The sequence below is a fragment of the Delphinapterus leucas genome, chromosome 1, assembly GCF_059928025.1.
Source record: "Delphinapterus leucas isolate spDelLeu-1000000601 "Yukka" chromosome 1, BTC_Dleu_Yukka2, whole genome shotgun sequence".
Taxonomy (NCBI): Eukaryota; Metazoa; Chordata; class Mammalia; order Artiodactyla; family Monodontidae; genus Delphinapterus; species Delphinapterus leucas.
The window spans coordinates 189,751,567-189,984,452 of NC_143129.1; the positions used below are offsets into that span (position 1 = coordinate 189,751,567).

Below are 232,886 nucleotides of genomic sequence, written 5' to 3' on the forward strand. Positions count from 1 at the left end.
CCGAGAGTTCAGACCCCCGGAGAAGCACCCCCGTCCCCAGGCAGCCCTTTGCACCAGGCAGACCCCCACCCCGCCTTTACACAAGGGCAGGTGTGGGCCCTGAACCTCGTCGTCCTGAGACCCTGGCCAGCCGTGCTCAGGAGCTCGGGCCCACTGCTCTGCTCTGCTGCCGTGTGACCCAGTGTGACCCCTGCTCTGCCAGGCCCCAGGCTGACCCTGGCATCCCTGAACCCCCTGCTCCCCTGCAGGGCTCAGGGGCTCCTCCTCCCTTGTCCTCTTCAGTCTTGTTTGAATGTGACACCAGCAAGGTCATTTTGTCCAAAAGCTAAAAGAGGTTTTGAAAATGCAGCAAGAGCCTCAGACCCCTCTGGTTCCAGTGGGCCCAGCAGCCAGAGGGCGGCAGGAGCCTGGAGGTCTGTCCTGCACCAAGGGGACAGACTGGAGAAGTTGAGCCCGCCCCTGGCTGGCCTCTCCGCAGAGCCTGGCCTTGGGGGCAGCACCCATGGGCTTCGCACAGGGCCGTTTGGGGGCGGGGCAGGGGCGGGGCACGTATGGCCCTGGCCTCAGCAGTGCCCACAGTGGTGCCCAGTGAGGTTGACCCACGGCACCTCATACTCACAGACTGTGGGGGCTTCCTCCCCATGATCTGTCTCAAAGGTCTGGACACCTCAGTGCCCAGGGGCTGCTGGAGGGACAATAGGACAGGACAGACAGGCCCTTAGAAGTCCGATTCGCAGGCTGAGCCACCCCCCGGGAACCCCAGAGCAGGCCTGGGCATGAGCGTGGGGCATCTGCCCAGGGGAATGTATTGGGGCCCAGCGGGGCCCAGATGGACGTCACAGCGAGAGCTCCAGGGCCCCAGCTCCAGGCAGCACCCCTCCACGTGCCCAGCCAGGCCTGCTGGTTTCCAAAACACCCAGCGCCTGCCGGCCTGGCTGCCCCAGGAGGGACAGCTGGGGGCCAGCACATGCTCCGTGCTTGGCCTGCACCCCTGCTGCCTGGGGTCCCAGCGCACCACTTCCTCTTCCCCCTCCTTGAGCCCCAAGCCTGCGAGCCTCCAAGACCACGCCCTGGGACTCCACCGGCTCCAGGCCCACTGGCCTCATACCTGCCTCTCATTGCACCTCCCAGGTGGCTGGTGGGCTGGGCCTCAGGGACAGGACTCTTCACAAACAGCCCTCAGGCAGGGCCCCTCCCCAGGGGAGGAGAGCTGCACCATCAGGATCGAGGTCCCATGGCTGAGGACTGCAGGACTGAGACGCCAGGGGGCCTGGAGGTGGGGTGCTGCAGGGGGCGCGGGGACCTGGGTGGCCCTGCAGAGGGTGCATGCCATCCCCCCACCCTGTGCCTGCCCCTGGGCACGAGCAGTGGTGCCCAGCCTGAGTGTAAGCACAGGACCCAGTGACACCCCTTGCCGTCGCTGCTGGCCCAGCCCACACCGAGTTGCCCCCACAGACACCCGGGGGCCCACCACTGCTTCAGAAGTCAGCTTGGGGGCTCTGGGTGCTGGGGATGCCCCTGGGTCCTAGCAAGCTGTTCCCTGGCAGTTCCGTGGGCCTGACGGGCTGGACTCATGCCTGGGGCAAGGGGCAGCTGGCCCCGGGGGGAAGCCAGACTCTGTGGGAAGGAGGGTGGGAAGGGGAGGAAGGGGAGACCGGATGAGGGGTGGGCCCCCCTCCAGGCTGAACAGTGTCCCCAGGTGCCCAGTGGGAGTAAGGGGGCCTCCAGGGAACCAGAGCCCCGTCCATTCTGCTGACTGCTGGCTGTGCTGCCTTTCTTCCCGCCAGCTCCAGGCTCTGCCCTGGCTGAGGAGGGCCCTCTGCTGCCCAGGCAAAACCAGTAAATAAGAATGTGCTGTCAAGAAGTGGAAGAGAGGGTGGGGGTGGGGGGCAGCGCCAGGAAGGGCCCCCATCCTTCTGAGGCGCCCCCAGGCCCAGCAATCAAGGCCTCCCCCTTCACTGTAGCCCCCTCCTGCCTCCTGGCTGTGTTCACATGTACCATCCCCCAGGCCACCTCTGGGACCCTGTAGGTGCCTGGGTCCCTGCCTGCCTGGGATCCCACTCCATGCTGGTCCCTGCCACCCTGGCCACACAAACCTGTTGTCTGCAAAGTTCCCGCCTCTATCTGGGGTTCTCCTGCCGCTCTCTCCTCACCCCTTTTCCCAGTGGGGGAACATTGGCAGCCCTGGACATCCTCAGCTGGCCCATGGCTCTCCACACCCATTGCAGGCCTGCTTCTCGGCCAACATCTACAAGCGTCTTGGGTTAGAAAGGTCCAGGACACAGCACATTCTCCCCCTACCCCACCGGAACTGCCCTCCCCAGCTGCCCCTCCCATCCTCCCGACTTGCTCACAGTTCAGCTGTGTGGACAGACACCCTGATGTCACCCCTGACTCCTCTGTGCCTTCTCCCCTGAACCACCACAAGCCCCATCACTCCAGATAGCTGGCCCTGTCCAGCCTGCCAGCACTGCACTGCCCTCCACAGTCTCACCCGCCCTCAGGCAACCAGAGGGGGTCTCACCCCTGCTCAGACCCCCCAGTGGTCCCCATCACCTCCCAACAGGACCTGCCCTCCTCACTGCCACAGGACCTGAGCAAGCTGACCACTGCCCAGGGCAGAAGGACTGAGCCACCACCACGGTCTCCTCCCAGAACTTACATTTTTAAGAAGTAGCTGATAAATGCCAATGGACTTTTTTTTTTTTGCCATTGAGGAAAATTCATTCCTCAAATTCATACGGAATTGCAAAGGACTCTGAATAGCCAAAACAATCTTAAAAGATAAGACCAGAGTCAGAGGACTCAAACTTCCCAATTTAAAACTTATTACAAAGTTACAGTGATCAAAACAGTGTGGTACTGGTATAAAAACAGACATGCACCAATGGAATAGAATAGAGAGCTCAGAAATAAACCCTCACACATAGGGTCAGATGATTTTCAACAAGGGTGTCAAGACCATTTGGTGCAGAAAGGACAGCTTTTTCAACAAATGGTGCTGGGAAAACTGGATATTCACATGAAAAAGAATGAATTTGAACCCCCTACCTCACACCATATACAAATATCAACTCAAAATGGATAAGACCTAAATTTAAAGGTTAAACTATAAAACTGGGCTTCCCTGGTGGCGCAGTGGTTGAGAGTCCGCCTGCCGATGCAGGGGACACGGGTTCATGCCCCGGTCCGGGAAGATCTCACATGCCGTGGAGTGGCTAGGCCCGTGAGCCATGGCCACTGAGCCTGCGCAACCAGAGCCTGTGCTCCGCAACGGGAGAGGCCACAGCAGTGAGGGGCCCGTGTACCGCAAAACAAAACAAACAAAAAACCCAAAACTTAAAAACTCTTAGAAGAAATCATAGGAGTAAATCTTCAATAACTTAGATTTGGAAATAGCTTTTTATTTTTTGTTTTGGTTTTGGGGTTTGTTTGTTTTTTTTTTAACTTATTTATTTATTTATTTTTGGCCGTACTGGGTCCTCGCCACTGCACATGGGCCCTCTCCAGCCCCAGTGAGCAGAGGCCACTCCTTGCAGTGGCGTGTGGGCTTCTCAGGGCAGTGGCCACTCCTGCCGTGGAGCACGGGCTCCAGGAGCACGGGCTCAGCAGCCGTGGCACGCGGGCTCCAGAACGCAGGCCCAGCAGCCGTGGCGCACAGGTCCAGCCGCTCCGCAGCATGTGGGATCCTCCCAAACCAGGGCCCACACCCGCATCCCCGCACCAGCAGACGGACTCTCAACCACTGCGCCACCAGGGAAGCCCTAGCTTTTTAGATACAATGTCAAAAACACAAGCAACAAAGAAGCAAAAAAGGAAAAAGAAATAAATTGGACTTCACCAAAATTAAAAACTTTTGTGCATCAAAGGACACTAACAACAGAGTGAAAAAACAACTGACAGAATGGGAGAAAATATTTGCAAAATTACATATCTGATAAGTGTCTCATGTCCAGATTATATAGAGAACTCTTACAACTCAAAAACCACCACCACCACCACCACAAAAAACAAGTTCAAAAAAGGGCAGAGGACTTAAATAGACATTTCTCCACGGAAGACATACACACGGCCAGTTAGCACAAGAAGAGATGCTCGGGAGGGGAGGTGGATATATGTGTACGTGTAGCAGATTCACTTTGTTATACAGCAGCAACTAACACACCAGTGTAAAGCAATTATACTCCAGTAAAGATGCTAAAAATAATAATAATAAAATTTAAATAAAGAGATGCTCCATGTCCCTAGTCACCAGGGAAATGCAAATCAAACCACAATGAGATACCACTTCACACCCAGTAGAATGGCTAGAATCGAAAAGATAGTAACAAGTCTTGGTGTGGGTATGGAGCTATTGGAGCCCTTGAGCACTGCCGGTGGGAATGTAAAACAGCTCAGGTGCTGTGGAAAGCAGTTTGGTGGTTCTTCAGGTTAAATATAGAGTTACTGTATGACCCTGCAATCCCACTCCCAGGTAAATACCCAGAAGAATTGAAAACAGGTGTTCAAACAAAAACGTGTCCACGAATGCTCACAGCAGCGCTATTCACAATAGCCAAAAGGAGAAACAGCCCGAACGTCCATCAATGGATGAGTGGATAAACAAAGGGTTTATACCTTTGTTTTGTATATATTTGTTTTGTATATATTTGTGTGTATACACACAATGGACTATTCCGCCATAAAAAGGAATGAAGCGCTGACACCTGCTACAACGTGGATGAGCCTTGAGAACACGATGCTCAGTGAGAGAAACCGGACCCAGAAGGACACATGCTGTATGATTCTGCTTGGACGAAGTACATACAACAGGTAAATCCATGGAGATAAAAAGCAGATTTGTGGTTGCCGGGGGCTGAGGGGAGGGAATGGGGAGTGGCTGCCTAATGGGGGTGGGGTTTCCTTTTGAGGTGATGAAGATGCTCTGGAGCTGGATGCAGGTGGTGGCTGCACAGTGAGGTGAACATACTAAATGCCACTGAACTATATACTTCCAAAGGGTTTAGCGGTAAATTTCACATTAGTTGTGTTCTACCAAGATTCAAAACCAAGAGTAGTTCATGAGGCAGAACCCTATCTGGGGGGACCTTTGAGTCACTGGGAGTTCTTGAGGCGTCTCCCTTCTGACAGGGGAATGTGGGCTGCCCTGCGCGGAGGGACTTCCCGCTGGAGACCCCACGGGCCAAGCTGAGCGGGGGCCCGGGTGGGAACCCTGGCCTTCTGGTCGTGAGACTGAGTCCCTGCCCCCTCTCAGGGAGGGGCAGCATGGTGGGGTCTTTTTTTTGGAAAGGACAGTCCTCCAGGGTGGGACTTGAGAAGAGACCACAGAGCAGTCGGGACAGGGTGCAGGCCCAGAGGAAAAGGCCCTTCCTGCCAGGCACCCTGGGACAAGGCTCTGTCACCGTGTCAACCCCTGGGCGGCCTGGCTGGCAGATGTGATGTGGCACTTCATGACATGATGTGGCAGGTAACGTGGCATGGCAGATGTGTGGCATGATGTGGCATGGTGCCCAGTCCGTGGTCATAGGGTGACCGCCCAGGGTGGCTCTGGGCCCCTGTGGCCTTGAGGAAGTGCATCCCTTCCCCTCTGCTCAGTGGCTGCCCTCCTGCTGGAAGTGGCCCTGTGTAGCGTCTTCATACAACACAACCTCAGGCCAGCGTCCTGAGGTGAGAGGGCTGTGCCTGAGCACGGGGCCCAGGCTCTGGGGCTGTCTCTGGGCTGCCCCTCATGTGGCTGGACAGGGCAGTGAGCTCAGGAAGGCTTCGAGGGCTGCAGGCACCCCCGAGGCTGGACCGGCCACCCTCCTGCCTGCTGGTGTCACAGGTGCAAGCTGGTTACCCGGCCAGTGCTGGTGGAGCTGAGTCCCAGGGTACCTTCTGCGGGGCGAGGAATCCCCAGCACAGCTGGGCGCTCTCCCCAGGCGGGGCACGGGCAGAGGGAGGTGAGGGGAGCTGGAGACTAGGGCAGCCCTGGCGGCAGCCCCCCTCTTCCCCCGGAAAGGTCCCTCTGGCCACCACCCCATCAGCCCCCGCTCCTGTCTGCGGCGGGAACTAGGGGCCGGGCAATGTGCAGGCTGCCCCCGCTCTGGGGACCGTCAAGGTTGGGCTCCGGCCAGGATGGGGGAAGAAGCCCCGGGCACCCTGCACGGGCCTGCGGCCCACCAAGCCAGTGTGCCCGCCCGGGTGTCTGCTGCTAAGCAGGAGCCCGTCCCGTGTCCCGGGCCCCAGGGACGCTTCCCTGAGCCTGCCCAGGCCTCCATGGCACCTGAGGACAGGAGGCTTGGCCAGGCTGGGGAGGAGGTGGGGGGTCCCAGAAGGGGTCTGGGGGCTCAGAGCCCCTAGGCCTCTCTGGGGCAGTGGCCACCTCTGGACCGGGCCTCCTCAGCACCCCTAGGTCCCTCGGCACGCAGCGGGCTCCCAGTTGCAGACCCCACCCACTCTGGGCACTGAGGCCTCCCTGGCCCCTCATCTCTCTGGTGCCCGCCTGGGCTGCCCTCTCTCGTCTGTGTCTGTGTGCAGGTGTCAGGGCCTGGGTATGCCCCGCTCCGACCCTCGGGCTCTCCCGGGGTCTTGGCGTCTCTGCATCGCGCCCCCTCTCCTTCGGGCCTCAGCACTCCCAGCCCCGGCCCAGGATGCGCCTAGGGCGTTCTGGCAGCTGCGCTCCAGGGCTGGGCTGGTGACTGCCCGGCCTTCTGCAGGCTGCTGCGGAAACGCCAGCGTAGAACAATCGCAGCCTCTCTGCCAAGGGCGCCGCCCAGGCCCGGAGAGGAAATGGGGCTGGGGGCTGGGTCGGGCGGGAGCGCTGGCCGCCCCATGGGGCACCCTCGACGCCTGCCTGGGAGTCCCTGGAGGCTGCAGTGGGGGGTGGGGCGGGGCGGAGCGGGGAGGCAAGGGTTGCCCAGCCTCATCCCTCCAGGCTGTGCCCCAGCATCCGGTTTCAGGATGGAGCAGGCCAGAGGCTGGGGCTGCCTGGCCTCAGCAGGGAGGAGCCGGAACCTGGGCCTTGTGGGCCTTGAACCCGACAGCCAGCAGTGGCTCGGTTTATGAATGTCTTAGTTGTTGCCCAAATCCTGCTGCATTTCCACTGTGTTTTTCCCCTGCCCGGCAGCCCTCCTCCTCCTGGTGACAGCATTCACCTTTGCTCCTGGCACGCTGCGTGTTGTCCCAACAGAGCCAGTGGCCCTTCCATCCCCTGCATCCAGGGCCACGTGAAATCTGAGTGAAGCCTTTCAGAGCCTTTCTGGGGTCCACACACCGCATCCCAGAGTATCTGGAGTGCTGTAGCTGCTTAGCTGGGGTAGTGGGAAGGCAGCCCCAGCAGGCACTTCCGCACCAGGCAGGAGGCACCACTGGGGAGCCAGAGCCCACTGGGAGCCTTGCTGGATCCAGCTGAGCCTGAAGCCCAGTGTCTGAGCCAGTCAAGTGCCTCTTTTCAGATAAGCTATTTAAGCTTCTGCCTCTTGCTACCCTGAGGCCGGGCTGATCCAACCCGGGAGTGTCTGTTAGTGTTGTGTGTATATCTGTGGTGCACGCGTTTCTGGGGGGATGTGTGGGGATTACCCCTCCTCACTCATGGTTGTATCTTGCTTCCTTAGAGAGGTCTGTGTTTTCAACCAAAGATGTCTCACTCCACGAATGACATTGAAAAACCCCTCGTTAGGTTTGCTGTGGCCCCAGAGCCATCCATGGAGCCAGGCTTTCCTGCCCCAGGTTCTGCAGCAAGACGAACCTGATGCAGCTGCCCCAGGAGCGTCTCCCAGGAAGGCAGCGAGGGCGTTTGCTGGAGCTGATGGTCTGAGCTGCCGTCAGCCCCCCAGGACGGCCCCCTCTGGGAGTGGCAAGGAGGCCACCTGGGTCTTCCCTCCAGTGTCTGCCCCTGAGGTGCAGCTGCCCAGCCGAGAGCAAACCTCCCACCCCCGTGCGGGCACCCCCCTCCACCCCAGGTGGCACTTCCTGATTCCCCACTGACCCCCATGTTTTGGTGCCCCCCACGAGGGATGTCTGGTTTACGAGCAAAGGTGGGTGACAAGGAGGGTCACAGGCTTGGAGGTCAGGTCACGAGAGGCATGGTGGGGGCTCGGGGCCAAGGGACGAGTCATGGGAGAGGGAGGGGGAGGGGCTGCTTCCACTGCCCAGGAGAAGGGGCCCAGAGGTCCCTCAAGGGCTGCTGGCAGCGAGGGGGCAACAGCCAGCACCTCCCCAGGGCCGGGGAGGTGCACTCTGCCCGCCATACCAGCTTCCTGGGCTGCGATGCCCGCGACCTGGTCGGCCACTCCCACCTTGGGCCTGGACCCTCCCCTGGGCCCCCTGGCACCCACGCCGCAGCTCGCTCCCTCTCTGCCTGCCATGGGGGGGTCTGCTTGACTGTCCCCTTCCCACTGCCCACCTTGCTCTCCCCACACCCCCCAGCAGACCCTGCCCCCCGTCAGAGCGGAGGTGGGCTCGGGGACCTGGGCCACCCTGGCACCCAGTGGGCACATCCCTCAGTAAGTTCGGCGGAGAGAAGCAGGAGCTGCCTCCCCATCTGACCCCGTTCGCTCAGCAGCCCCCGTCTCTGCCTGCCGGCCCGTTGGCCCGCAGGAGCTAATCAGGCCTCTTCTGGATTACCTACATTCCGCCCCTCCCCCCTCGTCCTCTGTCCTCTGGGGCGCGGAGGCCAGGTCAGGCCCGCAGCTCACTTATGGGAGGAGAAGCAGATAGCGCTCTGCGGGACAAGGCAGACCCTGCGGGAGCCGCCCCCTGCAGCCCTGGACCCTCAAAGCCAGGCTTGGAGCGGGGTCCCCAGGAGTGGTCCAGTCTTGTGCACGGATTGTTTGAATAATTCAGATTTTAAAAGACCTACTTTCCTGTCAGACCATTTCCTGCTAGAGAGCAGATGGGGCCGGGGCATCTGAATTATGCATTCGTGCTCCCCAGGTTTTTAGCAAAACTGGGCTCTGAGCCAGGCACTGGGGCCCAGCTGGCCTGGCCCTCGCCGGATGCACTGAATGGGTGTGGCCGTGGACTCAGGACCACAGGCTGGTCTCTAAGCCATTTATCCAGAGAGGGAGGGAGTGTTGCCGGGAAGTCAGGGGAAGCCTGGGTTCCTGGCCAGGCATGAGCTCTCCATGAAGGGGCCCTGGTTTATGCCCCACCCCCACCAAGGAGGGGCTGAGTGGTGGGCAGGTGGGGGCCAAAAACCGCAGGAGGCCTGGGCAGAAGGGATGGAGGGTGGGACAGGGAGAGCAGGGTCCCCGGAGCGTCCTTCAGACCCCTAAGGTCTCAAAGGCCCTGGCTAGAAGCTAGAAGCTCCTGTGGGCTCCTGAGAGCCGACCAAGGCCCAGGGTATGTGTGTTCAAGGCCGAAGGGCCCTGCTGCCTGGGGACCCTGAGGCCTGTGTGCATCACATGGGGACGATGGGGATGAGGCCCTAGGCCGTGCAGGGAATCTGGGAATGAGGGCCCAGCCAGTGTCCCCTGTTCCCTCCCCCCTGCCTTCCCCTTAACTTTGCCCCTCACACCCTGTCCATGAACACATAACCAGTATTCAGACCCCAGCCACAGGGCAAGTTCCAGGGAAGGACCTGCTGTACCCTGCAGACCTACAGATTAGCCAGGGGCAACAGGGCTGCACCCCATAACCTCAGACAGCTAGGGCAGGCTCTGGCTTGGTGTCCTCATGTGTGGCCTTGCCCTGTGGCCCTGATTAATGGAGGATGGGCCCAACCAGGCTGATGGTGGCCTGTGGCACAGGAAAGCCCTGGGCCAGGCCTGCCAGCCCTCCTGCTGCTCTTAGGTGGGCATGCAGGGACCCAGGATGACAGGATGGGGGTTCCGAGGGTCCCCCAGGTCTCCTGCCATCCCCACAGCAGCACAGAGTGGGCTGCATAGAGAGCGCTCAGCCCACTGCTCGCTTCCTTCACCCTTCCTGCTCCCCCCACCCCTTTTCTCCCCCCTCCTCATCTCTGCTTTTCCAAGTCCTGGACTTAGGCGGGAATAGAGTTACGATGGCAACAGACCTGCTGGATTCTGAGGGATGCCCCTCTCTGACCCCAAGTCTGGGGCCTTGGGACCCACCTGCCAAGGCTGTGCCATGGCTTGCGGGATCTCAGTTCCCGGACCAGGGATCGAACCTGGGCCCTTGGCAGTGAAAGTGCCGAAGTCCCAACCAGTGGACCACCAGGGAATTTTTTTTTCCCCACCCCCTCTTGCGCACTGGGCAGTGCTGCTGTCTTGTCCCCCCGCCCTTGTCCTGGACACAGTGACCACCGCGTTCTGACTCTCCCCGCTCCCCCGCCCTCCCCCCCGCTCTGAGTTGTGTCCCCCTCACTTGTAACACAGAACGTTGCCTGCTCATAAACATTCCTTGAGGACCCACTGTGTGCCTCACGCCCTTCTTGGCGAGTGGAGCAGTGGGCAAGGGAGTCCAACCAGGCCTTCAGCAGGGGAGCAGAGCAGGAGCAAGCAGCCTGGTATGAACCACGTGAGGCCACAGGAGCCAGAGCAACATGGGGGGCCGAGGCGGGCCGGGGAGACCCCCCCCGGGGCAGATGGAGCCTCAAGGGACAAAGGCCAGAGGGTGGAACGCAGTGACTGAGTGTTTAAGGAGCGGAGAGGAGCCAGGTGCTGGGCAGTGAGGAGGACAGAGCAGAGGGACCAGGGCAATGGATGCTCTCAATGGTTTTAAGCAGAGGAGTGATTCAGCTGGCATTCTGTCCTCACTCGGCTGAGCAGGGTGGACATCTCTGCTGCGGTCAGCGCCCAGGCAAGGTGGTGGTGAGCATGGGAGATTGGTTACAGATGGGGGGGGTGGTCTGTGTGTGTATGCAAACACGTATGCTTGTACTGTATATGCTCCTGAGCTCTGTCCACTGACCGGGACTAGGAGTAATGACACTCCAGTAGCAGCAAGCACAGCTTGCGCCTGGATCCTGTCTTCTAAATACCATGCCCCACCGAAAGGAAACAGGGCTCCTTGGAGAAATGGTTGAGTTCAGGGTGGGGCAGGGATTTTCTTGTGCCAGGGATTGAGGAAGGGCACAAGAAATGGTGGGGACATGTTTGTGCAGGAAGGACCCGTGGGAGGGGGAGGGACAGGGAGTACAGCCCTAGCGTGGGTGGGAAGGCATGGGCTCCATGCTGGGGTCCAGGGCCACCCTAGACAGACAGCACACAGGCATACGGACAAATGGGCTGCAGCTGCGAATCAGGCTGGGGGGCGGTGACAGGACCCCTTGAGGTTTGAGGGGACAGCTGCATTGCTGGGTGTGTCCTCCTGCTTCCTTCAGCCAAGCTGTGCAGGCCTGGAGGAGGGCTCCTGGATTTGGTCTGGAAAGGGCAGCATAGGAAGGGCTGGGGGCAGGAGGCTGAGCTGGCTGGAAAGGGGTGATGAGGGTTGGAGACCGCAGGTTCTTGCAGTGAAGAAGTCCATGGGGTGGGGAGTCGTCGGAACTGGGGAGGCACAAGTCAGATGGAGAGGTGGGAGTTGGTGGGCCTAGGGCTCCATCCATGGACATCCAGGAGGTTTCTGAGGACACTGGAAGCTACAGGCTGCTGACAGCTGACCCAACTCTCCACCTCCTTCCCCTCCCCCACTAGGGGGTCTTCGCTTCTCAGCTGCCTGGCTGACTCAGCTGCATTTGCAAGGGTGGTCCATCTGTCCCTCCTGACACTCTTTCCCGTGGTCACACCTCCCTGCTCAGGTGGCCATTCCTGACAGGAGGGCCTTGACCATCGAGGCCACACTGCCCACACCTGCCCAGCTCACACGAGCCCCACGGGCACCTCCGAGGACGGGCCCTGACCCCGTACTGCAGGGCGTCTGCTCCGCGGGCAGGCGGAAGCCGTGAGTCCCTGAAGCCGACCTGGTCCAGCGTGGGTGGGGATCAGCCTGCGCTGGCATATGCATGTGTGTGTGCGGGGTGCAGAATGCAGATGTGGGGCGCAGAGTTCGTTACGGGGCGTGTGTGCTGGGCGCATGTTCGGGGTGCAGAGTGCCTTTGCCGGGCACCGGGTCCGGTGGCAGGCTCCCACTCTGCGGCCTCTACCCACGTCCACCTGGCTGGGAACCAAGCGGGTCGGCAGCAGGCAGACCCACGCCAGCGCAGGGCTCCGCGGGCCAGCCCCTGAGGCGCGCAGCCCGGTGCCGGCGAGCGGCAGGTCAGCCTCGTAGGCTTCTGGAGCGGGTACCCGAGGGCGCGGTGCTGCCCCTTTAAGCGGCTCGCGTACGCGCGCGGGGCTGGCGCAGGGCCGAAGCGCGCGCGCGCGCGCCGGGGACTCGGTCGAGCGGTGCGTGCGCGCGCGGCGTGCGCGGTGACGCGACCGTGGGGTTTCCCGAGGCTGCGGGCAGGGGCCGCCGCGCCCATCCCCGATGGCTGGAGGCGTCTGAGGGGCGGACGGAGGCGGCGGCGGCGGCGGCGGCGGCGGGAGCGGGCGCGGGCGCGGGAGTGGAGCAGCCGCCGCGGGACCGACAGACTGAGCCTCGCCGGCGCACCTGCCCGCAGCGCCCGCGGAGCGGCCCGAGCGCGACCATCTCCCGGAGCGGCGGCCGAGGCGGCTGAGGCGGCGGGGAGCGGGCGCGGCAGGCGGGACGCGGTGTCGAGGTGAGCGTGGCGGCCGCGGCCCCGACCCCAGCCCAGACCCCCCAGCCCCGACCCCCCACCCCCGCCCCTCCCCATCGCCCCCCAGTCGCCCGCCCGCCCGGGCCGCCCCGCCCCCACCCTCCCCGCCCCCACTCGGCCTCCGGATCGCGTCTTCCTGCCCCGCCCGGGTGGGGTCCGCGGTGCGGGGGCGGGGGCGGTGGGGACCCCGCGGCCGTCGGCCGGGACCGAGACCGAAGTCCCGGGCTCGGGCCTGGATTGTGGCTCCGGGGTTTGGAGTCCAGGTCCGGGGCTCTGGTCTGGGGTACTGGGTGCAGGCCTGCGGTCCGGGTCCTGGGGTCCGCGGTGGGGGCGGGGCTGGAGGCTCCGGGGTTTGGGGTCCGGGGCCGGCGCCCCGCGTCTGGGAGGTGGCTCGGAGGAGGGGTGCCGGGCGGGCCAGGGAACAAAGGTGGCCGCGGCCCTGCCCCGCGGCGGGCGGTGGGCGCCGTCCTTGGCCGCGGGAGGACGAGCTGCGGGAAAAGCGGCCTTTCGGCTGCTCGCGGGGAGGCTGGCGTCGCTGCGGCGGAGAAATGAGGAAGCGGCGCCGAGGGCGCGCGGGGCGGACAAAGCGCCCGGCGAGCGCGAGCCCCAGCCCCGCGGTCGCCGCCGGGCCCGAGCCGGGCCGCCCGAAGCCACGGTGCGGGTGCGCAGCCTGCGGGCGGTGGCCGGGCTCCCGCGCCCCGCGCCGAATGAATGGCCCCTGGCGGGCCCGGCAAGATGGCGCGTCCGCCGCGCGGCCTTTGTCAGCCGCCGCCCGCGCCGCGGGGCTCCGGGGGCGCCGCCCGGGGGCGGGGGCGCGGCAGGGGGCGGCGGGCGAGGGTCGGGGTCGCCCTCTGCCCCGGCCGGGTGGAGGGTGCTGGAAATTCCACCCAGGGATCGCTGAGCCATCGGACTTTGGAAAATCCTCCTGTATTTTTCCTTGCGAGTCGATGCTTGACTCAAGTGGTGTTTGAACATCTCTGAAGTCCTTTAAATTACCTCGTTGGCGTACCCAAGTAGGTTTATCTACTTAATTCCTCTTTATGGAACCTTTTTAGTTAGGACTGTGAGACTCACTGACTGAAGGAGAACAGCGATGGTAGGGGTGTTTATTTTGGGAAAGGAAGTTGGTGGACATTTACAGTTAAAGAGTACGTTACTGAGTTTGTGCATAAATGATGTAAAAGTCGTAATCTGTAGTTCTGGTTTGGGGAGTGTTAGAGCCCTTTTTTGTGTGTGTGTGTGTGTGTGTGTATTTTCATTTTGTTACCTGTTTGGTAACACGGTGATCTCCAATAACGTTTAATGATTAAGCAGTTGCTTATGAGATTATTAAGAAAATATGTAGATATTTTTTATAGTTAGCAAATAAGTGGAAGTATTAGCTTTGTGAGAAGTTCCCTTCCCTTCAGCCCCAGATACTGGATAAGGTCTAAAAGCTATTGTTATCGATAAGATTTCTACCTGAGTTCTTTGTTTTCTAATTTGAAGCTCTAGTCTTTTGGGGGTGGAGGGGGTTTGTATTTCAAAGAAAGATTTCAGTTTGCGTTCTATTAAGATAGATAGGGCCTGTTCTGGATTCTTCCGGAAGGTACATATTGCAAAAAGAAAACGAACAGGCAGTTCCTTTTTTACTTCCTTACTAATATGGGTGTGTGGCTGGGGATAGGGCTGGTGCCACCAACATGGAAACAGGTCTTAGAACCTCCAGACGGCAGAACTGGGTGGTAGCTTTTGGCTCGATTTAACTTTCTGACAGAGCTGTCAGAAATGGAGTGCAACTGGAAGGGTCAGAGGCCGACCTGGCAGGATCCTGTCGGGGGAAGATTCCCAGCTGCTGTAAGGCTGGACTGCAGGGCCTCTCTCCTCCCGAGACTCCCTCTGTTATATGCCTCTGGTTTCACAGGCACTGTAAATGCTGCAGTGTTTTCTTAGAAGGTGAGAGTTGAGGAAAGCGACGTTAAGTTTTATGATTGAGCCTGTGGCTCGCTCCCGGTTCTCCCTGCTTGGGGAGCCAGTGTTAGGGGCTGCCTCTCATCTTCTGTGGAAACGGTCAAGAGTGTGCTTATAGAGAATATTGTTCAACTATGCAGTTTTGATTCAGAGTTGACACTTTCTTAAATGAACATGCCCATCAGACAAGAGTATTCCTTTTGTGTGATATCTCAGTTTACGACAGAGCTGTATTTATGTCATCAGGCGTGTGCTAAGCAGAATGTTCTTTAATGATCCCTTAATAAAGATTTCTCCTTGTTTGATGTCTTGAGTTACTTCTGTTTCAGGGGGAGTTGAAGTAAATTTCCTCAGATTTCATTTTAATCTCAGAAGAGATTTGAAAGGCTGCCAAAAGGCTGTCAAATCTTTTCCATGCTTAGTGGCTTTGATTTCAGAGCTTGGAACACCTAGGTCTTATATTGACCACATGAGAAGTGCACAGATTTTATGAGGAGTTAATTTATTTCTCAAAGTTTTGTTGCTGTTAACTTTTTATTTTGCTAAAATTTTCTGTTATCCTTTAGTTTGATTGGAAAAGTTGTATTTCTACAATTAGCTTTGAGAAGGATCTTCAGGACAGCTGTAGACTTACCTACCATCAGTTGCCTTTTTAGCCAGTACTTTAATAAATAATGTTTTATTGCGGACGTGCAGTATTGGCATCAATTACAGTCTCTTCATTGGATTGCTGTTTTCTCTCCCCAAAAGATTTGGCTCATGTTGGCTTCTAAATGGGATTAAGTTCTTACTGTCTAGAGACTTTGGCTTTGGCATTAGTGGATTGGTAATAGATATTCTCAATTTTGTTATCTGGGCTTGACCATATGGCGTGCCATGTTATTTTAAAACCTTTATTTAGGATGAGTCTAATAAGGCCTTGAACAAAAAGTTTTAGAATTTTTTAACCCTGGTATAAATTCTGATCTCTCAGGTTTGCATTTCTAGATAAGAGTGGTCAGAGAATTTATGAAGCAGGCAGTTTAGTTGTGTTTGGTTTAGTGAACATAGAATGAGGGGATAAAAACAAATTTAAACTGAGATCAGAGAAATAATTTATAAAACTGCATGTGTAACATTACTGGAAGGAAGAAACAGTCCAAATTTTTATGGAGAGTGTGGCTGTGTATTGAGTAATGCAACATTACCCTGACTCTTCTGGAAAATGAAGAGTCCCACCTCTTTTTAGAGCTGTGAGTTTTGTTCCACAGCTCTCGTTTAAGAAAAACAGGCAATCTGTAGACACTTGATTTGATCGGTGGATCAGAGGAATGCTGAAAGCTTTTGAAACCTTTTAGCCCTCTTGTTCTTGTTGCAGTGCCTACCATTAGGTGCCACAGTAATTGATGGAAATTCCTACTGACTTGCAGTGATAGAAAAGCTTCCCATTTTATAGCACAATATTGCTTTCTTTGAGAGACTTGAGTATTCCCTTATTTGACTTACTAAGTTAAAATTCTGGGAAAAAAGCCATTTTTAAAAAGTTAATGATTAAAAGACCAAGTCAAGACTATCAAAAGTAATAATTCTGAAGAGATTATTAAGTTGCATCCATGTTGCCATTGATAAAAGGTTATGATTGAATAATTAGTTGCCGCAGGCGCTTTTTTTTTTTTTTTTTTTTTTTTTTTTAAGTGAGGGGGCATTGCGGGATCTTAGTTCCCTGATCAGGGATTGAATTTGGGCCCACGGCAGTGAAAGCAGAGTCCTAACCACTGGACTGCCAGGGCATTCCTGGTCCAGGCTTAATAATGTACTTTATCAAGGAGGGAAAGGCTATTTACTCTTTAACCTGTTAGGACTAGAATACTAAGGGGATTGAATATATTCTTGTTTACTTGTGGGTAATTGTGTGTTTATACATGTCTGCGTGTCTTCTGACTCAGTCCTGTGGCACTTGTAAAATATATTCCGCATGCAGATTACAAGTTCTCTTGACTACCTCCAAGTGTTGTAGTTGGTAAAGCTTTAAAAAAATTCTGGACACTTTCTAATTAGACAAGAGAATGTTAAAGCTTCTACAACAGGTTTCCAAAAAAAAAATTGTCCTAGGAACTTTAAGATAATTCCTGAATTGCTGGGAGGGAAAGAAATTCACTCTTTTCTTAAAGGACTGAGACTGCCTGAATTAGAACCCAGTTGTGTAACTCAACTTGCTGGTGTGGATGTGGGTTTGACTTCTCTGTGTCTGTTTCCGCATGTGTAAAAACAGGCACACTAGAACCTCCTTCCTAAGGTGGTTGTGAGGATTGAGTGAGTTAGCATACGTGTGAAGCACTTGGAACAGTGCCTGGCCGCAGTGCTCTGTTAGAGGATCACCGTTTCTGTTGCTTATGGCCTTGCTTTGTAACAGTTTTGTTTTTTGTTTTTTTTTGGCACGCGCGGCATGAAGGATCTTAGTTCCCTGACCAGGGATTGAAAACGCTCTCCGAGGAGTCTTAACCACTGGACCACCAGGGAAGTCCCTGTGACAGTCTTTTAAACTATGATAAAGGTAGATTATAGAGAATTTAGGAAGACTCTTAACCACTGTGCACCACCAGGGAAGCCCCCATCACTTTAATTTATTACCTTACTTTCTCCCAAGTCATCTCTGGCATTCTTTCTTTTCTCAAAAAGCTTTTTTTTTTTTAAATTAAAATATAGTTGAGGGCTTCCCTGGTGCACAGTGGTTAAGAATCTTCCTGCTAATGCAGGAAACATGGGTTTGAGCCCTGGTCTGGGAAGATCCCACATGCTGTGGAGCAACTAAACTTGTGCACCACAACTACTGAGCCTGCGCTCTAGAGCCCGTGAGCCACAACTGTTGAGCCTATGAGCCACAGCTACTGAAGCCCGCGCGCCTAGAGCCTATGCTCTGCAACAAGAGAAGCCACCACAATGATAAGCCCGCGCATTGCAACGAAGAGTATCCCCTGCTCGCCGCAACTAGAGAAAGCCCACGTGCAGCAATGAAGACCCAACGCAGCCAAAAACAAAATAAATTTATAAAAAAATATAGTTTATGTACAGTATTATGTTAATCTCAGGTGTACTACATAGGGCTTTGACATTTGCATACATTATGAAATGATCACCATGATAAGTCTAGTAATTCTCTGTCCCCATTCAAAGTTATTATAATATTATTGACCATATTTCTTTCTTTTTTTTTTTTTCCCCTGGCCGCGCCACGAGGCTTGCGGGATCTTAGTTCCCTGACCAGGGATCGAAACTGGTCCCCCTGCAGTGGAAGCATGGAGTCTTAACTGCTGGACCGTCAGGGAATTCCCCCTATTGACCATATTTCTTATGCTGTGTGTTACATCCCTGCGACTTATTTATTTATTTATCTTATTTTTAAAATAAATTTATTAATTTTATTTATTTATTTTTGGCTGCGTTGGGTCTTTGATGCGCAGGCTTTCTCTCTAGTTGGGGCAAGCGGGGGCTGCTCTTCGTTGCGGTGCACGGGCTTCTCATCGCTGTGGCTTCTCTTGTGGCGGAGCATGGGCTCTAGGTGCACAGGTCTCAGTAGTTGTGGCATGCCGCTTCAGTAGTTGCGGCGCACGGGTTTAGTTGCTCTGCGGCATGTGGGATCTTCCAGGACCAGGGGTCAAACCGGTGACCCCTGCATTCTGCGTTGGCAGGCGGATTCTTAACCACTGGGCCACCAGGGAAGTCCCCTTATTTATTATATAACGAGGTTTGTACCTCTTAATCCCCTTCACCTGTTTTGTTCTCCTGCCCCTTTCTGGCTACCACCAGTTCTCTTTGAGTCTCATGAATAGCTATGAGCCTGTTTTCATTTTGTTCAAAAGGCTTTACCTTTTTTTTTTGCGGTACGCAGGCCTCTCACTGTTGTGGCCTCTCCCGTTGCGGAGCGCAGGCTCAGCGGCCATGGCTCACGGGCCCAGCCACTCCGCGGCGTGTGGGATCTTCCCGGACCGGGGCACGAACCCGTGTCCCCTGCATCAGCAGGCGGACTCTCAACCACTGCGCCACCAGGGAAGCCCGGCTTTACCTTTATAGGACAGTTTTGATCCTACAATTCATTTTGAAACTGTTAAAATGATTGTTTGTTTTTTAAAGCTCTCACTTCCACCTCCCTTTATGATGCTCAATTATTTTGGATTTCACAAAACATTCTTTGGCATCCCTTAATTTGCCAGCTAGTGACAATGAAATATTTTTCATATATTCTCAAAAGTATTATAACAGGAAATTTGTTTAACAAATGCTCATTCAGCATCTTCTCTGCTAGGTGCTGAGTCTATAAATTATAGAATGGGTGTGGCCCAGGACCTTATGTTATAGTTTAACAGGGAGGCTGACAAGCAGTTTATGTACAAAGGTGAAAAACAAGGGCGGTGGATCACAGGGGCAGCTAACCTAGAGTTTAATGATGGCTTCCTAGGGAAAATATTTTTTTTTTGGGGGGGGGGGAGGGTTGTCTTACATTCCTTTATTATATATATGCAGATCTGTTTTATGTACAATACTTGGTTCTGTCAAGTAATCTTATCAAGGTATCTACTGGTAATCTTCCCCAAAATGGATTCAGGAAAATTAGATAATTGTGCACTTCATGACTACCCAAACGAGGGACTTCATTATTGATTTCAGTTTTGGGGCCACACAAAGAGTTTGAAATAGACTTGGACTGGGTTAAGGCAATAAACATGAGCTGAAAGAAAACACAGATTCAGAACAATTAATTAGACTCTATTTTGCTTGCCTCAGAGTCACAATGTGAATAGCATAGGTTGTGCAGATCTCATAGCTCTTTTGTTTCAGTGCAAGGGCTTCTGAACACCTCCGTGTGCGTGACTGCTGGTGGCGGGGGAGGGAGGGAAGCAGCCTGTGTGACCTGTGGGAGACTTCCCTGAGGGCTCATTTCTTCTCAGCCTCTCCTTTCTTGGGTTCTTGTTTCAGTTTGTAATCAGCCAGGGTGACCTTGATGGCATCTTTGGCTATCATGGAGCAGTACAGTTTCACAGGGGGAAGGCAGACCTCCTTGGTGATATCGGTGTTTTTTGTTTGTTTAAAAATGATTTTAAAAATTTTTTAATATTATTTACTTTTTGGCTACGCTGGGTCTTAGTTGCAGCATGCGGGATCTAGTTCCCTGACCAGGGATCAGACCCAGGCTCCCTGCTTTGGGAGTGCGGAGGCCTAGCTGCTGGACCCCCAGGGAAGCCCCCGTGTTTTTATTTTTTTGTAATATAAATTTATTTATTTTTAATTTATTTAATTTTGGCTGTGTTGGTTCTTCGTCGCTGTGCGCGGGCTTTCTCTAGTTGCGGCGAGCAGGGGCTACTCTTTGTTGCGGTGCGCGGGCTTCTCGTTGGCAGTGGCTTCTCTCGTTGTGGAGCACGGGCTCTAGGCGCATGGGCTTCAGTAGTTGTGGCACGCGGGCTCAGTAGTTGTGGCTCACAGGCTCTAGAGCACAGGCTCAGTAGTTGTGGTGTATGGGGTTAGTTGCTCCGCGGCATGTGGGATCTTCCCGGACAAGTGCTCAAACCTGTGTGCCCTGCATTGGCAGGCGGATTGTCAACCGCTGCGCCACCAGGGAAGCCCCGCCCCCTGTGTTTTTGATGGTTGTGGCTTCCTCCACTGTCTTCCCCTTTACCCACTTGCTGGCTGACGAGCTCGAGGCAATGGCAGAACCACAGCCAAGTGTTTTAAACCTGCCGTTGACCATCTTCCTCTTTTCATCTGCTTGAATCTGTACTTTCATTACATCCCTGTACGCTGGAGCCCCACCAGTCTGGTTCCAACATTTTTAGATGTTTTGTTAAGGAACCCCACTTTTGGGGGGTTTTCATAATGATCAACAACCTTCTTGTGGTAGAGCCGAGCCAGAGCTGACGGGTGGGTGGGCAGGCGCGGGGCTGGAGCAGCAGGGCCGCCACTGTCTTGCAGGCTTGCTGGAAAATGTTTAAGTTGAGACTGCAAGGATTCTCCAGCTGGAGGCTGCCTGGCTTGTGGAGGGGAAGGAAAGAGTGTTCCAGGCTGAGGAGATGGTTGTGTATGCTTTTCATGCAACCAGTTGGCTTCCTTCACCCACTGTCTCCAGCACGTATAACAGTGTAGTGCAAGATAGGTGCTCAGTAATTATTTATCGAATGAAAGAGAGCATGGGGTTGTCTAGGGACAGAAGTTCCAAAGGGCTGGAGAGTGGTGAGAAATGGACACTGAGAGGTCAGAGCCTTGGTAAAGAATTTGCACTTTTACGTCGAGGGCTCTAGGAAGCCCTCAAAGGGTAAGGAGATGTACCTGATCAGGAACATCACTTGGTCTTGAACCTGGAGTGTTCTCAGAGGAAGGAGGAAGACGGGTCAGATTCCAGATGGGATGCTGTAGAGAAGAAGGGGGTCTGGGCCAGGGTAGAAAAGCTGGTAACTGGTGCCTCAGATGCTTGGGTGACTGCGTGGAAGGTCAGAAGGGAGTGAGCGAGTATAGGTTTCTCTCCTGGAAGTCCGGGTGCCTGTTTTGCATTTACTGAAATGAGCAGTGGTTTGATGGGAAGACAGTGAGTGAGTCTTTGCACCTTGGGTTTGAGGACCCCAGGAGGCGTTCCCACATTTTGCATTAGAACACACCGCCCTTTACACTTTCTACTCCTTCTTGCAAAGCTCTTCTCGTGGAGGTCTGTTTGGACCGTCCACTCCTTTCATTCAGGTCTTTGTTCTAATATCCCCTCCTTAGAGGCTGTTCTCCGCTCTCATTAATCTCTGTCTTCCCTTGCTCTGTCTCCCTAGTCTCTATGTTGATCTACCCACTAGTTCTAAGCTCCATGAAGACAGGCACTTTGGTTCACTACAGTATTACCAGTGTCTGAAACACTCTGAAGTGTTTGTCCAATTGTAGATTTTTGTACACGTGAATGTGGAGCTCTGGAGGAGTGGTCTGGATGAGTTATTAGTATTTAGATGGCGGTTGAAGTCTTGGGTTTCACCATCACTTAGAGCGAGGGGTCTCGAGTACGGTCTGTAGACTCCGGGGCTCGTTAGGTCCAGGCTGCTGTCATGATCATATTAAGATGTCATTTGACTTTCACTGTGTTGACATTCCCACTGATGGTACGAAGCAGTGCTGGGTGACACTGCTGGTTCTGTAGCAGAAATCAAAGCCGTGGTACCAAGCCAGTTATAACGGTGATTGTAGTCATAGTATTCTTCACTGCTGTGAATTTGTGGTTTTAAAAAAAAAATCCAGTTTAATCGAATGCCCTTGATGAAGCAATCAAAATTAATTTTGTTAAACTTCAACCTGAGTATCCATCTTTTTACTGGCCTGTGTGACAAAATGGGAAGTTGGCATAAAGCACTGATGCATCTTAACATGTGAGAGCGGTCTTCTGGACAAGCAACTCCGCGATCGCTTGAGTTGAAAGAACAGCTGACAAAAAATGATGGCTGTTTAGACAGGGGAATTTGGCAGATATTTTCATAAAAACGAACGAAGTGAACCAGATACTTCAAGGAAAATAACTGACAGTATTGTTGGCAGTGATAAAATTTGAGCTTTCAAATGGAAATCTGAATTTTGGAAAACTTGATTCTGCTACCATGAGCTTGACAGCTTCCCAGTACTTAAAGACTTTTTTTTGCAAGATAGGAGGTGATGCTAACGAAATGTTTCTTTTTTTAATGTTATATAATAAAACGTGTCAACATTTGGAAGATCTGCTTAACTCAGTGAGCTGATATTTTCCAAATGGCCTGTGCTTGATGCTACTAACTCGCAGATGGGTGAAAGATCCATTCAAAGCACAGGGAGGGAGTGAAGCCCCTGGTGTTTGATGTAACAGTATGCAAAGTTAATTGACATAGTTTCAGATTCCACAGCAGAACTACCCTTTTTTATATATAAATTTATTTATTTTTGGTTGTGTGTTGGGTCTTCGTTGCTGTGTGCAGGTTTTCTCTAGTTGCGGCGAGCGGGGGCTGCTCGTTGCGGTGCGCAGGCTTCTCACTGCGGTGGCTTCTCTTGCTGCGGAGCACGGGCTCTAGGCACGCAGGCTTCAGTAGTTGTGGCGCGCGGGCTTAGTTGCTCAGCGGCATGTGGGATCTTCCCGGACCAGGGCCTGAACCCGTATCCCCTGCACTGGCAGGCAGATAACCTCTGCGCCACCAGGGAAGCCCAGAACTACCGTTTAAGAAACTTACCACTTGTCAAGTTTTGATGTAGTATCAAAAAAGACTGTCTATGTTTATTTGAAAAGGCTGTTACAGTACTCCTCTCTTTTCTTTTTTATAAATTTATTTATTTATTTTTTTTGCTGCGTTGTGTCTTCGTTTCTGCGCACGGGCTTTCTCTAGTTGCTGAGCGGGGGCTTCTCTTCGTTGTGGTGCACGGGCTTCTCATTGCAGTGGCTTCTCTTTGTTGAGGAGCACGGGCTCTAGGTGCCCGGGCTCAGTAGTTGTGGCTCACGGGCTTAATTTTTCCGCGGCATGTTGGATCTTCCCGAGCCAGGGCTTGAACCCGTGTCCCCTGCACTGGTAGGTGGATTCTTAACCACTGCACCACCAGGGAAGCCCTACTCCTCCCTTTTCCAACTACATATCTGTGAGGCTGAATTTTCCTCATCTCCTTCAACCAAAACAAGATATTGTACCAGATTGAGTGCAGAAGCAGATGTGAGAATCCAGCTCTCTCTACTTGAGGCAGGCATTAAAGAGGTGTGCTAAAATGTATAATGTTGCTGCTCTTCTCACTAAGTTATTTTTCTAGTTATTTCTTTTTTTTTAATTAAAAAAATTTTATTTATTTATTTATTTGGCTGTGCCGGGTTTTAGTTGTGGTACGCAGGATCTTTGTTGCAGCATGCAGGCTCTTAGTTGTGGCGCTCTTAGTTGTGGAATGCGGGATCAAGTTCTCTGACCAGGGATCGAACCCAGGCCCCCTGCATTGGGAGCGCAGAGTCTTAGGCACTGGACCACCAGGGAAGTCCCTCTAGTTATTTTTTGTAAAAATATTATTTATGGTAATATGTAATAGGCTTATTAAACTTCTCTTTTAAGTCTCTGCTTTAGTTTCTAGTGTAGTAAATATCCATTGATATAACCCACATAAACAAAAGCCCCTGGAATCCTCAGTAATTAAGAGTGTAAGGGAAGCCTGAGACCAAGCCTCTGAGCAGCAGTGATTTGGAGAGCAGTGTGGTGGTTAAACTGGCCGGGGCACGTTAAGGGCCTTAGCCCCAGGTGCCTGCAGGGACCAGAGAGGTCCTCCGCTGGAGACAGGTGCCCTGTCCTGATGTGTCGTTATAGGTGTAGAACTGTGCCTTTTCCTGGGGAGAAGAACCACCCAGAGATTCTCTAAAGGTTGAAGACCCTTTGGTGTAGCTTGGGTGTTGAGGCATGGCAGAGGAAAAGCAGCTTATAGGAGTGGTCAGAAGTTGGAAGAACATCAGAGCAGTGTCAGTGCTTAAGAGAGTCTCTGAGAGGGAAGGGAATGGTCAAAGAGGCAGATTTGATTGGGATTCAGCGGTCAGGACTCCCCAGGGCCGATGAATGGCAGTGGGTTGTGGGGAGGCTCTGAAGGAAAGGGGTGGAGAGGCATGTGGGGTTGAGGGAGGGCTCTGTTCCCGCCTTCATTTTTTTTTTTTTTTTTTTTGTGGCTGTCCTGCATGGCATGTGGTTTCTTAGTTCCCCCAACCAGGTTCAAACCTGTGCCCCCTGCAGTGGAAGCGCAGAATCTTAACTGCTGGACCTCTAGGGAAGTCCCTGTTCTGCCTTTATTTTATTTTATTTATTTACTTTTAAAATAAAATTTATTTATTTATTTTTGGTTGCGTTTGTGCGCCGGCTTTCTCTAGTTGGGGCAAGCGGGGGCTGCTCTTCGTTTTGGTGCCGCGGGCTTCTCATTGCGGTGGCTTCTCTTGTTGCGGAGCATGGGCTCTAGGCACGCGGGCTTCAGTAGTTGTGGCACACAGGCTCAGTAGTTGTGATTCGCGGGCTCTAGAGCGCAGGCTCAGTAGTTGTGGCGCACGGGCTTAGTTGCTCTGCAGCATGTGGGGTCTTCCTGGACCAGGGCTTGAACCCACGTCCCCTGCATTGGCAGGCGGATTCTTAACTACTGCGTCACTAGGGAAGTCCCCTGCCTTGATTTTAGATGGAGTAGCTTGAGCACTGTCACGTGAGGAGCATCTGTAAACAAGGGGAGGGAGAGTGTCAGTGAAATGCACATTCAAGGCTGAGCAGTACCAGCCGGCAGCTGGTGATGGGGCAGTGATGAGAGACGCCCACACCCCTCTGGTGAGAGGGACGTCATCTGTCCGATGGCGGGTGGAAAAGGTTGTGCTGAAAGAGAAATCAGGGCAGGGCAATAGAGATGGCTGATTTCATTTTAAAAGGGTGGTGGAAACATCTGAACTTGAGAGCAAGGGGAGGTGAGGGGATGAGGCAGGCGGCAGATACCTGGGCAAAGGGAGAAGCCCCAAGACAGGACTGGGCGAGGAACTGAAATAAGAGGGCTTGGGAAATTGAGGATGGCACGGAAGGACCGTGGCCCTTCCGTCCTCCACCTGCAGTTCTCTTGGCAGTAGATGAACTTGCATTTTGCAGATGACCCCAGTGCTGTTAGCTCGGCCTTGTTAGGTTCCTACTGTGCTAGCTAGGCACCATGCTAAGAACTTGACGGTGTTACTGTTTGATCGTGTAATCGGCTCTGAGCCAGGTCCTGTGAATAGCCCCATTTCATAGGTGGCTAAACCTATGGGGAGATTAGGTAATTGGCCAGAGTCACAGCCAGGAATCTGTGGAACCCATGTTTCAACGTCAGTTGTTTGCCTCTAGAGCCCGTGCTCTTAATTATTACACCATGGACCATCTAATTTGAGCTCCTCTCCCCTACTCTTTCATCTCAGAGGACTTCTGTGTCTGCATCTGCCTCCTTCATATGTTGTTAAAGGGAGGATTCTTCCACTTGAGAACATATTCACCAACAGTTTTATCTTTAGTTTTTTCTTCAGGGGCTCCTTCTATTCTGTCTTCAAACGTGACTAATAAGTCTTATATAACTTAATCTCCCAGTTAATCTTGGTATATTTTTCAGCCACTATTCATATTTTTCTTTGTTTAAAATTAAACTCCCTGGACAGGAGATCTGTCTTCACTGCCTCAGTTCCTTCATCTGTCCTGTCCTCAGTCTTTTTTTTTTTTTTAAATATTTATTTATTTATTTTTGGCTGCATTGGTCTTAGTTGTGGCGTGTGTGGGCTCTTCGTTTTGGTGCGGGCTTAGTTGTCCCGCGGCTTGTGGCATCTCAGTTCCCCAACCAGGGATCAAACCTGCGTCCCCTGCATTGGAAGGTGGATTCTTAACTGCTGGACCACAGGGAAGTCCCCCTGTCCTCATTCTTTGAGGGCCTTGTCCCTGTTCCCCCTAAGTTATCACTGTTATTGTTTTCATAAAGATGTCCATTTTACTGTCCCCAGTTTTTATCTTTAACTGTTGTACTTTAATAATAAAAGTGTTTAATTGTTTATTGTACAAAATTAGGATTATAAAAATGAAGGGGAGAGGACTTCTCTGGTGGTCCAGTGGTTAAGAATCTGCCTTCCAGTGCAGGGGACGTGGTTTCGATCCCTGGTTGGAGAGCGAAGATCCCACATGCTGCGGGGCATCTAAGCTTACAAGCTACAACTACTGAGCCTGCGTGCCCTAGAGCCCACATGCTGCAACTAATGAGCCCACACTCTGCGACTACTGAAGCCCATGCGCTCTAGGGCCCGCGTGCTGCAACTGCTAAGCCTGTGACCCACACTTGCTGAGCCATGTGCCACAACTACTGAAGCCCGCATGCCTAGAACCCGTGGTCCACAACAAAAGAAGCCACCACTTGCTGCAACTAAAGAAAGCCCGCGTGCAGCAATGAAGACCCAATGCAGCCAAAAAAACAAAACAAAAACAGGGCTTCCCTGGTGGCGCAGTGGTTGAGAGTCCGCCTGCTGATGCAGGGGATGCGGGTTCGTGCCCCGGTCCAGGAGGATCCCACATGCCGCGGAGCGGCTGGGCCCGTGAGCCATGGCCGAGGAGCCTGCGCGTCTGGAGCCTGTGCTCGGTGGCGGGGGAGGCCACAGCAGTGAGAGGCCCACGTACCGCAAAAAAACAAACAAACCAAAAACAAACACAAAAATGAGGGGGAAAGTCTATAGTTTACCTATCTGGAAATAACCTATAATATTATGTTGTTGTATTTTCATTTAGTTTTGTTGTTCATGCACATGTATTCAGAGATTCCCCCACCCCCCAGATTGGAGATCACACTGTATGTGTAGATTTTTAAGTTCTACTTTTTCTACTTTGTTACACATTATGTTTACATCTTTGAAAACATGACCAGTAACTACATAACAGTTGATGGTGTTCCTTGCTCCGTGGCTTCTCTGTGCCCATGTGCTGGACATCCTGGCTCTGCAGTCTGAGCTTTGAGGCTGTGAGCAAGTTTTGTAACTCCTCTCTCAGTTTTCCCGTCTCCTGGGCTGGTGGTGAGGATGAAACGAGATGGTGCAAATGGAACACTTAGCCCCGTGCTTAGCGTGGCGCAAGCACTGACGTGTTTGCTTCCGTTACCACCCCTGCCTGTGACCTTTGCCTCCTTTGCCTTCCTCCTTTCCTCACACGCTTCTCCAAGTCGACCCCTGCTCTTTATTTCAGACTTCGTGGTTGCTGTCTCGCTTAAGGTTCTCAGGGGTTCTTCTATGTGGCTCTGAAATGCTACTCTTAGTTTCCTGGGGCTGCAGTAACAAATTACCACAAAAGGAGTGGCTAAAACAGCAGAAATTTATTCTCTTATAATTCTGGAGGGTGGAAGTCTGAAATCAAGGTTTTGACAGGGCAGCTCCCTCTGATGCCTCTTTCTGGCTTCGGGTAGTTGCTGGCAATCCGGTTTCTGCCTGTTTTATGTGGCCTTCTCTCTGTGTCTGTCTGCTCTTATAGGAACACCAGTCGTTGGATGAGGGCCTATTCCATTGTGACCTCATTTTGAGTTAAAACTAATTATACCTGCAAAGACCTTTTTTCCAAATAAAGTCACATTTACAGGTTCCAGGTGGACAAGAATATTCAAGGGACACTTTTCAACCCACTGCCGTTACCTAGAGCTTCCTCCTGGGCCCTGTTTTCGTTGCGTTCCCAGCTCCCTGTCTCCCATGTCTTTACCGTCCTTTCGTGGCCGAGCTTGTAAAAGGAAGTCTCAGTTGCAGGTTGAAGAAAACAATAGAGAGAACTTAGGTGGAAAAGGAAAATGTCTTATCGGGATTCTGGATGTCTCACAGAACCAAAGTTCAGGACTAGAGCTGGACTTTTTGGGTCAGCGTGGGGTCAGAGGATGGAGAAACCATTCAGGGGTCTCTGCCCATCTCATTTCCATTCCCCTTGTCTGTAAGTGCCTCGATGTTTCTGCTTGCAAAGTAAAAAAGCTCCCTGAGGGCTTCCCTGGTGGCGCAGTGGTTGGGAGTCCGCCTGCCGATGCAGGGGACGCGGGTTCGTGCCCCGGTCCGGGAAGATCCCACATGCTGTGGAGCGGCTGGGCCCGTGAGCCATGGCCGCTGAGCCTGCGCGTCCGGAGCCTGTGCTCCGCAACAGGAGAGGCCACAACAGTGAGAGGCCCGCGTACCGCAAAAAAAAAAGCTCCCTGAAATGGTCATTTTTCTCTGTTTTCATCATATTTTGCCTCTTGGCATTGAACTCACTTAACCACCACCTCTTTAAAACACACTCTTCTCTTAGTTCCTGGTTCTCCTTCTGCCGCTTTGTCCTTCTTGGTTTCCTTCCAAGGTTCCTCTTTTGCCTGCCCTGCCTGCCTTCAGTTGTCTGGTGTTTCTCCATCTTGAGTCCAGGATTCTCTCTGTTCTTGGGCTCTCCTTAGGTGATCGTGGCTGTTCCCATCTGTTCTTATCTGTTTTAAATGCTGTTTACTGATAGTTTTGAAGACTCTCAAATTTATATCTCTACTGCAGCCTTTCTGGTCTCCAGACTCGTCTGTCTTCGTGTCCAGCTGACATCTCCTTACTTTTGCTGTTTCCACTGCTGAGTCCTTGATCCTTTAGGTCTCAGCTTGAGTGTCACCTCAGAGAGGCTTTTTCTGGCCACCATTGTTGCTCTTGATCGTGTTGATTGACCACAGTTACTGCTTCATGATGTTCCCCTCAAATTGTGTTTGCAGAGTTGTGAGGCTCTGTCTCTCACTCTCCCAGCTAGCACAGGCTGGAAGTAAAGGGTGTGCCAGTTGGGCTCTTCATGTGGGCAGGGTTAGTTCTTTTTTTTTTTTTTTTGCGGTACACGGGCCTCTCACTGTTGTGGCCTCTTCCGTTGCGGAGCACAGGCTCCGGACGCGCAGGCTCAGCGGCCATGGCTCACGGGCCCAGCCGCTCCACAGCATGTGGGATCTTCCCGGACCGGGGCACGAACCCGCGTCCCCTGCATCGGCAGGCGGACTCTCAACCACTGCACCACCAGGGAAGCCCGGCAGGGTTAGTTCTTGAACCTGACTGAGTCAGACCCCCTGAAAGTGTCCGTTGGTCCATCTGTAAGCCTGAGACTCAGGTGGTTTAGAGGAATGTCCCAAGCGAACGTGATACACAGTTAGGTTTGGGGACAGTGGCCTGTGAAACCACTTAACTAGGGCTTAACGTCTAGGTAGTTTTCCGGAGAATGGATAGGAGGGTTACTGGAAAGGTTTGAGATTGCTTAACCACTGTTGGGGTGTGGGTTTGGGGATGGCTGCTGTAGACCCAGAGAGATGAGAAGGGAAGAGGGCAGGGAGCTTTTCCTGGGAATCGATGCACTCAGAGCAGGGAGAATCTCAGTGCCTAACACTGATTGGCAAGGCATTTAAAATGTGCTTTTTGAATCAGTAACAGACCATCATGTCCTCTTCACATTTTCTTAAAATATGGGAACTGACCGCACACATTTCCCATAATTTAAAACCTGACATATTCGGGAAATGCTAAGCTGCCGAGTAGGGTGCTACACTTCAGCTATGAAAGGAGAGCTCTAAAACAGCAGCTCTTCTACTTTAAACGTTTGTTCACAGATTTAGATAATGCTAGCTTAAAAAAAGAAAAGCTTCTGAAATGGTTGGGCTCTGTCTTCCTGGGTCTGTGGAGCCCACTCAGCAGCTAGGGTTTGAGTGTCTCGGGGGCCAGGACAGGCCCAGTGCTGGAAGGACCCTCTAGGCAATTTTTGTTTTTTGCAGCTGTCTTTTTTCTTTTGTGGAAACAGAAGAATGACATCCTTGAGGGTAATTTTTGCAGGAATAGGTTATAATAGCAATAGAGGCTATTGCTAATGTCCATTCCACTAACTGACCTTTGGGTACCAGTGAGGAGGGAAAGGACATATGTGAAGGAGGAGACAGCACAAAGAACGCCCCCCAAAGCAGTGGCTCCTTCCTTCCCTCGTGGAAGTGCCAAGCCCCTGGGAGGCGCAGGCAGCATTCTCCCCTTGCTTTTGGTCTCCATTGTTGCTTGTCTGCAGACATCTGTGGTTAGTCGTCATAATGTGTGGTGTGCTACAGGGATGCTGCCTAACAGCCAAGGGTGAGCCAGCCCAAGACCTCACCGGTCCAAGGCTGAGAACTCTGACTTAAACTAACATGCACCCTGCAGTTAAAAAAACGTGCTCATGGCCTTGCATCAGTTACCTGTTGGTGCATAACAAACTGCCCCCCAAACTTAACGAGTTCAAGCAATAACTGTGTGTTCACCACTGGCAGTTAGGGCTCTGTGTGGTGGGGGGCTCTGCCCACCCATGCGTCTGCAGTCCGTTGGCACTTCTGGGAAGGCCTTACCTGCATGGACTTTTCGCCAGGCTGCACCTCTGTTCTCCATGTGACCCTTCCAGCAGGCCGGCTCAGGCCTCTCAGGGTAGCCGAGTGGTAAGAGGGCGGGAGCAGAAGTTGCTAGGCTTCTTGAGGCCATACGTAGAAGTCACACAGTGTCACCTTTGGTACATTCTGTTGGTCGGAGCAAGTTATGAGGCCTAGTCCAGACTGGAAGTGTAGAGAAATAGTGAACCTCGTTCTTACAGGAGGAGCTGCAAAGAATCTGTGGCCATTTCTTAAATCTCTCAGGACCTCTCTATAGCATGACGTTTAGAATTGCCTGCTTTAGGGTGTCCAGTTAATACTAAGATTGCTGTGGAATGGATTCCAGAAGTGAACTGCTTAAAGGCATCAGTTTATTTAACAGACATTTGCCATATACTTATTTTCAGCAAGACACTGTGATTGGTGATGTGCAAGTACTGGGAAATAGCTTGTAATCTTTTATTCTTTGGGGGAGGACGGTGAACTAGTGGATAAGCAAGTTTCAGACCTGTGGTGAGTGATGCAAGATCCAGAGTGGAGAGAGGGCACTTGGTTTTAGGTTAATTGGGAAAGGCCGTTCTGAGCAGTTGGCACCTGAAGGAGGAGAAGCCAGGTAGGAGAAGAGCCTGGTTACTTCAGGTGCAGAGAACAGCAATTGCAAAGGCCCTGAGGTGGGGAGAGGCCAGCGTGGCTGAAGCTTTGTGCCCCGGGAGCAAGGCGGTAGAAGTCAGGGTTGCAGAGGAAGCTGGCCTTGGCCACCTGGCCCAGTTTGCCAGGCAGTGTCAGCTTCACCCGGTGAGCCGGGATTCTGTGTAGGGAGTGCCCTCTTTGACTATTAGACGTGCCCTGGTGGACAGTGCATTTTATGGTCACTCTGATGTGGAAGAAAGTTTGATTCTTTCCCTCGGTGCGGTGGACGCCACTGCGCAGTTCTAAGCAGGAAGTGACCAGATGTGAATTTTAAAAGGTCCAGTTGCCGAAGGAAGAATGGATTGTTGGGGTGAAAATAGAAACAAAGATCATTTAAGGGATACTGTTGATGAGAAATGATGTAGCTTGGCTAAGGATGGGGGCTGAGGAAGTGGGAGTAAGTGGACAGACTCATATCTGCTCTGGAGGTCGAGCTAGCCACGGTGCTGATGATCTAGGACGATTCTTTTTTTTGTTTTGGCCGTGCCTGGCAGCATGTGGGATCTTAGTTCCCCGGCCAGGGATGGAACCTGTGCCCCATGCAATGGCAGCACGGAGCCCTTAACACTGGACCACCAGGGAATCCCCCTAGGACAGTTCTTAAGCGCTTGCTCTGCACACTTAAGGGCCGATGATGGTCGGGCACTGAGATGAGGCCAGATGGGTGGCTCAGGTTTGTTGACTGTCCAGTGGGGACGAGAGAGCCATCCTTGGAACATTTGAAGCTCAAAATGGACATAGGAAACCAAGTGCCAGTGTTGGCTCGTAAGTATGTTGGCCTGGAGTTCAGTCTGGAAGTTATAGGTAATATTTCAGTTCTTGTGAATGATGCTCTCACCTGCGCCTGGGAGGTAGGAAGAGGAGGCGACGGGATGCCCAGCCAGTGAAGGAAGGATAGGGCAGCTCTTCCTCAGTAAGGAGGGTGGGGGTCCTGCATAGAGTGCTGTTGAGGGGTCAGGTGAAAGGGGTCCCTCAGATTTAGGGACTGTAGGTGCTAGGTGGTGGGCAGTGAAAGACAGATTGCGGGGAGTTAAAACATGGGAGTTGAGGAAGGGGAGACCACCTGTGTAGATGTGGCTTCAGGAAGTTTTGCTGTGGGAGGAGCGGGGAAGGAAAGGGCTCTGTAGTTGGTGGGTGATGAGGGGAACCGTGGAGTGGTCTGTTTTTAAATAGGGAGCTCCTAAACCCAGGTGTTTATTTGGGTGCATCCAGAACTCGACTGTGTGAATGACTCCTCTGGGATCTTATTAGCTGCAGATCCTAATTCAGTCTGCAGCCAAGTGAGTGAGCTTTCCTGACTAGCTCCCAGGTGCCGCTGGCGTTGCTGGTCCCTGGACCACACACGGAGAAGCAAGCACAATTGATGTTGTTAGAAACTAGCTGGTAGAGGGAGTTGATGCAGTAACAGAAGGCTGAACACCTTAAGAAAAGCTGGGGTGGGGGGGGGGGGTTCTTATCTATCTCATCACTGATGCCAGCTGTTTGTATTGGCCTTTCATTTCAGCTGGTCTCATGGCTTCAAAGTTTGTCCTAATGGGTATGCTACTCCCTCCAGCCGAGCAAGTTAGCTGTGACATGGGATGTGTGATAGACCTATTTTCATCAACTCTTTTTTTTTTAAACATCTTTATTGACGTATAATTGCTTTACAATGGTGTGTTAGTTTCTGCTTTATAACAAAGTGAATCAGCTATACATATACATATATCCCCATATATCCTCCCTCTGGTTAACTCTTGTGAGGTTAATAAACAGCAGGGGTTTTTTTGGTTTTTTTTTTTTTTTTTACGGTACGCGGGCCTAGGCTCTGGACGCGCAGGCTCAGCGGCCATAGCTCACGGGCCTAGCCGCTCCGCGGCATGTGGGATCTTCCCAGACCGGGGCACGAACCCACGTCCCCTTAATTGGCAGGCGGATTCCCAACCACTGCGCCACCAGGGAAGCCGCTAAACAGCAGTTTTAATTAGCATAGAATTCAATTTGTTTTATGTCGGAAAAATGGGTTGAAGTAATTAGCTTTCAGCAAACAATACCTTCCTGTCATTTCAGCAGCTCTCCTATACGTAACAGGCTGCATAAAGTGCCTGCCAAATAAGCTCAGAATTTTAAGGTTTGGAAGAGACAAGATGAGATCAAGAAAGATGGCTTTGATTGGGAGGGGGAGGGATTAAATTTCAAACAAAACAAAAGATTGGGTTTTTTTTTTTGCGGTACAGGGGCCTCTCCCTGCTGTGGCCTCTCCCATTGCGGAGCACAGGCTCCCGACGTGCAGGCCCAGTGGCCATGGCCCATGGGCCCAGCCGCTCCGCGGCACACGGGATCCTCCCGGACCAGAGCACGAACCCGTGTCCCCTGCATCGGCAGGCGGACTCTCAACCACTGCGCCACCAGGGAAGCCCCAAAAGATTGTTTTTTCATCTAAGACATGTAACGAAGCAGCATTACAAGTGGGTGCAGGCTAACATAGGTGTTCCCTGATAAATTGAATATAAGTAACTCTGTAGCTTTTTACATACTGGCCTGTTATACACTTTGGGGTGTTCTTGGGGAGAGAGTTTGAGGGTAACTGGGTCAGCTGGCAGGAGAGGCAGAGAGGAGGAGCCAGGCACTTGCTGAATAATGGTGATTGGACAGGCAGGTTCCTCTCACTGCCACCCCCTTGTCTTTCCTGCGTATTGTTCCTGTGACTGAGCTGGCTGAGATTCCTGGGCAAAGAAGCAGGAACCTAGGAAGGCTCCAGCTCCAGGTGCACCTGTGCTGCTGCCCCTGCCCTCCTGTGCCCTCGTCCTACCTCAGGGACACCAGGGGAGAGAGACCCGGGCCACAATCCATGCCTGTGGTTAAGCCCTTTGTCCTGAATGCTTGGCTGAAATAAACTTCACGGTTGCTTTAGATTGAGCATCTGTTTTTAGTGTTATTGCGGAGGTCAGTAATCTGAGCCATGCTAAGATAATGAATGGTCAGAAAAGTCAAAGAGCAGAGGTTCATGACAAGAGCCATGGGTCTTACAGAAGCTTTTTTTTTTTGTAAATAACTCCTTTATGGAAACTAACTTTAGAAATAATTTTTTTGAGTTCTTAGGCAAATTGACCAAGGTCATTTTTTTTTTATGATTGTTAGGCCTAAAACTCTTCTCTTTTTTCATAAAGAGAAAAACATGTTTAAGTCAGCTGTAAGACCTAACTTAGGTACATTACTGAAGAGATAAAAAAGAATTTGAATAGACCTGAACACAGAATTTGAATGCAGTTCTTCTGTATGTACATGCTGGGATATTTTTAAATTGTCACCTAATTTGGACAAATAAATATTTGAGAAGAGTCAGTTCTATAAAAGAAAGATGAGGGGAAAGTGTTCTATTAGATATAAACAGGAAAGTTCTATAAAGCATAGGTAGGTAGAACAAAGTAGTCTAGATAATGATCTATAAATTTATGGGAATTTACTTCTTGATTAGTGTAGCATTTTATTATTATTTTAAAAAATTTATTTATTTATTTTTGGCTGTGTTGGGTCTTCATTGCTGCGCACGGGCTTTCTCTAGTTGCGGCGAGCGGGGGCTCCTCTTTGTTGAGGTGCGCGGGCTTCTCATTGCGGTGGCTTCTCTTGCTGCAGAGCACAGGCTCTAGGTGCGTGAGCTTAAGTAGTTGCAGCATGCGGGCTCAGTAGCTCTGACGCATGGGCTTAGTTGCTCTGCGGCATGTGGGAGCTTCCCGGACCAGGGCCCGAACTCGTGTCCCCTGCACTGGTAGGTGGATTCTCAACCACTGCACCATCAGGGAAGCCCCTAGTGTAGCATTTTAAATCAGTTGGGAATGGATGGTTTGTAATGTAACAGATGTTGGATCAACTGGCAGTCTGTTGGAAAAAATAAAGTGGAAAACTCTACAACACATAGAGATTCTGGCTGGATTAAAGACTTAAATGTAAAAATTAAAGCATGGAAATATTAGAAAAATATTGTGAGAAGTATTTTTTAACCTTTGAGGTGGGGTGTTTGGGGAAGGGGTTTCTTAGGATGACACTAAGGCCATAAGCCATAAAAAGATTTATCTGCTTGAATATTCAGAACATACTTAGAGCAAAAGATATCTGATAGAGGAATTTTGTTTTTTTGACCTCGCCAACATGGCATTTAGGATCTTAGCTCCCTGACCAGGGATGGAACCTTCACCCCCTGCAGTGGAATCGGGGAGTCTTAACCACTGGACCACCAGGGAAGTCCTGATGATAGCGAACTTTGAACTGTAGTTCAAAGACAAGCAAGTTGGAGAAAATATTAGATATGCATATATATATATATGTATATATAAAAGATAAGAGGTTAATATGTTGAGTATAAAAGGACATTTCCAAACTAAATTATTCAGCAAGTTTATTTTTAGAAATTTATTCACGGGGGGGGAAAAAAGTAAGAGAATCCTTGTTACAGCATTCATTATAAAAACAAAATAGTAAAAACAGTTTCTGTTAGAAACCTTCTCCTAGGGGCTTTCCTGGTGGTGCAGTGGTTGAGAGTCCGCCTGCCGATGCAGGGGACACGGGTTCGTGCCCCGGTCTGGGAAGATCCCACATGCCGCGGAGTGGCTGGGCCCGTGAACCATGGCCGCTGGGCCTGCGAGTCCGGAGCCTGTGCTGCACAACGGGAGAGGCCACAGCAGTGAGAGGCCTGCATACCGCAAAAAAAAAAAAAAAAAAAAGAAAAAGAAACCTTCACCTAGAATTTTTGGTAAGAAAGCAAAAAATTGTCAGTAGTTACTAGAATATAAGTTCCATGAGGGCAGAGATCTTTTTTTTTAATCCACATAGGTAGTTTTTATTTAAATATAAATGGCATTATACTTTATGGACTTTTATGTATCTTAACATATTTTGAATATATTTCCAGAGGGCAGAGATCTTTATCTTTTTTATTCCCTAATATCTCCTCAAACAGTGCCTGGAATGTAGTACATCTCAAAAAATATTTGTGGAGTGAACCAGTGGATGAATCTAAATGCCCATCAGTGGGAATTGATTAAATTAAGGTACATGCAGAATACTGTGAAGCTGTTAAAAAAATTTAAGGTAGCCCTGCTTCATTGTCCTGAGGAGATGACCGCAGTGCAGCAGATAAAGTCTGGAAGAAATACACACCCCTGGGCATCCCTGTGAAACATGTTATTTCTTTTGGGTAGCTGGGGACAAGGAACGTGCTGTACAGTAAGATAATGTTTTATCTGTATTTTTTGTGGAAGAATACCAAGATCATTATAATTAGGAAAAAGATATTTTCACTTTGGAAGAAATGTTAAAGCAAATTATTTATATGTGGAAGTTTTAGAAGCTCTCTCAAAGTTAGCATGACTGAAATGAGAATATTATAGAAATTTCATAGTTTTAGTTTGTTTGCCTTTATTTTTTTCATTGAGGTATAATTGACTAAGTTTGCCTTTGAGGTAAAAGAGTTTTATTGGTGCTATAGTCTGCTCTTTCGTAGCTTTTTTGGGGGCGGGGTGGCACGCCACGCGGCCTGCAGGATCTTAGTTCCCCACCAGGGATTGAATCCCGAGCCACAGCAGTGAGAGTGTGAAGTCCTAACCACTGGACCGCCAGGAAAGTCCCTTGTAGCATCTTATATTCCTGTTTTGTTCTGCGTCCTTTCACTGGTTTTTGTGTAAGAATGGATGCTGTGGATCCTGTTACTATTGACATAACAACTACCATCTATTGGTTTTTAATAACAGTACTTTTCAGTAATGTTAGATAGTAACACTCTTCAGGAAATCTGCATGGGCCAGTCTGGCAGAATCAAAGACCAAGTGAAATGTAGTTGGTCAGGTTCCTTGTAGCTGTATAGACTTTAAGTCACGTGAAAGAAGAGAGAGACACGACAGGCACCTGTAATGAGCCTCCAGGACTCAGTGGGGACTGTCAGCTGAAATGGAGCCTCCTGGCTAATAGTGTAAATTGTAAGAGGTAGAATTCAACTTTAGGTGTACATTTGTGGGGGGAAAATCTTTTGTATAATGGGTTTTTCACAGTTAATTGGCAAGATTACATAGTTTGATTTAAAGACTCAAAAGCTCATTTCCTGGAGTGCAGTAGTGCCAGGTATCTTGGAAGTGTACGTGCACTCTTCAGACCAGCAGAAGCTGCTGCAGAGCAGTTAGGCGCATACTTGGTAGGCAAGAGAGGACGACTCGTGATGATATTGGGGATCAGGTGTTGGTCTGAGACTGAGATTTACGGGCTGTTTTCCCAGATAGTAGTTGCCAGGCACCGTCCTACGAGCCAGAGGTTGGCAAACTATGGCCTGCCATCTCTTTGTGTGTGTCCCACGAGCTAAGGATGGTTTTCACATTTTTAAATGGTTGAAAAATCAAAAGGAGACCATTTGTGGCATGGAAAAGTGATACGAAATTCAAGTTGTGTCTGCAGACATTTTTATTGGAGGGCCCACGTCTGTTCTTCTGCCTGTCATCTGTGGCTGATTTTGTGATGGCAAAATCCACACTGGAATCGAGAGCGTGTGCTCTCTGGGCCTCTGCAGAAAACCATTGCCACCCCTGCTCCGGGCTCTTGGCCAGCGTGGCATCCTCCGCCCCCTCACCAGCAGAGCAGCAGGCCTGAGGGTTCAGCAGTTTACCTGAGGTCACAGAGCTGGACCCAAACACACCTTTCTGATCCCAGATCCTTTGGTTTTAACTGCTGTGCAACACGGCCTCCACAGAAACAATGTTCTGTGTTTGGTTTCCTTTACAATTTTCTGTTAACAATTATGTGCTAACATATACTGAGCTAATGGGACATTCTATACACATGAAGAATAGATAGGTTTTCTAAGTTTTTCCAAATTAAATTTCCTTTGGAATCTTAACTGTGATGCTTGAAATTTGAATGTCCATGTACTAGAAATACCTTGGAAGGAGAATTCCTCTGTGGAAGTTGTGCTGAGGAGGCCTAAAAATAAGTTCTTTGAGGGCAAGGAGTAGGTTCTTTGGGTTTATTTTTAAATTCTCTTGTAGTTAACAGGATAGCGATGTGTGAAAGATATCTGGACTTAGGCACTATGGATCTAGTCATAAAAAAGGCATTTAGGGGCTTCCCTGGTGGCGCAGTGGTTGAGAGTCTGCCTGCCGATGCAGGGGACACGGGTTCGTGCCCCGGTCCGGGAAGATCGCACATGCCGCGGAGCGGCTGGGCCCGTGAGCCATGGCCGCTGAGCCTGCGCGTGCGTGTCCGGAGCCTGTGCTCCGCAACGGGAGAGGCCACAACAGTGAGAGGCCTGCGTACCACAAAAAAAAAAAAAAAAAAAGGCATTTAGGTCTCATCAGTAGGCATTTCAGTAAAGATTTTAGTTAAATCTGTAAAGTGTCCATAGTGTGTTTGCTCTGGTGGCCAGCAGCCCCCGCGCCTGGAGGCCTGGCTCTTGGGGGTGCTGCGGGGATGAGGGGTCCCAGCAGTCACCCGGCAGAGGACGCGCTCCTCACTGCCAGCCGGGCCGTGTGAGCACCAGGCTGCTTTCCCAGTGCACACGCTAGTGTATTGAAAAACAAATGTGAATGTCTCATGAAGTAGAATGCAAAGTTTACATCAGTTTTCCCACATTACCACTAAATACTTCAGTGCGTGTATTTTGAGAACACAGACATATTTTTATATAACCACAGTTCAGCTATTAAAATCAGTAAGTTTAACACTGATACTGATCTATTTTCTATTCCACGTTTCGTCGATTGTCCCTATACTGATTTCACAGCTGTTCCTCCCGGTCCCGATCCAGTCAGTCGGGGAACACACTTGCGTTGTATTTAGAGGTCGTGTCTGTTCTTCTTTAATCTGGAACAGCCTGTCTTTGTTGTTCTTGCCCTTAACATTTTAAAGAGTGCAGGCCAGTTGTCTTGGAGAATGACCCTCACTTTGGGTCTGTCTGGGCTTCCTCATGGTTAGATTCAGGTTCTTTGGGGCAGAATACCACAGAAATGTTGTGTCCTGGGCCTTCTCTGGTGAGTGTTTCCGATGCTCTCCGTGCCACTTGGAGGGTCTGCCCCAAACGCTCTCTCCTGGTCCCTCGGCTCCCGGCTTCATTCTCCCTCTCCCCGCAGGGATGGAAGGTCTACACAAGCACCTGTCCTCAAGGCTGCATTGCACATCCTACTTGCCCTGAGAAAGTGCCTTTCAGTAATCAGTTACTGAGTTCCTCTCGGGTTTTGTTCGGTGAACACAAAGATTAGGAAGTCAGATCTTGATGAATTTATAGTTACTGTCCAATTTTACAGCCTGTTCCTAAAGCAGGGGAGCAGAGAGGTAGGTGAGGCTCTTTTGGGTGGAGGTGGAGCCCAGTGTGGTGGTGGGTTTGTGAGCCACCCCCTCCCTGCTTCTCTGCCTCCCCCTCCACTCCTCTGGGGCCCAGACTTGAACCTTCATGCAAAGATTCCCAAATTCATGGCACCATTAGTGTCCCTAGGATTTTCACAGTGCCCCAGGCTAAAATAAATACCTAAAAGTCCCTTTATTGAGTTTTAAGGTCCAATCAATTTAAGTATGTATGTCCTAAGAACTTAGTACCCATTTGAAAAAGTAATACCCCAAAATTGAGGGAAACTTTTCTTTTTTTAAAAAATTAATTTTATGTATTTTTTTGGCTGCGTTGGGTCTTCGTTGCTGTGCCCAGGCTTTCTCTAGTTGCGGCGAGTGGGGCTACTCTCGTTGCTGTGCACAGGCTCTAGAGCGCGGCCTTCAGTAGCTGTGCACGGCCTTAGCTGCTCCACAGCATGTGGGATCTTCCGGGACCAGGGCTTGAACCCGTGTCCCCTGCAATGACAGATGGATTCTTAACCACTGCACCACGAGGGAAGTCCCTATTTTATTCTTAACTAAACCACTGTCGTTAACTAATGGGCAGTATAGCTTCTCAAACTTCAGAATCTGACTGGACACGGCTGTCTTCCTTTGATTCTTGTGCAGTGCTTCTGGCAGTTTTATCGAAGCAACCACTGAAAACCCAGCTTTGTGAGGATGTGACGTCATCGGAAAGGATGCAGCGCCATCTGCTGTTGGAACTGTGAACCGGCTGGAGCTAGCCACTTCCACGGTGTCTGTCACCTGTGAAGTTTCTCTGTGCTTGTCACAACTTAAAATTATCTTAAAACCTGGGAGTTCGCTGCATCTTTCCGCGCAGTTTTGGAGCTGGGGTTTTAATGGCTGCCTGAACTAGGCCCTGCAGCGTTTGGGGGTTGGGGGTTTCCAGGAGAAGGGGCTTGCCCACCGGAGATACCAGGGTGAGGGCGGAAGGTGGGATCTTTCCCTATCCAGGAATCAAAGTTAAGTCACTCTGGGGTGCTCTGTCCCCAGAGGGGAAGTTAGAGGACCCACAGGAAAACCAGTGTTGTCGACTAAAGGGGCCTTACCGGCATTTATAATGTGCCTTTTTTTGAAAAATGAAATTTATCGTCTAAGGAACTTATAAATGGACTTTTAGAAGGTAGCCTGTAATTTTTCTTGACAGGTGTGAGAAATGAACTGAAAACATGAATGATTTATCAAAATAACAAGTGACTGTCTTTGTTAGATGTCCTCTGATATTGGCCATAGCCCTTTCTCCTATTTTTGACACAATAAGTTGATAAGACAGTGGGGAAAGTCGTGAGTACTTAAAAAAAATGTTAAAGAGGTTTTGCTGATTTTTTTTTTTTTTTTTTTAGGGCCACATGTCTGTTGACCGTAAGTTTTTGGGAACTGAATTATTGCTTACTATATATATTTCGGTTCATGTATGATACTTTATGACTTATCTTTGCCAAGTAGTTACGTAGTGCCAGAGTGAAGAGATAAGTGCTTATGTAACTTAAAGGGAGTTTGTTACTATATTAAAGACACCAGTCAGTTTTTGGCCTGTGTTCTCTTCTAGGGACCCCATCGGTAGTCCCTGTGGCAGGGGGAGCCATCCCCTCCTGTGCCACAGAGACACAGCTGACACTGGGCAGTGGAATTACAGTCAGTTTTGGACCGTGCACGAGTTAAGTGAGAGGGTGAAGGACAGAAAGTGCACCCAGCAAAACAGAAGGGTCACCAAGAGCTGGCCAGACGGGGCTCTGGTTCCTGTTTTTCCTTTCTTGTTTCCAGTCCCACACCCCCCGGAGCCTGCTGTGCTTCCTGGCCTTGGGACCTGTCAGATCTGTCTCCAATTCCCTGTGGGAATTTTCTCTTCTTGGCAGACAGAAGAGCCTTGACTAGACCAGTTAAACTTTTTTGGGGGGTGTTGAGGGTAGGGGGAGATTGAGTCGTTTAATTTTTCATATCTAGAATTAACCATTTCCCAAAAGTTATAGTTCTTAATAATAAGTCAAATTTCTTTCTTCCTTTAAGGTTTTTCATTGGCAAATGGTACAGGTAATTGGACAATGTATTTATTTATCCAGTGAAAATATGTAAATGACTAAAAGTCAGAATATGTTGTCCATGTAACCTGGTTTTCTTGAATGTCTTCATGGTGTCATTGTTTTCTGGGGTACTTCCCTCAGAAGGTTCAACAGTACGTGACCTTTTTCCTCTTCTTTCTGAATTAACGTTATTTTGGGCTTTAAAAGAAAAATCAACTGTTGTCAGAATTTACTTTTTTTTTTTTTTTGAGGTACTCAGGCCTCTCACTGTTGTGTCCTCTCCCGTCGCGGAGCACAGGCTCTGGACGCGCAGGCTCAGCAGCCATGGCTCACGGGCCCAGCCGCTCTGCGGCATGTGGGATCCTCCCGGACCGGGGCACGAACCCGTGTCCCCTGCATCGGCAGGCGGACTCTTAACCACTGCGCCACCAGGGAAGCCCCAGAATTTACATTCTTGATCGTCCCATGCATCACCAAGTTTTTAATTACTACATTAGGTATAATTGGGAGGAGGAAATACCCTTCATGAAAGAAAAAACTGAACAAATATTTGGAAGCCCCTTTACTCCAGACTCTAGGCACCAAGAATAGGGTGAAGAGTCCGCTGGCTGTGGCCCTGTCCCGGGCTCTGCATGTGTGGATGCTCCTCCTCTCAGGTCTTTGTGATTCCGTGTCCTCACTTAACTCCCTTCGGGTCAGGAGCTCACGCCGTCCAGTTTTGTGGGAAGATCTGCTCCCCACTCTTCCATCATGGCCAAGGAAATGCCACCTTTCGTCCAGGGGGTGCTTTCCTTACCCTGGACTTAAACACAGTGACCTAGTGTTTATTATTCCTACCGTGCGGGGGTTATTTATGTCATTTACTTTTTAAAAAGAATAATTAATTTTTGGCTACGTTGGGTCTTCACTGCTGTGAACGGGCTTTCTCCAGTTGTGGCGAGTGAGGGCTACTCTTCTTCGCGGTGTGCGGGCTTCTCATTGCGGTGGCTTCTCTTGTTGTGGGGCTCGGGCTTCAGTATTTGTGGCTTGTGGGCTCTAGAGTGCAGGCTTAGTAGTTGTGGCGCACGGACTTAGTTGCTCGGCGGCATGTGGGATCTTCCCGGACCAGGGCTCGAACCTGTGTCCCCTGCATTGGCAGGCAGATTCTTAACCACTGCGCCACCAGGGAAGTCCTGTCATTTACTTTTTTTTTTTTAATTTTTAAATTTTATTTTATTTACTTTTTATACAGCAGGTTCTTATTAGTCATCAGTTTTATACACATCAGTGTATACATGTCAATCCCAATCGCCAGCACACCACCATCCCCACCCCTCCCGCGGCTTTCCCCGCTTGGTGTCCATACATTTGTTCTCTACATCTGTGTCTCAACTTCTGCCCTGCAAACTGGTTCCACTGTACCATTTTTGTAGGTTCCACATACATGCGTTAATATACGATATTTGTTTTTCTCTTTCTGACTTACTTCACTCTGTATGACAGTCTCTAGATCCATCCACATCTCAATAAATGACTCAATTTCGTTCCTTTTTATGGCTGAGTAATATTCCATTGTATATATGTACCACTTCTTCTTTATCCATTCATCTGTCGATGGGCATTTAGGTTGCTTCCATGACCTGGCTATTGTAAATAGTGCTGCAATGAACACTGGGGTGCATGTGTCTTTTTAAATTATGGTTTTCTTTGGGTATATGCCCAGTAGTGGGATTGCTGGGTTATATGGTAATTCTATTTTTAGTTTTTTAAGGAACCTTCATACTGTTCTCAATAGTGGCTGTATCAATTTACATTCCCACCAACAGTGCAAGAGGGTTCCCTTTTCTCCACACCCTCTCCGGCATTTGTTGTTTGTAGATTTTCTGATGATGCCCATTCTAACTGGTGTGAGGTGTTACCTCATTGTAGTTTTGATTTGCATTTCTCTAATGATTAGTGCTGTTGAGCAGCTTTTCATGTGCTTCTTGGCCATCTGTATGTCCTCTTTGGAGAAATGTCTATTTAGGTATTCTGCCTATTTTTGGATTGGGTTGTTTGTTTCTTTAATATTGAGCTGCATGAGCTGTTTATATATTTTGGAGATCAATCCTTTGTCCGTTGATTCCTATGCAAATATTTTCTCCCATTCTGAGGGTTGTGTTTTCGTCTTGTTTATGGTTTCCTTTGCTGTGCAAAAGCTTTTACGTTCATTAGGTCCCATTTGTTTATTTTTGGTTTTATTCCCATTACTCTAGGAGGTGGATCAAAAAAGATCTTGCTGTGATTTATGTCAAAGAGTGTTCTTCCTATGTTTTCCTCCAAGGGTTTTATAGTGTCCGGTCTTACATTTAGGTCTCAAATCCATTTTGAGTTTATTTTTGTGTATAGTGTTAGGGAGTGCTCTAATTCCGTTCTTTTACATGTAGCTGTCCAGTTTTCCCAGCACCACTTATTGAAGAGACTGTCTTTTTTCCACTGTATATCCTTGCCTCCTTTGTCGTAGATTAGTTTACCATAGGTGCCTGGGTTTATCTCTGGGCTTTCTATCTTGTTCCATTGATCTATGTTTCTGTTTTTGTGCCAGTGCTATATTGTGTTAATTACTGTAGCTTTGTAGTATAGTCTGAAGTCAGGGAGTCTTGATTCCTCCAGCTCCGTTCTTTTCCCTCAAGACTGCTTTGGCTATTCGGGGTCTTTTGTATCTCCATACAAAATTTAAGATTATTTGTTCTAGTTCTGTAAAAAATGCCATTGGTAGTTTGATAGGGATTGCATTGAATCAGTAGATTGCTTTGGGTAGTATAGTCGTTTTCACACTATTGATTCTTCCAATCCAAGAACATGGTATATCTCCCCATCTGTTGGTATCAACTTTAATTTCTTTCATCAGTGTCTTATAGTTTTCTGCACACAGGTCTTTTGTCTCCCTAGGTAGGTTTATTCCTAGGTATTTTATTCTTTTTGTTGCAGTGGTAAATGGGAATGTTTCCTTAATTTCCTTTTCAAATTTTTCATCATTAGTGTGCAGGAATGCAAGATATTTCTGTGCATTAATTTTGTATCCTGCAACTTTACCAAATTCATTGATTAGCTCTAGTGGTTTTCTGGTGGCATTTTTAGGATTCTCTATGTGTAGTATCATGTCATTTGCAAACAGTGACAGTTTTACTTCTTCTTTTCCGATTTGTATTCCTTTTATTTCTTTTTCTTCTCTGATTGCTGTGGCTAGGACTTCCAAAACTATGTTGAATAATAGTGGTGAGAGTGGACATCCTTGTCTTGTTCCTGATCTTAGAGGAAATGCTTTCAGTTTTTCACCATTGAGAATGATGTTTGCTGTGGGTTTGTCATATATGGCCTTTATTATGTTGAGGTAGGTTCTGTCTATGCCCACTTCCTGGAGAGTTTTTATCATAAATGGCTGTTGAATTTTGTCAAAAGCTTTTTCTGCATCTGTTGAGATGATCATATGGTTTTTATTCTTCAAGTTGTTAATATAGTGTATCACACTGATTGATTTGTGTATATTGAAGAATCCTTGCATCCCTGGGATAAATCCCACTTGATCATGGTGTTTGATCCTTTTAATGTGTTGTTGGATTCTGTTTGCTAGTATTTTGTTGAGCAGTTTTGCATCTATATTCATCAGTGATATTGGTCTGTAATTTTCTTTTTTTGTAGTATCTTTGTCTGGTTTTGGTATCAGGGTGATGGTGGCCTCGTAGAATGAGTTTGGGAGTGTTCCTTCCTCTGCAATTTTTTGGAAGAGTTTGAGAAGGATGAGTGTTAGCTTTTCTCTAAATGTTTGATAGAATTCATCTGTGAAGCCATCTGATCCTGGACTTTTGTTTGTTGGAAGATTTTTAATCACAATTTCAATTTCATTACTTGTGATTGGTCTGTTCATATTTTCTGTTTCTTCCTGGTTCAGTCTTGGAAGGTTATACCTTTCTAAGAGTTTGTCCATTTCTTCCAGGTTGTCCATTTTATTGGCATAGAGTTGCTTGTAGTAGTCTCTTAGGATGCTTTGTATTTCTGTGGTGTCTGTTGTAACTTCTCCTTTTTCATTTCTAATTTCATTTGTTTGAGTCCTCTCCCTCTTTTTCTTGATGAGTCTGGCTAATGGTTTATCAATTTTGTTTATCTTCTCAAAGAACCAACTTTTAGGTTTATTGATCTTTGCTATCGTTTTCTTTGTTTCTATTTCATTTATTTCTGCTCTGATCTTTATGATTTCTTTCCTTCTGCTAACTTTGGGTTTTGTTTGTTCTTTCTCTAGTTCCTTTAGGTGTAAACTTAGATGGTTTATTTGAGATTTTTCTTATTTCTTGAGGTAGGCTTGTATAGCTATAAACTTCCCTCTTAGAACTGCTTTTGCTGCATTCAGTAGGTTTCGGGTCGTCATGTTTTCATTGTCATTTGTCTCTAGGTATTTTTTGATTTCCTCTTCGATTTCTTCAGTGATCTCTTGGTTATTTAGTAATGTATTGTTTAGCCTCCATGTGTTTGTGTTTTTTACGTTTTTTTCCCCTGTAATTCATTTCTAATCTCATAGCGTTGTGGTCAGAAAAGATGCTTGATATGATTTCAGTTTTCTTAAGTTTACTGAGACTTGATTTGTGACCCAAGATGTGATCTATCCTGGAGAAGAATGTTCTGTGCACACTTGAGAAGAAAGTGTAATCTGCTGTTTTTGGATGCAATGTCCTATAAATATCAATTAAATCTGTTTGGTCTGTTGTGTCATTTAAAGCTTCTGTTTCCTTATTTATTTTCATTTTGGATGATCTGTCCATTGGTGTAAGTGAGGTGTTAAAGTCCCCCACTGTTATTGTGTTACTGTTGATTTTCTCTTTCATAGCTGTTAGCAGTTACCTTATGTATTGAGGTGCTCCTATGTTGGGTGCATATATATTTATAATTGTTATATCTTCCTGGATTGATCTCTTGATCATTATGTAGTGTCCTTCCTTGTCTCTTGTAACATTCTTTATTTTAAAGTCTATTTTATCTGATATGAGTACTGCTACTCCAGCTTTCTTTTGATTTCCATTTGCATGGAATATCTTTTTCCATCCCCTCACTTTTCAGTCTGTATGTGTCCCTAGTTCTGAAGTGGTTCTCTTGTAGACAGCATATATTTGGGTCTTGTTTTTCTATCCATTCAGGAAGCCTGTGTCTTTTGGTTGGAGCATTTAACCCATTCACTTTTAAGGTAATTATCGATATGTATGTTCCTATTACCATTTTCTTAATTTTGGGGGGTTTGTTTTTGTAGGTCCTTTTCTTCTCTTGTGTTTCCCACTTAGAGAAGTTCCTTTAGCGTTTGTATTAGAGCTGGTTTGGTGGTGCTGAATTCTCTTAGCTTTTGATTTTTCCATCGAACCTGAATGAGATCCTTGCTGGGTAGAGTAATCTTGGTTATAGTTTCTTCCCTTTCATAACTTTAAGTATATCATGCCACTCCCTTCTGGCTTGTAGAATTTCTGCTGAGAAATCAGCTGTTAACCTTATGGGGGTTCCCTTGTATGTTATTTGTCGTTTTTCCCTTGCTGCTTTCAATAATTTTTGTTTGTCTTTAATTTTTGCCAATTTGATTACTATGTGTCTCGGTGTGTTTCTTCTTGGGTTTCTCCTGTATGGGACTTGCTGCGCTTCCTGAACTTGGGTGGCTGTTTCCTTTCCCGTGTTAGGGAAGTTTCGACTATAATCTCTTCAAATATTTTCTCTCGTCCTTTCTCTCTCTCTTCTCCTTCTGGGACCCCTATAATGCGAATGTTGTTGCGTTTAATGTTGTCCCAGAGGTCTCTTAGGCTGTCTTCGTTTCTTTTCATTCTTTTTTCTTTATTCTGTTCCGCGGCAGTGAATTCCACCATTCTGTCTTCCAGGTCACTTATCCGTTCTTCTGCCTCAGTTATTCTGCTATTGATTCCTTCTAGTGTAGTTTTTGTTTCAGTTATTGTATTGTTCATCTCTGTTTGTTTGTTCTTTAATTCTTCTAGGTCTTTGTTAAACATTTCTTGCATCTTCTTGATCTTTGCCTCCATTCTTTTTCCGAGGTCCTGGATCATCTTCACTATCATTATTCTGAATTCTTTTTCTGGAAGGTTGCCTATCTCCATTTCATTTAGTTGTTTTTCTGGGGTTTTATCTTGTTCCTTCATCTGGTACATAGCCCTCTGCCTTTTCATCTTGTCTATCTTTCTGTGAATGTGGTTTTTGTTCCACAGGCTGCAGGACTGTAGTTCTTTTTGCTTCTGCTGTCTGCCCTCTGGTGGATGAGGCTATCTAAGAGGCTTGTGCAAGCTTCCTGATGGGAGGGACTGGTGGTGGGTATAGCTAGGTGTTGCTCTGCTGAGCAGAGCTCAGTAAAACTTTAATCGGATTGACTGCTGATGGGTGGGGCTGGGTTCCCTCCCTGTTGGTTGTTTGGCCTGAGGCAGTGCAGCACTGGAGCCTACCTGGGCTCTTTGGTGGGGCTAATAACAGACTCTGGGAGGGCTCACGCCAAGGAGTACTTCCCAGAACTTCTGCTGCCGGTGTCCTTGTCCCCAAGGTGAGCCACAGCCACTCCCCGCCTCTGCAGGAGACCCTCCAACATTAGCAGGTAGGTCTGGTTCAGTCTCCCCTGGGGTCACTGCTCCTTCCCCTGGGGTCACTGCTCCTTCCCCTGGGTCCCGATGCGCACACTACTTTGTGTGTGCCCTCCAAGAGTGGAGTCTCTGTTTCCCCCAGTCCTGTCGAAGTCCTGCAATCAAATCCCGCTAGCCTTCAAAGTCTGATTCTCTAGGAATTTCTCCTCCCGCTGCCAGACCCCCAGGTCGGGAAGCCTGACGTGGGGCTCAGAACCTTCACTCCAGTGGGTGGACTTCTGTGGTGTAAGTGTCCTCCAGTCTGTGAGTCACCCACCCAGCAGTTACGGGGTTTGATTTTACTGTGATTGTGCCCCTCCTACCGTCTCATTGCAGCTTCTTCTTTAGCTTTGCCTGTGGGGCATCTTTCTGGTGAGTTCCAGGGTCTTCCTGTCGATGAGTGTCCAGCAGCTAGTTGTGATGCTGGTGTTCTCGCAAGAGGGAGTGCGAGCACGTCCTTCTCCTCTGCCATCTTGGTTCCTCTCTCCCATTTACTTTTTTTTTTTTTTTTCCCCCGCGGTACGCGGGCCTCTCACTGTTGTGGCCTCTCCTGTTGCGAAGCACAGGCTCCGGACGCGCAGGCTCAGCAGCCATGGCCCACGGGCCGAGCCGCTCCGCAGCATGTGGGATCTTCCCGGTCTGGGGCACGAACCCGTGTCCCCTGCACAGGCAGGCGGACTCCCAACCACTGTGCCACCAGGGAAGCCCCCATTTACTTTTTAATCATTGCTAATTAATGAATAACTTGGATGGAACTTTGGTTATTATAATAACCAAAGCTTGGTTATAAGCTTGGTTTTCTTGTATTCAGTAAGCATCTTGGTGAATTCCTATGACTAATTATTCTTTGATCAAGGAATTTTATCTTGAGCATTCACTTGCTTAAAGCTTAATTAGGAAGGAAAGTCTGGGACCAAAATGATACATATAGATCCTCCTTCAAACAGATTGTTTATTTTTCTTTTTGGCTGCATTGGGTCTTCGTTGCTGTGTGCGGGCTTTTTCTAGTTGTGTTTAGTGGGAGCCATTCCTTGCTGTGGTGCGGTGGCTTCTCTTGTTGTGCAGCACGGGCTCTAGGTGCATGGGCTTCAGTAGTTGTGGCACGTGGGCTCAGTAGTTGTGGCTCACGGGCTCTAGAGCACAGGCTCAGTAGTTGTGGCGCACAGGCTTAGTTGCTCCGTGGCATGTGGGCTCTTCCCAGACCAGGGATCGAACCCGTGTCCCCTGCATTGGCAGGCGGATTCCTAGCCACTGCACCACCAGGGAAGTGCTCCAAACAGATTTTTGATGCCCGTTTCTTTGTTGTGTTTCTGCTTCTTTACTGTGGTCCCCCTTCTCACCCCTTTTTTGATGACTGGGCTTTTTTGTACCAACAAGGTTTCCTTTAAGAGAGGGATAGCAATTGGAGTAAAAATCCAGGAATGGAGAAAACAAAGTTAATTTGGCAACTCCTGTCATATCCACAGAGAGATAAGACGTGGCTGCGTTTATCAGTGTTTAATTTCACCAGGTGAGAAACTTGAGTGGCAAGGACAAGTCAGTGTGTGGAGCCCCTGCTTCAGTGCCTGGCACGAAACAGGCGTGATGAATGCATGAATGAAGGCTCACAAACGTGAGCCCAGATATCAAGACCATTTATTGTTAAATGTTTTATAGACAATTTAAAACGTTCATCCTATTTTAGTGCTTTCAAACTGGAAGTACTGGCATACTTTGGGGATACTGCCGGTTCGGTTCTGCTACCACAGTTAAGCGAGTATTGCAATAAAACAAATCACATGACTCTTTTGGTTGTTTCCCAGTGCATATAAAAGTTGTGTTTACACTATATTGTAGTCTGCTAAGTGTGCAATAGCATTATGTTTAAAAAAACATACAGACCTTAAGTTGAAAATACTTTATTGCTAAAGAGTGCTAATCATTATTTGATCCTTCAGTGAGTTATAATAGTAACATTAGGTAGTAACACCATAACAAATATAATAATAATTAAGAAGTTTGAAATATTTCAGGAATTACCAAAATGGGACATAGAGACACAAAGTGAGTAAATGCTGTTGGAAAAACGGCGCTGATGGACTTGCTCAACATGGGGCTGTCACAACTCTTCAGTTTGTAGAAAACGCAGTATCTCTGAAGTGCAGTAAAACAAAGTATGCCTGTAAATATTCCTAAATATTTGGCCTAAACTGGTGTATGGCACAAGAACAGGTTCACGAAATGCTTTTCTAACAGAGATCACATAATAAACACAGACATCAGTTGAGCTTCACAGTAAAGAGCACTGCCGGATTCTGAATGGTCTGAAGGCACAGAGTGTCTATGATTCTTGCTTCTTTCCAGTTCCCATCATAAATCACAGACGCTTTAGAATATGAGTGACAGAAACACTTCAATTCAGAGCGCCTTCTGTTTTGCAGTTTTTACAGGAAATACAATGCTCATGTCTTCAGCTGGTAAGTTTTGGAAGCATGTCCTTTTTCTTGACTGTGGGGAAATATATTACTTTTTAAAAGTTGTCTCTAACTCTTCAAGGCAAGAATACGTTAATGTTTCTCGGATTTCTCTGTAAGGGACCAGTGGTCAGGATCTTGGTCCAAATCTGGCGGAGAGCCCCAAGTTCACCCGCAGCGTTTGTGTACGTGTATTTGGCCATCCTCAGACTCGATGAATCAGAATCCTGCGGGAGGGTGCCTGGAAGTATGGTGGGTTAAGGTACAAGGGCTTTCGACTAGGCCAGGCTAAAAAAGTTTGATTTTCTTCTGTACGAGGAGCGCTTGAAGACTGGAGTCAGATGTCAAGAGCTGCCCTTCAGAAAGATAAATCAGGCAGTGGTGTACATAGGATGGCTGGAGAGGGAAAGAGGTGGCTGGGGAAGCAAGTTAATAGCAGGCTAGGCAAAGGCCCAGACAGTGGGAGTGGAGTCCAGGGGGCGAGACAGGCAGATGGGTAGGATTGAGTGGCAGCTTGCGGGGAGGGGGTTTTCTGTGCTGGAAGTGGGCGGTGAATCCACCGTCAGTGGGTTTGGAAAGGAAAGCCTGTTACTGTGATAGGGGATTGAGCCCTTAGAGCACTGCACTGCCAGGACTCCAGGGATCGGGCTGCAGTCAGAAAAGGGCGTAGCAAGGAGATGGGGGACAGCAAAAGAATGGTAATCCCCTCACCCAGCATTCGAGGGGGAGGAGGTGATTGGCACGTCAGGTGTTGCTCGTACAGTCAGGTAAGGGGGCTAAGGGTCTGTTGCTGCCATCCCCCAGGTGGGAGGCAAAGGGTGTGTAACTGGAGGCTAAGGGTTCAGGCTTGGAAGATAGGACAGGTGGGAATTTGGGGGTCCTCTCGCAGACTGTTGGTGAAGCCCTAAACTGAGGAGGTCATGGACTTATTTGCAAGCACTTAGGGAATGGATGCTTGGTGCTGGCGTAGGTATGATATACAGGTAGTTTTAGTAGAGTTATTTGGTTGCAAGAAACCAACCAACTGAAGCTCCAGATTAAGAAAAAACAAGAAGATGTAGAGACGTGGATGGACCTAGAGACTGTCATGCAGAGTGAAGTAAGTCAGAAAGAGAAAAACAGATATCGTATATTAACGCATATATGTGGAATCTAGAAAAATGGTACAGACGAACCGGTTTGCCAGGCAGAAATAGAGACACAGATGTAGAGAACAAAAGTATGGACACCGAGGGGGGAAGCGGGGGAGGGGGGTGGGATGAATTGGGAGATTGGGATTGACATATATACACCAATATGTATAAAATTGATAACTAATAAGAACCTGCTGTATAAAAAAATAAAATTCAAATATTAAAAAAAAAAAGAAAAAACAAGAATTAATTATAAGACTGGAATGCAGAGGCCCTGGGAAGGGACAGGAGTAGTGGGGAGTGTGCCCCTCTTGTACATCAGTGTTGCTCTTCTTCCTGCTGCTCCGTCTACGCTGTGGAGGGTGGCCTGCTACAGCTCTCCAGTTCATGTCCCACTTCCAGACCCAGAGAGCCCACTGCACTCTGAGTCTCAGGTTCCACATTATTGGGGGATACAGTTTGTTTGGTCTGACTTGAGCTGGGTACCTGTCCTTGGTGTGGTCAGCTCTGACTGGGGTGAGTGGGAGCCAGGGGACCATCCCAAGACCAGGGTTTGGAGGAGGAACAATGGGGGCAGCTCTTAGAAAAGGTGGCGACAGACCCCTCCGCTCCAAAGCAAAGTGTCCAAAGCAGCGATGAAGGCAAGGCACAACCCTTGCTTACAGCCTAGTACGGTGGGAACATGGCAGTGCATCAGAGAACAGGAGGGAGGCTGGGTAGTTGGGGAGAGGGGCAGTCGGGAAGGTTTAATAAAGCTCTGTCTCTAAGGTTGAGTGCTGTTTCCTGGCAGAGGGGAAGAGAGGCCAAAGGACATTCTGAGCAAAGGGGCAAATTTAGTTTTTGTATCTGATTTTCTTTCTTTTTAAAAAATGTACACAGACTTATTATTTTAAAATGACAGTAAGTTTAGTGCCAGCGTAAGCCCCTGGGCTTGAGTCCCTTCACTGGGTGTAATGCTATCTGTGCCTCTTTGTTCAGCTTTGAGTTAGTTACTGACCTTTCTTTGCCTGGGCTGTCTTTTCTGTAATTTCACAGAGCTGAAATGACGAGGAATGATGGTAACAGTATGTATCCGTCGGGTTATTGAGGAGTTAATCAGATGATGTGTATAAAGCGCTTAGCAGCATAGCGTTTGCCGTATAGTAAGTACCTGATAAATTTTAGGGTTGGTTAACAATAATTTGACCTATGTCTTTTTTCGAGATACATGTTTAAAATCTAGTTTGGGGTCTTAGGCTCTATCAGTTTAGCTATCCGTAAGATAGAGGGTACACTCCTAAGTGCTCATTAAGTTGCTATGGGCCTTAGAGGAACAGTAGGCACAGTGCTCAGAGCAGTGCCTGATAACACACGCGAGTGCCATGTGGGTCAGACCTTCTGGGATGGTCACTGTATCGGAATATCATTACTGTATCGAAGAGTGCATTAACCACCGAATCTAAGGTCCAGAAAAGAAAGAGAAGGAAATCATGTCTCCTCTGGATCTCCTGAGTTCCAGATGTGATGTCTTCCTTATTTTTTCCCCTGTTGGGGGAAAATATCCTTTAGTAGCTTCCTAGACTTTGTATGTCTTTATTCTGACCTTAGGATTGATAATTTTGAGTATACAGTTCTTGCTTGGAATTAGTTCAGGACATTACTCTGTTTTCTCCCAGTTTCCAGTGTTGCTGTTGGGAATTCAGAGCTGTTGATTCTTGATCCTTTGTATACCACCGATTTTTTCCATCTGGAAGCTTTTAGGATCTTACTTTTGCTCCTGGAGTTCTGAAACATGATGTAGCTTGATTTCAGTGTCTCTTCAGTCATTGTGCTGGGCGCTTGGCACGTCGTTTCAGTCTGGAAATATAGGCAGCCCTGGGAGGAGACTGTCAGCGTTACGGTTGTGCCTTCTGTTTCTGTATTGGATTTAAAGTGCTCTGAGCAGATTGCTGCTTCTATCCATTTTTCCATATTGATGTATCCCTGGCTGTATTTCCATACTTCTTCCCCCCAAAACATGCCAAATGTTAAGCAGTTACTACTGTGCTTGATAGTAAAGTTAGTTTTTTATTGCAAAATTTGAGCTATTCTCCTAGGCAAACCAAAGTTGGGGAAAAAGTTGGAGCTTTTTTCGTTTTGGGGTTTTTTTGAATTTTATATTTTTATACAGCAGGTTCTTATTAGTTATCCATTTTATACATATTAGTATATACATGTCAATCCCCATCTCCCAAATCATCCCACCACCACCCCCGCCACTTTCCCCCAGTGGTGTCCATACGTTTGTTCTCTACATCTGTGTCTCTGTTTCTGTCCTGCAAACTGGTTCACCTGTACCATTTTTCTAGGTTCCACATATATGCGTTAATATACGATTTTTGTTTTTCTCTTTCTGACTTACTTCACCCTGTATGACAGTCTCTAGATCCATCCACGTCTCTGCAAATGACCCAATTTCGTTCCTTTTTATGTCTGAGTAATATTCCGTTGTATATATGTACCATATCTTCTTTATCCATTCCTCTGTTCATGGACATTTAGGTTTCTTCCATGAGCTGGCTATTGTAAATAGTGCTGCAGTGAACATTGGGATGCATGTGTCTTTTTTTCTTTTTAATAAATTTATTTATTTTATTTATTCATTTTTGGCTGTGTTGGGTCTTCGTTGCTGCACGTGGGCTTTCTCTAGTTGCCGCGAGCAGGGGCTACTCTTCGTTGCAGTGCGCTGGCTTCTCATCGCGGTGGCTTCTCTCATTGTGGAGCACGAGCTCTAGGGGCGTGGAATTCAGTAGTTGCGGCATGTGGGCTCAGTAGTTGCGGTGCACGGGCTTAGTTGCTCCGCGTCATGTGGGGTCTTCCCGGACCAGGGATCGAACTTGTGTCCCCTGCATTGGCAGGCGGATTCTCAACCACTGCGCCACCGGGGAAGCCCCGCATGTGTCTTTTTGAATTACGGTTTTCTCTAGGTATATGCCCATTGTTGGGATTGCTGGGTCATGTAGTAATTGTTTTGTTTTGTTTTGTTTTGCGGTACACGGGCCTCTCACTGTTGTGGCCTCTCCCGTTGCGGAGCACAGGCTCCGGACGCGCAGGCTCAGCGGCCATGGCTCACGGGCCCAGCCGCTCCACGGCATGTGGGATCTTCCCGGACCGGGGCACGAACCCGTGTCCCCTGCATCGGCAGGCAGACTCTCAACCACTGCGCCACCAGGGAAGCCCAGTAATTCTGTTTTTACTTTTTTAAGGAACCTCCATACTGTTCTCCATAGTGGCTGTATCAATTTACATTCCCAGTTGGAACTCTTTGCAGGTCATATTGCATAGTTAACCACCCTTCTGCAAAAAATAGTCTCTCTCATAACTTTTCCCCCAAAGATTTACTGTCTCATATGGAAACCACAGTGAAATGTGTGTTTTTTTAAGCTTTTAATGAACACAAGAGAATACAGGATAATTTAAAAAACAATTGAGGGCTTCCCTGGTGGCGCAGTGGTTGAGGTTCCGCCTGCCGGTGCGGGGGACACGGGTTCGTGCCCCGGTCCGGGAGGATCCCACATGCCGCGGAGCAGCTGGGCCTGTGAGCCATGGCCGCTGAGCCTGTGCGTCGGGAGCCTGTGCTCTGCAACGGGAGAGGCCACAGCAGTGAGAGGCCCGCACACCGAAGAAAAAAAAAAAAAAGACTCCACATGCCAATGCCGGGGACACGGATTAGAGCCCTGGTCCGGGAAAGACCCCACATGCCGCGGAGCAACTAAGCCCGTGTGCCACACAACTACTGAGCCTGCGCTCTAGAGCCTGCGAGGCACAGCTACTGAAGCCCGTGTGCCTAGAGCCTGTGCTCCGCAACAAGAGAAGCCACCGCAATGGGAAGCCCGTGCACCGCAATGAAGAGTAGCCCCTGCTCGCCGCAAGTAGAGAAAGCCCGCACGCAGCAACAAAGACCCAACGCAGCCAAAAATAAATTAATTAATTAAAAAAACAAAAAACTGAGCATGGTTAGAAACTTATTATTCAGCAGCTAGGGTTAGCCAAAACTGTTTTAGGTAGGAGCATCACAAGTGTTCCTGTGCGCCTCTCCTGCCCCTGGTGCACCTTCATACAGAGCTGGTTCCCAGACTGTGATGGTGGAAACTGCAGCCCCAGTGTGTTCTTTCATTTTCACAGTGCATGAGAAGGAGGTGGTGCAGACATGAGGTTCTTGATGTGTCACTGTATGAAATCACTGTGTGGTATGATGCCGGGAATGTGGCTGGCAGTGTTCTACAGGCAAGTCCAAGCTTTGTACAGAACATCCAACGTAGCACCTGAAGATATTCATTAAGGAACCTCTGGACACACGAGTGGAAGCAAGGCCGAGCCCCAGCCTCCTAGGAAACGGGGTTAACGGAGCCTTTGTGGGTGTGGGGCAAGGTGTGTTCTCTGCCAAAGACTGTGTGTACCGTGTGGGGCAGAATGTTAACTTTGGGGGAGTCCTTATATATTCTATCGCAGTATGTTGGTTTTTGGGGTTTTTTTTTTTTTTCAGTTTAGCAAACACCCACCTTTCTGCCAAAATAAAGTTGAAGGCTCATCCTCAAACTGAGGCAGCCTGCACATTTGTTTTCATCTTCATGTGAATCTGAATTTTGAGCAGAAGTTGGATGACTTGCGTTTCTGCCTCACTTCCGGCTTGCAGCGGGTTTGAGAGGGGTATATTTCTTCTTTGGCCAATAATTTTTGAGAACGGTATTCTAGTGTCGTAAAGGTGAAGGCAGTTTACTGTTGAAGAAATTTGAAGGGTGTGGCGTGCTGAGGATTACAAAACCTGCGTGCAACTCAGCTGAAGAGCAGATTGACTCAACTTTCCATACTGATGGCCCCACAGAAGAAGGGGTGTCCTGTCCGTAGGTGTAGATACTGTTTACTTTGGTTTCTGTTGCTTTTCTCTGGTGCACAGTGAAAAATTATATGTGATACACAGAAAGTGATCTGTTGTTAAGAGATAAAGGAATCAATGGAAGCCAGACTTGAGGAGGACCCAGCAGTTGGAGCTGTCAGGGGCTAGACAGTAGCTGTGATTGCAGTGGAGTTAAATTAGAGAACAGTAACAGAACACTGTCTGGAAAGTCCCCAGGTAGTTGAAAATTAAAGATGACCTCATAAGGGAAACTTGAAAATTTTAATTTGAATGAAAGTGAAAACAAAACATATCAACATTTGTGGGGCATAGTGAAAGCAGTGCTTATAGGGAAATCTGTAGAATTAAATGCTTACTACAGAAAACAGAAAAGGTCTCACCAATCTAAGCTTCTACCTTAAGAAACTAAAAGGAGAGCACATTGATTTCAAAACAAGCACAAGGAAGAAAATAATGACAGTAAGAGAGAATTTTGTGAAACTGAAAGCAGAAATACAGTAGGAAAAATCAGTGAAACTGAAAATTGGTCCTTTGAAAGAATCATATTGATAAACGTCTAGCCAGCCTGAGAAAAATAACACTTAAAACACTGTTAAAATGAATAAAAATTAATTAAATATGAAAAGTTGAATATTAATTCATCTTTTTTTAAAAGTATACTCTTAAAAATCAAACTGCATTGATTGAGTCATTAAATCTTGAGGTTGTACCAAGTTTTCCAGCTACTAAAGCTTTTTCTTACTGTATTGGTCAGTGGAAAAGTCAAAAAAATAGTTATAAAATAAGTTATTTTCTCTGACTTTATCTTCAGGTCATCCCATCTTTCGATCACTGCAAGGGCATATTTTTAAAATCTGTATTTGCCTTTTGTTGGCTGTAGTATTTCCCTTCCCCAGCTTTTAATTTTGAATAACTTTTGAAGCTACAGAAAGTTGAAAGAACAGGTCAGTGAACATTCTGTACCTTTCACCAAATTTCGGTAATTTGTAACATTTTCTCTCTGCTTTTTTGGTGAACCATTTGATTGTTGTGTCATGATACTTTATTCTTTACAACTCCAGCCTGTCCCAAGAACAAGGATGTCCTTTATACATATCCACAGTAGTTTCGTGATACCCCAAATCTTAACGTTGATTCACTAATGCGTAATCCAAGTCCACATTTAGATTTCTTCAGTTTTCTTCAGAATGTCTTCATGTCCTTTATTCAAATTCAGGGTTTAATCAAGGTCACGTGTTGCACATTTTGTTATCTTGTCTCCTGAGGGTCACTACATCTTGAGCAGTCTTCCCACCTTTTTTTTTTTTTTTAAGATGTTGGGGGTAGGAGTTTATTAATTAATTAATTTATTCTTGCTGTGTTGGGTCTTTGTTTCTGTGCGAGGGCTTTCTCTAGTTGTGGCAAGTGGGGGCCACTCTTCATCGCGGTGCGCAGGCCTCTCACTATTGTGGCCTCTCTTGTTGTGGAGCACAGGCTCCAGACGCGCAGGCTCAGTAGTTGTGGCTCACGGGCCCAGTTGCTCCGCGGCATGTGGAATTTTCCCGGACCGGGGCATGAACCCGCGTCCCCTGCATCGGCAGGCGGACTCTCAACCACTGCACCACCAGGGAAGCCCTAATTATTATTCCTTTTTACCCTCAGATTTATTCCTAAATTTGGCTAGGGGACCTCCTTCATGTTATCATTTCATATTCTGCCTCTTCAGGACAGGTTTGTACTAGAGAATTATTCAGAACTGAGAAGTTTACTTTGTCTCTTACAAGCCCCCAGTCCTTTATGCAAAACTCTTAGGACTGGATGTGTTCTAGAATTCAGCCTTTTTCAGGGTTTAGAAAGATGAAGTGGTGTGTATATCACACATGCACAGTGCCCGCAGCAGGACTTATAATCAGACACCTTAAAGCTTGTGATAAAATGTATGACTGTTCACACTGAACAGGATAAAGGCTAATTAATGCCCTTATGTCCGTTCTGTCCGGGTTTAGGTATCTCAGAATTACAAATAACAGGGTACATGTGTGAGGTTATGTGGATATAGAAGGAATCATTCCCAACAGATGTACCTTTGCTTGATTTGAAATTTTAATGTCCCCAATAAAGGAATTCTCTAGGTATATCTCAAGAGGACTCAGTTTTTAGATTTTGAAAAATGTTGGAATAACAGTACTCATACAAATGCTAGTATTTGATACTTAAAATCTCATGATACTAGATTATATGTGTACAAAGAAGTTCATCACAGAGAGATTTAATATTGCTAAATTAACAACTGTACTGAATCAAAACATAGGCTTAGTTGATCTTATCAGGAGCCTTAAAGTGCCTAATCTTTGATATAGAATAATTCCATCTTTTAAAATCTTCTCTAAGGATATTAGCCTAATAAAATCCTGGGAACATGGCTTCCCTGGTGGCGCAGTGGTTAAGAATCCGCTTGCCAACGCAGGTAACACGTGTTCGATCCCCGGTCCGGGAAAGATCCCACATGCCGCGGAGCAACTAAGCCCGTGCACCACAACTGCAGAGCCCGTGTGCCATAACTACTGAAGACCGTGCGCCTAGAGCCTGTGCTCCGCAACCAGAGAAGCTACCGCAGTGAGAAGCCCGCACACCGCAACGAAGAGTAGCCCCCGCTCACCGCAACTAGAGAAAAGCCCACGCGTAGCAACCAACACCGAACGCAGCCAAAAAAAAAAAAAAAAAAATCATGGGAATAGAACTGCCCTGGCTCTTGAGCGCCTTGAGTGGACTGTGGTGCCCCTGGCCACTGAGAATGGCTCGGAGTCCACCCCAGCTTTTGTGCAGTGGCTTCTCTGGGCTGGGGGCAGGGCCCGTTCCCTCTGACCCCAGAGCCGGGGTCGGGTCAGCTGCACACCTGCTTCAGCGCTCTGCTCTCTGAACCTTGGGGTCCTGGCCTGTGCGTGCATTTCCAGGACTGTGCCCATACCACACAGCTCTGTGTGAAACTAGCCCTTTCCTTTTAACCGAAGGACGTTGATGTACAATATTACGTTAGTTTCAGGTGCAGTATGTAGTGGTGTGACGCTTGCATACGATATGAAATGATCTCCACGATAAGTCTAGTAACCTTCTGTCCCCATACAAAAGCTATCACGATATTACTGACCATATTCCTTATGCTGTATATTACATGCCATGTCTTATTTTATAATTGGAGGTCTGTAGAAAGTAGCCCTTCTAGATTTTTATTAGTTTAGTTTGTATTGGTACAGTCCCTCTCTCTTTTTTTCTCTCTGTACCTCATAGGATAATTTTTCATGCTTTCTCCACTAGACTGTAAGACCCATGTAGGTGGCTCACATACCTGGTTGTTGACATGTTGTTTTCAGCGTTAGCACACTATCTCACATTATAGGCATGGAAATAGTTGTTGAGTGAATGGATGTTCAAGGGATTTGACCCATACATCACTTAAAATTAAGCCAAGGTATTGGGTAGACTTCAAAGACTAGTGTTTGAGGTGCAGCCAGAGGCAGCCTGAAGGCAGTACTGGGCAGGGAGGGTGTGGTGTGCGGCTGTCTGGTCCCTCTGTGAGGGAGTGGTCTGGAAGCTCTGTGCTGAACGGGTTTGCATAGGCAGACCGTGTACAGAGGATAAGAGGGAGGGATGCAGGGCTCATGCCCTCCTTCCAGGAGGCCGCCACCGGCCAAAGGAAGATGGTCTAAAAGCAGTGTTGGGGTAGGCGAGGCGCTGTTTATTTGGAATATTGAAAGTGTTTGGTTTGCTCATAAAAATCATGAAAGAGTTGTTGTTACTCTGTTTAAATATATGATGTGAATTTTATTTCACATATTTAAAATTAGACTAAAAATTGGTCTATAAACGGTTGTACCTTTTTCTTGAATTTTATGTTTGTATCTTCCTCCAACTTCTCTTTCTAACTGGGTCTCTTTCTAAGAACGTTAAACAGAGTAAAATTCAGCATGTACTCATGCCACCCCTTACTTCCACTCTGTAACAGCACCCCTCGTGGCTGGGCTTCAGAGTAACCATGGAGCATCCTCCCTGCCAGCCTGCTGCCTGAGAACCATCTTTTCTCCTGACTGTCTGGCCATGCGCTGCCCCCTCCCCTGTGGGCCCAGGAAACCCGTCAGCCAGGCTCATCAGTCTAGTGTGCTCAGCCCTTAGGGGTCTAAAGGTGGGACTCACTTGCCACTGTACCTTTTGCCTCTAGTAGGTGTGGTAGCTTTGTAAAATGTAGCCTTTGGTTTTTTAAATCCCTGGTTTTCTGATTTTCTGTAAAAGTGGTACCCCAAGTTTAGGATCACATGAATGTGTGCTGCTGTCTAAGACAATGGTCTTGTTCTCTGTGCTGGGTTCTGTGGGCTGGGCAGTCAGAAAAAGAACCCCACTTGGGTCTTATTTTTAGCCAGAAGTGAGTCCAGACAGCTGTCCATGTGAATCAGGGGGAGGTGGTTTGGCGGTGCTCCCAGCATCCTCTGTGAGCTGGAGGGTCAGTGCCCTCTGGGAGTTAGCTCCCTGTCTTCTCTTCCAAAGAATAGAGAGCTTGAACTTTGTTTCATGCCTTGAGCCACAAGGCAGTCTAGGCCTTTGAATTAGAGCAAACAATGATACATTTTTCTATTTTACTTTCTTCTGTCTGTCTCTTGATGTGGAAAATACGTGAAAGGACTTACATTTGGAGATTGGGGTGATTGTGACAGTTACCTTAAAGGAGTGTCTCTCACCTGGGATTAGTATTGCTCTCCCCATGTGACATCTAGTGGTGTCTGGAAATTTGGGGTTGTCACAGCTGGGGAAGGGGATGCTGAGGCCGGCCAGCTGCTGAATATCCTACAGAAGACAGGACGGCCCCCACCACAGAGAACAAGCCACTCTAAAATGTCAGTTGTGGGGCTTCCCAGGTGGCACAGTGGTTAAGAATCCGCCTGCCAATGCAGGGAACACGGGTTCAAGCCCTGTTCCGGGAAGATCCCACCTGCCATGGAGCAACTAAGCCCGTGCACCACAACTACTGAGCCTGCGCTCTAGAGCACGCAAGCCACAACTACTGAAGCCCACGTGCCACAGCTATTGCAGCCCGCGCGCCTAGAACCCGTGCTCCACAACAAGAGAAGCCACCGCAGTGAGAAGCCCGCGCACCGCAACGAAGAGTAGTCCCCGCTCACTGCAACTAGAGGAAGCCCGTGCGCAGCAACGAAGACCCAATGCACCGAAAATAATAAATAAATAAATAAAATAATAAATGTAAAAAAACCCGTCAGTTGTGCCAAGGTTGAGATTCCCCGGCTTTCAGTTTGATGGCTTCCTGAAGCCTTGGGTGTACACTCCTGGGAGCCCGGCTCAGAGGGTTCATGGGGGCGAGAGCCGTAGTTTGCCCCTGTCTCCACCTTCTTCCACACCCACTGGTTTGGTTTAGTTTGGTTTGGTTTTTTCAAGTACCTTTAACAGCACTTACTCTTTCCCCCACCCCGAGGTAAGATTCATATAACAAAACCATTTTAAAGTGAACAATTCAGTGGCATTTCAGTAATTCACAGTGCTGTGCCGCCACTACCTCTACCTAGTGCCAGAGCATTTTTGTCACCCCAGAAGTATCCCTGTATCCACCGAGCGGTTGTCCATTGCACACAGAGCCCCTGGCAGCTACTGCATCCTGTCTCCGTGGATTTGCGTGTTCTGGATATTTCACATAAACAGAATCATACAACATGTGACCTTTTGTGTCTGGCTTCTTCACGTAGTGTAACCCATGTTGTATGTGTAGCAGCACTTCATTCCTTTTTATGGATGAATAAGATTGCATTGTGTGGGTGTACCACATTTTGTTTATCCATTCACCTGTTGATGGACACTTGGGCTGTTGCCACCTTTCGGCTGTTGTGAATAGTGCTTCTGTGAACATATGTGTACATGTATTGAATACCTGTTTTCAGTTCTTTCGGATGTATACCTACAAGTAGAAATGCTGGGTTGTATGGTGATTCTGTGTTTAACTTTTTGAGGAACCACCACACTGTTTTCTTCCATGCCCACTTTTACTGCCAGAAAAGTATGTGCTTGCTTATAACATAAGCAGCATTCGAGCATAATTCGAAAACAAAACTATTTTGTTATAAATAAATGCCTTAGAATTCATAGTTCAACTGGGGGACGTCAGCTTGTTGATGCCTCTCCTGACCCCCAGGTTAGAGGCATGCACTGAGTTTGTAGACATAGTAGAGAATTGATCAGTTGGCAAGAGGTAACCTGTGAAATGTCCAAAAGCGGCCTTTCCACAGAGTATTTTGGAGAGATTACCAGAACATCTTTAAGTGTATTGAAACTTAGTTTCTGGGAAAGAGCAAGCAGGTATTTCAGAAGAAATCTAGAAGTAAATATTTTTTCACACTGGCTGCAGTGTGACGAGAGGCAAGTCCAGAGGCTTGTTGCTGTGTCTGCCGCTCTGGCCTTCTGGACACCCAGGGCCACATCTTTGGACGGCACTGCAGCAGCTGGGCTGGGCCAGAGGGATGGGCTGGAGATGTGCCCAGGTTGACTTGCCTGCACTTAGGGAACAGTCAGCCTGTGGCTTCTTTGACATTCACATGAGATCCTCTGTGGGCCAGATGGGAAAGTCTGGGGAAGGTTACTCTTAGAAGCTTCTTGAATTGCAGTGTTTTTTTTCTGTTGCTGTTACTATAATTTTTGTAGTAACAGGATTCTAAACACCCCTTCCCCCTGATGCTTTTCAGTTTAATTCAAGGTATTTTCCCTGAGGCATTTCTAAGGATTTTTCTTTTTTTTTTTTTTAAAGAAATTGAGATCAGATTTCTTCTTTTCCACACTGAAAAACTTACCACTAAGTTAATACAAAGTACTAATAAGTAAAATGATTTGGGGGCAAGAAATGGTGATGGGGAAGGGGCGGAATTATGTGCTTCTTAAAATGTATGGAATATTGTGCCTCGCAACCTGAATCAATGCAAATACAGCCTTTTCTCTGTTGCAGACAATTTTACATGTTTTGGAGACCAGACCAGAAGCACTTCTGAATTAAGGTAATTTTGACGTAATTGATTCTTACCAGTTTTTAAAGTACAATATTTAAATTTCTTCAGGGTTTCTTTTTTTTAAGAACCTGGTTTTTGTTACAGTTTTGCCCATCTCTCATTTTTAAGCCCAAAGTTGTTTTCAAACACATTGATCCAGAGAAGGGTTTTCTCTTCAAAGTCTTCATCCAGTCAGTGTTCAGCACGAAGGGCTAAGGTCCCAGAGATGATGGTCCACATTCTGGACAAGAGCAGTATTTCTCCAGCTTCTTTCAGTAGAAAGCAGAAGAGCCCCTTTTGCAAAATAAATCTTGGTTGGAATACCAGCAGATCATACAGATAAAGGTGAGGCCACACAATTCAGAAAAAAATTCCAGTACGTTTGTATGGAATGGGGGCAATAAATGTGTCACAGTGTTGGTGGTGAATCTGGGCAAGGGTATCCAGTTCTTTTTATTATTCTTGCAACTCTTTGTAAGTTGAAATTATTTATTTTTTTATATTTATTTATTAAAAATTTTATTTATTTTTTGGCTGCTTTGGGTCTTCGTTGCTGCGCCCAGGCTTCCTCTGGTTGCGGCGAGCAGGGGCTACTCTTCATTGTGGTCCGTGGGCTTCTTATTGCGGTGGCTTCTCTTGTTGCAGAGCACGGCCTCTAGGCACGTGGGCTTCAGTAGTTGTGGCTCGCGGGCTCGGTAGTTGTAGCTCGCGGGCTAGAGAGCACAGACTCAGTAGTTGTGGCACACGGGCTTAGTTGCTCCGCGGCATGTGGGATCTTCCCGGACCAGGGCTCGAACCCATGTCCCCTGCATTGACAGGCGGCTTCCTAACCACTGCACCACCAGGGAAGTCCCTGAAATAATTTTAAATTGAAAAACAAAACTAAAACGAATGAATTAGGTGCTTGACCAGTTCGGTATCCATATGTAAAAGGTGAACTTGACTCCATAGACAAAAATTAACTCTCAAAATGAATCAGACACAACCTAACACTAGAAAACATCTAAAAGAAAACAGAAAATCGTTGAGACTTTGGGTTAGGCAAGGATTTCTTAATGACATCAAAGACACAGTTCATTAAAGAGAACATTTATAAATTGGACTTCATCAAATTTAAAAATATCTCCTCCTTCAAAGACACTGTTAAGAGAATGAAAAGACAAGCCACAGGCTGGCAGAAAATACTAGCCGATCACACGTTTTCTACATAACTTATGTCTAGAATAAGTAAAGAACTCTTACAATTCAATATTAAGAAAACAACAACCTGAAAAAAAAGCAAGTGATTTGAACAGAGACTTCACCAGAGAATATAGAGAGGTGGCAGATGAGCACGTGAAAACTCATTAGCCATCAGGGAGATGCAAATTAAAACCACAACGAGGGGACTTCCCTGGCCATCCAGTGGTTAGGACTTCGCCTTTCAATGCAGGGAGTGTGGGTTGGATCCCTGGTTGGGGAGCTAAGATCCCACATGGCTTGTGGCAAAAAACCATAACAGGAGCAATATTGTAACAAAATTCAATAATGACTTTAAAAATGGTCCATGTCAAGGGGCTTCTCTGGTGGCTCAGTGGTTGGGAGTCTGCCTGCCAGTGCAGGCGACACGGGTTTGAGCCCTGGTCTGGGAGGATCCCACATGCCGCGGAGCAACTAAGCCTGTGTGCCACAACTACTGAAGCCCGCACGCCTAGAGCCCGTCTCCCAACGGGAGAGGCCACCACAGTGAGAAGCCTGTGCACCACAGTGGAGAGTGGCCCCCGCTCGCCGCAACCAGAGAGGGGCCCGCGTGCAGCAACAAGGACCCAACGCAGCCAAAAATAAAATAAATAAAATAAAATAAATTTATTAAAAAAACACACGAGACACCACTAACCACCTATTACAGTGGCTAAAATGGAAAAGACTGACCATACCACTTGCTGCCGAGGGTGTGCAGGCGCCAGACTCTCATGCACTGATGGTGGGCATGAAAAATGGTGCAACCGTGTTGAAAACAGTTCAGCAGTTTCCTAATAGGTTAAACGTATGCTTGCCGTGTATGATCCAGCCTTTCCACTCCTAGGTGTTTACCCAAGAGAAACGAGGGCAGACATCCATGCAACAACAAGCATGGATGCATCTCAAAGTAACCATGCTGAGGGAGCGAAGCCAGACCACAGAAAAGTACATACTGTATGATTCCACGTATATAAAACTCTAGAAGATGCAAACTTACGTGTAGTGACAGAAAGCCGATTCGTGGTTGCCTAGGCGTCGGGGGTGGGGTTACAGAGGGACACAAGGAGACTTTTGGGAGTGTAGATGTGTTCATTACCTTAACTGAGGTGGTGGTTTCATAGGTGTATAATATGTCAGAGTGTATCAAATTGTAATTGTTTATTGTGTTATTTACCTTCAATAAAGATATTTTTTAAGCTAAACGAGCAATTAGCATAGGAGCAGGCCCTGCCTCTACCTGCTGAACCCCTGTATCACGCTGGTGGCTGCCGCCGTCCGTATTTTTCGTTTGTGCGGAGGGCCTGTTCCACTGACTGGGTCGGAAGAGTGACAGGTGAGGGAGAAGTTTTCTGTTACTTAAATCATTTCAAGTGGAAAACCCTATTACTGCTTTTGTAACAAGTTCGATTTAGTGACATTTGCTGTGGTTCAGTCAGGTTTTAAGGACCTTATGTGGATTCTCATTGAGGCCTCATAGCACGTGAGGTAGGTAGTGTTACTGTGTCCACTTTCAGACCAAACTTCAGAGGCACAGAGGGATTGTCAACTCGGTGGAGGCCACCTGGTACTGAGAGTGGGGCCTGGAAGTCAGAAGTGCGGCCCGCAGCCAGGTGCAGCCACATAGCCTCTGCCAGCCGGTCCTGCGCAGGCCGGCTGGACCTGCAGAGGCACGTGGGAGACCCAGTTGTGCTCATCGTAGTTTGCAGGAAGTGAGTGTGAAAGCAAAGATTACGTCTGCGTACTGGAGTGCAAGTGGCACAGCTGAGAGCAGAGTTTCCCCCAAACTTGAGGGTTACAGCCTCTCAGAGGTGCCTCTGTTTTGTGCAGTTGATGTCCAGTCCCTGCCACCTTTCCCAGTTAGACCTTCCTACTAGGTGTGTGCCGTTCACTTCTCGGATAGCATCAATTATGTATGAAGTTTGGCTCTGAAATCCTTCAAGTGGGACTTCCTGTGTGGCCTCAACGGGTTTGAAGGGGTATGTACTAGGCTCTGTGTTCAACCTGGGAAGCAAGGTCAGCTGTAGAGGGAGAACAGGACGGAAGAACAGATGGGTTTTTTAGTGCATCAGACAGAAGGATTCAGGAGAAAGGGTCACTGGCCGTTTCCTGTGACTCCAGAGGGAAAGGCGACCTGGGTGAGGGTAACTCACACCTGCTGTCCAGCACTGGCTCAGCCCTGTCTTCCCATCCCACTCTCTGAGCTGCCACTTGCAAAGGACCTCGTGCCTCCCACTGTGATTTCTGCTGTCACTCCTAATTGCCAGCATCCGGTAGGTGAGCGAGCTGATCTGTAAGGCGACGTAGGGGAGGTGATACTGGGGTCAGGTAAGACCACCTCATCTTGCTCAGTGTCTGAGCTGGGAGACGGGTTAGTTCCATGTGGGGAGAGCCTAGTTCCTGTTCCTTTAGGAGGATACTGAAGTGGGTCAGGCAGCCTCTAGTTGGGTGCCTGCTGTGTGAGTGAAGAGATGAGAAGGGCCCAGTGCTGTGCTGGCCACTACAATAGCTGGTGAGCACTGGAAATGAGGCTCGCCCAAATTGAACTATAAATACACCCTGCACTTGAAAAATTTAGTGTGGACTTGCCTGGCAGTCCAGTGGTTAGGACTCCCAAATCAGGGAGCACAGGTTCGATCCCTGGTCAGGGAAGATTCTGCATGCCGCATGGCTCCACCAGAAAAACAAAACAAGGAAAACTTAGTGCAACAAATGAGTGCAAAATAGCCTACTTACAATTGTTCTATATCGATTACATGTTGAAATAACGTTTTTGGTTGGATTAAGTAAGTATACTATTAAAATTAATGTAACCATGTCTCTTTTTACTTTTTTAATATGGCTGATGGAAAATTAATTCCTCGTGCGGCTCCCGTTGTACTTGTATCGAACAGCGCCTGCTTAGCGCAATGAGCTGATTGGAGGAGATGGGTAGGAGCTGAGATGAGTTAGGCACTGGGTCCTATGAGCCTGGGGCCTGGAGGTGACACCTGGCAACTCGTAAACCTGAATCACAGCTCACCGGAACTAATGACATTCAATTTTCGAGCTAATGGTCAAAGCACTTTTAATTTCTTTTAATTGAAATACAGTTGATTTACAATGTTATGTTAGTTTCTGGTGTACAGCAAGTGATTCAGTTGTATATACATATTCGTTTTCATATTCTTTTCCATTATGGTTTATTACAGAATATTAAATATAGTTCCCTGTGCTGTACAGTAGGTCTTTGTTGTTCACCTGTTTTATATATAGTAGTTTGCATCTGCTAATCCCAAACTACTAATATATCCCTTCTCATCCCCTTTCCCCTTTGGTATAAGTTTCTTTTCTATGTCTGTGAGTCTGTTTCTGTTTCATAAATAAACTCATTTGTGTCATATTTTAGATTCCACATATAAGTGACATCATATGACATTTGTCTTCCTCTGTCTGACTTCACTTAGTATGATCTCTAGGCCCATCCATGTTGCTGCAAATGGCATTATTTCGTTCTTTTTTATGGCTGAGCAGTATTCCATGGTATATATACACCACATCTTCTTTATCCATTCCTAAGTGTTCCTAAGCAACACTTAGGTTGCTTTCATGTCTTGGCTATTGTGAATAGTGCTGCTATGAACGTTGAGGTGCATGTATCTTTTCGAATTAAGAGTTTTCTCCGGATACATGCCCAGGGGTGAGATTGCTGGATCGTACGGCAACTCCAGTTTTAGTTTTGTAAGGAACCTCCTCCATACTGTTTTCCATAGTGACTGCACCAATTTACATTAAAAAAAATTTTTTTTGGTGGGTAGAGTGGTTTTAAGATGCTGCCTCTAGAAGTGGAGAACCTAAGATCTCTTGCCCCTGGTGGGATACCTCCATTAGGAAGAAAACACTGCTCCCCCCAGCTGGGGCAGAAGGCCATGTCCAGGTGTTAACTTCCATTGCATCGTTGTCGGAGAGCTTGTCCTCCTGGAATGACGTGTGGGAGCAGGTGATTAAGGGAGTGAAATTTCTTTCTGTGGTCCCTTGACCATTTCTAGCCAGATTGCTTAGAGGGCCTGCATGGTTAACTCTGGAGCTGGCCTGAATCAGAACCGTGGCCAATGCTGTTTGTGACTGTGAACCTCGGGTAGGTCGTGACTCCTTTTCCTCCTGTTTACTGTGTGGACAATCGGTTGAACCTCCTCCTAGAGGGTGGTGAGGACACATGTGACATTACACGGCAAGGGGTCCTAAGTCAGCTGTGACCTCAGAGTATATTGTGAATCACCTTTTATGTGATTTTGAAGCAGTCAGGAATCCAAGTGGTGAGACCCTATAGACTTTTCTGAGCCGGCTTGTGAGGTTGGCCTCGTCTGTCGTTTGTTTAGACTCTGGTCTTGGGGGATGGAGCCACAGCGTCTTCTGTCCACAGCAGATGCTCGGTAGACAGGGGTGAGGAAGACAAATAAGGGGTTTGTAGAGCGAAACCAAGAGCACTGCTGATAAAGGGAGAATGGCCCCAGTTCCCGGACTCGGCCTGGGTGCCACGCCTGGTCGGAACGCAGACAGGCTGCCCCGTTTCCTGCAGCAGAACCGCTCAGCAGAGATGTTGGGTGTCGAAGAATCACAGAGCTGTTTTGCAAAAGTCAAGACATATTCAGAAGAAATTAATATACTTTGATGAGTATGAGTCATGCTTTTACTTTCTGTAACTTTTGTGGGGAGATGCTAGCTGTAGGCTGTCTGAATTGACGGTTTTGAGAGGAGCAGTTTAGGGCAGCTCTGCTCATGTAGAACAAGACCTCGGCTCCCTGGGCTGTCGCTTAGGACATCTCTCCCACTGTCAGCAAGGGTGTAGTTATGCGTCCCGTCCGTAGGGGTTTCTCTCTCGTGGCCCACTTTTCACGTCATGGACAAACCTTGGCTGCTGCCTTCAGGTGGGAAGACAGAATCCCACAGCCTCGAAGGAAGTAGGGGAGCCTGAGCTGCGTCTGGCTTGCGGTGGAGGAGACGCAGAGATGCGGCAGGGGCTGCGTGTTGGGGCGGGGCTGGGAGATGCTGGGAATTGGGGGGGGGGGCGGAAAGCACATTCCTGCCACCCCTAGGCAGGTGCCAGCCGGCAGAGGTGGGCCCTGGGCAGCACGGAGCTGGGCAGCGGGTGGTCTCTGCCTTCCCTGCGCCCCCACCCGCCCCCCGCAGCACTGCCCGCTCGGGCTCCCTTGGCTCCCACTGTCCGTGCTGCCAGGGCCCCTGGGTCTTCTAGGCCTGCTCCGGTACTTTGTTAGCTAGAAATGTGAGGTGGATTGAGATTCACGTTCCCTTCTAGTTCAAGAATTTTTCTTAACAGGCACAAAACAGTATTCGTATGATAGCTTAAATAAAATAAGTCTGGGTTTTAAATTATTCAGCACAATAACAGTATGTTTGCAACTTTGCTTTCAGTAACGTACTTCTTATCAGATGTTTTAATGTGTTCTGAAATGTAAATTCTTTTTTTATATAAATATATTTATTATTTATTTTTGGCTGCGTTGGGTCTTCTCTGTTGCGTGCGGGCTTTCTCTAGTTGCGGTGAGCAGGGGCTGCTCTTCATTGTGGTGCGCGGGCTTCTCATTGCGGTGGCTTCTCTTGTTGCGGAGCATGGGCTCTAGGTGCGCAGGCCTCAGTAGTTGTGGCACACAGGCTCGAGTGCAGGCTCAGTAGTTGTGGCACACGGGCTCAGTTGCTCCGTGGCATGTGGGATCTTCCTGGACCAGGGCTTGGAACCCACGTCCTCTGCATTGGCAGTTGGATTCTTAACCACTGCACCACCAGGGAAGCCCTGAAATGCAAATTCTTTATAGTAATTTTCAAATGTGACATTGCGTAGCAACCATAAATAGTTTGCAAATGATGGTAAAACTAAGTAGTGCCTTCTGAGTGATGGGTTCAGAGGAGCAGACGGTGGGATTTGTGGCTGTTGATACTGCTGCCTGCCTGATGAGGCACATCTCTGTGGAGGGAGGATGGAGCTGGCTTACAAAAGATATGTTTTTTACTTTTTGTGCTCTCTGCAATCTGTCCATGGGGCTGGAGTACTTTCCTGTTGTTCTCAGGCACATGGTTGATTTTTTAAATTTTATTTTTTGGGCTGCGCTTCGCATCTTGGAGGATTTTAGTTCCCCGACCAGGGATCAAACCCGAGCCCAGCAGTGAAAGTGCCAAGTCCTAGCCACTGGACCACTAGGGGAAGTCCCGGTACATATTTGATTTTTTTGTTAGGCAGTAAATCCCTTTGGATGCATTTAACCCTATTATGACCCCACTCACTCAAGGACTGGCTTTGGGTCTTGGGAAATCAGGAAAGCACGTGCTGCAGTGGTGTTGGAACCATTCACAGGGCATCAGACCGGACATCAGCATGGCACCATCTTGGGGGCTTTTCCACTGCCGTGATGTCTGGGTTTAGCGTGGATTTCCTAAAATGACACATGGGTTTCCAGAAATTCAGTTTGAGTGTATGTGGCGTTTGACTATCAGTGACTTTATGAAGTTATGTGTAGGTTCTGTTGTGATTTGAAAAGTACAAGAACCTTTATTTTCAAAAGGTCGTAAATGGAAGTGAGACTCTTCTTCCCTCTTACAGAACATCAGCTGGGGGCCTCGTAGTGATCAGACCTTTGTAAGGCTAATAAGTAAATTCACTTTATGTATAGATTATATCCTGTATCTTTTTTATTTCTGTTTACAAAACTAATGTACGATCGTTGTATAAATTTAGTTCTGGTAAGAATGATTACATTTTTTACATTGTCCTAGTGCTTTAAGGGGATATGCTTAAATTGGAGTTAAACAGTAATTTAGAAGAAGAGTATGTACTACATTGTCCATAAATGTAAAATGTGAAAAATAGAAGTGTCTTATGTGTGCATTATCAGTAAACACTTAACTGAGGGGCTGTGAGTTTTCTTTTAAAATTTGCATCAGAAAATTGAGATACAGGAAAATCTTGTGAGGTATCTTAGATGTTGGGGACAGACTATTTAAATCATTGCATTCTAGTAAAATGTCACACACACATGTCAGTTTTAAAGTAACGTGTAAAAATTTGCTGGATACTTTAATCCAGAGGCAGACGGGAATTTTGTGTGTAACTAGGTTTCCTCTGTTATTCTCCATTACCAGCTGGTCACCCATATTAAGAACTAGTTATGGTTTACTTTGTATTGAATTTTCTGATATCTGCTACTTCTTAGAAGCTGACGTAATGTTTCATCAAAACTTAATTTTTTGTCACTTTTGAAACATACCAGCCTCCATGGTCAACCATTCAGTTGTTCAGACAAATTTGAGAATTTTGGGGATTGTCTCTTTCTCACAGACAACCAGCTAACGTGGCAGCGTGATCCATGTCAAAATACAACACAATCTGCTTGTGAGATCCCTGTGCTCCTATATCTTTAAAACTAAGAGATATATAACAGATTTCATACATACTTGCAATGTAGTCAGACAATACCAAGAAGTAATGACTTTTAAAAAAATTTATTAAGAGAATGTTCAAACATAGATTACAGGCAGACTATTATGAAATCATCCAGCTCTAACAGAATTCTGCTAGTTTTGTTTAATCTCCTTTCTTCCTATCAGAGTGTTTTAAAGGAAGTCCCCAAATCATATCATTTCACTCATAAGTAAGAAGCATTTCTCACGGTTAAGGACTTCAGTTTCATTATGGCACCGAATGAAAGAGCAGCAGCCCCTTGTCATCAGATACCCAGACGATATTCAGATTTTCCTGGTTTTCTCTGTACATTTGGATTTTAAATCAAGATTCAAGGTCTCTAACATTTAAGCAGAAACTATTCTAATGGAAAATTGAAATACATAATAAGTTAACAAATAGTATAAGGAACTCCATCACCAAACTAAAGCAATTACCAACTCATGACCAAACTTGTTCTTCTGTGCTCTCCCCTGTTTCCCTCCTTGGTTGTTTTACAGCGAATTTCAGACACATCATTTTATTCTTAAATCTGTCAGGGTATACCTTCCCACGCCAGGGAAGCCTGCGGGTGTCTCGTGGTGGAGTTGTCCCGCGCCCTGGGGATTTGCCCTCACTGCTCGGGTTTTGTTAAAGCAGCTGTGACCCAGGAAGGGCTTGACTGCTGTCCATCGCCCTTTGGACTTGTGCTGTCTCGATTTCGGAGATTAACTTGGATTTGGGAATGGAAGAAAAACCAGAAAAGTTGGTGAAATTGATTCAAATCCCTTATGCAAACTCCCCTCTCTCAGAATGCTCTTTTGTCTGGAGGTGAGGTGTGGCACTGGTACTCGTGGGCCGAGCAGGTTGGCAGACTCGTGCCCCCGTGGCGCGGGGTGCTCGGCGGGGCTGCTGTTGCCCCAGGACGTTGAGCGCAGCACGGGCACTGGTGACTGGCGTCCCAGGCCGCCTTCCTGTGGGTCGCAAACCCGCGTGTGCGTGGCGGCTGCTCTGTGGGGCTGCACTTAGTAGTCTGATCACTGATCACACAGAAAGGCTTACAGAGCCCTTTACAGTCATCTTGTTAGTTTTCTTCTTGGCCCTGCGGTGTTGGTGCTGTCGTTCCTGTGGTGCAGTCAGCAGACCAGAGTGGAAAGTGAGCGGGTGAAAGTCACATTCCTTGTGTGTCGCAAAACCAGAACCTGAAATTATATTTTGATGCAGTCACTCCATTTTGTCCTTAATATCAGCTCGTATCATTATTAGTGACTGGGTAATAACTGGGGCACTGGGGGCCCTTGAAGTGTCCTTCCTAGACTTTACAGGGGTCTTGATTAGAGGGGCGTGGTGCTGCATTAATCGTGAAGTACATTATATCACAAATGTGAAATATTTAAGTAAAAAATTATGTTAACACTTTAACTTACAGAGATACTGGGTATAACCTAAAGTAGGGGCAGATCACTTCACATACTTGCTTTTAAGATACTTAAATTTCTGTGGAAAGTATTTCCAAAACAAGCTCTAAATAAAAGCTGGTGGCAGATGTGGGTCATAAAGAACAGAAGTGAGACTCTCAGCAGGTCCTGTCTTAGTGGATTAGACTGGTCAGTGCGCTGAGTCAGCATGGCCAGTGCTTAGCCGTGACTTTGGCCCTGGAGGAGAGAAGGAGCCCAGGCCACGTCAACCTGATGGTGGGCTTCTCAGAGGCTCTGGGGGACTAAGGATAGTGAAGAGAAGAGCAAAAGCAGTTACGTGTAAGTAAGACCTTTAAAATGTACATTCATTTTTTGTGATCAAAGGAATGTAAACTGCATGTCCAGTATTTGGAAAATGAAGAGAAAAATAAGACCAGTAATTCTAATAGAAATGCTGTCTTATTACATGTGTTTTTAAATCAGGTATGTTTCTGGCCTTCTTAAATAGCTAAAATTATTACACACACATTTGTTTTTCATTTAGCATATAATGAGCATTCTTCTAGGTTTTTATACTATCTCCATTATTGTTCCTAGTGATATGTAATCGTTCACCCAGTAAACGGTTAACATTTACTAGCTTTTTTCTTTTAACTGAGAAGTATGGAGGAAGAATTGTGAATGCTTCTTGGTTCAACGGCCCAGATAACCACTTAACTTTTTTTGGAAAAGAAAAAAAATGTATATACACATATAGTTTTATATATATAATTTGTCTTTTTTCCTTATATATATATGATAATATGAAAAATCAGAGCTGCCCCTATTCCTGTGTATTTCCCCCCAAAATAGCCATTAACATTTTCTTGTGTATATAGAAAAAAGATTGCTTACATTAGCATAGATGTTTATTCTTTTTCTATACACAAAAGGAGAAATATCATCATTCATATATTTTTCTGTACCTTGTCTCTTTCATTTGCTGTTATCGTCACAGCAGAGCATTTGGGACGACCTTTTAGTTTGTGGGAATTAGGAATTGTTAGCTTCCCACCAGCCCCACTCTGGATCTGAGTGTGCAGGCTCCTTGCTGTCCGTGGGTCGCCGACTTCTCTTTGGGGGAGTGCTGACTGCTTGGTCTTGTGTGATGGTGGTGTTGCCCGGTCCCTTCACACTCATCCTGTGAGGCCAGTTCAGTGTCCGTTAGCTCAAGGCGCGGGAGGCTGTCCATCGTGGATGTGTGTGTGCCCCACAGAGGAGGTCCTGGACTGTGCCACGTCAGAGCGAACCCCAGTGCCCAGAGGGCGACGGGGAGAAGTGAGCGTGCTGGAGTGTCCCCCCATCGGTGAGAGGCCAGCTGCAGATAACTTCTTTTCCAGATTGGATTTTAAAAAATACACCTTCAACATGTAGAATAAAGAATGTAGTTGAAAAAAAATTTTAAATGCCTACCAGTAGGTTTCTCTTTCTAACCAGACTGTAGAGATCAAAAAGGGCCTTTCAGGACACTTATTTTTATTGGTAGTAGAGATATGAATACCCTTTTCTTTAAAAATTAACGGTTACGAATTTTGAGTCTCCTAATTGCAACTTGAATGTGGACACTGGTCGTAGAGAGAGCCGTAATTAAAAGGCAGTATTAATAATTTATGTTACTTAATGATGAAAGAGAAATAACTTAATGATGAAAGAGAAATAGATCTGGTTTTGTTCTCTTTGCTTGTGACTAAAGATTGAAGTCAGCAAGTATTGGTATTCTTGCTTCTGAAATTTTGAGAGATAACTGAATTGGAGCTTCTCATTTTAAAGGTAGTTAAGTTTTCAATAAATTAATTTCTCTAGTTTAAAGCAATACAGCTGGGTGATTATCATGTATTGGTATGTATTCTTTTATAATATGTTAAAAAAGAGCACCTAATTAAAAGAAATATTTCATTTTAATATCTCAGGAGCTATTCCATCTAATACTAGGATTTGGGTCTTTACCTAAAGACCACCTAGCATCTGTGAAAGTTCTTTCTGTTTATCTCGATCCTAGGAGTTTGTTGGTTTTGTCCTTACTTTAAAAACTAGCGTAGCTTTTTAGTGTTTAAATTAGGATCAGAAAACATGGTTTGTTGACTAAAACTAACCGTTTAATTCAGTGTACCTTATGACAACATTAGCTGTTAGTTTTCTTCACGTTGATTTTGGAAGGATTGAATGAAGTAGCTTCTCCACAGACTAAGAACAATTCTTTAACGTGGGGGTGGGGAGTGTTACTGGGATAAAACTGCCCCCAGCTCTGCCGGACTGTCCTTATAGTATAATTTGATCACGTGTGAAATGCACGTGCGCTGCAACAGGCCGCCAGGGTTGGTGGGGAGGATGCAGGGCCGTCCGTAAGCTCAGGAAACGCATGGGCACAGCTTTCTGTTTTGAAATTATTTCGTGTTCTTTTGGCGCTGTTAGTTATTATTTCATACATTAATATTTATCAGCTGCAGTCCTCAGAGTCTGCTACGTGAAAACGAGAGAGAGAATGAGCCCGGTTATCTCATAGGGTAACTCCAGCCATGCTCCCTTTGTCCAGGGAGGCGCCGGGGAGTCTGCGTGGGCGAAGCTTGCCCGGGCTGACAACACCCACTTGAAGTAATGCCTCTAGGAACAGTGGTGTCACTGTCTTGCCTTCCCCGACGGCCCTGCCTTTGTCCTCTGAGATGCCTCAGCTCCGTGTCACGGCCCCACCCCGTTAGGCCTTTCCTGGTAGTTCTGCAGACTTTCATTTAGGGTCAGCCCGAGGGACTTGATGCCTCTAGAAGCCCAGCACTTCCCCTTCTGCTTCCTTCCCGGCCCGCCCCAGCAGCTAATGGCGTTTTGTGGCTGTGAATAGATGTGGGCTGGTGGGTGCAGGTGAGGGCAGGAACCAGGAACTTAACACATACTTTTTAAAGATGCTTTTTATTGGGAAAGGTATTTTTGTTTTCTCAATAAGTATTCTGTAATGTAGACCATGTAACAATTATTTTGAATGCTTTTGTACAGAAAAGGAAAGTTTATCTAGACTGGGAACTAACAACTACGTTTCTTGGGTCATCCAGATTATTTCCCCCAGATGTGTTTCCATTTTAAGAAAATAATTACTGTTAATTAAATATCTGGTGTATATTATAACAACCCTGTGACTTTCACACAAAATCTGTGATGGAAGAATTCTCCCCTCTGTTTGCATAGGAAATCGAGGCCCTTGCATAAGCTGTGTTTGCCTGTGGGAGCTAATTGTATTCTTAAGTGATTAAAAGATGTCGGTAATTGTGTCTTCAGCTTTGTGATAGGTTGGTCATAGTTAGGATTGACCTAACAGCTACGTTCTTGGTCAGAAATGCAACCCCCAATTACGACATTCCCTTGGGAAAATAAGTCTCTTGTTTAATAGGATAATTGTGTTTTGACCCTGATTTCAGGAATACTGTCTAATGAGCCTGGGGGTGGGGCAGGGTCAAGAGTGGGCAACAGGGCTGCTTGTACTGAGCCTACTTTGGCCTGTACCTATAAGGACTGCGGTGTTGTTTCTGATTCTCCTGGGCTCCCAGAGCTCATTTTGGTGGGAGAGTAAGTTGTCCTGAATCAGAGGCCTGCTGGACACCAAACTGAGTCTTTTTAGAATTGCTGTGTGGGACTTCCCTGGTGGCGCAGTGGTTAAGAATCCACCTGCCAATGCAGGGGACATGGGTTCGAGCCCTGGTCCGGGAAGATCCCACATGCTGCGGAGCACCTAAGCCCGTGCGCCACAACTACTGAGCCTGCGCTCTAGAGCCCGTGTGCCGCAATTCCTGAAGCCCGCGTGCCTAGAGCCCATGCTCCATAACAAGAGAAGCCACTGCAACGAGAAGCCCGCGCACCGCAACGAAGAGTAGCCTGTGCTCGCTGCAACTAGAGAAAGCCCGCGTGTAGCAACGAAGACCCAACGCAGCCAAAAAAAAAACAATGAGAATCACTGTGTGAACATTCTGATGTCTTCTGGGCAGTCACAGGTTCAAGATCATTGACACGGCTTTGAGGTGCTGGGTTGCCAGGTTGCCGCTGTACTCTATTTCCTGAACCAGCTACCCCAGGGTTTTCATGTGAGAGCTATTTTGAACGTCAGTCTCAGTTTATAGTGAGACCCAAATCCTTCGTGAAACCTGCTTCTAAACAGATTTTTCTTTCTTCAGCCCACCACCACCTTTTGAATAGTCTATTAGACGTTGTCATTGAACAAAGCTTGTGTATAATAGTAATTATACTTTGTTAACCCAGCCCTTGTAGGCATTTTATACCTTCTTATGAATGCTAAAGAAAGGTACTCTGATTTGTAATGAAACCATAGCTCTCAAAATTTCAATTTCGTTCTCTCACCTGCTTCATTAAATTACTCAGTCATTGTTTATTAATTTTTTGTGCTTTTCTGTTTCAGATCTAAGATTCTTTGAGGTGGCGTTGAAGAGCACTAAGATTAGAAGATGAGTGAACTTGACCAGTTACGGCAGGAGGCCGAACAGCTTAAAAACCAGATTAGAGTACGTAGCTATGTGTGCTCCGTTTTGTTAATCATTTGGATTTCAGATGCGATGTTACCATTTTAAGGAGAGATGGGTTACAGAATACAGACTATTCATTGTTTTGGATTGAAATTGAATCTTAAGTGGCCCAGGATGTAGAAATTACAGATCCAGGGCTTCCCTGGTGGCGCAGTGGTTGAGAGTCCGCCCGCCGATGCAGGGGACACGGGTTCGTGCCCCGGTCCGGGAAGATCCCACATGCCGCGGAGCGGCTGGGCCCGTGAGCCATGGCTGCTGAGCCTGCGCGTCCGGAGCCTGTGCTCCACAACGGGAGAGGCCACAACAGTGAGAGGCCCGCGTACCGCGCAAAAAAAAAAAAGAAAAAGAAATTACAGATCCAGGTATTTGGCCTAGGACATTATTTTCAGGATTTTGTTTTCTTTCTTTCTTTTTTTAAACATCATTATTGGAGTATAATTGCCTTACAGTGTTTTGTTAGTTTCTGCTAGGATTTTGTTCTCTAGCATATTTTCACTTCACTATACAGCAAATGTTTCCATAGAATTTATAGACATCTTTTTGTACCTTTTTTCTTGTCTTTGGGAATTAGCTTTGTGACATTCTTTTGGTCACTGTATAGAGTGTGGTATTCACTTCCCCCACTGTGACTGCTAAGTTGAGGGCAGGAAACTTGTTTAAAAATAAGAGTATTAACAGCAGTAATAAAAAGTATTTTAAGTGCAGGTGATTTGTTCTTAATTTTGAAAAAAGGGGTTTCCTAGGGATGGTTATGGCTGTTAGAGCACTAACATCTATCTTCAAATAGATGCTCTATTCAAATAGAGCATCTCTTTGAAGATAAAAACAGCCAGTATCATTCAGCTGTCCTGTAGAAAGTAGGATAGTTGCAGAGTTCTCAAGCATTACCTCCCAATCTGTCACTGATGTTTATAATGGTGCACTGCAGAACCCATGAACTTTTAAAAGGGGATGCATACTAGGTCCAACTATAAGGATGGAGCCTAATTATTTCCTTTTAAAAGACCAATTATATGTTCAGAAAGCCTAGTGGTAATTGGAAAGAAAGATCAGCATCATTTTAGCCGACTTTTTCTTGAAGTTGAGAAAAGATAATGGAATTATCTGAGATCTACCATCAAAGAGGAAACAGAAAATATCCTTTTACTGTACGAATTTAAAATCTTAACATTTAAAACATACGATACAGCTCAATAAAAATAAGGAAGAGTTAGTATTTTTAATGGTTTGCCCTGATCAGATTTGTTTAATACATCCAGCCACACTCCAGAATATAGAAATTAGAATTTTGTTTTTCTAGCAACAATAAGTTGTTGTTTATAAGTTGTTCATAAATAGTGGGTTCAGATCTATTCGTAGCAAATAAGAGTTCATATGGCATAGGTAAAAAAAAAAAAAAAAATCCAAATTTGGTGGAAAAAAATAAAGGCTGAAAGTCAGTGTTGCATCTCTTCTTCCCATTTTTTAGACCCATTTTCTGTAAAGCACACAAAACCCTCCTCTTAGGGGACAGAGCTGTCGTGTGAGCCACATGTGGAATTTAAAGCTGTAAAAAGAAACTGGTAGAATTAATTTTTAACAACTGTATCTAAATCAATATATCTAACAGATCACCATTTTGATATATAATTAATAAATACATTTACTTTCTACACTCTTTTTTGGTACTGAGTCTTGCCAATTCAGGGTCTCTTACATGAAATGGCCTCAGCGTGTACCCGTGGCATCTCCCGTGGCACCTGCTCCACGTGGACCATCCCCAGGAGAGTGGACGAGCTGCACAGCCATCTCCACACCCATCTGCACAGGCCTTGCCTCTGAGGCTGTGCTGGTTTCTTTGCACAGTATAGGGTCGACAAAGCTGTTTGAGTCCGTTACATCAAATGGGAACAGAAGACTTTCTTCAACAAAGGAAAAAAACACCCTTTTCCCCCTGATTACCCAAGGAACACATGCTTATTAAAGAATGTAGGGCACAGCAAATCAAACAAGAGATGGTAGATGATTCTGAGAGGGGTCGCTTGCTTTATTAGATTGGTCTTTAAGCTGAAAGACCCCAGAGGGACCGTGTCGTCTTACTTTTGATCATGTTTGTGAGGAAACACGGGCTCTCAATGGGATGCCGATTGAAATATGGCATGTCTTAAACACATGGGCTACCAATGGATGAAGGGGAACTCCACGAAATGTACAGGCGCAAATTTTTTTTTCAAAGTGACTGTGCCGACCCTGCAAGTGAACAAGACGGGCCGAGTGACGCGTATGGGTGCTTGTCTCCATTGACAGCAGAGCCGCGGTGGTCAGTGCGGCCCTAGTGGGATGGGCCTGGCCGCGTGCTGCCCTGTGCTGGACCGACATCCAGCCGGGATAAGGCCTGACTGACTGTGGGTCTGTGTGTGTTCCTCTGGGTGAGGGCCAGGAAGGCGACCTGCTGTCTTCAGTGACTTTTCTCAGCACAGACAGTACAGGAGCCTTGGCTAAATAATAAGCCATTGTGAACGTATCACCAGGCCGTTAAATTGGAATTTAATCTAAAAAATGTTGAAGATTTCTGTCTTTATTAAGCAGTTACAGAGATGGTTTCCATTAGAAGACTTCTTCCTACAGGGTTGGAGGTTGAAGATTGAATTGCTCTGAGGATGTTGTGCTCATTTACACTGAGCACTTGTTGGCTAAAATGAAGACTGAATTTGAGTTCCCTGTGTTTAGTGTTTAAAATGTGTTTTCTCTCTGTTCTCTGTGGTGTCACTGCAGTCTGCTCTGGACATCACGAAACCCATTTCGGTCCCTGGACACTAACCAGAATGAAGCCACTTAAGTCCCATGGTTTAGTTTTTCCATTTAAAAACTTCTTGTTAAGGACTTCCCTGGCAGTCCAGTGGTTAGGACTTGGCGCTTCCACTGCAGTGGCCCAGGTTCAATCCCTGGTCGGGGAACTAAGATCCTGCAAGCCACATGGCACAGCCAAAAAACAAATTAAAAATTCTTGTTATTCTTTTTTAAAATTGAAAGCTGTGTATAATATCAGTAAGAATGGTACTCAGGGCTTCCCTGGTGGTGCAGTGGTTAAGAATCCACCTGCCAATGCAGGGGACACGGGTTCAACCCCTGGTCTGGGAAGATGCCACATGCCGTGGAGCAACTAAGCCCATGCACTACAACTACTGAACCCACGTGCCACAACTACTGAGCCCTGTGCCGCAACTACTGAGCACGTGTGCCACAACTACTGAAGCCCGTGCACCTAGAGCCTGTGCTCCGCAACAAGAGAAGCCACCGCGATGAGAAGCCCACGCACTGCAACAGAGTAGCCCCTGCTCACCGCAACTAGAGAAAGGCTGCGTGCAGCAACGAAGACCTAACATGGCCATAAATAAATAAATAAATAACAACAAATTTAAAAAATGGTACTCAGAAATAAATATTGAACTCTGTAAGTAACTGATAGAGTCCCTGATGGAAAACCTGCTGCTCTGGGTCTCCCCTCCTCTTGGTCTTGACCCCAAGTTTAGGTGCTGGCACAGAAATACCTGTTCATATAATTTTTGTGTTTTAATTAAATAAGCAGATTTAACTAAGCAGAACGGCTTCTGATAGGATAGTTTGAGTTGAATTTGGAATCTAGATATTTGGTCCCTCTATAATCACCATCTCGTTGAATATACTCCCTGTGCTGGGCTGGTGAGTATTAGCACCAGCTTCGTGAAGCGGTGAGACCGCTGGCCCTGGAGGGGTCCCCGGCCCCTCCCACACGAGTGCTCATATGTATGTCAGTGAGAGCAGGTGGTCAGATGACGACACAGTGGCAACGTTTCTGTTAGAAATTGTCATAATTTCCTTTGAAATTATTCCTACACAAAAAACCGTTTTAGGCCCCATCCCTACATTCAAATTTTGATCCTCTTAAAGCTGTTGTCTCATTTTCCCTCAGAATGTATGGCTTTCTATTTGTAAAAATATATACGCTGGGGCTTCTCTGGTGGTGCAGTGGATAAGAATCCGCCTGCCAATGCAGGGGACACAGGTTCGATCCCAGGTTCCGGAAGATCCCACATGCCGCGAGCAACTAAGCCCGTGCGCCACAACTACTGAAGCCCACGTGCCACAACTACTAAAGCCCGTGCGCCACAACTACTGAAGCCCGTGCGCCACAACTACTGAAGCCCGTGCGCCTAGAGCCCATGCTCCGCGACAAGAGAAGCCACCACAGTGAGAAGAAGCCCGCGCACTGCAACGAAGAGTAGCCCGCGTGCAGCCACGAAGACCCAACACAGCCAAAAAATATATCTCTCTCTATATATGTCTATATATATACACGCTAATTTTGAGATTTCAAGATTTTTTTTCTAGTAACTTGAATCACTTAGGAACAATGAGAACATTTTAATTAGCTTGAGTAACATCCCTTTGTAGTTCTCACCTGCTTCACAAGGTCATTTTATAGATAAGAAAACAGGTAACAGGCTGCCAACAGCCAGAGTCTTCACCTGAATTTGGTGGTTTTGACCCCAGATCCTTCGCTCTTCTGTGTAGAGGTTAGCTTCAGGGATTGTTTGGCTTGGAAACAAGAGTCTTCGTTAACACACTCTAGAAGGAAAGTTCTCTGGGCCGGCCAGTCAGTGCTTTTTAGACGTTGTTTCTGTGGGCCCCACGGCTCCTGGGCAGGTAGAAGGAGCGAGACGCACGTGCAGGTCTGTGGGAAGGTGCCGGAGCCTCGCAGGCAGGAGAGGAGGCTCTGGGGGTGCGGGGGCGCTGCGCGTTAGACGGGGTGGTCTGCAGGCCAGGCACGCACTTGTGTGTTGCTGGTTCTCTGTTCAGTGTGCTCGGGACCGTGGGTGCGGGGCTGGGGTGGGGGCGCGGCGAAGGAAGGGGTCTGAGCTCCCCCACCCTGGTGGAGGCTCTCCGGGACTGCAGTGCCAGCACCTTGGAGTGACTGTATCTGAAACAGCACTAATTCCCTCTTTGTCATTGTCTTTCCCTAGGATGCTAGAAAAGCGTGTGCAGATGCAACTCTCTCCCAGGTAAGAGCGGTTTGTGCAGAGTCGCTGGTCTGGCCTGGAGGTTGGTGCTTGTGGCGCCTCCACTTGGGACCTCTAGAGGGAGCGCTCTGATTCTCTCCTGTGCACAGTGAGGGTGTGGGGCACTGCCCGAAGGATTCTCCTGCGCAGACCCTTACCACGCTAGGCGAGGCCGTGGTGCGTCGCAGATGACAAATAATGTCTCTCGAGCCTTCTTGCGGAGGTCGGAGTTGTAAAGGTTATTGCAGTCTCGATACAGCTATTTCAGAGTTCTCCCTAGCAAAATCTGCTTCAGAACTTCGATTTCTAAAGTCCGGTTTGGCAGATTCTCAAAAAGTTAAACATTAGTCATGACCCGGCAGTTCCACTCCTAGATGCACGCCCAGAGGAGCTGACGCTCAAACAAGCCCGTGTACGCACGTGCTCACGTCGTCTCGGTTCCCAGCGGCCAGAGCAGGAAGCAGATATCCGCAGATGGAGGAGCGCAGGGACCAAGTGTGGCCTGTCCACGCGGTGGGACGTTACTCAGCCATAGAAGGGATGAATCTCGAGACATGGCGCTCAGTGAAAGAAGGTCACGTGTTGTGTGATTCCATGCATATGAAATGTGCAGACAGGTCACCCTATAGGGACAGAAGATAGGTTCATGGTTGCCCGGGGCTGGGGAGGAGGCTGTAGTGAGCAGCCACTTAATGAACGTGGGGTTTCCTCTGGGGGCGATGAGAGTGTCTTAGGAGGCAGCTGCGTGGCTAGATAGGACATACTCTCAAATGGTGCATTTCAACTCATTGAAAAGCAATATCTTTGTCCAAAGAATTGAACAGAAATGTGAAAGGAAAAATTATATTCCTACTTCTGTTGAGTATGATTTTTTTACATTGTCTTAGCGCTTTAGGAGATGTTGTTTAATTGGGGTTAAACAATAAGTTAAAGAAAAATTAGACTGCATAGAATAACCTGCATTTGAATCTCAAATGCACTTTGGACTGTACGTGTTTTTAAAGCTCATTATTGTGATACACTTATATTCCATTTGTCAACCCAGAATCCTTAACGTCAGGGTTTGTATGTTGAAGTGAACAGCAGGTTTGCATGCACAGTTTTGTGCCCTAAGCTACAGAGTACAGAGGAGATTCCATCGTGGTCCAGCTCAGCGTACAGCCTGGTCGCTGGACAGCCTGTAGGGCTGGGGCCCTGTGTTCGATTGTGATGTAGACTGACGAGGCTCTAATTCAGAGGAAACCCGTGAGGGACTGACGGAGGCAGGAGGAGCTGGGCCGGGCGGCCAGCTAGGGAGACAGCAGAGACGGGAGGGGAGGCGGCTCTGGGCCAGCCCCAGGCCTGCTGCACACGGGGGCAGGGGACAGGGGTCCTGGAGAACAGGTAGAGTAGCGGACTTTCCAGAACCGGGAGAGGGAAGGTAGGTGCCCTGGGAAACGGGAGAAATCACGGAGCGAGGCCTGGCAGACTGGAAGGAGCAGGGCAGGCACAGCCGTGGCCAGGGCGCTGGGGCCAGTGAGCGGGCTGGGCGTGAAGGAGAGGAGACCTCGCGGGGAGAGCATGCGTCACGCAATGTTAATTTGCAGTAACTTTTATTTTTAAGATCACAAACAATGTCGACCCAGTGGGAAGAATCCAGATGCGTACCAGGAGAACGCTGAGGGGGCACTTGGCCAAAATCTACGCCATGCACTGGGGCACGGATTCCAGGTGTGTGGGGCGTGGGCACACGGAGCGCTTGACACGTGCACGGAGGAGAAAACCTGAACTCATTGGCCGTGACTTGTAAAGAAAAAATTAGGCATTTGCGTCAGATGTGCGAGCAGGCCAAGACAGCAGCCCGGGTGCCCGAGCTCCATCTGTGTTCCCGCCTGCCTCGGCCGACCGCACACGGTCACCTCCTCACCACCCTCCCTTCGCCTTTGTCCTCCCAGCTCCGCGGCTCAGCGCCCGTGCCACCTTGGGGAGGTGACCTGTCCTCTTTGCCATGGCTCCTCCTCTTTCCAGCCTGTTCCTCGTGGCCTCTTGTCCACACCCTCTCCTGGTTTCGGTGCCCCGGCTCAGGGATCAGAAGCCACTTCCTGCGGTGTCCGTGTCCGGAGGGTTAGAACAGCGACTCGTGTCCCAAGGTTCCTGCATGAGTCTGAGCTGGTTGTTGCTGCTGTCACCGCCTCTCCCCGGCCTGTCTGCCCCACCTCCCTTTCTTCTAGCCTCTCATTCTTTCTGCCTTGAATTCTGCCCCGTGTTCGGACCTCTTTCTAGGTTCCCCATCTCCGTCGCCCTCCCGGTCCCTCCTCCCCTTGCCCTTAACCTGCAGCAGCATTGAAATGAAATCCATTCAGCTCTTTTCTGTTCCTCTTTTAGAGGCTGCTGGGAAGTCTTTCTCCACTTTTCCACCCAAGTAATTACATAAAATGCTGTGTGACTTTGTGACTGTAACATGTTCTTTCAAATAGCTAACATGGTATTTCAGATGCCTTTCTTAGAGGAGCATTTTTTTCATGTTTAATTATCAGAGAAGAATTGTTTGCTTGGTTGTTTTTTTCTTTGTTCATGAAATTGCCTGCTTTAGAGTGTCAACAGCTACAGAACAAAAGAGTCTATTTTTAGTTTTTTCTGTAGACTATCCCATATAATTCCAAATGCAAATGAGAGCTAACTTAGATCATTTCAATGATGGCAGTAATCAGAAAGAATAAAAATGGAAAAAGAAAGAAAAATGCCCTTACTAGTCAATCCACCTTAGAATTTTGTCAAAAGTAGATGGTAACCAAACAGTATGTTACCTTTGGGTCTGTCCTCCCATCTGTGGGAACATCAGTGTTCTGATTAGACAGGACGTTGGATGGTTAGTGATGTGTCACTTGTGCCCTGAGAGGTGACCAAGAGCTGTGCTCAAGGAACTAAGGCAGGTGTGTGGCCAGAGCTGTGGTGATGTGGAGAGGGGCTCGGGAGAGGCCGGGGGCCGGCAGCACCAGATCTCACAGGCGTCCTGAGCACTGCTGCCAGGCCTTGCGTGCCCTCTGGTTCCAACACAAATTCTGCCTCGAGAGCCCTGTCGTCGAAGGAACGAACGCAAAGGCAGGAATAAGCAGCACCGCATTCCGGGTCGTGGTCACCCCTGAGAGAAGGGGTGATGTGGGAGACCCAGGAGACGCTGTTGGGTGTTGCATGGGTCTTGTTCTCTTTCTTGGACAGCGTTGTGGGTACGTGGGCATTTGTTTTAAAGCTGCTCTTCAAATGACATTTATTTTTATAATGCCCTTATATGAGATCTGTATTTTACAGTCATAAACAAGGAAAACAAAAAATGATACCAAAGAGGACCTTTGCTATCCAGACCCCTTCAGAGATTTTTTTTTGTTTTTTGTAGATAGCCGTGTTTTCTGGAGAGGTAAAATAGGTAAAATTTTGCCTCTTTAAAGTCCAAAGAAAGTTTATTTTTATTTTGGATGTACATTTTGTTTAAGGCATCTTCATAAACAAAGGGTATTGTACAGCCTTTTTTCATGATTCAGAACTAAAATTCGGGAATGCCAGTTATTTGATCATGTTGGTATAACTCAGGGAACCTCTCAAACTACTGCACTGATTAGCAGTTTTCTTTTAAAACTGTAGGAGACGCCCGCAGTGGGGTTTGTGTATATGCATGTGTCAGTGCACATTATGTATGCGTTTATAACATGTTTATCAATACGTTGTAACTTTTTTATACTTAAAGTCTACTTTTTATAACATTTGAGAGTCTCAGTCACATGAATTAATGCTAAACTCCCCGCCCCCTTTTTAAATTAATTAATTAATTTATTTTTGGCTGTGTCTTCGTTGCTGCGCGTGGGCTTTCTCTAGTTGCAGCGGCGGGGGCTGCTCTTCGTTGTGGTGCGTGGGCTTCTCATTGTGGTGGCTTCTCTTGTTGCAGAGCACGGGCTCTAGAGCGCAGGCTCAGTAGTTGTGGTGCACGGGCTTAGTTGCTCCATGGCATGTGGGATCTTCCCGGACCAGGGCTTGAACCCGTGTCCCCTGCATTGGCAGACAGATTCTTAACCACTGTGCCACCAGGGAAGCCCTATCTCCCCTTTTTGAAGTCTGCTGAAGTGTTATAATTGAGAGTGAAACGCTGCTAACCCAGCGAGGCTTGAGAGTCCTCCCTCCTCAGAGTAAATGAAGGGCCTGAGTGAGGCCTTTGGATCTGGACCTCTATCTACTTAACCCCTGTTTTCAGTGTCCTGGAGCCCTGGGCATCGTCCTGGCTCTTGCCTTGGTGTTCTGGGTGGGTGGCACCTCGGGGGAACTGAGAGCTCTAGGAGACAGAAGGAACCAGGTCCCAAGCGGTCATCCTACTGGGGATTAAGAGGTGTGTCTTTTCTCACCTTCTGGAGGATCAGGGCCTGCTTAATGTCTCTCTGACCCTGGGGCGCGTCAGCACATAGTAAGCTTTCCGACCAGGAGGCCTTTCTAGAGGTGACCCTCCCGGAGGACGAGCTTCTTTACGTCAGCTCTGATGTTCATCCAAAGCCTGTGCTTAGAGGAGCCTGGCGGAAATAGAGCCGCAGCGCGACCCTGGTTCCGATTACATGGGGTCTTTCAAGTGCCTAATATGTTTATAACTGCACCTTGATGCAGGGATTTACTTTAAGAAATTGCATCCAAAGAATAATAGGATTGGAGCCTGCATGTAGTTCAGTTCCTGGATAAGTTTTTCATGCAGTGCTGAACACGTATTTATTCCCTGCCAGGCTCATTGCTGGCTCCCTGAGAAGGGTATGCATCAGAGCGTAGAGTTGGATGAAAAGGACCCGTTGTCAGAGGGATTCGAGTGATTTTACCTCCAGGTTTTGACCAGTTCAGGAAGCCAAGTATATTGCGGCTGAAATGGTTGAGACCTGTGTTTTGATAAAATCTCTAAAACTGAAAATCCTTCTCCTTATTTACCATGCTGACACGTATCTCTGCGTGGGATTATGGAGAGAGCCTTCTTGCCGTTCCTTGAAAACAGCACAGTCTGTACAACAGAGTTCCTTAGGATATCTTATGAGTAGCGGTGGTTCCCTGAATTTACTCTCACTTGAAATTCCTTTGCCCATTAGTCATGTTTTCCTTTTGCAGTTTCCTGTCTTCTTTCTGCAAATACAGACAGAGCACCTTTTCAAGACACAGATCCCAAACGGCACAGTTGACCAGAGCAAGAAAATTGTTACGAAAAATATTCCTGATAGTTAACTAGTGTCTTCTGTGGGGCCAGGCACAGCTGTGCTTTAGATTGTCATCTCTTTGCAAAGCAGGTGGAAAGGGGGTGCCTCCTTAATGTTTGTAAGGGCCTTGCAGTCCCATTTTGGCTCAGTCTGGGAAATTTTCATGGGGTATCTTTGGTGAGAAATGTCTCATAAATTTTGAATATCTAAAAACTTATTAGTCCTTTATATTTAGGCTTTCTACGTGTCTGAATGGAACAGAAAATTATATACTAAATATTTTCTACCACCTTTGACTCATGAAAGAAAGATCTGTAGGTGTCAAATCTGATTTATGGTGAACAGAAAACAAACAGAAGCAGTTCTAGGCAACCAGCTTGTCTCATCTGACCAGCCAAGGGACTGTGGCCAGGTCTTCACCTGAAGACGAGCACGATTGAACCTGAGCTGTTATCGCTGGCAGTATTTTCTTTTCATGCTTTCAAAGTTGGTCTGACAATTAGAACATTTTTTGTGGGGGGGTGCTTATAAATAAGTGCACTTTGCCAGCAAATAGGATGTTGAAGCGCATTAGTCATCACTAAAGTTTAGTCTTCATTCGTTGTCTTTGGGTGACTTCCCTTGTTGGTGTGATACTGATGGTATGCTTTTTTCTTTTTCCTCCAGGCTTCTAGTTAGTGCCTCACAGGATGGTAAGCTTATCATCTGGGATAGCTACACCACGAACAAGGTAGGTAGTGCAAACCCTTCCCTGAAAAGCGGCCCGGGAAAGGCGGGTGTTTAAACTCTGGGTTCACTTACGTAAAATGTATAACAGGAGAGGGTGGGGGAGCACAGTGAGTTCGTTTTTGTGTAAAGTCATATGGGTCAGGTAGAAGCCCAGTCACGTGGCTGGCACGTGTCACTGGTGCTGCTGGGCCAGCATGGTGTTGCTGTGATGTGTCGTCTCTTTACAGAGCAGGTTGGGGGAGCCTCCTTCAAGTTTCTAGGCAACTGGAGTCCAATTTTAGCTCAGTCTGGGAAATCTCATGCTTTGTTTAAAAATACAGAAATACAGCTTTCCGTTTAGTCAACTAGTTTTTACAAGAAATAATCTGAAAGAGTTTATGCTTTGAAGTATAAATTAAATTATTTTAAAATTTCAATCCAGGGTTGTATCATATTGAATGAAAAAAGTACTATCGTTGGTCTAAACGTGTGTAACAGACAAAATTCAGTTTTATTTTACTGGAGGATACCACACGTGTATAACAGAATCCAGTACTTATAACAAATCTATCTCAAACACAGGGAGGTGTGTGGTAGGATTAATTACAGTAATTTCTAGTTTGATTACTTCACTAAAAATGCTTTATTTTTGGAGTGAATTTTATAGCCATTTTGACAAGCCAGTGAAATGTTTTCCTTTTAATATATAATTGTGATTCAGAGGCTATGTTGCTATTACTTAAGTGTCTACCTAACTGTAAGTTATGACTTTATTAAAACTCTACATTTGGGAATTCCCTGGTAGTCCAGTGGTTAGGACTCAGTGCTTTCACTGCTGAGGGCCTGGGTTCGCTCCCTGGTTGGAAAACTAAGATCCCACAAGCTACGTGGTGTGGCCTAAATAAATAAATAAAACTGCATAGGGGCTTCCCTGGTGGCGCAGTGATGGAGAGTCCGCCTGCCGATGCAGGGGACGTGGGTTCGTGCCCCGGTCCGGGAAGCTCCCACGTGCCGTGGAGCGGCTGGGCCCGTGAGCCATGGCCGCTGAGCCTGCACGTCCGGAGCCTGTGGTCCGCAACGGGAGAGGCCGCAACAGTGAGAGACCCGCGTACCGCAAAAAAAAAACCCAACAAACCTACATTAAATTGGTGTGCAGCACTGGATTTCTAATTAAATTATTATTTTATCTGACTGCCCACACATACAAAATATTTTCAAAATAATTTTGGCCACTGTTTTGCTGTGCAGTGAAAGTTGAAGACTAGAAGCAGGATCATAAATGTCAGTAGTTAATGTTTTTGACCTTGAGCGTGCTTGCATCATGTGTGTCTTGTCATTTAGGTTCATGCCATCCCTCTGCGTTCCTCGTGGGTCATGACATGTGCATATGCCCCTTCCGGCAACTATGTGGCCTGCGGTGGCCTGGATAACATTTGCTCCATTTACAATCTGAAAACTCGTGAAGGGAATGTACGTGTGAGTCGTGAACTGGCTGGACATACAGGTACATGTTCTCATCAGTAACCTCAGAGTTTATACGCTGTGCGCCTTGCATGAGTTACATGCTATGGACACTCACCCCTTCTCAACAATTATTTAATGAGATTGGCTACATCAATGGCCAGATATACTCTTAAAATGAAATCAAACACAGGCCTTGATGTTCCTTTATCAGTAAGAAGCCTTTGGATATAAGTCGCCGTAGTGGCTGTTGTCAAGGATCTTGGGAGCGTAGGTCGCTCCGCAGCAGCTGGATGCAGTTCGAGGCGTTACCTCCTTCTGAACCTCCTTCCATCCTGAGTGCCTTTCCAGAAGGGTTCCTAATCTAGACATGCGCGAGCGTGCACGTGTCTCCCTGTGCGCACACACACATACTTATCCACATATCGAGACACCCTTACTGATCTCTTAGCATCCTTCATAATGACTGGCATTCTTGTTGCACAGGAAGCAGAACAGAGTCCTTCAGGCTCAGTGCTTTTGAACGTAGCCAGCCCTAAGCGTTGGGGGTGGTGTGTTATTTTGGCTCCTGTTTGCTTTGGGGTTGCTTCCTTCTTAACTTTCTATCTTCTTAAAGTAGAAACTTAGATCTTCCTACTTTTTCAAATATAAATTACCCTCTAAGCGTGGCTTTAACTGTATTATCATTCAGTGGGAAATATTTTTAATACCCTTTTGATAACTTGTTATTGGTTTCTAATCAAATGTCATTATGTTCAGAGAAGATGTTCTGTACCAGTTCAGTTTTTCACGTTTATGGAGACTTGCTTCCGGTGGAGCGGGTGGTCTGAGGATGACACGCCGCGCGCGCCTGGGAGTCCAGGCTGTGGGTCAGGTTCTCAGCGTGTTCGTCAAAGCAGGACTTTGACACTGTTCACAGCTGTTGGTAGAAGGCTCTGTTGGTAGAAGGCATGTTCATGACTGTCGTACGTTCCTGATGAAGTGACCCTCTTTCTCAGAACCTTCTGTGTTGGAAAGTCGGCTTTATCTGATGTTAACGTAGCTGCTCCAGCCTTCTTAGTCCGACTGTTTGCATGGTGTATTTTTTCCCATCCACTTAACTGTATTTATAAACAGAGTCCCTTAGAGACAGCACACACTTGGTTCTTCCTTTTTATCCACTCTAAGTGTCTCTGCCTTTCGAATAGTATGGGGTTCATTTCTGTTTCATGCAGTGTGGGTGCAGTGGGATTTGGCTCTCTCGCTTTATGGTGTGCTCTCCTTTGCTGCCTTCTTTTGGGTTACTTGATGTTTTAGAATTCTATTTTGGTTTTATCTGTTGGCTTTTCTGGTTACCTCCAAAAAAGGGTTATGTAGGGATTGCAGTGTACATTCATGATTTTCACGGTGCACTCAGAGTTATAGTGTATCCATTTAAATGAAATACGAGAATCTTGTGGCCGTAAATGCCCATTTTCTGCCCTTCCTCATTCTTCATGAAGTTTTTGTAGGTGTTGCATCTCCATGTGTTCTAAGCCCCACAACATATTGTTCTGTTTTTTTCCTTTAAATGTTCTTAGCCACTTGAAGAAGTTTGAATCGTCTTTTACGTTCACTCAAATCTTTACCATCACGTCCTGAAGACGTGAGCTTTTTTCGGGTTCCCTTCAGCCTGATGAACTTGCTTTACCGTTTCTTACTGTGAGTGCAGGTCTCCTAGCAGTGAATTCTGTCTGTTTTCATTTATCTGAAAATGTCGATTATCCTGCATTCTTGAAGAAGTTTTTGCTGGATATATTTAATTCTGGGTTGGTATTATTTTCTTTCAGCACTTTTAAGATTTTTCTTCGTTTTTTTAACAGTTTGTGATGTGCCTTGGGGTGACTTTCTTTGTTTATTGTGCTTTAGCACCTTGAATTTGTAAAGTTTTGTCTTTCACTAAATTTGGGAAATATTAGAAATCCATTTTCTGTTCTTTGTTCTCTGTCTTTTTGTACTCCAGTGGGTGCATGTTCGCATCGTCTCTTAGGTTCCTATGGTTCTATTCTTGTTTATTCCGTCTCCTGCTTCCCCAGAGCTGTCATCCAGTACACGTGACTTCTGTCACCTCCAGTGTGTTGTTAAGACTACCCAGCAAGCCGTATATGCCAGATGTTCTGTTTTTCAGTTCTAGAATTCGTTTGCTTTTTTAAAAAAATAGTTCTTATTTTTCTGCTGACGTTTCCTGTTCATTTATGATGAGCATATTTAGGATCCTTGGGCATAGTTCTAAGAGCTGGCTTTAAAATTCTTACCTGCCAGTTCTAGCAACTAATCCCTTGAGGTTTGGTCTTGGTGGCTCTTTTCTCTTGAATATGGGCGACATTTTCCTGCTTCTTGGTATATCTAGTGATTTTGACTTGTGTCCTGGGCTTTGTGCAGACTCTGTTCCCCTGAAGCCCTGCCATTTTGTTCCGTTGGGAGCAGCCACACAGCCGTGTGGGAGCAGCTGTCTTGCCTGTGTGGTTTGGACAGATGTTGGGGCAGTAGGTGTGTGATTTTTAGGGCCTTCTGTGGCTTTCTCCTTTCCAGGTTTCCTTCTTGCACTTTCCAGTTGTGGTTGACCAGAACCCTATTTACTGGCTGTTCAAGAAGGCTGGGCCATAGATCTGCATCTGAGATGTGGCTGCAAGAGGGGGCCTGCCCTCAGGCACAGGACAAGCAAGCTTGTTGAAAAACAAGCTCACCCAGTGCCTTTCTCTTCTCCCAAGTGCAGGCTCCCCTCCGGTTTGTCTGCTTCTGCTTCCAGTGCTTTCAGGTTTTTGTTTTTATATTTGTCCAGAGCTCATGGTGGTTTCTGTGGGAAGGTTGCTCCTGGGGCTGGGAACCCCCCTTCTCGGAACCCAGCCTAGGCTGCCTGCCCCATCCTTGTAAACTGGGGGTTCTGTCCAGTGAGCACCCTTCCTAAAGCACTTTGCTTATAGCGTTGATGAACTCACAGCACATTGAAAAACACATTCTTACTGTTTATCGATCCCTTATTATCAGATTCAGTGTATGGACTTCCATTTTTAATTAAATCTTTTTAACACTTTATTTGCTGAAACAAAAAAATAAATCTAGTATTAGAATGTTTTCGAAACTTTGTTTCCTTCATGTATCATGAAATTTTACTTCTTTGGGAGTAGAGTGGTAGTGTTTTTTTAAACATCTGGCCTCTTAAGAGTATTCGTGACTTTCTTCAGACATGATACATAATTCAGCTTCAAATCAATAAAGGTTAAAACTTGGTAAATTCAAATAGCATCACTTTAGTCGGGGGGTAAAGGTGTGAATGGTTAGTGGGTTCAAGATCTGAGGATGTGCGGTCTGCATCTTGTCTCAGTCCTTCTAAGCCTCCGTCTGATGACATTAGTGCTCATCACTCAGGCATCTCTCTCTGGCCTGAGCCTTAAGTTGAGAGCTCTCTGTTAAGCTGTGGTTGGGACATTTTGTCGTAGAGTCTTAGAAACTCAGTTGCGCAGAAAACCCACCTTGGTGCTCTTCTCAGCGGTCTCCCTGAGCCCTCAGATGGTGTCTGATGGAGTGAGGGCGGGAGTCGAGCCTCTGCGCTCAGTTTCAGGAGAGAGGCTCTTGGTGGTCAGTTTTGTGTTGCTGTTGTTTCCAGAAAATACAAGGGCCCATATGGAACAAACAGAAGCTTCCTTCTCTAGAGTTGGCCACCCAGGCTTTGGAAACGCTAGCAATACTTGAGAGAGCAAACATCAGATGGCGTTCTATCTTCTGGTGTTTTGCCTTTTAAGTTTCTATCTTAAGGAGTAAAGGATGCCCTCTGGAAATGGTTAATGGAATGAATTCACAACGATTGAGACGGAACATTTATCATTATTGCTCTTACTATGAATATATTACGTATAGAATAAAACTTGCTGAGTGCTCTCTTGGTGAAAATAATAATACAAAGGCATTAGGTAGTATATTTGAGAAATTAGTAATACCCTAAAAGCTCATTCTCCTTTCCTAAACCTCCCATCGCAGTGCAGACACATTTACCCTATCTGAGATCACCATGGTCAAGAATTTAGCCAGAGGTTTCCTGGGGGTGACATGACTGCCTTGTACTCTTGCCAGAAGCCCTTGCGGTGGCTAAAATTTCGTCTTCCAGGGATGATTTGTCCATGCTGCCCGGGGCTTGAATGCACGTGAAAGCACAGTGGACGGGCCCCCTGGCCTGTTAGTTGCTTCTTTCCTGACAGGCGCCAGCAGGCCCCGCTCTGGGAGGAGAGGCGTGCCCCACAGTTCTGCTTCGGGCCACACTGAGCTGCTCTGCGGCGCCCTGTTCTTTGGCGGTTAGTTAACGTGGCAGCAGTTTTAGGCTTTCTGTGGTCGCAGTCTGGGAAACTCAGATCCCACTGCGCACTTCCTGACCTCACGGACTGCGCCGCCGGCTCAGCTACCCTCTGGGCTTCCCTCCAGCCGGCTCAGCCCCCCAGCAGCAAGAGCCCCCTCTCCCAGGCTGGCCACGGGTCCTGGCTGTGCCTGCATTCAGCCTGAGAGGATGCGTGAACCTCCGGGTGGACGGATGCACCCGGCCTGCTGCTGGGTGCTTGTCCTTTGGCATCAGCAGTTTCTGGGTTTGTCTCTTTGGGGTGGCGTTTCCTCACTCGCAGGCCTTCATGTTACTTCGTTGTCTCTCTTTTGTTTTCACGGAGCTGCTCAGAGAACGCACCCTCTGCTCCCGGTCTCCGCTCCCCTGTGCACCTCCGAGCGGGTCGGCGGCTTTCCCTCCCCGCCCAGCCAGCTGCCCCCGCCTCCGCCAGGTGCTGGCTGGGCTAAGACTGCCGGCGTGATTCACCGTAGAAAGCTGGGAAAGTAACATTTCTTCTTCTGTGTTTTTAACTTCTAATCCCATCCAGAACTGCAGCGTTGTCCTGCAGAGTTGGAGAGGGTTCCGTTGTAAGGTGCGCCGATTTGTCCCTGTCGTCGGTCATTGCAGCAGTTCCCGGCTTGTCACTAGTGCGCGTGTTGTGGCTGTTAAATACCGTTCTTGCAAAGGAGTGACTTCTCAGGCCGTAACCATGTTCTTGGGATGAGTTCCCTTGGCTGCGCTGTTTGGTTCGGGGCAGCACTCGCGGCGGCTCACGTGTCTGTGCACGTTGGTCTTTGGTTTTGCCGTCTGGCTCAGCTGCCCTCTGGATGAGGAGGTAAGCTTGTCTGCCTCTCTGGCCCAGGTTCCCATCAGCGACACCCTGTCATGAGACCGTCCCCCTTCCCTCCCACGGGTCCTTGACCTGAGCGCCTGCCCTGCCTCACTTCAAGCCTCCTCCCCTCTGGACTGCTGCCAGCTCGTCCCCGCGCCAGGCTGTCCCCAGCGCACCTGTGTCCCGCTGCCACTTGTCTCCGTGAGGCCTGGCACCTCCACACTTGGTGCCCACTTTCGTCAGGGCCTGTTTTCCCTGCCCCTCTGGAGGCCTCGTAAGGCAGCAGCGCCACTGGGCCAGCCACCCTTCTGCTGAGGACACTCACACGGCCCCTTCAGGGAATTGGCTCACTCTTATATAAGCAAAGACAGTAACTGCCCCCGTTCATTGAGAACTTAAATGTGCAGACAGCTCTGTTCCTCCCGATAATTCTCCAGAATGATCCCAGTTCCTCTGGGAAGCCTGGGGCTCGTGAGCCAGCGCACGGGAACATGCACTGCAGGTTAGCAGCTGCGCTGAGAATCGGGTCTACTCTGAAGCCACTGCCCACCTCCCAGCCAGAACGGCCCCACAGGCTTCCCCGGAGCCCAGGTGCCCCTTGATGGTCCCCATGCACACGGGGCGTCACTGGCCTCCTGGGACGCTGGGCTTGTGGGGTCGGCTGCCGAGCCAGTCGGCTGCCGAGCCCGCCGGCTGGACGGTCTGGTGTTCGTGGTTGGTGAGCTCCCGTCTCAGGGCTGTTGAGTCTTGATGCTCAGTACTTGTTTGTTAACCTAATTTAAAAGCTGGTTCCGGGACTTCCCTGGTGGTCCAGTGGTTAAGACTCCGTGCTCCCAGTGCAGGGGGCCTGGGTTTGACCCCCGGTCAGGGAACTAGAGATCCTGCGTGCCGCAACTAAGACTCGGCACAGCCACATAAATAAATATAAAAAGAAAAGCTGGTTCCCACCTTTTCTTTCTGGGAGGAAAAAAGATTTTTGTAAAAAATATAATATCCACCTGGTTATTGTTTTTTTCCCTCGATGTACAAAATACAGAGACCAAAAAAGTGAGTTATGAGCCAGCAGCTCTGACTTTGTCTAATGAAAAGTAGTATTTGGATAGGGTTGACCCTTGAACAACACAGGTTTGAACTGTACTGGTGCACTTACACCTGAGGTTTTTCTCCAAATACAGCACACAGGAGCCCGGGTGGGCAGCGTCCCCAAGGAGACTGAGGCACCGCTGTCATGAGGGCCGACTCCAAGTTCTGTGCAGATTTTCAGCCTCAAGGAGGCTGGCACCCCCGGCCCCCATGTTGTTCGGGGTCAACTGTGTATATTTTGAAAGCTCAAACTACAGGAGGTTAGAAAACGAACACCAAAGCCACCCCAGTGCTCTCCACACGCAGTCTCTTAGGTCCCTGAGATGCCCTCGCCCCAGGACCAGGCCGGGCTCCGTGTGTGCTGCCCCGCCCCTCCTTTTCACCTGCATGTGTCTTGGAGTCTTCACAGCGTTTGTGGTCCCCAGGGACCATGTGTGGTTTTGTAGATTTGGTCATTTCCCACAGCCTGCCTGGCCCCTGAGGGTCAGCCAGCTGACGTGTGCTGACCATCCGAGGCCCTGAAGAGGCCAGAGCAGGTTGCTAGTGCTCGAGAGCCGAGGCTGTAGCCGGCAGCCTCTGGTCCTTGGGGCGGGAAGCTCGTGGACTCCCTGGGGCTGGACCACCGCCTGCACAAGGTGGGACAGAGGTCATCTTTGAGGTCGTGTTTCTTTGTGCTGTTGACCTAGGAGTGCCCCTGTATGGCCCTGTGTGAGACCAGGCGGTGCTGCCGTCTCCACGACGCTCCTCCCTGTCTGCTGGGATCCCAAGTCAGACAGGCTAGGGCTGTGATGGCGGGTGTGAGGGTCCCAGGGCTGGTTCCCAGAAGGCTGGCTTGAGCGAGGGTGAGAGTGTGCCAGGAAGTAAGTGCTGTTCTCGGAGCGGAACTTAGGCTGAGACTCAGCGGGAAGAGAGCCCGTGTGGTCCCTGGTGTCCTGTGGACGTGACGTGGCCTCCAGGGAGCACTTGACCATAGGTCCTTGTCTAGGCACGTAGTTGCTGTTTTGAAATTGTTCTCTCTCTCTGTTTTTTCTATGGGAGACAGTACAGTAACATGTTAGATAAGTGCTTTATTTTCCCAATATTCTTACACTTCCCACATCAGCAGCCTTCAGTGGGCCTCCTCTCTGTATTTTGTCTTTGATCTTACTGATTCACACAGTGTCACACGTGGCTCTGGTGTGGCCTGGGAAGACCTGGCAGGCATGCTTCTCCCTGGCAAGAGCCCGGCCTGCTGGGGGCAGGGGCTGCTCTGCCACCCTCCCCTGGGCCTTCTGGGGGCAGGTGTGCTTACCTTGCACGTGCAGTTCTCAGGGTCACCTACACTAAGACAGAAGCAGCGCTTGTCCCGTAGAAAACAAACCCACCCCCACGCCCATCCTCATCTCTGGCTCTGCTCCTCCCGACGTGTCCAAAAGGGCAGGGGCGGACAGGTGCGCTTGCCTCCCGAGCCTCTTGGGGCGCCGTGCTCACCCGGAGTCCAGTCCTCTGGGCCTGGGGCTGCACTGGCCTGTCCGGGCTCTGACTCTTGCCCGGCAGTGCGTGTTGTCTGTGCTGCTTTCTTCCTCTTTGCAGCACACACGGCAGGGGCCAGGGGGTGGTGGACGAGGTATTTGTCTCCCTTGCTGTGGACCTTCCCGCCATAGTTGTTCTGCCAACGTGTTCTTCCATTTATAAGATCATAGAGTCGGGGGCTCGAATTCTGGGGCCATCGTGTGGCTCTGTTTTCCAGGTTACCTGTCCTGCTGCCGTTTTCTGGATGACAATCAGATTGTTACCAGCTCTGGAGACACCACCTGGTGAGTACTTGCGCGCCAGACCTGTCCTCCTGCTGCTTGCTTTGGCCCGTAGCTCAAGACGCAGGGGAGTTCTCAGTTAGGCCGTTTTAACTGGAAATGGCCAGGCGGCTTCAGACACACGTGGCAGTGAGTGGTGGGTGGGTTCGTGGTGCGCTGTGCAGATCTGAAAGCTCAGAGTTGGATTTTGAACAGCAAAGAACTGATTTTGAAACTACAGTTTTGCATGAAATGCCCGCTTTTCTTTCCCCCCCTGCGGATTTTACCTTTCCAGGCTGTCTTTAGTAGCACTTGGGGGAGTGGGTGTGCTTTAGTCCCTCGCTAAGGTGAGCACCGCCTCATTGTGGACTCCGAGCACAGCTTTAAAAAACTTGTCACTTGTCACAATTTCACGTGAATTATATCAAACTAATTAATTTTGAGTTTCACCTTACTTTTGGATAGACCAGCGTAAACCTCTGTAATGTTTTCACTTGAAGCACCAAAGCACATCCTTTTAAATCTTTAGATAGTTGAATCATTTGAGGCTTAAACTCTCCTCGTGGGTTATTCTGGTCCTTTGAGGCATGTGGTAGTCAGGAGCCAGCGGGCCACGCAGTGGGCAGGGTGTGCCCCGGCTGGGTCCTGTTTCATGAGGTGTCCTTTATGTATGTCCAGAGGTTCACCAAAGATTTATGATCTATCTGGACTGTCAGTTGGGGAAGAATTTCTGTATTAGAAGATAGTTTTGAAAGCTTTTTCATTCATGAGGGATGTTCTTCAGACCCTGGGAATGTCTTGCTTCCTTCTGTCATCCCTCAGGCCCTACAAGGGGCCCTGCACGCTTGGATTTGGGTGGTTGGGCTGAGCCAGGTTTTCTGCGAGGCTTACGGGAAATGAGCAGCTTCCAGTGGCGTTGCTTCTGTGGGTGAAGCACAGAAACAGCACACGCTGTCCTCGCGGCACTGCTGTGTCTCACCTTTGACTGCCCTCCGTGTAGCCACCCAAGCTGACGGCTGTGGGCCCGAGCTTAGCTCTGCCGCCGCTGAGTGACCCCAGTTAAGGGCCGTCATCTCCTCGTCCCAGCCCGTGGGACCCTGGAAGGCATGGAGCTGGCAGCAGCAGGGAGCGCGTTTTCTGTCCAGCCTGGGATGGCAGCCGGGAGCTTCCTGCTGCCCCTCGCTGAGCCCACGCGGGGAGCCGCATGCGTCCCTCCTTGAAAGGGACTCGGGCTCCCTCTTCTGTTGGTGTTTGAGTTGACGTGGAAATCACAGTTACCGTAAAGCCCGTGGGCGTGTGCTCATCTGTATTGTGTTTGTTTACTGCGTTTATTCGTTTGCTTTGTAACAAACCCTTCTAAACAAAGTCGGATTACAGGTTTTAGATTTGTCTTAAGTGCAGACTAAGTGCAGACGTTTACTGCAGTCCTGGGGGGTTTGAAGGACCGTTTGTCACAGGACTAGTCCCCTGAGCAAGTGGGGTGACCGCTGTCATTGCTCTGCTCCAGTGCCCTGTGGGACATTGAGACCGGCCAGCAGACGACCACGTTCACTGGACACACCGGCGATGTCATGAGCCTTTCGCTCGCTCCGGACACCAGACTGTTTGTCTCTGGTGCTTGTGATGCTTCAGCCAAACTCTGGGACGTGCGAGAAGGGATGTGCCGGCAGACCTTCACCGGCCACGAGTCCGACATCAACGCCATCTGTGTAAGTTGGGGTCCGAGGTGCGGGTCGGGGGCCCTTCGCCGGCCGTTAGCAAGTTAGAGTCCTTCTCTGGAGCCACGGGCTGCATTGTCAAATTTGAAGACGTTTTCAGGATTAGATGGTCTCTCTTTTCTCTGCAGATACAGTCAAATTGAAAAAAACTCCCTGTGGGATACTTAGCTGTGACTTGATCTGTCCTTGCTGAGGCCTGGTGTATCTCCCGGCCTTGGGGTGACCAGTGACTGTATCACGTGGCTTCCCCCATCAGGGGACGGGCAGCGCCGCGGCTGAGCCCCTTGGCCCAGCTCTGCGGGGGCGCGCGGGGCGCGGCGGTTGAGGGAGCCTGCCCTTGTCCCCGGCACCGTGACAGGCGGGCCCGGTCTCGCGAGGAGCCGTCCTCCTCGGGTTCAGCCTGGCTGCCAGCAGCCTGCAGGGAGCCCAGCCCGTCAGTGATGGCCACTCTCCCGCTGCTCCCTTGGGAGGACGAATGGGGAGGGGAAGCCGGCTCTTTGGGGAGGGCGAGCACGTCGCGCCACCCCCGTGCGGGGCCCGCAGTCGCTCTGCTGTCGGGCAGTTTACGTTCGCAGTATTTCTTTCTGTGCATTTGCAAATCATCTTGGTTCGCTTTCTCTCTCCAGTTCTTTCCAAACGGCAATGCGTTTGCCACTGGCTCGGACGACGCTACCTGCAGGCTGTTCGACCTCCGTGCGGATCAGGAGCTCGTGACTTACTCCCACGACAACATCATCTGTGGGATCACCTCCGTGTCCTTCTCCAGGAGCGGGCGCCTCCTCCTCGCGGGGTACGACGACTTCAACTGCAACGTCTGGGACGCCCTCAAGGCCGACAGGGCAGGTAGGCAGCAGCTGCGCCTGGCCGGCTGAGACACGAGCTGAGACGTGTGGGCCCGGCAGGGGGACAGGAGGCAGGCCAGTGGCGGCGGGTTCTCGGCCGCTGTGCGGCACACGGTGGGCAGGAACGGGCCAGCCGCGTGGTCTTCACAGCCCCCCTCCCGTCGGGCCTGTTGGAAGCACAGACTGGAGCTCACACGTGAAAGGCAGGCGAGAGGTGTGTCCTTCCCAAGTGCATTAAAACGCAGGTTGTGCAAAAGACAAGAACTTGCAGTGTTGAAGACGGGGGTTCAGGCGCCTGAATGCTCCATGAGCATCAGCTCATGGAGTCTTCAGTGCCGGAGAGGGTGGGGAAGGGAGCGTGGCTCCGAGCCCGTGGCCTCCCGCTCTGGGTGGGTCTGTCTGCTTCCCGCTCTGCATTGAGCCCCTCTTGCCTCTCCTGCTCCCCCACGTGCCCCCAGCGCCCGCGGCCTCTGCCCCGACAGTGCCTGCTGACACTCAGAGGAGTGCAGGAGGCGCATGGGGGTGCTCTGAGATGTGGCTCGGATTCCTCTGGAAAAATGTGGAACTTTCTGGCTGATGACTGCTGAGTGTCGACAGGAGGCCCTGCCTGTCTTGGGGGGGCGGGGTTCACTCTGTGATATCCCAAAGGCCCTCCCTCAGCGTCCATCACCAGCCTTCTGTATTCTGTGCTCTGCACCAGGCCCCGGGCATCACGAACAAATGAAGAACAGCCTACAGCCTTCACTGTCGTGCTGTATCTTTGTTGTGCTTTCTGTTGCTTCTTTTTTTTTTTTTTTTTTTTTTTTTTTTTTGCGGTACACGGGCCTCTCACTGCTGTGGCCTTTCCCGTTGCGGAGCGCAGGCTCAGCGGCCATGGCTCACGGGCCCAGCCGCTCCGCGGCATGTGGGATCTTCCCGGACCGGGGCACGAACCCGCGTCCCCTGCATCGGCAGGCGGACTCTCAACCACTGCGCCACCAGGGAAGCCCCTCTGTTGCTTCTTTTAAATAAATTTATTTATTTTTGGCTGCGTTGGGTCTTCGTTGCTGCGCACGGGCTTTCTCTAGTTGCGGAGAGCAGGGGCTGCTCTTCGTTGCGGTGCACGGGCTTCTCATTGCGGTGGCTTCTCTTGTTGTGGAGCATGGGCTCTAGGCGCGCGGGCTCAGTAGTTGTGGTGCACGGACTTAGTTGGTCTGCGGCATGTGGGATCTTCCCAGGCCAGGGCTCGAACCCGTGTCCCCTGCATTGGCAGGCAGATTCTTAACCACTGCGCCACCAGGGAAGCCCCCTGTTCCATTTTTTATTTAAGCATTTTACCGTCGGGAGTGCTCAGGAGTCGGTGCAAGAGGCCCTAGGTTGTTCAGTGTGTGTGTTAGTGCCTTTCAGTTGTGTGTGTTCCTTGTTGTCATGCTGTTATCCACGTGTCTTGATAACAGACACGTTGCCAGATTCTCCAGTGTTTTCCTTCTGTGTGAATCCCTCCCGCGGCCGTGGGCACGTCCACCATGGGAGAGGAGCACGCTGACCCTTCCTCACCTTGGACAAGTGTGGGCATGAGCTTCAGTTTAGTTTCCACTTGACCAGGCTTCCTCTCCTTCCTGGTGCCCTTTCCTCACCACTGAGGCCTGGCAGGGACTGAACCTTGGGGGCTTCTGGGTCTGCTTCAGGGAGTGGCTGGATCCAGGGGTGACCGTGCTGTCATCTGCTCCCAGGGGTCTTGGCCGGGCATGACAACCGCGTCAGCTGCCTGGGGGTGACTGACGACGGGATGGCCGTGGCAACAGGGTCCTGGGACAGCTTCCTCAAGATCTGGAACTAACACCAACAGGTAAGGAGCAGCCCCGTGCCCTCCCTGCTTGTAGCTCTATGTATGAAATTATGGGTCGGGGTTTCTAAGATTAATTTGGATGTAGTTGATCTGGACTTGTGGGCACGTGAGCATTGGTGTCAGCTTGGAGCACTTCCTGTGCCCTCAGCCGCGAGCGGGTGCACCCATCATACTGACTGTGCACCTGCACCAGGGTGTCCGTTTCTCTTCATGTTTCTCTAAACTCTGTTTAAAGCAGCAGGTGGACGCCGCTGTGACTGGAAGACCATTCCAACCTTGGAGCGTTACAGTGATAGCATTTCCAATCCACCCCTACTAACGCGGATGCCCTGCACCCCTCAGAACTTCAAAAGGGCAAGACCTTTTCCCTTCACTTATTGCTGAAACCAAGAGCACAATTCCCATTAAGAGAAGAATCTCTGTGCTGTAAACTAAAACAAATCGTGCATTCCTTCCGGGACCATTGTCTTTGTTTTTCTTTTTTTGTTTGTTTTTCTTTTTTTTTTTTTGTCTTGAATGAATTTAAAAGGAAATACTATAATAAAAATGTTAACCAGAAGGTAAACTTGAGTGTAATTGTAAGGCAGACACACTTTTCTACTAGTTTCTTTGAATTCTAGATCAGTGATCCTGTTTTGTGATGTTCATGGCGAACAAGTTGAGGACTTCATCTTGTAATTGATTCTAAGTTTCAGATTGTGTTTGTAACAGGATTTTGCAGACATTCATATTTCCTTCTTAAAATATATTCCTTTCTGTTCAGTAGTTAAACAGAGAAAGAGGGTCTAGTGCAGCCTCTCTGGAATTGTTAATGATGTACATTTAGTCCCTAGTTTTTTTACTTTTCGTCTCGTGTCACATGATGGTTGTGTGCACACACGGCATAGAAGGGTGATGCTGAGAAGCCAAGGAACAGAGCACGCGCCGTGGACGAACAGTGAACACCAGTTAGGCACCTTTGCTCCCCAACCCGCCCTCTCTACCTTCTCAGTTCAGTTTTTAATCTCACCCTGGGTCTCCTTGTGAAGTTGGAGGGAAGTTTATACAACAGCAACAGCGCGACACTACCGTGTGCCCCACCCTGACCGTCAGGAGCCTCTGCTCTCAAGCGAGGTGCCCGTCCTGTGCTTGGATAGTCAGTCAGTTATTTGTGTATGAAACAATGTACAAATCAATGTTTTGAAAATAATGATCTCAAACTTTCTAAGTTAAATTTTAAAAAATTTGATCGTTTGCCATATCGGGTGGGTTTACTCTTAGAATCGCATGCTGTAGAAATGCTCAAAAGTGCATATAGGACTCAGTCCTTAGATGTTCTCTTTCTTTTCAGAAATAACCTCTTTAAAGCTGTAACCATTGCTCCTCTGTGCACACGCATCGCATCGGAAGCCGTGCAGCCAGCGGCTCTACACACTCACCTAGCGGGATATTCACTGTTTTCTTTATTCCTTTAAAAATAAGTCCTGTTCCAAACGATTGCTGTTGGAATTGGGGGGTGGGGCGGGGTGGTACAGGGAATGGAGACCCCGGCCTCCCTTTGTGGATTCCTCACAGCCCGGCTCTCCCGTGGAACCAGCCTTTTGCACCGAGGCAGACCATTTTTCTAACATGCAGACGTCCCTGGTTTTGTGCGCGTCCAGTGTGGAGCAGTGGCGTTGGGACGGCGCAGGCCTCCTCCCCGCACCAAGCACTCCCGTAGAGGCAGCAGCGGCTTCTCCATCCTGTGTTTGCACCATCCTGTGTGCCCTGTGCCCTGGACCCGCAAAGAGTGGGACAGGCACCCCCCCACCCCAGCCCTACCCCCCTCGGCACCCCTGTAGAGCTCTCTGCACCCTGTCCCTCACCTTTTGTATTTAATTTTAAAGTCAGTGTACTGCAAGGAAGCTGGATGCAAGATAGATCCTATATTCACTGTACTGTTATTTAAGATGTAATAAAGCAGTTTGACATGAGGGATTTTGGCGTGGCTGCTCATTTGTGGGGCTGTTTCGGTGTCTGGGGGGCAGCTGCCCTTCCCTGGCTGCCCCCTCTTCTGCCCATGTGATTTTTTGTCCCCCTCACAGAGAGTCCATGAAAGGAGCGGCCAGTCCTCAGATGGGCCTGCAGAGCAGCAGCATGCCACCAGCCCTGGCCCCCTGTCACCACCCAGACCGTGGTTCTCTCATCCCCCGGCAGCGTGAGTCTCCCGAGTGGCTGTCCGACCTTTCTCTCCTCTCTGAGCCTCTGCCTCTACTGGTGGCCCTCCCCTACTCTTCCCTCCCTAAGATACTAAGGACGTTACTCCAGAGACATACTTCCCTTCAGATGATAGAACAGTTTTCATCTTTGTCCGAATGAAAAGACCTGCATCTTGCAAGAGAAAATGAGCATCTGCCCCACACCCACGAGAAGCAAACACTTCATTGCATGTCAGTGAGGAAGCCTCTCACTCCACCGCTTCCCTGGACCCCAGCCCTGCCTTCTGTGCCTTCGTGCTAAAGGACATGATTTTCTTTTAGTCCGAAGTATTCTGTGTAAGGTTATGAAGGGTAACTTGGTAATTCCCACGGGTCAGATTCATAAGTAAGTGAAGACTGCTCTCAGCGGGAAGTACTCCCTCCTGAAGCTCCCTTTTCCAATTGTCAGGAAGACACAGGCAGTCGGTCCTCCTGGCCCTGCCCGTGGGGAGGGGTGGGTGGGACTGGCGCGATGGCAGGGGTCTCTCCTACAAGGACCATGGGCGCGGCCTCCCGGCGGTTGACAGCCTGAACAGTGGGTTCGCCCGGTTTCAACCTCCTCCCCCGCATCTCTCTGGAATAAATCTGCTCTTTGCACGTTTTAGCGCTGCCAGCTGTCTCAAAATGCCAGAGAGCACCTAAGGTGCTCCCTGGGCTGGCAGCCTGAGTCCTTGGGAGGGAGGGTCTCCTGGGGTCAGGAAGCAAGCCTTTATCCTGGCACAGGGACACATCTGCTGTCGGCCACCCTCAGAGGGGCATGGCGTGGGCACAGGAGCCTCAGCAAGGGCTGGCTAGACTGGGTGCCCTCTGAGCTGGGGCCAGGGGAGCTGAGACTCAGCCCCTCTGCTTGCTGGCCTCGAGGCCGCCCTCCCACCTTCTCAGCAAAGTGGTCACTGAAAATAGGTGTCCGGGGGCACTAAGAGGACAGCCAGGCGGTGGTGCGAAGCGAAGCGCGTTCTGCACTGCGCTGCCCGGCGTGAGCCTCGGATTTCACGCTTGAAGCCTGGGACCCCTCAGCCTCCTGGGCCTGGATGCACCTGGGAAGTGATGATCTCCTTGCCCCACCCTCCTCCAGGGTGCCTGCCCTTCCACCTTCCTTCCTTTGGCCTCCGCCCCTAGTGTCTGAGGTAGCAGCTGGCTCTGGTGAGCACACCTGTTGCAGGTGCAATGTCCACGCTCCGCCAGACCCTCGGCAGCTGGACGTGAACTGGGGCCTTGCGGGGAGCTCTAGGGTCACCTGCCCCCCGATGTTGGGTCTCATCGCCTCTTCCAGCACCCAGCGTTCACGTCCACTCGAGGTGTCCACCCCACCTGGCACCAGCGCCCATGATGCCTGACCCTTCACGCGGAGCACACAGCGGGGTCCTCGGCGCCCCCCTGCCCACCCCAGCGGTTCCTCTTCCTCCTAATGTGTGAGAGCAGGAAAAGGCCACCCCACCCACACCACTCTGCTTGTCTCCCCCCAACCATTCCCCACTCCTGGAGTTAGGCCAAATTCTGCCCCTTCACGTCCTCCCTGTGTGATCTGGGGCCAGTTACTTGGCCTCTCTGTGCCTCTTGATTCCCCGTGTGAAAACTGCAACAAGAGCACCTGCTCCTAGACACCTTGTGAGAGTTTGGCGAGTCCCACGTCTGTGAGGTGCTAGAGCAGGGAAGGGCTGCTCACGACTTCGCTCTCAGAGACCCCCACCCCCACCCCGCCCAGGCTCCCGCCACCCGCCAGGTTCCCTCGGCCTAGCTACCCTCTGGCAGCGCTCTTCCTGGATTTCAGCAGGCCGTGCCCCCGCCCGAACACCTGGAGGGTTTGTTCCCTGCAGTATTGTGCGCCTGGCACTTAGTGGCCCGGCAAGAAGAGGGGCTGCCCGATCCCAAAGCCAGCCCAACCAGACCGCCAAGTCCGTGATTCCGGACACTGGCCCCTGGGGAGGGCTGGGAAAAGTGGGACAGAAGGGGCCGGACTTGTCCAGGGCATGCTGGCTGGAGGCCAGAACTGGGGAAGGTGGCCTCTGGATAGCCTGAGACACTCCCTGTCCACAGGGAGCCTCGGTGCCTCCCGGCCACACCTGTCACCCAGGCCCCTGGCCACTTCCTTTTTTGGGTGCTGGGAAGCCTCCCTCTACCCCATTCCCCTCCAGCAGGCACAGCTGAGGCCTACTTCCCCAAGAGCTGGGAGCAGAACCCCAAAGAGGAAAACCCTTTCCACACCCTGCACCCCAAATCCAAGGGCACCCCCCTGCCTGAATGAGTCCAGCATTGGAGAGGCAGCCCTATCCACTGCATCCTCTGTGGTCCCCCATCTTTCAGCCCTCAGAAGAGTAGGAGTCCAGGTTTTGGGGGGTCTAAAGCTTAAACAGTAGGGGAGCCATGTTTAAGAAAAAGAACACAAAGAAACAAATACCAAATTAAGAGAGTCCTGCACCTCTAGCACTGGGAAAGTTTACACCTCTGGCCTTTCCCGAACACAGACCCTCTGAAGCAGACCCGGCATCGTCTGCCCAGCCCACTGCCCACGTTGGCCTGACTGGCACCCATCCCCCACCCCCACGCCCGCCTGCGTCCCTGCTGCTGACCCCTCCCTGTCCCCACCACTGCCCGGCTCATTCCAGCTCAGCCTTGGCCCTCAGCCCAAGCAAGATCTCCTCTAGGAACCTTCGGGACGCCCTGAAGTGCCCCTCCCAGCACTGGCCTTCTGGATTGCGGGGTGTGACTGGGAGGCTCCGGAATCCCCGGAGTGGGCCCAGGGCCTGCTGGGAGATTGCACAACAGGCTCCGATGGAGGAAGCCACAGCCCCCGTTTTCTCATTTCTGAAATGGGGAAGTGCTCCTGCCTGAGGTCCAGAATGGACAGACTGCCATGATTACAGCCACACACCTGCACAAGTTCCTTTTAGAAAGGGCACAGGAAGGGTGCCTGCTGTGTGACCTTGGCTAGTTACCAGGCCGGAGCTGCCTTCTCTGCAGACTGTCCCTGCTCTAGAAGGTTCTTGGGAGGCCTGGCCAAGCATTAGTAGTATTATGTTAATGCTCATATCCAAAAATACAGCTCAAAAGGCTTTTCTCTTCTGTGGGTGTGGCTGGGGGGTCACTTTGGGGAAGCGGTTGGGTTTACAAAATAACCAGATGGGGAAGTTACGGAGCTTGAGAAATCCCCCCAAATTCCCGCCATCCTTGCCCCCCTTTCCACTCACCCTTGATAACCCCGTGGCCCAGTGGTCCCAGGACAGCAGTGACAGGTGTCCTTTGCTGTGCCCAGCTGTGTTCCAGGTCTCTCAACACAGGGCGAGGAGTCCCGGCCAGAGAAGACTGTCAGCGGCAGGTATGGGGTTGGAGAAACCTAGAGACCAGGCTGCTGCAGGGGGCTCCGGTCCACACGTGGCCTGAGCCAGGCGCTCTGTGTCCCGGAGGCCCTGGGGTAGAGAAGGAACAGTAGTAGCTGACAGCCGACCGGGCTCATCCACAGTGGCCCTGCATCAGCTTATTCACGGACGCATCCCAGGAGCTAGGCACACCGCTGGGACACTTGATTCAATGCCGTGGTGGTGGGTAACGCGTCAATTCAGCATGCCTTGGGGGAACCCACCGTGCCTGGACATGGGGGCGCGGGGGCGCAGCTCCCCCTTGGCCCCCTTCCTCCCTCCTCTCTGGGTCCTCCAGTGAGGGGATGGGGGGAGGGAGGAAGAACAGTGTTGGCAAATCACCCTCGAGGGGCCCTACTTGAGACGCCCAGCCCAGGGCCCCTCAGGTCCAGGTGGTGTGCAAGGACTCGCCGGGCTGCTTGGGGTGGGCGAGGCCCACGAGGGCCGGGGCCAGGCCGCTCCCTCCAGCTGTGCCGGCAGCCGAGGGGCGCAGTTCTGTCGCAGCTGCTCACACCGAGTTTTGGTTCCGAAAACACTTTCCTTCTCTTCTAAGCAGGGCCACACCCCAGTAGTTACGGAGCACGCGACGGTCGGTGTCACCACTGGCGGCAGCCGCCGCCAGCCAACCTGACCCGCGGGGTAGAGGAGCGATGGCGGATGGGGGCGGGGCGGGGCCCGGGTCCAGCGAACGTGCTTGGGACACAGCGTGGTGAGTGGGGACCAGGGGTCCTCCTGGGGCCGGCGCTCCTCCCCACCCGGCGGCCCCCAGCACGGCCCCCGTCCTTGCCCCCGCGCCCCACCCCCCAGGCCTCCACTCCGCCCCCAGTCCCGCCCCTAGTCCCTGCCCGGTGTCCTTGCGGGCCGCCCCACACGCGCGGGGCGGGGCGGGGCGGGCGCGGAGCGCTTGCGTATGGCTCCGGAGGCGCATGCGCGCGGCAGACGGGGGTGCGCGTGCGCACTGGCGGCGTGGCGGTATTGATGCTAGGCGGGCCGGCGCCGCGGGCCGGGTGGCCGTGGGGCAGGGGGTGGCCATGGGGCAGGGGGCGGCCGCGGCGCCGGGGACCGGCTAGCGACTGCGAGCGGCGGCGGGGCGGCGGGACCCGCGGGCTCGGCCCGGCGAGCGAACGGTGAGTGAGCGGCCCCTCGGCCCGGCCCGCCGCCCGCGGTCCTGGGGTCGTGGGGTCGTGGGGGCGGGGCGGGGGTCGCGGGGACTGGGGCTGCCCTGCCTACCGCGGGGTGTGGAGCCGGGAGGCGCTGGCCGGCCGCCCCCTGCCCCGGGCGCCCGCGCAGGCGTCCGGGCGGCCGGATCTCGCCCCCCGCGTCCGCGCTGTGGGGCGGCTTGGCGGGTCCGGCTCTCACGCGGAGCGGTCAGTTAGGGGTCCGTGTCGCGTTATTTATCCTCGGAAGGCGCGTTTGCGTTCCGAGCCCAGCGCCCACCCGACCACCCCGGAACCCCTGGTCACTGCCTCCCCGTCTGGTGCGCTCTGGTCCTCGTGGGGGGCCGCCTCGCCACAGGGTGCCGGGCCTGAGTCGGGTGGTCGTCACTTCCTGCTGGACGACGCGCCGTGACCTTTGCTCTGCCGCGGGGACCCGCGGACCCGGACAGGCAGGTGCGGTAGCGCGGACGCCGACCCCGGGTTTCAGGTGCTCCCGGGCCTGCCGTGCAGGTGGGCGTGGGGTGGGCTCGGCGGCGGCGCCCCGGGAGATCGCTGGGCGCTGGAGAGGAGGCCCCGGTAACCCGCAGGACGAAGGGGAGGGCGGTTCTTTACCGGGGGTGCTGCCCTTGTTACCGAACCCAGGTCCGGCTGCTCGCCGCTCGAAAGCCAATTCTCGAGAGATAGATGTTGGTAGGTAAGGAAAGGTTGCTTTATTTCGGAGGCCAGCAAAAGGGGGGGCGGGGAGGGCGGATGCCTGTCCAAGGGTCCTGCCCCGCCCAAAAAGGGGGCAAGAGCTTTTATAGACAGAGGGAGGGGGCTACGTGCAGACACAGTGCAGTCAGCTCTGACGGTCATCATGAAGCTGGTCATCGGTGGTCTGACCAGCGTCATCTCGATGTTTTAGGTAGAGTTACTCTTCAGTTCCAGGGTCGGTTTGTTTCCATTTCCTCGAGGCCAGCGCCTGGTCCTCATGTAGTTCACTTCTTCCACCTGGTGGGGTTTCAGTGTCTACAAGACGGCTCCCAGGGGAGGGCTCCGAATATTACCTATGGCCCTTAAGGGGGAACAGAGGTCCTTGACTTTGCCTAATGACTGCACTATTATTATTTGGTCTCCTTTGACTGTTTTCCTCTGTTTCTGTGTTCTCTCGCTTCTCTGATTAAAGCTATTCTTTGGCTCAAGATTTTCCACAGACAAAAGGCGGGCCGAGGACACGGAGGGGCGGGGCGGGGGTTTGGGAAAGGACCATAGCGTCCTGCTCCGTTTCAATCCCCCTTTCCTTTGGTACTCCTCAGTCTTGGGGAGGGCCGGGTACGGAACAGGAAGGGGAATAAGGTTTTGGGTAGAGAGGTTAGTTATCAACTTGGCAGGGGAGCTCGGGTTTAGTTCCATTTCTGTTTCAGTTTTCCCCAAGTGTTTGAGGGAATGGGGCAATGACCCCTCTTGGCTACTTCTTGCTGAAGTGGGGCATAGTCCTGCCTAATTTGGGGAATGGACACAGAATTGGAAATAACTTCAAGCTCTGTGCTTACCATCAATATTCTGTATTATGAGAACATTACCTCTCTCCTTGATGACTTTGTCATAGTACCTGGACAAGCATTTGAAAATTGGTAGACATTTTACAATGAAGATAATAAAATGCATCTTCATATTAGTCTCTGAATGTATTGTTTCTTAATAGTTAAAGCAGATGTGCAGTGTATGTTTAATAGCCCATAAACAGGCTGTTTTGGTTAGCCTAAAGTTCAGATGAAATCCTGTGTAAGCCAGAATGACTTCCCCATACATACCTCAGTACGTGAAAATTTCCTCCATCATTTTCCCCTTTTAATTGTAACTCTTTCCATAGAAAGCATTGATTGATAGTCAATATATTTTTCCAGTGTAGCCAGAGTGGCTCAGATGCCTGCTCTGGGTCCATTCATGTCCCTAGGTGCTAGGCCTCATTTTGTTTATATATTTGCCTAGTTGTCCACGTTGGGGGAAAACGAATCAGATATCATGAACAGGCTCAGAGGTATGTTAATCGGGAAACGCTTTATGGCTATACATCTTATCATTTGTATCCAGTTCTCACACAGACATTGTGCATGTGCTTTCAGCAGTAAACTTAGAGCCAGCGTACACATCATGAATGGTTATACTCTGTGACAACTTCACTGGACAGTTTTTTCCATCCTGAACATCGGGGTCAAAAGTATGGTTAGAAACAAAACAGCTTTCCATCAGAATTTTTAAATTTCTTACTCAGTTCAACAGTAAGGTCTGAAAGTTATCAAATGTTTTCCATATAATTTAACATACCAAATAATCCTAATTAGTTTAGAAAAAATATTTTTCTCTTAACAGAGAGAGAAAACAAAATTTAGTCTTGTATCAGTTTACTGTTAGTAACAAAATTCATTTACGTAATTAAATTTAGTCTAATCTTAATCCTAACAACATACAAAATTCTTTTCTCAAAGTTACTTTTTCACAAACATTTTATCACTTTTTGGATCCATACAAATTTGTCCTTTTTTTCCCATCCAACCAACGGTAAGACAAAATTATTGTCATCATTTTTCCTCAACGAAGATATCTCCGTTCTTTATACTTTTCTTCTCCGACAACACATATCCTACTTGCTTTACACACTGAAATGCTTCCCTTATCATTTTTACACATTACAATTTTTAACCCTTGAAAACCTTAACAAAACCAAGAAACAAATAATTGAACTATTTGTTATATCAGTATTTTCTGATGGGCAGACTTAAGAACATAGTCCATAACCTCTAAAAACATACACTTTTTCATAGCACAATTTCTCTTTAATGTGTTACAAGATGTGTGTTTAAGAAACCCAGACATAGTGCTTCCCTGGTGGCGCAGTGGTTGAGAATCTGCCTGCCAATGTAGGGGACACGGGTTCGAGCCCTGGTCGGGAAGATCCCACATGCCGCGGAGCAACTGGGCCCGTGAGCCACAACTACTGAGCCTGCGTGCCTGGAGCCTGTGCTCCGCAACTAGAGAGGCCGCAATAGTGAGAGGTCTGCGCACTGCGATGAAGAGTGGCCCCTGCTTGCCGCAACTAGAGAAAGCCCTTGCACAGAAACGAAGACCCAACACAGCCAAAAATAAACAAATAAATAAAAAAGAAACCCAGACATCTTTAGTTTTACTTTTAGTCTTGGCAAGAAGACAGGAAGTAGGTAAATTGAGATTTGTTTGATTTGTAAGTGCTTACTTTTTCTTTTAAAGCCAATTAAATAGAGCTCTTTGCAAATTAACCAAAGCCAAAGACACATATTGAGACATACATCCATCCAGGCAGAGGTCTCAATTGTTTCATCTTTTTACATTTCATGAATCAGGCATTGCAACTAAACTTATCAGTTTATGAATAACAGTCCAAATGGTCAAATTTACACTCAATTTTAAAAGGCTTTTTTTCCCCCTCCTTTTTTTTGTCTTGAGGTTTTACTAATTAACCCAAGGCTGAAGTCTCAGGCAAAGTGGGCTGTGTTTGTATTTCAAGAACACGATAAGAGTTAACTTCAAGTTTTTTCCTAGGCATATTTTTGTTCTCTCAGGGTCAGAATTCTGAAAACAGTATTTTATCAAGCTAGCTTTCTCTAACTGCGTATGCAAAAGAATCAGTTTGGGAATTTCAAAAGTTTCATCTTAACCAATTTTCTCCGGAGTCTAAAGAATACTGTTGCCATACGTTGGTTAGAAAAAATCATCTTTCTTTTTCTTTGTCATACTTTCATAGCTAAAAAATTGTTTTTAATGAATTGAGCCTGAATTTCCCATTTGACATAAGACAACGAAGATACCAATCACGTAGATGGGATACATGTTCACACACCAAAAGACAGATCTGTCGCAAATCCTCTTCAAAGGATGACCAGTATGGAATCCCAAACAAACACTTCCCCAACACAGACGGTCCTCAACGGTAGACAGACGTCAGAATCAACTGGCAAAATGCCCAGATAGCACTTTGTGCTCACAAATGGGAAGGGTGCCCGGGTGCACACTAGTGGAATTAACCCGGCCTTGGAGCTGGTCAGCTCGTCCCAAACACACGTTTCATTTCCACCAACCAAAAGCGAAAGTTGGCAGCCAGTGCCGAGCAGGGGAGAAACAGGGAGGATTCCCGAAACAAATGGTTTCGGCAGCTGCTGGGAACGTCCCCTAAAATCCCCCTTGGGGCTGGCTAGCCACAAGCAGCTGGCTGGTCGCGGCTTATCCTGGCGTGTCTGCCGTAGCCGGTGGCTCTACTCTGGGAGGCCCAGGGAGGCCAGGCGCTGCGAGGGCACAGCCCCACCGTCGGGCGCCAAAATCTCTTAACGAACCCAGGTCTGGCTGCTCGCCGCTTGAAAGCCAGTTCACTAGAGACAGGTGTTGGTAGGAAAGGAAAGGTTGCTTTATTTTGGAGGCCAGCAAAGGGGGGGGGGCGGGGAGGGCAGATGCCTGTCCAAGGGCCCTCCTCCCCGCCCAAAAAGGGGGCAAGAGCTTTTATAGACAGAGGGAGGGGGCTACGTGCAGACACAATGCAGTCAGCTCTGACGGTCATCATGAAGCTGGTCATCGGTGGTCTGACCAGCGTCATCTCGATGTTTTAGGTAGAGTTACTCTTCAGTTCCAGGGTCGGTTTGTTTCCATTTCCTCGAGGCCAGCGCCTGGTCCTCATGTAGTTCACTTCTTCCACCTGGTGGGGTTTCAGTGTCTACAAGACGGCTCCCAGGGGAGGGCTCCGAATATTACCTATGGCCCTTAAGGGGGAACAGAGGTCCTTGACTTTGCCTAATGACTGCACTATTATTATTTGGTCTCCTTTGACTGTTTTCCTCTGTTTCTGTGTTCTCTCGCTTCTCTGATTAAAGCTATTCTTTGGCTCAAGGTTTTCCACAGACAAAAGGTGGGCCGAGGACTCGGTGCGGGGAGGATCATAGGGCCCTAGGGGCTCCGCTTCGCCCTCAGGTCGGGCTTCTCTTCGCCGTGGCCCCGGCACGGGGCGGTCCGGGGTTGGGGCTGCCTGCCCGCCTCCTGACCCGTGACTGCACAGCGCCGAGTTCGTTGCGTGGGAACGGGCAGATGCGTGTGCAGACAGTTGGCGAAGAGGTGCTGGGGGGCTGTGTGTGGCAGAACCAGGTGCCCAGAGCGGCACAGGCCTGTGTTCCTCGTCGGCCCCGCGAAGGGGGCCGCCGCCCTGGGGCCCCCTCGGGTCCCTGATTCTCCTCCTCGCGCGGCCAGGCTCTGCCAGGGTGTGCGCCCAGTTCTGTCATGTCCTTGCCGGCACGGGCATCACTTACTGGCGGGAGGAGGGCAGTGTGCCTCTCCGTGTTGATGAGCGCTAAGCTTTGCTTTGTCATTACTTCAACAGGCATGTGTTGAGGGCTCGCAGTGAACATCACATTATTGTGTTTACGTTCGTGTGCACGACTCTTACTGGCTGGCACCCCCACCTCTTTGGGAACTACTTTATGTCTGCATACTTTGTTATTGTGCTCCAACACATTTTTCCTATTAAAACTTCCCAATGCAGAAGTTTTTTAAAAATTAGATTTGTGCTGTCGGGAACTTCAGTGAGCTTGGATGGAGTTAAAATTTCATCCTTTTAAAACGTTAAAGTAGCAAATAAACTTGGATTAAGTGTGAGTCATGATTCGCCATTGTCACAGAATACACTGTGGAGATAAATCTCAAAAGCTGGTTTTCATATTTAATATGATTACTTTATTATTTTTTTTTAATTTATTTTATTTATTTTTGGCTGTGTTGGGTCTTCGTTGCCGTGTGCAGGCTCTCTAGTTGCGGCGAGCGGGGGCTACTCTTTGTTGCGGTGCACGGGCTCCTTATTGCGGTGGCTTCTCTTGTTGCGGAGCACGGACTTCGGTAGTTGTGGCTCTCAGGCTCTAGAGCGCAGGCTCAGTAGTTGTGGCGCAAGGGCTTAGTTGCTCCGCGGCATGTGGCATCTTCCTGGACCAGGGCTCGAACCCGTGTCCCCTGCACTGGTGGGTGGATTCTTAACCACGGTGCCACCAGGGAAGTCCCAATATGATTACTTTATAAGTTAGTTTATTACTTGGTCATCAAACTACTCTTTGTAAATAAATATTAACAGCTTCTAAATAATTTGTAATAGTTTTTGAATATATTTGCCTTTTGTGGTTTTGATTGGCTTATCCCTTTTTATTAACTGTTTGCTCTGACATAACTATAGACTCACAGAAAGTTGTAAAAAACAGTGCAGAGAAACTTCTGCACCCTTTCCCCTGCTTCCCAGTGTTATCCCCTCATCGATAGCACGATAATGTAAACACTGTTAACTGCATTACCCCCCTTACTCAGCTTTCACCAGTGTGTACGTTTGCATAACCACCACCACCAGTGCAGGCTCAGAGCTGACCGTCATGCCAGGGAGCCCCACCAGGCCTCCTTGCACTCCCTGGCAACCAGTGATCTGTCCACAGCGCCATCATTTTGTCATTTCAAGGAAGTTGTGGAAGGGTCTTCCCTGGCAGTCCAGTTGTTAGGACTCCGCGCTTCCACTGCAGGGGGACTAAGCTCCCGGTCTGGGAACTAAGACCCCGCATGCTGCGTGATGTGGGCAAAAACAAAAAAAAGAAAGCAAGTTGTGTAAATAGGAACGTTTATCATGTGGCCATATGGGATTGTCCTTCTTCGCCCCACAGAGGGCCCTGGGGTCACCCAGCCTGTTGCAGTGTCAGTGTCTGCTCGCTGGGTCTGCTCACCAGCTGGGGGACACTTGGGCTGTCTGCAATGTTCGGCTGTCGCCAGAAAAGCTGCTGTGAACGTTCATGGGCAGGTTGTATGTGAACATCAGGTATTTCTCTGGGATAAATGCCCAGGTGCAGTTGCTGGGCTGCATATTTCGTTTTTGTAAGAAACTGTCAGGCTTTTCCAGAGCGTCGGAGCCTTCCGTGTTCCCACGGCGACGTGTGAGTGGGTGTCTCTCTGCAGCCTCTCCAGCTTTGAGTTATTTAGCCTTTCTGACCAGTGTGCAGTGACATCTCATTGTGGTTTTGATTCCTAACTGCTCACGATGTGGAGTGTCTTTTCGCGTGCTCATTTACCCCGGGCGCACCCCCTGTGGTCCGTTCCTCTCTTTTGCCCATTTTCTAATCGGATTATCTGGTTTTTTACCAGACATTTTGAGATTTCTTTATATTTTATAGATACGAATCCTCTGTTGGATATCTAGTTTGAAAATATTTCCTCCCCATCTGTAGCTTGTTTGTTTTTTATACCCTCTTAACAGGGCCTTCCACAGAGCAAGTTTCTAATTTTAATGAAGCCCAGTTTATCAATTTTTTTTATTTTTTATGAACTGTGCTTTTTATATCATGTACAAAAAAAATTCTCTTTCTCCCTAGGTCCCCAAGACTTCCTCCTGTGTTTTACTTCTTTATTTTTGGCCACACCGCACAGCTTGCGGGACCTTAGTTCCCCCCAACCAGGGAGCGAACCGCTGCCCTTGGCAGTGAAAGTGCGGACTCGTAACCACTGGGCCACCAGGGAATTCCTTCTCCTGTGTTTTATTATAAAAGTTTTATAGTTTATGTTTGATATTTAACGTAATCCATTTTGATCCATTTTGAGTTAATTTTTGTTTCAGATGTGAAGGTTAGGCTGAGGTTTACTTTCTTGCCTGTGGATGTAGAATGACTCCAGCACCATCTGCTGAAAAGATTCTCGTTCCTTCACTGAATTGCTTGTGTGCGTTTGTCAGAAATCAGTTGAGTGTACTTGTTCTGTTGGCCTGTGTCTGCCTGCGCCAGCGACACAGTCTTGATTGGCATAGCTGTAGAGTCTTAAATCAGAGAGCAGACTCATCTTCCTTTACCCTTCTTTTTACTTTTTTATTTTATTAGTTTTGGCTATGTTGGGTCTTCGTTGCTGCACGCGAGCTTTTCTCTAGTGCGGCGAGCGGGGGCTACTCTTCCTTGCGGTACGCGGGCTTCTCATTGCAGTGGCTTCTCTTGTTGCGGAGCACAGGCTGTAGGTGCGCAGGCTTCAGTAGTTGTGGCATGCGGGCTCTAGAGCGCAGGCTCAGTAGTTGTGGCACACAGGCTTAGTTGCTCTGCAGCATGTGGGATCATCCTGGACCAGGGCTCAAACCCGTGTCCCCTGCATTGGCAGGCAGATTCTTAACCACCAGGGAAGTCCCTATCCTTCTTTTTAAAACATGTCTTAGCTATTCTAGCACCTTTGCCTTTCCATATATGTTTTAAAATAAGCTTGTCCATATCTACAAAAAAATCTTGCTGAGATTTTTATAGAAATTGCATTAAACCTATAGATGAGTTTTGGGAGAACTGACATATTTACTCTGTTGAGTCTTCTAATCCATAATCAAGGGTGTCTCTCAGTTTATTTAGTGTTCTTTGGTCTCTTTCATCAGGGTTTTTAAAATATGTTCAGCATACAAGTCCTCTACATGTTTTGTTAGATTGCATCTAAGTACTTTTTAGGTGACTGTGGATGATACTGTCTTTAATTTCAGTCTCTACCTTTTTTGCCTCGTTGCCCGGGCTCGGACTTGCAGTACAGTGCTGATGAAGGGTAGTTGGTTCCCAGTCTTATTTTTTCACCATCAGGTTAATGTTAGCGGTAGGTTTTTTCTAGATGCTCTTTATCGAGTTGAGGAATTTACCCTTTATTCATAATTGCTGAGAATTTTTACCATGAACGGGTGTTGAATTCTGTCCAGTGCTTTTTTGTGCATCGGTTGATGTGATCAGCCTGATGAAATGATGGATTACATTCATTGAGCAGGCTTTGCATTCCTGGAATAAGCCCCACTTGGCGATTGATCTGTTCTTTCTAAACATTATATGTTGTGTCCCCATTAAGCATGTGTCAGATAACACAAAGTATTACCCCAAGACTCAGAGTAATATAATTCTTAAACTACAAGTAGAAGCTTGACATGGCATCACCTGAGTATTTAGCTGTAGAATAAATTAAATTTCAGCAATTGTCCCAGGAGTGGTTGAGGGCTTGTTGGGAGTGGTTTTGGCCCTGGGTAATGTGCAGCTCAGAAGACCCCTGCACTGCCTTGTAGGTGGAGGTTGTGGGAATGGGGGAAGTCACTAACTTTTATCATTTGTAACATTGTTATTTACAAATAGAAATTCATCTCAACCATTTAAATGAGAATTACTTTGAATGATTTCTTCCTTTGAGTATGTTGCCCATAATATCAAACAAAATATGTAAAAATCCAGTGATTATAAAATGAATTTTAAGCTTTTTGAACATTTCAGCATCATAGGATTTAATTACCTTCTTATCCGTATCTTCTCAGGGTTATAGTGATCTTACTAGATAGTTATTTCTGTACCTTCCTGGGATGATAGAGTTTTCCACAGCCTCCTAGGATTACAGCATCACCTGCCCAGCACAGGCTGCAGGCCCAGTTGGTTTTAGGGCAGGCCTTCCTTGCAAGCAGGTTTCAGCCTCTTGCAGCTGGTGCTGTGCCAGGATAGTGGTCTTCAAGTTTTGTTTGGCCAGAGGTTTGGCATTATTGCCTATAATGATTGTCTGTTGATCTTTCGTGTTACCGGAAACTGGGGTATGCCCTGATAGAAGCTTATTTTAATTTAGGAGGGGCTAAGTCAGAGGCATGGTTTCCAGAAGACGAGGAGTGGGGTCTGCAGGGTCCTCTCCCCTCCCGGGACCCTGGGCCAGCTCGTGCCCTGGGCCTCCCTTTTGGGTCCCGTCGTCTGTGTCCACTGTGGTCAGGCATGAGGGGCTTAGGAGTGCTGGCCCAGATGCCAGCTGTGTCTCTCCCAGCTGTGTCACCTTGGACTTCGGTCCCCTGGACCCTCCCCGCACGGCTCCTCGCGAGGGTGAGTCAGGCAGTTTGAGTCGAGTGCCGCGACAGGGCCTGGCCGGGTCGGTGCGGGTTCTGCCGCTCCCTGGTCGTCCTGGTCTGGGGTGAGTGTCCACATTCCTGCAGCTGTAACCCTGGCCTCCCTGGCCTGCTCTTTCTTCTTGCACAGATAGAGGGACGCACAGCCTTGTCTTCTTACTTATTTATTTATTTAGGCTGCGTTGGGTCTTCGTTGCTGCACGCGGGCTTTCTCTAGTTGCAGTGAGCGGGGGCTACTCTTTGTTGGGGTGCGTGGGTTTCTCCTTGAGGTGGCTTCTCTTGTTGCGGAGCGCAGGCTCAGTAGCTGGGGTGCACACACAGGCCCAGCTGCTCCGCGGCATGTGGGATCTTCCCGGACCGGGGCACGAACCCGTGTCCGCTGCACTGGCAGGCGGACTCCCAACCACTGCGCCACCAGGGAAGCCCTCTCAGGAGCTTTTTAAAACTACTGATGCCTTTGGTCAAAGTCAGGTGTGGCAGGTGGAGGTGGGGGATGCAGGGACCCCGTCACCTTTGACCTTATCGTAGAGGCCCCAGGCTTTTCTGGAGTCCTTAAACTTTCTTTTCTGCCCTTCGTGCCGTCACCCCACGTTGTCCCTTCTGGTGCTGGCATCTGCATCGTGGTCTCTGTCGTGGTCCCTGCCGCGATGGCCCTGTTTCCCTTGCTTGTTCAAGAGGTGACGTGAGCCGTTGGCAGGCTACCCTGCTGGGTCTTTCTGAGCGAGGAGTCCCGCTCTCCCTCTGCTTCCCGAGGACAGGCAGGTCCTGAGGCCCCAGCAGCGCGTGGCACTGCCGAAGCTCTGCCATTAGTCAGCAGTTCTCTTAGAAAATGACCTTTGGTCCAAGTTTTTCAGTGAGTGTAGTTCTTTTCATCCCTTGTCTAAACTGGCTTATTTATTGTTGCTTTTCTCCAAGCTCTGCTCTTCCTTTTCTACTTTTCAACCTACTGATTTCTGCCTGTATTTTTGTCACCTCTTCTGCCTTTCTGAGGCTTGTTTTATTCCTTTTCTAGCTTCATTGACTTAGGCCTTAGCTCATGACTCCTAATTCCCAAGGATTTCAGCACAGCTCAGTGGGGGGCATGGACTTTGGGTTCATGCTTACCTTTTCGATCCACCGTCACAGTTGCTTTGATACCTCTTTTGAGCCCTCAGTTGGTTAGGAGAAAATTCAAACATTCCCCAGTAGTTGGAGGACTGTTGTTTTTTTTCTGCTTCCATTTTTTTTTTTTCGGTACGCGGGCCTCTCACTGTTGTGGCCTCTCCCGTTGTGGAGCACAGGCTCCGGACGCGCAGGCTTAGCGGCCATGGCTCACGGGCCCAGCCGCTCCGCGGCATGTGGGATCCTCCCGGACCGGGGCACGAACCCGTGTCCCCTGCATCGGCCGGCGGACTCCCAACCACTGAGCCACCAGGGAAGCCCTCTGCTTCCATCTTTTCCTGCTTTACTATGTTGTGGTTAGAAGATGAGGGTGCCTGTCTTTACTAGTATTTGGAAGTTGAACTTTTCTTTGAGGACCAAGTACGTTGGTTTTGGCCAGTGTTTCATTGGCACTGGATTAAAGCGCAGGCTGTTTGCAGGACATGGAGTTCAGTGGTGCCTGCTGGTGGTCTTATCAGGTATATTTAGCCAGATTTTCTGGGCCGAGAGGCATTTAAGACTGCACGATGGTGACTGCTCTCTCATGAAAGCGTGCACCCCTTGGCACGTGGCCACACCGCAGCTTGGTAGACCCCTAGCTCTTCTGGATTCACTAAAAACCACAGGTAGATTCCCGAGTTCTTAAATATCTTTGGGATGGAAATAGACTATTTGCCAAGTCCTTTGGTAAGTTGGACATGAGTCATTTTTCCCGACAGGGCGGGTGTAGGTGTGTGTATACGTTGTTCTGTACACAGATATTTACTGTATTTTATTAAATCAAGGCCTCCGCGGTTTTCGGGCCGAAGTCCTCCTCGTCCATCGACTACAGAAATGGAACAAGAAACAGTCAGCGGGAGTGCGGAGCTGCGTGCAGAGGCGGCCTCCTACCGCTGCTCCGCGTGCCATGGTGACGAGGACTGGGGCCTGGGCCACCCCATCCGGGGCCGCGCCAAGTCCCGCAGCCTGTCGGCCGCGCCCGCCCTGGCCAGCACCCGCGAGTTCAGGTACCAGGCCTCCTCTGGGCCTGCGTGGGCGCTCAGACATGCGAGAGGTGGGCGCGCTTGCTGCCACAGCTCCCAGAGGGCACCCCCACCCACCGTGCCCGCACGCTGCGCAAGGTTGAGGCGCGTGGGTGGGGCCCGTGTGCCGTCGGCAGCACTGGGCGGGCCGGACGGGCTGCGGCAGTGCCGGCCTCAGAGCCACGAACGCCACCCGGGGTCTTGGGAGGAGCTGCCCGAGCCGGCACTGCCGCAGATGCAGGGGGCCCGGTGGACGGCACCCTCGCCTGCTGGGCAGCGGGCGGCCAGCTCCCAGCAGAAGCTTCCGTGCAGAGTCGTGTTGTCCTCCCGTTTTGGTGTCCCTGGCACTGCAGGGGGTGCGTCTCCGGGCGGGCGGCCTTGGCTGCTGGCTCTGTGGGGTGTCATGCCCGAAAGGGCGTTGAACCTGGTGCGGTGGCAGCAGGTCAGAGGTGGCCTCCGTGGCCACAGTGCCCTGTGAGTCACTTTTCAGTTATTGGAAATGTTGGGTCACTCAAGTACTGCCTGTTTTTATTGAGAGCACAACTCAGAATGAGTATTTTTGTTAGAATCTTAATCTGGATAACTTGGGGATCGTTTCTGAAGTCTTGATTCCCAAGTATAGGCCCAAAAGCTCGTCTTCAAATAGACTTGCCCAGTCAAGAATTCAGATTCCCAGGCCCTTCCCCTGGGTTGAATCCCCTTGTTCTGGGGTGGGGCCTGGGCACCTGCACTGGTTTGGGGTCCTTGTTCTAAGGAGTATTTCTAAGTGTGCCCCCTCTAATGGCTACACGGACAGCATGTAGCCCTCCAGCCAGAGCTCTGGGGATCAGGGCAGGGTCTTCCAGGACTGTCACATGGGTGCTGGGCAGATGACGGAGTTTACGTCATTTGGATTAAAAATATTTTGGAGAGTTTAACACAGTCTGTGCCTTGTCTACACGTGTGTGTCTTTCAGCCGACTGACGGCCCCTGCCCTGTGCCTCTCCCCACAGGAGGACCCGCTCGCTACACGGGCCGTGCCCAGTGACCACTTTTGGACCAAAGGCCTGCGTGCTGCAGAACCCCCAGACCATCATGTGAGTCTTCTGGGAGGCTCCACAGGGCTGTTGTCCAGGGGCCACTGGACTGTGGGAGGTTCTGGCTCGGGGGGCAGTGAGTGTGTCGGGCGGCTTCTGAGGCCCCAGGAGGCCACGCGGCGCCGTCTCCGACTCGCTCGGGGCGAGAGAGTGGGTGCGGCCTGCTCCTTGGGCGCAGTGGGTCGGAGGGGCCTCGACTCGTATTTAGAGTTAACTTGCTTTTTACAGGAAAAACTCTAGGAGAGAAAAATAATGTATTTCATGCTAATGCATTTGGTGGGTCAAATATGTTTCTCTTAATTATTATTGAAATGCAGAGATGTCAGTTGGCATTTTTGAAAAGCTGAGTTTACTTGTTTGAGAGATACCCTGACTTGCGGGCACAATTTTTTTTTTTCCTTTTCTTTTTTTACGTAAGCTCTGTATTTTAGCGACAGCCTGAGGGCAGTGCAGCTTGGGGGCCCCTGGCCGTGCGGTGCTGGCTGAGAAACTATTTAGAAGCGAAGCAGTTCGGGCTGTTTCACTGGACGCTTGAACCCAGCTCCCGTCTCTACCTGTCCAGCACCTCCTCCAGGTGCTGGATGGTTCCAAAGCGGGGAAAGCTTTGCTCCTTTGCTCTGTGTCGTGTGTGTCCTAGGGGAGAAAACACTCAAATGGCTTCGTGGCCACAAGAGCTTCATGTTGAAACAGCAGAATTCCAGGTCGGCCCTGCCACTGTGCCTGGCGGTGGGCTCACCACCGAGTGGGCCGTCTGTGCCCCCTTCTTCTGGGGAGCCATGGCGGGTTCACCTTCTGGGGGGGGGGTCAGACCAAGGGCCCAGGTGGGCTTCTGCGACTCACCGTCAGGGGGGCCTTGCTCCCTGCAGCTGTCTACCCGTTCTCAGCGCTGGCCCAGTGGGCAGACGGTGCCGGGCCCCCGGGAGCTGCTGTGCTTTGTGGACCCTGGTGACCCAAGGGCGGCCTGGGTACTGGGGTAACTGGTGTCAGTGCCTCTACCGTCCAGGTGCTGCCCTGGCTCTCTAGTCGCTGCTGCTGGACGCAGGCAGGTCCTGCCCACCTGCGGCACCCACCCCCCAGTGCCCCACGTTTGCACTCCGCACAGCATCCACACTGGTAACCAGCCCCCCAGGCGCCCCACGCCCTGCTGTGTGCACTGCCCCAGACTGCCCTGCCTTGACCTTTTACCGCTGCCGGGGGCCCCTCCCTGCCCTCCCTGGTCTTGGCAGTGCCGCTCCCTCCTCGTCACTCATGGCTCAGCATAAGTGCCGCCCTGGGTGGCCTCTGGCCATCCAGCCTTAATTGGCTGTCAGCTACTCCCAGCCCATGTCACAGGTGTGTGTGTGTTTTGGCCTCGTGAACCTCGGGTGGGGTCTCGGGATGGCATCTGAGCTGCTCCCCGAGGTCAGGTGGGATCGTGGGGAGGGGTGCTCCGAGCAGAGCGGTAGGTGCTCCAGAAGCGTCTCCGAGGCCCTGCGCCCAGCACAGTCCTGCCCTGGGAGGACAGGACTCCACTTCTCCATCTTGTCCCTGGCGCTCCCAACACCGTGGCTGGTGGGGCAGGGATTATGTGCTGACCTGACTTTCTCCTGATGCTGAAAAGGAACATACTGTAGAGGAGTTGACTGCAAGGCATGTACTTCCTACTTCCTTGTCTCAGACCTCACCATGAATGTGTATTTTCTGTTATGTTGAAACATGTGGAATTGGCAACATCTGACGCCTTTGGCTTTTGAGACAGGGCTCAGATGGGTCCCCCGCTGAGCTGTCAGGCATCCCTGCCTCCCGTCCAGCCCCCAGAGCCTCTGTGCCAGGGAGGGGCCAGCACCGCTCTTTGCAGTGATCCAACAGGAAGTGACCAGTTGGTACCCGAGACGAGCCGATGGCGCTGTGGTGGCTCTGTCTGGGCGTGGCTGAGTCTTGGGTCTTGAAGGGCCGTGAGTCCGGCCCACCTGGTCAGTGGAGGGGGGGCTTCATCGTCCACCTGGGCAGCCAGGCAGACTTCCGCTGACCCGCCTGCCCTCCCTCCAGGCCCCGGGGCCAGGTGGAGTGGCAGGAGGCCCGCGAGTGCCCGCCCCTCCACCTGCGGGCCCCTCCCACGGGCCAAGCCGGTTCCGCAGCCCAGCGCTGTCGTCTGCGGCTGGACGGGGCCCCTCCTGGCCGCCCAGGGCGTCAGAGCTCGGCGCCCAGCCTCTGAAGAGCAGGCTCTGAGGCCTGGCCTCCTTGCGGCTAAAGGCGATTGGACAAGGGGATGGTGTGGACAGTAAGAAGACCAAATACAGTTTGTTGGGTTTGATTTTTCACTTTAGGAAGTTCTCTTGACTTGTTGTCTTATACAACCTTTAACAAGTTACAGTATGTTTTGCTTTCAGTTTTGAGGGTACAGAAAGCAGGGTTGTGGTGCAGTTGCACATTTGGGGAGTCTGGTGGGGGCTGGTTTGCATGGCACTCCCGCTGTCAGTCAAGTGTGACCGAGATGCTGGCACCAAGCACCGCCCTCCGCTGAGCCGCGTGTGTGACCCGGGCTGGTGGAGACCCTGGCAGAGGAGGTCATGAGTGACCCCTGCCCTCGCAGAAACGCCTGGAAAGGGTGAGTGATGGTCAGTCAGTCACAGCCTGGGGCCAGGGACCCACTGCTCTTTTAATGGTTCACGTCACGGTTTGGAGAGTTGCTGTTGGGGTCGTCAGGTTTTCAGGGAGGCCGCAGCCACAGGGTGTGACCTGGAGCAGTTTTCTTGGTTGGGGACTTGCGTCAGAAGGGAAGTCACTGCCTGCAGCCTTCAGGCTGTTTCCCAACAGGCGGAGGGGCTGTGCTGCCAGGCCAGGCGGGCGCCTACCGGGTGCCCACAGCGGTCGGAGTCCTGGCAGGGCTCGACCTCGGGACCCCCACCCCTCAGGGAGGATCTGCTGCCCGCGGACCGTGCCAGCCCCCCAGCGCTAGGGGCCAAGGCCGAGCGCCACAGAACTTGCAGAGCTGTTGTTGGCAGGCAGGCCCAGCTGACTTTTTTTGGTTTTTGCTTTTATTATTTGAGCAGGTTTAGGTTTAGGTTCGCAGCAGAAGTGAGGAGAAGGTACAGAGATTTCTCATGCCCCCCCCCGCCCCCCCCCCCCAGCCAGCCCCTCATCGACATCCTCGCAGAGGGTGCACTTGTTACACACGACGAACCTGTACTGACACATCGTGTCACCCACGTTCCCTAGTTGACACCAGGGTCCCTCCGTGCGGTGCGTCCTGTGCTTTGGACAGACGTGTGACGACACGTGCCCACTGCTGAAATTTCCAGAGCAGTCTCACTGCCCCACATCCTGCCATTGACTTTAAAACCGGGTGGCTTTTAACTGTGAAAGTTACGGTCACCTGAGTTGCTCACACAGTGGTGTGGACGTGGGGCTGTGCCCCTCTTACGAGTCAGCAGGAGGCCTGGGTCCCCCGGGACAGAGTCCCCATCTGTCTGGGTCCGGGTGCGTGTGGGGTTTCCTCCGCAGCAGGTCCCCGAGTGAGCCTTGTTCCAAAGGAACCACGGGCAGGGGTGCAGTCGGGCAGCCGGAGGGAGGACACTGCTCTGAGTGCACCGAGCGCCCGCTCCAGCTCGGGGATCGGCCGCGCTGGTGCAGGAGACACACTCCGGGGACGGCCCAGGGCCAGTGCGAACGCTCGTCTCCCCTCAAAGGCACATCCAGGACCCTGCCAGCCAGCGGCTGACGTGGAACAAGTCCCCAAAGAGCGTCCTCGTCATCAAGAAGATCCGGGACGCCAGCCTGCTCCAGCCCTTCAAGGAGCTCTGCGTGTACCTGATGGAGGTGAGCAGGGGTGGCCGCGGGGCTGGGGTCAGAGCCGGCTCCCGCCTGGGGCTCCAGGGCTCTGATCCTGCGGCTGCTCAAGTCAGGAGGCTCTGTAACCCAGCGTCACCGAGCCTCCAGCAGCTCAGCAGCGTGTGAAGTGAAAAAGCGGTCGCGCTTTGTCACCGAGACAGAGCTGCTGCCGCCCACCCCCTACCCAGCATCGTACAAAGCCAAGCAAGGCAGGAAGGAGGCTTCGTGAAGGCCGGCCCACCCTGGCCTGGCTCTTACCGGCAGGGCTGACTCGCCCATGTCCTTTCCAGGAAAACAACATGATCGTGTACGTGGAGAAGAAGGTTCTGGAGGACCCCGCCATCGTGAGTGATGACCGCTTTGGGCCAGTGAAGAGGAAGTTCTGCACCTTCAGAGAAGGTGAGTTGTCCCGTGGGGCCTCGCCCATGTGGCCATGCCTGGCAGCATCGGGGGTGTTTGACGGCTCTTCTATGTCTGCCTTGTTTTCTAGATTACGATGACATCTCCAACCAGATTGATCTCATCATTTGCCTGGGAGGAGACGGGACCCTGCTGTACGCCTCGTCGCTCTTCCAGGTGAGGCCCCCAGATGCCGCCTGAGGATGGCGAGGGGAGGCAGCGACACAGCAAGTTTGCAGACGATACCAAGTGCTGCATCTGCTGTCCGGTGCTAGACACTGTGACAGGCCAGGCGTATCCATGCACCTCGAGGTGCCGGTGCACCAGAAGGGGGGGCCTGAGGGTGGGGCTGGGGGCGGGCCATCCCCCGGAGGAGCCGGCATGTGGGGCCGAGTTGGTGGGTGAGCGTCCAGGGCAGGTGAGGGCAGCGGCTACAGGCCGAGTGTCCGGGGGGTCGGGGGAGCCCCGTGGAGGCCGCAGACCGCCAGGGTCTGCCCGGGAGCCCACCCTCACGCTCCTCAAGGCAGGGCTCCTGGAGTGACCAGGCCAAGGTGTGTTAGAAGGTCAGGTGTGGCCTCCAGAGAGTGGCCTGGAAGTGGGCAGGGCGGCCAGCAGGGCAGGAGGGTAGGGGCCTCACATCCGATGGTGTGAACCCGCTGAGGCTGGAAGGCCGCAGCGTTCGTGGCCGGCAGAGGATGAAGGCGAGGGTCCTGGGGCTGTCCCGCGTCCTCAGAGCTGCCCATTCTTCCTCACCTCCCACTGTGGAGCCCCTCCTCACCCGCCTGCTCCTCCCTCCTCAGTGGAAGCAGCACGCGGGGGGCTGCAGTGCCGCCCCGTTAGGGTCCCCGAGTCCCATCCTAGGCCCTCTGCCCCCGGCTGCCCCCACTCCTCTCCAGCGGCTCTGTCGAGGTCTCCCCGCCGCTCCCTCCTGTCTGCCGTGGCCGGTGGGCTGGTCCGTCCCGCCACCTCCGTTTCTCGTCAGCTGCCCACACCGCTCTTCCCCTGGCCTCCCTGACTCCTCGCGGGCCGAGTGCCGTCACCCCAAGGAGCCCTGCCCCACTGCAGCACGGCAGCCCCGCCGACCACGCCAGGCGCCGACCCTGCACTCCAGTGCCCGCCCCTCCCAGGGGTAGTCGGGGTGCGGGTCGCTCCGGGCTGGGGACGGCTCGGGTGGCTTTCGAGTGCGCTGGCCAGCTGAGTGACTTGCCTCATTGGCTCACAGGGCAGCGTGCCTCCGGTCATGGCGTTCCACCTGGGCTCCCTGGGCTTCCTGACCCCCTTCAACTTCGAGAACTTTCAGTCCCAAGTTACTCAGGTGATACAGGGTGAGTCAGAATGTTCCAGAACCCACGAGCAGTTCTGAACATGGGATCATCTTATGTGATTTGGGGGCTTTTTTAACAATGCAAAGAGCAACACTTGAGTGTTTCGGGATTCAGAGAATTCTAAATTTTGAACGAGTCAGACGTTTTTTCTTAACAGTGAGAAGCTTGAGCTGATCACGGGCTTAGGCTACCATACGTGTCGAGTAGCAGTGAATTGATTTTCACAGAAGCACAGGGTGTTGCCCTCCATTTGGGAGAAGAAAGGGGGGGTCCCTGGTCGATGGGAGGGTCTCTCTTCCTGCAGTACCACCGCCCCCATCCCTGCTGACCTCCCTGGGTGTGACCCCTGCTGGCCCCCAGGGAACGCAGCTGTTGTTCTCCGGAGCCGGCTGAAGGTCAGGGTTGTGAAGGAGCTCCGAGGGAAGAAGGTGGCCGTCCCCAACGGGATCAGCGAGAACGGGGTGCTGGCCGCAGCCCTGGACGCAGAGGTCGGGAAGCAGGTCATGCAGTACCAGGTCTGTAGGTCTGTCCCCCACAGGGCTCAGGGCCTCGCCCTCGGGCAGGGGGTACAGGGTGGCGGCTTTGGTCTGGACACCCCCCAGCCCTGTCCTCGGGACCTTCCAGGGAGCCCAGGAGCAGCTCGGTGCTGCCCGGCCCCCTCAGCTTGCGGTGACCTCACCCACAGGTCTTAAACGAGGTGGTGATAGACAGAGGCCCATCCTCATACCTGTCCAACGTGGACGTCTACCTGGATGGGCACCTCATCACCACGGTGCAGGGCGACGGTAGGTGGGCGTCAGGCCCGCCTGGGGGCTGCACGTGGGGTGGGGGCGGGCGCTTGACCGTGACCCTCAGCCTGTCCCGCAGGCGTGATCGTCTCCACCCCAACGGGTAGCACAGCGTACGCAGCCGCCGCCGGGGCCTCCATGATCCACCCCAACGTGCCGGCCATCATGCTCACGCCTATCTGCCCCCACTCGCTGTCCTTCCGGCCCATCGTGGTTCCTGCAGGGGTCGAGCTGAAGGTCGGAGCCCACCCCCACCCCACGAGCGCCGCCCTTGTCGGTTGGAGCCGGTGCGGGGCCTGCGGTGCTGACCTCCTGCCTTGCTGGGTGCTGGAGGGCCTTTATCCACCCTGGTCTCCGTCGTGTGGCCCGTGCCCCCCGGGGTCCGGTTGGCGGGGGTGGTGCTGAGAGCCGGGCCAGCCCTTCAGGTGGGCTCTCAGCCTGAGTGGGCGGGGACAGTCCTTGCCGGAGGGGATGGGGGCCCACAGGTGAGGAACGGCCGCTGCCCGGCGTGTCCCCCACAGCGTGTCCTGGCGTCTGACTGGCCCTGCCGCCCTTCCACGTCCACTCTTCTTCCCCTGCCCCTTGCCCCCCACTGCAGGCCACCCCCAGACCAGTGAGTCCCTGATGTGAGCCCTGGTGGGTGGGGCTGCGTTTGCTGGACGCAGAGAGCTGTGGGGGGTGGGGGGTGGGGGGCGATGCTAGAGCCAGGCCCCTGGGGCTGGGGTCAGCACGACGCAAGTTAATGTTTTCACAGCCTGGAACTGACCTTGGCACGTGGTGGGCATTGGGGGCGCCCGTGAGGTTCCTCCCGGCCGGTGCTGTCCCCCCCGGGGTAGGGTCCACGGCGCTCGGCTGCGCTCAGGTAGCCCACGCCTGTCCTGCTTGACCCGTCAGATCATGCTGTCACCGGAAGCAAGGAACACTGTGTGGGTGTCCTTCGATGGACGAAAGAGACAGGAGGTCCGCCACGGAGACAGGTGTGTGGGCCACGGGGCTGCAGCGGGTGGGGCGGGTGGGCTGAGGGCCCATCCCTGGTTCTCGAGAGATCGTGTCATGGACCTGTGCCTGGGGTGACGGCGCCCTGCCAGCCGTTCCCACTGCTTATCCTTCCGCCACCCTGCTCCTTGGGGTCCCTCTGGACCTGGGTATGTCGAGGGGGTCCCTGGTTCTGTCCTGGGGGGCACAAGAGCACCACTGAGCCCCCAGTTCCTGGCTGTTCTCAGGACCAGACCAGAAAGTGGCAAGGTGCCCAGGCCCCCAGGGCACCGTAGGACCTGGGGCCAGGCTTTGCAGCAGGTGGCGTGAGCAGAGCTGAGATGGTCCCCAGCCAGACCAGGGAGGGGTCTTGCCCTGGGGGGGGCGGGCCGGGCGCTCGGCGGTTCTAGGAGGGGCCACGTTGCATCTCTCCTGCTTCAGCATCAGCATCACTACCTCCCGCTACCCGCTCCCCTCCATCTGTGTCCGCGACCCCGTGAGCGACTGGTTTGAGAGCCTGGCACAGTGTCTGCACTGGAACGTGCGGAAGAAGCAAGCCCACTTCGCGGAGGACGAGGAGGACGCGCACGAGGAGGATGGGGCGGGGCGGGCGGGGAGCCAGGCCTGCGGTCCTGCCGTCTGCACTCGGGACGGGCGGACCTGAGTGCGTCGTGAGCGCCACGGGCCCAGCGCCAGTGGCAGGTGCCACACCACGTGTCTGGCCAGAGGAAGGGCCTGCAATCTGCCTTTTGTCGACCAGATCAGCTGTTTTTAACGTTTTAAATCTGACTTTTCTGCATTTCTAAACAAGTGAGCAGACCAGGAGCTCTGAGGTCAGCCCAGGCGCACTCACCCTGCGTGTGGACAGAGCCCGGCCCCAGGCAGGGACGGCCGAGCCTGGTGGGCTCCTTGTAGTTCCTTGTGAGGAAACTTCCATAAATCAGTCTGCTGAGATTCAGAGGGGATCAGAATGAACGGGTCTGTCCTATGGGCTTGAAAATAAATGTCTCACGGCCAAAAATCCTTCAGCTCCCACGACTTCCCCTGAAGCCACTCGGGGGGACGCTTCTGCCGAGAGCAGGTTGGCTGCCAGGACAGATGGGTCCCCAGGCCCCGGTCTCCTCCCCCGCTTCAGGGTGACCGGCACTGGCGGGGCGAGGGTTCAGACCGCACACATTCCTCGGGAAGCAGGGACGCACTTCCCCACCCTGGAAGGTGTTCTCGATTCTGTGTCTACTTTTTAGAGATTCTTTTAAACTTTCTGAAAGTGCTTACGTACAGATTTTGTTGTGTACACTTTGAGAATTCGGCGAGAAGGGAGTTTGTGCTGTGAAGTGGGACCATCCGGTGCAGCCCGCGCGACCGTCCGGAGAGCTGGGCGACTTGCTCAGAGCGCCTGGCGCTTGGCGGGCCGGGAGGTGTTGAAGCTGCTCTTGCTTCTCCCCGGGGGCCTGGCTTCGAGGGCGTGCCCGTCGGTCCAGCCCCCGCGCCTCCATCGCTGGCTGCCTGGGGCTGGGGCCGCCTGGAGTCTGGTGGGAGCAGTGGCTCGCGGGGGGCGTGTGGCCCTGGCCCCGCTTACTGTCGCCTAACGGGCTTCCTATTTTTGAGTAACTGATTTCTCTCTGAGTTGCATTTTCTCCTGTTAAATTGGCCAGAACAGAAGGGATGGGGGCCCGTCATTTCTTGGACTTCCTTCTGGAGGGACAGGGGCCGGGGGGCGCTGTGCTTTGCCCGCTTGGAGTGTCACGGGCTGATGGAAGGGCATCCAGGGTCTCCAGGGCAGGCCCTGCGGCCTGAGCACCGTGGCCGCTGTCCGTGTGTGTATCAAGTGCTGTTGCCTCGCGTGCCTGTGTGCGCAGCTCAGCCGGTGCTGGGCACAGAGGTCGGTTCCCACCCTCTGCCCGCGAGTTCGGGCACAGTGGGCAGCCCGCTCGGCCTCCCATGGGCTGAGGGGGCGACACTCCCAGCTTTAGGCCCAGAAGAGAGTGGCATTCAGAACGCAGGTTACTCGTTCAGACAACAGAGCCAGTGTAGACCAAGTCCTGAAGCGTGACAGGGAATGAACTAGGAAACTTTGGGTTTTTGAAATCAATTCTTAATGTTTCATATTGTTAATATCTTGAAAATTTGTTAAATGTTGAAAGCCTTATTACTATTTTCAGATTCTTTCAATAAACAGGCTTGTTTAAAAAGTTGGGTCGAGTGACAACTTAATTTAGTTCTTTGTAACCAACACCAAGATGCTGAGGAGGGCGGACCAGGCTTGGGGAGCCCAGATGCGCTGAGCCTGCCCTTGGCCCACCCATAGGTAGGGGGTTGCGCTCCAGCAGCCCCCCCCACACCCCGGTCACGTCCTGTCCCGAGTGCTCTGGAGTCGGGCTTCAGGGCCGGTCCTGCAGGGAGGAGCCCAAGGCCTGGGCCGAGGGTGCCCTGCAGAGGCCGGTGGGGCACGTGCCCCGGCCTGGAGCTCCTGCCCCCCTCCTCCCCTGCCGCCTGCTCCGGCTCTGGGTCTCCCTCCCTCCCTCCCTCCCTCCCAGGCCTGGGCAGAGGTGGGGCCAGGCTCTTCCAGGAGCCAGAGCAGGTGCTGCGGACACAGCCTTGTGGGCTGGAGCCTGCCAAGAGATGGGACGAGCGTCCCTGCGAGCACTGCTGCGAGGCCACCGCGGGCAGACACGGTGGACGCCCGGGCAGCGGAGCGGCCCCCGCCCTGCCCGTCGGGATCTAGGCGGATGCGTGGGCGCAGCCTCTTCCTGCCCAGGCGTCTTGGCGGCTGGGAGGCATCTGCTGTCCCTCCGCTGTGGGGCTGGGTGGGCGGCGTGTCCGCTGGGAGGTGCCTGTGACTGCAGTCAGTTGCACGGGCGGCCGGGCAGGGCGGGGGCGCTGCCGGGGCCTGAGGCTCTCCAAACTCGAGGCGGCCGTGCACGGACCCCAAGCTAGGCCCTGTTGCTCCAGGAACAGAGTGTCTGTCTACTTGAGGGCAGCGGTCAGCCCGGCCAGCTGGGGTCTCTGGGCCAGAGGGGCAGGCTCACCGTGGACAGAGACACTGCCCGCAGGATCGCACTCCTTGGCAAAGGCTGTTGACCCCTGAACCTTGATCTTCTGGGCTTTGTGGAGCACATTGAAGGGGATGCGGAGCCCAGGTCCCAGAGGCCACAGGACAGGGGACCCAAGACGTCTCCGGACCTGGCCGGTGGGGCATTTCTGTGGGCCAGGCCTGAGGTCCCTCGAAGCTTCTGGTCTTCAGGGCGGTGGCCTTGGAAACCTCTTCTGGCCTTTCCTGGCCTGTGTCTGAGCAGCGCCGGGGCCAGACCTCACCCAAGGCCTCAGTGCTGGGCGCCCACCCAGCTGGCCTCCCCTCTCTCTCAGGTCAGGCTCCGCATCCAGCAGTTCCTGCCCCGTGGTGGCCGGGGCCTGTCCTGCTGAGGTTCCCACACCTGGGAGCCACTGGGTACCAGGACCTGGGAAGTCTGCCTGGGGGGCCAGGTGGGGGTGAGAGCAGGTGTGGAGATGGAGGCCAAGTGGCGCGGTGGGTGGAGGCCTGTTGGAGAAGCCCAGAGGATGGGGGGTGCGGGGGGGGGCGACCATGAACTCGAGTCACCACAGGGGGCGGGGTTGGCCACTGCCGGCACATTTCACCCCAGAAAGGTCCAGGCCAGAGCTTGGGCCACCTCAGAATCTGGAAACGCTGAGGATTTGGTGGAAGAGGTGAGGTCAGTGTGGGCCAGGCCGAGGAGCGGGTGAAGCCCGCGGAGGACAGCAGGGACGGGGTTGGTCTGCGCCCCGCACCCTGCGGGGAGGGCCTCCTGCCCCCAGAAGCTCAGGACAGGCAGCCACGGGGACAGAGGCACGGCCTGACCTCAGCCGGCTTCCTGGGAGCTCGGTGAGGCCCGTGGGTGCCCTGGACTCTCCCAGATGCTGGCCTGAAGCAGCAAGGGGGCGGCTCCCCAGCCCTGTGGTTTTGCTTGCATGACCTTTGGCCCCAGCCCCAGGGGGAAGAGGTTTTAGGTGCCCTCCCTGCTCTGCCAGTGCCCCCGGCCCGTGGAGTCCAGAGGCTGAGCCCCAAGGTCAGGTTAAAGTGGGGGCGGGAGGCAGGGGTCACGCCACAGGGTGTGTGGAGGGGTACCCAAAGGGCAGCCAGGGAGGCTGCACATCTCTGGTTTGGGGACAGGCCTGGGCTCGGGCCCAGGTGTCGCGAACCTGAGCGACTTTGGCTGCAGACTCCCTGTTTCCTCATCTGCTGCTCAGTGGGCAAGTCCCAGAGGCCTTAGTGGCTGCTGCTGCCCCACCCCGAGTGGGTCTCACTGAGGGACCTTCGGGCACAGCCCTCGCACTGGACGGGGTTCTGGCCCCCCAGGGGCAGCCGGCTGAGGTGATGGCCAGGATGACAGGTGAGTAGACATCACCCACGGGACCAGGGGCAGCGTCCAGAAAGGCTGCTTGGCCGTCCCAGGCTGTGGGCATCCCGGCTGGACCCAGAGCCTGGGAAGGACACTCGGGAAGGAACCAGAGGCCTCGACTCCACAGCCCAGTGACCTGGGGATGGCCAGGGGCCCTGCTGGGTGGGCCAGGGCTGAGTTTGGAGGGGCCAGGCCCAGGCAGACCCCACCGGCCTCACCTGCTGGTGAGGCTCCCCTCCTCCGGGCACTGCCCCCTGGATGGGTCTGAAGGCCACACGCTCAGGACCGTAATTACATCTGCGAAATCCCTTCCCAGTGGACCGAATAACGGGTCCCCCCCGCCCCTGAGAAGCCTGGAGCAGACTCAGCTCCCCATGCCTTGGGTGCCCAGTGGCCCACATGGGCTGCCGGCCTGAAGCCCCCGTCCCCGCTCCTGTCCTGGCAGCTCCAACGGCCCCCCCAGCACTGACCACTCCGCCCGCCTTCCTCCCAGAGCAAGCTAATTACAGGGGGTAAGCGAGGGCGCCCAAGAGCACCCCGAGGTGGTGAGGCCTAACAAATGGTGATTGTTTAAAAGAAAGAGAACCCCTGGGGCTTAACGTGGAGCGCTCAGAACGTGGGCCCAGAGGCACCCCCCGGCCCAGCGAGGGGCTGCCCTCAGGAGGCCGGGCGCCTAGGAAGCAGCATCGTGCGGGTCAGTGCTTCCTGGCGATTTTGGCGGTGCGGCTGGAGGGACGAGGGGGGGCTCCCCAATTCCTCCTGGGACCCCGTGCTCTGGGCCTTGTGGGCTCCCAGGCCCAGGTCCACACCTCCTGCTGTCCTCACCGTCCCCTCGGAACTTGGGCTCCTCCAGGCCAGCAAGTCACCAACCCACCTGACTGCAGCCATCACGTCAGACCATGGCCCAGATGCAGACTGAGCCTGTGAGAAGGGGGCTGGGGCCGGGGGGCTGGACTGGGAGAGGCCGGCAGATGCCACGAGGAGAGGCAGGCTGGCCGGCGTGGGGCTCCTTCACGAGAGCCGCTTCCTAACAAGTTTGTGTCTAATGTGCAAATCAGCAAAGAGGCTGAAATGGTCACATTTGAAGCTGACAAGGGTGTGAAGAATCCTGGCCGGTCTAAAGTCTTTCAACCCCAAATTCTGCTGCTTGGAATCCAGTCAAAGGAAGAAGTGGAAACTCCAGCAAATGCAGGTAAAACCACTCAGACCCCTTCCCTGATACTGGAAGTCAGACACGGCCCAGCAGTGAAACGACTCGCAACCTGCAGCAGTGTCTCCTGCAGTGTTTAGAGAAGACTTATGTGAAAATTAACAAAGGGGAACCTCAACTAAAATGCAGTCGGGAGGCCAGAAGGGTAAGCTCTCAGGCAGGTGCCCCTGGGCCTCAACACAGATCCCAGCAGGCGGAGCGTCCCTTGCACCTGCGGCCAGAAGCAGATACTTCACTGCCACCAGCAGGAGGAAGGACGATGTCCCCCGCCTGGCAGCCTCTCAGCCAATGAAAAGCCACCACCCAGTTCCTCCAGTAGAGTGTTTATAACAACTTGCCCTTCTCCTCTGCTTCACCAGACTTGCTTGTGGTTCACCATAGCTGCCTGTCCTGAACTTCACTTCTTTGCTGCTGCCAAATCAACCCGTTTTGCTGGTAAAATAACTGGCTGTTTTATTGTTTTTGGTGAACAACTGTTAGCAGCACAAAGAAAAAAGGGTAGGATACAAACTCTGGGAGTGTGACCATGGAGCAAAGGCTTCCTCGGGCAGTGGCTGGAGGCCTGGGTCGAACTGTCCTCCATGCTGGGGCGCCTGGTCCAGGAGGGGAAGGCGCCTAGGTTCCCCTGACATCATTTCAGAATTGTTAAAACGCACTGTCTCAGATAAACTGTAAGAAAGATTCTGCTATAAAGGTTTTTTTTTAATTTATTTATTTTATGTATTTATTTTTGGCTGCGTTGGGTCTTCGTTGCTGCGTGTGGGCTTTCTCTAGTTGCGGCGAGAGGGGGCTATTCTTCATTGGGGTGCGCGGGCTTCTCACTGCAGTGGCTTCTCTTGTCGCGAAGCATGGGTTCTAGGCGCGCGGGCTTCAGTAGTTGTAGCTCGCGGGCTTCCGTAGTTGCAGCTCGCGGGCTCTAGAGCGCAGGCTCGGTAGTTGTGGCGCACGGGCTTAGTTGCTCCTCGGCATGTGGGATCTTCCTGGACCAGGGCTCAAACCTGTGTCCCCTGCATTGGCAGGTGGATTCTTAACCACTGTGCCACCAGGGAAGCCCTGCTATAAAGTTTTGGATACTTTTTATACATTTCCTTTTGAAATTCTTGACTACAAGTAACTAACTCACTGATCACCACAAGTAGCTCACTGAGGCCTGAACTGCAGTTCGCGGCCCCAGCCCTACCTGTGCGCGCCCAGGGGTGGGCAGACACCACCATTAATTAACTGACCCTCTGGCCAAGACCTAAAGGAGAAATTTTATTAATTTTAAAATAACGTGAAGAGGGACTTCCCTGGTGGCACAGTGGTTAAGAATCCACCTGCCGATGCAGGGGACACAGGTTTGAGCCTTGGTCCGGGAAGATCCCACATGTCGCGGAGCAACTAAGCCCGCGAGCCACAACTACTGAGCCCGTGTGCCACAACTACTGAAGCCCGCGCACAAGAGCAGCCATCGCAATGAGAAGCCCGCGCACCACAACGAAGAGTAGCCCCTGCTCGCCGCAACTAGAGAAAGTCCGCGCGCAGCGATGAAGACCCAACGCAGCCAAAAATAAAAAATAATAAAAATAAAAAACAAAATTATTAAAATAATGTGAAGAAAAATATGTGAAAGTTTGACCAAAAAGTAGGCTTTAAGCAGAGCCCATTAGCTGTACCCTTGTTCCTGAAAATATCACCTCACACCGGTCAGAATGGGCATCATCAGAAAATCTACAAACAGCAAATGCTGGAGAGGGTATGGAGAAAAGGGAACCCTCTTGCGCTGTTGGTGGGAATGTAAATTGATACAGCCACTATGGAGAACAGTATGGAGGTTCCTTAAAAAACTAAAACTAGAACTACAGCAATCCCACTACTGGGCATATACCTTGAGAAAACCATAATTCAAAAAGAGTCATGTACCGCAATGTTCATTGCAGCTCTATTTACAATAGCCAGGACATGGAAGCAACCTAAGGGTCCATCGACAGATGAATGGATAAAGAAGATGTGGCACATATATACAATGGAATATTAGCCATAAAAAGAAACGAAATTGAGTCATTTGTAGTGAGGTGGATGGACCTAGAGTCTGTCATACAGAGTGAAGTAAGTCAGAAAGAGAAAAACAGGTATCGTATATTAATGCATATATGTGGAACCTAGAAAAATGGTACAGATGAACCGGTTTGCAGGGCAGAAATTGAGACAGAGATGTGGAGAACAAACGTATGGACACCAAGGGGGGAAAGGGGCGGTGGGGTGGGGGTGGGGGTTGATGAATTGGGCGATTGGGATTGACATGTATACACTGATGTGTATAAAATTGATGACTAATAAGAATCTGCTGTATAAAAAAATTAAATTAAATTAAAAATTAAAAAAATTAAAAACAGAAAATAAATAAAATAAGTTACAAGGACATATTGCACAACACAGGGAATATAGGCCATATTTTATAGGAACTATAAATGGAGCATAACCTTTAAAAATTGTGAATCATTATATTGCACACCTGTAACATATAACATTGCACACCAACTATACTTCAATTTAAAAAAGAAAACACTAACATTCTGAGATTTCCTCTCTCCCGATAATTAAATCACCACAAAAAGACAGGTAATATGTGAATCTGACGTTGAAAGAGAAGCAGGAGGAGATACATATACAAAAAAAAAAAAAAAAAAGCCCATTAGCTGTACCCTTGCCCCTTAAAATCATGTTAAAAAGTAAGCGGGGAGGAGAACCGGTCTGGGCAGGTGCTCCGCGGCAGATGCGACCATCCCAGTGCAGCCCGCCGCTCACCTGGGCCGAGGTCGCGCCCCCAGGCGGAGCTCCACACAGCTTGGCCAATCAGCGCCCTCTCCAGGGGCGTGGCCTCAGGGTCCAGGTGCCCCCAGAGCTCCTCCGATGCTAGGATGCTGGGAAGACAGACACTCCCTCTATCTTTCCTCTTCTAAGAGAGGCGTGTTGAGGCTGGAATTTCTGTCCCTTGAAACCAAAACTCGGAGGACGGCCCCTTAGGGACTTATAGGTCCACGAACTGGTCGCCCCTCCTGGGCCGCGGTGGTACGACCCGGAAGGTACCAAGGGGAGGACGCAGGGGGCCGCCGTCTGGGCTGAAGTGGTACGCCAGAGAATATCGCGAGGGGGCGCCATCGCTCCCCCCCATCTGGGCGGAGGTGGTACAGCCCGGAAGGTGTCAAGGGGGAAAACCGCGAAGGGCGCCAGCTGAGGTGGTACGGCCCGGAAGGTACCAAGGCCGCGGGGATCGCCTTCGCCCCACCCCCGCCTGGGCTGAAGTGGTACAGCCCGAATGGTGCCAAGGGGATGACGATGGGGGTCGCCGTCACCCAGGATCACCACCCCCGCCTGGGCTGAAGTGCTACGGCCAAGAGGGTGCCAAGGGGACGACAGCGGGGGAGAATCGACCAGCAGCGTGGCCCCCCCACCGGCTCAGCGGCGGCGGCCGAGAAGCCCAGACGCTCAGGACACAGCGGAACGAGTCCCGCGGGCCAGCGGGGAGCCGTGGCTGGTTTCCGTCGCGTCACTTCCAGCTCATGGCTTCCGGGACCGGTAGTGGCACTTCCGCCCCGCTTCGCCCCGCCCCCGTACCCGCCCCACCGCCCGCAGGGATCGGGGTGGGGGTGGGGTCTGTTTGGGGCCCGCCCACCGGGCCCGACCCGCAGGCTTTCGCGCGGGGAGCCGCAGTCGCCGAGACGTGGGCGGGTCGCCGTGTGGAGGCGGGGGCGACGGGGCCCCGGGTGACCGCGTCCTCCACCCCGGCGCGTTGAAACTCCGCCCGGATGCGGCTGCGGGTCCCGGTGCACGTCCCCGAGGCTGCGGGGCCCGCGCGGCGTCTAGCCCGGGGACTTCTCGGTGGGTGAAGCGCTGAATTAAGCTGGCGGGCTGGGTCGCCTGCGGGGGTCGCCCTTTGCGTCTGGGCCGAAGTTCCCCCCACTAGCCACCTCCCTTCCCCGGCCCAGGACCCTCTGCGGGCGCGGCCGCTGGGCCACCCCAGGGCCTTGGCACGCGCGCGCCTGGGCGTCCGACGCCGCCGGGGGGCACAGTCCCTCGCGCCTTCACGACCGGTCCGCTCCTTCAGCGTCCACCGCATGGAGTTGCCGCCCCACCTCGCAGGTGTCCGCTCGGACCCCAGGCCTCCACGGCCGGCGCCGCGTTCCCGTCCCGGGTCCGCACGGCGCCTGAGGCGGGGCGGCTGGGCACAGGTGCGGCGGGGCTTTGGGGTCTCCGGAGCGGGTGGGGGTAGCCGCGCCCGGGTCGTGGGGGTGGGCTGTCAGAGGCGGGATGGGGGGGCACAGGGTCGGGTGTCCTTGCGTTTTAGCCCCCCCTCCCGCCGATGCCCCCCCGAAGTGGGGCATGGCCTCCGAGCGGCAGGTGCAACCGCTTCCGAAAGAACCGGGTAAAGATGCTCCGTCCGATCCGGAACCAAAGGGCGCGATCGCCCGCAGATTCATTGCAGTTGGTGTCTTTCTATGCAGGATTTTAGAAAACTGGAAATTATATAATGACTAACATCCTGCCGGGCGCTGGTCCTAGCGGACTGTTACTTTGTAAATTGGAGTGGGAAACTCCCAGTCAGGCCCAGAGCTAAGACTTCATTGTAGTCCTCAGGTGACTTTCCTGTAGCGGGTTTTACGGGGCCTGTGGGGTCCAGGCAGTGCCCCCGCCCCACCGCCCCAAGCTCATCTTCTGAAGCCTTGAGGACCTTGCTCACCTACCGCTGCTGTATAAAAAAGAGAGAGAAAAAAAAAAACTATTTAGAGGCAGACTCTTTGTTTAGTGGCTTAAAGTTCTTTGTTTTTTAGTAGAGTGCAATGTACTTTACCAAAAATCTTTAAACTTGTAAGTAACATTGTAAAGCAGAATAAAACAATATTAAACAGCATGAAAAGGAACATTACGGGAGGGAATAGGAAAGTTTTTACATTACAGAAGTCCATTTTCTTTTTAAAGTTTTTTTTTTAATTGAAGTACAGTTGATTTACAATGTTGTGTTAGTTTCTGGTGTACAGCAGTGATTCAGTTATACACACACATTCTTTTTCAGATTCTTTTCCATTCCATTACAGGTTATTACAAGATATTGATTGTAGTTCCCTGTGCTATATACAGGTCCTTGTTGTTAAGAAATCCATGTTCAGTGCACATAAATTAGAAAATGAAGAGGAGCCCAAATGCAAACAAAATGTGAAGGACCTGAGATTCTGCTCCCAGAGCTGGCCACAGTTGGTAACTTCGCCTGTGTTCTTCTGAACCATTTGTACTTTTTAAACGGGAACATACTGTGCAGAGGGCTTGTAACTCTGCTCTCACTTAATCTGTGACAAATCTATTTTTGTCAAAACTTGCAGGGCTACAGTGTCCCATTATGTGACAGGGTTTGTTACAAATTTCTTATCTGACACTTGGCTAGTGTCAGCTTCTTAGTCTTAAAAACAAAGCTTTTGAACATCCTTGTATGTACAATCTTGGGCCTTTGTTGGATTATTTCTTTAGGATAAATCCCTGGAGGTGGAATTTCTGAATTAGTGTATAAAATTTGTAGACTTTAAGTATATTTTGTCTAAACTGCCCTGCTGACAATTTGAACCAACCTAGATTTCCTCACCAGGCATTTGAGAACATCTTGAGTTGTTTGTTGGAGAACAGGGACTCTTGACCCCAGGCTGACAGGCCCTAGAATTTAAGGGTCTACGGAACTGGATGGGAAAGTTGACATCTTCATTTTCGCTAACCTCCACGCAAACTTCCCTTCGGTGGAGAATGTGCCGTGGTGGTCCTGCCTCCCCCCCCCCCCCCGTTTCAGAACCAGGCACCCTCCCTGTGGGTCGTGAGCCCTCGCTGCAGGGCTGGCGGAGGCTGGGCCGTTCAGGCCGTGGGAGAGGGGGCTCAGCGCCTGCACGTGACGGAAGTGTCACAGGTGTGCTTCTCGCTACGTGTCGCTGACCTGGTTTCCTTTCAGTCCCACGTGTGCACCCTCTTCTGAAGACAGCTCTAGGCAGGAGTAAAGTTAAGAGTCAACCCTGGCCTCGTGAGCCACCTACTCCGTGCTGGGTGGAAAAGGCTACGTTTCGGTTCTTGTTATTTGTGCTATAATCTGAGAGGGCAATAATTCAGACCTTTGTCACCAGAGGCCTGGGCGGGGAGCAGTGCCCCACGAGCCCTGCGTTCAGCCCTGTCCGCCCCGTTACCCGGCCGACCTGGAAGGTGGAGTCAGTTTTTCGTTGTCAGATTGGGGCCGCTGACCTTCGGTCTTTCGCAGGATGAGAATTGCTTCTTGTGGAGGCACCTGGAGTCACGGGGGCTGAGAAAGAAGAACGGGCGGTGGAAACACGAGCCGGAACTGGGGAGGGCAGCTGGGGTCTCGGCGGGGCTGGGTGAGCCGGACCTGCTGGGCTCTGGGCCGCTGACCCCCGGCCGCTGCCGGCCTCCATGTGCGATGCCCAGCACAGCCGCGCGGGGCTTCGCCGCAGCCGGGAGCAGGCCTTCTGCTCAGGATCGGCGCTGCGGCCGGTAACCAGTGGTAAGTGCTGCGGTCACGTGCCCGCCCACCATCCGGGCAGAGAGGGCCTGGCCGGCCGTCAGCCGTGGCTATTGCAGGACGTTTCTCGTCCTCACTCCTGGGCCAAGTCTACAGCACACGTTCATTCTCTGATGGGTGGCCGGTCGCACTTCCCAGCCGTCATGACGGGCACTCCCGCTCTGGACGCTCTCGCAGGACTTCCCTGGGGGAACCTCGAGAGCGGAAGTGCTGATGTGTAGGGTGCGCAGGCGCGTAGCTCTCAAGAGGCTGCCACGCCGTTTCCGCAAGTGCTCGTACCAGCCGCCCCGTAGCCGTGTCTGGGGGCTTCTGGATCCACACCTTCCAGCAGCTCTGGGTGTTGTCAGACCTGATGGTTTTTGGCAGTGGGGGCGGGTGGTGTGTCCAGCTCCCTGACCGCTGGTGAGGGCGACCCCCGTGGTTGGACGTGACCTTGCCTCCCTCCCCGCATTCTCACCTTCTGTAGCCCCTCCCCTCGAGGCCGGCCTTCTAATGAGCTCCGAACAGCAAACCAGCAAACGAGAAGGGGACGAGGTTACAAAAAGACTCGGGCCTCCTCGGGCGCTTTCTCTCAGCCGTTCCAATGCAGGCCAGGTGCCGGCTGCGGGCGGCCCCGCGGAGGGGTCTTCCCCCAACAGCTGGCCGGGAGTTGCGCGTGTGGGCTTGGAAGCAGGCGCCCCGGCCTTCGGGTGAGGCCTCGGCCCCTCCTGCCATCGTGACGGCCAACTGCCCAGCACAGCTGCTGCCAGAGTCCCGACCACAGAAGCTTGCGGGGTCGTAGGTGTGTCATTGCTCTGTGCCGCCGGGTGTGCGGTGCCGCGTTACGCGGCGCTGGAGGGCTGATAAGCATCCTCTCTCGTGCTTATCGGCCGTTTGGAAACGCTCTCCTGCGCTGGTGCTTTTGCCCACATTTCCTATTAAGTTGTAGGAATCCGTTCCCTCTCCTTTGTCACGTCCTAACTGCCTCCTCCAGGTTGTCGCTTTGTCATTTAGTGTGTTAATGTTACAATACGTTATAGTGCGTTTTGATGGCACAAAAGCTCTTAGTTTAGCCAACACAGTCTGTTTTATTTATATTTTCCTTTATGGGGATTGGTTTAAGATATTCTTTTTCAGGAGTTCGCTGCCGGTCCAGTGGTCAGGACTCAGCACTTTCACTGCTGGGCCCGGGTTCAATCCCTGGTCGGGGAACTGAGATCCTGCAAGCTGTGTGGTGTGGGCAGAAAAAAAAAAAGACACTCTTTTCCTATACCAGAATCAGGAATATATTCTCTTACATTCTCCTCTAAACGTAAGGGTTTACACAGCTGCATTTCACAGACAGGCTGCGCAGGTTCAAGCCCTGAACTGTGGCCAGAGGCCGTTTCCCCACTTCATGTGTCTCACACGGGTGACAGCGTCCCTCCGCAAGGGTTGTTGTGAAGATTCATTGAGTTAATATGTGTGAGATGCTCGGTCAGACCCTACCTGCTTCCTAGGAAGTGCTCTGTGGGTGTTGCTAATCGTTATTTGTCTAGAATTGTGAGATCAGGGTCCAGTTTGTTTTCTCTGGTGTGGATAACGGCCATCCTAGCATCAGCGACAGTGGCCTCCCTTCGCCAACGAGCCACAGCCCCACTCTGTCTTGGACCAGAATTCTGCTTGTGTGGAGTCTCTGGGCCTCCGTTCCAATTTGTTTACTTGTTTCTGCGCCGATACAGCACGTGACCTGGAACCCTCCTATCTGGATAGGCGCCTCCCCCTTCTCCTTCTTCAAGGAAGTTTCCTGTCTTCTCCCCTTTGGACCTCCATCGAGTGCCCTTTGTTATTAACACGTACCTTGTAGGGATACACTTTGAGACTAAATATTCTGTTATTTCTAAATTTTCACCCAGCCCGAGTCGGTTGTTAGTGTGATCATGGGCATGGTTGCCAAACGGAGATTTTCTAATTGCATCAGTCATCTGACTTTGTAACAGAAGGAAGTGCTTTCTCCTTTCCCCCTTTAGTGATCGTGGTGGATGTGTGGCTTCTAACCCTTTGCTATTATTTACTTTCTCTCTCAAACTGCATCCCTCACGCTGGCCCCTGTGTCCTTCTGATAAGTCCCCATCACCCTAGGAGCCCTCCCTCTCCTTCTGGCCCAGTTCCTGCCCCAGCCCTGGCATCAGCCGTTCCTCCAAGGAGGCTGGTTCAGCCCAGCAGAGAATGAGGCTTAGGAGCTGGCTGTGCTGCTGGGGGCGTCCCTGCCTCCAGGCCTCCCGGCGGGGCGGGGGGGGGGGGGGGGCGGCGTCCTGCACAGGCGTCCTGCGGCCACCCCTCCTTCCCCGCAGCGCACACCCTTGTCTGCCCCACCTCGCCTGCCTGGGGTGTCGTCTGGAGCCTGCGCGTGTTCTCCGCGCCGCTGGCGCAGTTACTGGCCAGCTTCCTGTCCTTCGCTCTTCAGTGGGATGACGTTGTTCACCCGAGTGGTGGTTTGGTTCGGGTAGTTCTGTCTGTATTGCACGTTAGAGGTTTTAGAGATGTTATTGATTTGATCATTTTTGGTTCCAGAGGGTGTGAATGTTGAAAAGGTGCGTGGCGTTGGCAGGATCTGCGCGTTGTGGATGCTGTAATGGTCTGCAGCCCCTGGCCTGGTGTTCAGCCTCTGCCGTCCATCCTCCTCTCCTCGGCTTTCGACGCCTGCGTTTTCTCACCGTCAGATCTGCACCTGTGGCAGGGAAACTGCAGCGGTGCCGGGTTCAGCGCCTCAGGTCAGGGAGACATGGTGTCTCTGTCTCGTTCCTGGTGGTTCCCACTTTGGTGGCTCCGTGGAGGGGCATCCGCTCGTTTCTCCGGGGGGGTAAAGCTGTGATTGACCCTGGTCACCAGTTAACACCTCGCAGGGAAATAGTCGGAGGACACCGTAGTTTCATTCAGCAGTGGGACGTTTCCTCTCTAGTCTTGCCATGTTTTCATCCCGCTGATTTATTCCTGACAGCTTCTTCGTCTGTTTGTCTGCACGACTGCATCCTGTCCATCTGTCCCTCCTGGAGCAGCCAGGAGGCTGCTCCTCCCCCACTGGCAGCCTGCGGGCCAGGTGGTCTCTGATCTTTGATCCTCACCTGTCCTCAGGCTGAGTCGTGGAAGCTTTTCTCCAGGGCGCCTTGCTTCTCCTTCTGGTGGCTGGGCCGTGGATGGGGCCGCTTTGGCCCTTGTGGGCTGTGTCCAGAAGCAGGACCCCAGGTCACCTTGGTGGCTGCATCCTTGATGCCCGCCACCTCGAGCTCCCCGTGTGCTTCTGGGGGCCTTCGGAGCCTCCACATCAAGTCCTGTCCTGAGTTGGATCTTCTTGGTAGCCCGGGGCCCCTGGTGAGATTTCCACTTCTGCCACCCTGGTCTTGATCCCCAGGGACCCTGTTGTGGTGACTCTCAAAGCAGCACGTCCTGCTTGCCGGTGGGCACTCAGCTCCCCCTGCCCCGTCTCCTGCCTTGGCTCAGCTCCCAGGGCACTGAAGGGTGACCAGAAGCTCGGGGCTGCTCAGCTGCTTTCTCCGTCAAGGCCTCTCCTTGGGGCCCTGATTTCTGTCCTCAAGGTCTGTCCCATGCCTGTTGAATTCCCCAGAGAAGGGTCTTCTGGCGTCCGGCCTGGAGGGCCACCCGCCCTGGTCTCTGCTTTCCCTGCCACCTCGGCCTCCATCACAGCCCAGGGGCCTCGTTCACTGCCTGGTCTCCGCCGCTTCTCTGTAGTGGCGCCTCCTCATTCCAGTCCCCCGGCCCCACCCCCGGAGCCGCTGGAGGAGCCCTCCAGGCCTCAGACCCCCATCGCCTGACGAAGCAAAAGCAAGCAAACAACTAGGAACCCTGGTGTGACTTGGGGAGTCTTGTCGAGAAGGAGCAAGACAGGACCGTCCATTCCCAAGTTGATTTCATTTGTTTGTTTGTTTGGGGGCTGGGCCACGCGGCTTGCGGGATCTTAGTTCCCCGACCAGGGATTGCACCCCGGGCCACTGCGGTGAGAGCGCAGAGTCCCAACCAGTGGACCGCCAGGGAACTCCTGTGATTTCACTTTTTAAGACATTCAAAGCCCTTGTTCTGACTCCAGAGGCATTTGGACTCCTTCCGGAAACTACACACACGGAGGTTGCCGACCCCTCCTGCTGCACGCGAAAGCGGGGGGGGGGGGGGGGTCTGCCTGTCCCTTGGCTGTCGCGTCCTCGGTCACCAGGCTGGGCGGGCTGCTTGTGGGCTGTCGATGGTCAGGAAGAGGTCACGCGCTGGAGGGAGCCTGAGCATCCGTCCTGGGCTCCCTGGGCCCTGCTCTGGACACAGTGGACAGCAGTGCTGGTCTGTGATGGAGCGCCTGCTGCCTTCCAGTCCGGAACCTGCGGGAGGACACAGAAAGCTCCTGGCGCCACCTGAGACCAGGTCACCAAGGGCAGATGGTCCGGGAGGCTCTGGTCTGAAAAGGCATCTGTCTCCCCAGGTGCTGCCTGGCTCTTTTTCATGTATAAATCCTCAGCTTTCCGAACGGCCTAGAAAACAGCGCGACGCCCGCCATGCTTGCCCGCTTGCGTCCCCCGTCCTCGCGGCCCCACCCAGACCCACCCCCCCGCCAGCTTGAGTTCCCAGTTCTTTGCTCTTAACAGCACTTTTTGTGCTTTTATTTCTAATGACATGTTGTGTCTGGACACACTTAAGTGCAGTGGTGGCGCTGTGTCGTGTGTCTCCTTCCGCGACTCGGCCTCAGCACTTCCGATGGCTGTAAGGTTTGCCCATCACCCATCGCCCGTGTGCGGCTTCCCTCTGGCCGCTGGGGGCGTCCATCCCCACCCGCTGCCATCTGCGTCCCTGTTGACAGGCGCGTAAGTTCTGTTTGGCTTTTGTTTTGCTGCTGGCAAAAAAGTGCCGCGTTGACCCCATCTGACAGACGCTCTGTCCCCGTGCCATCCCGGCCACGGGCTCTGCTGACTCTTTCTTACGTTCCCTGTCACTTGCGGTGACTCCTGAAAGGTCCCATCCCCACCGTTTTGGTCTGAATCTGTTTGCATCTGTGCTGCCACCTGCTTTCAGCCTGGGACAGTCGGGAGGCACTGGAGCCTCGTGTGCTGGGTGGGCGGGGGTGTGTGTGTGATGGATTCTGCTTCTTCAGAGGCCGCCAACACCCTCCACCCTCGGGGCAGATGGGGCAGAACCTCCAGGGCGGGTAAGGGTACAGCCCAGCACAATGACCTCGGGGGGTCGTGGGTGCCCCATGGGCGCAGACCCAGCAGAAACACAAGGAACGACCTGCACAGGACGGACGTGGCGGACAGTCCGGGGTCCGGTGTGGTCAGCAGTGGGGATGAGTCCCTTGTGGCTTGTTCATCCAGTGAAATACCACACCGTCACCAGGTGAGCGGCAGCTGTGGAACTGCACGGACCCGTCTTTGTTTCAAAGCAGCTTCTTGTTGAGGAAGGAGAGTGGGCGCCCCAGGGCCTCGGGGCTCAGCGGCGGAGCTCTGGCGTTGGGCCAGAGCTCCTTGAGCTGCAGAGAAGGAGGCGGAGGCCCGGCTGGCAGTGCTGCCTGGGAAGCTGTGAGTTTCCCAGAGGGAAACCGAGTGGAGAGAGTCGGGGGAAGCGCCTGCACCTTGCCTCCAGCCTCGTTTTGTGACGAGAGAGAGGAAAGGCGATGGGACCCTCCCCGGGGGCTTCTGGAGCATCACCTCACAAACAGGTTTGCTTTTGGAGCCTCAGCGGTGGCGTCAGGGCTTGTGTGACAAACACCGAGTCAGGGGCCCTGAAGAGAGGGGCTTGGCACCGTCGGTGGGCCTGACGGGGGCTCCCTTGAGAGGCAGAGCCCCCGCGGCCAGTGGGAGCTGTGCCCTGGGGGGGCCCGGCTGCAGGTCTGGGCATCCAGACAGGGTCAGCCAGGGGCCCAGGGGTGGGGCGCCATCTCTCTGCTCTCGGGGATCCCGAGCCACACACGGGCTTTGTTCCTGTGTTTTCCGCCCACCCGCAGCTGGGCCCCTGTTCCCAGCTGGGGGGCAGCACGGGCTCCCCATACCCCCGCTAGGCCACAGCCGGTCCAGCCCACGGAGGTGCAGCTCCCAGCAGGGTGTGGCCCAGAGAGGACGGCGGGACCGGGCTGGGAAGAGGAAGGAGGACGGGGCGTTAGCGGAGATCTGGCCCCGTCAGCGCCCAGAGAGCTCAAAGGGCTCGTGTGTATCGTGGGGGCAGTGGGGGCCCACGGGAGGACCACGTGCATTCGTCGTGGTCTGGGGTGCGTTTGGGGGGCTGCCCTGGTGTCCCGAGGGTCGGGGTGCATGTCAGGCCTGGGTGCCCACCGGGACCTGGTGCTGCTGAGCTTGTGGGGTGACCGAGAGCACTGGGTGGACACGGGGAGCTGGGGGGCTGCTCAGCCAGGAGCCTGGCTTCAGGTGGGGTCAGGGAGTCACAAGTCCGTCTGGGTCACGCATGCCTGGAAGTTAGGTTAAAGCACGACGGGCGCCCCCCGAATGTCAGCATCGGAGGGACGAGGACATAGGCAGCCAGCTTGGCTGCCTAGAGGTGGGGGCAGGGGGCTGGGAACTGCGGTTTGGTGTCACTGAGGAGGAGTTGCCAGGGCTCTTGAGCTGGGCAGGTGGTCGTCACTGGGATGCTGCTTAAAGCCAGAACTGGGATTTCCCTGGCGGTCCAGTGGTTAGGACTCAGCGCTTTCACCACCAAGGGCACGCATTCAATCCCTGGTCGGGGAACTAAGATCCCACAAGCTGTGCGGCGTGGCCAAAAAAATAAATTAAAAAAAAGAAGGGCCGGAACTTGAAGCACTCACCCACCAGCAAACGGGAGAGACCGGGTCGGACTTCGCCTGTGATCTGAGGGAGTGAGGGGTCTCTCTTGAGAGACCGGGTCGGACTTTGCCTGTGATCTGAGGGAGTGAGGGGTCTCTCTTGAGAGACCGGGTCGGACTCTGCCTGTGACCTTAGGGAGTGAGGGGTCTCTCTTGAGAAGTCGTGGCCACAGGCCTGAGCGCCAAGCAGGTGTGGATCTGTTGAGGGAGGATCACCCTCTCCTGGGCACCTGCAGAGGCAGTGCCCATGCCCGCTCCAAGGCCTGCCCGCCCTCAAGCCCAGGAGGAGGTCCCCCGGCCCAGGATCTGTGCACGCGAACAGCCCCCTCGAGCCAGCGGGCTGCTGACCCGCTGAGAGGCTGAGGGTCATACTGTCAGGGCTTGGGTGATGAACTGTTGGACCGTGAAAGAGAGGACGCAAAAAAGGAATCGAAAGTTGAGAGAAGCAGGCCAGTTTGAAACGGTAACAAATAGAATACGAAGAACGCAGGGGTTGGAACTCAAAACCCGATGGAGGGACAGAAACTCAGAGTCTCTGACGGGGCAGGTCAACCCTCCCACAAAGGACAACTCAGAACACTGGATGAAATATTAAGAAGTTGGGTGAGGGCGTGGGAGAGCCAGCCTGGTGGGAAGAGCTCCGGGCGAGGGGGCCCCTTCCTCAGCGGCTCTGGTTGGTCCCAGGGTGGGTGGGAAGGTGCAGAGCACTTGTGACAGCTTCCGGGGTGGGGGCGGAGAGCCCAGGCCTCAGCCGAGCTGCGGGAGGGCAGCCTGGAGGACGAGCTCGAGGCTGGGCCGGTGCTTGGGGGTTGTGGGGTGCCCTGGGGGTGGGGCGGGGCTGGAAGAGGCAGGGGTTGGCAGGTACTGTAGAAGGAGTTCGGGCGGGATCGGCTGGAGGGTCAGGTGTGTGGGGAGGGAACGGAGGCCGGTAAAGGCTTTGGTCTCAGAAACTTATTGGAAGACAAGTCCGAGCTGTCGGGGCGCCCGCTCCTTTGGGGCTGGAAACAAGGCCAGGACCCCGAGTTTGCGTCTTGAAATTACTCTAAGTGGGTGATTAAACTCTGCAGGACCTTAGCCGCTCACGCAACGCCGTCCTTTCCTTCCCACTCCAGCCCGTGCCCCGCCCAGTGCCACCTGCATGGCCGCTGCCTCCATCCCCGCGTCCCTGCCCTGCGCTGCCCGCCGCCCCTGAGATGTCGGCATCCGCTAAGCCCGCGGCCCTGGCAGAGCTGGCTCCGGGCCCCGGTGAGAAGCCAGGGGGTCGGCCGCTCCTGGCCTGGGGCCCCGTGTTTGGCCACCGGAGTGAGAAGATCGCATTTGGCCAGAGCGAAGGTGGCCCCGACGAGCAGGTGCTCACGGTCACCGTCACTGAGACGACCGTCATCGAGGCGGACCTGGGCGTGTGGGGTGCCCGCGCCCTCATCTACCTCACACTCTGGTTCTTCTTCAGCTTCTGCACCCTGTTTCTCAACAAGTACATCCTGTCCCTGCTAGAAGGGGAGCCCAGCATGCTAGGTACCCACCGGGTGCTGGCGGCGGGATGGAGCTCCCGGCGGGGTGGAGCCCCTCGCTCAGCCGCCGCCTCCTCCTCCAGGGGCCGTGCAGATGCTATCAACCACGCTCATCGGCTGCGTCAAAGTATTCCTTCCCTGCTGTTTGTATCAGCACAAAACCCGGCTCTCTTACCCTCCCAACTTCATCGTGACCATGTTGTTCGTGGGTCTCATGAGGTAAGCAGCTAACGTTTCTGGTTGAGGGACTGAGTTTTTTACATGTAGAACACTTCCCCCCGGCTGACTGTTACCATCAGGTGATCCTGGGAGGGAGGGGGCCGGGCAGGGGCAGGGCAGACGTGCGCACCCCCTGGGCTCCTACCAGGTCTGCCCCGTGGCTGCGGATGCACCAAATCATCCCTGTGACGCTGTTGACTGTCTTAGGTTTGCAACAGTGGTTTTGGGTCTGGTCAGCCTGAAAAATGTGGCAGTGTCCTTTGCTGAGACGGTGAAGAGCTCGGCCCCCATCTTCACTGTGATCCTGTCCCGGACCGTCCTGGGGGAGCACACCGGTGAGCAGCCTCCAACGCCCGGGCGTGCCAGCTCCTCCGGGGGCCGCTCCCACCCACGTCACCCTGGAGCTCAGCTCCCTCCACTCCCCTCCTGGTCGTTTCTTAGCCTCAGAGGCCCGGGATGGTAGGAGCTGGGTGAAGGAGTGACAGGCAGGTAACCTCGGTGCCATTTCTGTCCCAGGAATCTGCCAGGCACCCCGGCCCCTCCTCCGCACCCCCTCCTGCCCTCCACTGTGGCTCCCCAAAGCTCAGCAAAGGGGACTTGTTACAAATTTCCAACCTGGGCTGCGGGCACGCGCTGCCAGCTGCACACACGTCCCTGACTTTCCCGCCAACCATTTAGAGAGTGTGGTTCCGTGAAGACAAGCAGAGTGCAGACTCGTGGACACGACACGTCGTGTTTGACCCCGGGGGTGGGGGGCGCTCACAGAGGGAGACACGTGTTTGCTTCACGTGTCAACTGGTAAAATGACAAAAAGGTAAAACAAGGCGGCACCTGCCTCAGGGAGAGAGGAGGATGGGGACGGACGGGGCGCAGCCGGGCTTCTCGCAGACGTGCCCTTGGAGCCGCACAAACGCTTAGGTGATGGTAAAACAGCATCAGATCAAAGTGTAAAAGCGATTCCTAAAATCGTACTCAGCAGGAAGCAGCCTGACTGCACGTCAAGCTTCACCACGCAGAAAGGATTTATCTCAAGGGCCTTAAAAGCATCACACTTTGGGCTCCAGCTGCGGTGGGTACGTGTGTAGAAAACCAGCTGTCTTGCTGAGAACAATTAGGAAATCTTGATAAACTTTAGCAAAAAAAAGTCTGTTGGGGAGGCGTTGGAGAATGATGAAGGTGCCAGGACTTGAGGGACCCCAAGGTTTGGGGTCCCCAGAGGAGTGACGCCCTGTGGGGCAGCCCCGGCAGAGCCCCGAGTCCACGAAGGCGCCTGCCCCCTGGACGGCCTCCCAGCCATGGCCCCTGCGCGAGATCCGCCATCCAGCAGAGGCCTCCTTCCGTGGTGATGCTCTCAGCCTCAGGCCACGTGGGCCTGTGGGTTTGCTGTGTGGACAGCGCTGTCCTCGGCGGGGGCGGGGGCTACGGTCATCTGAGGGCTGCACCTCTGCTCCTTTTTGCTGAACACGAGAGGCTAGTCCCCTCGTCTGCTTTGGATTTCAAGATAAATGAAATGCTGTGTCTGAAATCAAAGCAGCGGTACCACATGAGGCTGGATGCCCTGTGTGCAGAGTGACGTGATTTTCTGTTGCACCGAATGGTCTCAGCCTTACCTTCACATCAAGGCTGTTGGTTAGATTTCAGAACGAAGGCAGGAGCGCTGGACACCCTGAGGGTCTGGGGCCTCCCTCCTCTCCCAGCCTTCCCTGGAAACCACCCTTCACCCGACTCATTTTGCAGATGAGGGTTCGGGGTCGGGGGGTGGGGCGCAGGGAGCAGGGCTTGGAGCTGGTGGCTCTGGCCGTCGTGCCCCTGGCACCTGGCTCTGGAGCGGGTGAAAGGAGGCATGTGCTATATTTTCCGTCCAGCGAGAAGAATCAAACAAAGTGAGCGTGCAGAGCACTCCTGGGGCGGGGTGGGGGGTAGCCCGGCCCACTGGGGGGCGCTGCAGCCTGGCCCCTGTGTTCTGTCGCTCCGCAGGGCTGCTGGTCAACCTCTCGCTCATCCCTGTCATGGGCGGCCTGGCGCTGTGCACGGCCACCGAGATGAGCTTCAACTTCCTGGGGTTTTCGGCCGCCTTGTCCACCAACATCATGGACTGGTGAGTCCGAGGGGCGTGTCCCATGCCGCGTGGGGTTGCGTGTCCCGCAGGACGGGGGATAGATGTCACGCCCCAGTGGCGGCTGAGCCGTCTTGCTGACACCTCTGCGCAGCCTGCTCTCTCAGCGTCACCACTTCTGAGAAAAGAGAGGAAACAGCAGCCACACGGTATCCAAGGGTTTCTTGTTGCCATTACTTCCAAAGAAAAACAGGCCCATCTGGAGGGTTTGAATTTGAATAATACAGCTGAAAAATGAAAAATCACCTTTCATTTCATTTCTCACACTTTGCTGTGTTTCCTTCAGCCTTTCCCAGAAACACAGTCCAGCTCACGTCATAGTTTGCATATCGCCTGTTAACTCCGAGCACAGGATGGTCTCCAGAAGCCTCCTCGCTCACCTGCAGACGCTCCAGACCTCGTGACTTAGATCTGCAGGAAACATCTTCACACGGGTTTCCCTCTAGGTTTCTGACGGGCCTGCAGCGTAAACCCCCAGGAGGGGGACAGGGCCTGTAAACCTGTGCAGCAGGCTCGTTGCTCTGGTTTAAGTCCCCTTGGCCAGAGCTGCTGTGCACCCAGCGTCCAGGGAGCAGCGTCGTTCTTCAGAATGCTGAGCCCTCTGGCTCCAGGGAAGCTGGACGCTGTCTGGTCTTCCCATTGGCCACGGCGGGCCTTCCCGGCCAGCAGTTTTGTCTCTGTTTTTTTTCCCAGGGTCTTCCTGTGCTCACACTGTCTGTTCCGTGGCCGCTGCCGAGCAGAGCTGGGTAACCTCAGGCACGTCCTCAGCCTCTGAGACCTCAGGTTACCCATCTGTGAAAGGGGCAGCTCAGCCCGGCTCACAGCAGACGCCAGGACCATCCCCAAGGAGCTACCGTGTGTCCCTGTTTCTGGAGGACATGGCACTTCGGCCGTGTGTGGTGCCATCTGACCTCTCATAACCTCTTCTTTTCTTTATTCTAGTTTGCAGAATGTTTTCTCCAAAAAGCTCCTCAGCGGGGACAAATATAGGTTCTCGTAAGTGTCACTGCTCCATGGAGACCAGACCACCCTGTGCCCTGACCCCTCCCATTTCATGGTGCCTTTAAAAGAACCTTGTTGAAACTTGGGAGAAAACCCCACCTGTTTCCAACTGCCCCTTGGCCGGCTCGTTTGAGGCTGCCTGTCACCGTCCCGTGGCCGGTGGGTCGCCTGTCAGGCCCGGCCGTCTGTATCATCTGGGAGGAGATAATTAAACTGGGGCACCCTGGTTCCGCGGAGGGCGAGGGCGGGGGCAAGGCGGGGAGAGGATCAGGCGCCTGTCCCCCCAGGGCCGCGGAGCTGCAGTTCTACACCAGTGCAGCAGCCGTGGCCATGCTCGTCCCGGCCTGGATCTTCTTCATGGTGAGTCCAGCCCTGGTGCCTTCCCAGGTCGGGGCGAGCCCTGGGCGCCGGGCGTGCTGAATACACAGAGGCCGCCACGCGCCCAGGGGGGTGGGGGGGACCGAGCGAAGCAAACCCGTGCGGGTCCTGTGTGGGTCCGGTGCCCACGGGGGCCAAACCTCAGCCAGCGGTTCCCGGAAACTTTGCTGTGAGCGTTTTTAGGTGCACTTTTTTGTTGTTGTTTTTTGGCCGCACCTCAGGGCTTGTGGGATGTTAGTTCCCCGACCAGGGATTGAACCCGGGCCACGACAGTGAAAGCGCTGAGTTTTAACCACTGGACCGCCAGGGAATTCCTGCACTTGTTTTTTTTAAAAATTTATTTATTTATTTTTGGCTGTGTTGGGTCTTCGTTGCTGCACGTGGGCTTTCTCTAGTTGTGGCGAGCAGGGGCTACTCTTCGTTGTGGTGCGTGGGCTTTTCATTGCGGTGGCTTCTCTTGTTGCGGAGCACGGGCTCTAGGCACGTGGGCTTCAGTAGTTGCGGCACGTGGGCTCAGTAGTTGTGGCACACGGGCTCAGTAGTTGTGGCACACGGACTTAGTTGCTCTGCGGCATGTGGGACCTTCCCGGACCAGGGCTCGAACCCGTGTCCCCTGCATTGGCAGGCGGATTCTTAACCACTGCGCCACCAGGGAAGTCCCCCTGCACTTGTTTTTTATTACTACTGTTATTTAAAAACATTGTGACCACTGTTGAACAAGTCCCAGGGCAGAAGCTTATGAAACAGAGAGCAGTATGTCCCCCAGCCCCTCCCAGGCCCGCTCCTGGTGGAGCTGCTTCCCAGACGTGTCTGCGTGGGCACAAACACGCTCCTGTGCTCACGCGTGTCGTGGGATTCCATCGGTCCTACAGAAGCACAGGTGCGCGTCTACGCACACCTCTCTTTTTAACACAAGTGGAACTGGGCTGTCCTGTCCTACGGCCGGGCTCCAGCGTTGCGCTGGCCCCTGGGCTGGGGTCTGGGTGTCAGCACCGCGGGCGTCCCTCTGGCTCTGGCGCAGGACTTGCCGGTGATCGGGAGGAACGCGAGGAGCTTCCGCTACAGCCAGGACGTGCTGCTTCTGCTGCTGGCGGACGGCGTCCTCTTCCACCTGCAGAGCGTCACGGCCTACGCCCTCATGGGGAGGATCTCCCCCGTGACCTTCAGGTAAGGACCGCACCTCCCAAGAGGTGAAGTGCCTCCAGGTCACGTGCAGAGGGGAACGCTTGCCATCTAGACGTTTTATAAGAGGTGTTCGTGGTTGTGGAATCACAAATGTAGCGATCGCTGTGGTCACAGGTCGTAATTACTAGGCCGTTCTGTATTGGTGCCGTTTGAAACGTGAACAGGAAAGTCTGTGAAACAGATCTTTAGGGGAATCCCCACTGGGATTCTGTGCAGAAGCAGAAATCCTTGGAGTGGTGTGAGTGTACTTCTGCCCGAAACAGCACTGTCCGTGGAATCTCCCGGGATGACGGATTGTCCCGCTTCTGGGCCGCCCAGGGTGGGAGCCACAGGCCACATGTGCTGCTGAGCGCCTGGGGCGTGCCAAGTGCCACGAGGAACCAACGTCTGACATTTCTCTAACTTTAATCAGTTCACACTTGAGCAGCCACACGTGGCCGTCGGCTCACTGCTGGTAACTTAGCACTGAGCTCAGGTCTCACAGGCTTCTTCTCTGTAACTGGGCGGACTTAGCGAAAGCGAAAGCGTGATTTGACACCGGAGCATTTTCAGTAACAAATAGAAAGGAGTCGGCTGAGGTTGCCAGCAGGCCTGGAAATCCATGCAGTGATGTCTGCGGGTCTGCCCGTCAAGTTGTCGTAGAAGCCAACGGGCCTTTGTCCTTTAACTTCAGAACTGTCACTGGAGAGCGGAATTGTACCCAGGAGTGATGGCAGCAGGTGCATCGCTGCCCTTGGGCCTCCCGGGGTGCACGCACCCTCTGCCCGACTCCTGGAGGGGAGCTGCCTGCTGATTGCTGAGGTCTCCTGAAGCTCTCGCTGTCACAGTCTGTCATACGGTCTTGTTTCCATTTAGGGCCAGGAATTATATCCACATACCCCTGAAACTTTGTTTTTCAGTGATTGTTAGTTGACGGTTCAAAAAAAGGCAGAAAACAGAAGACCAGTTCTTTTTATTTTATTAAAAAATTTTTCTTTGGCTGCTGTACGGGATATGGGATCTAGTTCCCCGACCAGGGATCAAACCTGGGCCCCCTGCATCGGAAGTGCAGAGTCTTAACCACTGGACCACGAGGACGGTCCCCAAACCAGTTCTTTTTAAAGAAAATAGCTTCAGGTAGAAAAGTACAAAAATTAAGTTTAAATTGTCGTCAATGGCAGCCCAGGAGACAAGCCCTGTCGTGTTCACTTTATCTTCATGAGGTCCCAGCAGTGGCTGAGCAGGGCTGTGTCACTTCCCAGATACTCTCCCTAATGATCGGTTCTCTCAGGCGCTCTCAGAGGAACCTTCCTCCTTCTGTGGAGAGCACGCTGCAGGTGTGAGGGATCAAACGTCATGATGTCTATAAAGTACTTAGAAATATTTCCGTCTAAAAAAGGACGAAGCAAAATACGGCAAAATGCTGAGTGTGAAGATGGCACTCGGCTTTTTGTTGGAAGTGTCGCTACTTCTCGGTGACCTTTTTCCTAGTAGGAAGGACCCCAGCACGACAGAGTGGGGTTAGCGGAGACGCCTTCGGCCCCCGCCGACGTCCCCGCTGTCCTCTCCCGCAGTGTCGCCAGCACCGTCAAGCACGCCCTGTCCATCTGGCTCAGCGTCATCGTTTTCGGCAACAGGGTCACCAGCCTGTCAGCCGTGGGCACCGTGCTGGTGACGGCCGGAGTCCTGCTCTACAACAAGGCCAAGCAGCAGCAGCGGGAGGCCATGCAGAGCCTGGCTGTGGCGACCAGCCGGTCCCCAGACAGCAGCCCTGAGCCGCTGCTCCCCCCGGACCCCCGGCCACACCACTGAGCCCCGGAGCCTCAGGGGCGCCGTGCACCACGCCGCTCCTTGCCAGTGGGGGACCCCCTTCGCCTCTCCCGCTCCCTGGATGGCAGGCGTGGGGCCTCTGGCTCCACAGGTCACAGTCCGGGTGTGGGAGGTGCGGGTGGGCAGCCTTTCCCGCTCTTTCCTGGGACGTTCGGTCAGAGCTGGGGGAGCTCGAATCAGGGTCCCAGATGTCAGCCCCTGGGGCGCAGACCACAGCTGCCACTGAGCCGTTGCCGAGCCACGTGACAACCTCCTCCTGGTGGCCTCTGCGCACCCCCTGCAGCCAGGCCAGGCCCCAATTCCTCTGTGGGTGACGACCACTGGGGACAGCTGTGAAGCCGGGGCTGCAGCCAGGTGCCAGCGGCTGCCCTCCCCACTTGTAGCTGGCGGAGAGAACCCGCTTCCCCACGCCAGCCGTCGGCGGCCACCCGAGGTACGTCTGGCTCCTTGGCCGTCAGGGAGTCTGTCCGCTGGGCTTGGACAGGCTGCCCCACTGCCCAGACAGCTGTGGTGCAGAGACCGGCGTTCCCTGCTCCTGAGGATGGAGTGTCCGGCCCCGGCCTCCCGCCCTTCTGCCCGAGGCGGAGCTGCCCGCATCAGCACCACTTAGGGAAGGTCACTCGCGGAGCGAAGCGGCCCCACCCCTTTCCGTGCCTGCTGCGCCGAGCTCCTCACCTGAAGGTCCAGCCCTCACCTGCGGCCGGGGCCCCCCAGAGGCCCAGACGTGGTTTCCAGCCCGAGGCTGCGGGCAGCCCCCTGCGGTGTTTGGCTCAGGGAGGGGGCTTCTGTCCCTTCTGCTCCCCCGGGTGAGAGGCAGGCTGTTCGGAGCGCCCCTGGGGAGCACCCGTCCCCACTCAACTAGTCAGGAGCCTTGCCTTGTCTCATCAACGAGACTTTTAGGATTTTCCCTCGTGAATGATGAGCAGGACGAGTGTGGAATATTTACTGTTTTTGTTATGCTGCGTTTAAAATGACAGCGTAGGTTTTTAAAAGGAAACACAGGCATAGGTGGCTTATGGAACGCATCGTGTATGCCAGGTAAACCACAGTCAGACCCACGGCCTGGCCCGGCCCGCCTCCTCCAGAGCAGACAGACGGACAGACAGCCAGGTGTTTGAGGCCTGTGGTGGGCTGAGGTGCCACCCCTCGCTTCACCTCTTGCCTCACAGCCCGTTGGGATTTCTGATTGGGACGCAGACCCCTCCCTCCCACCAGCCTAGAGCTCTGGGGCTTGTCAGGTGCAGCCCTACTCGGGGCCGCAGGCTGGCCACCTGGCCATCTCCAGCCAGCCTGCGGACAGAGCCACCCGAAGGCACAAATCGTTCCCTGAGTCTCAGGCAGCATTCCCAGCTGTTCGGGGCCTGGGCTCCCTGATTGCTTCTCTGGTTTTCCAGTTGGCTTCTCAGCTGGGAAATATAAAAGAGCCCCTCCTGGAGAGCAGATCTTTTGGAAACAAAGAGCAATAACTATATCTCATTAAGTTCCGCTAACTTTAAAAATCTTGTAATGATGATGGATTAAAATGAGGCCTTTTAAACTACAAACAACCTTTTTACTAAGCTGACCTCCTGCTCCAGAGGACGGCGGGTCACACGCACCTTCACTGTGCAGGGGTTGCTCGTGTGACTTTCCCAGGTTTTATCCCTTTCCTCTTTTTCTGCTTCCCCCCAGAACAAAACTAAAGAGGATTCTTTGGCGGTAGCTGGGGTGGCCGGCTGGTGCATTGATCTGTGAGGACCAGAGAGAAAGCACCGTTTCCCTGGGGCTGCTGCCTCTGCCCTCAGACTGTGGCCGCTGTGCCCACGGCTGATGGGGAGACGTGAACAGAAGGGGCGTATCTGTGGTTGCCCACGGCAGACTGTCATCTGAGTGTTTTCAGGTGCCAGCCGCCTGTGTCCGAGTGTTGTTAGGGACCTGGGTCCCTGCCTCCTGTGGACCTGCCCCTCCCTCCACTCTCATCGTGTTTTGATTTTCTAGATATTAGGACCAAGAAAGATTTTCCTAAATTATTTGTAAATGAGGCCGTTTCTAGCAAAGCTGCTTTTGAGACTTCTCCTCATCCCGGGTGGGAGACCACAAAACCTGTGCTGCAGCTGCATTCTGTCTGCGTCCCCACCCCTGAGTCGTCCACGTGTGGGGCGTTTCCGCAGCCTGGCAATGGCATTTGTTTAATAACCGTACAGACATGTTTTTTAATTAACTTCGTTTAGTAGTTTTTTAGTATGTTCTTTTCACTGAACCATCGCAGGTGTGCTCGTACCAGTGTTGACACCAGGTGTTGTGTGTTACATTGGGTCCCTTCCTCCTATGTCTTTGGTTGTCGTCCGTGCCTTTGTAAACAAACTCTTGAACCAGGCTTCTGAATCTGGTCATCTGCTTACTTACATTGACACGTAGAGATGTAGTATCCACACTTTTCTGGCTTTCAAGGAAATTTCCACTACTGAGTGGCATAAAAAAGGCTTTTTTAAAAAAGAATTCTGATAGTCATAATTTCCTGCATATCAGCATTAAAATCATATGCCTTGGAAAGCTGAGAATACTCTTGCACAATCCAAAATGTGTCTTTAATTTGTGAATCAAACAGTAAAAAATTGCTGCACGAGGAATGTCATCCACATGGAGCCGTGCTCGTCGCCAGCCCTTGAAATACTTTCCCCAAACTGGTGGGCTTTCCCTCCTGTGCGGCGCTGACTGTCCCATGGACGGTCATTTATAGACGGGCCAGAGGGGATCAAAGAAATGCAACATGTCTTTTTACATCTGTCCAGGGGGTGTGCTTCCTGATGCCTGAAAGTATTTTCACTGTTCCCCTGGGTTGGAAAAATTAAACAAAGATGTTATTACAGGTAGAAACTCTCCTCTCTTTTTGCCTTTGACCAACATTGTGCTAAGGGCTCTGTTCTTCTCCAAAACACGTACATGCCCTGGTTGGGACCTCTTTGTTTTCTTAGTTTATAAATAAGAACGTCCCAGCTCCCCCGAAGAGTTTGCCTATTTCTCTATCCTGGCTGAGGGGCCGAGAGCAGAGTCATGAGGTTGTGCTGACCATCCCTTGGCGTACTCACCCTGCAGCTCAGGGTGTAAAACCTTTCAGTTTGCTGTCTCTGTAGTATCTCCTCCCCTCCTCCTGAGGGCTGAGATTCTGAGTTTGATGGCCACTGGGTCCATGCCTAGATGTCCAAACTGAGTTGGAAACCGTTCTAATTGGCAAAGTCTTTGGTGTTTTGTTTTGTTTTTTCCAGTTTTCATCAGAGGAAAACTGGCATTCAGCTGATGTGCTATTTCTAGACTGCAGATGTGTGAGTAGCGTCTGCACCCGCCCAGGGCGGTGTTGTGGGCACCACGTTGCAGAGGGACACAGTGAGAGTGACTTTCCCACACTGAAAAACTTGAAAATTATATCAATAATTGTCTGTATCAGAACCAAATCATATGTGCTTTATACCAAACAAAACTGCAGAGAACTAAAAGTACATCGTGCAAAATGTCTATAGTGTTTTGTATTTCACTTATTTCAGTATTTATGTGATTAGATGAATTCTTTCTAGAAAATGGTGGTTAAATGACTGAGCCACTGTTAATTCTGCTATGGTAATACATCGATGCTGTACAGTGAATCCTGTGGATGCCCCCTGGTTATTTTTGTCTAAATTAAGCCACCATGGTAACAACTATCTAGGACTCTTGTTCTGCGAAAGTAAAATAAATGTTCAGCGTGTACTGTTTTCTTCCTTGTGTAACTCTCCAGTGTTCGCGCTACTGAAATGAACAAGGGTGGGTTCTTATTGCCTTCACCCCTTTTCAGCGTGAAGGAAGTAAAAAAATTGTTTTTTTCCTGTCACCAAAAACTCAGGAAGCAAAACAAGCGCTTGGATACAGAAAGTAAACATTTCTTTCCGGGAAGAGAAAGAATTCCAATTCCACCGCCCTTTCTGTGCCCCAATTTCCTGTCACATTTTTCTACATTTTCCATTTCAGGTCCAGTGAATGTGGGTATTCGTTTACCGTTCTCTTTCCTGAGGTTCTCGAGGTTGAACTGCCAGTTTTCTGTGACCACCAAGGTCCGCAGAGTAACTGGAGCCAGGGAAGAGAACTTCATTCTAAGAGCCTCAACAGGTTAGAAGCCGCACCTCACGATGAGGGAGTGCACGGACTTTGAGGGCCCCCCTCCCCCGCCTTAGCACAGCTTAAAACCCCGTGGCAACCGCTCTCCCCGCCCCGGTCCGGCGGAAGGTCTTCCGTAGGCAAGATTCGGAGTCCACCACGCCACCGCCGGGGTCGGGGTCACGGGGACTGGGAGAAAGGGCGCAACACCGGGCACCCGACCAGGCCAGGCGCCGACTTCCGACGAGCCCGAGCTGCCAGCAGGGACTCGCCCCGCCCCGGCACCCCGGGTGTCGTCAGCAGTCGGCGCCGAGGTCCGTAATAACGCGCTAGCGCGCGCCCCGCACTCTGCGCAGGTCTGGTGTCGGCGGCGGGGAGGGGGGTTGGGGGGGTGGGGTTGGGGGGTTGGGGGGGTTGGGGGGGTTGGGGGGGCTGCGGGGTGGGGGTGGGCCCGCCCATGGGGCCCGCCCTCCGTCGTCATCAGCCCGCCCTCCGTCGTCATCAGCCCGCGCCGACGCAGGAAGTGACGACGCTCCTGGCGCGCGCCGGGCAGTTTCTTCTCAGGCTCCGGGTCCGGCGGCGGCGGCGGCGGCGGCGGCGGCGTAGGGGTGAGTGGCGGCGGGCCGGGCGGGGCGGAGCGGGGCGCGGCCGGCTCACCTAAACTCCCGGATCCCGGCGGGCCTCGAGCGCGTGGGCCGGGGCGGGCGACACTCGCCGCCACCTCGGCCATCTCGCCCGGCGCGGAACTCGGGGTGGAGGAGGTGGCGGGCCCAGGAGCTCCCCGAGCCAACTTCTGCCGGGCCGAACCACGAGTTAGCGCCACTGAACCCCAAGAACCGGGAACCCGCGGCCTGGTCTCCGAGCGCGCCCTCGGAGCAACCACCCAGGCCTCCCCGTATCCCGTGCTGGGGCTGCAGCCGTCCGATGGGCCAGTGACCCACGCAGCCCAGGTCGTCTTCCTTTTTTTTTTTTTTTAAATTTATTTTATTTATTTATTAATTTATTTTTGGCTGTATTGGGCCTTCGTTGTTGCGCGCGGGCTTTTCTCTAGTTGCGGCGAGCGGGGGCTACTCTGCGGTGCGCGGTCTTCTCACTGCGGTGGCTTCTCTTGTTGCGGAGCAGGGTCTCTAGGCGCGCGGGCTTCAGTAGTTGCAGCACACGGGCTCAGTAGTTATAGCTCGCGGCCTCAGTAGTTGTGGTGCGCGGGCTTAGTTGCTCCGCGGCATGTGGGATCTTCCCGGACCAGGGCCCGAATCCGTGTCCCCTGCATTGGCAGGCGGATTCTTAACCACTGCGCCATCAGGGAAGCCCCTAGGTCGTCTTTCTAATAAATCCTCCTGACGGCAAAAACAGTGCTTGGTGAGTGCCAGGTACTGAGCTACGAGCTTTACCTGGGTGATCTCATTTAATCTCCAGTGATACTGTCATATAGGTGGTTTTCTTACCGTTTACGGAATGGTAAGCTGAGATGAAGTAACTAGCCCTGGACAGCACAGGAATGACAGCAAAGAGATTGGAATCCAAGTGGTCATTTTCCAGAGCCCATCACTTTTTTTTTTTTAATCTTTCTTTCCAGTTTTTCAGTTTTTCTAAAACCAGCAAAGTGGTTCAGTCATACATGTATATACGTTCTTTTTTTATCTTCTTTTCTGTTACGGGTTTATCACAGGAAATTGTATATATAATGTCCTGTGCTCTACAGTAGGACCTTGTTGTTTATCCGTCCTGTGTATAATAGTTTGCTTCTGCTAACCCCAAACTCCCAGTCCTTCCCTCCCCCCCCCCCACAGTCACAAGTCTGTTTTCTATGTCTGTGGCTCTGTTTCTGTTTTCTAGATAAGTTCATTTGTGTCTTTTCTTTTTTTTTTTTTCCGGCCACACGTGGCTTCTGGGATCTTAGTTCCCTGACCAGGGATCGAACCCAGGCCCCAGCAGTGAAAGCACCGAGTCTTAGCCACTGGACCACCAGGGAAGTCCCATTTGTGTCATATTTTAGATGCCACATATAAGTGATATCACACGGTATTTGTCTTTCTCTTTCTGACTTAGTTTACTTAGTATGACAATCTCTAGGTCCATCCAAGTTGCTACAAATGGCATTATTTCATTCTTTTTTTAAAATTTTAATAATACATTTTATTTAACCCAATATTTCTAAAATATTACTATTTCACCATGTAATAATCAGTGTAAAATTATTAATGAGGTATTTTACATTTTTTACACAAAGTCTTTGAAATCCAGTGTGTATTTTATACTTAAAGCGCAGCTTAATTCAGACTGGCCACAGTTGAAGTGCTCAATAGCTACATGTGACTAGTGGCTACCATTCTGGACAGCAGTTAATTTAAGGTGTGAATTCTATACACAGTTATAATCTCAGACAAGTAGAGATATTTCCAACTGTACCCATGGACAAATTGATAGTGAATTTATGTTTGGAATATTAATTGTATAGCATTTGGACATGGAAAATTTATTCTTGAATTATGAATAAGTGGTTTAAGTGAACCCGATTATTGCGTATTATTACATGCAGCTACTGAAATAGGCGCTTCCACAAATTACCACATTTAATCCTTTCAAAACACCTGGTAGGGCTTCCCTGGTGACGCAGTGGTTGAGAGTCCGCCTGCCGATGCAGGGGACGTGGGTTCGTGCCCCGGTCCGGGAGGATCCCACATGCTGTGGAGCGGCTGGGCCCGTGGGCCATGGCCGCTGAGCCTGCACGTCCGGATCCTGTGCTCCGCAACAGGAGAGGCCACAGCAGTGAGAGGCCCACGTACCGCAAAAAAAAAAAACACCTGGTAAAGGATCGTTATCGAGATTGAAACAGTAGACCTGTGCCCAATATCCACTTCACCCTTCTTCTAGTTTGCCTTTCTGAAAGGAAGAGAGTGGAACGCTGAATACTGTGTTTTCCAGACTCCCATGAAACTAGGGTTCTCAATGTGATTTACATTCAGCCAGTCAGATACACATACGTGAGATTTGAAGGCTGGAAGTGAGGCAGAGACTGCATTTGGGGGGGGGCACATTTTTGCCATTTCTACAGGCACAGGAACCGATTTTTTGGCAGCAGAATTAAAGAGACAGGCCATTGTCCAGTCTCTACCTGTGGATATTGAGAAGCAGGGTCCTGGGCATCCATGTTGCTGGGGCAGATCAGAGCAAATACAGCATGGCCCTGGAGTCAGTGGCAATAGTGGCAGTGTCTTTCTAATTAAGTGGACTTTTGAAAGTTGTGGTTTCCCAAAGATAGTCATAAATTCTGTGCATCGTAGAACATTCTGCATCCTAATGGGGTCCTCTGGTGGTCTTTGAGCAGCTGTCTTCCAGTTCCAGTCCCATCCTTCCAAACTCTGAGGTGCTGGAGCTGGGGCTGCTCACTGCGTCTCCGCCTTGCCATCTGGCGCCCGCATAGGTTCTACCAATAGGAGGTAATAGAGGCTTGTCTTGGGTGTCCACAAGATGAGTAGATCTCCACACCTGCCCACCAGGCTCTGGAAAGTTTATATAGAGGCCTTAACGGGTTCATTCGCATATGTAGTCCAAATGGTCTCAGTAACACATTGCTCTCTCCAGGCAGCATCCTTGAAAATGTATTTCGTTCCTTTTTATGGCTGAGTAATAGTCTATTGTATATACGTACCGCATCTTTATCCTTTCATCTGTCGATGGACATTTAGGTTGCTTCCATATCTTGGCTAGTGTAAATAGTGCTGCTGTGAACATGGGGGAGGAGGTGTGTGTATCCTTTTTAATTATAGTTTTGCCTGGATATATGCCCAGCAGTGGGATTGCTGGATCATATGGTAGTTCTATTTTTAGTTTTCTGAGGAACCTCCATACTGTTCTGCGTAGTGGCTAAGCCAACTTACATTCTTACTAACAGTGTAGGACGTTTCCCTTTTTTCCATACCCTCTCTAGCATTTGTTATTGATGGCCATTCTGACGGATGTGAGGTGGTACCTTGTTGTAGTTTTGATTTGCATTTCTCTAATAATTATCGATGTTGAACATCTTTACATGTGCCTATTGGCCATTTGTTTTCTTCTTTGGAGTAACGTCTATTTAGGTCTTCTGTCCTTTTTGTTTGTTTGTTTGTTTGTTTGCGGTACGCGGGCCTCTCACTGTTGTGGCCTCTCCCGTTGCGGAGCACAGGCTCCGGACCTGCAGGCTCAGCGGCCATGGCTCACGGGCCCAGCCACTCCGCGGCATGTGGGATCTTCCCGGACCGGGGCACGAACCCGTGTCCCCTGCATCGGCAGGCGGACTCTTAACCACTGCGCCACTAGGGAAGCTCTCTGTCCTTTTTTCAATTGGGTTGTTTGGTTTTTTGTTGTTGAGTTGTATGAGCTGTTTGTATATTTTGCAAATTAAGCCCTGTCAGTCACATCGTTTGCAAATGTTTTCAGCCAGTCTGTAGGTTGTCTTTTCGTTTTGTTTATGGTTTCCTTTGCTGTGTAAAAGCTTGTAAGTTTGATTAGGTTCTATTTGTTTATTTTTGCTTTATTTCTGTTGCCTTGGGAGACTGACCTAAGAAAACGCTGGTGCCATTTATGTCAGAGAATGTTTTGCCTGTGATCTCTTCTAGGAGGTTTAGAGTGTCATGTCTTCTGTTTAAGGCTTTAAGCCATTTTGAGTTTATTTCTGTGTATGGTGTGAGGGTGTGTTCTAACTTCATTGATTTACATGCAGCTGCCCAGCTTTCCCAGCACTGCTTGCTGAAGAGACTGTCTTTTTCCTATTGTATATTCTTGCCTCTTTTGTCGAAGATTAATTGACCATAGGTGTGTGGGTTTATTTCTGGCAGAGCCCATCCCTCTTAACAGAGATTTGTACTGAAGCGCTCAGAAGTGGCAAGGCGCAGGTGTTCAGAAACAGCATAGCATCAAACCACAGTTTGCTGTGTCCTGACACAGTTTGAATTCTTCGTCCTTTTTGCAGTGTTTTAACTCAAATGGGTGATGAAAAGGACTCTTGGAAAGTGAAAACTTTAGATGAAATTCTTCAGGAAAAGAAACGACGGAAGGAACAAGAGGAGAAAGCAGAGATAAAACGCTTAAAAAATGTAAGCCATGTTTTTTAAGTAAGTGTTTTTTTTAAAGGAGATTTAATTTCTTTGCCCTCATTTTTCCATTAGAACAACGCTTCTTCGGTGAAGTTCTTTTGTACTTCCAAATGTCGCAGGTGAGCCCAAAATCTATTCTAAAAATTAACAAAAACATTCAGATACTCAGTTTACATTGACAGCAGATCGATAACGTACTAAAGCTGCATATAGATGACCACAGCTACGTGGAAAATAAAGTATTTTGAACCTAAAATCACTAGTGCGGTTGGGCTTATTTTTCTCATTTCATCATTATGTTTAGGACACCATTTCCAAGTATTTTTAGTATAGTAGGAAGCTGCCTTGAAATTAGTATTATTGTTTTACACCTTTCTTGGTTTGCCTAATAACATAGGAAAACTTTAGTAATTTGATAAGGGGCATTGAAAGACATTCCTCTTCTGATAAGTTTAGCAGCAGACCTTTCTTACGTATTTATGAGTACTTTTTGAGATACTGTAAAGTATTTGGTGTATAAAATATGCTTTAAGGCTCAGTTCTGGCTAATATAAACAGCTAACAGACTTGTCACAGAGTCTAATGTCCCCTGTCATATACGCTGGTGTTAAATTTCTCAGGTTCTGGGTTACAGAGAGTTACACGAAAAATCAACGGGATCTGAATGAAAGTTTTTTATATTTTATAACATTGGTTCACTCAAAGTGTGTATGAAAGTTTGTTTTCGGATAGTGGCAAGGTTTGAGTATTATGAAAAATAGGCTTATCTGTAAGGAAAATTGCTTTCTCCTTGCTTCTTAGTCTGATGACCGGGATTCCAAGCGGGATTCCCTGGAGGAGGGGGAGCTGAGGGACCACCGCATGGAGATAACGATAAGGAACTCGCCGTATAGAAGAGAGGGCTCCATGGAGGACAGGTGAGAGGGCCGTGGCGCTGGAGGAGCCCAGCGGCTGCACGTGCGCTCCCCTGAGGAGGCAGGCTGAGCCCATGACAGGGCCACGGTCCTGGCTGGCCCTTCTCAGTGTTATTTTGAAAGTTTGAGGTCATGACCTGAGGTTTACCTCTAGATTGAAATGACTCTTGTGTGGTGTCAGTTACCAGCTCTCCCCTCTTCTTAGGAAAAGCCTGAGCGTGTGTTCCTTTCTTTGTGATCATTCTGCAGTGAAGTGAACACCATTCACGTGGTACATGTAAAGAATTCTGCTGTGTGTTTGTGATGATTTGTATAATTACTGTCTAAAATTATCTACAAATAAACCAAAGTAGCTGCTGAAAGATACGTGGAGCAAGGCCTTGATACAGAAACGGTCCTACCGAGGTCTGTATGTTCTGACGTTTCTTCCCGTGCTGTGCTTTCTCCCCACTTGTTTTCTTCTCATGTCCATCATCAAGCAGTTAAAAACAACATAACCAGAAATTAAGGCAAAAAGGCATAGGGTGTGAATTCTTCCAAGATTTTGGTTATATAATCAGTTGAAAATATTGTTAAACGACCTTTTGAGATCATTAAGTTTGATTAAAATTGTGGGACCTTTTTTAACAACTTTATTATGGTGTAAATGACAAACTGCACAGATTTCAGGTGTGTGGTTTGATACGTTGTTATATACCTGTAAACTATCCCCATGACCAAGATCATGAATACCCTAAAAGTTCCTCAGAGAGGCCTTTCTATTCCATGTTTCACATTGATTCCCCACTTAACACTTTCCATCTGAATCTGTATTTAATATGCAGTTTGGGCTTAGGTTTCATAATGAACATCATCTTTTAGCTGATGGTTGAGGTTCACCTGTCTGTTCTGAACCCGTCATCTCTCTGGGTTGAAGACACTCCACGATACCCCGGTGCTCCTCACATTACTTTCTCAGGCGTGATGTAATGCTGTGGTGTCTTATTTCAGAGGAGAGGAAGATGATTCTTTGGCTATCAAACCACCCCAGCAAATGTCTCGGAAAGAAAAAGCTCATCACAGGAAAGATGAAAAGAGAAAAGAGAAACGTAGGCATCGTAGTCATTCCACAGAAGGGGGTACAGAGCATTTGTTTTCTTTTGTATTGTGTTCAGATGGGGTCTCGTTCCTATTTCATGATCTACTGCCTTCTCCAAAGCACAGTTGAAAGCGAAGAGAATAAAATTTTAGCTAACAACATAAATTTATTGTAGATCATTCTGAATAGATACATTGTTTTCCTTCTATGTTTTCTTCTGTGTGTTTCCCCCGATTGCATTGTTCTGGGGTAGTTTGTCTACCTACAGAATTGTCTTAATTCAACAAGGGAAAACACAGTCTTCAATGCTAAATTGCTTTAACTAAGAAACAGATGCTTGATAAAACTGAAATAATGGGTTTTATCTCATACCAGTATTAAAGAGCTTCTTAGGGGTGTTGGGAAAACTGGGCCTGGGACCTGATATAAATCTCATTGTTAAACTCAGTTGGCTAACGTGGTGTATAACGTAATGTAGAAACTAAAAGGAGATAAGCTTTGTCCCGTATCCTTTACAAGTGGTGATTTCTTTTTAAATCGTGAAACTAATACAGTCTAATCACAGTTTATTTAATACAGAAAATTAGAAAGAAAGCTGGAGATCACAGTTCTGTTCAGTGATAATCACGTTATTTTTGTTTTTTCTTAACTGGAGGCTCACTGCATAGAGTGTTATATTTTCATTCTCCTTTTTTTTTTTTTTTTTTTTAACAGAAAGTCATGATTGTTTCTCCAAGTCAATGATTAGATATTTTTTCTTTTCTTCACTGGGTATTTTCAAGTTGAGTTTCTGGAGGTTAAGTTTCTTGGTATGACACATCCTGTTTGCCACTAGGGAAGCATGCCAGAGTGAAGGAGAAGGAGAGAGAGCACGAGCGCCGTAAACGGCACCGAGAAGAGCAGGATAAGGCCCGGCGGGAGTGGGAGCGACAGAAGCGGAGGGAGCTGGCGCGGGAGCACTCCCGGAGGGAGAGGTGAGGCCGGCGGCCCGGGCGGGCGGTGCCTCCGCGCCCGCCTGTGACACGGGCCTGCAGGGATGGGTGCTGCTGGACAGAGCTGGGGGTCCAAGAGGAATCAAGAGGCGAGGAGCGAAGGTTTGGGCTGGACATACAGCCGTAGGGGAAGGAGAGAGAGGAGGGAGGGGTGGCGGGTGGCTGGAGGAGGGGAGCGGCTGTCCACACGCGAGCTCGGCGCCCCCGGAGAGGAGGGCGAGGGCTGCTGTCCAGGCCCGGGTGGAGCCACTCTGGGGGCAGCCAGTCCCTGCACATGAGTCCTGAGGCAGAGTCAGTGCGGGGAGGCCTGGGGTGTGGGCGATTCCCCGTCTGCTCACTCGGCAGGTGTGTGCGGAGCACCTGCTCTGCACCAGCTCTGTTCCAGGGGGCCTTGTCCAGGAAGACCAACAAGATGTGTTGCTTAGGGTTGTCTGGGGTCGCAGCAGAAATAGACTCTGGTTCTTCCAAACAAGAAACAAAAGGAGAAGTGACAAAGGCAATCCCAAAGGCCTTGAAATGGCCCGGGAGCTGGGATACCAGACTCCTAGGCCTTCGTCTCCAGGTGCCTCTGTGCGGGCTTAGAGTTCCAGGAGAGAGCATCTGTTCACCCCAGATCTGTTCTGCGTGGCCCAGGTGTGAGTCCTAGGGCCACCTCTGGGTCCTGCAGTCATTTCCAGAGAGAGCTTGAGAGCTGTGCTGCTCCACGGAAGGGAAGTAGCAGGCTGGAAGGTGCTGACGTTCCCAGCAGCCAGGGCCGAACAGAGGGCGGGTACAGCAGGTGTGAGGAGAGCCTTTGTTCTCAGGACTCGGAGTGTGAGAGATGCAGCTGGGAGGTTGGGGTCTAAGGCCACTGTGAGGCCAGCAGAGCCTTCAGTGTCCTGGCTGCTGGCACATGACACACTCACGTTTGCTAAGCCCTGTGCTCTGTCCAGTGTGGTCCAGTCACACAGCTGTGCAGACACGGTGGTGACCCCAAGGAAGCCAAGCTTGAAAATAAAGAGGAGCACATGGAAAATGCAGCAGTGGCCACATTGTACAAGGGAGACAAGAGTTCACAGGGTCATTAGCCCAGCGGCTTACTAAACAGGAACAACTGGGAGGAAAAATTCGAGTGCAGGGTAGCTGCAAGATGTTACCTAGAATGTCCAGTTTTCAACAAGAAGTTTTGAGACATACAAAGACGTAAGAAGGTTTGACCCCGTATTAAGGAAGAAAGACATAGTAGACAGCGTTTCCAGATTTGGCGAAGACTTGGAAGCAAGGAACCTGAAGATGCAGCAACAGACTTCATGCCTTCTGAAGACAGAGAGGAAAGGATCTTCAATCTCAAGATCTGTGGAACAGCATCCAGTGTACCAGCACACGTGCGGCGTGTGGGAGGGAAGGAGGTGCACAGAGGTGGCTTTTAAATAATGACTTGAGTACTTCTCAGATTTGATGAAAACCGTTTTATCTACACATCCGAGAAACTCAGTGAGCGCCAGGTAGGATAAGTACAAAGTCACAGTCACACTGGGGAAGTTAGTGAGAAATTCATGAAGGGCAACAGCGAGCGGGGTGCTTCTCATCAGAAACCGGGGGGCCACAGGCAGGAACCCAGCCAGCCCAGAATTCTGTATCCAGCACAGCCAGCCTCAGAAGTGAGGGGCAAATAAAGGCCTTCCCAGGTGAACAGAGGCTGGGGGACAGGTGGACACAGCACTGCAGCCACAGCTGCAGGACATGGATTGCCGCAAGAGCTCCTGGGATGAGTTTTCAACAGAGACCGTGTGCCGGGCCATGGAACAAGTCTGAAATTTAAAAGAATTGAGGCCATACAAAGTATGCCCTCTTATCACAGAAGAATTCAATTAGAAGTCAGCAACAGGGCTTCCCTGGTGGCGCAGGGGTTAAGAATCCACCTGCCAATGCAGGGGACACGGGTTTGAGCCCTGGTCCAGGAATATCCCACATGCTGCGGAGCAACTAAGCCCTTGTGCCACAGCTACTGAGCCTGCGCTCTAGAGCCCGTGAGCCAGAACTGCTGAGCCCGTGAGCCACAACTGCGGAAGCCTACGTGCCTAGAGCCCATGCTCCGCAACAAGAGAAGCCACCACAACGAGAAGCCCGCGCGCCGCAACAAAGAGCAGCCCCCGCGCGCCGCAACTAGAGAAAGCCCACACGCAGCAACAAAGACACAACACAGCCAAAAATAAATTTCTATTAAAGAAAAAGCAACAGAACGAAACCTGGGGAAATCCTCAAATGTTGGGAATCTAACAACCCGTTTGTGAAAAACCCATGGCCCGAAGAAAAAATTGTAAGGAAAAACAAAATATTTTGAACTTTTTTTGGTCGCGACTCAAAGCTTGTAGGGTCTTAGTACCCTGACTAGGGATCAAACCCAGGCCCCAGCAGTGGAAGCGCCAAGTCCTAACCACTGGACCACCAGGGAATTCCCTAAAAATATTTTGAACAAGATGAGAGCAAAGACAGTGTGTCAAAACCTAGGGATGCAGCTCCAGCTGTGCTTGGAGTGAAGTGTTTTCAGCTGTAAGCAGCTAAACCAGAAAGCAGAAAAGGAAGTTGTCCAATCAATAACCTAACCTTCTACCCAAAGAAACCAGAAAAAAAGCAAACTCATCCCAAAGCAAGCCGAAGAAACGTTGGGAAATGCAGAGCAGGGAGAAGCAGGCTTGGGAGGTGGGGGACGGGGTGGGGGGCGGGGGGGCCACAGGCGGTACGATCAGTGGGTGCTGGGAGTGTCCTGAAGCCGGCTTGTGATGGTTGCCCGATTCCAGGGATGTGTTCAGAGAAACTGAGCTCGCTGGTTGAATTCTATATGTAAGTTATACCTCCACTTTTTGTGTTTGTTTTGCCATACTGCGCGGCATGAAACCGAAACCGCACCCCCTGCACTGGAAATGCGGCGGCCTAACCACTGGGCCGCCAGGGAAGTCTCCTTCCGCTTTTACTTGCGGGTAGTTTGGATTCGCTGGCATTTATGAAACAGTGCGTGGAGCCCAGTAGCCGTGGTCCGGCCCCTCCAGTGGTGACGTCTGACTATGTGGAAAGTACTGGCGACCCTGGTTGCGCTCTCACCGTTTTTTGCTTGTGCTCATTTCTCTGTGTATAATGCTGCCTTTTTTGTTTAACGTGTTCGCTTTTAAAGTTGTATTTGGACTTAACCCTGTAGGGACCTGAGGGTTAACGGACTGATGAGTTTTAACTTTTTGGCGTCCGGTGCCGCCGACCCCACGTGTTTCGGTCACTGGTCACTGATATTTCCTGACCCCCACACGACAGCTGGCCCCAGGATCCGCAGGGCGCCCGGCCCAGGTCTGTGGCTCCCCCGCCCTTCCTCAGATGGGCTCTCCCAGCCCTTGGGGGCCCAGAAAGACTTGGCTTCTGGTAGAGGTGGAGTTACATTGTGTGCACGGAGGGAAATCCTCTTGGCGAGTCTCGGTAGAGCTGGCGAGCAGAATGTTCTGGAGCCAGTGGGGTTTCTGCCCCAGGCAGTTGTTGTTACCTCCTTGTACCGGCACTTTCTTCCGTGTGACGCTTTAGGATCGAGGTTCCCAGGACGCGCATGCGTGTGTGTTCTGCTTTTTAAAAAGCTCTCTGAGGGTTGAACGGCCCAGAGAAGTGGTTTATAAACGCGAGCAAAAGCACTGGGGGCAAAAAGGAGAACTGCCTGCTCCGGGGTGAAAATGTGGCGTATGCTGGTTCCAGGGACCGCCTCGAGCAGCTAGAAAGGAAGCGAGAACGGGAGCGCAAGATGCGGGAGCAGCAGAAGGAGCAGAGGGAGCAGAAGGAGCGGGAGCGGCGGGCCGAGGAGCGGCGCAAGGAGCGGGAGGCCCGGCGGGAAGGTGGGGCGAGGGCGGGGCCCGGCGGGGAGGTGGGGCGAGGGGCGGGGCCGGACGACCCTGCGGCTCCTGGGGTGTGGGCTGTCCGCCCCAGACAGCTGTGTCTGGGGTCCACTCACTGGGGGTCAGGCCCAGGCTGGAGAGGTGGGTTCTGGCCCCTGCCTTTTGACCAATAGAGAGCAGTCTAGAAAGCCCACCTGGGTCCTCTGGTCGCTTCCTGTGCTCCATTCCGGCGCTGTGCGGGGGTGGGGGCGCGTGTGCCGTGGGAAAGGGGGCTGCCGGCACCACCTCCTTTCTGTTCTCGTGCCTAGTGTCTGCACATCACCGGACAGCGAGAGAGGACTATGGCGACAAGGTGAAAGCCAGCCACTGGAGTCGGAGCCCACTCCGGCCGCCTCGAGAGAGGTTTGAGCTCGGGGACAGCCGGAAGCCAGGTGAGGCTGCACGGCGCTAGCAGGGCCGGCGTGTGGCGGTCTTTGCGAGGGGCGCCGAGCACAGAAAGTATCTGCTGCTTCGCACCGCGAGGCGCTAAGCGCTGCCGTGGTGTGGGAGAGGGGCTGTGCACGGATACGTTCATCGGCACAGACGCTTGTTACTGGTCTTTTGAAGAGTCGCCTTCCTCCCGGGTATCTGGGTGAGCTGTCTCCCATACAAACCGAAGTTAGTCTTCGTGTGAGAAGCGCCATCGAGTCTTGTTAGTTTCAGACGTTTTCCCACATTCACCTTTGATGGTTTGTTCCATAAGTAAAAGAAGAGAAAGTGGAAGAGAGAGACCTGCTGTCCGACCTGCAGGACATCAGCGGCAGCGAGAGGAGGACCAGCTCAGCGGAGTCCTCGTCAGGTAGCGGCGCGCCCGGCCCCGCCCAGGTCCGTGGCCCCCCGGGGCCGAAGCTCACTGCGGGCTGTTTCCTTCCTGAAGCGGAGTCAGGGTCCGGTTCCGAGGAGGAGGAGGAAGAGGAAGAAGAGGAGGAGGAGGAGGAGGAGGAGGGGAGCAGCAGCGAAGAGTCGGAGGGGGAGGAGGAGGAGGAGGAGGAGGAGACCGGAAGCAACTCCGAGGACGCATCCGGACAGTCAGCCGGTGAGCGCGCACGCACTCCCTGCCCCGCGCGCACGCCCCGCCCGCACGCGCGCACGCGGTTTAACTCCGTAAGAGCGTAGCAGCTGCAGGTGGGTGATGTGAAATGTCAGTAAAAATGTATCCAGATCGGAAACGCCTGGCTGTCTGGGACTTACATGAGGCTCCCGAGTCAACGACATAGGGCGCCCTTGCTTCCTTGTCGGCCAACGCGGACCGCGTTTCTGCTTGTGGAGGGTCTGAGGTGACACCTGTTTCCGTTACAGAGGAAGTGAGTGAAGAAGAAATGAGTGAAGAGGAGGAGCGAGAGAATGAAAACCACGTCTTGGTTGGTGAGAGGCCCCCCGAGTGGTGCTTCACCGCCTCCTCGTCTGCCCCTGACCTGGGTGCTGACTCATGTTTGAGTCGTGAGCGGGGCAGCGACCTAAGAAATATCCTTTCCCAGAGGCACATCGTGCCCCGGGAGCTACAGGGAGCGCCTGGCTGGTGCGTCCCAGGACCCAGCTGGCTCGCGGGGAGCTGCTTCCCCCAGCACCCTGCACTTGGCCGCTTGGGCCCATGGGGGCCAGCGTCCCTTAGAAGGGACAGTGCTGAATGAGCGCCATCCTGAGAGTAATGGGCTTGGACACCAGGGGAGGCTGGGAAACGCCAGTTCAACTCCGACCACAGGGCCGTTGCTGACCAGGGGCTGCATGGCCTCCACAGGCAGCCAGGCCAAGCCCTCTGGCCAGTGGCCGCAAGTTTTGGGCGGGCCTTGTGGCTCGCGACCGGTCAGTGGTTCACAGTGGTCCCAGCCCGGCCAGTGGGTCCAAGACACAGTGCCCTCTGTCCAGGGCGGTGGGACGCGCAGCCTGTGCCCGGCCCCCCGGGGCTCTCAATATGGCTTCTTTCTGCACTCGCTGTCCCCCCACCCAGAACGGGTGGGGTAGCCACACTTGCTTGTTCTTGGTTCGTAATTGGGTTGAACTTTTGAAGTTCCAGAGTCACGATTTGACCGCGATTCTGGAGAGAGCGAAGAGGGGGAAGAGGAGGTGGGCGAGGGCACCCCCCAGAGCAGCGCCCTCACCGAGGGGGACTTCGTGCCCGACTCCCCAGCCCTGTCACCCATCGAGCTCAAACAGGAGCTGCCCAAGTACCTGCCAGCCCTGCAGGTCAGGTGCCCTCCCCGCCCCAGGCCTGGCTCTGCCTTGCTGCTTGTGGACGGGGCCGGTTGCTGAGAGCAGAAGCTGGGTCCCTGCTCTGGGTGTCTGTCAGTGGGCGGGCCCGGCCACTGGCCTCTCACGTGTCCCTGATCATGGTCCAGCCTCTTGTCCAGCAGTCTTGGGGGGTGGGGGACAGTTCCTGCGTCCGCAGCCAGGACGCCCGCCAGGGGCCCCATGTGGAGGGGACGGCAGCCTGGCAGGCGGTCAGCTCTGCGGTCACTTCTGCCTCGGCCTGGGCTGAGTGGGCACCAGCTCCCCTCGCCCAGTCGCTGTGCAGGGGTCGGAGGGCAGTGCTATGAGTCAGCCCAGGTTTTCTGTTGGGAAAAGTCGGTAACAATGATGCTGGAGGGAGGGGGTTGGAGAGGGCAGGTCTCCAGAGGGTGAGCGGCCTCAGGTGCTCCGGGCGCCCCAAGGCCAGTGGCCCAGCCCCAAGTGCCGCCCCAGCTTCTGGGGGTTTCCTGCGCCAGCTGGGGGTGCGGTGCACAGGGCCACTCCTGTCCCAGCCTCATCTTAGAATGAGGAGGCTGGAGGTGGCGGGGTGGGGGGTTGCCCAGGGCTGGCTTTTGGATAAAGGGGCACGTGCTCACTGAAGCGAGGAGAGCGTTCCCGGGCCTCTGCCCACGCGCCCTGCGGGCCCTCCTGACACGTCTGTCCAGCGGGGCTTCCCTCTCGGCCGCGGGGCTTCCCTCTGGGGTGTGGCCCCGCTGCCGCGCCCTCATGCTGGCTTCCTCTCAGGGCTGTCGGAGTGTGGAGGAATTCCAGTGCCTGAACAGGATTGAAGAAGGCACTTATGGGGTGGTGTACAGAGCAAAGGACAAGAAAACAGGTGGGGCGAGTCCCAGGATGGTCCCCCAAAGGGAAGGGGTGGTGTGGCGCATGGACCGGGTGGCCCAGAGTGCCAGCCAGCACCGCGGAGCGCTGGCACCTTCAGTGTCAGGGTCACTGGGTATAGTTCCCTACTATCCTGGTCGTCGCCCCTCCCCTGGTGCTGGGCCTCAGCCTTGCCTTATCTGACTGGTGCACACCTGAGCAGCTGGCCCCTTGGCGCCTTCAGAGGCCAGAAGTCGGCCTGACCATGAGGCTCTGTGTTGCTTGCTTGCAGCCTCAGGCAGGTGTGCACCCTTGGCGGGGCCTCAGAGAAGCAGTCGAAGCCCTGAGCACCTGGGGGAGGCTGGTTGGCCATGTCCCGTGATCGTGGGGGAACAGCGATGAAACAGAAAGAATGTGTGGGTGGAAGAATGTTTGCTCAACGTTGGGTCTTCCCGTTGCTTTCTTTTCAGATGAAATCGTGGCTCTGAAGCGGCTAAAAATGGAGAAAGAGAAGGAAGGCTTCCCGATCACATCGCTGAGGGAGATCAACACCATCCTCAAGGCGCAGCATCCCAACATCGTCACCGTCAGGGTGAGGCCGCCGGCCCATGCGCCTCTGCCCCGCGGGGCCCCCAAGTGCTACACCCCAGTGGCCGTCGCACTTAGGAGATCCCTGCTGTCACCCAGCGTCTGGGCCCTGGGATTTCAGGTCTCCTGGGAGAGCCGGCGGTGGCAGGGCCAGCCTGGGACCCCCGGGCCATGGGACCTGCTGTCGTTTCCTAGGAAATCGTCGTGGGCAGCAACATGGACAAGATCTACATCGTGATGAACTACGTGGAGCACGACCTCAAGAGCCTCATGGAGACCATGAAGCAGCCCTTCCTGCCGGGTAGGGCCCTACGCCCAGGTCCCCCTGAGGGACGTCCTGCGCTCAGGTCGCCCGGGGCGGGAGTGCTGACCTGGAACGCTGACCCTGTCGCGCTGCGCGCGTGTGGGTGCCCGGGCGCCGGGAAGCTCGGTGGCCGCTCAGGCAGCCGAAGACCCGGGGGCCCAGCCATGCGCTGACCTGTCGCCATCCAGGGGAGGTGAAGACCCTGATGATCCAGCTGCTGCGTGGGGTGAAGCACCTGCACGACAACTGGATCCTGCACCGAGACCTCAAGACATCCAACCTGCTGCTGAGCCATGCCGGCATCCTCAAGGTGAGCCCTGGGGGCGGCTCGCGGAGCGGCCAGCTCCCGGGCGTGGAGTCGCCCACAGCCCGCCCTCTGTCCTCACAGGTGGGGGACTTCGGGCTGGCGCGGGAGTATGGGTCCCCTCTGAAGGCCTACACCCCGGTGGTCGTGACCTTGTGGTACCGTGCCCCCGAGCTGCTGCTCGGCGCCAAGGTGAGTGTGGGTGTGCAGGAGCCTGTCCTGGGCGCCCTGACCCGCCAGCCCCCTGAGTGCTTCCTGACCCCCAGGAGTACTCCACGGCCGTGGACATGTGGTCGGTGGGCTGCATCTTTGGGGAGCTGCTGACTCAGAAGCCGCTGTTCCCTGGGAAGTCGGAAATCGATCAAATCAACAAAGTGTTCAAGGTGGGTGCCCCTGGGGACGTGTGCAGGCGCCCGGGCCAGGTGACCCTTCCCTGCAGGGCCTGGCTATTTGAGACGCCGCCCTGTTTCAGGACCTGGGGACCCCCAGTGAGAAAATCTGGCCCGGCTACAATGACCTCCCTGCAGTCAAGAAGATGACCTTCACCGAGTACCCGTATAACAACCTCCGCAAGCGCTTCGGGGCTCTGCTCTCAGACCAGGGCTTCGACCTCATGAACAAGTGCGTCCCTCCCTGCACCCCACCCTCAGCCCGCCTCCTCCCCGCCCAGCCCCGCCCCTGCCAAGTGCCTTGTTCTCCCAGGTTTCTGACCTACTTCCCTGGACGGAGGGTCAGCGCAGAGGATGGCCTCAAGCACGAGTATTTCCGCGAGACCCCCCTCCCCATCGATCCCTCCATGTTCCCCACATGGCCCGCCAAGAGCGAACAGCAGAGGGTGAAGCGGGGCACCAGCCCCCGGCCCCCAGAGGGAGGCCTGGGCTACAGCCAGCTGGTGAGGGGCGGGCTGGCGGGAGGAGCGGGGTCCCCAAGGCGGGGTTGGCCCGGCTGGGGCCCCACGAAGCCGCTGTGTCCACAGGGTGACGACGACCTGAAGGAGACGGGCTTCCACCTCACAACCACGAACCAGGGGGCCTCGGCCGCGGGCCCAGGCTTCAGCCTCAAGTTCTAAGGCTCAGAGCTGACCCCGGACCCACCTTGGGGAGCGCCAACCGCTGAGGCCCAGCTGGGACAGCGGCAGACACTGGAGGCGGCGTCTGGGTCCAGACCCCCGTCCTGCCCTGACCAGGTGCCGCCACTGCCACGGGGCTGCCGTGGACGCGACCTCAAGTCTAGGACTGGCTGCTGGCCTCGTGGGGTTCTCCATGTTTTCACTTTATCTTGGTTTGTAAATTTGTAGAATTAAATCACGTTTTCCTTGCCGTGGGAGGAAAGGCTGTGTTTTTTCAGATGTATCGGACTTGCCCTGCGAGGAGAGGGCGGGCACCCATACACCCACACACACACACTCAGCCACGGTGACCACCGGCGGCCACCCCAGTCGGGTGCTGGCCATGACTGGGAACAGAGCTGCGGGGGGTTTGGTACTTCTTAATCTTCAGGCTGCTGCTCCAGCACCTTCCTGCCTCTCACCCAGGGCCCCAGAGCCAGGCGTGCGAGCTCGCAGCCACAGCGGGTTTTTGTACAAGGTGGTTACGTGTTTTAAGATGTAGTAAAATATTCTTGGAGAAAAGGTCTGGCATTTCCTTCTTTAAGTGGCTGGTCCTGTGCTGGGTCCTGGGCCTCCCCGGGGTGCGGGGGGAGCCCCAGCCCCTACACTCAAAGAGAGAGGGGTGAAAGGCAGTCTCCGTGGGCTCAGCTCTTTGCAGCCCGCGAGTCCTCCAGCTACTGGTCTGGCTGGACAGTGTCGGTTGGGCAGAAGGGGACTTGTCACTGCCCGGGTCCCCCAGCTGCACCGAGCTAGTTCCTCCTGCGGGCACCGCCAGCCTCCCCGACACACACACGCTGCCCGCGCTCACCCTACTCCCTTCAGGGAGGCCTTGCAGCCACAGGGCCCACCCCCTTCCCAGCCCTGAGCCCACGCGAGACCCCCGGCCCCACTGGCTCAGCGCGCTGGCCCTGGTGATGCTGCTGGCGCCTGGGCCTCGGGTTACCCACTGTTCCAGGCCCGGCCTGGAGAAGCCCTTCTCGGCCTGTCTCTGTGGACAGCATCCTCCCTGCAAGGAACTGGCTGCAGGCTCCGCACCCCTTGGGCCAAGACTGGCCGCCCAACCTCCCAAGAAAGGGCCAGGAGACTTGAGAGAGAAAGTGCTTTATCTGCACCCTCAGCCCTGGGGCGGCGTTCAACTCCGCAGGCGGACGCGCCAGGAGTAGGTGCTGAGCACGCGCTGCCGCCGGCGCACCACGCACGTGTAGGTGCCCTCGTTGATGGCGTTGGCGATGATGCTCAGGTGCGCGTCGCCCAGCGCCAGGTAGCCGGGGTAGGAGAACTCCAGGGGCTCCTGGTCCTTGTACCAGCTGCGGGGAGGGCGGAGGGCTGGGCAGGGTCCCGAGTCCCCCGCCCACCCTCGGGCGCCCAGGCAGGGTCACTCACTACACTTTGCCTTTCTTGTGGAGGATCTTCTGGCCGCAGCGGAAGGTCACATTCCTGCCCTCGGGCACCAGCCGGGTTTTGGTCCTGGGGGGCGGTGCGGTGGCAGCCACCGTGGGGAAGGGGAACTCTGCTCGTACGGGGTGGCGGGGGCAGAGGCCACATCAGTACCTGGCGCCCTGGCCAGAGGCAGGCCGGTGCCTGACACCCAAGCTCACCGTAGCAGAAGTCGCAGCTGCTGGGACACAGCCTCTTCATGAGCCTCTGGCGGGCGTCGCAGAAACCCCTCCGCGCCCAGGACGCGCACACGAACAGCCGGTCAAGGCAGCCTGCAGGGGGGCAGCCTGGACTCAGGGCCCGCCGCCCCGGCCCCTGGCCCCGCCCGCCCCGGTCCCGCACTCACCGTAGAGCCGGTGCAACCCCCACAGCTCGTCCTGCGACAGCGCCTTCCAGCCACGCAGCGTGGCGTTGAGGTGCATGAGCGCCCGGCCATGCTGCGAGTGCATCAGGCCCAGCGCGTGGCCGATCTCGTGGGCCGCCACGTGCACCAGGTCGGTGAGCCACACGCCTGCGGGCCCCGCCGGTCAGCGCCCGGGACCCGGCCCAGCCCTCCGCCGCCCCCCACCCCCCCGCCGGCCCGCCGGCCTTGCCCCCGAGGCCCGAACAGCTGCTGCAGTGCCGGGAGCCTCCCTCGGGCAGCCGTGGGAAGATAAGAGTGTTCCAGGCTGGCGAGGTGGTGAGCTGGCCCCCAGGAATGCAGCTCCAGCTCGGGCTCCATTGGTGTGGGGGGAGGGGGCTTCAGGACTCCCGGAACCCAGGCTTACGACCTCCTCCCAGCCTGCCCCTGCCCGCCTCCCTGATCCCAAATCCCAGCCATGATCCCCCCCCCAAAGCCCTCCCGCTGTGCCCGCCCGTGGTGCGAGGGCCCCACGGGAGGCCAGGCCGGCGTCACCTTTCTTCCAGCTGTAGCGTGTGGGGCCCAGGACCCAGTACTCGCTGTCGTCGAAGTGGATGCCGCCGTGCGGGGGGAAGAAGGCGTGGGCCAGCTCGCCCGTGGGGCCGTCGAAGCAGTGGTGCGTCGGGGAGACCAAGCAGTCCGTGTGGTTGACCGGGTAGAAGCCTGCAGGAGCACGGGGCTGAAAGGGGGCCTTGGGGCGGGGCGGGGACTGGGGGCACGGCGCCCACCTATGCGGAGGTCGCTGGGCTGCTCAGGGGCCACCTCGCGGAAGCTGAAGGGGGACACGTCACTCCACATGCGGAAGGCGGCGGCCAGGCCCCGCCGGGTCTCTCTGGGGCTGAGCAGGTTCCTCGGGAAAGAGAGGATCCTGGGGTGGGAGTCATGGTCAGGGGTGGCAGCCAGGCAGCACCGCCCCCCCAATCAGGGCCAGGGTCGCACCTGTATGTGAGGTTGAAGTGGTCCCAGTGCAGCCGCGTCGGGGTCAGCGTGTAGCGGCGTCTGCGGGGCGCTGGGGGTTGCGGCGGGCCAACGCTTGGGGTGGTGAGCACACCCGCGGTCGGGGGCACAGCGTCTCCCTTCGAGGGAAGCAAGTGCCCCGTGGGGAGGCAGCAGGGACTGTCCCCAAGCCCCAAGCCGCGAGGAAATGGACCTCGAAGGATGGGAGGGCGCGCGCTCCAGGGAGCGCTGGCGCTCTCTCCAGGGAGGGACCCCTTTGTCTTTCGGCATTTTCCGGTTTTCCACCCCGAGCCAGGGCTACTTAACAACCAGAAAGAAAAACGTTACTAAAAACAGGCCAGGTCGGAGTGGGCGGAGCTGCCGGCAGATGCTGCCCCCCACCCCCCCTTCAACGGACGAGGACTCGCCGACTCAGGCCCGGACGGTCAGCCGGGGCCGACTCGCCCGCTCCCGCGCCCGCTCTCACCTGCGCTGCGCTCGCCACGGGCCGGTTCCCCAGGGCCCCCGGCCGGGCCAGCAGCACGAGCGTGGGGAGGAGGCACAGCGCGCCCAGCACGGCTCCGAGAAGGCGGGCCCGGTCGTGGGCCCCCGACGCCGCTGAGGGGACGCAGGCCCCGCGGCCCATGGCGCCTGCGGAATCGCTGTCGGGGCTCAGGCGGCGGGGCAGCGCGGCGGTGGCGGCTCGGGTTACAGCCCTGAGGGGGAGGGCGCGCGGCTGCCCCGAAGGGAACCAGCTGGCCGCCTGCTGTCGGGAGCACCCCCGACACCTCCAGCCTGGGGTGCGGGGACCCGGGCCTGTGGGTCGGTGGCGGTGGCCTGGGCAGGGCCAACTGGGCGGGGTCACTTGGCGGGGGTGGGAGTGGGGGTGGTGTTGCGAGAAGGGCCCTGGACGCCAGGGAAGGGACGGACACCGGGGGCTTGGGCTTAGGCAGGAGTGGTCAGCCGGGTCCCCAAACTCGCTGAGAGTTGACTGACTTGGCAGCTTTTCTCCCCAACGGAGTCCCGCTGGACACCGGATGAGACCCGGCAGTGGGACCTCCATCCTGGCCAGCTCAGGACAAGTCCCCTGCAGGCGCTGGCTGACAGGGACCCCACGAGAGGGGAGGGATGCGACGGGAGGGGACGTGGCAAGTGAGTACCGGGCTGAGGAAGAGGGAGAAGGAGGCGCCTGCGGAGCAAGGCTTGGGGTGCCAGGAGGGAGGAGGACCTGCAGGGTCCAGCGGAAGGACCCATGGAGGGTGACAGGGACAGCGCACAAGGGGCGGGGGAGCGGGGGTGGGGCGCCGCAGGAATCCCCACCAGGCGCTGCCTGCTGAGCGCGCGCAGGGCCTAAGTCTGAACGGTCCTGGGTTGGTGCTGGGGCACCGGGTGTCATGGGGACGGAAGACTCGACGGGACGACTTTCAGGTCATGCCTGACTGAGGAGCTAAGCCAGGCGGGATGTAGGCGAGGGCGCCTCTGGGCTTGGGGAACCGGGATCCTGGGTGGGACGGGCCTCCCGCCGGGGCGGAGCGGCCGGGGGTGGGGGGGGAGGTTGGGGGGGGAGGTTGGGGGGGGCTGGGCCGAGCCAGAGAAGGCGCGGGGGCGGGGAGGGGAAGGGGTCTGGCACTCCCCGTTCTCCACCCAGGCCTTGAGCCCAGAGTGACAGTGGCGCGCCGGGCCAGCGGGGTCAGCGCCAAGTGGCTGGCTGGCAGCCTTGAGGCTCCGGGGGAGCACTTCGGTGGTTCTTGGAAAGCGCCCGGCCGCGGGGCCCAGACCAGGGCAGTGCCCGCCGCCCCCATGGCTAAACGTTTGCGCCGACAAACCGACCGTCTCTGTCCCGTGCTCTGCCCTACTCCCCAGGTCCGTCTTCCACCTCCCACACTCAGTGGTCCTGAAACCCTGCCGGGGCTTCTGGCTCGAATCAGAGGCCTCGCCCAACTCCCCGCTTAGCTAGGACTGCACAGCCCGCCACGAGACCGGGTTCTGCTTTGGCCAAAGTCTGTCGTCTCCACAGCCCGCCCCAGGCGTAGGGAGGAGGCGCTGCTGGGGTTTCGGTCCAACCAGTGCTCTTGGACGACACCGCGAGCCCGGGCCCCAACCTTTCTGGCCCAGAGACCGGGATCCTGGCAGGACTCTGGACCCGTGAGTCCTGGGAAGAAGAGCAGGACACGCAGGTCGGGAGGGGCCAGGCGGGGCCTCTGGCCGAAGCGCAGAGCCCAGCGCCGGGCCAACGGCGGAAGAGGCCAGGTCGGGATGGTCCGGGGTGGGGGACCCACGGCCCCACCCCAGGCAGGCAACCAGGCGCAAAGTCCATTAATCTTTTTATAAAATACAGAGTAGGGGCTTGCGAAGGCGGTCGCGGGGCGTGGCCCCGGACGAGGCAGGGGGCGCGGGCTACACGAAGATCTGGATGCGGTCGCGGATGGGCTGGCGGCAGATGGGGCAGGCGCTGAGCGCAGCGCCGCAGGGCGCGCAGGCGCCGTGACCGCACTGGAACACGAGGCGGATGTGGCTGTCGATGCAGATGGGGCAGGTGATGCGCTCCTCCATCTGCCGGTAGCGGCTCTGCAGCTCCTCCACCAGCTGCCGCGGTGGGCCGGGGGCGGGGGCGGCGCTGACCACCTCCGTGCCGTCTGCGGGAAGGGGTCCCGGTCAGAGGCAGGGGCTGTGGAGGCCCGGGGCTTGGGGGAGAACCGCGGGTAGGAGCGTGGCCCATGGCAGGGAACGGAGCCGTGAACCGCGGGGCGACGTGCAGCGGCCCACACCGGGGGGGGGGGGGGCGGCGCCGAGCCCCACCTGGGCGCAGCTTCTTGACGATGACCGCCTGGCACCTGATGCACTTCTTCATCCTGCGGGCGCACTCTGCGGGGGAGCGCACGGCTGAGCGAGGGCCCCCAGCCCGGTCGCCGCACCCCCGCCCCGCCCCTGCCCCCTGCACTCACCCTCACACACCGTGCGGTGCTGGCAAGGCGAGAACAGCACCAACAACGCCAGCTCCGAACACACCAGGCACTCGGCAGCCTCGGGCCCGGACGGCGCAGCGACGTGCAGGTTGGTAACAGTGTTGGGGGCACTGAGCGCCAGCCTTGGGCCCTGGGCCGCGCCCCCGCCGCCGCCAGCCTGCCGCTCCCTGCGTGGGCAGAAGGGGCTTGAAAGGGCCCAGGGCTGCGGGCGGACCCGCCCCCGGCCCCGCCTGCTCACCGGAAGCGCTGGGCACAGCCCTGCAGGGCTTTGAGCAGGCGGCCCTCAGCTGCCAGGTCCAGCGGGCTCCGGCCGCGGTGGTTGGCGTAGCTCAGGTCGGCGCCCTCCAGCGCCAAGAAGCAGGCGACCGCCGCGCCCGCCGTCAGCTCCGTGCTGCCCGGAAGGCCCGAGGCCTGTAGCTGGGTGGCAGGACAGACGACGTGAGGGTGGGCGCCTGGGAACACTGGCCTGGAGGGAGCCAGGCTGGCACCGGGCTTCAGAGGCCTGGGCCCCGCCCGAGACCCCCAGAGCCGCCGGAGGCAGGCAGGTAAAGGCCCCTGCCAGCAGAGGGGCCCGGGTCCTGACACACGACCCCCGCCCATATGGCACCCCGCCCCCTTTCCCAGGCTGGTCTGAAGCACAGAATCTCAGGAACATTGGCCACACGGCGGTGACTGGGGTCGCAGAAGACACCGCCTGCAAACCACTGCGGCCCGGGCTGTCCCACCCTGAGAGAGCCTGGTCAGGGCTGTCCCTGAAGGTGGAGGTGGGCAGAGGACCCAGGGGCCTGCAGCCAGGTGCCACGGCCCACCTCTCAAGCACCCAGAGTCATGCTTCCTCACCCTTGACAGCAGCTGCAAGGCCCCTGGGTCCCCCCCGGCCCCATCAGTCGCCAGGGGCAGCAGCTGGTGGCGCTGCAGTGCCACATGCAGAGCCGTGTCCCCCTCCTCGTCCTCGGCATTGGCGCTGCAGCCAGCGTCCACCAGCAGCGGCACCAGCCCCACGTGGGCCTGCTGCACAGCCAGGTGCAGCGGGGACTGGAGCTTCCGGTTGCGAACGTTCACGTCACAATGGCCCTGGGGGCGGGGGGGGGGGTACAGGCTCAGCCCAGGGACCCTGGTGGGCCCTGACACCCCGGTCCCCGGGCCTGCCCAGGACCCTGCGTCCACACCTCTCGGATGAGAACCTGGGCCACCTCCCTGTGGTCGTTCAGGGCGGCCAGGTGCAGCGCTGTGAACCCATCCTCCTTCTTGGCGTCCACCAGCTGCCGGGCCCGCGCCAGAATCCTTCTGACCGCTCTGCGGGAGCAGGGAGACGCGTCTGGGGTCAGGGGCGACCCCAGAGTGGCCCGGCAGCACCGCCAAGAGCTGGCTGCTGGCTATGCGTCCACCCCAAACTCACAGTGTGTGGCCTTTGAGGGATGCATGGTGCAGCAGGGTGAAGCCTTGGCTGTTTGTGGCAGTGACGTCGATGCCCGGCACCTCGGTGAGGACCTCCACGATGCCGCTGGCGCCAGTGCCCGCCGAGATGGCACAGTGCAGGGGCGTGTCAGCATGGGCGTCCTGCCGGTGGTGGGCCAGTGATCACTTGGCAAGAACATCTTGGCCACTGCCTCCTTGACCCCAGGGATAGGGCCATGGGACCCAGCACTCACGGGCAGATTGACGTCACAGCCGCACTCACAGAGGACCCTCACCACCTCCAGGAAGCCCCTCTGCACGGCCACGTGCAGCGCTGAGCTCCGGGTGCCGTTAAGAGTGTTGGCCCCGCAACCCCAGCTCAGGAGCACCCGGGCGGCCTCAGGCTGGTTCCTGGCGGGAGAGGAAGCAGGAGGGGCGCTGTGCCCACTGGCTGGACCTGCAGGCCCGGCCCCCCGCACCCCGGCCAGGCCTCACCCCAGCGCCGCGTAGTGCAGTGCCGTGCTGCCCTCGTCGTCCGGCAGGTCCACGCCCGCCCGAGCCTGCAGCAGCAGCCGCACCAGCTCCACCTGGCCTAGGTAGGCAGCCACCTGCAGGGCGGTCCTGCCATGGTTCTTGGTGTCCACCTGCCGGGAGGGCAGAGGGTTAGCCCCTGGCCCCGCCCCTCCCGCTGGGGCTGGTGGGGCCGGGCCGGGGGTGGGGGCGGCGGGGGCTGGTCTCAGGAGCTTGCCTGCTCCGGGTGCCGCCGCAGCAGGTCCAGAGCCCGGGCCACGTTGCCCAGGGCCACCTCCACCACCAGCCTCCCCGGGTGCTCCAGATCACTCTTCTGGGCTCGAAGCTTGTCCAGGACGACACTCAGGGAGCCTGGGGAGGGCAGGGCTGAGGTTCGGTGGTGGCCAGGGGCGGCCCCGCCCCCCACCAGCCGCCCGCGCTGGATGCCCTCACTTTTGTTCTCCCGGGCGCGCTCGGCCACGTCCAGGTTGGCGTCCTCCTCAGGCCGGTAGGCCACCAGGCAGGAGGGGCTGAAGGTCCACAGCTTACCATTGACCAGCACACCCAAGTTCCCATCTCCGAAAACCTTCAGTACTCTCCCGATGTGGCCCAGAGCCTGGGTGGGGAGAGGGCGGGGTCTCAGGTGGGCCTCCCAGGGGCGAGGGAGCTGGGGGTGGGGAGGTAGGGGTGAGGGACTCACGGGGGCCATGTCATCTGTCCACTCGCCATGCCCGGCCTGCAGCCGCTTCACCATGTCGAGGTCGTCAATGACCCGCACAACTTCACCCACCGAGCAGGAGTTGTGCTGAGTGACAGAGAAGCATTTGAGGGGCCCCCGGCAGGTGTGGCTGCCTGGGGTCGTAGAGCAGGAAAGCGCCCCCATCCAGCTCCACAGGACAGGCTGGCCTGGACAGGACCCCAGCCCCTGCCCGAAAGCACAACCAGAGGGTCTGGCCCGATAAGGGCGACAGGTCACCAGGGCAGCCCTTGGTGGCCTAGCCTCAGAGCCATGCGGGTGACAGCCAGAGAGGCAGCGGACATCAGCATCTAGACGGGACAGAAGCCAGCGGGGGTGGGGGGGGTGCGGGCCAGGGTGGGCCCGTCCCTGCACACTGACGGGGAGCGGGCAGCACAGCCAAGACCAGACTAGCCTGGCTCGGGGGAGGGGGGCCCACAGGATGACCGGGGGGCCAGGCCGGAACAGCACAGAGGGGGTCAGGGCTGCTTCTCCCCCACCCCCAAACCTTTCCTAGCAACTCACTCCTCACCCGTGCCCTCGTGGGTACAGAGATCACTCTACAAACCACCTGTCCTATGACCCCACCATCCCCCATCCTCGAAGGCAAATGTGCCCCAGCAGTCCCAGAGCCGAGTGCTGGCGCTGCCCCCGCCCAGGTGCCATCACTGGACACGCCGCTGCCCCCCACCCCCTCCATCCCTCATCCAAGGGATACTGCTTCCCAGACAGCTCTCACCACGCCCACCCCACCCCCAGCCCTGGCCAAGGTCCACCCCGCCCTCCTAAGAAAGTACCCCAACCCGCCACCTCCTGCCTCTGAGGCTGCAGAGGCCCCTCTGGCCCTCAGAACAGATGTTCGCGCCTGACCTGCTGCCCCAGCTTCCAACAGCTCCCCACGGCCCCCACCCCCGTGCCTCACACCAGGGTCCCCTCTCCTTGGACCTAGTCCCCTCTGGACTCCACCATGCCCTCCCCTCTTCCTTCAGGGCCCGAGGGAGGCACTCCCAGGGCCAAGCCAGCACATTAAAGGGGGTACGGAAGTGAGCAGAGGGGCTCAGCCCGGCCCCCCATGCACCTTGGTGAGAGCCCCAGGGTGGAAGGTCCAGCGGGTCTTGTGGCTGAACTGCACACGCACGTCCCCACGGTCCGTGATGCGGTGTACGGTGCCCATCTGTCCGATACACTGCGGCGGGTCACGGAGGCTGTGGCCAGGTGGAGCACGAGGGCGGGGGTCCAGAGGATGTGGGGAGCGGGGGCACGGGGATTTGGCAGGTGGGGCGGCTCACCTTGGCCATCCGGGGGTTCCATCCGCCGTGGCCTTCCTGCATGTCCCTCAGGATGTCCGCGTCCAGCAGACACTTGACCTTGTCCCCGTGCTGGAAGGGCTGGCCGTCGGCGCTCACCCTGCGCCGCAGCTCGGCGGGCTTGCCTGGGAGTGAGGTGGCAGGCCCAGCTCGCAAGGGTCCCTCCGCCCCCGCCCCCACCCCTCCCCTCCCCTCAGTGACTTCACAGGCCATCCCTGGCCCAGGGCTGCTGCTGAGGCTCAGCCAGGACAGAGAGCAACTGGGTGGGTGTCAGTGGGGCCCGCCCGTACCGAGCCTCGGGAGATGCTCCCTGTAGTAGAAGCCGCCAGCTGCCTCGCCCACACACTTGAGGTCCACCTTGCCCTTGTGGCCCACGCGGTACACGTTGGTGGTGCCGTCGGCCCATGTCACACTGGCCACGCTCCGGCCCGTCTCCACATCCCAGCCACGGATGTCCACCACTCGGCCTGGCTTCCCTTCCCCTCCTGGGAGACAGTGGCCCCACCAGCAGACTAAGCCTGCGCCACGGGGATGAGCCATAGCCAGTGGCAGCCCAGCCCCCACCTTCCCACCCTGGACCCCCACTCACCATCCTGCGAACCCCACTCCCAGTCGGGGCCCCGAACCACCTTCGCTCCCTGGAAGATGCCCCTTAACGGGATCCTTGGGAGGCCCTGGCGGGGACTCAGCGTGACCCTACGAGAGAGAGAGTGGGTCCCAGGCCATGGGAGCAACCGTGCAACAGAGCAGGCGACCGGCTCTGCCAGCCTTGCTCCTCCACTCCCAGCCCTGGAATCTAAAGGATGGGGCGCCGCCAGCTCCCAGGCCCAGCTCTCCCTCCCCCCGGAGCAACTGGCCCCACAGGTCAATGCCCTCCACACTCTGGGCCTAGAGTGGGGCTGTGGCCCAGGTCCCTCCAGGAGACCTTTTTTTTTTTTTTTCAATTTGGCCACGCCGTGCAGCTTGTGGGATCTTAGTTCCCCGACCAGGGATTGAACCCGCACCCTCGGCAGTGAGAATGCAGAGTCCTAACCACCGGACTGCCAGGGAACTCCCTGGGGGACCTTTCACGATGTCAGGTGAGAAGGGCGCCCCAGGCCCACCCTCACCACACACCCTCTACGTGCGCTCACGCCAGACCTGCTGCCTCCCGTTAGAGCTGACCCCAGAGCTCAGCGCACGGCCTGGCCCAGGGGAGCTCAGCACGTGGGAAGCAGGGAGTCAGCAGGGCCGGCTTGGTCGGAGGCGCCCGGACAGCTGATCCTGGCTCCCACACTGGCCAGGGGCGGCTGGGACGTGGAGCACACCCCTCCCCTCCGTGTGTGTGGGGTGTCAAGGAGGCGAGGGCAACAGTGCAGGGAACAGGGGTGCACCTCTGGGCACCCACGCAGCCCAGTGGACTCCTCCCCGGCCTGGTCCCCCCACCCCGACCACAGCAAGGGAGCCTGCCAGCCAGGCCAACAGCACCTCCACAGGTGCGGATGCCGGCAGCACGCTCCAGGCAGGCCACCCTCAGCGCCCCGGCTACGGCGGCACTGGGGGACCACTGGGGAGCCTGGCTCTAGGAGGGGCCCGGGACACCGGAGAAGGCCCCATTCACAGCACCCACCTCCGCAGACCTGCCCGGTGGACACGGTTGCCTTCCGCAGGGGGTAGGGACTGGTGTCAATGCCCAGGCCCACCCCCGCCCCCCCGGGCGTGACCACGACCCTGGCCACTCCTCCAGGAAATGGCTCAGGAAGGACTCGACCTGTACCCTGGGGAGTGGCCAGCGGGAGGCAGCTCCAGTCCTCCGGGACCAAGGCCGCTCGGATGTCAGAGTCCGCGCCCACACCGGGTCGGCAGGGGAACTCACGGGCGCGAGTGGGCCGTCTCGTAGCGCTCGAAGGCGTGGGCCACGTCGTGCCTGTTGTGCATGTAGCACTGCGTGCAGAGATCGTAGTCGAAGCAGACGCGGCACTTCCAGCGCATGCCCCGCAGCCCATGCTTCTTGCAGCAGTCGCAGATAATGTTGGGGTGGCGGACGCCTGCGGGCGGGCAGCGTCAGGGGGCGCCGCGCGGCCCCGCCCCTCTGCCCGGCCCCGCCCCCTCCAGCCCCGCCCCCGGGGCCCTCGCACCGATCTGGGCGTTGTCGTAGAGCAGCAGGTCATGCGCGCCCTGGTAGCCCGCGCGGTAGTTGGTGCGCGTGCCGTGGTCCCACTGCACGACCACCGTGCGGTCGGGGGTCGAAGGGCTGCCGTGGCGGCCGAGCTCCACCACCGTGCCCACGCCGCCCTCGCCGCCGTCCTGCTGGCCCCACTTCCAGTCCACGCCGCGTACCACGCGCATGCCCACCTGCACGCCCGCCTGGGGGTCTGGCTCCATGGTGGGAGACCTGCGGGCAGAGGGCACCCTCAGGCCACATCGAGAAGGCCACACGGGCTTGCACCAGTTCTGAGAGGGCTTCCAGGGAGAGATGGATGGGAACGGGGGTGGGGTGGAACACGGGGAATGCCCTGGGGCTGGAGGGGGGGCCTGTGCAGTAGAGACCAAAGGGGGCCCACGTGGCCACCCGCCAGCAGCACGGGAGACCAGCTGCAAAAGCAGAGGTGGGCCCGTCCTGGGGGGAGGGTGGGACACCTTTTGAAAAGGGCCTGCCAGCCGCTGTGGGGAGCTGGAGCAGAAGTGTGGGGGACATCCTGTTGACAGGACTGCAGGTCCCCAGGGAACCAGGGGACAAGACCCGGCTGAGAGGAGGGTCTGCCCGCACTAGCAGATTCGGTTCTGGGTGGCTGGCATACAGGGGGCCACCAGGATTGCACACATCAACATGAAAGGTAAGACAATGAAACTTTCCGAAGAAAGCAGACTTTCTTTGTGTAGCCAACTGAGAAGCTGGACGGCACTTAAGCCTGGAGAGGCAGCAACACGTACGCCAGCCACAAAGGCCCTGTACCTGGAGTGTGGAAGGAGGGCCTGCAGATCTCATGCACAAAGCAGACAACCCAAGAGAAAACAGGAAAACGCTGGAACAGGTGCCCCCAGCAGCTAACACACACAGGGTCTGATGCCACCCACAGCCCAGTGGGCAGTGCTGCGTGGTCCTTCTCCAGAGAAGCGTCGGCCGGCCACCCCAGGCAGGCCCTGACGGAAGTGGCGTTGTTCACAGCAGCGCCCGCCCCGAGTGCTCAAGGGTGAACTGGGTCGTGACACGTGATTTACCTCCAAGAAAGCACAAACCACTTCACTACACACGGCAAAGCTCACAGACGCATATTCAAGGAAAGAAGCCACGAGCCTGATTCCACCAACAGAAAGCTCACAAATGGGACAGACAAATCCAGGGCACTAGAGTCAGGGAGACAGCAGCGGAGGCGGTCACAGGGGGCCTGGGCCCGGGGGAACATGCTACTTCCTGATCTGGGTGCCAATTATACGCGTGTTCACTTTGCTAACTTGGATCACTTATGACCTGAGCCTCCCTGTATATGTGATTCCTCAATAAATTTTTTTTACGACATGAATGGCTTTGGACAACGCCTAAGATGTTAAATCAACAGGACTTGATGCGGGAGAGGGCTCAGGGCTCCAGGACTGGAGGGGGCAGTCGCCGCTCCATCTCTGGAGACTGAGCCTCTGCAGTGGAGCAGGCTCTCAAGTAGCATCGGGACCCCGAGGCTGGGGAGACGCTAGCCTGGGGCACCCAACAGTCACACTGCAGAGCTCCTGGAATGCCAGAGGGAGACCTTGGGGCTGGCTGGGATGCAGCTGGCTCCTGTTAGCGCCCAGTGGCCCAGTGAAGCCACAGGCCACCAGGCCGGCCCAGAGCTTAGCCAGCAACAAGGAAAACCACACGTCACCCCTCCACCTGGACCCCGCCCCCCCAGCCCAAAACTCAGAATCCCAGGCCTGAGCCCACAGGTCATCTGACGGCCACCGTCTGCCCAGCCCCACCTTGAGGTCTGCGCCAGCACAGGGTGTGCAGGGGAGGGGCACTGCCCACAGGGCGAGGCTCCTGGTCAATGCCCAGCCTAGGGTCCAAGTGAAGGACCCTCAGATTCTCAGCAGCATGAACTGCTCAGCCAGCTCGGCTTCTGCAAGTCCCCCTGCCTCCCGGGCAGGCGTCTGTGACCGCTCCTGCCTCACCCCTCCCAAGACCGCCAGGGCTTCCAGACGCAGGTGGACGATCTAAAAGGACGTGCCTTCCCAACCCGGTGGCCAATCTCCTCAGGGAAACCACTCACTGCTCATTCACCTGGCCGGCTGACCCCCCCCCCCACCGGGGGCCATGCCACCTCCGTCTCCTGCCGCCCTCCAGCCACCCTCCCCTCTGTGGTCTCCGGCCCCTGCAAAGATGGGGCACCAGGGCTTCTCCGTCCTTCCTGCCACAGCAAGGCGGCCACACGAGAATGCCTGTGGCTCTTCACTGCCAGCGAGCCCCAGACGAGGGCTGAGGGCCTGTGGGCCGCCACCTCGCGGGGCGGGCCATTCACGCGTGGCCTTGGCCTCCTGTTTGGTGTCTCTCCGTCAGCAGATGCCACACGTGTCTGACTCAGGCAGAGCAGCACATCCTGAGCCAGTGGCCCAGTGGCTTAGTGGTGGCGCTGCCGCTTAGGGCACAGGCCCTGTCATGCCAGGCTGCCAACCTCAGCCAGATGGCACATGCCCTCCTCCCCGCCGGGAGCCTCCAGAATTGGTCGTGGCCTGTGGGCAGTGCTGAGCTGCCTCTCGCCCTTCCCAGGCGTGCCTGTTGAGCCAGTCAGACTCGACCTCGTTCCAGGCAACCACAGACCCAAACAAGTGTGGGGAGACAGGCCCAACGAGAGACCCCTGCTAGCAAGGGGCAGGCCATCTGCAGGGCCAGAAACTGGCCCTACGCTGCGATAAAGGGGCAGGAAAGGACGCCAGTCCCACGAGCCGGCACTGTAGTCCTTCTGCAGCCACAGTGGCACGCCCTCTGCCTGTGAGCCCAGCCCCTCCGCCTGCCGGGCCAGCTGTCACCCCCACCCTCCTGGCGGCCTACAGACCCACCGGCCACAGGCAGCAGAACCATCTCCATCAAGACAGGGGACGGGGAGTTGACTCCCTGAACAGGATATCAGGCGTGCCCAGTGCCTGGCTCTGCCCTCAGGGGAATGGTCAGAGAGTGAACAGAGGGTGGAGGATGCCCAGCAGGGCCTGTGGGAAAACAGGACCAAGTCCCAGCCAGCAGTGGCTCCCCCGGGGCACCAGGGAAGTCCAGCCTGTCGCGAGAAGCACCTCTGACCAGCACCTGCTGCCTTCACACCCCTATTTGAGCACAGCCAGACAGCTCTCCAGTGCTGGCCAGCAGCCTCCCTGCTCCCCAAGGATGCCCCTCCCGGGAGCCCACCAGCTCACAGGGGACAGAGCCAAAAGGACTTGCTGAGTCTTGGGCTTCCTCCCACGCAGACCAGTGGCCCTTGAGGAGGACGGTGAGAAGACAGGAGCAGCCCGCCCTGCGGCACCCACAGCCTGGGAGCCTCTCCACCTCCCCTCCACGCTACAGCCCTGGGGTGCCCGGGGCTGGCCCTCGGCCGCAGCACCCGCACCCAGCCTGGCGTCACCCGGCCTGGGGCCTGAGCAGGGTCCCCAGAGACACCTCCCTGCTCGCCCTACTGGCTCCCGGACCTCAGCACTTGAGCACAGCATAGTAGGACCCTCGTCAAGCAGGCCAGGTGGCTTTCCAGGCCTCTCTGCTACTTTCCTCCCGCCACGTGCTTGGTCTTTGTCACTGTTGTCACCAGGACCCAGCAGATGGCCGCTCGTGCTCCGTGTGACCTGAGGTCCCCGGCCTGCCCAGTGTCAGGGGTCACTACCTCACCTCGGAAGGTGCCACCGGGTGTGAGGAGAGGGGGTGGCCAGCGGGTAATGGATCGGGGTCAGGAGCAGGGGGGCAGCGAAGAAACCGTGAGGGGCTAGGGAGGAAGGGGACCCCCGTTTAAGTGCGAAATTCACCCAAAGAATTCTTCCTTTTTCTTCCTTTGCCAGAAACGCCGTACTTTAATGTCTTCCTCAGAGCTCACAGGCCACCCCTGGCTGGCACCGGAACCCCCCGAGGCCGTCACTATGAGGGTTTACGATGACCCTGAAGCGCTCCAGGTGCGAGCAGTCGGCACTTACCTTACAGCACACACCAGCCTCTCGTCAGCATCCCGGACGCTTAGCTGTTCTTTCGTGGGTCACAGGTTTGCTCAGACACCAAGATTTCCTGTTGGAAACTAGAAGCGATTGCCGACGCAGAACACAGCAAACCAAACAGGTAGCCAGCCAGCAAGTCTGGGGAAACATGGTTTTTAAAAGGCAGTTTTACACTTTTAGTATTTACCATCGCAACCAAACAGGTGGACACCTGGATCTGCTCTGTTGGTTTACTAGTTTCTCTTTTCACAAGAAACTTGCAGCTCTTGGAATGCAGAACTATTTCTAAAGCACACATTGGGACAGTAGAGAAATAAGGTGTTTGCCCTATTTGGACAATTTCATTGCAGAAACTTCAACAAGCTGCAGAGATGAAACCCCATTTAGCTAGCGAGCTGGCAAACTGGCTTTATTGAGAAGAATAAAGTTGTGTGCTGACTGCTCACGACCAGAGGCTGCCACTCCTTCCCTGGCACCTCCGGCTGGGCTGGTGATGCTGTTTAAATCCACACCATGTGTGGCACAGTCAACTGGCAAGACTTGGTGAATCACAGTCTCCGGTCATGTGGCAGCTCTGGCTAAGGCAGAGGTGGCCATCCTGGGTGCCCAGGGAGTCTGGCCCCTCAGAGACCAGGTGAAGCCCTGAGACCCGACTTGGCCCAGTACAAACACACCAGCTGGGGGAAGGCCCGAAGGAAGTAGAGGGAGGTCATCACCCAAATCTTGGCCACCCAGATGGAAGCCCTCAGGCACCCTGCAGACTGCGGTGTCACGACCCAGCCACTGCACAGGGCCAATCTTGGACGGGAGCACAACCTTCAGATACTTGTTGCACCTGCAGCAACAGGCCAAAGTGAGAAGGCAAGACGAGGGCACCTGCCAGGAAGGACCAGCTTTGCCAGGGCTCCCACTCTCACGCTGCCTCATCCCCAGCCCCGCTGGGCCCCCCAGGACCCTGTCTGGCACTTTCGCTTATTGCCTCTATTGGCTCTGAGCTCAGAGGGAGAAGCAGGATTATCTACCACCCCACCAACCCAGAGACACGCTCAAAAACAAGCAAAGCCCCTCTGACATAGCATCAGACAGAATCCGAGCCCCTCAAGAGCTCACCTGTCTAGCTGTTCCGACGCCCCCCGCCCACCCAGAGACTGGTGGGCTGCAGCCCTGATGTCTGCAGACTTGCGGACTGGCCTCGAGCCTTGCTGAGCTTCAGCGCAAGCCCTGTGCCATCCGACCCTGCGGCGGCGGGGAGATGCCAAGACGCACAATCTACACGCCCGCTGTCCACAAGCTCATTCCCGGGCCCACGACCACGACCCTAGAGCTGCCCCAGGGACCTGGCTCCTGCCCTGCAGGGCTCCCTGGGGTCTGGGGCCGCCAGGGATGGGGTCGGAGGGCTGGCGAACGGCAAGGCCCCGAGCTGAGCCTTGGACTCGAGCAGCTGGCCTGTGGGGGAGGGGGGGCGGGGCTGGACAGGCTGGGCCGGGCGCCCGCCCCGAAACTGACTCCCCCCTCACTCCCTGGGGTCCGCCCCGCCCCTGTCATTCGTCACCTTCCTCGGGAAGCCGCCCCGGGCCCCCGCCGCTGCCAGTCCCTGGCCCTGGTGCCCTTGTCTACCCCTCCACTTGCCCCGAAGTTTGCGTCCCGCCTGCTTCGCGTGGGGGCTCCGGGGGCCTGAAGAGAGCCGAGTCTGTCAGCCGGCCGACTGCGGCCTCAGTGTGTGCGGCGGCCGGCCAGCGAGCTAGGCTGATCAGAGTCAGCCAACCAGCCAGGCCGCCCCGCTTCGCCGCGCAGCACCAGAGCCCACCGGCCAAGGCCGCCCGAAGCCCCCGGCGCTCGGGGCTCTGGGGCCGCCGCGACGCCTGCCGGGACTTGTAGTCCGCAGCCCGCTAAGACCGTGGCCGGGGGGGGGGGGGGGGGGGGGGGCGGGTCCGAACCACAACTCCCAGGGGGGCCGACAGCGCCGTGACGTAACGGGGGCGAGGGCGTGAGCTACGGCTCCAGTCCCGCCCTGATTGGGAGAGGGGGGCCTCCAGCTCTGCTTTCCCGGGAAGGGTTCGGGTCGGCTGTTCGTCGCCTGACTGGGGATGGGCTCGCGTCTGACAGCGTGTGCGCACGTCGTCAGAGGGATGCGGACTGCAGGCTGTGGCGACTCTAGGGCCTCTCACCACCCGGGGCCGCGGCCCGGAGGGCGCGGGTACACCGCCACCCAGAGCCGCCCGGGCTACCGAAGACTGCGCACGCGCGGGCAGGGGATGCGCGAACCAGGCGGCCTTGCCTTCGCACGGAGGGGCGGGGCCTGAGGCGGAAGTGCGTCACCCTTGCCCTACCCTACGTGGCGCCGCTGAGTTAGGAGACGCGTTCGGTTGCCGTGGAGACCCGCTAGGCCGGGCCTCCAGGGCGTAGAAATGAGAAGTTGTTACAGCCAACTCCTTTTGACTTGAGTTATTTTATAATCAAAGTCACGTAATTCAAAAAGACACTTGCGGGCTTCCCTGGTGGCGCAGTGGTTGGGGGTCCGCCTGCCGATGCAGGGGGCGCGGGTTCGTGCCCCGGTCCGGGAGGATCCCGCGTGCCGCGGGGCGGCTGGGCCTGTGGGCCATGGCCGCTGGACCTGCGCGTCCGGAGCCTGTGCTCCGCGACGGGAGAGGCCGCAGCAGTGAGAGGCCCGCGTACCGCAAAAAAAAAAAAAAAAAAAAAAGACACATGCACTCCAATGTACATTGCAGCACTATTTACAATAGCCAGGTCATGGAAGTAACCTAAATGCCCATGGACAGACGAATGGATAAAGAAGATGTGGCACATACATACAATGGAATATTACTCAGCCATAAACAGGAGCGAGGTTGGGTCATTTGTAGGGACGTGGATGGATCTAGAGACTGTCATACAGAGTGAAGTAAGTCAGAAAGAGAAAAACAAATATTGTATATTAACGCATATATGTGGAACCTAGAAAAATGGTACAGGTGAACCTATTTACAGGGCAGGAATAGAGACACAGATGTAGAGAAAAAACATATGGACACCAAGGGGGGAAAGTGGCGGGGGTGGTGGTGGGATGAATTGGGAGATGGGGATTGACATGTATACACTGATATGTATAAAATACATAAGTAATAAGAACCTGCTGTATAAAAAAAAAATTTTTTTAAGTTTTTTAAATAAAATCAAAGTCACGCCAGTGCATGGTTTTTTATTCACGCAGAACTGAAGACGTAGTGAACAACAGCGGTCCCGTGCCAGTCTCTCCTGGGGCAAATACTTCCAACCCTTGTAGCTTTTCCTCTGGCAGAAACCTCCACGTTTCTCAACCAGAGACTGCTAGTTTTTGATGTATTAAATATAGACATTTCTATGGACTTCCCGAAGTAAGGGAGGAAGCAGGCTTTCCAAGCAACTCCCTGCCCGCCCCACCCCCACATTTTCACGACTATTTGCAGGTGACGGTGTAAAACCACGCCTCCATCTTGTACCACATTTTTTTCCTTCATACTTACCTAGTTTTTCTCTTGTGCCTAGATTTTTACGTGGCTAGTTTTCTTTGCCACTTGCCTATCAATAACATTTTGCAAAGGCTCAAACACCTTAGAGCTGTTTAATTCCTGGAGGCCCCTCTCCCAGAGCCCCCTGGCCCGTGTTCCCTCCAGACTGATGGCTTTCTCAACCCACCGCACAGCTCTGCTGTCGTGACCTTGCTGTCATCCCTGTGACTTGTTGCCTTTTTCCTGTGTTGGTTCCCTGTTTCCTGGAACCCCTTTGTGGTTTACTCTCTTATTTTGCTGAAGTCAGTCCACTAGTAGCTTCCTGGGAAGGGTGTGTGTCTGAAATGTGTTTATTCTACTCTCATCTCACTCTCGTCTCTAATGGTAGGATATATACAGAATTCTAGATTGGAGATACTTTTCCTTCAAAACTTTTCAATTCATAGTTTTTAGCTCCCAGCTTCCAGGGCTGCTGTTAAAAAGTCCAAAGCCATTCTGATTCCTGTCCATTTGTGTGTGATCTGTTTGTTCTCTCTGAAAGCTTTTAGGATCTTCTCTTTATCCTTGGTGTTCTCAACTGACACAACAATACACCTTGATGTGGGCCTTGCTCATTGGACTGTGCACACAGTGGTTCTCTCCATCCTACAGGCTCATGTCCTTAGTTTTGGAACTTTGTAAAGAACAAGTCTCTTCCATATTCTGTGTTATCTCTTGATGAAATTCCTGTTACTCACATTCTGATTGGACCTCTAATTTTCTTTTCTCACCTAGTATTTACCTCTTTTTCTAGTAGATATTCTTAAATTTACCTTCCATCCCTTCTTTTCGTTAGTTGAGCTCTTTGATATTGTGATTTATAACAAGAAATAAACCTTTGGTCTTTGTCCCTAGCTTCTGGCACAGAGCTCCTAAAGCCCTTGAATTTGCTAAGTCAGAAGAGTCATAAAGGAGACACAAGAAGGAGGAGATATGGGGATATATGTACACATATAGCTGATTCACTTTGTTATATAGCAAAAACGAACCCACCATTGTAAAGCAATTATACTCCAATAAAGATGTTAAAAAAAAAAGAGAGAGAGACATGGGACACAGTCGTAAGTAGATCACTTTCACTGAATTTCCTTGTCCAAGATTCACTTAGGAAGGCAAAGTGTGTTATTTTGAGGGGCATTTGAAGAAAATGGTAATTTTAACATTACCATGGAAGACTATGTGTGTAAATACTACAAGTAATAATTCTGTCTATTAAAGTAAAAAGAAAAAGTCATAAAGGTGCATTTTGATATTCATATCAAGACTCTTTCAATCACACTTGAGTTTATGTTAACAAGGTGGTCTTTGGAAAGCTCCTAGAAGTGGGGGCTGGTTGCCAGGGGAACCAACCAAGTGATTAGAGGGTTGGGACTCAACCTCACCCTCTGACCTCTGGGGAGGGGGGAGGGGCTGGATATTGAGCTCAATCACCACTGGCCAATAATTTAACCAGTCATGCCCATAAAAACCCAAAAGGACGGGGCTGGGAGCGCTTCTGGGTTGGTGAACATGCAGGAAGAGCGTTGTGCTCCGAGAGAGCAGGGAGCTCCATGCCCTCTGCCACACACCTTGCCCTACACGCCTCTTCCATTTGGCCATCCCTGAGTTACAGCCTTTTATAATAAAGTGGTGAAAATGAGAAGCCTGCACACCACAACGAAGAGTAGCCCCCGCTTGCTGCAACTAGGGGAAGCCCGTGTGCAGCAACGAAGACCCAACGCAGCCAAAAATAAATAAATAAATGAATAAATTTAAAGAAAAGAAAGAAACAGACAAGGAGTAGGTGAGGCAGTCCTGGGGCGGTGGTTCCCGCTGGACCAGCTGGGCACCCCCAGTTCTGCGCGCAGTTCTAATGCCGGCAGCCACCACACTGTCATCTCCTAAGAGGAGAATGAGGCAGAATAGGAGAAGATCCTCAACCACTAAAGCTGGACACAGTAGGAGGAGAAGTTACTCTCACAGAATGAAAATCGAGAGTGATGCCGAAAGCTCAGCCTCTGTGCATCGGTGCCAAATGGAATCTCGGAGACAGAGTTTCGGGTGAAGTAGAAAAAGAATAGCTTTATTGCTTTGCCAGGCACAGGGGGACACTTGCCTTGAAAAACTATGTGTCCCCACCCGGGAGGATGTGATGAGGAGGTACTCATCAATACTCAGTACTTCAAGGGAGGGGTTGCTGACAAGATCAGGGTGTGTGCAGGGCTTGTACTCCCGTAATCTCATCTCCGCTGGTCGCTCTCCGAATCTCGAGGAGCTTCTCGGGTCCCTCGAATCTCGCCTCAGGTGGTTTCCTGGCTGCTTCCCCCCTGATTAGCAACTGTTCGAATTCGCCCTTTGGAACCCAGGGAAGGGCATGGACTGCAGTCTTGCCTACAAGAAACGGGGGACAAAAAAAGGCTTCTGTGCCCTGGAGCCTACAGGGACACCCCCTCCCGGTTTCAAGAGCAAACTGCCTACTTTTTTACATTTTCAAAAATTGAAGTGTAGTTGATTTCCAATGTTTTGTTAATTTCTGCCGTACAGCAAAGTGATTCCGTTTTACATCTTATGCGCCTTCTTTTTCACGTTCTTGTCCGCGATGGTTTATCACAGGACAGTGAATATAGCTCCCTGCGCTCCACAGTAGGACCTCGTGGCTTATCCACCCTGCGTATAATAGATTTCATCTGCTGATCCCAACCTCGCGCTCCACCCCTCCCCCAATCCCCTCCCCTTTGGCAGCCACAGGTCTGTTCTCTGTGTCTGTGGGTCTGTTTCTGTTTCGTAGATAAGCTCATTTGTGCCATATTTTAGAATCCACACATAAGTGACGTCATGTGGTATTTGTTTTTCCTCTGACTTCCTTCGCTTAGTATGATCATCTCTAGGTCCATCCATGTTGCTGCAAACGGCATGATTTCATTCTTTTTGTGGTTGAGTAATATTCCGTTGTACACATGTACCATGTCTTTATCCGTTCATTCGTTGATGGACGTTAGGCTGTTTGCATGTCTCGGCTATCGTGAATAGTGCTGCTGTGAACATAGTGGTGCATGTACGTTTTTGGATTAGAGTTTTCTTTGGATAGGTGTCCAGGAGTGGTAGTTCTATTTTTAGTTTTCTGAGGCACCTCCATACCGTTTTCCACAGTGGTCACACCAACTTACATTCCCAGCAACAGCGTCAGAGGGTCCCTTTTCTCCACACCCTCTCCAACATTTATTATTTGTACAGTGAGAGCAAGCTGTCTAGAGCAAGGGTCAGAGGTTTGAGGAGGTCTAAGGCAAGCGGCCTTGAAAGAGAAAAAGCAGGAAATCACAGGTTTCCTTGAGGCACATGGAGCAGGACAGATGCTGGAGGGACAGATGGACCAATGGTCCAGCGCAGAAGGGGTCCAGATGGGGGCGAATTGACGAGCTGTGTGGAAACATTGATGGGATCAGTCCCGTGCACGATGATCAACCCTCCCCATGGAAAATGCTGAGAAATGACGTGGTGAGAATGCCACGATGTTTACAAAATCCCATGAGCTTTAAGGGCTTGTCTCATTATAGAGGCACATTGTGACTATGTAGGTAAAACCATATTTTTTAAAAATCTGTAAATAGGTGTACTTTTTCCAAATGCTGCTCCAAGTTACTTAATAGGATTTCTTTGTATTACTTTCTATTTTTTTTCCAAAAGAATAGTGCATGACAAGACGGTAAACATGCCATTCTCTTTCAGCTGTAATGCTCTTAAAATGATTCTCGAATATACTGTGATGTCAATAAAGCCTTTTAGTTCATTTGGTTTTAAAAATTTTAGTTAAATTGTAGGACACGGGTCAGTGTCCACACAGACGTGGAGAATGGCTGGGTTATTTACCTGAGTTCGTGTTGTTTTTTTTTGATTCTCCTCATAGATAGTACTCTTTCCTAAGTGCAGCTTTTTTTCTCATTTTAGTTCAATTACAGATTTCTAAAGGCCTGTCTTCTGCTTTCTGCACTGACCCCTTTCATCCAGGCCCCTCTCCTCTGTCTGCGTTGGTCTCCACACTCCCTGCTGCCTCTGGAGCCTTTGTCAGGGGGCCGCCGTACCGGCTGGGATCCAGCTCAACTGAGAGTGTCGGGACACCTCCAAATAAAAGTGGCTTGAAAAGGCGGGGGACGGGGGACTTCCCTGGTGGCGCAGTGGATAAGACTCCGTACTCCCCATGCAGGGGGCCTGGGTTCGATCCCTGAAGAGGGAACTGGATCCCACGTGCATGCCGCAACAAAGAGTTCTCATGCCACAACTAAGGAGCCCGCCTTCCCAAACTAAGACCTGGTGCAACCAAATAAATAAATAAGTATTTTTTTTAAAAGGGCAGAGGACGTTTCCCCCTTTAGTAGAGGTGGTCTAGGGCTGGATGCAGGGTCCCCAGAACTCAGGGACCCGCCTGACTCTCCTTGGCGGCTCCAGCTTCCTCGATGGGGGCTCCTGCCCAGGCTCAGGTCCCACCTGTGAGCCCGGGAGGGAGAGGGAGGAGGGCCGCCCCACCGGCTGGTGTCCCCTTGGCCAGAACTTGTTGGTCCAGCTGCTGCAGAGGACCCAGGTCAGCCCGAGGTGGAGTTACTCAGAGATCAGGGAGACCTAGCGTCTCCGCCCTCGGAAGCTGGTGGAAGCGCTGTGAACCTGGGCGGGCTCATCACCCTGGACCCCTCCAGAGGCCTCCCAGGGGAGCTGGAGAATCCTCCACCTTCCAGAGCGGACCATCTTTTCTGTTTCTTCTGAGACTCTTCCATTTCTCCCCTTGAGTGAAGCCTGGGCCTCTTCCTTCCAGAAACAGAAGCGGGCGGTGGGCGAACCCTGCCTACCAGGGAGGGGCAGGCACCCTGGAGTGTGAGGCACCAGTTGTGACCTGCTCAGGCCATGGTCCCTAGATGAGGGCACTGCTCTCTGTCCCAAGCCTTGTGGGGCTCCCCGGCTAACCCTCCCATCTTCTCTCCTGATCCTCTCTCAGGGCCCCCTGCGTGTCCACCCTCGGGTCAGAGAGAAACACACCTGCCGAGATCTCTGCTCCCCCAGCAGCGGTGCCTTTGAGGCTTGCTCCCGACCAACCTTTAGCCATCCAGCCAGAGACACAGCCCTGCCGACGTTTACTACTGTGCACAATACATAAAACAGCATGTGTGAGAAACACCATATGTAATGAACAATTACACAACACAGCATAACACCCGTTGTTACTTTTTAAAAATATTTATTTATTTATTTATTTTGGCTGCACCAGGTCTTAGTTGCAGCATGCACGATCTTTTAGTTGCGGCATGTGGACTTCTTAGTTGTGGCATAAGAACTCTTAGTTGCGGCATTCATGCAGAATCTAGTTCCCCGACCAGGGATCGAACCTGGGCCCCCTGCATTGGGAATCTTACCCACTGGACTACCAGGGAAGTCCCCTAACAACTGTTGTTACTTTAACATAAAAAATGAGAAACAGGGCTTTTTGAAACTATATGTTCTTCTGTGTTATTTACTTTTCTGTTACATAAATGCTATTTTTAAACAAAATAACAATGACTAACATGGCATTAGTAATAACAGTAGGACTAATTAAACAAACAATATGTGTGCTAAACATATAACATACTTTCATGATGTTTCTTTTTGTTTTGTGATACAGGGATTTATCTTGTCTCTTAACTCTTTATATCAAAAATAATAATATTTTGTACTCAATATACAAAAGAGGACTTTTACAAAAGAGGACACAAATAAAATAGGGACAGAGAGAAATGTGTCATTGTAATTTTTATTAAACAGATGTTTATAGATTTAATAAAAATCACAATGACACGTTTCTCTCTGTCCCATGATAGAGTATTTTTGCTTTCTCTGTCACCTTTCCAATAATTTTCCAACTTTTCTGAACAGCCAGTGGCCTTTCAGATGTCCTTTCCTTGTTCTTCGTAGTAAAACTTAAAACATGAATACAGACAGGTAAACTATACTTTCACCACTTCTATTCTACATTGTACTGGAAATTCTAGCCAAAGCAGTTAGAAAAAGAAAGAAAGAAAGAAAGGGCATCTAAATGGGAAAGGCAGAAGTAAAACTACCCGTATTCACAGGTGACTTGATCTTATATAGAGAAAATCCTAAAGAATTCTCCCATAATGACCACAGCTAATAAGCATATTTAACAAATTGCAGGATACAAGATCAACACAGAAAAATTGGTTATAGGGGCTTCCCTGGTGGTGCAGTTGTTAAGAATCCGCCTGCCAATGCAGGGGAAACGGGTTCGAGCCCTGATCCGGGAAGATCCTACATGCCGCCGAGCAACTAAGCCTGTGCGCCACAACTACTGAGCCTGCGCTCTAGAGCCCACAAGCCACAACTACCGAAGCCCACGTGCCTAGAGCCCGTGCTTCGCAACAAAAGAAGCCACCACAATGAGAAGCCCACGCACCACAACGAAGAGTAGCCCCCACTCGCTGCAACTAGAGAAAGCCCACACGCAGCAATGAAGACCCAACACAGACAGAAATTAAATAAATACTATTTTAAAAATTGGTTCTATTTCTACACACTAGCAATGAACAATCTGAAAAGGAAATTAAGAACACAATTCCATTTACAATAGCATCCAAAAAAAATAAAATACCTAGGAACAAATTTTACCAAAGAGATGAAAGACCAGAAACTACATATTACTGCGGAAAGCAATTAAAGAAGACCTAAATAAACGGGAAGACATCCATCCATCCATCTTGGATTGAAAGACTTAATATTGGTAAGGAGGCAGTACTACCCAAAGCTGTCTACGGACTCAAGGGAATCCCTATTAAGATTCCCACATCTGTTTTTGCAGAAATGGAAAAGCTGATCCTAAAATTCACATGTTATCTCAAGGGGCTCTAAATAGCCAAAACAATATCGAAAAAAAAAAAAAGTTGGAAGACATACTTCCTGATCTCAAAACTTACAAAGTTACCATGATCAAAACATTGTGGGACTTCCCTGGTGGCCCAGTGGTTAAGAATCCACCAGCCAATGCAGGGGACACGGGTTCAAGCCCTGGTCCAGGAAGATCTCACATGCCGCGGAGCAACTAAGCCCATGCACCACAACTACTGAGCCCACGAGCCACAACTATTGAGCCCGTGTGCCTAGAGCCCGTGCTCCGCAACAAGAGAAGCCACCGTAACAAGAAACCCACGCACAGCAATGAAGAGCAGCCCCTGCTCACTGAAACTAGAGAAAGCCCGCACGCAGCAACGGAGACCCAACACAGCCAAAAATAAAAAATAAATTAAAAATAAAAAGAGAGAGAGAAAAACAAACAACAAAAAAAGTGTGGTTACAGCATAGAACAGACATAGAGATCAATGGGGTAGGACCAAGAGTCTGGAAAAAAATCCATATATCTATGGCAAATTGGTTTTCAACAAGGGTGCCAGGACCATTCAATGGGGAAAAAACTTCCTCTTCAGCAAACTGGGTAGCCACATGCAAAAGAATGAAGCTGGACCTCCACCATCACACCACCTACAAAATTAAAATAGATCAACGGCCTAAATATAAGACCTAACACTATAAAACTCTTCAGAAGAGAATACAGGGTAAGTCTTCACGATCTTGAATTTTTTTCTATCATTTTTTAAAACTTTCTGGGTTTTTTTCAGAATAACTATTTTATTTATATTAAAAATACTAAATGCAGGGACTTTCCTGGTAGCGCAGTGGTTAAGAATCCCCCTGCCAATGCAGGGGACACGGGTTTGAGCCCTGGTCCAGGAAGATCCCACATGCCGCAAAGCAACTAAGCCCGTGCACCACAACTACTGAGCCTGCGCTCTACAGCCTGCGAGCCACAACTAGTGAAGCCCGTGTGCCACAATTACTGGAGCCCGTGCGCCTAGAGACAATGCTCTGCAACAAGAGAAGCCACTGCAATGAGAAGCCCACGCACCGCAACAAAGAGTAGCCCCTGCTCGCTGCAACTAGAGAAAGCCCGCGCACAGCAATGAAGACCCAACGCAGCCAAAAATCAAAATTTTTTAAAAACCTTAAAAGAACTACTAAATGCAGACATGTAGATATTCTTAGTGTGTGACTTTTTTTTTAATTGGAGTATAATTGCTTTACAATGTTGTGTTAGTGTCTGCTGTAGAACAAAGTGAATCAGCTGTATGTATACATATAGTCCCTTCCTCTTGAGCCTCCCTCCCACCCCAAAAGTTTTTATTTTATATTGGAGTATAGTTGATTAACAATGTTGCGTTAGTTTCAGATGTACAGCAAAGTGATTCAGTTATACATATACATGTATATTCTTTTTCAAATTCTTCTCCAATTTAGGTTGTTATATAATATTGAGAATTCCCTGTGCTATACAGTAGGTCCATGTTGGTTATCCATTTTAAATATAGCAGTGTGTAGATATGACCTTGAATTTGAAAATGGATTCTCAAATAGGATACCAAAAGAATGATCAATAAAAGAAAAAAATTGGTAAATTGGACTTCATCAAAATTAAAAGCTTTTGTGCATTTGGAAATTCCCTGGCGGTCCAGTGGTTAGGACTCCGAGCTTCCACTGCAGGGGTCTTGGGTCCGATCCCTGGTCAGGGAACTAAAATCCCACATGCCGGGTAGAGATGCCAAAAAAACAAATTAATTAAATTAATTTTTTTTAAAAAAGCTTTTGTGCATTAAAGGATATTATCCAAAAAGTGAAGAGACGACCCACAGAATGGGAGGAAATATTTACAAATCATATATCTGATAAAGGTCTGCTAATCAGAATATATACAGAACTCTTACCTAACAGAAAGACAAACAACCCAACTAAAAAATGCACAGAGGACTAGACTGGGTGAATAGATATTTTTCCAAAGAGCACATACAGATGGCCAACAGCACATGAAACGATGCTCAACGTCATGAGTAATTACAGAAACGCAAATCAAAACCACAACGAGGGCTTCCCTGGTGGCGCAGTGGTTGAGCGTCCGCCTGACGATGCAGCGGACACGGGTTCGTGCCCCGGTCCGGGAAGATCCCACATGCCGCGGAGCGGCTGGGCCCGTGAGCCATGGCCGCTGAGCCTGCGCGTCCGGAGCCTGTGCTCCGCAACGGGAGAGGCCACAGCAGTGAGAGGCCCGCGTACCGCAAAAAAAAAAAAAACCACAACGAGGCACCAGTTCACACCTACTAGGATAACTATAAAGGACTTTTCAAAAACCAATAATAACGAGTATTGGTGAGGATTTGCAGAAATTGGTACCCTCATCCATTGCTGGTGGGAAGGTAACATGGTGCGGTTGATGCGGCAAACAGTTTGGCTCTTCCTCAAATAGTTAAACATAGAATAACCAGCAATTCCACTCTTAGGGAAATACTCAGTTGAAAACAGGCACTCAAACAAATACTTGAGCACACGCGTTCGCGGCAGCACTACTCACGAGAGCCAAAAGGTGGAAGCAACCCAAATGCCCATCAACAGATGAAGGATAATCAAAGTGTGGTCCATCTATCCAGTAGGGTATTATTCAGCCACATAGGGATGCAGCCCTGACACAGGTCACACCAAGAAGGAAACTCTAACGTATTAGTCTGAGTGAAAGAGCCAGACACAAAATATTACATATTGATGATTCCATGTATATGAAATGAAATATCTAGAACGGATAAATCCAGGGGCCTAGAGGGAGAGCAACTGGAAACTGCTAATGGGTGGGGGTCTCCTTTTGGGGAGATGACATTTGTGAGCTAGTTACTGGTGGTGTCGGGCGTCATTGTGAATGTGCGAAACACCACTGAATCATTCACATTAAAATGGTTAATTTTAGGTCCTGTGAATTTCACCTAAATTAACAATAAATAATGGAGGGTTTTTTTAAATAAATTTATTTATTTTATTTTTGGCCACGTTGGGTCTTCGTTGCTGTGTGTGGGCTTTCTCTAGTTGTGGTGAGCTGGGGCTACTTTTCTTTGTGGTGCACGGGCTTCTCATTCCGGTGGCTTCTCTTGTTGTGGAGCACGGGCTCTAGGCGCACGGGCTCAGTAGTTGTGGCACATGGGCTCAGTAGTTGTGGCTCACGGGCTCTAGAGCGCAGGCTCAGTAGTTGTGGTGCACGGGCTTAGCTGCTCTGTGGCATGTGGGATCTTCCCCGACCAGGGCTCGAACCCGTGTCCCCTGCATTGGCAGGTGGATTCTTAACCACTACGCCACCAGGGAAGCCCCAATGGAGGTATGTTAAAAGGACACAGGGGCTGATTGAAATAGTTCCCAAAGGCTGAGCTTGGACAATTTGAGCAAGAAAATAAATAATGATAATACAGGACTATAACCCATAGAATAAGTTAAATATCTAAGATTCTATAGTGATATAAATAATTGAATAAATAAGTAAATGGGGGAGAAGGCACAGCTCTTCCTTAACTGAAAAACTCTAACTAATAAATAGGGAAGGAATGAGAGAAATTGAAAACACCATTAGACAAACACCACAGTGATCACTGTAGGCGAGACCCATGGGTAGATGCTGAAATTAGTGTTGAGGGCGTGTGATGAGAAAGAGGATGTTTTCAGAATCTCCCCACTAGATATTTATTGATTACTAAGAGAAAAACAGTGACTTTACCATGGAGAAATGCACCTTACCCTGGCATCAAGGTTAACGTCACTGGCCATGAGACAGATGGATGCCGTGTTGTCCCCGATACAATGCCGGAGGACACATCGCCTCTTGCCAAAATGTATGACTTCATTCTAATCCAGAGAAAACATCAGACATGTCCAAATTAAGGGGCATTCAACAAAAGAGCTGACCGATGCCCTGCAAAAGTGTCAAGGTCACAGTAAACAGGCAAACACTGAAGACCCAGCACTGACGGGGGTGGACAAAGGAGCCATGACAACCAAACACAACGTGGGTCCGGGGGCCAAGGCATAGCGGGAAAGTGGCCAACATCTGAATAAGTCCTATAGTTACTAGTGTTGTGTCAAAGGTAGCTGCCTGCTTTTCAGAATTGTTCTAAGGCTGTGTTAGTTGTGAAGATTAGGAGGACCTGGATGGAGGGTATATGGGAACTCTCTGTACTAATTTTTCAACTTTTCTGAAATCTTAAAGTATTTCAAAATAAAAAGTTGCACACACACAATGGGATATCACTACCCACTCACGAGCTTTAAAGAGACTGAAAATACCTAGTGTTGGCCAGGATGTGGAGCAACTAGAGGTTTCACACCTTGCCGGTAGAAATATAAAATATATAAACTATAAAACAGCCACCGAGGAAAATGATCTGGCAGACGTGGCAGGGTCAATCATATTCCTTACCCCATGTCCCGTAAATTCCACCACACCCAAGTCTTCACCTAAGATGAAGATACACAGCCACACAAACCTGAACATGCACATTGGTAGCAACCAGCTCATCCAAGATTGGCCAACCCTGCCAGGCGTGCAGCCTGGGATGACTCACAAGCTGTGCGGCGGGATGCTGCCTGGTGTTACAAGGCAGCGAACAGCTGAAGGGTCCGGACATCCTTACGCTGAGTGAACAAGCCCGACACAGAGGAGGATGGACAGTGCGATTCCATTCGCGTGAAGTCCAAGAACTGGCAAGGCTCCAGCGAGTGGAGTGGGCAGGGAGGGCTTGCCAGGGCTTTGTGGGAGGTGGGTGGTACAGCTGCCCATTTGTCGAGATTCATCCAACTGTACTCTAAAAATGGAGGCACCTTACTTAGAAAACCATAAGGCTCTGAGCTTCCTCTGCAGGGGGCGTGGGTTCGATCTCTGGACTGGGAACTAAGATCCCGCAGGCATGCCAAACGGTGTGGCCAAAAAGAAAGAAAAAAAAAATTAACACAACATTGTCAATAAACTGTACTTGAATAAAATAAATTTTAAAAACAAGCAAGAACACCCAGAAGACTTCTGGAAAATGAAAGTCCTGAAGGGGTACTCGCCTTAGTGGTGGGTAGAGCGTATTCAGACCTGGATAATTAGAACGGGGTGGAGCAGTCTGAGAGCGGAACAGAGCAGGACACCCTGTGGAACTCTCATGCACAGAGCGGCTCATAAGTCCCCGGGGAAAGGGGACCATGTGAGGAATGCGGCTGAATCCGGAGCAAGTCCCAGTTTGACCAAAATTAGACACAGAATAAACAGAACCATGGAAGGACTGGGGGAACCAAAGGAGAATCCCTCCTTAACCTCAGGCTTGGGAAGATTTTTGTCAACATGACCCCAAAGCCAGAGCTGATAAATAAAGGGTGCTAGTTTTTCCATGTAAAAATCAAGAATGTTTGCCTCACAAGCAAGGCCAGAAGGCCCCAATCTGGGAGAGCTATGTGCAACTTACATTATAGACGAAAGGCTGAGCAGCACACATTGGGAAGACGGAGAGAACATGGGCCCAGGACACAAAGGGACGGAAAAAGAGGAGGTTAAAAAGGTGACAGTCCGTGTACTTCTTTAGGCCAGGACCCCGACACCTCCCGGACGCTGGAAGCGCGGTGTCCGCGGGGCCGCAGTTCACCTCGCGGCCGGCAGGTGGCGGTGCCGCCAGGCCCGCCGGGCCGCAGCCGCGCGCCCCCTTCCGGACGCGCCCGGAGGCACTGGGCCGGGGCTCCTGCAGGTGCCGGAGGGAGGCGCCCCTCCCCGGCGATGCCTGCGGTTGCTGAAGACGCTAGACGCCGAACCCAAGGCTGGTTCTCCATCCACGGGCGCTGCCACACAACCTCCACGTGCACCCCTCAGGCCAGAGGGGGAGCATTTACTAGGTTGCAACTGTGAACGCGGGGGGCGGGTACACCCCCATCCCCCGGGGCGCGAAGTTGCCGGTGCAGGGAACCAGCGCTGCGGACCACGGCGGTGCCTGGGGCTGGGGCAGGAGGGAGCCGGTTCACCCAACACGCTGTTATAGCGAGTTATAGCCAGGTCGGCTATAGCCCTGACAAAAATAAATCAACGATTAGGAAGGAAGAGCCTCATTTTCAGCAACGAGGTGTTTTCGATCACTCGAAAGGCCTTCTCAATGAAACGATGGAAAATCGTTTGAATTTTGGAATGGAAAACGGTGTAAAATACAGAAAGCGTCATTTTGGATGCATGACCGAGCTGAGAGAAAGGTCAGGAGGGAAACAGCAACCCCAAATGCAGAAAAACCGGGAGCATAAGAGGGGGCTGAGCCCCAGGACGTGCCTCGTGGAGTGGAGGTGGGCAGGGGCGGAGAGCAGGCAGAGAGGGGTGGGCCGGAGGAGGGGGCGTGGTCAGCTGCCGGTGGGGGAGGGGCGCAGCTGAGGACACTGCTGGGCTTAGCGTGGCTGGGGGGGCGGGGGGCATTCTGTATTCTTCCCCATTTCTCCCAACCCAGCGGGCCCGACACTTTAAAATAACTACGTCACAGGTGACTGGATTCTGCCTGTGTAGCCGGCGTGGCTGCAGGTTTACAGAAGAAGGAGCTGGGGATACAGAGTGAACAGAACAGACAGCCCGAGCCAACATAGAAGTGTGTGCTGGGAGAGTAATGTTAACGATAATGATTTCAAGAAAAAAACAGCACATTCGTGTGAAAGGAAATTGACTTTCGACGCCAAGTGAGGCAACCAACAAAATTATGAGATTTAGCATAGCTTTTTGCACAAAGGAAGAAGAAGGAATTCCAGAGCTTTCTTCTGGCTTCACAAAGAAATTGCACAGGTGCCCTTCTGAAAAGAGAGATGTTGACTTATTAGTTTTGTTTTTTGATTTTTTAAAATCCCACAGCATTTGCTGTCATCTGACATACGGGTGATCAAAACAATATGAATAAATGTTTCAAACCTAAGTATCCATTGCCAGAGGAATGGATAAAGAAGATGTGGTATATATACACAATGGAATATTACTCAGCCATAAAAACGACTGAAATTCTGCCATTTGCAACAACATGGATGGACCTAGAGATTATTATGCTTAGTGAAATAAGTCAGACAGGAAAAGACAAATACTGTATGTTATCACTTATATGTGGAATCTGTTTTTTGGCCACACCATGTGTCTTGCGGGATCTTAGTTCCCCCACCAAGGATCGAACCCAGGCCCTGGCAGTGAAAGTGGCAAGTCCTAACCATTGGACCACCAGGGAATTCCCTATATGTGGAATCTTAAAACAAACTAGTGAATATAACAAAATAGAATCAGACTCACATATACGAGAACAAACTAATGGTTACCAGTGGGGAGAGGAGAGGGAGAAGGACAAGATAGGGGTATGGGATTAACAGATGCAAACTCCTATGTATAAAATAGATAAGCAACAAGGATTTACTGTTTAGCACAGGGAAGTATAGCCATTATTTGGTAATAACTTTACTTAATTTTTAAAAATATATTTATTTATTTACTTATTTGGCTGTGCCAGGTCTTAGTTGCGGCACGTGGGATCTTTAGTTGCAGCATGCGAACTCTTAGTTGAGGCATGTGGGATCTAGTTCCCTGACCAGGGATGAAGCCTGGGCTCCCTGCACTGGGAGTGTGGAATGTGGAGTCTTACCCACTGGACCACCAGGGAAGTCCTGGTAATAACTTTAAGTGGAGTATAATCTATAAAAACGTTGAATCACTATGTTGTACACCTGAAACTAATATAATATTGCAAATCAACTATGCAGCAATAAAATAAACTATATGAATCAATGTTTCAGACACCTAAAAAAACTGTGTGGCCTTCCCAACAATTTCTCCCTTCGCTGCTAAGTCCTGGTTGGAGACACTTCGGAGCAGTGATATCAGCTTCTACATGATCCACCCTGTTGTTGCCTTGACTTTGTTTTCGAATGAATTTCTTCTGCATCACGTAATACAAGGTTCATACACTCATCAAAACCAACAGGTCAGGGGCTTCCCTGGTGCTGCAGTGGTTAAGAATCCGCCTGTCAATGCAGGGGTCACGGGTTCAAGCCCTGGTCCGGGAAGATCCCACATGCTGCGGAGGAACTAAGCCCGTGCGCCACAACTACTGAGCCTGCACTCCAGAGCCCACGAGCCACAACTACTGAGCCCACGTGCCACAACTACTGAAGCCCGTGTGCCTAGCCCGTCCTCCGCAACAAGAGAAGCCACCGCAATGAGAAGCCCACGCACCACAACAAAGAGTAGCCTCCGCTGGCCACAACTTGAGAAAGCCCGTGTGCAGCAATGAAGAGCCAATGCAGCCAAAAATAAATAAATAAATAAATAAATAAATAAATAAATAAATAGGTCAGGGACTTCCCTGGTGGTGCAGTGGTTAAGAATCTGCCTGCCAGTGCAAGGGACACGGGTTCGAGCCCTCATCCGGGAAGCTCCCACATGCCGTGGAGCAACTAAGCCCATGTGCCACGACTACTGAGGCCCATGTGCCTAGAGCCCATGCTCCGCAACAAGAGAAGCCACCGCAGTGAGAAGCCCGCGCACCACAACGAAGAGTAGCCCCTGCTCGCCACAACTAGAGAAAGCCCTTGCACAGCAACGAAGACCCAATGCAGCCAAAAATAAATTAATTAATTAATTTTTTTATAAAAACAGGTCAGCCCTCTACCGGCATATTCATTTGCTCCTCAAGCCACACCTGAAGCCAAGGTCTATTTTGCAAGTGTGAAGATAAGGTTGAGGCCTGCACTGTCACCTTTTTGGCCCTGGCCACAGAGCAGCATGGGGGATGCCCACGAAGACCACGCAGACTCATCACACTGAGAGATGTCAATTCAGTGTTATCAGGGCAAAGACCCAATCAGGAGGCTGGATGTGGGGGGAGACGGGTCCACTCTTGGAAGTCCAGGGGTCAGAGGAGGCCCCTTTGTGCCAACTGCAGGCCCGGGGGCAGCCTTATAGCATTGGAAGGAGAACAGGGGAAGTTTATCCCCATTCTCCACACTAATTGGAGAGGAGAGACATGTACATTCCCAGAGCCCGAATTTCCAAGGACACAGCAGAGCAGGGGCTCCTGAGATGCCCTGTCACTGTCCCTCCGGATCCATCTCCCCCAGCAGCTGGGAACTAAGCAGGGCCGGAGGCTGGAACACCCCAGTTCACCTTCCAGAAAGACAGGCCTGCAGAGATTAGGGAAGGGCAAAATCCACCCTTTCTAAACACAGATGGGGCGTGGTGAGCGATCCATTTTTCTTCCACGTTAAGAATGAAAAAGAAGATGATGCAGCGGGAACGAGGGGACTGTGGGCATTTTTATGCCGACACATGTGAAAACGTAAACAAGACGGGCAATTTCCTAGGGCGTCTGGGCAGCTTTCAGTCAGTAAAGTGGCCTTAGACGAGGTGGGCAGGGGCCGGGCTGATGAGGGCCAGCAGAGCTGCAGATGCCCTGAGCCCAGGCTGATCAGCAAGGCCCAGCCCTCATCCAGCCTTCTTGAGGCCCTCGGCCACCACTGGCTCCATGAGGGCATCTGTACAAAAGCAGAAACGGGCCAGAGGGGATCTGAGTGACCTCACACATGGGCCTCCTCTCTGGCCCTTGGAAACAACACAGCAGATTCTACTCTCTGCTCGCCACTTTTTTTTGCTCAATTCAATGCATTTTCAGCAAAAGCTATCATGTTGCCGAGGCCTGTGCTGATCTGTACTGTGAGGAGGGCGGGAAGGGAGGGAGGGACCCACCGAGAGCCCTGTAGGTCCCTCCACAGGGAAGACCCCCGGCTGGGACCTGCCCCGTATCCCAGCCTCGTGGACCCCCTGAGCCTCAGTTCCTGCCCCTGCCTGCTGCCCAGCTCGTGGTCAGGCGTCCCTTTGGACCCAACTGCTGTCCCCTGGTACTGCCGGTTCCTGGCTCACCTAGGAACCAGGAGGGAAGGGAGCCAGGTCCCAGGCCAGGTCCTGTCCTGCGTGTCCTGGGAGCCTCGGGCACAGGGTCTGCCCCTTACGGTCCACAGCATGCTGTGCTCTGACAGAGCTGCTGGGGGCCCGGAGAAGCCAGCCACCCTGAGCTCCGAGCTGCACAGGCAGGATCCCTGGCGGGGGCCCTGGAGACAAGGACCTTCTTCTCCCGAGTCTGCAGGTGAGAAAACAGATGCCAGCCTCCTGTCCACTCTGCCCTGGGGACATGCCTGCAAACGCCCAGGGCATCTCTGTCCTCAGGGAGCAGAGAAGCAGGGATGTCTGGGCAGGAAAACAGTGGGGGCTGGGTGCCCACCCGCCCCCTCTGCCCCGGCCGCCTCACTGCAGATGCAAAGCAGGCAGTGAGTTGTATGAAGGCTCTCAGCGTGCACTGGGAGGGGGGCCTGGGGCACCCAGGCACCCAGGCAGTCTCTCTCTGGTGTCCCCTCTGCTCTCCCTCCCCTCACAGGGCATGGGGTGCGGGTCGCCCCCCTCAGCTTCACCTACCGGGGATGGGGCGCTGGAGCCCTGAGGCCACACAGCAGTCCAAGCCATCCAGCCAGTGGCTGGAGGCAGCTTCAGGTCCCGCAGGTGAGAAACGCAGCCCCACAGAGACCAAGCTGAGCTTGACGACCCGCTTCTCAGAGCCCAGCTCTGCCAAGAGGGGAGTGCTGCGCCCCGAAAAGGCCCCCTTCCCCGGATGTCCGGGCGCCTCCCCAAACCACCTGGTCCTCTGGGGTGTGAGCAAGGCTGGCCTGCAGGAAGAGAGGACCCTCGGCAGCTGGAGATGCAAAGGCAGCAGAGGGAGTGGTTCCTGGCCCCTGAGGACACCGTGAACGCCGAGGCCGCCGGGAGGGGCTGAGGACGAGCTGCCGCCCCGAAGCCTCTCCTTTTCAAACAACCCACACAGTGGTCACCCGCGTGTCCCCGTGACCTCCGTGCTCAGGGTCCGAGCGGCCCAACACCAGCTTCTTTCTCCCAGCCCGGATGGGCTGGGGGGGGATCACCTTGTCTGGAGGCAGGGGGTTCCCTGGAAGTTGCTGTTGTCGCTTCAGGCTGGTCCAACCTCCCCTGCTGGGCGGAACCATTTCCCACAGGTCCTGGAACCCGGACCCCCACCAGTGAGGTGCCACCTGGGTGAAGTCACCTGTACGCCCCCTCCCCGAGTCGGGGGGGACTACAGGGATGCCGGGGGCGGCCAGCAGACTGCTGGGCTCGGGCGGCAGGCAGGGTTTGGAGAGGGTGAAGGCCATGGAGGCTTCTGCAGACACACTTTGACAGTCAGTCTGAAGCCTCCAAGCAAGAAGCCCAGAAGCCAACACCGTCTGACATTGACTTTTCTTTTATTTGTGGTTGTGATATGATGTTTCCTGTAAAGGGATTTAAAGAAAACGTCCAGGAAATAACCACACAGCTGGTGACCACCGGAAAGTGGCCCTTCAGACAGGGAAGTGTGTCCTAGCCGGGCCTGCGGGAGCTGGATGGAGGCCTCTCCCCTCCTTGCCTACTCCATGCTCAGGGCCAGCCCCAGCTGGACCTCCCAACGTCGAGTGCCCGCTTGCTCACCCAACAGGAGACCCGGGGAACCACGTTTTCGTTGCACAGAAATGGTTTCTCCTTCCTTTTTGTCTCTGCCTCACCTTGCTGGCCCCTTGCAGGAAGCTGAGCCCTGGGGTTCAGTCTGTGTCCACAGTCCACAGCTGGGGAAGGGGGTGGGCCTCTGGACCCCAGCCAGAGTGGGGGGCGGGTGGGGCTGGGGGAAGATGCTCAGGTCTTCAGGGACGGATGTCAGGCAGAGGGAGTGACCTGGGGGTTCTAGGAAAGGGAAGGGGTCAGGGTGGAGGGGTGGAAGGTGGAGTTGGCAAGGTCAGCGGGGCCGGCAGGCCACGCGCTAGGTGGGACTCTGAGTTGCAATGGTCAGAAAGCTGGTGTTCCAGTGTCTGCACAGAGGGGCTTTCCTGGCCCCTGTGCCTTTGAAGTCCAGGGGTGGGCTTGCTTCAGGCAATGTTGGATCCAGACACTTGGTGCAAATACTCTGGCAGGTTTCTTTATTTCCTTTTTTAAAAAAATTTTTTGTATTTATTTATTTATTTGGCTGCGTTGGGTCTTAGTTGCGGCATGCAGGATCTTTCATTGCGGCGCGTCGGCTTCTCTCTAGTTGTGGCTCGCAGGCTTAGTAGTTGCGGTGTGCAGGCTTAGTTGCCCCGTGGCACGTGGGATCTTAGTTTCCCGACCAGGGATCGAATCCGTGTGCCCTGCATTGGAAGGCGGATTCTTAACCACAGCACCACCAGGGAAGTCCCTCTGGCAGGTTTCTTGCCTCCCTCAGGGGATGGCTTCATTCTCAGACCAGCTCTTCCCCTGAGATACCTTTCGATCAGCAGCTGGACGTCTACTTCTGCCAGTAGAGCAACCACACTTTCCCGTAAGCTTCGGCAAAGACCTTGAGGCCAAGGGGACGGTCTGAATGGCCAGGCCTGGGTGCTCCAGCAGCCCCTGGGCGAGGTGGGTGAGCCCACCCAAAGCCCCACAGCCTGAGAGCAGAGAATAGAGGCCCCCAAAGGGAAATGGAGGCGCTAGCACTGGGAGTCAGGACAAGCGTGGGGCAGGAAGGTGCCACCCGCCCGCGACGTGATGTGGGGTGTGGGGGCATTGGGTTTGCCTTCAGCTCACGTGTTGGTCCCTCTCTGTCTGCTGCCCCTCCCCTGTCTTCACTCCAGCCTGGCTGTGCCCAGCACTGGCTTCCATGTCTGCACAGCCGGGGCTCCATCCTCTGGTTTCCAGTGCAATTGCCTAGGAAGCTGGCTCCAGCCAGAAGGAGGGTCTCTGCGCAGTGAGGGAGCTACCCTGGTGGGTGGGCAGCAGCTTAAAGGTGGGCCATCTGGTCTTTGAGGTCTTGCCCACGTGCCCTTTCCGGTGGGAGGGAGGCCACTCGTGCCACGGTCGGCTCCCTGGGGAAGGTGGGCACTGACCTTGACTTCCCCCTCACCTTCCCTAATGGGGCAGGAACGACAGCAGCCCCAGATGCTCCTGCAAACCCCATTAGCTCCTACTTCTGGGCAGGGAGCTGTCGGGGGCTCTGGCTGGGGGATCTCAGGGCTGGTAGGTCCAGGATCTGAGATGGGCTGTCTCTATGGGGCCAGGGGAAGGGGCCCAGGATCCATCCACCTTCCTCAGAGGCTGTGGCTGGTGGCAGAGAGAGCTCCAGCCCCTCCACAGAGCTAAGCCCTGGTACTGGGCCTTCGGAGGACAACAGACGGCGAGCCCGCTGGCCACTGGCAGGGGCAGCTGCAGAGGTGGGTATGGGGCCTGATGTGGGGTGAAGGGTGGGGGTCCCCCGTCTGGGGACAGTTTGCTTCACCAGCCCAGAACCCTCAGCTGGGAAGCAGAGCTTTCTCACATCTGCCCTCCCCAATCCTGCGGCAGCTCAGCAGATCCTGCACAGGGACACGTAGGGCACAGCCCTCCCCCCCACCTCCCCTGCTCTTTGCCCAAAGATGCCCTGCACAGAGAAAATGCCCAGGTGGGGGAGCAGCAAAGCTGGCAACCCCATGCCTGGCCCTTCCACCTAGCCAGGAGCTGCCAGACCAGGAAGAGCTCAGCCTGGTGAGCCCCCAGCCCCAGAAGAGGCTAAGGGCATGGGTATCAGGCTCTGCAGGGAGGCCTCAGGCTGGATCTAATTGGATTCTCTCCCCTACCCCCCACCAGCTGCAAAAGCTCTGAGCAGTCCCGTTTCTGCCCAGCTCCTCTCTGGAGTGGGCAGGTGGAATGGTCACCTGGCTGCTCTCTGGCCCAGAAGACCTGGCAGTGGAGACCTGGGCCACCGTAGAGCATGGCACCCTCTGACCACTGTCCCATCCCTACCCCTCGGGCAGAGCGGCCACAGCGACCTCAGCTTCCCCGGGAAACCGGTGTGAGAAAGCTGGTCGAGGCCCCAGGGAGCTCGGGGTGAGGACGCGGGGTCCCTGGATCACAGTCACTTTCTGCCCCCTGAGTCCCCCACAAAGCTGGGCAGGAGTCTGAGCCCAGGGCCCTCCCTGCCTGGGGAGGGGGTAGAAGCCAGGGGCAGGGCCAGGGGTGCCTCTCTCCAAAACTTCGCCCCCAGGCCTCCCCCACTAGGTGCAGCAGCCTGGGGAGACCCTGCTTGGGGTCTCAGGGAGCTGGAGAGGCCTGGTGTTGGGGGCAGGGTTTTCTGGCCGGTGTGCTGGGTCTGGGTAGGGGGCCGCTGACCCTTGGCTTCAGGCTCTGGTAGAGGGCTTGCGATCTGGTGCTGACCTGGAATTTGGGGGGATGACCAGGAAATAGTGAGGCGGGGGTGGAGGTGGGGTGCTCCTTGGATGGGTGTATGGGGACCAAGGACTCAGTGAGTGTTGCAGCCCACCTAGTCCCTCCTCTCTCTCCCCCAGATGAGAACAGCACCTGGAAGTGGCTGCCGGGAAACTACAGTCCACAGGACAGTTGCCAGGGACCCCTCCTCGCCTCCCTGCCCAGGGCTCAGAGGTGTGCTCCCTGCACATGGTGTGCTACGTGTCCTGGCTGCGTGTCCCCCAGCCCTGGAGAGGTGTCTTGAGCACGGGACGGTTAGGCTGGAGGGGATGGAAGGCCTACGGTCTCAGACCTCCTGGACACCGGAGTGGGGGAAGGTATGTGTCCCTCCTCCCCCGGGTAGTGATGCCCACCCTCTACACGAGGTGGGCTTGTGGCGGGGCTGTTCCCTTTGTCCAGCCTTGGCCCTCTTCCCGGGCGATCCGGAGGGCTGCCCCAGGGCCATATCTGCGGGGAGGCGGGGGAAGGATTAATTAGAGCCGAGAGTGGTCCACCCTGTAGCTGTCTCTTTAGTGCGGAGTGAATAGTTTTCAGCAGAGGAAGTCTCATCTTTCTGGCGCCCCTCCCAGGTCGGCGCTGTCCACTTCTAAATGAGCAGAAGCCCTGAGGGCGGAGGAGTTTCCGTCCTCACCCCCTCCAGGTCACGACAGATGGTACCCTTTCTTTGCCGGTCCCCACCGCGGGTGTGGGATGGGGCGGCGTGGAGCTGCGCGCGCTCGCTCCAGGCCGCTGCTCCCCACCATCTGGAGGCACGGCATCCTTGCCAGGTGTGGCCAAGGAGAGTCGCGAAGCTGCCCCCGGGTGCCACGACTCGAGACCCCAGCCCGCCGCGGACCACTGGAAAGCCCGGAAAAAGCCTGGCAGGGGAGGGGAAAGGGCAGGGCTCCGAAGGGCGCTCACACGGCGAGAGGCCGAGGGGCACAGCCGCCCCGGCGGCGGGCCCCTCCCGACCCGCGCAGCCGCCCCCTCTCCTTCGAGATCCGCCCTCCGGGGGGGCCGCGGCCCGGCGAGGGTTAAGAGGGGCGGGGCGGGGGTGGCCCCGCCTCCGCCGCCACGCCGGGTCCGAGCGCGCACGGGGCGCGGGGGCGGGTCGGAGCGGGCGGCGGCGGAGGGCGCGGCGAGCCGGGCGAGCGCGGGGAGCGGCGGCTCGGCCGGCGTGACCCACTGCCCGCGCCCGTGCGCCCCCGAGCCCGCGCCCCGCCGCCGCCCGGCCCAGCCGCAGGATGCGCGCTCCACTGCTGCTGCTGCTGCTGCTGCTGGCCGCCTGCGCGCCGCCGCCCTGCGCCGCGGCCGCCCCGACGCCGCCGGGCTGGGAGCCGTCGGCAGACGCGCCGTGGTGCCCCTACAAGGTGCTGCCCGAGGGCCCCGAGGCGGGCGGCGGGCGCCTGTGCTTCCGCAGCCCGGCGCGCGGCTTCCGCTGCCAGGCGCCCGCCTGCGCGGCGCACGCCTCGGCCGGCCGCTCGCTGCGCGCCAGCGTCCTGCGCAACCGCAGCGTGCTACTGCAGTGGCGCCTGGCGCCGGCCGAGGCGCGCCGCGTGCGCGCCTTCGCGCTCAACTGCTCGTGGCGCGGCGCCTACACGCGCTTCCCGTGCGAGCGCGTGCTGCTCGGCGCCTCCTGCCGCGACTACCTGCTGCCCGACGTGCACGACGGCGTGCGCTACCGCCTGTGCCTGCAGTCGCTACCGCTGCGCGCCGAGCCCGCCGTCGCCCCGGAGCCCGCCGTCGTCCCGGAGCCTGCCGCGTCCGCCGAGTGCGTGGAGTTCGCCGCCGAGCCGGCCGGCATGCGGGAGATCGTTGTGGCCATGACGGCGGTGGGCGGCTCCATCTGCGTCATGCTCGTGGTTATCTGCCTACTCGTGGCCTACATCACGGAGAACCTCATGCACCCGGCCTTTGGGCGCCCGGGCCTGCGCCGGCAGCCCTGAAGTGCGAGGCGCCCGCCAGACCGGGCTCTGCCTGCCCGACTAGGGTGCGGGAGGCCCCAGGGCCTTGGCCCGCTCTCCCCTCCCCGCTCTCGCTCCATCCTGAGGATCTCCACGCAGGGCCTGCTGGAGATAGATGGGGCACCGGCCGGCCCTTCCCAGGGCCTTGGAATCACCGCACGACCTTTCCAGCTGAGCAGCCGCCTCCCAAACTCCAGCTCGGGACTGGCCCTTGGGCCTGAGCGGAGATGCCAGCCGCGTGCAGGGCTCTCCCCGCTCTCCAGAGCCCTTGGGGGGAACCGTCAGAGCACAGAGACCCTCTTCGCAAGAGCCATTGGCACCCCCGGGCCGTCACCCTGCGCCTCCAGTCTGTGACGCGTTGGAAAAAACCAGGCTGTCGTTATGGCTTGGTCACTGTGTGCTTTTCCGACTCAAGGGGGCCACTTGGAGCCTGTCCTCTCCCCGCCCCACCCCAATGGGCTTAGGTAGCTTCGTGCCTTAGTATCTCGGGCCCACTGCGGGAGCCAGCCACCCTTCCAGTGCTGTCCAAGAGGGTCTGTGGCCCCGATGCTGGCAGCTTGTGCGTGCTTCTGGCCAGAGCCCCCCTGGGGACCCTCCCTTCAAGCTTTGCAGGAGCATCCAGTTTGGGTAAGAAGCGTCCTGCGGTGTTTCCCTGTGTGGGCATTTGACAAGTTGGGAGCCGTGACTTAGCTCGGCAGGCGGCCCAGCGTCCAGCTGTTGTTTCCGGGGGTGAGTGTCCCCTGACCTCGGGGGGAGCTGGTAGTTCACCAGGGCTGGGCTCCCTCCCCTTCCTTTTGTGTGTCTGGTGAGGACTTTCCATGGGGACTGGGGGTCTGAAAGAGCAGTGCCATATCCAGAGGGTGAAGGATAGATGCCAACTTGCCCAGCCGGACCTTCCACTGTGATCTGGATCCCAAGCCTCAACCACGGCATGACGGACAGCACCACGCCACCCCATCCCCGAGCCAGTGGCCAGCTGCCCCGGATCTGGCTGGGTGCTGCCCCCTGCCCACCTACCCGCTCGCCGTGGACTGAAGGCTGGCCTTGCCCCTCTCCGGGCAGACCTGAGCATCTTGGCCGAGGTTCCCTCCTGTGCCAGCCACCTGACGATGCTGGGCGCTGGGAGGGGTGAAGCATGGCTCGCCCGGCTCTGCGTGAGCCCCCGACTGTGGCTGTCCTGGACCCGGCACATCTGGAGTCACTGTGGCGAACTCCCCCTCCCCCAGCAGCCACCAGCGACCCTCACACCAGCAGCCTGGCTGGTGCCCCTGCAGCGCCCACTCCCTACCTCTTTGTCCTTGCTCTGCCCGCCCCTGGCGTGGCACTGGTCAGGCGTGAGCCTGGCGCCAGTGTCTAAATGTCTATCATTCTTAGACCCAAACCACTGTCTTGTGTACTTATTTGGGAGGGGGGAGAGAAGGGTGGGGGGGAGAGTTGAACCCCTTTTTCCCAGCTCCTCAGGCATCAGCCCAGTGGTTGGCCCTGGAGCCTTTGCAGGTCACATGGGGTTAGCCCAGGCCGGGAGCACAGGCACCCTGCCCTTGTGGCTTGTGGCAGAGGGACAGGCAGGGTGTATCTCAGCTGGCCTGTCCGCCCTCAGAGCTTGGACAAGCATCTTCTCTGGGGCCTGCTCTGTGGGGCGGGGCTGGGGAGTGGCACCTGCCGCAGTTGGAAATAGCCCCGCCTCAGGAATGACCCGCTTGAGCTGTGACAGGCAGCAGTGAGGTGGCTCCAGAAGGGCCCCCTCCCCGGCCCGGGCATCCCCATGCGGTGCTAGAGCTGGGGGGTGGGGGCCAGAGGACGGACCTGGGTCCCCTGTGTGTGGCGCACACTGTGTCACCCCCTGCATTCCCTACTGGGCCTCCCCCACCTGGGCTAGGCTGTCCTTGAGATCCTGGAGCCGGCTGTGACCCTGAGGGGCAAACAGCTGGGGGTGGGCCATGCTCTGAGGAGTGACTCATACCCCCTCCCGCCAAGGGGGCAGGGTGCAGTGAAGTGTCTAGACAGCCAGCAGGAGTGGAAGGGGTTCCAATTCCTCCAGCCTGGCTCCCTGGGGGACCTTTTCCTCTTGCAGCTCTAGGCTACCCGTGACAGGCGCTCAGGTGTCTTCCACAAGGGTGGGGCTGGCAGCCCTGGTCCCAGGCCCTGGTGCCCTGCTGTCCATCCTCTAGCTCCTGTGTGCAGCTGGGTTCACAACCGGCCACTGTGAAGTTCTTGGAGGCCTGCCCTGGGCCCTTCCCCCAGCCGTGCACCTGATTTGGGGCCCTGTCTGTGGCCCTGACTGGGCTCACGCCAGCTAGAGCCACAGGCCTGTCCTACCCGCCGATTCTCGAGGCTGGTCAGCACTGACCCGCAGCCCTCTGCTCCAGAGATGCCTCTTCAGGGCTCTCTTCAAGGGCTTCTTGGAGGCCCAGTGTCCAGCCCAGCAGGGTCCAGTGGGGGAGCCCTGGCCTGGAGACGGCATGCAGCTGGTGTCCACGAGGAGCACTTCTGCTCCTGAACCGTTGCCACCCCTGAAAACTGCTTCCCCAGGTGGCCCTTCCATTCTGGGGGCGCGGGGACACCGAGGCTCCTCCCCTACGAGCCCCCAGTCCTCCATCCCCACCACGTCCTGGAGGAGGCCCCCCCCACCCCCGGTCGCTCTCTCTCTGACTCGTGGCTGGCGGGTAGACGTGCGGCTTCCCTGTGCCCTGGAGGTGGGGGTCCGGATGCCTTGTCCCTCAGTCAAGACTTCGTCTTTCTCGTGGTGCCTGAAGGTAACTTCCTTAAGCTTATGATTTTCTGACGTGGAGTAGAAAGAACTGCTCTGATTCTAAAACACTGAAGGGTTGCCTGGGCTGTCAGCCTGGCCCTGCCTTTCAAGAGCCATGCACCCTTTCAATGCCTCAGTCTCCTTGTCTGTGAAGTGGAAACAGTCATAGGACCTAACTCAGAGGCTTGTGTGGAGGCTTATGTGAGATCAGCCAGGCGGAGAAGCGAAAGTGGTCCGTGCTTGGTCCTGTCTGTGCCACGACTTGATGCGCATCCAGGCCGAGACAACCCCCGCCCACGGCTGCATCCCTAGCCTGACCCTGCTCAGAATCCTGAGGTCCTTGAAATTCCACCACCAAACACACTCCCTGCTCACTCCCCAAAGCTGACCCACAGCTTGTGTTCCTCACTCAGCCAGCAGGAGGGATTCACGGTCATTCTGTGGACGCATGCCCAATGCCCTGTGTGGCAGGCTCTGGGGGCCCAGCAGTGACACCGGCGGTAAGATGCGGGCCGGCCGGTCTGCTCAGGCCCCTCCCCACGGCCCCCAGGGCAGCTGCTAACTCCGCGGGTGCCCCGGACATTCAGGCCTCCGGCCTCCGAGGAGAAGCTGGTTTCATCAGAGCTGGCTCGCGAGGACCTCACACTCCCAGGGGCCGCTAAGCCGGGGGTGCGGGTGGGCGCACAAACGCGCAGGCAGCGTGAGGTGCGATAGAGGAGACAGTTCTCCACTGGGGCAGGGCTGTGCGGCTGGCGTTTCCCTGGTGATCTCAGGATTGGGGGACTGGGCTGTTGGAGCTGGTCTACAGGGACAGCCAGGGAGCTGCTGGAGACCCTGGCCCGGGGGATGGGCAGTTTGGCCCCTTCAGCCTGAGTCTAGAGAGTCCTGGGTCCCTGACACCCAGAGCCTCCTCCAGCCGCATCTCTCTGGGGACTGGAAGCGTGACCCCAGCAAGCGCCGGCCAAGAGGGGAGGAAGCGTCCACATCCCAGGGTGGGGTCAGGCTGCACCTTCTGAAGTCAGGAGCCCAAGGGCCACACACACACTGCCTCTTTCTTTCAAGGTCCCCCCAGATATCCCCCCTCCTTTAGAGATCTGTTATTTCATTTCTATGCTGTATCGGCTGTCCTTTCAAACTTTCATTTTTTCTAATGACCTCAGTAAAATGTTCCCTCCATTTCTGATGCAGGGTGTTCTTTCATAACTTTCGTTTTCCTAACTCTGTTTAGCTTATGACGATATATTCAGTTAAAATGTCTACTTATTTTGGGGGCATGCCTTTCTGGCTTGTCTTCTCTACAGGGATGTCAGCACGCTTCTTTTTTTCTTATGGAGAGTCTGGGTGGGAGTCACTCGCTGCTCTGTCCCCTTGGCCACATGTAACGAAGCTGGGTTTCCCTCGCTCTTAGGTGGGGAGTGGGTGGGCTAGGATAGCGTTCAGAACTTCCCAGCTCTGCTGTTAACCACTGCGTTGATTACGTGGCCTCACACGTCTGGGATCTGCCTTTCCTTCCCCTCCCCCACTTTTATCTGGACTGTCTCCTTCCTTTGTCCCACGTGTCTCTGTCCTGCTCAATTTGGATCCCAGTGCGACAGATTCTCCCCATGCCGTTCCCTTCCTCCATGGCAACCACTCCGATGTTGTGCTGCTGGGCTTGTTTTTAATTTTTACTCAACACTGTGTCTTTGAGATTTATCCATGTTGCAGAATGCACAAATTTTTAATTGTTTCTGTTCATTGCATGCAATTTCTAGTGTGTGTCCACCAGGCTGACTTGTCCTCAGCCCTGAGGGTACACGGGTAACTGCAATGCTAATCACAGTGTCGCCATGATAATGCCCATCCACATTCCTCAGGGACCCGTGTGAGGATTTCTCTAGGTGAGGGGCAATGGATCTTAGGGGTGTGTGTACCTAACCACCAACATTATCAGTTTGTCCTTAACGGCCAAAGCAGTCAGCACTCCCGCAACCTCTCACAAACACTGTGTATTGTTCGGTTTCGTAGCCTTTGCCTATCTGTTGGCTGTGTAGCAGTAACTGGATTTGATTTTAATTTGCTTTCTTCTGATCACTGGAGAGGCTGCACACCACTTACTATTCCTATTAGCCATTTGAATTTCCCTGCTGAATAACTGCTTATTCATAATTTTTGTACATTTTCCCATTGCTGTGGCTTTTTCCTCTTGATTTTCAAGAGGTCCACAAATAGTGCTGTCCAACAGGACTTTCTAAAATTATGAAAATGTTATCTGTGCTGTATTAGTTTCCTGGGGCTGCTATAACAAAACCACAAACTGGGTGTCTTAGAACAACAGAACTTTATTCTCTCATGGTTCTGGAGGCTGGAGGTCCGAAATCAAGGTGTTGCCTGAGGTGGCTCCTTCTGGAGGCTCCGAGGGAACGTTTCACGCCCGTTTCACGCCTCTCTCCAGTGTCTGGTGTGGCCAGCAATCTTTGGGGCTCCCTGGCTAGCGGACACATCACTCCAATCTCCAAGGACACCCCTGTTATGGCCTCCTCCTTTCTGTCTGTCTCCTCTGAGCTTCTGTGTCTGAATTTCCATCTCCTTTCTCTTATAAAGACACCACTCACTGTATTATTGCCCACTCTAATCCATTATAATTTTAAAGTATTTTATTTAGTTATCTATTTATTTGGTTACACCAGGTCTTAGTTGTGGCTCACCAGCTCCTTAGTTGTGGCATGTGAACTCTTAGTTGCGGCATGCATGTGGGATCTAGTTCCCTGACCAGGGATCAAACCCAGGCCCCCTGCATTGGGAGCACGGAGTCCTAACCACTGCACCACCAGGGAAGTCCCCTAATCCATTATAACTTAATTTTATTCCATCTGCAAAGACCCCTATTTTCAAATAAGGGCACATCCACAGGTCCCAGGGGTTAGGGTATCAACATATTCTTTTGAGGAACATGATTCACAGTAGTCACTAGTCTAGTCAGTATCTACGAGTCATTGTGGCTATTTGGGGACTTGAAACGTGACTAGGATAACCAAGAGACCACATCTTAAGTTTTAATTAATGTAAACGTAAGTTCAAATAGCCGTATATGTTTAGTGGGGCTGTACTGAACAACACAGTTCTAGATACATACCTTTGACTATTTATTTTTTAATTAATTAATTTTTGGCTGCGCTGGGTCTTCGTTGCTGCGCCCGGGCCTTCTCTAGCTGCGGCTAGTGGGGGCTGCTCTTCATTGTGGTGTGTGGGCTTCTCTTGCTGTGGAGCACGGGTTCTAGGCACGCGGGCTCAGTAGTTGTGGCGCACAGGCTTACTTGATCCACAGCATATGGGATCTTCCCAGACCGGGACTCAAATCCATGTCCCCTGCACTGGCAGGCGGATTCTTAATCACTGCGCCACCAGGGGAGCCCCCCTTTGACTGTCTAGATGTTGCAAGTATTTTCTCCTATACTGTGAACATTGTTAACAGTCCTTTGTTGAAAACAAATCCTTAATTTTGATGACATCATCAGACCTATCTTTTTTTCCCTATATGTTGTATGCATTTTTTTTGTCTTAAGCGATCCTTGCACACCCAGATAATACATAAATATTCCCCATGAGAATATTTTTTTCAACTGGCTTTATGACTTTGCTTTTCATATTTAATTGTCTAGAGGTCACATTGTATATGGTGTGAGGTAGGGATCCCACTTTTTATATCAGCACACTGAGCCGATTTCCCCAATCCAGTCTGCAGAAACAATCCATCCTTTTCCAGCATGTGGCAGCCCCATATCATACACCACAGCCCCACAGGTGCATGGGTCTATTTATGGGCTATTGTATTCTATTGGTCTGTTTGTCTTTTCGTACAGCGGTACCATATTATCTTTATTATTATAATCTTAACATCTGTAGGGTGAGTTTCCACATTGCACTCTCTTTAAATTTATATGTATATTAAAAAATATTTATTTATGTATTTATTTATGTATTTATTTATTTAGGCTGCACCAGGTCTTAGTTGCAGTATGCAGGATCTTCGTTGTGGCATGCGGGATCTTTTTTTTTAGTTGTGGCATGCGGACCCCTTGGTTGTGGCATGCAGGATCTAGTTCCCTGACCAGGGATTGAACCTGGGCCCCCTGCATTAGTAGCACAGAGTCTTACCCACTGGACCATCAGGGAAGTCCCACATTTCACTCCTTTAAAATGGACTTAGTGAGACTTCTGATTCCAGCCAAGATGAAGTAACAGGGACCAGAATTACCCTTTCACCTGAAACAACTAAAAAATTATACAAAATATGTGAAACAACAGTTCCAAATACATTGGCTATAATGCAGTGAAGGGCCATGACCTCTGAGAGAAAGGAAAGAAATGAATTGAGTTCTGTGACTGCTCCAGCTTACTGTCTGGAGGATTTTCAGGATGCAGAGCAAGGAGGAGGGACTCAGGCAGAGCCCAGTATTGTCCTGAGTTAAGTGGATGGATCTGGGAGGCCAGGGAGGCCAAGATGGCTGGAGTTTGGGGGGCAGAACACAGAATAAGAAAGAGGATGTGAAGATCTATAGCTTAGGACTGACTAGTGTGTGTGTGAGGGAATCACCAGGCCAAGAAAGGAGCCAACAAACAGGATTGGAGGCAAGACTCCTCAGAGTTCAAGCAGGGCCAGGAGCAGTGTCTCTGACAACCAGCCAGAGTGCAAACCCACCCCCGGGGCACCGATTACACATGTATCAGCTGCTGGAGGTTGCCCCACAACCTGATGCTCTGTTTATTTTTTCTCTTTCATTTTGTTTCGCTTTTCTGTTTCATTTATACTTTTTATTTATATGTCTTCAATTTCACTAACCTTCTCTTCTTCAATGTCTAATCTACCATTAAACCCATCCAGTATATTTTTCATATCAGATATTTTAGTGCAATGTATAAGAGAACAAGTTGGTAAATTGTACTTTATCAAACTTAAGAACTTTTGTCCTTCGAAAGACATTGATAGGAGAACAAGACGAACCACAGGGAGAAAATATCTATATATCACATATCTGGAATATATATACATAAACTTAATAACAACACAATGATAAATGCACAAATGATTTGGACATCTCAGCAAAGAAGACGTAGTGACGGCAAATAAGCACCCGAAATTATGCTCCATTTCATTAGTCACTAGGTAAATACACATTACAAACACACTGAGATACCATGAGGTACCTCGTCTACAAATGTCTAAAACTGAAAAGACTAATCACATCAAATGCTGGCAAGGATGTGGAGAACCTGGAACACTGCTCATGGGATTGTAAAATAGTGCATCCACGGGACTTCCTTGGCAGTAAGACTCCATGCTTCCAATGCAAGGGGTGCAGGTTCGATCCCTGGTCGGGGAACTAAGATCCCACGTGTGGCGTGGCACGGCCAAGAAAATATGAAGGAAAAAAAAATAGTACATCGCTTTGTAAACAATTTAGCAGCAGTTTCTTAAAAAGTTAAACGTACGTCTGAACATATGATCCAATCATCCTACACCCAAGCATTAGGCCAAGAGAAATGCAAGAATACGTCCACACAACGACTCATTCACGGGCCTTCCCCGGTGGCGCAGTGGTTCAGAATCCGCCCGCCAATGCAGGGGACACGGGTTCGGGCCCTGGTCCGGGAAGATCCCACGTGCCGCGGAGCAACTAAGCCCGTGCGCCACAACTACTGAGCCTGCGCCCTAGAGCCCGAGAGCCACAAGTACTGAGCCCGTGAGCCACAGCTACTGAAGCCTGCATGCCTAGAGCCCGTGCTCCGCAACAAAAGAAGCCACCGCAACGAGAAGCCTGTGCACCACAACGAAAAGTAGCCCCCGCTCGCCACAACTAGGGAAAGCCCACGCACAGCAATGAAGACCCAACGCAGCCAAAAAAAAAAAAAAAAAAGACTCATTCATGCATGTTCACAGCAGCCTTATTTGTAATACCTAGAAGCTGGAAACAACCCAAATGTCTATCAACAGGTTAATGGATAAACAAAATGGGGTATATCCATATAATGGCATACTTCTCAGCAACAGAAATGAACTATTTATACATGCAACATTATGGGTGAATCTCAAAATGATTATGCTGAGTGACAGAAACAAGACCCCCCGAACCTCCCCCCCAAAAGTACTCTATGATTCCATTTATATAAAATTCTGAAAATTACAAACTAATCTATACAACAGGAAGCAGCTCAGTGGTCACCCGGTGAGATGGGGGGTCAGGTGGATGGGAGTGCAGGAAAGAATTACAAAGGGGTATGAAGAAACTTTTGAAGGTGATAAATACTATCTTGTTGCTATTTTTTTAAAATAAATTTAATTAATTAATTTATTTATTTATTGGCTGCGTTGGGTCTTTGTTGCTGCGCGCGGGCTTTCTCTAGCTGCGGGGAGCGGGGGCTACTCTTCGTTGTGGTGCGCAGGCTTCTCATTGCTGTGGCTTCTCTTGTTGTGGAGCACAGGCTTTAGGCACCTGGGCTTCAGTAGTTATGGCGCGTGAGCTCAGTATGAGGAACGGCACCAAGAAACGGAGGAGAGCTTAAACAAGCTTTATTTGGGAACACTCCCGGGCGAGGTTCACTGGTCCGAGAGAAAGGGGCCAGAGAAGTCGCGCCCGGGCGAGGGTTTGGGAAGAATTTATAGGGGAAGAAGGGAAAGGGGTGTGGTGAATCCGGGAGGGCACAGGTTATTCCTTATTTGGTGGTCTCTTCGGGTATCGTGGCAATATCCGGTGCCGGTTGCATCAGTCTTGGGACCGTTAGTCCTGCCCCTCGAAAGGTGGGAAGGCTGGGCCGGGTGGAAAGTCCCCACTGGAACTGGGTGGTCCGGAAAGTGTCCAGGTCAGTTTCTGGAACTGGGTGGTCCAGAAAGTTTCGGTCTGATGCATCCTGTGAGTCTGATTGCGTTCCCCTGCCTCGGGCCAGTTGGCCTTACAAGTAGCTGTGGCTCGCAGGCTCAGTAGTTGTAGCGCACGGGCTTATTTGCTCTGAGGCATGAGGGATCTTCCCGGACCAGGGCTCAAACCCGTGTCCCCTGCACTGGCAGGCGGATTCTCAACCACTGCGCCACCGGGGAAGTTCCCAAGACTAGTTCTATTTCAGCTTGGGGTTCCCACATCATGATGAAAGTATAAAGTTCATCAGATGCTGGTAGCATAAGCACAGACAGTGCACAGAGGGCTCTGACAACCACCTGGGCACCTTCTCCCTCATGTACCTGCCCGACGAGTACTCAGTGAGTGCCTCTAGAGGAACATTTCTAAATGCACCACACATAAGGCAACAAAGCCATCTGGGCTGGAAGTGCTGGAGCTCAGAGTCTATGAATGCAGTGGGGCAGAGATGCACAGCACAGAATGCTAACAGTGTTTAGAGCCATAAAAGTAAGTTGAGGGTGGTACTGGGAGCAGAGAAAGGCCAGCAGGAGAAGAGGAGGACGCAGGTAAGCTTTCTTGAGGCTGGTGACATCTATCTGAATCTCAGTGCCTGGACTACGACTTGAGGTATGGGGGTGGCGTACACAGAGGTAAGAAAGGCATGGGACAGTTTCCAGCTGGTGCTCCCTTAAGTTCTAAACAAGAAGCAGGGAGAGGTGAGGTAGGAGAGCTCGGTATTGCACCGGTACCGTCAGACCATAATGTCTTTGAATTCAGGAGCACATACTGGGGAAGCCATGGAGGGGGCCTTCCTTTCAAAATGTAAACAGCGCTATTATTTGTGGTGGGGGTAAGAGAAAATACGTGTTCATCATAAAATACAAAGTTAAGGAATTCAAAAAAGTATAACGGGCATTCAAAGCACTGTTAACCCTACCACCCATAAATGCCCTCTTTCCGGGGCTTCCCTGGTGGTTCAGTGGTTGAGGGTCTGCCTGCCAATGCAGGGGACACGGGTTCGAGCCCTGGTCCGGGAAGATCCCACATGCCGCGGAGCAACGAAGCCCGTGCGCCACAACTACTGAGCCTGTGCTCTAGAGCCCGTGCTCCGCAACAAGAGAAGCCACCACAATGAGAAGCCCATGCCCCGCAATGAAAAGTAGCCCCTGCTCGCCAAAACTGGAGAAAGCCCACAGCCCGCGTGCAGCAACGAAGACCTAACACAGCCAAAAATAAATAAATTAATTAATTAATTAAAATAAATAAAAATAAATGCCGTCTTTCCCACTGCCAAATTTCAGTGTATGTCTTCCTGGATTTATGTTCTGCATATATTCAAATACATACAGAGCAGGGTGCGGGGAGTGGGGGAAGATGCCCTCATTCCTCCTCATTCATCCCTCAACCCCCAGGTCCTCCCAAGTAAACGCTTCCTTCTTGCAGTCACGCACTGTCCCTCCCATACACTGCGCCCGAGGGTCCTTAAGTATTCTGAGCGTCTGGTTCTCAGCTTTTTTCTCAGTGAAAACATCAGGAGCAATGGTAGGACATCAGTGAGGATGGGCCCTCACTGCCCTGGCTTCTGAGTTTCTCCCTCTCCAACCGGAAGACTCTCTTCTGCCCTTGCGTGTGGTAACGCCTAACCTATAGGTATTCAAAAGGCGGCCCCCTCCACACCCTGTTTCAAGTATCCTGCTCTACCACCGTTTGGCTCTGGTGACATTTCTTCCACTGGGATCTCCAATCCAGAGCACACAGTACCTTTCCACTGCCGCCACCCCTTCATGTCCCTTCATGTCTCATCATTTCTGGATCCACGGCGGAGAATCGCCATTCCCTTGCCCCCTCCCTTTGCTGCGCTTCCAGATCAAAACATCAGCTCATTGGCCACTCCAAGCGGCCGGACGTGGCTGGAGAACAAAACCGGGTTGATTAGTTTCACTGTCATATCATGACCCCAAACCTCACGCCCGCAGCGCCTCCAAACCAACTCAAGGATCTAAGTCAATTTGCTCTCCCAACCCGAGAGGTTTCCTCACACCTCCTTACGCCTCCTCTCTAATCATCTCTTCAAATACTTTCACAACATCACTTAAATGTCAAACTTCCCAGGGCTTTCAGAGGACAGCCACGCGCTGGCGTCTGCGCGAGCTTGGGGACCGTG

At 52.9% G+C, this 232,886-nt stretch overlaps 7 protein-coding genes and 1 non-coding gene across 41 annotated transcripts; 5 read left to right on the top strand and 3 right to left on the bottom strand.

Moving 5' to 3' along the window:
- Positions 1–12,468: 12,468 nt before the first annotated feature.
- GNB1 (G protein subunit beta 1) lies at positions 12,469–104,893 on the top strand. 5 transcript variants are annotated; one of them, XM_022598335.3, is made up of 12 exons: positions 12,469–12,580; positions 63,492–63,540; positions 78,035–78,137; positions 83,141–83,179; positions 84,780–84,886; positions 89,035–89,098; positions 90,418–90,580; positions 98,509–98,575; positions 100,059–100,260; positions 100,896–101,112; positions 102,824–102,939; positions 103,175–104,893. In XM_022598335.3, the coding sequence occupies exons 3-11, from the start codon at positions 78,081–78,083 to the stop codon at positions 102,928–102,930; spliced, it is 1,023 nt and encodes a 340-aa protein (XP_022454043.1). In that variant the 5' UTR covers positions 12,469–12,580; positions 63,492–63,540; positions 78,035–78,080; the 3' UTR covers positions 102,931–102,939; positions 103,175–104,893. The 5 variants fall into 5 exon arrangements, with proteins under 5 accessions (XP_022454043.1, XP_022454042.1, XP_089758184.1 ...); XM_022598334.3 differs by having other exon boundaries at positions 103,178–104,893; XM_089902058.1 differs by having other exon boundaries at positions 104,270–104,893.
- A 3,470-nt stretch (positions 104,894–108,363) lies between these two features.
- On the top strand, positions 108,364–132,287 carry NADK (NAD kinase). Of its 10 annotated transcripts, none has more exons than XM_022598330.3 (13): positions 108,370–108,471; positions 109,068–109,220; positions 121,486–121,707; positions 122,715–122,798; positions 126,467–126,596; positions 126,899–127,007; positions 127,099–127,184; positions 128,230–128,332; positions 128,693–128,847; positions 129,018–129,117; positions 129,188–129,357; positions 130,015–130,097; positions 130,537–132,287. In XM_022598330.3, exons 2-13 carry the CDS (start codon positions 109,162–109,164, stop codon positions 130,757–130,759), a joined length of 1,524 nt encoding a protein of 507 aa, XP_022454038.1. In that variant the 5' UTR covers positions 108,370–108,471; positions 109,068–109,161; the 3' UTR covers positions 130,760–132,287. The 10 variants fall into 10 exon arrangements, with proteins under 10 accessions (XP_022454040.1, XP_022454038.1, XP_089758098.1 ...); XM_089901972.1 differs by lacking the exon at positions 108,370–108,471 and adding an exon at positions 108,501–108,694; XM_089901989.1 differs by lacking the exons at positions 108,370–108,471; positions 109,068–109,220 and adding exons at positions 109,821–110,121; positions 110,311–110,362.
- Positions 132,288–138,596: 6,309 nt separating this feature from the next.
- On the top strand, positions 138,597–160,987 carry SLC35E2B (solute carrier family 35 member E2B). 6 transcript variants are annotated; one of them, XM_089902029.1, is made up of 11 exons: positions 139,321–139,563; positions 144,782–144,981; positions 150,152–150,388; positions 150,490–150,554; positions 150,634–150,769; positions 150,977–151,104; positions 152,747–152,867; positions 153,828–153,881; positions 154,175–154,247; positions 155,287–155,432; positions 156,921–157,121. In XM_089902029.1, exons 2-11 carry the CDS (start codon positions 144,791–144,793, stop codon positions 156,952–156,954), a joined length of 1,185 nt encoding a protein of 394 aa, XP_089758155.1. In that variant the 5' UTR covers positions 139,321–139,563; positions 144,782–144,790; the 3' UTR covers positions 156,955–157,121. The 6 variants fall into 6 exon arrangements, with proteins under 6 accessions (XP_089758153.1, XP_089758155.1, XP_089758159.1 ...); XM_089902033.1 differs by having other exon boundaries at positions 156,924–157,121; XM_089902017.1 differs by having other exon boundaries at positions 139,322–139,563; positions 157,004–160,987.
- Positions 160,988–161,875: 888 nt separating this feature from the next.
- On the top strand, positions 161,876–178,872 carry CDK11B (cyclin dependent kinase 11B). Of its 9 annotated transcripts, none has more exons than XM_022598702.2 (20): positions 161,876–161,974; positions 166,318–166,441; positions 167,243–167,358; positions 168,346–168,473; positions 169,269–169,407; positions 173,137–173,273; positions 173,582–173,704; positions 174,016–174,111; positions 174,190–174,348; positions 174,612–174,677; positions 175,321–175,496; positions 176,283–176,373; positions 176,828–176,949; positions 177,141–177,246; positions 177,438–177,559; positions 177,638–177,745; positions 177,820–177,936; positions 178,026–178,174; positions 178,256–178,445; positions 178,530–178,872. In XM_022598702.2, the coding sequence occupies exons 2-20, from the start codon at positions 166,331–166,333 to the stop codon at positions 178,620–178,622; spliced, it is 2,349 nt and encodes a 782-aa protein (XP_022454410.1). In that variant the 5' UTR covers positions 161,876–161,974; positions 166,318–166,330; the 3' UTR covers positions 178,623–178,872. The 9 variants fall into 9 exon arrangements, with proteins under 9 accessions (XP_022454410.1, XP_089758046.1, XP_089758044.1 ...); XM_089901919.1 differs by lacking the exon at positions 161,876–161,974 and adding an exon at positions 166,514–166,560 and having other exon boundaries at positions 166,329–166,441; XM_089901918.1 differs by lacking the exon at positions 161,876–161,974 and having other exon boundaries at positions 162,008–166,441.
- Positions 178,873–179,642: 770 nt separating this feature from the next.
- Positions 179,643–182,969, bottom strand: MMP23B (matrix metallopeptidase 23B). Its single transcript, XM_089902095.1, is given in 9 exon segments — positions 179,643–179,968; positions 180,045–180,171; positions 180,260–180,370; positions 180,445–180,609; positions 180,994–181,161; positions 181,227–181,366; positions 181,438–181,595; positions 181,597–181,627; positions 181,923–182,969. Coding segments are annotated over 9 exon segments (1,983 nt in total). The 5' UTR covers positions 182,831–182,969; the 3' UTR covers positions 179,643–179,793.
- Positions 182,970–183,745: 776 nt separating this feature from the next.
- On the bottom strand, positions 183,746–196,382 carry MIB2 (MIB E3 ubiquitin protein ligase 2). 8 transcript variants are annotated; one of them, XM_089901912.1, is made up of 20 exons: positions 196,119–196,381; positions 194,472–194,627; positions 190,469–190,725; positions 190,207–190,378; positions 188,941–189,047; positions 188,642–188,869; positions 188,334–188,476; positions 188,123–188,218; positions 187,009–187,113; positions 186,762–186,924; positions 186,547–186,680; positions 186,294–186,442; positions 186,053–186,209; positions 185,800–185,960; positions 185,570–185,696; positions 185,241–185,474; positions 184,639–184,817; positions 184,380–184,567; positions 184,234–184,299; positions 183,746–184,070 (listed from the first exon to the last, which is right to left on the bottom strand). In XM_089901912.1, exons 3-20 carry the CDS (start codon positions 190,713–190,715, stop codon positions 183,832–183,834), a joined length of 2,895 nt encoding a protein of 964 aa, XP_089758038.1. In that variant the 5' UTR covers positions 190,716–190,725; positions 194,472–194,627; positions 196,119–196,381; the 3' UTR covers positions 183,746–183,831. The 8 variants fall into 8 exon arrangements, with proteins under 8 accessions (XP_089758038.1, XP_089758037.1, XP_089758039.1 ...); XM_089901911.1 differs by having other exon boundaries at positions 188,123–188,230; XM_089901913.1 differs by having other exon boundaries at positions 188,642–188,836; positions 196,119–196,380.
- Positions 196,383–220,230: 23,848 nt separating this feature from the next.
- FNDC10 (fibronectin type III domain containing 10) lies at positions 220,231–222,470 on the top strand. The gene has a single exon (XM_022598483.2). The coding sequence runs from the start codon at positions 220,376–220,378 to the stop codon at positions 221,075–221,077; it is 702 nt and encodes a 233-aa protein (XP_022454191.2). The 5' UTR covers positions 220,231–220,375; the 3' UTR covers positions 221,078–222,470.
- Positions 222,471–227,929: 5,459 nt separating this feature from the next.
- TRNAS-ACU (transfer RNA serine (anticodon ACU)) lies at positions 227,930–228,002 on the bottom strand. Its single transcript has one exon. It is a non-coding gene; the product is annotated as a tRNA-Ser (tRNA).
- Positions 228,003–232,886: the final 4,884 nt, after the last annotated feature.

Coding starts and splice junctions, on each gene's coding strand:
- GNB1 (XM_022598335.3), top strand. CDS start 78,081: ATGAGTGAACTTGACCAGTTACGGCAGGAGGCCGAACAGCTTAAAAAC. Junction 84,887..89,034: donor CACTGGGGCACGGATTCCAG/GTGTGTGGGGCG, acceptor TTTTTCCTCCAG/GCTTCTAGTTAGTGCCTCAC. Junction 101,113..102,823: donor CCTCAAGGCCGACAGGGCAG/GTAGGCAGCAGC, acceptor ATCTGCTCCCAG/GGGTCTTGGCCGGGCATGAC.
- NADK (XM_022598330.3), top strand. CDS start 109,162: ATGGCGGATGGGGGCGGGGCGGGGCCCGGGTCCAGCGAACGTGCTTGG. Junction 121,708..122,714: donor GCCAGCACCCGCGAGTTCAG/GTACCAGGCCTC, acceptor CTCTCCCCACAG/GAGGACCCGCTCGCTACACG. Junction 127,008..127,098: donor GTTCTGCACCTTCAGAGAAG/GTGAGTTGTCCC, acceptor CTTGTTTTCTAG/ATTACGATGACATCTCCAAC.
- SLC35E2B (XM_089902017.1), top strand. CDS start 144,791: ATGTTGAAAAGGTGCGTGGCGTTGGCAGGATCTGCGCGTTGTGGATGC. Junction 150,770..150,976: donor TTGTTCGTGGGTCTCATGAG/GTAAGCAGCTAA, acceptor TGACTGTCTTAG/GTTTGCAACAGTGGTTTTGG. Junction 153,882..154,174: donor GGGGACAAATATAGGTTCTC/GTAAGTGTCACT, acceptor CTGTCCCCCCAG/GGCCGCGGAGCTGCAGTTCT.
- CDK11B (XM_022598702.2), top strand. CDS start 166,331: ATGGGTGATGAAAAGGACTCTTGGAAAGTGAAAACTTTAGATGAAATT. Junction 166,442..167,242: donor AGATAAAACGCTTAAAAAAT/GTAAGCCATGTT, acceptor CTTGCTTCTTAG/TCTGATGACCGGGATTCCAA. Junction 173,705..174,015: donor CGGGGACAGCCGGAAGCCAG/GTGAGGCTGCAC, acceptor TTGTTCCATAAG/TAAAAGAAGAGAAAGTGGAA.
- MIB2 (XM_089901911.1), bottom strand. CDS start 190,715: ATGGAGCCAGACCCCCAGGCGGGCGTGCAGGTGGGCATGCGCGTGGTA. Junction 186,210..186,293: donor CTGCACTACGCGGCGCTGGG/GTGAGGCCTGGC, acceptor CTCTCCCGCCAG/GAACCAGCCTGAGGCCGCCC. Junction 184,300..184,379: donor GCACCGCACGGTGTGTGAGG/GTGAGTGCAGGG, acceptor GCTCCCCCGCAG/AGTGCGCCCGCAGGATGAAG.
- FNDC10 (XM_022598483.2), top strand. CDS start 220,376: ATGCGCGCTCCACTGCTGCTGCTGCTGCTGCTGCTGGCCGCCTGCGCG.